The sequence below is a fragment of the Carassius auratus genome, unplaced genomic scaffold (assembly GCF_003368295.1).
Source record: "Carassius auratus strain Wakin unplaced genomic scaffold, ASM336829v1 scaf_tig00214820, whole genome shotgun sequence".
Lineage (NCBI taxonomy): Eukaryota > Metazoa > Chordata > Actinopteri > Cypriniformes > Cyprinidae > Carassius > Carassius auratus.
This window is the reverse complement of record NW_020527814.1, coordinates 1-248,330: the sequence shown is the minus strand read 5'-3', so window position 1 is coordinate 248,330 and position 248,330 is coordinate 1. Positions and strand designations below refer to the sequence as shown.

The 248,330-nt window shown below is 36.9% G+C and overlaps 3 protein-coding genes across 3 annotated transcripts; all 3 read left to right on the top strand.

The window, feature by feature from the left end:
- The first annotated feature begins 9,535 nt into the window (after positions 1–9,535).
- Positions 9,536–15,990, top strand: LOC113092983 (acetyl-coenzyme A synthetase 2-like, mitochondrial). Its single transcript, XM_026258785.1, has 8 exons — positions 9,536–9,726; positions 10,647–10,739; positions 10,883–10,995; positions 12,197–12,323; positions 12,637–12,764; positions 14,606–14,669; positions 14,930–15,051; positions 15,257–15,990. The coding sequence occupies exons 1-8, from the start codon at positions 9,663–9,665 to the stop codon at positions 15,431–15,433; spliced, it is 888 nt and encodes a 295-aa protein (XP_026114570.1). The 5' UTR covers positions 9,536–9,662; the 3' UTR covers positions 15,434–15,990.
- A 1,102-nt stretch (positions 15,991–17,092) lies between these two features.
- Positions 17,093–35,508, top strand: LOC113092982 (wings apart-like protein homolog). Its single transcript, XM_026258783.1, has 20 exons — positions 17,093–17,310; positions 18,787–19,241; positions 21,445–22,066; positions 22,388–22,689; positions 22,964–23,079; positions 23,183–23,278; positions 23,364–23,528; positions 24,141–24,277; positions 27,453–27,564; positions 28,156–28,383; positions 29,250–29,361; positions 29,444–29,541; positions 29,868–29,944; positions 30,047–30,207; positions 30,342–30,457; positions 31,535–31,774; positions 31,868–32,066; positions 32,320–32,408; positions 34,175–34,270; positions 34,650–35,508. Exons 2-20 carry the CDS (start codon positions 18,809–18,811, stop codon positions 34,713–34,715), a joined length of 3,465 nt encoding a protein of 1,154 aa, XP_026114568.1. The 5' UTR covers positions 17,093–17,310; positions 18,787–18,808; the 3' UTR covers positions 34,716–35,508.
- Positions 35,509–80,233: 44,725 nt separating this feature from the next.
- On the top strand, positions 80,234–240,470 carry LOC113092984 (glutamate receptor ionotropic, delta-1-like). Its single transcript, XM_026258786.1, has 5 exons — positions 80,234–80,676; positions 83,563–83,718; positions 215,863–216,147; positions 236,221–236,426; positions 240,426–240,470. The coding sequence occupies exons 1-5, from the start codon at positions 80,598–80,600 to the stop codon at positions 240,468–240,470; spliced, it is 771 nt and encodes a 256-aa protein (XP_026114571.1). The 5' UTR covers positions 80,234–80,597.
- The last annotated feature ends 7,860 nt before the right edge of the window (positions 240,471–248,330 follow it).

Below are 248,330 nucleotides of genomic sequence, written 5' to 3'. Positions count from 1 at the left end.
CAACTTTGCTTGGCCAAAAACAAAATTTACTAATACATGGACCTCCCTTTTGGAATGTTTGTATTTTAGGACCATAGATAAAGAAGTACTTTAGTAAAAACCTCCCCTAGCTTACGACAGCATTCCTCCAAAAAACAAAACAGAGGAACAAGCCTTTCACAATCAGAGAATAAATGAAAAACTGTTTCTGATTGTCCACAGAAAGGGCAACCCTCCCCTACCTGTGGATCAATGTGTGCTCTGTGTCTGTTCGTAGCTATTATACCATGCACAATCCGCCACTGTAGGTCTCCAGACCGTTTCTCAATGAGGGGTTTGTACAAGGTCCTCCAACTACCTTTGGGTGAAGAGCCTGACCCAAAAAAGTCCAACCACTTTGACTCCTTCACATTCTCCAGAGTATGACAGTGAAGAGCCTTTACACACATCTCATACAGTTGCTTCTTCCCAACAGCCCTAAAAAGTTCTGACTGCGGTGATGCAAAGGACAGGATGTTGCCTTCTATTTCTTGCCACTCACGATTTTTCGCTGAAACCTCCAGGTCTGGGAAGGTTAATACTTCCTCCTCAACAGGCACAACCAGGGACACACTGTAAATTTGCGGCAGTCGTTCCTGCACTTCGATCAGAAGCCTCTGAATAACTCGAACAGATCTTACGCCAAGCTTAAGAGCCAAAGTCTCTGCAGACAACCAGCCATCCTCGGAGGCTAGATGTCTTACTTTAGTGATGTTTGTGGAATGAGCAGCATTTCTCAGAAAAGGGGTGTAACGATATAGATCTCCATACTCATCGGGAAGAAGGAGGCGGGAACCGGCGCACAATCAAAACATTTTAATAATTGAAAAATAAACACAAAACGGCGCACCAGCCCCTCACGGACGACTGGTGCGCATAAATAAAAAGCAAACATAAAATAATGTCCCAGGCCTGGTCCTCTCTCCTCCTTCAGGGTCGTCGCTCCAGTTTTATATCCTTCCATCTCCTACGTGGGACTCGATACCAGCGGTGGGGCGCAGGTGCAGCTCATCTTCAATCACTACACCTGGCCTCACTCCTCGTTCCCACGCCTCTCGGCCTCGCCCCACTCGCCACAAGGGATTTAAAAAAAGTCAATTCAAATGCAGGGTTGAAAAACAAAGGTTCTTCCTTTAGCCACTGAAAATGAGAATCACCTAAATCTCGAGAAATCTTGAAAAGTGTCCATGATTTTAACACTGACTTGTGAAAGGGTGTCAGACCGCTTAAGTCCAGTTTATCACAGTCCAATAAAAACAAGTGACGATCAAATCCCATCCTTCCTCCTCTTCCCAGAAGGGCACAAGCAACCCCAAACCAAACGACGTCCTCTCCATAAAGAAGCCTTTGAGCGGTCTGGAGTCTGAAGGCCTTTATCCGTGATCTAATATCGATGAGCCCCTGACCCCCCTCTTGTCTCGGCAGAAAGAGGACTGAGGCTTTCAGCAATTGTTGTCCTGACCAGAAAAAGTCTATCAGTTGTTGCTGAATGTCTCTTACCAAGTCTTCAGGGGGCTCTAGCACCATCATTCTGTGCCACAAAGATGAGGCAACCAGATTATTACAAACCAGTACTCTTCCCCTGTAGGACAGCTGGGGTAGCAGCCAATGCCAGTGAGACAACCGAGCACACACTTTCTCCACTAGACCTTCCCAGTTTTGCTTCATGTATTCATCAGTCCCAAGAACACACCTAGATATTTTAAACCTGCCCTTCCCCATTTCATCCCCCTGGAATTAAGGGACCATCACTATCTTTTCCACACCAAAAAGCCTCACACTTGGCCCAGTTAACCTTCGCAGAGGAGGCTTTACCATAACATTTTAAACTTTCTTCTAGATGTTGAATATCTCTAGGGTCTTTAATTAAAACCGTGACATCATCTGCATAAGCAGAAAGTTTAACAGGCAACTGAGGAATCAGTGTATTAATTTGTAGACCCCTTAAGTCTCTTCTTAGTGTACATAATAAAGGTTCAATGATGATACTATACAGCTGCCCTGAAAGAGGACAGCCTTGTCTGATACCCCTTTGAAACCATTATAGGAACACTAAGGCCACCAGCCATTTTAATTAAACATGTAGCTTCAGAGTAGAGTAGTCTTATCAGTGAAATCAAATTATCCCCAAAACCTTTAAGGCTTTAAGCATTTCAAAAAGGTAGACATGATCTACCCTATCGAAAGCCTTTTCCTAATCCAATGACAAAAACCACACCTCAACATTGTTAAAAGAAGCAAAATCAAAAAAGATCTCTCAGCAAATGCAAATTGTCTGTAATAGATCTACCCTTGATACAATAAGACTGGTCCTTATGTATGATTTGTTGCAGTACAATATTTAATCTTTTGGCTAGGCATTTGGAGAGAATCTTATACTCTGAACATATAGTGCCACCGGCCTCCAATCTTTAATAAAGTTAAGTCTCCTTTTTTGGAAGCAAAGTTAAAACCGCACGCTGGCAACTCTTAGGGAGACTTCCTTCAATAGTTGATTCCTGAAGAACTTTAAAAAAGTCATTCCCGATGACAGTCCACAAGCTCCTATAGAACTCAGTAGGAAGACCATCTATTCCGGGTGTACGGCCTAAAGAGAGTTCCATCACCGAGGCAGTAACCTCATCAAAAGTGAGTCTCTTTTCCACAAATTCCTTCTGCTCTGAATTAAGGACAGGGAGATCCTGTAGAAGTTCTTTCTAGCATGTCCATCTGAGTTTTCAGCAGCAAAAAGAGTAGAGTAAAAGTCTACAGCCAGTCTGCGCATCTCCACCGGATCAGAAGTGATACGCCCAGCACTGTCCTTCAGGCTGTACATCTGCTTATCCTGAGCAGCTTTGCGTTCCAAATTAAAGAAAAAAGAAGTGGGAGCATCCATATCTCTCACTGTTAAAAACCTGCTCCTTATGAGCGCACCCTTTACTTTTTTATTTAAAATCGAACTTAAGGAAAGTTTCTTTTCAGTCCACTTTTCTTGTAAACCAACAACATTGTTACCAGTCATATTTCTCTCAATAGCAATAATTTCTTGTTCCAGTTGTTCCAATGTCTTCTTTAAACACAAAGTGGAATAAGAAGCATATTGCTGACAAAACAATTTTATGTGTGCTTTCCCCACTTCCCACCACTGAATTATGCTATCAAAACGGGCCTTTTCCACTTTCCAACTTTCCCCAAAAAACTTACATTTCTCAATAAAAAGTTTATCTTCTAAAAGTTTTATGTTGAAATGCCAATAATAACTTTTGTGAGGTCTTATGTCCAAGACACAATCAACTCACACAAGACACAATAAGTTTATGATCAGAGAAGGATATGGGACAATAGTTGTATTTCTAACTCTATTTCTCATATTTCCAGATACATAAAAACGGTCCAAACGTGCAGCAGAAATCAGACCAGTGCCGACTTTCACCCAAGTGTACTGTCGTGTTGAAAGATTGTGCTCTCTCCAAACGTCTAAGAAATTCAGGTTCCCAATCACACTGGCTAAAACAGCGTGCTGACTGTGAATGCGGCTCCTCCCCATTTCTATCAAGTGTAAAGTCCACTGTGCAATTCCAATCCCCACCCAAAACAATAAAATCATCATTCTGGTTTTGCCTTAAATAGTGTTTCAGCTTAATAAAGAGTTTAATTCTATCAGGGCCAGTATTAGGGGCATAAATGTTCACGAACAAAAAGAAAAAAACACTTATTTCTGCCCTTACAATTAGCAACCTTCCGGGTTATAACTCATGTTTCATTAAAATTTTGGCTTTAAGAGCAGGGGAAAAAAGCACAGCCACCCCTGCACTTAAATTGGTCCCATGACTGAGAACATGTTCACTCTCCCACCACAGCCTCCACTCTAACCCATTGCTTTGATTACTATGAGTCTCCTGAAGGAAAATAACATTCAGCTCTTTCAAATTAATTATTTCTGTTAACAAATGATCTTTTCTTACATCCCTCATCCCATTCACATTAAGGGATCCCAATCTTAAGATCTCCATAAAGACAAAAATGGAAAAGAAAAGACAGAATAGAAAAGAAAAACTGATACAAGTCAGTATATTCATTTTGCTTTCCCTCTTTTTAGCCTCTCTTTTTGTGTTAAAATGCCTGCTTGTCTAATGGCAGTAATATGTTTCTTCAGCCGAAACCACTTTTGTTGTGAAATTTCATTGTAACTACAGACTTTTCGTGCCCTCATCACAGAAGATACAAACTAATCGAGGTCGGGGAAAAAATTGCGGACTTCTACACCTGCTTTACCTTTTGTTTTGTCTAGAAAGGCATTAATTTCCTCAACAGAGTACAAATCCTTATCATATTCTCCTGCCATATCCGTGGAATTTGACCATTGTTCATCATCTTTAATGCGATCATCAGTTTTCTGAGATAAAATGTCTAGCTCATCAGCCAGGCCCTCCTCAGACCCTCCTGCTGTAGCTGCAGCAGAGGATACACACATCTCTTCATCACCGCTAGTAACATCAACAACCAGTGTTGAGTACTCGAGACTCGGACTCGGTCTTGGACTCGGTCTCGAGACCGTATTTTAATGGTCTCGGTCTTGTCATGGACTCGTGTGCATTTTGACTCGGTATTGACTCGGACTCGAACATATTAGGAATCGGACTTATGCCCGAGTCCACTCGAGTCCCAATCAAAATATTTCATGATTATTACTGTATGTTAATGTTTCTTTAAATTGATGTATGATTGATACATCCAATGACTGGTGATTTTCTTGTGACGTGAGACGTTAGGCCAGCGACACACTGGATGCATGGCGCAAGCGTCTCAGCTGCGTGGCGTGTCTGTTTTTAATTCGGCTCCCATGTTAACAGGTTAGAGCTTGCAGACTGCCTGCGTGAGACGCGCATCCCAGGCGCAGCTCGAGCCGCGCGGAAAATGCGTGCATGCTAGAAATAGAACCGACGCCTATTTTCACGCGAACACGCGCGTGTTGGAAGCGTTTCCAGGCAAAATAAACTAGGAAAATATGTTTATATGTCACTTGTGTCATTATGTACACAAATACATATTAATTCATGACATTTTGATATTTGAAAGTCTATAGGTTGGCATAAATTCAGATATAAATGTAATTTAAAAAATAAATAATTATCGATTTTCAAATATTGCCCCTGTCAAACATACTCTGTTTTGCAAGAGCCTGGTTTTTCGGCGGCCTCTCTCTATGTCACCTATAGCAGAAGCAGCGCGCTAGCGCTGCGTCAGACACGCTTCTGGTGTGTAAAGACACAGAAAACGCGAAGCAGCCACCACGCTTCTAGCACGCAGCAGAGACGCCACGCAGCCAGTGTGTCACCGGCCTAAGTTACCCTCCTGCCATCCGCCTGTAGTGATCCCGCTTTCCAGAAATCCACATTGCTACATTATTTCTCTCAACTGTGTTATTTTTTACAAAGTAGGACAAAATGGTCACAGAAAAAAACTAATATTGTTTAATTAAATTATATAATGAATACAGACACAGACTGACTGTCTCAACACTAAACATCTCCCCCCGAAAAATGTCTGACAGAAGGCATTGAACTTATATGGCATTTCAACCAGCTTTCTTCCCCTTGCACATACACACTTTTGCATGAAATTTTCCTGGACAGTCAGTCGGCTCTTGTGTGTATGCCCTCCGTAACTAAAAAAAACTTCGACTAGTGTGTATTTTACCCTGCATTAAACCCACCATCCAGTGAAATTAGCATTAGATTATCCGTTGCTGTTACAGAAAGTGATGAAATGGTAACTTTTGTCAGTCCCCGCTTCCTCTGCACCAATAGAGAGAGTTTTTAGTCTGGGTGGATTGATCATGAGACCACATCATGCTTGGTTGGGTAGCAGGATGGTCTCCTCACTTATTATTTTGAAAAGTAATTATGCCCATCTTTAATCTTCACAACATCTAAAGTGCACATAATCCAAGACATTTTCAGGATATTAGCAGTCATTAGTTAAGCTTCAGGGTTAAAAGTTATGTAAAAGCTGTTACAGTTGAACATTTACAGGTATAGTGGTACAGTAATGTTACTTGTACTAGAAGTGTTATGTGGAATTACAATATAGAGTCGTACAGTAATGTTATGTGTACTAGAAAGGTTATATGGATGTGTATAGTGGTACAACGATGTTATGTGAAAATGAGCACTTAATATTGACAAGTAACAATTCATAATTCTAATAAAATTACCTTTACACCACATACTATGTGGACCTTTTACCCTTTATTGTTTCCATCATACATTTTACATACTCTTGAAGATTTCTTTAGGTCTTGTCTCAGACCCAATCTCTCTGGTCTCGGTCTTGACTCGGACTCGACCCTTTCTGAACTCGGTCTTGACTCGGACTCGACCATCTCTGGACTCGATCTGGACTCGGACTCGAATGAGCCGGTCTCGACTACAACACTGTCAACAACAGCCATAGACTCATTCTCTATTCCTCCAGTAACAGAACCAAGCTGTTCAGTGCTCAAAGGGTTTCTAAAATCACTCTCAGTATTTCCAGAACTACATCCAGGCTTTTCATTACCCATCGTACTCACCTCATTCTGTCCCTTTACTTCAGCAGCTCCCTCCACCTGTTCAGGGCCTTTTCTTCCCTTCTCCTTCGTTTGAAGAGCAGAGTTATTTATATCCATATGAGATGTGGACGGGCGCGGGTCATTTAACACTTCTTTGTGCGGACACGAAAAGCGTTTGTGCCCCAGGTCACCGCATACAAAACATTTAAGACTCTCAGTGCTAGCATACACCATGTATGAATTATCTCCATGGGAAACGCGGAAAGAAACTTCTAGTGTGCGCTCTGGTGATGTTAAGAATATATAAACGACACGTCTAAAAGAGAGCACATGTTTAAGCGAGGCATTTTTGCACCCTAATGGGATCATTTTAACTGGACTCGTGATCTTTCCGAATCTCGTTAATTCTTTAATGATGACATCATTAGAAATAAACAGAGGGACATTCGAAATGGTAATTTTAGTGGCTGGAGCGGACAACGGGGTGACCGGTACAAAAGCTTCATTCACCCATATTCCGCTCACAGTCAGCTGATTCACTAAAGCTTCACTCGTCAGAAAGACAACAATCGCTTTGTTCATTCGCGAGGCCGATAGTATATTATCGAACCCGACTTTCTCTCCTACTATTAACAGCAACTCTTTGACTGTAACACCTGGGTCTGACGCACACCTGCACCCATTATGCAGTGAGAGAACAGGTGGCGTTCCCTGCTCGGGAGCTGCCGCCATCCCGGCGTTTACAGTACCGCAACACTCGCGGTACACCAAAGGACGACCAATTCAAAAAAAAGAAAACAACAGACTATAAAGAGGGAAAAAACTTACAAGAATACTTGCTGCAATCACTCGCTGCATTCACGCACGTGCCTCTCACACCCCACGCCACACTCTCGCTACCCAGCATGCAACACACCATAGAGAATGAAAGATGGAGAGATCACAGAATGAGCTCAGGTAAGAAAATCATACACAGTAACTTTTGGAAGCCAACAACGGATCAAATCATAGCAACACTTTAAAGCAGCATTTAAATCTCCATAGAAAAGTGATACTTGCATGGCCCAGCGTGCGTGTGCTGGTCCTGGCCCAAGGCCGCGCCGAGGGACTCGCGGGAGCAACGAGGGTCGCACAGGAGAGCAGCGTGTCCGAGAACGAAGAACGAGAAGAAGAGAAGAGAGGGCGGACCTTGTTCGGTCGATTCTTATGGCTTGGGATGGTTCACGCCTCTTTTCGCGTGAACAACCAATGAACGTCCACGATCTGAAGTGGAGGGAAAGTTCCTTTGTCTCTGTGGAAACACCCACCCTACTAACTTTGGGGGTTGTTAGATTTCAGCAGTGATATTCTAGCAAGTTCTTAATTCAAGATTAATAAATTTTTCCTTACTTTGCTTTAGATAAATGGGTCTGTCAAAGCATGACGATTACACAGATACCAAAAATAATATATATATAAATGATCAAAACATGAAAATACATTCAAATGCAGAATTACCCACATTTAAAGTTTTCATTAACACATGATAAAACTGCAGATAGTCCCAATTTATATGGGAAACCTCTAATGTACCGAAAAAACAATACTATATACATTTAGACTACATTTGAGTACATTTTACCATTCTTTTGTAAGGGTTAGATTTCCTGTCCTGTTGCCCAGGGGGGTCATAAAGTTTATGAGCTGCAAAGGAGTGGGGGTTACCTAAACATGAATATTTGAGAAAGAGTTAGACTGAGGAGAAACATTTCCACTTATAAGTCATTACTTTATCCATTTACCCAGGATTAACCATTTTTATGGAATACACAAACATTCAAAATACATATTAATAAGGACTTACAAAAGTAAGGAACTTTAAGAAAGGTTTCTTTTTGTGTGTGTGTGTGTGTTAAGGAATTTGGGGGGTTTTCAGGTCTCCTTTGAGGCTCGCATAGATATCGTAAAATAATTTAAGTCCAGCCAGGCTGGCGCCAGGCCAGGCATTTAGTGCAAAAAGGGTTTCATTTGTATGCCTGAATTTAACCCATGAATCGATGACCTGCATATGCGTTACATTTGTTATACATTATACAGGTTCACACGTACTCCGATTGCAGTGTGTAAGCGGTGCAAAAGCAGCAGCGAGAGCGTGTTATTGTAAGCCGAAAGCACATTAAAATAATGCACGAGCGCGAATCTCTGTTCTCACACAGACTTCCTTTGCTCTGTCACAAAACCAGACGTGCTTGCCCGGAGAGAGTGCGCGCACTTAAAGCGTGTCTCCTCTCACTTAAACTGCGTCCTGTGCACTCACAATTCTCTCTATGCTCATGTGTTAGATATTAATTATTTTCGCACATTTTTATTTCTAGCCTTTCACCGCGTGCAGTGTGAACACTCTGATCCGTTAACATGGGCTCGGAAAAAAGGCGCATCACAAACAGTGTGTGAACCTGGAGTAATGCCCAGTCTGTTCTGTTCTGTCAGGGCCGCGAAAAATCGTGCTATAAAGCGATTTAGTAATCGCGATGCTCAAATTGTGATTTTTATGACGATTTCGATTAATCACACAGTCCTAGAATGGACTGGCAATGAACAGAAAATAACTCGGGCTGGCACCGCTCAGCTAAATGGGAAAACCAGATCCAGCTCAACAGACAGTCAGCGGAGCAAGCAGTCAGAGGGAACACATTGACAGCCATTTATGTCGAGCTTGTTGGCAGCCATTTATGCACGTTTTAATTTGTTGTTCTGTAGCATATGCAGCAAAAATATTGATAAATAAATAATAATAAGATAAATTGGTGGTTTAATCTTAAACCAATCGGCCAGCTCAAATAATGGAAGCATAGTAACAGGTTAACAGTTATTTATTTAATTATATATATATATAAAAATGATGTTATTATGTTATAACTTAGACATTTTTATTTTGTTCATGTTTAAAATTGCTTTTTTTTTTGGTTCCATTACCGGTGTTCTGTTGAAGAGCTGTCTCTGGTTCTCTTCATTATCCTTGTCTTGACTGTTAGAATGTGTTTTGTGACTGTTTTTAGGTCGTTACTGGGAGACAGTTCAGAGGTTAAAGATAAATCAGTTTTATGGAGCTCCTACTGCCATCAGATTACTTATGAAGCATGAGGAAAACTGGGTGAAGAAATATGACAGGTCATCACTGAAGACACTTGCATCTGGTAAGCTTACAGAGGTTTAGTAAATAAATAAATACAAATAAATTAATAATACAGATATTGTAATGTTTTTGGAGGTATAATATAATATATTTTGTGATAGTATACTACCATTGAAAGGTTTGGGGTCGGTAATATTTGAAAAAGAAAACCATGTACTTGCAAGGATGCATTAAATTGATCAAAAGTGATAAAGACATTTATAATTCTACACAAATATTCTATGTTTGTCCTATTAACTTTGTATTGATCAAATAACCCTGTAAAATGTATTATGGTTTCAACAAAAATACAGCATCACAACTGTTTTTAACATTGATAATAATAAGAAATATTTTTTTATCATCAAATCAGGATCATGTGGACACTGAAAACTAACAGTTCCAACAGTTTGTTTATCAACTTTCTCTGAAAGTCTGTGTGTATTTTTAGCAATGTATTACGACTTACCCCCAGGTTACTTTCTATCATAGGAGGGATAAGTGCATTGCAAGGGCACAGTGGGGAAGGGGAATTAATCATCTTTTCAGGGTTTGAACTGAAGACCTTTGTGTTAACGGCCCAAAAATTGTACTTCCAACACCATGGTATAGTCAGCTCTTTATGGGAGAGAGTTCGGCCACTGTTCAAATTCAGCCTGCTTACGCTGGATGATTTTTAATGAGTCTAGTCACACAGCCTTTGAGATCAACAATGGAAAATCTGACTTTGTGCCAAACATTAAGGACACTAGACTATTGCGCAGCCGGTCTGGATTTTGTTTGTCCCTTTAGGGCCTGTCAGTTGAAAAGATAGAACTAAGATTTCCTTGAATTGGCAAGTCACTCAATCAAATCAACTTAGAGGCAAGTTTTTAAGTGCAGTGTTTTGGTTGATGAATTTGTCAATATAAATGACCATGTGAATGTGTGATCTGTTGACAGTTGGAGAGCCCATTAACCACGAGGCATGGGAGTGGTTTCATAATGTGGTCGGGGATGGACAGTGCCCTCTGGTGGACACATGGTGGCAGACTGGTAAAACGAACACCCCACGAGACTCTTCTTGTCCGAGTATCGTACCCTTAGTCCTTAGTCTAGCAGCACTGATGGGATGATTTACACCATGTGTGATGTTATTTAGAAATAAATGGATGATTCACTGGGCTCTCTCTCTTCAGAAACCGGCGGGGTGTGTATTGCCCCACTCCCAGCTGAACCAGGTGCAGAGATCCGGCCTGCAATGGCTATGAGACCCTTTTTTGGCATACAGCCGGCACTACTCGGGGAGAAGGTGAATTAAATTCTTCAACAACACATCATTACAGAAGCACATCCACCTCAAAGTAAAAAAAAATTCAAATGTCAAAAACAGAAAGACAACTGGCAGATATGAATTGACATTGTGAGATACAGTGATAATTGCGAGAAATAAAGTAGTGATTGTGAGATGTGCTGTAAATCCCCAATTGTAAGATGCAGTAAGATTCTAAAATATAAAGTTAAAATTCTGAGAGATAAAAGTCATAATTGTGAGGAATTATGTTTCAGTAGAGATATCATAATCTAAAATAAAGTTATATTGTAAAATAATAATTCATAATTGTGAGAAATTTGCAATTGTAAAGATATAGTCATATTCTGAAAGTTACAATTTCAAATTAAAAGTCAGAATTGTTAGAAATAAGATTGCAAACATGAGATATAGTTGTCTAAAAAAAAGAAAATTATAGTTATGAAATAAAAAGTCATAAATGTGAGATATAAAGCTGCACTTATAGAAAATAAAGCACAGTATAGTCATAAACTGAAAAAATGGTTACAACTGAAATAAAAAGACATTTGTGAGATATAAAGCCCCGTTTGCAAGAAATGGTCACAATTGTAAAATATAGTAATAATCTGTCAAATTAAAAAGTCACAATCACAAAAAAGTGACTGTTGAGAGATACAGAGGCATAATAAAACTCACACTGTCAGACTTGTCAGTTATAACAAATAAAGTCACAGTTGTTGTATATAATGTCCCAGTGTGATATATAAAGTTACAGTTGTGAAACGGTCACATTGTGAAATATAAAGTCAATTACAACAAATTAGTTCTAATTAGCTCTTTACTTCCTGGTTTTTCTAATGTAGTTAACACCTGTTCTAGAAAGTTGCTAGCAGACTATCCGACCTAAAGAGGGTTATATTTGTCTTTTGCTCTGCCTGGTTCTGCCTGAATCCATGCGTCCAGCTTGATTAAAGAAAGCTTTGTGTTACAGACAGTGATGAACTTTGAACCCTCAAATTCTCTACTGCAGCTGGAAAAAAAAGTGAAATAATGCATGCTGAAGTGCATGCAGTCTCCTCTGAGGCGCTCTTTTGTTACGCTCCCGGGCTATTCAGAGAGATTTTTACCCCCTCCCATTAAGATCATCCAAGGAGGGACATAACCTCTCAGTGCACGTGTTTTTGGTAATGTAGAATAATCAATTTTGCTTTATCAACAGGGACAGATATTAATTGGAAATGATGTCAGTGGAGCTCTGTGCATCAGCCAGCCTTGGCCTGGAATGGCCAGAACCATATTTGGAGACCACCAGAGATTCGTGGATGCATATTTTAAACCGTACCAAGGTGAGCGAGACCCCAGAGGCTCTCGAAGCTCCTTCTTGCTAGGAAACTTATGAAACAGAAAAGTTGGAATACTTGCTGAATTATTTAACTGTTCTTTTTGACTTTGACTTCAAAGTGAGGGCATGAGAGGAATGTTAGCAAACCCTATCTGGGAAAATGTCAAAATAATCTGTTTGGATTTTTCAAATGTGCCTTCTGTTGTTGTAGATTGTACTAACTCCATTTTAATTTTCACTCCATAAAAAGTTTCAAATAAAGTTAACATGAAAGTGATCAGAGGTATAAGACAGTAAAATGGTGTAATCTGTCATAGGCCAGTATTTTTCGGGTGATGGGGCGTACCGCACTGAAGACGGTTACTACCAGATCACAGGGCGGATGGATGACGTCATTAATATCAGTGGGCATCGGCTGGGCACTGCTGAGATAGAAGATGCACTGGTGAGACCCCAGGAACCTTTATCATAAGCGTAATCTAGCATTCTTGACCCCAATGCATTCTTTCAAATCATTTGAATATCCCCGCACTGCAATAATTGGGCAAATTAGACCTGATACAAAAGTGTTCTATAGAGAGTCTGTATTTACAGAGCTATGGAAATGCACTGCGGTTACTCTAAAAGTTTGGAGTCCGTAAAGGTTCAATAATAGATTTATTCCAAGCGCACCCTCGTCTTCCTCTTTAAATTCTCAAGCTCATGATAGCAGGATTGATTCTGATTGGCTGTCAACGTTTTTATCGTTCATCAGATGGAAAAAAATAATTCTGAATGTGTTTCCAACTATATTGTTTCTCTATGCCAGTGGTTCCCAACCTTTTTCAACTCGCGGCCCACACAACCAAACACATATGTTTGCGCGGCCCACTTCAAAAAAATTAACTGACCCCACTATTGTTGGGTTAATAACTTAGTACTCAGAAGCTAGATTTTAAACTATATTTATTGAATAAACTAGGGCTGTGCGATATGAAAAAAAAAAAAAAAAAAAAAACTATCGCGATTTTTTTGATCAATTTTGCAATTGTGCTTTTACAGTCATAAATGCATTCAGGATTAATTTGAAACATATTTCCAAAAGAAAACCAATCAGAGCTTTATCAAAAAGTTGTAAAGTCTCTACAACAGACATAAGTCAAAATTATCACTATAGTGAAGATGTAAAAAAATTTATAGACTTGTGGCAAAAAAATAAAATAAAAAAAAAATCCTGTATACAGGGACTTTTTTTTTGTTTTTTGCCATGCATTGTTCATAGAGCTCATTAATTGTAGCGGTGCCTCAGGTGTTTGCAGTGTGTATACAGTATGTGTATGCGGTCAGCAGTGAGAGCGCATAAATATAACGCGAAAGCACATTAAAATAATGCACGAGTGCGAATCTATCTGTTCGCAGCAGATTTCCTTTGCTCTGTCACAAAACCGGTCGTGCTTGCTCAGATACACACTGCTTTGCGAGGAGAGAGTGTGCACACTTAAAACGTGTCTCCTCTCACTTAAACTGCATCCTGTTCACTAACAAATTCACTCTATGCTCATGTGTTAGACATGAATTATTTTCGCACGTTTTTATTTCTAGCCTTTTACCGCAGTGAGAATGCTCTGATCCGTCAACATTGGCTCAGAAAAAAAGGCGCATCACAGACAGTGTGTGAACCTGGAGTTAGGCATATGCGCACGCTCAAATCGTGATTTTAGGACGTTTTCTTTTAATCGCACAGCCCTAGAATGGACTGGAAATGAACAGAAAATAATTGGCGGCCCACCTGCAATACCACGCGGACCACAGGTTGAAAACCACTGCTCTATGCCTTTATCTTTATAATTGTGGTGTGGACTCTGCTATTCTTTAATATTGAGAACGATTTTTATAACTATATTAATTCAAAAATGACTAAATATATTATAATGTTGAAAAAGATTTCCATTCTAAATAAATGCTGTTCTTTTGAACTTTCTATTTATGAAAGAAACCTGAAAAATGTGAACAGAAATATTAAGTAGCACTTATTTTTAACATTTGATAATAGCAGGAAATGTTATAATGAAGACTGGAGTAACAGCTGCTGAAAATCCAGCTTCGTATCACAGGAATAACTGTTAAAACTATAGAATAATAGTAATATTTTGAAAAATTATTATAGTTCAAAATAGCAACCTTGGTGAACATAAGATACTTTTTTTTCAAAAACATTAAATAAAAAAATATTACTGACCACAAACTTTGGAATGGTAGTGTAGAAGCAAACTTTTTGGTTGACAATGTGTGTTTCTCTGTTACTAGGATGGACATCCAGATGTTCCTGAGAACGCAGTTATCGGAATTCCCCATGAGATCAAAGGAGAAGGTGAGGGCCCCTTCGAACCCTCAATTTGTTCTTCCTCTCACCTTTTTCATTCATGAGCCATCTGGAACACCCCCAGCAACCAAAGACCTTTTGACCACTTCCATTGTGTGCTTTACAACACCCTTGGTCATTGTGAAAACAACATAAAATAATAGATATAATTGACCATCACATAATCAGTGATCAAAGCGAATCAGATCTTACTTTGCTAAATGTTGACATGTCTCTCACTTTCTTTTCCTATCTTTCTCTTTCACCAGTTCCATTTGCATTTGTAGTTTTAAAAGAATCTGCTTCTGAGAACCAGCTTGCTGTTGTGGAAGAACTGAGACACCTAGTGGCTACCAAAATAGCTAAATATGCTGTGCCTGATCATTTCCTGGTAAAATCAGTGCCTTTTTTTATTAAACCTTGTTGTACAGTGTTAACCCTTGATTTATATTATTCTTCTGTAATTTACAAAGAATGATTATGACTGATCACAGAACAGTTTTTTTGTTTTAAAATCACTGTCAGTGCAGATCTGTTGCACAGATGGTTTGGAGATTTATTTTGTCGGCTGTGAAAGCATCTCTTCTCTCTTTAAGGTTGTGAAGCGTCTTCCTAAAACACGCTCTGGGAAAATCATGAGGAGGATCTTGCGTAAGGTCGCCATGCAGGACACGAGCAACCTGGGGGACGTCTCCACGCTGGATGACCCCTCCGTCGTTTCAGAGATCATCGAGGCCCATGAACAAAACAGAAGTCATGCAGCTAGGAAGTAGAAAAAGACTGTTGGAATGTTGCAACGTTTATTTTGAGGAAATGTGATGACAGGGAAACCGTACAAGTAATTCACATGTAAATGTGAGAGTATATATGTTAGCACACAAAATGCATAAATTGCAGGTTTAATGCTCTCATATGTAGTAAAACTTGCTCATTGCCACCTAAACTGGATGTTAGCCTCTCTTTAAGACAACTTGGACAAACCTCTTTTTAAACCATAATTATGAAGTTCTGCACAGTGTTCTTCCTTTAGCCAGAGACTATGTGGATTTGCTGTGTCACACCAGTATTGTTTGCTTGAGAGATGATTTTATTTTTAAGGTGCTCAATCAGTTTGTATTCCATGTTCTCCTTTTTTCCCAGTTGTATGCCTTCATTTGCTAATGTTTGTGACCAGATGAACATGAAATGACTGGTTAACTTACAAGCAATATATATTACTATATAATTATGACACGATGCCCTTATATTATTTAAGTGGAAGTTTAAATGTTTCCATCTAATTAGTATTTTCATCTTATTGGAATAAACGAGAAAAATTAATAATTCATAAAATGAATTTTTAACATTAAAAAAAAAGATTTAAGATTATTATTTTTTCTGGCTGTGTGTTATTGCTCTCTCTCTATATAGTCTACTGTTGACTTATCGACTGGGAAATGTTTTCACACATTTGACTTCACTTTTGAAGGTTATCTTGTATCGTTTTGTTATTTTACATTATTAATCCATTTGTATTTTTGGCAAGAACTACAGTTAATATGACACATACGACTCTGCTACTTTTTTGAATGCTAAACTAGGTGCTAAGTACAACACGTGCTACTAGTAGTAATAGCGTGTCTTAAAGGACTCTTTTTTTTTTTTTTTTCAGCGTCTAAGACTTATTAAAAACTGATCCCATCCTGATTGCACTTTTCACCCAAACGGCGAAAGGTCAAGAACGGTGGCTTCACAATAGCGCCATCTCCTGGTTAGATAGGAAACGTTAAATGAAATGCGCTAATAAAAATCGAATATTACCATAATTATTACTTTGAAGAAAAAAGAGCTCTGAAGACACCTCGTATTATAAAAAGGTTTAAGTTAATTTAAATGTATTTTTTCTTCTCTCCTCTGTGTTGTTCGTTCTATATTATTATTTTTCTTTTGTATTCTGCAATAAAAAAGGTTCATGATACAGAGGTAATACAATTTTAAAAACACTTAAGTGTAACGCGTTGCGTGAATTATGAGTCCAAATAACGTCACGATTATGGAGAAGCATCAGGTGAAAAAAGTAGTAGAATGTAAAACATTTGTGAGCATCAAGGGTCTAAAAAGAGTTCTTGATGTATTTTACTAAGAATTGAAATTATCCGTTGCCCCTGTGAAAGATGCTGTCACGCTCCATATAAAAGTATGTATAGCTATAGCAATTATTATTACAGTCTGCAGCTGTAATCTTAAATTAATTTCTAACATTCAAGACCTGTCCGACCTCACCGCGAAGCCCCGCCCACTGGTTGCTGTTTCTCTCCAATTAGAACGCGCTTTCTTTGTCATTTGATCCAATCGGAACTACGTTTGCTGCACAGATGATCAGTGGGCGCATCTCTGATTGGTCGAGCGGGGTTCTGGTGTGACGCAATACTTTACGCCGACGTTAGGGGCGGAGAAAAAGGGGCGACTCTAATGGCGTATCGCAGTCTGACCGATCCAGCTCTCCACAAATAAACAACAGCAGTACTTCACGATTTGGCCTAATTTGTGCTTTTGTTAGTTGTACCGCGCTGCAGTCGCGCTTTGCGCTTTTGCTCATTGAGCAGATCGCCTGGGCTTCTATTTAGCGGCTTCTCGGAGCACAGAGGCCCAGAGGAAAGACGGCGGATCGGTGAGTGTGCAAACATGTAACCATCTGTTAAATGAACAATGTTTCTGCTCGTAATGTTAGTCATTACAAGGTAAGTTCACCCTAAATCACACCTTCTGACATAATTTACTCACCACTGTGTTGCTATAAACATGTATGGCTTTATTTATTTCTTGGAACACTAAAGAAGATGTTAAGCAGAACGTTGGGGTCTGACAGCCTCAGTCACCATTGACTTTCAGTGCAGCTTTTTCCATACAGTAAAAGTTGACTGAGGTGTTATTATAGTGTCAGTCTGCCTAAAATCTTCTTTTGTGCTCTTCTGAAAAAAAAAAAAAAAAACTCTCGCAAGTTTCAAACAACTTAAGGGTGAGTGAATAATAAAAATATGTAATTATTTCGCGTACTGTCCGCATAATGCTTTAAAAAACGCGTTGAATAAAGAAGTTGTGTGCCAGTCAAGTGCTCCACATTTTGTTTGTTACTTTTTATGATTTAAACCATCTTTTTACTATGGCATCCCTGTAAAGCCTGATGAAATAGTCACAAATGGAACAGTTTTTTTGAACCTTTATAAAACAAAATATTCAAATTGTAAAAAGTTTCCATATGTGTTTTATGTTTTGTATCATATTTGGTCTATCAGGCTTTTATGGCCCATGTAGTATCATTAGTGAGAATATGGAGCGCATACTCAAGAGGAAAATCATAAAAAAAAATTCCAGAGACCCAATCTCAGCAGAAATATGCAGTTTGATGCATTTATTATTTATATAATGAAAAAGTAAGATAAAATTCTGATAGCGTATAATGTAATGCAACTAGATTATTATGAGTATAATAGAGTACTTGCATAAAATCTATATAAATATTGTGACAATTCTTTTAAATTATGAGTTTTATGATCAAAGCTCTTAATTTAATTGTAGGGGGCAAAACGTATATTAAAACACTATGATGATGATAGATGTACAAATAAACTTTCCTCAAAAGCCTTTTGTGTCATTGTGTTGATTCTTCAATTCAAAAATGATTTTAAAAAAGCCTGCATGATCAAGTATGCCTAAGTTGCAAGTCTTTAAAAATTGCAAACAATTTAAAAGTTATTAATAATAATAAAAGAAAAAGTATAAGTATTTTTACAGCACATAGAAAGACACAAGGTGAAGAGATTTTGAAAAATTATCTTATGTTATTTTACTTGTTAAAGAATTATTGAACTCCATCACAGGGCTGAAGGCATGTGGTAGATTGTGTGCAGGTTTTTCAGAAAAGTTTTGATCATGTTGATAATTTATTGGACTTAGAAATTTTGGTATCAAATATGATACAGTAGGCTTTATTGGGTTAAATTGAATGTATTATTGCATATTTATCTGTTTCAGTCCCATTGTAGCATTTAAAACAAGGTGTGCTATGCTTCTGTTTGAAATCTTTCCTAAATGCTGAGATATTGACATGATCTTTAATTTCTCCATGTCTTCTGTTTCCCTCTAGAGAATATGTAACAAACATCAACATGACGTCCAGATTTAGTAAAACCTATACACGGAAGGGAGGAGAGGCCAGCTCGAAGTTTGATGAGGTGTTTTCTAATAAGAAAGCTACGCTTAGCACCAAATGGGGAGAGACCACCTATAAGGCACAGTTGGGGGTCAAACGGCCCTCGTTCAAGCCAGAGGTTCCTGAGCTGACTAAACGACCCCGCTTTGATGATGACGACAGCTCAGAGGACCCCTTTGGCTTTGATAGTGATGAAGAATCCAAAACGGTCACATTCAGAGGTACTCCACAATCTGAGACGGGCTCAGATGCAGCAGGATCCGGGAACGAGCAGCTGAAGGCCCAGGCAGAAAAGCCCAGTCACGGCACAGCGGTGACTGCTGTGGGTACTTCCACCTTGGGCAGCAGCCCAAACATCAGCACCGGGGTGGTTGGTATTAATAGCCCAGGTAGGACATTAAGTAATCAACAGGGTTTGCTTTTGAAGAGCACGCAATTCATGCAGAAACATGTTATTTACCTGAGAAAGGTCTTAAAGGGATAGTTAATGAGAGCAAAGTGAGAAGAATCCATACCCTTAGAAATTCTTCATTCTGTAGGGCGCTTTAATGTGGCCAGTTTTGAGCACTTCGGTTTGGAATGACCCTTTAAAGTTGTGGCCATGATTGCTCTCCCACGATTGGAACGCAGTGAGTGAGAACTCAAGAACCTGATCGTAAACGATACCAAACTATACACAAAATGATAGCGGTTTTTTAAATTGGATCAACCAATTGATTGGAAAGATCACACTCTCGTTCACAGATCAGACATGGTTACTTTTCTCAAATCAGTTATTTAAATTATTTACAGTGAACAATGATTTCAATTTTGGCTTTTAGACTTTCGAAGTACAAAATATTATTTTTTTTAATATTATGTCATCATTTTTGTCCATGCATCAAAAGTCCAAAAATCCAAAATGTATAAGTTGCATAAAGTTGATTCAAATATTTTAAAACTGATCCATATGAATCAAGCGGTTTAATCCAAGTCTGCTGGAGAGACACGATTGCTGGGCGAAAATGAGAGGATGTTTAAAATGTGAATTTGTGCTCCAAAGATCTGAACAAATCTTTTCAGGGTTTTAAAATTACACGAGGGTCAGTAAATGAATTAATTTGTGGGTGCACTGGGTGTAAATGGGTGCCACTGAGTGTGTCTGTAATGCAATCCACATTATGGCTTTGCAGTTTCTTTTAACTTCCAGACAGTCATTAACACGCAATAAACGATGTCATGACACAGTTATTATTGTGCTTGTGCCATTGCTCTAATGAACCCAAGCTCCTGGCTTTGCTGTAATTTAGGCTGCTATATTACAGGTTACCGAACATGACCTAGATCACTTAAGTCAGATCCATATTATGATGTTTGAGTCATTATGATGACCTCATACCATTGTGCTATGTGGGGTGAAGTCACTCATGTCTTTCTGCAGCAGTTATTCTGGTTTTATTCAGTGCTGAGAATAGCAGTAGCTCTGCTGAAGTCTTGGTTCTGTAGTCGAGGGGCTCAGGTAATCACACTAGCATGGACTCTGGGGCTCAGCGGGATATTTTCAGCCCTATACAGTTCCACACTTTCCCTCGGCTCTTTAGCAAGTCTAATTACAACATTAGAGGAGCCGTGAAACAAGGACCCTCTAAGGACCATAAAAATTCTAATAGTAATAATTCTATTTATGGCCAGCTGCACTCAGCCTTTCGTCGATCCAAACCTCTATGACTTTATTTGTTCTGTGGAACACAAAGAAGATATTGTTAAGATTGTGCTGGTCTTTCATTTCCATGCAGTTGAAGTGAATGGAGAATGTATGTTTGAGAATGTTCTAGAAAGATGCAAAGGCACCATTAAACCCCAATTCATGGTCCATATGACCAGTGTGGGATATCCCAGGTCTTCTGAAGTCATTGTTCAGTGAAAATCTTTTTTTCCCCTCGTAGGACTCATGAGAGAGAAATAGTGGTGTCTGATTTGTGAACTAGATGTTCTTCTAGGTTCTATCTTTTAAATCAATTGATTGATCCAGTTCACGAATCCGCTGAATGACTTGTTCATTGTGTTCAACAGAAGAAAGTCAGTCATACAGGTTTGGGTGAATGAATCATAAAAGAAGATTTTTTTTGTGTAAACTATCCCTTTAAGAATTCAGGGTTGTCATATTTGTTGTTTTGGTTTGGTGTACTGTTTTATATATTTATATATATTTATATTTTTTTTATATCGCTGTAGTTTTAGACAGTATAATTTAAGATAACATTATATATTTTAGTGATGTTATATAGGCTATATTTCTGCAATATAATTATGCATAAGTTTTTTTTATATTGCTATTACTTATAATTCAATTTTATTTGCTAGTGTTTATATGTAAAAAAAAATATTTTCTAATATTATGTATTTTTGTTTTGCTATGGCTTTTTTCGATAAAATATATATATTTTTTTTTGCCATTGTTTATATTTATAGAATACGATTTTATGTAACAAAGTTATGCTTTCATGTTCCACTATTTCAGGTTTGCATTTTTCACAACCAACCAACACTTTATTAATCACAAATTACGATATCTTATTTTTTAAATATATATATATATATAATTTTTTGTAGCTACAAGATTTCCAACCTCATCGCATGGCAGTGCAGGAGCCTGGAGCAGATCCAGTGTGACCGTAAGCAAACCAGTCTCCCAGATCTCCAACTTAAAAACCCACAGTAGAACCATCTCTGACTGGGACTCTTTTGGGGAGGACTCTCCTCCAGGGGCCGGCGAGGGGAGTTCTACCCAGGTTGGAAACTCTTCAGATGGGCTCAAGAGCTCAGAACAGTGCCCTGATGAACCTGAACCTCCAGTGGAACCTGTTGACTTTGAGCAGCTTCCGCTTCTTAAACCATCCAGCGACAGAGTGTACCGACGGCCACGGAATAAAGAGACGGATAGTTCTGGAGCCGGTGATGCACCAGTTTCTGCTGTGACTTCAACACCAGCCTCTGCGCTGGTGAAGAGTGCCCCTGCAGGGGTTGCTGGGAGTTCAGAGGTCAAGCCCGCAGGTCGGGGCCGGGTGAGGGACTACACGGTTCTTCACCCGTCCTGTGTGTCCGTGTGTAACGTGACTATCCAGGATTCAGTAGAAAGGAGCGTGGATGATTTTGCCAGCCCAGTGCAAGCTGACATAGGAGAGGCAGGAACCTTCCGAAGGAAATCCGACACACAACCTTCCAAACCTACGAGGTACAATATAAACATACTCTCTTGATTCACCAAAGCATGTCTTTTTATTTGTATTTGCTTGATTAGGTTTATATTGGAAGCAAGTGATATCAGTGGTTATTTATTTTAACAGTGGAATGTAGCAGTAATGTACAATGTTTTAGTATATATTTATTCCCAAACAATTTTTATAATTTAAGATTTAATAAGATTAATATGGTTTACAGCATACACACACCACTTACAGTGAGAAATTAATTTTTTTTGTAGTAATGCAGAAAACTTCAGAACTAACTTATTGTCATCTGGATTTCTCTCTTCATATTCTATATTCTTTTTTAGGTTCAGACCTGCTCAAAGTAAAAGTAAAAAGGAGACAAAACTGGAGTTTTTTGGCTTTGAGGAGAATGAGGCTCAGGACGCAGATGGAGACGCCACTGCATCCGGCAGCACCAGCTACAAGATCAAATACTTTGGTTTTGACGACCTGAGTGAGAGTGATAGTGAGGATGAAGATGACTTAGCTGCTAAAGAGAAAAAGAGGAATAAGAAAGCAGAGACTGAAGCTTTGACAAGCAGCGTGGGCAGTCCCCAGATCAACGACTCGCAAGAGAGTCAACAGAGTCAAAGCAGCCTAAGTACAGGTATTCTTTTATTCAGTTAACTCTTTCGAAGGGATTTTTAACAGAGTTAAGCCAAATACAATTTAAGAGTTCTTGGCAAAAGATAAATGGTAAAAATCTGATAGAATTAAGCCATAGATTTTCTTTCCATGAAAATAGCCACAGAAGCTGGCATGACATTAAAACAAACAAATGTTGTTTCATTAGAGCATTAATGGGAATTTAAACTATAATTATGGATAACGATTATTTGTAGAGTTATCTCTGGGTTCATGATGTCTCTTTTTTTTGTTAGATTCTCAGGAGTCGCTGGATGAGACAGGAGATACAGGCTCACAGAAGGAACGACATGGAAAGCAAACCGACAGATCAAAAGAGATCGGACGCAAGATCTTCAGCAGGCCAAAAAAAGTAAAGCTAACAAAAAGCTTCATTAAAATAAGCAGAAACATCATAAAAAATTTTAATTTTGAACCTAAAAAATTTGTTTATTTTGTGTGTGTGTTTAATGCAGTCTCCTGCTAAAGCCGTTTATAACGCTCGTCACTGGAATCAACCCGAGCTGGAGGAAGTGCCGCCTTCTGCTTCCTCTCATACTGTGGCTGTACCTGTACGTGAAGTACTTCTGTTCAGGACCTCACATGTCCTCTGTCTTTGCACACTGTAATGATGATGGTGGTGGTGTTGTTTTGCAGAAGGCCAGTGTGTCCAGCAGCAGCAAAGACACAAACTCTCATAAAGATGATGGAGTGTTTAAAGCTCCACCCCCTCCACCCAAAGTCATTAAGTCTGTCACTATCCCCACTGAGCCATACCAGGACATCGTCACTGCACTAAAATGCAGGACGGAGCACAAGGAGGTGAGCACTACAATCCGGGAAATAATGGAAATCATTCTTTCTAAAATGTTTCCACTTTTAATAACTTTAGTACTTCATCTTAAACTTATTTTGTTTAATTTGGATATTTAAATTTTTCTTCCAGTATTCTTAATGGTTTTAATCTAGTCTTTATTTCAAATAAGTTTTTGTTAAAATTTTTTTTAAATAAGATTTAGTTAAGTTACAACACTGACTTGAACAAAGGACATGCTCATATTTTAATATACCTCGCACCTGAGTATAAGTGGCATCTGTCCAAAAATAAATCATGATGAGGAAAAAAACATATATAAGTAGCACTGGACTATAAATCGCATTTATTTAGAACCAAGAACCAATAGAAAACATTACCGTCTCCAGCCACGAGAGGGCGCTCTATGTCTTCAGTGTAGACTACAGGAGCACTGAGAAGCATAGAGCGCCCTCTGGCGGCTGGAGACGGTTATGTTTTCTCTTGGTTCATGTCAAATTAATTTTGATAAATAAGTCGCACCTGACTATAAGTCACAGCACCAGCCAAACTATGAAAAAAAGTGCGACTTATAGTCCGGAAAATATGGTAACTGTTTCTTTCTTGCCCTGTGTGTGTAGTTGTACACGGTGGTCCAACATGTGAAGCACTTTAATGACGTAGTGGAGTTTGGGGAGAATCAGGAGTTCACTGATGACTTTGATTATCTGGAGACGGGCTTGAAGAGCACACAACCCCTCAACACACGCTGCCTTAGGTGAGACAAATGCTGAAAGGAGTATTCTGGGTGATTATTTGCAACCTCACGCCTATGTATCACAGCTGTAATTTGCTGTAAATTATTATAGATAATGACTTCAACTATGAAAATGACTCAGTACAGCTTTAAATCTTTCTTGGCAAATAAATATGTAAGTAACAACAACGTTGCAATTATAGTATTTATTAGGTGTGTAACAGTTCACAAAAATGATGGTTCGGTAAGGCGGGGTGGAATTAAATCTCATAATTGCTTCGTTCCTTTTCATTGAGCAATGGTTTACTGAACAGATTTTGGCTTTGTCTTTAAGTAAAATTAATTATATGAAATTATATTAAAACAATCTATTTAATCTAATGCTACAAACTGTATAAGGAGTCCTGTTGTGCATCACATTAAAGGTTACATTAAACAACAAAGCCCAAACTATTGTATTCAGCTGCTATTTATTTTAAGATATAATCATCAACACTAGAAAATTAATTAATAAATAAAAGCATCTACATGTACATTAACTTCCGAATCTAATTATAAAATTACTATTGACTCCAATTCGTTGTTGAAATGTAATCATTTTCACAGTGTCTGTCATAACTAGTTTTAATGACAGATTTATGTCAACATACATAAAAAAAATGTTTCTATTTAGCAAAATGACACTCAATGACAGTTTCCAGTTTTCAATAAGAATATGTGTAACATTACACTTTTAGTATTTATTTATATTTTAAACTTTTTTTATTTCATAGTTTTTTTTTGTTTTAGTAATATTTTCTGTTTAACATTCATTTATTTTAAGTTCATTTTTAGTGCTGTCAAATTATTTGTTTGCCAAAATGTGTCTATATAATATGTGTGTGTACTGTGTATATTTGTCTATATACATACACACACATATATGTATACATTTAAGAAAAAAACATGTTGGTTATAGATCAAATATATCTAACTGTAATATAAATATATACAGTATTGTTCAAAATAATAGCAGTACAATGTGACTAACCAGAATAATCAAGGTTTTTCGTATATTTTTTTATTGCTACGTGGCAAACAAGTTACCAGTAGGTTCAGTAGATTCTCAGAAAACAAATGAGACCCAGCATTCATGATATGCACGCTCTTAAGGCTGTGCAATTGGGCAATTAGTTGAAAGGGGTGTGTTCAAAAAAATAGCAGTGTGGCATTCAATCACTGAGGTCATCAATTTTGTGAAGAAACAGGTGTGAATCAGGTGGCCCCTATTTAAGGATGAAGCCAACACTTGTTGAACATGCATTTGAAAGCTGAGGAAAATGGGTCGTTCAAGACATTGTTCAGAAGAACAGCGTACTTTGATTAAAAAGTTGATTAGAGAGGGGAAAACCTATAAAGAGGTGCAAAAAATGATAGGCTGTCCAGCTAAAATGATCTCCAATGCCTTAAAATGGAGAGCAAAACCAGAGAGACGTGGAAGAAAACGGAAGACAACCATCAAAATGGATAGAAGAATAACCAGAATGGCAAAGGCTCAGCCAATGATCACCTCCAGGATGATCAAAGACAATCTGGAGTTTCCTGTAAGTACTGTGACAGTTAGAAGACGTCTGTGTGAAGCTAATCTATTTTCAAGAATCCCCCGCAAAGTCCCTCTGTTAAAAAAAAAAGGCATGTGCAGAAGAGGTTACAATTTGCCAAAGAACACATCAACTGGCCTAAAGAGCAATGGAGGACCATTTTGTGGACTGATGAGAGTAAAATTGTTCTTTTTGGGTCCAAGGGCCACAGGCAGTTTGTGAGACGACCCCCAAACTCTGAATTCAAGCCACAGTACACAGTGAAGACAGTGAAGCATGGAGGTGCAAGCATCATGATACGGGCATGTTTCTCCTACTATGGTGTTGGGCCTATTTATCGCATACCAGGGATCATGGATCAGTTTGCATATGTTAAAATACTTGAAGAGGTCATGTTGCCCTATGCTGAAGAGGACATGCCCTTGAAATGGTTGTTTCAACAAGACAATGACCCAAAACACACTAGTAAACGGGCAAAGTCTTGGTTCCAAACCAACAAAATTAATGTTATGGAGTGGCCAGCCCAATCTCCAGACCTTAATCCAATTGAGAACTTGTGGGGTGATATCAAAAATGCTGTTTCTGAAGCAAAACCAAGAAATGTGAATGAATTGTGGAATGTTGTTAAAGAATCATGGAGTGGAATAACAGCTGAGAGGTGCCACAAGTTGGTTGACTCCATGCCACACAGATGTCAAGCAGTTTTAAAAAACTGTGGTCCTACAACTACATATTAGTTTAGTGATTCACAGGATTGCTAAATCCCAGAAAAAAAAATGTTTGTACAAAATAGTTTTGAGTTTGTACAGTCAAAGGTAGACACTGCTATTTTTTTGAACACACCCCTTTCAACTAATTGCCCAATTGCACAGCCTTAAGAGCGTGCATATCATGAATGCTGGGTCTTGTTTGTTTTCTGACAATCTACTGAACCTACTGGTAACTTGTTTGCCACGTAGCAATAAAAAATATACTAAAAACCTTGATTATTCTGGTTAGTCACATTGTACTGCTATTATTTTGAACAATACTGTATATGTAAATATTTTCTAAATATATACAGCATGTGGTTCTATTTATATATACATAATAAATATACACAGTACACACACATTTTGTAAACAAAATCTTTTATTTTGGATCTGATTAATTCCAATTAATCGTTTGACAGCACTAGTCATTTTAGTACTTTAGCTTATTTTATTTCAGCTGTATTTTAATTGACACTCTTTAATAGTTTTAGTTAAGAATAATAATGTTGATGCACACAGGAACCCCCATATATGCACTTCAAGTCAAGTCACTTTTATTTATATAGCGCTTTTAACAATACAGATTGTGTCAAAGCAACTTTAAAATATTAAACGGGGAATATAGTGCGTCAATAATGCAAAATGACAATAGCAAACTAAATTTTCAGTAAAAGGCAGTTCCCCATTGAATTCAGTGATGTCATCATCCAGCTCAGATTAATTTAAATAATATCAGCCTACAGCAAAGTCACATTGTGTAGAGGACTCATCTGGTTCCTGTAGTAAAAAAACATTCTCACACACAAAGACACGTTTATTACAAAAGCCGCTCATCCTTTTTTCCTCCTTCATTTCTGGCTGCAGTATAATCAGTCTGGCCACACGCTGTGCCATGCCGAGCTTCCGCATGCACCTGAGGGCCAGAGGGAAGGTGGCCCAGGTCTTTAAGATGCTCAGTGATGCCCAACAACACCCGGTGAGTGTCTCAATCAGCCCCTAACCAACATGCCAGTCACGTAACCAACCAACTGCCGTTAATGTTAAAACCAACTAATCTGTATAACCAAGCATCCTTCCGAACTGTCACAGCTCTATCATTATGAACACAGCTACAGTGCTGTGTGGAGAAACCGTTTGTTTACTTCATTAGTATACATTAATTGGAGATGTAATCATCTCAGCGGGAAGACAAGGGAGAAATGCAAACAGAAGCTGAGCCGTTACTCTGTAAATCTCGTTAGTTCAATTTACACAGATGGAGCGTGAATGTTTGCCTTGGCTCTTTCGGCTTGACTTGGTTTTGTGTATTGAAGGATGTTCGGTAAAAATAAATTAAATCCACTTAATAAATCAAGACAGATGTTTAGAATAAAGCAAGAGACTAGAAGTCTTGCGTTGCAGTAAAGCACTGTTTTTATAATGCTAAGTGACTTGTTTTTGAAAGTTTTGTGGCATTAAGTTCATTTCTGTTGAGGCCATTGATGTGCAGGTGTTCCCTTAAAAGTAAAGATAATACATTCAGAACATTTTCCTTCTCTTTCTCTCACCGTTCTTTTGGATCTGGTAGAACCTGGCTCTTTGCACAGCATCTCTAATGTACATACTGAGCCGAGACCGGCTAAATATGGACCTGGACCGGTCCTGTCTGGAGCTGATGATCAGGCTGCTGGAACTAGAGCAGGATGACTCCGTAGCAGACCAGTTAACAGCTAAAGAGATGAGCCGGGTTAAACAGAAGATCCGCAAACTCTGCGAAACAGTCCACAACAAACATCTGGACCTAGAAAACATCACAGTGAGTGACTGCTGTTTCTCGCACCTTTGATGTCAGAACTGACAGAGAAAACCAATGAATGTTTTAGAGGAAATGTTCTTCCATTCACCTTGGCTTTGTTCAGACAGGCAGCAAAAAATCTGTTTTTATGTTTAGCTGTTTGTAGACTGAATAGCGAAGAAAGCATAAGAAATCAAACGCTGTCTTTGACGCAAGGTTTTTTTTTTTTTCTCGAAAAGGTTTACATTCACTACTTTTTAAAAGTTTGGGATTTGTAAGATTTAAAAAAACGTGGGAGTGTGAAATATTATTACAATTGTAACTGATTGTTTAAAACACGTTTTCTATTCAAATATATTTTGAAATGTAGTTTATTCCTGTGATAGCAAAGCTGAATTTTCTTCAGTGTCACATGATCCTTCAGAAATCATTCAAATATGCTAATTTGCTGCTCAGGAAACTTCCCTTCTTATCTGTTAAAAACAGTTGAGCAGCTTAAATTTTTGTGGAAACCTGCACACTTTTTTTTTTTCAATATTCTTTGATGAATGGAAAGTTCAAAAGAACCGCATTAATTGGAATGGAACAATTATACAATTTTGTACAAGTATATGTCTTTACTGTCACTTTTGATAAATGTAATGCAGCCATTACAAAAAAAAAAGAAAACCCTACTGATCCCAAACTTTTTAATGGTAGTGTATGCAAGTATAAAAAGGCCAACAGGCTTTTCAGAAGAAGCCTCTCTTTTCGTTAACCACCTTTCAAAAGTAAAATGCTGCTTCGGTTTTTAAAATTGAAATAACCTTTTAAAAATACTCCTTTTTAACTTTGTATGTGCATCTGCTTCAATGCTATTTTCCAATTTGTTACTTTTTGCATCTCAGACTGGACACTTAGCGATGGAGACATTACTGTCACTGACATCGAAGCGAGCCGGAGACTGGTTTAAGGAGGAACTGCGCTTACTTGGGGGTCTGGACCACATTGTAGATAAAGGTACCCTAACTGAGTATACCTGGACTTAATTCTGATGTTTGTTGAAAGAGAGGGTTGAGATATCTATATTTTTTGCCCTCAGTGAAAGAGTGTGTTGAGAACTTGAGTAGAGAAGAAGATAAAGAGAGTCTGGTGGCGTCACTTTGGGGAGCAGAGCGCTGTTTACGAGTTCTGGAGAGTGTGAGTATGATAATAATGAAATGATTAATAAAATTAGGACTAAAGAAGGACCTGCAATAATTAACCTGCAATAAGTAAATAATAACATGGACTTTATTGACCTACATTTATTTGTAATGATGCCTCTTCTTAAAGATGCTTACTTTGTAGATCTGATCAGTTTTTGGAAATTGCACCAAATAGAATGAAACCGACATGATGTATAATTGAATATATGTAGTAATATTTACTGCAGGTTGACACAATACCTTTGACAGCCCTTGAGGAGAATGCATGTAATTACTATGTATAATTAATAAAAAAATATATTCCTCTTACACATCCAGGTGACAGTCCATAATCCTGAGAACCAGACTTATCTGATCGCCTACAAGGAGTCCCAGCTCATCGTATCCTCAGCAAGGTGTGTGTGATGATATAGAAAGTCTAGTCGCAGCGTTGCTTTGTGTGACCAGGCATTTTGTCATTCTGAAGTTGTGCTTCGTGTGTGTGTGTGTGTGTGTAGGGCCCTGCGGCATTGTGAGCAGATGATACAGCGCTACAGCCGAGAGGTCTCTTCCCCGAGCTCCGCCCTCCTGCAGAGTAGTCATAGCAACGTGGGCAAGGCCGTGGAGGATTGTATGAGAGCTGTTATCGGAGTTCTGCTCAACCTCACACATGATAACGGTGAGACACTTTAAGATGTGTGACTGAGAGGATTTAAACAGTGCTCACCAAGTAATGAAGTAATATAAAATAACTCTGTGTAAATGTTAAGATAAGAATGTAAGATTAACCCTCACGTCGTCTCTCTCTCTCAGAGTGGGGCAGCACTAAAACAGGTGAGCAGGATGGCCTCATACAGACAGCTCTGGACTCTGTTCTGAAGGTCCCACGCTATTTGCCTCAGGAGCAGAGATTCGACATCCGTGTCCTGGTGAGAAACTCCACATTAATTACACGGACCTGCAGCTTCAAAAATACCATTTATAAAAATGAAATCAGTTCAAAAATAACAGCAAAAGTTTTTTCACAATATAAGATTATTCTAAGTAAATATGCATATCAGTGCTGTCAATCGATACATTTTTGTTATTGTGATCAATCCCACCTTACATTAATGTTTTTAAATATACATTATATTGTTATAATTTCACATTCGTTCTTCAAATTAATGTAGAAAAAGCATAAAGACAGTATATTTGTTAAGTGACGTGTGTATGTATGTATGTATGTATGTATGTATATGTGTGTGTGTGTGTGTGTATATATATATATATATATATATATATATATATATATATATATATATATAATTTTTTTTTTTTTTTTTTTCTGAAGGTGAGTATTACTCCTAGCAATAATACTGATGTGTCTAGGAAATAGTGCCCCCCCCCCCCCCCTAATATTTAACCATTGATTATAGCCATTCAACATTACAGGAGCTATCAGGTATAACATTCATTAGACTAAATAAATGTATTAGTTAAAAAACAACTACTTTCGGTATTCAAAACAATATTCAATATTCACATAAACCCATTATAATAAATGTCACAGAGTTACTTATCAACAGCTGTGTAAAAGGTACCATCAAAATAATCGAACTAATATTACAATAAAAATAGTTCAAAGCAAATGTGTCATATTACACATTCGTCTGATCTGTTATATGATCTTATGGCTGTTTGAGAGAAGAATACTTTTTTTGTTATTATTACTTATAAGTGGTTTTTGACTGCTTTAAGTAAAGTAGCATCAGAACAATGGTAAGATAAGAGACCGTAACAAATACTGCCATGCATGCACAGTCTTGGCAGTCGCTGAGGTGAAGTCTGAAAAGTCTCCCGTTATATGTGTTCGTAGAGACGTTCTGCCTCTAAATAAGCGCAGTTCTTGTCAAGAAGTTGAACTGAGTTTGTACTCTGTAATACTGACCGATTCTATTATTCTGTTCAGTATTGAAGTGCCGGTGTTTTTGCCGTGAGTGTGACAGTGTTTTATCTGTGCACAGGGTCTGGGTCTGCTGATTAATCTGGTGGAGTACAGTGCCAGAAACAGACACTGTCTGGTGGAGATGGACCTGGACTTTAGCTACATGATCAAGATGGAGGTACACGTGAAGTCGGGGAATGACGTGAAAACAGAAGGAGAGGAGGAGAGTAAGGCGGACGGACAAAAAACGAATCAAACAGAGTGCGAGAAGGGACCCGCGACAGTAAAGTCATCAAACGCGCTGGCTGCTCTAGTTCAGGTGAATATAGTCTCCATGTTTGGTCTGCGAGATGCTTTATCCTTAAATCTGATATTGGCCAACTAAACCAAGTGTTTCTGTTTGTCTGTGTAGCTCTTTCTTGAACGGGAACAAGCAGCAGTGCTAGCTGAGGCACAGACCGATGACCTCATAAGTGAGGCGCCCAAATCTCAGGCAGACCAGAGTGGGGAGTGGAAAGAAACATCTGGAGAGATCCAGTGGGTGGCCTCGGAAACCAACGACACAAATGACAAGAAAGAAGAGGAGGAAGAGGAGCTTGACCTCAATAAAGGTACGAATTATTCCCAATTACTACACTTTTGACATTGGACAATGGAATTGCATTTCACATAATTTTTGTTGTTGGGGAAATTACACTAATATGAACTGAAATTAAATTGCTATCATATTAATAGTGTACATTAACCATTGTTGCTTTTTTTTTTTTAAATAGTCTTTTGATATCCTGCTGCGTGTTATAATGTATTTTATGTACTTGTTAAAGGGGAAGATTTTGTGTAAGCATCCTGCCTTTCTTCTATTAGCTCTGCAGCATGCTGGGAAACACATGGAGGACAGCATTGTGGCATCATACTCCGCTCTTCTTCTTGGGTGTTTATGTCAGGAGAGTCCGGTGAGCATCACTTCTGTTATTCTTTAGTTTCTCCCGAGAGCAGCTAGTTGGGTAATTGATTGGTTAGTTTTGAACCAAAGCAACTATGTAGTTTTGTGTATTTTTGTGACTTCCTCCAGTGAAGTGAGTGGAATTTACTGTCATAACTATGCCAGTCCTCTCTTTTCTTGCAAGTCCACTCACAATTTCTCAGTTGAAGTCTAGATTCTGTCTGCTTGGCTTTATGTTTGGGTTTATTATCTTGCTGGGGAACAAATCTTCTTCTACGTTGCTGGTGCAAGTTTTCACTCGATTTTGTTGCATTCATTGAACCCTGATACGCCTTCTAGGGCCTGATGCAGAGAAGCATGATACTGTCATCCCCATGATCTGCAGTGAGGAAGGGGTGTTTCAGATGATGCTCAGTGTGTAGCTTACACACAACATTATATTTCCTCTGATGGCCAAAAACTTGATCTTTGATCTCATCAGACTACACAACCTTCTCCTGCTGCATTAAGAGTCTCCCACATCCTTTCTGGAAAACTCCAGCTGAGATGTCATATGACATTTTTAACAGTGTCTGTCTCTGTACCTCTTTCCCATGAAGCTGTGAGTGGTGAAGCACCTGGTCTCTTGCATCTCTTCCACTGAAGCTTGTAGCTCCCTCAGGGTGGTCATGTGTAGATTTACAGCTGTGCCAATACTCTATTTCTTACCTAATATAACCGTACTCCCAGGGTTCAATTTTGAAATCATCTTGTATCCATCCCCTGCCATATGCTTTTCAATTACCTTTTCGTGGAATTGCTTGGAGTGTTCTTTTTATTTTCATGGTCTGTGTTCTGCCACAATAATGGCTCACAGAAGTTGAACCTTGCAGATTTATGAGTGTATTTGTACTATAATCCGCTGAAACCCTGTGACTCTACACACGATCATACCCCTGATAATGTAAAGAAAAAGAAACTTGCATCACTGTTTCCACAACAATTTTGAGCAAAGCAACTGTTTTCCACTTTGATAGTAGGAAGGATTGTTTCTTGAGCACCAACGCAATATATCAGTAATTATTTCTGAAAGGTCATGTGACACTTAATACTGGATTAATGGCTGCTAAATATTCAGCTTTGCCATCACAGGAATAAATTACATTTTAAAATCAATTAAAAAAAGGCAGTTATTTTAAATTGTGATAATATTTTTCATATTATCAAATATATCGATAAATATTTTCGGGTCAAAACTGAAAATTCTGGATGCCCTGAAAATGGTTTTTAATAATTATTTATCATTTTATTAAATAATATAAAATAATTTTGTGAGACTAAGCTAACTGTATAATTTTAACGATACTGAATTTAAATATACAAGCCAATAAAATAACCACACTTTCATTGACAGTAAAACAATAAAATTGGACCGAAAATATATGAATATTAAATATCAATATAATCTTTTTATTATGTTCTTTGCAACCGATTTTTTGTTTAATTATCCAAATAATGTATAGTCCTGCAAAGCTATTATTATCCGAGCACATGAGCAGAGGGTAGTGACACAAGAGGATAGCGTCATTTATCAGCGTTGCCCTGTACTACACCATGTCATAGCACATAAGCGCTATTGCAAACAGGAGCTAGTATACTTCATAGAAATGTCCTGTCGGTGCATTATTTGATTAGACTTTGCTTTTTGTGAGCATGAGTGAGTACATGAGTGGAGCATTCGAAAGTTCTAAATGTAGTGCATCCCTAAATATAATATCCTTTCTCTCTCTTTCTCAGATGAATGTGAAAATCGTACGGGAAAACCTTCCCAAGGGAGATTTCTCTATCATGACTGAAATGCTGAAGAAATTCCTTAATTTCATGAACCTGACGGTAAGTACAACCAATGATATCAGAGATTTTGCTCCTTGCATTGCACAGTTAAAAATGGCAAGTGTTACGTTATTTTAATAACTGATGGAAATATCAGCATGACAAAACATTGTGAAATTCTGTAGTACATATTACTTGCTTGTATGCAGATGCTGAAAAGTCATCCAAATGTAATTCTAGTGGTCGGACCAGAGTGTGTCTTGGCTGTAGTTGCACCTGGCTTTAAATGTGTTATCGAATTGTGAACTGGTCACCATGCATGCAATCTAGTGCCAGGTGTAGAGGGCCATGATGTTATAAAACATGTAGCTGTTCTCTCATGTCTGGCCAGTGACATTTAAATCCGTTTTAACTTCTCTCTGTTCTTTCCTCTCGTCAGTGTTCTGTCGGAACCACGGGACAGAAATCTATTTCACGGGTGATTGATTATTTGGAGCACTGTTAGCAGAGGTGTCGTATTTCCACCTCTTCTGTGGGTTAAATCTGGACCTGGCCACGTGCCTTAGGCCCTTCAGGACTAGAAACAACAGATCCGGTGGTAAAGGTGGTTAAGTGTCGCTACAGTCACCTGAGTGGCTCACTGCAGAGACTTTCATGTTCTGTTTTTTTTCCTCTTTCTTTTCGCTTGTTTTTACATTGTGTGTTTTTCAAATGCTGTCTCTTTCTCTCATACTCACACACGTACACACACTCGGCTGTGTTTGCTTAATATTTGGGTTTTGAAGCCCTGATTCTCATGTAAAAAACAAACATGATTTTAAGATGGTTGTCCTTGTTTGTAGTGTAAAGATTTACACTAAACCTAGTAACTTATTGATATTTCAAACACTGAGGGCTGAGGCTTTGTTCACACTGCATGCAAATCCGCTTTGCTTTTCAAATCTGAGTTTTAGGCCAGGCTGTTTACACATGTAAGAGAATTTATTACACCGTAACAAGAGTTGTAGAAACTGGTAACTTTGCCTCTGCTCATGACATGACACAAGCATCGAGAGGCATTTTGTGTGTTCAGGAATATATCCTAAAATATTATTTTTCATGTTTTTAAAAGAAGTCCCTTATGCTCACCAAGGCTGCATTTATTTGGTCAGAAAAACGGTAATATTATTAGAATTAAAAATAAGTGTGTTCTATATGAATACATTTAAAGATATAGTTTATTCTTGTGATGGCAAAGGTGAATTGTCAACAGTAACTGTCTTTTTAATTGAATGCATCCTTGCTGAATAAAATAATTATATTTTATATATATATATATATATATATATATATATATATATATATATATATATATATATATATATATATATATATATATATATATATATATAAAGGAATTATACTGGAGTCTGGTCCCAAATTTTGAACCGAATTGTACATGTTGTTTGCTGTTGAAAGTAGACTCTAAAAATAATAATAATAATAAAGCTAATTGAGTCCGATGTGCAAAAAAATAAAAATAGAATAATGATTTTGCTGCCAGTCTGAAGAAAGCCTAAGATGCCTAACGAACCAAAGACAAAGACCTTGTGAACATGACACCGTGGATTCCTGTAGGGATTCTTGTAGTCCTGCTCACAAAGTGTTTAATGATTATGAGATGTTTAATGTTCATATATCAAACGTTTCTTTCACATTTATACTGAAACCAAGCTATTATGTTTGATTTCTGTAAAAACTACACACTAAACAAAATGTTTTGGTGATTTTTATCTGGATATCAAGGGAAGAATTGTAGGGGGCTCTGGCATATTTTCATTGCTTCTTTGATCTTCCAGTGGCGTCTGCAGTTTAAATACTTCTCTGTGTGAAGAATCACCATCTTACATTACCCTTGGAAAAAAGTTTTTTTTTTTTAATTCATAATGTTTCTTTGATTAGTTTTGGAGACTGTGCTGTGTGAGCTCCATTTCAATGTAAAAAAAAAAACAAACAAAAAAAAAAAGGGTACTTAAAAATGCTTTTCAAGTGTTTTAGTGCGTTCATGACTCAAATCAAAATGCTCATCCTTTGTTAATTTAATTATGATCTAAATAGCATGGAATTGAGATTTATTGTTTTATAATTTTATGAATTATTTTCTTTATCTTTTGATGTGATTTCAGAATTTTTTTTCTTAATTATGTTTCAGACATTTTTAATTCCATCCTGTGTATGTCTGCAGAATGGCTGGAAGCTGCTGAAAGGTCTTCAAGAAAAAAAGAAAAAAAGAAAAAAAAAAACTAAACAAAAGACAGTGCATACTTTTTCAGACCGAACTAAGCAAAAGTGTCTTCTATTCCTGTCAGATCTTTGCTGAAGCAGAGCCATATGTAGTAAAGCTTGTTCTATTTTGTAAAACTGAAGCAAGTTTTACGATAAGTTAATTTACAGATCTGAATTAATTTTTCTTTCAATTGTACATATTTCTGTACATATTTGATGTTAGACTGCTAGACTACTTTCACCAACTTTTCTTCGTTTTATACGTTCCCCCCTTATTGCATTATTTTAGATAAATTTTAAATTACAATTACAAGAAATATATAAATATTATATATATATTAATGGAAACGATTTGTACCATTTTCCAGGATGTTGTCTTTGGTTACAATGTAAATAATTTGACCTTGAATAAATACTTGCTACTTTCAGTATTTGACTGTTTTATAACGTCCTCTGTGATTCCAACCTACTTCCTTGAAAGTTGTTCGTGTGAAACTACAACTGTCTGAAGACCCCTTGAAATCAAAATGTAACTAAGTAAACATTTGTTGTCTTTGAAGCATCAGTATAGAGTTGTCCAATCAAACGCTATCTAGAATGTGAACACCACCTGCAACCTTCAAGCCTTTTGTTACTATTTATTATAGTTATAGAAACACATTATCTATCCATCTATCCATCTATCCATCTATCCATCTATCTATCTATCTATCTATCTCGTTTTGATGTTTCCTTTTCAAGGAGTTTTTTTTTCTTCTTTTAAAAAGTTATTTTGAACGTGTCATGCAGGGACTGTACTCAAGGCAACACCGATAAATGACCAAAAGAAATCTCATTCACAATTGAAAAGCAAAATCTCCAGTGACTGAAGGTCATATCTTGTGTTCTCTGCATGAATTTTGTCTTTAATATGCTCAAGGTCTGTGTATAATATGTGCTGTGAGCCTCCCTATTTATTGTGACAGCTCGACTTGAAGGTCAGAATTGTATTGACGCTTTAAAAATGTTTGGATATTTTTGTCCTAAAGCACATCTGTGTGAAAACAGATTTTTGCTGCGTCCGTCACGATGCATGTTTGCCAAACAACAGTCTGCTTCACCTTGTTACATTCTCAGTTTTGTCATGTTATGTTTCGACAGTTTCCACAGCTGGTTTCCAGAAGAGGGCACTACGGCTCAAGTTCATGTCCTTCCAGACAGTGTTTTTTTTTTTTCTTTTCTTTTCTAAGGGCTCTTTGCTAACCTGCTGATGTCTATACTCGCCGTAAAGGACTTTTTAAATCATGCTCTGCTGCTGCTGTCCTGCTGACAGTGGTGATTTATGCTTTTCCACCTTTTCAGATGGGTGTTACGATGAACAAACCCCATAAAAGTAGTTTGCTTAAGGAGCTGGACCCCCTTCCTCCAATTTGAGACATTTGTTGCCATTAAAAAGCAAGAGCTGTCTCCACCTGGCAGTGCGGTGGAGTTCAGCGCTCCTCGATCTGACCTTCATCTTCTGAAAGCATGGAGTTCTGATAGAACTCTCTCCTGCACTCAAGAAAACTTTCTTCTCCTTCCACATGACTGCAGCAGACAGGTTGAGGTTACAGCGTGACACTCAGCAGCAGGAGCGTTTGGATCAGATGTTGTGCTGCAAGGCCAGAGGCTTGTTCTGCCCTGGTTCTCACTGGAGGGTCACTTACTCCAGGGTTCAACAGTATAAATTCTCCCAGGCGCTGTGTGTTCTCTCTGTGAAATTAAATGGCTCTGCAGGGTATCGCTCCTGCGTTTCCGTGTCATAGCGATGACTTGTATGGATTTTCAAAGCTCTATCACATTCTGGTGAAATATAATATGTGAAATCATATGATGTAGAGTGATATCTAGGGGCAGGTAAGGCTGGAGTGTCAGTTCTTTTAAGATTCAGTGTCTAATCACTGCGGATTGTTTTAGTAGGCCTACTTGATATTCAACAGAAAGTTGCTTATTAATGATATTTGCTTATCAAGTTAGGGATTGTACAGTCAGTTGATCGTTATCGTAAAAAAATAAACCAAACCGGGTGATAAGCCCATCAATGTGGTAGCATCTTAAATTTTAAGGCTTAAGAAAACCAGTACTAGACGAGAGACATCAAAACAATACTTGACCCAAGAAATGAACATTGGCTGAAAATTTAAGAGGGTCATAATGTAGATGAGTTTGCTTTTCATCTGAACACATCTGGAGAAGTTTTGCATGTGCTCACCAATGGATCATGTGCAGTGAATGGGTGCCGTCAGAATTAAAGTCTAAAGAGAAGAGAAAACATTACAATGATCTGCAACAAGTAATCCACGCAACTCCAGCACAACAGCCAACGTCTCGTGAAGCAAAAAGATGGATGTTTGTAATAAATCTAATAACGCTTCTTCCAGTGGAAAACGTCCATCTCTTGTCCTCTCACATTAAAATCATATTTGTTTAGACCTGTTTAGGACTGCTTTAATATGATAATGACCATTGTATATAGAATCATTATAACAAACATTATAACAATAACATATTAATAAAATCATATTAATTCCAAAATCCTTAAGAGATAAAAAAAATGTCACAGTTGCTGAGATGATTGTCTGGATGGCACGATGAGGGGAATTTGGACTCCCTCACTAAATACAGACCCATGCAGGGAAAATTTCTAGCCAGATGTAAAGAAGGGAATCAGTGACACAAATGTTTTTAGATGCTAAGCCGTATGTGGCCCTAATTAGAAATGGAGATAAATCAGAGGTAAGAGTGTAATTTGGCTGTGAGTGGAGACTCCTGACTGATCAATGAGACACAAGCTGTTAAACAGCTGTCAATCACAGTATGTTCTGTCAAACATGTTGTTTCTCATATAATGAGTTTGTTGTATCTTGCGGCTCATTTTTGGATAACTAGGGGATCTGTTTCATTAATTACTGAGCTTGAGATTCTATCTAAACTTGATTTTTGATTCTAAACTTGAAAATAAACAGATTTTTTAACAACTGGACCTGAGAAATATTTAAAATCCTGCACTATTTATGGGTCACTAATGAAATAAATACATTTATGACAGATAATGAGACTCTTTGCAATGGATATCATTGCATCCACTGGAGCTCAAGATGCTTTATGGATCATCTTAAATCATGTTTGAGAACACGATCATCAGGACTGACACAAACATGTGGTGCTCATCCAGCTCAAATGCTGCTGCCATTAAAATAAAACACATTCTGAAATTATTTTAAATTACTATTATTTACTTCAATTGTTATACTAATAGAACTTGTAATGAAATGATAAAAAGGTATTGGATTTGAAAAATTTTGGACCCTACTGCATTATTTAAGTTCAGTTGTGTTCCATTAGCGCCTGTCTGATGCCTGTTGAATGAGTGGAAATGAAATGAAACCGATCCGCAAATTGAAATCTTTAAGAGCTGATTGAACACTGATCTGTGGAAGATCTCATATTTTTAAGTAATAATTGTTTGGAAGGTAGATGTGGAAGGCAGGTTTTGCATCAGGAATACAGAATCATCATATTAATTGTCCGGCCTTTCTAGCCTACAGAGCCTCCCCAAGGATGGCAGAGGGAATGAAACGTGAGAGCAGCTGCTTGTGAAGCCTGTGTGTTTGTGTGTGTGAGAGAGATGGAGCTGTCTGCTGTTTGTCCTGCAGGAGGAAATAAATCAGAGCAGCCTGGCCATGAAAGTTTAATGAAGAAACAGAAACAGACTCACTCAGTCCAGCCCAGTCTTATCATAGCCATCTTTCTTTCAGCCAGATTTAATAGTTCCTTCTGACCATCCTTATTTTAAATTTTTTTGGACATGAGTAAAAGATGTTCAAAAATTTGACTTCTACAGTATTACAAAATTTGATGTTTTTTTCCAGTATATTACGTAATATTCTGAAGCAAAATATCAAATTTTTATAATTTATTTATTCATTTTGTTGTTGAATGCTGTATGATAGCATACCCTATGAAAATTCAGCTCAAAGCGTCAGTTGGAACATGTTTTGAAACATAGTAGGTGGTTTCTAGCGGCCATTAACACAGAACAGTTATGATGATATATGTTTTTTTTATGTTGCTAAGAATATTATTTTGTCAGAATATGGTTACTGTTAAATGAAATGGATGGTATAAAAAAATCTGTCGGAACAATCGCATAGCGGCATCTCTTGTTGGTTGGTGGCGGTTTAACAAGCCAATTACTGCAGGTGTATCGTTCAAATTGTGCCTCGTGCTCCAGTGTTATTTTACTCAGAAATCATTGTCTGGAGAGGAATACATTCGAGTAACATTTTCCCTGACAATATTTGTGATATCAAGTCATGTGTCTGTATTTTCTGTCGACTTCAGACCTAGATGGCCGATTTGCAGTCAGTTCGTGATTTAGATTCAATGGCTGCATCTGAAAACTTAGGCAGCTAACTTGCTGCCTCACTGCCATATGAGACGATGACTTTGCAGGCAGCGTTTTTGCACAAACGCACCTCATGAAACTGACTTCGGACAGACTTCTGAGGCAGCGCAATGGTTTAATCATCTACAACAAAATAGCCAATTTTTGTGATAACTAAACGAATATTGAATTACTATAATACCGATTTCTCGCTAGAACTTACATCAAAATTGCAAAAAGTTAGTCAAAATATACATTTACACACAAACTGACCACCAAGCGCAACTTTCAGACACCATCTTTTTTTTTTTTTTTTTTTTTTTAGCTCAACCATGACATAATGGAACGCACAGGATTGTGGGATACCAAAGGCAGTGAAGGATATATACTTCTGGAGACAGGAAGTTAAGCAGAATTTGGATTCGAATGTGCCTTGATGCCTTCATGCCTCGGAATGTTGCCTCTGAAGGCAGCATTTTAGAGTTTTTGGATGCAGACAATGATTCACTCACAAACTGAATCACTGGTAGCATATTCATACAAATGGCACGCCAGGAGTAAAACATAGTTTTGAAAACAGAACAAGATGAAAGATGGATTATGTGGATACTTATTTACAACTACCTGAAATCAGTTTAAATACATTGGGTTTGCCATCGATGAAGAATGTCGATCTAATGCACCTGCATGTGAATCTTGTGAACTGCAGTTAAACAGCATCATTTTTCGACAAATAGCATCGAAATATTAAGAGTAAACAAAATCATGTAAAGGAACCAAAATAACACACTTCTTGTTTGACTTGGTCACTTTGCTAGAGAATGTGAAGATACGTCATGCCGCGTTGTATGCTGAGGTGCTGCTGCCATTCTGGGAGGATCGCCCTCAGCCACAAATGCTGAAATTAATAAGGATACATGTTTATCTTTTGTTTTGCCTTTGCTTTGAAGTTAAATATTTGCATTCTTCGTTTTAGTGTTTGCAGGGAAGAGAAGCCATTTGATCGCTTTGCATGATAATTAGATTTCTTTTTTTTTTTCATTTAGGTTTGGTAGAATTTCATTTACAATGTGGATTTGATTACATTACAGTGTTGCACGCTGGATGCTCGCTGCAGCTTCAGCCGTCATATGGTGCAATATCCAAATAAAAGTATGCATTCAACAAGCTGACAGAAGTCCATCCAGTTCTTTTTGGAAACATTTCAGTTGTTTCAAGTATAATTGTTGTCCTTGTAAATACAATTTGTTCCATGACCGGAGGAGAATCGGAGTCATATTCTGCGGAACAGACACGAACAATGTATTTCAACAAATGACAACCGGAATCAAAACTCTTGGAGCTTGTTAACAATTTTTGTAGCATTTTAAAATGACAACGCGTTGCGACATCAACTTCACATTATTTTATTGGTAGTCGAGGGTCTGTATTTTATTGGCTGTGCAAGTTCTGTGTTTTTATAGAAGTTTAACTTGATACAGAACAGAGCTTATTCCAGAAGCGACAGGACTTGCTGGCTAACGAGATGTCTGACAGCTCAGCACTAGAATACTACATTCCAGCTACCAAATTTTTTATTACAGACATCTAAAGATTTAATACATAACCATACTTGTCAAATATTAATGCAGACGCCTGAGCAGAACGAAGCAGAAGTTGTCAGAAATGAGCAAGTCGGTCCAAGCAGATATGCCGTGGCTCGTATTGTCTCTCCAGAAATCATAGCTTTGGTTTCCTGCTTCATTTGAAGCTCTGAAGCAGACAAATATCTTCATATCAATGTATCATAGGCTTAATCATAAAGGAGAGAGTTCTTCCATGACATGCTCTGCTTGTAATTTCCCGCTCTCTATGAGAGATGTCCATCACACTTTCTCTCACTCTATGTGTGTGTGTGAGGCGGAAAGCCATTGTGTGTGTGTTTGACTAGGTTGTATTGATATGAGCATGTGTTACAGTGCATGCAGGTATTTAATAGTATTATGTGCGACTGATAATTCAACCTTGTTAAGACCCTCTGTTCAGCTTTTGTTGCTTGGCAGCAAAAGATCCTCTGGGATCTTTTGAAATAAACCAAAACAGAGCAGGGATGCAAATGGTGGGGACTTTCCATTTACTTCACTTGCTTTAATGTCAAGCTAATTATATTTTCTATTTTCTAACCCTCACGCAAACCTTTCTGCATTTTTCGATTTTCATTAAGGTGGTATTTACTGCATTTATTAAGCTGTTTTCCTTGTGGGAAATGTCGGCTGCTCTCCACAATATATGATTACAGGTTTTACTCTCCTTGTGGGAATATGGTCTCCAGAAATGGCAGAAATTAAATTATTTTAGGCATATTCTCAAATAAAGGGGCGGCAGAACATAGAAGGACAGAGAGACAGACTGAGACTCATTTGGTAGTCTGTTTTAATAGTCAGTTTCTGTATGGACTATACATTATTAAATTTCATTCACTGTTTCCCAAAAAAACATGTAGTTTGTTGAAAACTCGTGCATTACCTTACAAAAATCAGTAATAAAGTCAGTAATATTTCACCGATTGTTGAAAGAAATGAATACTTTTAAGTTATAGAGACATTTATGCTGTTACAAGATTTCTGTTTCAAATAAACGTTACTTCTGTTTGTGCTGGTTGTTTTTTTTAGACCTGTGAAATATGAATAAAAATGGGAAATATAAGTTGACAAATTTGTTCTATTTTTCATTATATAGTTGTTCTTTGCCTCAGTCTAATGAATGAATAATATCCCTGGTCTCTCTTGTTTGGTATCTAGCAGTGTGTTTGTATATTTGCAATCATTCCATCGCACACCTCGAGCTCACCACATAGTAGATTTGTTTTTTTTCCCTATGTCTCACTCCTTTCTTTTATTAATTTGATCAGCTGTTCTTGCCAGCTCCCTCGTTACTTCCTGTACCCATGAGCCCCCCCTTCATCATGTGTACCCATTCCCAATGGAGACTACTGGCAACCCTGGAGCATAGAGAAAAAGAGAGAGCGAGAAGGACAGGAAGTAAATGGCAAACTATATGACAGAGGGAACAACAGGGTTTTTGTGTGCACAGCTTAAAGAGGGCTATCACTGGAGGAGAGCAACACACAGCGGACAAGTGCAGGAAAAATGAACATTGTAGAACAAGGGCCTTGGAGTTAGAGAGAGACAGTAATGAAGAGAGCAACGGGGGGATAGGAAGAGACGAATCTCCTCCTCAGTTCCTAAAGAGTGTGTGATCTCTGAAAGAGCGGTCAGAAGTGTGTGCGTGTATTTGTCTGTGAGTGAGAGGTGGCAGTATTAGAGGATCTCTGAAGAACTAGAGGGACGTTTGAAGCCTCTGCTAGCCCTCCACAATGATTCCAGAACACCTGTTAATTCATTTCATTCCGTAATGTTTATTAATGTTAAAGAAATAGTTCTGCCAAAGTTGAGCCAGACCTGTATGAATTCATTTCTTCTGCTGAACACAAAAGAAGCTATTTTGAAGAGTATGCGTAACCAAAATGTTTCTGGACCCTATTGACTTCAACAGTATTTTTCTTTCATACTATGAAAGTCAAAATATATCCAAAATGTATTCTTTTATAAAGAAACATACATGTGAGTAAATTATGACAGATGTTTTCATTTTTGGGTGAACTTATATGATGCTGTTTTAGTGCCACACTAAAGTCATAATATTTTAAGAATACTCTGATAGACCCCATAATGGAAAAACGTCACCAGGTTTCAAGAAATAAGGTCATGAATAGTAAATGATAGTATTTTAAAGAGTATAAGAATAATATTTAATGTTTTTAATTATTATTTTATTTAACCGTGGCATAAACCAATCATAATTTTACTTTAGTCTATGTAATTTTAAATATGCAACTTCAAAGCCATCAAATATTTATATCGGAGGGAAGAAATCTGAATACCCTAAAAAAAAACTTTTTTTATGTTTGAATGTTTGAAAAGGTATGAGGGAGGAAATTTTGAATAAATGAAAAGTTGTTGCTACAGTGGCTCCTTTCTCCCCTACTGCAGGATGAAAGAGGAGAGTAGAGTGGGGAGGGAGAGAGCAAGCGTGTGAGCATGATTATGATAAATATGAGGAAAATAAGACATGATTGATGTTAATAGAGGGGTTTCTACAGAGCGGTGCATGGGGACTGAAGGTTCTCATATTTATATTAAGGTGTATGATTCAAGAAGAATTAATATAAATCTGGACTCATAGAAAGGTGCTCCATCTTACTGCAGCCTCTGTCTCTCTCTCAGCAGAACTGCCCGATAAATAATATTTGCCACATGCCCTTAAAGAAACAACACACACACACACACACAAATGCAAATAAAATTGTGAAGGTTTCATAAACTGCACAGGTTCATTGTTTGCCTCCATTTTGAATATTTTGCTGTCAAAACTCAGGCTATGACAGATGGCTGCACTTTCATTACAGTTTTGGAAACCGTTTCTTGTGAGATGAATCAGCTAATTTATGAAAAGCTGGGAAGTTCATGCAGAGTTCCTGTCCTAGTTTCACGTCACCTGCAGGCTTTATGACAATAAGGTGTTAGTAAGTTCAGTTCACTAATGCTGAGTGTTTTGGCTCATATGTGTGAATTTTCCAAATCGGTTCCAATGCAAATGTAAAGGTGTTTGTGATGCTTTAGACTTATATGATGACCATTTATAATCAACTAAACATGACATTAGACATGGTGGGAGCCTGTTATTCATGAATCTGGGCTGGTTTCTGGGTCAGTCCCATCTAGGCAAGGAAAGAGTTCTACCATGTCCAAACAATTTCAACCTATGCTCACTGGAAAAGCATGCTTTACCTACATTGTTGCAAAACTCCAAAAACGTACCATTACAGTTTTCAGCTGAAAGAGCATTAGAAGCAGTAAAACACCAACAACTTTATTTATTCATTTTCACACAAATACAGAGTTCTGGCATGAAACTCTAGATGGCGTAGTCCGATAGGTTTAACTCAGTCTGACCTAATGACATCATTATCACATGGCACAGCTGATTGGTTCTGTCCTTTATCGGTAGCCAATGAGCTCACTCCTCCTCAGCATTCAAATATATGACTAGGGCTTACAATAGCAGTTGCAGCTTGCGTCAGAAACCCTCCACCTTCCCCAGCTCCACCTGTATAGATCTGCTATGAGTTGATTCATGTATGCTATATGGGGGTTATTTCATGTATGTTATATTTGCAACAGCAATATTTCTTACATGCTTACAGCAGCATGATGTGGATGTATTGGCAATAGCAAGTCTTGGTACTTGTTCTGCCGTGGCAGCGTAGCAGATCTATTCTGCCAAGACCAAATATATTAACATTGTCATTTGCATTACCATAGCAATCCCTCTGAGAGTTGTCATGACAGAAATTATGGCTATGGGTCAGATTATTGATTAATAAAGACTTAGTATTGTGCAAGGAACCACATTTAAATATTATGACTACAAAATTATGTGTGATTAGTAAACTAATAAATTACAAGCTTGTAACCAGCTTCATGGCTTTTCTGGTAGTAAACTTGTTTGTTAGCTCACCTGGTACAGCACTGCACTTGCGATGTGGCGCACTAGGGTATGAGTCCTGTGAAAGTGAGCCAGGATAAGAGCTCAAACACTTGTAGAAGCAAGCTAAAATGGAATTGTTGCTTCAGGAAATATGTGTTTACCTCAAATGTGTTTGCTTTTGTTAATATTATGGTCAGGGTTTAGTTCAGACGATATTCTGTTTTCAAACATGAACCTTTTAGTGCCACCCACTGGACATTTAATTTCTGAAATGCTGTGAGTCCTACAACCACCAAATGTTGGCAGTTTTACGTTTATCTGTTTTGGACAAAACTGATCTTGTTTTTAACGCCACTCACCAGGCATTTCAGTTTGAAAGTTTAGCAAAACGTTTAATCGACAAATTAATATTGAATATTTCAATAGACTGATTCAAACCCATAATGTCTGCAGCATACAACACTACTTTTGGTGCACTGTGGCAGAAACATGTAAATACAAGTTGTGCCTATTAACAAACTTATGAACTTTTACAGTCAGAATGAATTGAATTGTGTCCTAAAGGCATATGACTTCAAAAAAAGAATGATGTGCACAGATAAATCACTTATAATGTAAAAAAATATGAATTGTAAATATTGATTTTCTGGTGATTTTAATTCCGCTCCCATGTAACCAAACGGTTTGACAACTGCTGCTTTGAAGGAACATTTCCAACATAACAGCTCATCCTGTTGAAAAACACTTTCAACTACTTTGTACTACCGTCCCTATTCAGCTTCTTGCGAAGCACGCTGTGAACTAGATGTCTACTGTTCAGTTTCATTGAAGGCCAGCAACAATTATTCATGTAGTGCTAACACAAATTTATAAATTTAAATATTTGTTTAATATTTGTGTTCAATTGCATCATTTTAATAAAAAAACTGAACAAGCATTAAAGGTGCTGTAGGGAACTTTTGTAAAAAAATATTTTTTACATATTTATTAAACCTGTCATTATGTCCTGACAGTAGAATATGAGACAGATAATCTGTGAAAAAAATCAAGCTCCTCTGTCTCCTCCCAGTGGTCCTATTGCCATTTGCAGTTACGGAGCGCTCCCGGTAAAAAATAACCAATCAGAGCTGCGGCCCGTAACTTTGTTTGTGTTCAAAATGTAGAAAAATGTATATAATAAGCGAGTACACCATGACTCCATTTTCCAAACCGTGTTTTTGGCTTGTCCTGAATCACTAGGGTGCACCTATAATAAGTGTTTATATTCAGACTATTTTAGATTGCTTCGGGGATACCGCGGCGGAGTATCCCAGTACCTTTGAGATTCTTCATAGACATAAACAGAGAGAAGTAGTTCCGGCTACGATGTTCTTCCGCAAGACGCAAGCAGTTCTGTTAATTAACCGCTAGAGCTTCAAAAGTTACCTACCGCAGCTTTAAGGATAATTTTTTGAATTTTTGATAAATAAAGTATAATTCTTATAGTGTAAGACAGGATTCCCGCCGGTTCTTACAATCATTTCCTCTTCAAATGTATGCCACTCAACAATGATTCATGATTGAGGACATTATGTTGCGCATGTTGAAGATCTCTCTCTGTGTGCTTTTGGATGGAAACCTCTTTTCTGCATGAGTGCAGTTACTTGAAGTCTCACTCAGTCTGATGTCTTTAAAATGCTCAGGGGCTCAGAGATCCTTCTAACCCTTTCATCTTCACGTCTCTGTGGCCCGCCTGTGTTTAACAGGGTTCACAGAGGAAAGCCACCTTTTTGTGTACCTAGTGTGTAGACTGATGAAAATGTTATGTTGAATAAATCGAACATGCACATGCAGTTAATTGGTTTATGAAGGCTAACGTGTTTCTGTGTTTGTTTACTTGGTTGGTTGTGTCCTAAATGACCAGTACATTTAAATGTGATTCATTATACCACAACCACACAAAAAGCCATGCAAGACAGGAGTTCAGTGTATGATGACATTAAAATATTATTTGTTTAAGAAAAAACTTTTTTTTTTCATCTGTAAATGCATGTAAAATATCTGTATGCATTTATATAATTTGTGATTTATACCCAATTTAAATGGATTTGAATAAATAATCATCAGACTCTAAACTACTTTTTATTTTATTTTAGCCAAACTTCAAAGTGTGAAGTCCAAGTATGGTGCTGTCTGATGATTAGAATGTAGCCTTGCCTCATCCTTGTTACTAGGAAGTCCGATTTCCACTAACCTAATCAATTCACCATGCTAAAAACTCATTAAGTTTCTGTGCATGGCCTGAAGCTGACTGTTGGAGGAAGATGAAGCAGTCAAAGGTAAGACAGAGGTTTACGTGCTGGTGAAAGACTTGTACATCTAGCAGTGTTTGTGTGCATTTTACCTCCAGTAAAGTATTTCCTGACGTTCATTCTGCTTGTATTTGAAACCAAATTCATTGAGCCTCATTAGGGATGCAATATATTACTACTGGTCACATGTAGATATTAAAGTTTTTCTCTCCTTTTATTTTATAATTACTTATACAAGATTAAAGTTAATCTTCGACACTTAATCATTTAGATGTTTTGAATTATTAATAACACTGTTCAATATAATCATTATCATAATCTTTTATTACAATACTGTGATGTCTAAATTCATAAGTAGCGTCTAGGAATGTTTCATTTTACATTTTTATTCAAACAAAAAGCTATTCATTGTAATATCCACCATTTATCAGGCTTAAAGCAATCATCAGCTAGTCAACTTTGTAGAAAATATAGAAAGTCTAAGTAAATATTTATTAATATATTTTATTAAAGTAATTATAATTAATGTCATATAAATGCAGTAAGTACTGCAGCAAGTCTTCAATTCTATAGTAAACACTTAGTGTGTGTGTGTTAAACGGTTTGCTAGAGGTGTGTGGATGTGTGTTTATGAGTTAAATGTTCTGCTGCAGGTATGCGTGCATGCATGTGTGTGTGTTAAACAGTCTGCTGCGTGTGTGTGTGTGTTAAATGGTCTGCTGCAGGTGTGTTTGTGTGTGTGTGTTAATCCCAGCAGTATCTCTGTCCCTCCCGGGCTGATGAGCAGAAGCTGACGGTGGAGTGTCAGGCTCATTGACTCTCTCGCTGCAGGACTCAGTGCTTTAATAGCCTCTGATGGCATGACACCAGATTCCAGCCTCTGACCTCCCACAGGCAGCAACACTCTAGACTGCAGTCATGCCCAGCGGGAGCCATGCGTCTCACACGCACACAGAGCTCAGCAGAGTCAGAACGCACCCAGACGCCACAAACTGCAAGGATCATGCACGGCTGTTTGGGGAGAGAAAGGTAAAGGGTAGGGACCAGTGCTGTAGTGATCCAGAAACGCTCGCTTGTGTGGAAAGGTGTTTCTAAGAGGTACTGTAGTGCTGTGCTATAGCCTTGCTATAAAATCACCATTCATATATAGATTCACTTATTCAAGTCATAAAAGTATTCAAATATGAGTAATAAGGAATCTAATGTCACATTTAAATAGTTAAAATCGAGGTTAAAGATTAACAGACAAAAGCTCATCAATTAGCCTAATTTACAGTAAGAACGGGGGGGGGGGGGGGTTCTACCTTAATATGGAAATGTAAAAAAGGATCACGTCTTTTGTGGTCTTAGGTTTTAATTAGTGCAATAATCAGTCAGGCTGACCATACATAAAACCTCAAAATTTGAACTTAATAAACTATGATGATGTAATATTGAAAAATGAATTAGACCTCCCCCTTAACCTCTAACAAACTCAAATGTTAGCAGACCTTGAACAGGTCCACAAAATGGCAAGTTACCAAACCATTAAATAAATTAAAGGAAGGCTTGTGATGCAGAAATGGAACGGAGAGCACAAAGGCACTGAAAGAACCAGGCGAATATCTCTGCATAAATAAATCAAATCAAATATTCAGTTCTTAATAACAGTTCTTAATAGCATTGGTTGTCTTGTTTTCCAGTAAAAAATCAGCTTGGACCGTTTTATTGGAAAATATGGCAAATATACTGATTGTACTAAAATAAAGATACTGATGTAAATAATTTTTAATGAACTAATCATTTTTGAAACTTCTAAATATAAAGGATTTTTTTTTTCTTGGGAAGAATATACATCTGAGAGACAGGATAATGTTTATTCTTTCCTTAATGCTCCATTTTAATGAATTGTCTAATTTCTTGTTTTCAGCAGTTAGTCCTGATACTCCTGCCAATACTGTTTCTCTGAATTTGAAGGTGATTAAAAGAGAGGAAGAGAAATGGAGAAGGTAGGGGGAGAAAAGGATAAAAAGGAAAAGCTAGGTAGCAAGAAGAAGATAATAAATTCATTATTGAAGCATTCAAACCTCCAGAGGTTTTCTAATGAACAATGCGCCATTTTGCTCTATGACGTCAGCACTAAACAAATTTCAGCTCACTGTGAAATTGAGGGAAACATAATCATCAGTGGCTTTCTCACACTTTCATCGGACCACAGAGAACGAGAGAAAGCGACATACACGATGTTCTGTGCATTTGACCAAAACAAAACAAAAAGCTTGTCAGGACAAACATGTAGGGAGTAATTGGTAGATCTGATTGTTTGCCAGCAGCATCCAGGACGTGAACCTGCAGCAAACCTTTGGCAAGAATGGGCAGTTTGCTACTTCTGCCAAACAGTTTCCATAAGCTCATTTGCATGTGTGGCAGTGTTCATCAAATGTTTACCACAGGGGTTATCATAAATGTATAATAAATAAACATAATAAATGACACAGTAGTGTTTCTGTGACTTTCCAAAAGAGGAAAACTGTTTTAAAGAGACTGATTATGTTGGACAAAAGAGAGAAAGATGACAAATTTGCTCAGTCTTTGTAGTTACACCCACATAACAGCAGTGAGTTTAATGTATTTAATGCCAAGGAAAGAACAACACAAAATATAGTTTTATAAATAAAATATTTACATTAAAAATAAATATAAAAACATATGGTCTTTCTTTGTATGAACAGAAAAAGGTGCTTCAGATTAGATTTTGGTGTGTGTGTGTTGTTTAGGTTTGGTAAAACTGTTGACAGAGACGTTGTCTTTGGTCCCCTCTTTTGAACTGAAGTGGTGTCCAGACTCAGCTGTCCCTCCCCCTCCGTCCAGCTCTGTAAATCACACAGATGTGACAGCTGCAGGTGTCCTGATTAAAACATCACTTTCATCTGTCCAGTCTGTTTATTCCAAGCATGTACAGATGCTTCTGGTTCTGGAGGAAGAGGAGCCAGAGCTCCCTGTGATAATGACAACTTTCACATGCAGTCAGATTTTATAGGGAGATAAAACCATTTTGCATCTTAAAAATGCTTTCAAATCCACATTTACTGTATAAAAAGCATGTTTCAAAGGAAAACCTGACATTTTGGTATAGATGATGTAAGTAAAGATTTAACACATCACATATCACCTTTTTCACCTTTCTCTTTCTGATTTCACTTTAGTATTTTCTTCTGTTTTTGCCATTTTTTTCTGTACCTAACATTCAGTCACCTGTTTACTATAGCACACAGGATAATTTTCTATTTTCCCAATACAATGAAATTGCATTAAAAGGTTTGCTATTAAAACTACCTTGCTGCTTTTACATATTTCTAACTGATCCAAGCTGGTAATTTATGCTCTGTAAATTGGATCAAGATGAATTATAAACTGGTGGCCAATATTGACTTTTTTGAATATTTGATTAGCAACAAACCAGCTTCTCTAGCTTAAAGGTCCCCTGATGTGCTTTGAAACAGCAACATTATTCTATGTGTCATGCATTTTCAACTGAAACAGGAAAAGAGGGCAGGACATATAGAGGCAGCCCCGTCCCTGGTTTTGAGAAACCAGACCTCATTTGGACCAATCGAAAGCATATTTACACTGTTTAAATCATTCCCTATCGCCTACATTGTGCTAGGGAATTCACTGTACAGGAAATTCTGTGAACAAGTGACTGATCTCAGACACAGCTTCAGCAGCTATTTGTAGTGCTGGGGGCAATGCGCTTCAGATTCTAGAAAGCATTTGATTGGTCAGAAGATTTGGCGAGAAGATGAAGTATGATGTGATGTCAAAAAATTGTTGAGCCATTTTGTTTCCTTTCCGGAACTGACGAACTCCAAGCTTTGAATGCATATAAATGCGAATTTTGTCAATGTTTTGGAGCACAATGCCTTATATACAGTATAACCTTATGGCTAACATCTTGATTCTAATACAAAAAAAAAAAAAAAAAAAAAAACATTCATTTTTGATTTCATGCATAGGAACTTTTAAGGAAGTGTGGCCTTGTTTTTCCAGCAGCTACACTGAGGTTTGTGTGAATGAGAAGAATTGATGAGGGCAGACTGCCTGAAGAGAGGGAGGGCTGTGTAAATGTGTGAACTTGACAGACACCGAACAGGTGCACAACCAGAAGGAGATGTCAGATTTGATTGACACTCAGCTTGCACATGTGTGGCAGTTTCTTCAAAAAGAAGGCACTTTTAGAAAAGTACCACACATTTTACACTTTTTAAATTTATTTTATTTTTATAAACCAGCATATGTATTTTTTCATCACATCACAATATGTGTTCTGTTTAATATCAGTCTGTACTGGAAATTACTTATTTAAGAAGGAATGTACACTGTTGGTCTAAAGATTCGGGTCAGTAAGATTTTTTATTTTGCCTCTTATTCTCAGCAAGACTGCATTTATTTGATTAAAAATTTTTTTACAACGTTTTTTTTTAAATGTATTACAATATTAAACAACTGTTGTCTATTGTAATCAAAATGGTATTTATTTTTATGATGACAATGCAGAATTTACTGTACCCCCAACCCGATCTCACTGCAATTCGTATATATTTTACAAGGTGGCTTATTCGTACGACCACACTCGTACAATTTTATAAGATTTTTGCCAAATCGTACGTATTTTACAAGTTGCACAATTCGTATGAATTTGTACAAATGATCTACACCTAACCCCTCCCCTAAACCTTACCGTTAGAAAAATCATATAAAATCGTACGAGTGAGGTCGTACAAATTCGTACAAATAAGCCACCTCATAAAATACGTACGATTTGTTCGTGAGATAGCGTTGGTACCCTTTGTTCCAGACTTCAGTGTCACATGATGCAGAAATCATTCTAACATGCTAATAATAATTGATGCTCAAAAACAAATTCTGCCTAATATTTTTGTGTAAACAATACTTTTTTTTCAAGATTCTTTGATGAATAAAAAGTTCAAAAGAATAATATTTATGTGAAATAGGAATATTTTGTAACTTTGTACATTTGTAATAAATGTATAAAGTTTGTTTAAAGACTGTTTGTAATGTTTACATTTATTTATATAATAACATTTAAATATTTTTAAATTGGACCTTCATATACCAAAAAGAACTTGAAGTCTGCTATTTTTATATATATATATATATATATATATATATATATATATATATATATATATATATATATATATATAGTCCTTGGAAAATGAATGTGCCTGTAGTTGAAGAAACACTCATACACTGCTGAAATTGCTAGTACACAACAAATATATTAACTTATTTGCAAACATAAGCAAAGTCACTTCTGCTTTAATAATAATGTCAAGATTGATAATTATGTCAGTCAGGTCTGCATGTAAAAAACAAGCATATGCTTATGGCTCTGACTCTGATACATATATTAAACAAGCAAATGGAAGGCGGTAAACTGCAGGTGTGTGTGTGTGTGTGTGTGTATTCATCACAGGAGCTAGTCTGTCACGGATTGCATTTTAACCATAAGCTCTAATATTCTGCAACTTGCTCTTAGACTGTCTTTTTAATGCTCTCCCTCCTTTTCCTTTCAAAATTTTCTTCTCCACTCTCTTCTCTTCATCCATTTATTTATCTCCCCTCACTCCTCATACATTTTCTTTCTTTTATGAAAAGATAACATTACCTTACACTACATTTTACCAGTAAAAGCGCACATAAAAGCACACACATACACCCGTTTACTCACACACATTACAACTTAAATCAATCTTACTTTATCATTTATGCTCTTATGAAACAATGTCTTTTGAACATTAAACCAAATGAGATCATTAATTCTCAGAAACATCTGTATGTAATTTTAGATCTCTACCCTTAATGGAACATAAGAAACATTACCCCCACCATAAAAATATGTCACCCAACCACAGTGTTTCAAATATCTTTTAATCGGGTAGCAGGAACAACTTTAAAGGTTGTGCATTAAAAATAAATGAACAGAAAATTGCATTTGTCACCTAATGTTATTTTATGTACCGGATCCAAATATTTCAAGCAGGGCGATAAATGTTGAACTTTCTTGACAATAAATGGCAGTAAAACCTGTTCAGCAGTCCTGTAGTCTAACATTGATGTAATATTACGGAGTGTATTCATGAAACCCTTAGGGCAGTGGAAGACTTCACTAGTTTTCACATCGTATTGCCGTACAACCGTTAAAAACTGCAGTGTTGATGTCCAAGAACCTTTTTTTTTGTTTGTTTTTTGTTTTTGTTTTTACAGTTTCTTATGCTGCCCTCTAATATGGTGTTGAGTGTTTCTTTTCATTTTAATTATTATTATTATTATTATTATTATTATTATTATTATGTTTTTTAACCCTTTAACTGTCACCCTGTCCCGTATACGGGACGCCTACATTTACTTCACTAAATTACAATTAAATCTAATCTAATCTTGACAAACTATATATCGTTGGAAAGGTCTAAGACTCATAAATATATATTTTACCAATGTTTTTTGTAAAAAAAAAAAAATATGTAGGAAAGGTAATAGATTAATTTATGACAAGAGTGCACCCTAAAAAATTATTCATTATTCACCCTTCATTATAACAGGAATTCTGGTGGATTTCTTTTGGCTTTTTCTCTATCACATTTTAGAAATCATCAGAAATTATAACTGAAAACTTAAAATCTCAAAATTCATCCTTTAATACCCATTTTAAAATCAGACATTGCATTACCATGTAAATGTTACATCAATATCATGTTACAAAGTTAATTAAGATTAAATATTTTGGTGTCTTCTTATATGGTGAGTGATTATTTTTTCTTTCAAATTGTGCATTCATTATAAAAAAAGTTGAGAATCATTGATGCTAGGAAATCCTTGTTTCAATATCAGTTTCTCGTTTCTAGTTTCAATGTCAGTTTCTGTGGTCTTTTCCTCTTTCCATAGCCTGGTAGAAGTTTTGGGATCAACTCAGTCCATGCAGTCAAATGCAGTTTAGAGCTGCTTTACTTAAACCAGTGTGCTTTGATAGGGACTTCACAAGGGGGAATCGAAATTCTCTCTTTCATCCTCTCTACTGGCTTCCTCTCTCTTCCCTCTCTCTCAAGACAGTTTATAGTGTGTGTGTGCCAGTAAGTATTGTGTGTGTGCGCTTGTTTATTGTGTGAAGTTGCATTTACCTCGGACATATAAGAAAGCACATTAGTTAATTCCCTTATTGTTTACAAGAAAACCAACCCTGAATACATATATGGATAAACAAACAATTCATATGAATAAATATAACTGCCTGAAGAGAGCATTAAATACCAAAGGAATGAGAAACAGATGCATCTACGATCTTTAACTTTCCTCAGAAGCAACGAAAACACAATTTGTCACACTTTGGCATTGTATTTAGTTGCATTTGACTAATATATAACACATCAAATCCCTCATTCTGCAAACAAATCACCCTGGATTCAAAGGATTATGAGGCCTGGGGCTAAATGAGGTCGCATGAGGACAGAGAAGTGATTCGGCAGTTGTCCTCTGAGGAGAATAAAGGAATATTTTTTCATTTTTCAAGGCACAGGAAGCTCAGTTGTGTTATGAGGTTTTGCATTTGTTTGCTTGTTTTTTAATGCGTGGCGTGAGAGTAATTAAATAAGAACAGATGGAGGTTTGGTGATGTATTCGGTAATTTAATTTCTGAGTTGGTTTTTATTTTGTTATTCTCACAAATGGCTGAGAACAGGTTGATCCAATGCTATCTCACAAGCAATTCGTACGTATTTTACGGGCTGGCTAATTTGTACGAATTCGTACGACCTCACTTGTATGATTTTGCATGATTTGTCTAGACCCCAGTGAAGGGTAGGTTTAGGGACGGGGTTAGGTGTAGGTCATTCATACAAATTCATACGAATTGTGCAACTCATGAAATACGTACAATTTAGCACAAATCTTTTAATTGTTATGAATGAGGTTGTACAAATTCATATAAGTTTGCCACCTCATTAAAATATGTACGAATTGCCATGAGATCAGGCTGGTTGATCCATGCCGGTATTTCTTATTTTGGGCAAGACACTGTTAACATCTGATTAGATTCTCATCGTTCTCCATCATCCCTTTCGCTCTCCTTCAAACACTTTCCTCTCTCGTAATGGGCCAGATGTAGCTTCTTTATTTCTCCATTGCTATCATGCATTATGTATTTCATTATCGTGACAAACAACTCTCAAACGCTGGAGTGCAGCCAAACATAATCGACACGCAGACATTAAATGGCTCTCATGAGCCTTCCTGTATCGATCTGCATACTGACCAAGAGCAGGACTGGAGACACTGCAAACATAAAACCCTGACTCCTCTAGATGTACTTCTGTGACAGAGTTCACCTCGAAAGAATACCATCCTGACAACAGAGCGATGACCAGTCTATTTAGTGTATGATTTATTAATTGAGGCAAATGTCAAGTGTGCAATTACAGGAATATATAAAAAATATGTGACAATTAGATGGAAATGTGGAGGTTGTGAGGATGAGCGAGAGCGGGGGCTTTTGTTTAGGAGATATTTGTGTGCTGTGGAAAAAAAGCCATGGCATTTCTAAGATCGGGTCACATTTATCAGGCCACGCGCTCTCAAACGCTGCTGTCAGATTTCTGGCATTCAGACTCCAGGATAATCTATTTTTTAAGTTGGCAGCTACACTTTCACAAAGATTTTTTTTTTACTTTTTGTTTGGTGAATAGACTCCACTTCAAAACTGACAGTTCAAGGTAATCTTTTGTTTCTAAATTAAGAGTCGTTTGACATTTCAAAAAGTTGACGTTGGAATTTTGTTCAGAGCTCACCAGAACACAATGAATCTTCTGAAAGCAATCGATTTTGCTTTCCACACTTTTTCTCAGTTTGTCCATTGCTGGTATATTGTGTTTTCAACATCTCATTGACAAGCTTATGCATCGTAACATCGGTCTGCAGATATATATAATATGTGTGTATTAATGTGAGTGTGTGATTTCCTGGGCTTCTTTGGCAAGTAGAAAGGACATTTATATTCCCTGCAAATGGTTTATTTGTTCACTGAAATTTAAGCATATCACCAAACTATTAAGCCTTACATTTTTTTGCGAAATCATTAAGATTATTCCTTTTGTACTTATGCAAACTGCCATTTTGCCACTATGCACAAACCAAATTGCTATTATGTAAATAACTGTGCGGAGATGTTGATTGGAATATTTCTGCTCGTTTAGCTGATGCAGGAGCTCCATCAGAGGAAATTAATGACAGAGATCCTGAGTGTATTCCGCCAGAGAGATCGAGAGAACGTGAGGGGAGGAGGAGCAGAGGAGAGGTTTGATCAGCATTTACAAACTTTTACTACAACTTAAAGCCAATCATGTCAGCTAGGCAACTTCACCAAGGTCAAACGAATACAAGAGAAAGAAATGAAGACACAATAAAGAGGTAGCAGTGAAAATCACCTGACTCCACACAGTTCTATAATAAGATGAAACCCTCAGGTAAAACATTACCGATGCAGGAATCTGTAAAATGCCTTCAGATGCATATTACAATAAAGCTTTAAAGGTACAATTGTTATTCTGTGGTTACGAGGTCTTATGAAAGTGCAGTTTGGAGTTCATCGGCATGTTAAAGTGGTATAGTTCACCCATAAAATAAAAATGGTCATTTAATCACACTAAATTTATTTCCAAACCTGTATGAGATTATTTTTTCTGGGAAACACAAAAGAAGATATTTTGAAGAATGTGGGTTAACATATGGTTGCTGGTCCCCGTTGATTTCCACAGTATGGAGAAAAAAGTCAGTGGGATCCAGAAACCATTTGGTTGCCAACATTCTTCAAAATATCTTGTTTTGTGTTCAGCAGAAGAAAGAAATTCACAGGTTGAAACAACTTAAGGTGAGTAAATGATGACTGACTTTTTTACATTTTTAAACTATCCCTTGACTTATAAATCACAGATCTGTTCAAAGTGATGATTTATAATTTAACTTTATAATCCAGGAATTTTGAGAGTAGATTTTTAATTACATTGCATTTATTATAATTTTGGCTCTGAATTCATTCACACGCTAGGCACAAGTGTACCATATCTGACATGAAAAGATACAATCAAACCTAAAAACAACATTAGTGCTCCTATGATGACTAATTTTAACTGCTGGAAAAGTTATGATTGATGGGTTGATATTTTTTCACTCTGTAGAAATTATTATTTTTGTCATCTTTTTCCATCTTTGCACTGTGAGATGCACTTAATAATGTATGAATGTCACTGCATAAAAAAAGTGACATTTATTTAAAAGAAAGACACTTTTCAAATAAAACATTTCCCAAAAACATTTCCATGTGTTGTTTGTTTTGTTTTGTGTATTTTAAATTATAAAACATCAGATATACCATACAAAGTTGAGATTAATTTAAGCATTTAAATTGTTGTCAGGGTAAAATATTATTTTCTGTTGCAGTGTATGCTGCATTTCATGAAGAAATTGACCATTGATAAAGAAGATGAATGCGTTTTTCTTTTCACCTAAATAGTATATTCAGACACTCATTAGTCATACTTCTTTTGGCATACTATAGCTGGGAAGTAGACATATTTAGATGTGATATGATAAAAGTTATTGTGGAGAGAAGGTCTGGCAATATTTATTTGCAGACACCATATTGATATTGACACAATGGGTGGATAAAAATGAATGGATAAAACTAATATTAATCAATATTTTACTACAAATAAAATTTTTTACAAGAAAAAATTAACTATATACACAGTACCTTACAAAAGAATAAAGTCTGTTAGATTTTTAATTAATTCATCAAGATTGTGTTAATTTGTTCAAAACTGAGGTCAAACCAGTAATATTGTGGAAATATTAATATAATTTTTTTAACTAACTGTTTCCTACTTTAGTATATATTTTAAAAGATGTATGTATTCATGTGATGGCAAAGTTGAAATTTGAGCAGTCTTCATATGATGTCATAAGATGCTTGAGAAATATTACAAATATTTTTATTTGTAACAAACTATTTTTGCTAATGTTAATTTTTTTTCTTTCCATCTTCCTTCCCTTATTCCTTCCTTTCTTACTTTCTTTGATGCATAGAGAGAACTCATGAAACCAAAAAATTAAAAATAAATAAATAAATAAATAAAAATAAAAAGCCAGCATGACTCGGGCACCTACAGTGTTGATTTGTCAATGGGGAATTGTTTCCCTCCTGCTCACATATGCTGTCTTGCGCTGCATGACGGTGGACAGTTTTAACAAACCTCCATTCTGGAGAATATTTTCAGCATCTTACACACAAGCTTTTAATTAGTTTATGAAAGTGTTAGAATTTCACTTTAGTAATAAACAGAGAATCTGATTTCGTAGAAAATGTAAACACAGCAATGAATCCAAATATTCATCCAATAAAGAATGAAGACCTTGCAATAAACCTTAAGTTAAAAAAAATGTCACACTTCACAGGAGACAAACTGACCTTTCCTCTCTCATGCTCTGTTCTTTATCGAACAGATTTGATAGAGGTGAAAGCAGTAATGATAATTACTGTACTTAAGCATTCTATATAATGTAGTCTGTTAGAGAAGAGTCAAGACAGATAATATATAGTAAACAATACAACAACATAGTAAACAGTCTTGTCAGAGATATCTGAAGAATTCTATATTTCTGTTCTTTTATGCAATTACCCGATTTTCTACCTCTACAATGTCATAATGTTGTTTTTTTAAGTTTAAGAGGCAATATGTCATCTTTACCAAATGGTAGAAGCAGGTGATTGCGTGCATGTGTGTTTGTGTACTGGCATGTGCTGCAGCCAAACACTATTAAAATAATCTATAGAAAATATACAGAGTAGGATGTATTCATTCTGTGCCAGCGGAATAATGAGAGGAAAGGTCTAATTTGCTTGTGTCTTGTTCACTGTTTATCTATATATAAATACTCATATGAGTCATTGTTGTGTGTGTGTTTGTGGCCTTTTGTTATGCATAAGTTTTGTCCCACACACATCCTGTGGCTCAAGTGGTAAAGCATTGCGTTAGCAGTGCAAGGTTGTGGGTTCGATTCCCAGGGAACACGTTACGTAAAGAATGTTAGCCTGAATGTACTGTAAGTAGCTTTGGATAGAAGCATCTGCTAAAATGCATACATCAATCACACAGAGGGTAATTTTCATTTCACACTCATTCGAGTGGAGAAAATGAAATGCCCAAACAGCAGCCTCACATTTAAAGAGAGAAGGTCCAATACAACGAGTGAGCAAAGGAAAGCATGAATAAACCACTGGAAAAATCTTGAGAAATTTGCTGTAAAAATAAATGGGTAACTTGTTGACAGAAATTCACATAACAGATATGCTGACAATGTTTCAGGCATTATAGGATGTGTACTTTATGTTTTACAATTGACTATTGTTAATATACTAACGTATTTAAATTCAGTGTCGAAAACAGTTTTTGCTGCTTTATTTTTATTTATTTATTTGTTCATATATAAACTATGATGAACAGAAATTTCAGAGAACAGCATTTATTTGTATTTGACTTTTTCTAACATTATAAATGTGTTTACTGTCACTTTTGATCAATTGAATGCATCCTGAAAAGAACTTTCTTGTTGTTATTATTTATTTATTATATATATTTTTTAATCTAATCTATTTTAATTTTGAAGGCTTAATTAAGACCTTTGCATGGTACTATATCATAGTTTCCACAAAAATATTAAGCAGGAAAACTGTTTTCAACATTAATAATAATAAGACAGTCAGTCTGACAGTCTGAAACTGACAGTCACCACCATAAGCTACTACTAAATATTGTAGAAACATAATTTTCTGTAAAGTTGCTTTGTAACGATTTGTATTGTAAAAAGCGCTATACAAATAAACTTGAATTGAATTGAATAAGAAATATTTCCTGTGCACCAGATCAGATTTTTTTTTTTTTTTTTTCAGAATTTCAAGATAACTCTCAGTTAACAGATTAACAGGTTTTCAGCCTAGCACTTTTTGGCAAAAGCAGCCCCGGGACCAATTGAAAAGTGAGACGTGGCCTCAGAGAGATGCAGAAAAAATGAGCAGGTTGTGAAGGTAGCTCAGCAAGACTCTCTGTAGACTTCAGCTCTCATGAAACGAGAAGAAAGCTCCATTTCTCCATTTCACAAACATCAGAATCCAAAGTGCTTTCTGCTTGGAAGCTATGATAACATTTTATCCCCTGAAATTTAAAAGTGCGTTTGGGATCACCGAGACTGGTGTTTTCATGTGCTTCCTTTGGAACTAGCAAAAGCATCATCAATAATGTAGAAGAGTCTTGCCTCAGTGTTCAGTTCAGAACAGGTTTAACAGAGATAAAACAGCAGTTTGCCATTGTAAACAAAGACTTAGCTTCTGTTTTTTCTTCATTTTCTTCTCTTTTTGCCCGAGTTTCCATGGTGAATTAATGAAGTGAAGAGGCTTCATTCTGGCTTAGTGCTCAAACCGAATGCCGCATGCTTTAGGCTGCAGTTTACTTACAACATGCATGAAATAACATGTCATAAAGTCTAAATTAGCTCATAAACAATCATAACCTGGAGCATGTCATAAACTCTGTTTGCCATGTGTATTTGGCAGTTGGCACACACTTAGGGCCCTATTTTAACGATCTGAAACGCAAGTGTCAAAGCGCGAAGCGCAAGTAAGTTTGTGGGCGGGTCTCGGCGCTGTTGCTATTTTCCCGGCGGGATAAATGGCTCTTGCGCCCGGCGCAAATCTAAAATGGGTTGGTATGATGTAGCTTCATTATTCATAGGTGTGGTTTGGGCGTAACGTGAAATAAACCAATCAGAGCGTCATCCAACATTCCCTTTAAAAGCAGGTGCGCAAGTTCCATTATGGATTGCTATTATTATGGCGTATTTACCAGGCGCACGCCAGGAGCGGTTCACAGCCGAGGAGACTGATGTTCTTGTAAGAGCAGTGAAAGACAGAGAAGTTGTGTTGTATGGGGATGGGAGAAACCCACCCAAAATTGCGTCGGTTAAACAGGCGTGGGAGGAAATAGCCACAATTGTTTCATTGATTTTTTTTTCCTGGATGTTTATAAGATGTCCTTATATAAATATATATGTCTTGCCACTATTGGGCAAACAGGTCTGATCCTTAATTACTACAATTAGCCTGAATAATTTGTAAGCTAGATTTATGCCTATTTTTTCACATCTTCGTGGCACACCACAATGATTTCCGTCATCTCATGTGTTAATATTTTTTCAGTGTAACAGTTTATGATTTGCAAAAATAACTGTTGCATCTGTGTAGATTACATGAGCAAAGTGTATGCGCGTTGTGCACGCTATACATTATGGTCAAGCATGCGCCCTTAAAATAGCATAATGAACAACGCGCAACGCGCCACTGACTTTAGACTAGTTTTTTTCTGGTCAGTGGCGCAATTGTTTAATGGAACAGCAAAATAGCACCAGGGATTGTTTGCGCCGGAACACGCCTCCTTTTTTGCGCTGAAACGCCCAGGGAGCGCAAGTTCATTCACTAGTTTAGCGACGTGCTTCTGTGGAGGGAAAAGCGCGCTTTGCGCGGGTGCAAAATAGGAATGACACATGCGTCGGTGTACAAAGTCAATTGCGCTGGGTGCAAGATAGGGCCCTTAGAGTGCAGGGATGTAGAAATGTATTGGAATGTATCCGGCTCTTCCTGAATATAGAACTGTAGCGGCAGCAGTGACAAGTAGCTATTAGTGTCAGATGCACCTCATCTCATGCTGCCTGCAAAACTGTAGCCACAGTCCTCCTCTTCTGTGTGTCTTCAACTTTTATTTTATTTAGATGCATGCTGGGAGCCTAAGCAACACTACAGATGAAATACTGTTCTTTTGCTTGTTGGGGTTCTGTCTGTGTAAAAAGCGAAAGAGGGAAGGGGAGGAAAGAAAGCATGTTAAAAGACAAATATGAAATGAAATTAGTGTGCACAGTAAGAACAGAATCAGCAGGTTGACGAGTTTTCGTGGCATCAAAAGGGGAAAATGAAGGAGAAAGGGCGATAAAGATAATTACAAACATGAAGTCGCTGACATCAAGGTTACGTTTCCCAGCGAGATCTTCCACCAGATGTGCCTCGCATCTCGGATTGTAAATCATTCCCCGAGTGCAAGCCAGAAAGGTTTATCTATCTCCTTGCAACATCTCACGCATGTGTTAATGTGGAAGAAGAATGGGGAAAAGATTGGCAGGTGCGGCTTGTTCACAAAGGGAGAACATGATTCATCACTCGATGGGCCTAATACGGACATCGACTCTTAAGAATACTGCAGGGAGCTGGGATGGAAGAAAGATGATGGAAGTATTGTGAGGTTAGCTGAATCTGTTTAGTAAATATATCATATGTGTTGGAATTATTGCATATAAAAAATTTATTTTTAAATATATAAGTATATTTTGAGTACTAGTCTTAAGTACTGTAGCTTTGTTCTTAAGTTAGCCCACTCAAAAATGCAGTGTGAACTTTTTTCATGTTATTTGTATTTTGATTTAGATTTCATGTAATTTGTCTCAAGTTTGCTATCCAAAACAAATGTAAATAAAAAATAAGAAAAACGACCAAATAAGCTAAATTAAAGACCGAAAAATGTATTAATACTGCTTAAAACACTTACTGTCAAAGCACTGGTCCATTTTTGACCTATTGATGTGCTTGTGTTTAGCTGCAGGCCTGGCTTCGTCCCAGACTGAGATGACTAATTAGTGTCTTACATTAGACATTAGAAATTAGTCAAAGAAACTCTCAAAGCCTCACTGAGCTATTAGAAGATCTCATTTTAATTCATTAGATGCCGTTTTGGTAGAAAATAAACAATAATTACATGTGTCTGTGGAGACAATATATGTGCCTTTAAGGAAGAAAAAGGACTGGCTTTGAGTAAGTATTCAGTTTCATAAGGACAGATGGGCGTGAATCTGATTATGTACCTGTTAGGTACAGTACCTCTGTGTGCTATAGACACACTTCATTTCTGACAGGGAGGATTTTAATGTTGGCTGCTGCTACTTCCAAATGATGTGTTTGATGCCTCACATGAACTCATATATCCAAACTATCCCGCAGGCAGGGGTGGATTAGGGTGGTCAGGGGCCCCTAGGCTGCTCTTTATGTAATCCCCCCAATGATTATGCTTTACTGGAAAAATTTATTTAGTGCCATATAATGTATGGTCCACACGCAGTAAGGTGAACTAGTGAGTGTCCCCAAATAATTCTGTGAAACTGTGATGGGTGCACAGTGGTTCCTCTAGATTTGGGGGTTCTGTGGGTATAAGAAAATGTTGTTCATTTTAAATGTAAGTGCATAAATCTGGTGTATTTTGAGAGCAGAATCAAGTGACTAGATCAATTAAGAAATATGTGCTCTTTCTTAGTAGTATTAATTTATTTATTTGTTGCATAGATGCGAATGAAATGGCAGGGAACAATTTACACTATATAAATTCTTAAAAGCTACAAATGCCATTCTGTCAAGAACAGGGAGTGATTTTTCTCCTTGTCTTTTGTTGATTGATTATCATTAATGCTGACACGAGCTCAAGATTATCATTAATGCTCAAGACACAACCCATTCTCACTCCAAAGGCGTCAAAAACCGAAGCATGGTCAAGCGCCCCTAGCGTCACTTTTATGACGCCAAATGTGCCTCTCGGCGTCGAATATCGAAGCACTACGACCTTCATTGCTTTCAATGGGAAACTTTTGGCGTCAGAATTCGACACGAGGACATGAGATGTTTATCGCTATGAAATCACGTTCAAGAAGTCTCATTCAGCACACATCGCGATACTTGCTATCAGTTCCACAGTTTGGGTGAGTAGTCGTATATACGCTCTTTTAATGGCTTTTATAAAATGTATTCTGTCTTATTTATTAATCAGATTAGTGCCATATGTTTAATCGCTGTATTATATCGGTCATCCGCGGCTGTCTTTGAGTTTCATTGCGTTTAAATAAATGAACACAGCTGCTAATTAGTCTGATTAAACTCTTATCTGTCACCTGATGTGCCATAGACCTTCGAACAGTTTTATATCATTATTAATTTCAGGATTAATGATGTAAGTTGTATTTGTAGTAAAATCATGGTAATCACGACACTTACAATAGTAATAAATGAAATGTGAAGTTAAAACAGTAAACAGGACAAGAGTAACTGTAACTGTAGTTTTACTATGGTATATTAATAATCAATACAACAATACAATAATCACCAAACCAGCTATGTTTGTATCACTGTAATGTTAGTGTTTTTATGTGCTTTTATATGACAGATATCACAGTAATCATATGTTCTGTAGCATGCTTTTAATACCTTTTAATGTAAATCCAAAAAAAAAAAAACAAATTTAAAAATAAATAATAAAACATGTATTTTTCCATTTTGCAGTTCATTCATATCAGTTTATATTTATATATATATTTATATATATTTATTATATCTAAATATTTTGCTCACAGATCATTATTAACATTCTTTATATAATTCAATTTTATTTACTCTCCCCTTTTTATTATTTTTATTTTTATTTTTAGCTGAAAAGACGTTAAGGCAGTCAGCCCAGTGGTGTTTCTGGAGAGGGATTCCTTCAGAAATGGAGAAGACAGAAAGCTGCGGAGGCAGATATATGCAGCAGTAAGTCTGTGATAGTTTGTCCCTTTTATCAAACATTCCTGCTGTTATAATTTGTACAGCATTTGTTGTTTCTTAAACTGTTGCACTGTCCAAATACCCACACTTGCCATCTTTGCACTTGACCACTTGATTACTTATTTGAAGTCTTTCCTGTATTTTGCCTAGTGTTCGAGTGAGCATGATGACCACAAGTGTGTGTCGAACTTTTCATGACCTGATGACTGTGTTTCCCAATCCTGATCCTGGAGAACCCCAGCACTGCACGGTTTTGGTGTCTTTCTTATCTGCCTTGGAGTCTTCACTGATGAGCTGATGAGTTGAATCAGGTGTGTTTGATCAGGGAGACATCTCAAATGTGCAGTGTTGGGCTTCTCCAGGACCAGGATTGGGAGCCACTGCCTTATGGGACACTTATGTGTTTACAGAGATTTTTAATATCTAATTATCAATATTTCACATACTGTACATTGGACAGCTTCCCATGACCTCTTGTGAGATCTCGGCAAAAAGTCTGACGATTTATTCCAAAACATGATGCATGATGGGATACACTAAGCTTTGTATAGTGCTCCGGAGCAGTATTGGAGAGGTTTAGTGTGTGTTAAGGACGCTGTGCTTTGGCATTATTAAGACCGGGGACAGTCTCGTTCACACACTGTCACGTACACACACACTCAAAAGTGGCCAAGACTGCAAGTGTGGGTATCTGGACAGGGTCAAAGTCTTAAAAATGATCCCTAAACACATCACAGTCTTAATAATCCAGTTTAACACTTGTATGATATTGTACAAGCCCCAGGACGGTCTCATCTGACACTATCAAAAGAATTCATATGACTATAGCTTGCTATTAATTACTTGCTTTCAATAATGGATGCATTTAACATTTAATTATACAGCATCTTTACAGAGGCTGCTTTTATGGTCTAAACAAAACACAATGTAATGTATAAGTTGAATGTAATTTAATATTTCCTTCCTTTCTGTCTTACAGGATTGTTTGAGGATAAGGCTGTAGCTCCATCATGCACAAGGACTCACCTCGTTAACTCTTTATCCCCCGCACACACAGAAATGGTCCCTGGATCAGTGATTAGACTTTGCAGTGGTTTGATTTTTGCAGAAGATGTAACTTTGTTTTAATTATAAGCTCATAATGAATACATTACAGAACCAGTGATGAAAACAATAGTTAAAAATAGCGCTCCATATTAAAAATATATTGCACACTTGACATGCATGTCTTCATGGTGTTTTTTTGTGAGTTTGAAACATTTACATTGTGTTGTATAACATTTTGGTCACAACACTTTTTCCAGTGTTCTCTGAAAGACATACTGTATTTACTGTTTTGTTTTTTAATAAAAGCATTTTCATTTGCATACTGAAAATAGTTAATGTTTACAACATAACTGCCTTTTTATTCTTTATGGTGGCAAAAACGAGCTTGGTGACAGAGGATGCAGTGTAGTAATTTGGGCATGTTGTCTTTAAATGAGTTTGACATATAAATAAATAATGAAAGATCCTTACAAAAATATGCATGTTTATTATGCTTTATGTATTTATTTGTTCATTCATTCATTCATTCATTTATAATTTCAGTTTTTATTCCTAGAGTTCAAATGGTAGAGAATGGTAAATCACAGAAACACAAATGTGATAAAATTTTAACTTTAAAACACAATGTAAATTTTAGAAGCACGTCATTTGATTAGTAAATATATTTGTCTTTGGTCAAAAAAAAAAAAAATACAAATCTTAAAAATGTGTCTTATATTTATTATAGAGGAATCTGTCTGTTGGATACAACTGCGACTGCTGGGCATGTGCACATCAATATTGCCCAATGTTTGTCAAGCTGAACAACGGAGGAAGGTGAAGACGTTAATAAAACAGAATCTAATAAGTAGCAAGCTTAATCTATTGTTAACCGAATCTATCCCTTCAGCCGAAAAACGAAAGACGTCGGTCATACATGGATAAGGAAGTGTGACGCTGCTGCTCAGCTTTGTTGTCATTGGCTATGAATTTTCAGGACAGTCTGTGGTTGGACTATCTTTTAACCCATATTAAACAGCGCATCATGTTAAAAAGTATGTTTTGCTGCTATCATCACATTAGTAATATATTAAGTCAACAATGAAGTGTTGCTATCTTGACAAAAATGACATCTTTAGCGAGATCCTAATCCTAACCCTAAGCATAACTTCAATGAACTACAAAAAACAGCCCCCTAGTGTTGCCTTTGCATAGATAGAACGACGGAGGCTTGTGGGTAATGTAGTTTAAAACATTTTATTAACGAAACGAAATAAATTATTTATTTTAAGGAAAACTGGATATCTAAATATGTGTATTGTGCAAACCTCTATGATATATTTGAGAGGCAGGCTGAAATGTGGTATTTTACAGTGAGCAATATTTAAAATGCCTTTATGTCAGCTTTCCATTTATTTCTGAAAACTGAGCTCAACATTATTTTATCAGCATAGCATAAGTAATAATCCTGCCCATTTTCTCTTTGATATGTTAATTGGACTCTGATTTACAGCCATTTGAAAAGTACAGTTTTGGGCTCTTCCGGGGGGTGTTACTGGGCCCCTGGGGGTAGAAGGGCAGTAAAACCTACATATATGTATTCTCCTCATGATGGACAACAAACTGAGCTGAGTCACATTTATATCTGACAGTTTTCACAGTCCTCTGTTTTCTATTCTATTCATCATGACTATTATACCTTTTGACAGGACATTGTGAGGCCATCTGATGAAACATTGAAAAATTAGAAAGAAATGATTTAATAATTAAAATAATAGATTATTTATTTGATTTTTGAAGTAAATGGCAAGAAATATAATGGATGAACCTGCAACAACTTGCCTTTATCTATTCCCCACCTATAAAGCAGTAATCAAGGACAATGTATACACATTGTGATACTTCACTATTACACAAGGACAAATTCATGCAGTGCTAAGAATATTAATTTATATATATATATATATATATATATATATATATATATACAGTCTTGTTCAAAATAATAGCAGTACAATGTGACTAACCAGAATAATCAAGGTTTTTAGTATATTTTTTATTGCTACGTGGCAAACAAGTTACCAGTAGGTTCAGTAGATTGTCAGAAAACAAACAAGACCCAGCATTCATGATATGCACGCTCTTAAGGTTGTGCAATTGGGCAATTAGTTGAAAGGGGTGTGTTCAAAAAAATAGCAGTGTCTACCTTTGACTGTACAAACTCAAAACTATTTTGTACAAACATTTTTTTTTCTGGGATTTAGCAATCCTGTGAATTACTAAACTAATATTTAGTTGTATGACCACAGTTTTTTTAAAACTGCTTGACATCTGTGTGGCATGGAGTCAACCAACTTGTGGCACCTCTCAGCTGTTATTCCACTCCATGATTCTTTAACAACATTCCACAATTCATTCACATTTCTTGGTTTTGCTTCAGAAACAGCATTTTTGATATCACCCCACAAGTTCTCAATTGGATTAAGGTCTGGAGATTGGGCTGGCCACTCCATAACATTAATTTTGTTGGTTTGTAACCAAGACTTTGCCCGTTTACTAGTGTGTTTTGGGTCATTGTCTTGTTGAAACAACCATTTCAAGGGCATGTCCTCTTCAGCATAGGGCAACATGACCTCTTCAAGTATTTTAACATATGCAAACTGATCCATGATCCCTGGTATGCGATAAATAGGCCCAACACCATAGTAGGAGAAACATGCCCATATCATGATGCTTGCACCTCCATGCTTCACTGTCTTCACTGTGTACTGTGGCTTGAATTCAGAGTTTGGGGGTCGTCTCACAAACTGCCTGTGGCCCTTGGACCCAAAAAGAACAATTTTACTCTCATCAGTCCACAAAATGTTCCTCCATTTCTCTTTAGGCCAGTTGATGTGTTCTTTGGCAAATTGTAACCTCTTCTGCACATGCCTTTTTTTTAACAGAGGGACTTTGCGGGGGATTCTTGAAAATAGATTAGCTTCACACAGACGTCTTCTAACTGTCACAGTACTTACAGGTAACTCCAGACTGTCTTTGATCATCCTGGAGGTGATCATTGGCTGAGCCTTTGCCATTCTGGTTATTCTTCTATACATTTTGATGGTTGTCTTCCGTTTTCTTCCACGTCTCTCTGGTTTTGCTCTCCATTTTAAGGCATTGGAGATCATTTTAGCTGAACAGCCTATCATTTTTTGCACCTCTTTATAGGTTTTCCCCTCTCTAATCAACTTTTTAATCAAAGTACGCTGTTCTTCTGAACAATGTCTTGAACGACCCATTTTCCTCAGCTTTCAAATGCATGTTCAACAAGTGTTGGCTTCATCCTTAAATAGGGGCCACCTGATTCACACCTGTTTCTTCACAAAATTGATGACCTCAGTGATTGAATGCCACACTGCTATTTTTTTGAACACACCCCTTTCAACTAATTCAACTAATTGCCCAATTGCACAGCCTTAAGAGCGTGCATATCATGAATGCTGGGTCTCATTTGTTTTCTGAGAATCTACTGAACCTACTGGTAACTTGTTTGCCACGTAGCAATAAAAAAATATACGAAAAACCTTGATTATTCTGGTTAGTCACATTGTACTGCTATTATTTTGAACAAGACTGTATATATATATATATATATAACTATTTAGCAAAAATCAGTGTAAAAATGTCCTCCTCACCCCCGTATCTTGCTCCTCAGGTGCTGGGCATCAGTAATGTGCCTGCTCTTGGTTTTAATGCAGTACAAGATCCACGTTGATCATTCCTGCTACATTCTCAGTTATCCGTCAAGTGCTTGTAACAATAAAGCCCATGGCACCATCTTGTAATGCAGAATAATTAATCTCGTAACTCCCTTTATTTCACTAAAAAATGTGCATATTTGTTACTAAAATATAAAAAAATTACTTTCTGGTGTACTGATGTCCCAGATGTTATTAATCCGATCAAAAATGTTTATGTCTTAAATAAAAAAACAATCCCAATAATTAATATGTTGTTTTTCCAAGTCTAAAATAAACACATATGAGCCTACCTAGTAAAATTATGTATTTACCAAGAATCTTCAGAACACAATATTCACCATTTTCATTTTATTGAAGCATAGACTATAAAGTTGATAAAGTAGCATCAAGACAAATAAGATTCAATGAAAATAATTATCATCAAAAATACATTAACCTCATATATAAATCAGTTCACACAGATGAGTGATGAAATGTCCTTAAAAGTCACACAGTCCCATCCAGTCAACTGTGATACAGATCATGTGATACATATAAGACATGAGATACTGTTCCAGAAAATAATGATTCCCATCATCACATCTAAACTGGTTTCATCTCCCCATCGTGTTCTTCTTCTCTCGTGTCTGGAAACAGTTTGTGGTTGATATCCAGCACTGATGTGGTGTAGCTTGTTCTCAGTCAGAGGATCTCTCAGTCCTAAGATCCCAGACCTGGTCAAAGTGAAACAAGCAATCCAGATGAAGTTGTTTAATGGACAGAGAGCTCAGCTTATGTTCTGTGTGATTTTAGCAGTGTGAGCAACTATGACCCTTGTAGTACTGTACACTTACCATTCTTCAAGCTGGTTTGAGACCTTTTGAGAAGCTTTTTCTCTGAAGAGAATTTAGCACATCCTCTTCTTTCACTCCTTTCAAGAGCATCACTTGGTCAAAACCCCTCATTTGGCTGATGAGATCATCTGTACAAATTAAAATACTGCAATAAAAATTAAAGAATTAAGAAAAAGTTACAGAGGCAAAGGTCTTGCTCATGAGACTGCATTAGCATGTGTAGTTCTCAGAGACTCTAGAATTCATCTTTTGTTGCAGTAAATGAGTTTTTTCCCTCTAGAATCTTTCTCCAAAGTTCCTGACTTCTCTCACAAATGTGTTTTAGTCTGTGCAGTGTAAGGCCTGGCTTCAAACCAATCCACTATCAATTCACAATTTATAACATAACATTTAGAAAACAATGAAATAATGTACATTGGTGTTTATATCAACTAAACCAATTTCATGAAACTTGTCTACTCTTAAAACAGGTGGTGTGTTTTTAAAAACATATTAAAAATGTCCAGTCACACTTTGCTAACATGCTGTAATTGTAATAGTAAAAAAAAGAAATCAAGGCTGACATGACCAGTCCTGTGAGAGATCATCATAAAATGTTGTATAACATTGCTTCAACACACACATACCAGAGGACTTCTGTTTGTTTGAGCACAAGATGGCCATCTTCATTCCTCATCCTGAGCAAATCATTTCCTTGGTCTTCCTTCTCTTCTGTGAAACAAGATAATCTCTACTTACTCTGTGTGCAATTAATATTGCTCATTAAACATAATTAAGTTAATTTAAAGTAAGATTCAGACCAGAGCATTTGAGGAGTAAATGTTGATTAAAAAAAATATTCTAAACAAATGTACCTGGGAAGAGCTGATCATGGCAAGATTCGCTGAGACTCAGTAATAGCTCTTTTAGTTTTTAGGAAGGTTTGTGAGGGTTGGCTCTTGAGTGAGCTGTTGAGCTTGATATTTTAGACCTGAAAAAGAAAAACAGCATTAGGATTATCTGCAAAAAATCCTGTAAGACAGAAAGAAGGAAATATTATTAATTACGTGCAACTTGTACATTACACCTCTGTAAAGATGCTGTATAATTAAATGTTAAATGCATCCATTATTGAAAGCAAGTAATTAATAGCAAGCTATAGTCATATGAATTCTTTTGATAGTGTCAGATGAGACCGTCCTGGGGCTTGTACAATATCATACAAGTGTTAAACTGGATTATTAAGACTGTGATGTGTTTAGGGATCATTTTTAAGACTTTGACCCTGTCCAGATACCCACACTTGCAGTCTTGGCCACTTTTGAGTGTGTGTGTACGTGACAGTGTGTGAACGAGACTGTCCCCGGTCTTAATAATGCCAAAGCACAGCGTCCTTAACACACACTAAACCTCTCCAATACTGCTCCGGAGCACTATACAAAGCTTAGTGTATCCCATCATGCATCATGTTTTGGAATAAATCGTCAGACTTTTTGCCGAGATCTCACAAGAGGTCATGGGAAGCTGTCCAATGTACAGTATGTGAAATATTGATAATTAGATATTAAAAATCTCTGTAAACACATAAGTGTCCCATAAGGCAGTGGCTCCCAATCCTGGTCCTGGAGAAGCCCAACACTGCACATTTGAGATGTCTCCCTGATCAAACACACCTGATTCAACTCATCAGCTCATCAGTGAAGACTCCAAGGCAGATAAGAGAGACACCAAAACCGTGCAGTGCTGGGGTTCTCCAGGATCAGGATTGGGAAACACAGTCATCAGGTCATGAAAAGTTCGACACACACTTGTGGTCATCATGCTCACTCGAACACTAGGCAAAATACAGGAAAGACTTCAAATAAGTAATCAAGTGGTCAAGTGCAAAGATGGCAAGTGTGGGTATTTGGACAGTGCAACAGTTTAAGAAACAACAAATGCTGTACAAATTATAACAGCAGGAATGTTTGATAAAAGGGACAAACTATCACAGACTTACTGCTGCATATATCTGCCTCCGCAGCTTTCTGTCTTCTCCATTTCTGAAGGAATCCCTCTCCAGAAACACCACTGGGCTGACTGCCTTTACGTCTTTTCAGCTAAAAATAAAAATAATAAAAAGGGGAGAGTAAATAAAATTGAATTATATACAGAATGTTAATAATGATCTGTGAGCAAAATATTTAGATATAATAAATAAAATATATAAACTGATATGAATGAACTGCAAGATGGAAAAATGCATGTTTTAGCATTTATTTTTAATTTGATTTTTTTTTTTTTTTTGGATTTACATTAAAAGGTATTAAAAGCATGCTACAGAACATATGATTACTGCGATATCTGTCATATAAAAGCACATAAAAACACTAACATTACAGTGATACAAACATAGCTGGTTTGGTGATTATTGTATTGTTGTATTGATTATTAATATACCATAGTAAAACTACAGTTACTAATGTCCAGTTTACTGTTTTAACTTCACATTTCATTTATTACTATTGTAAGTGTCGTGATTACCATGATTTTACTACAAATCCAACTTACATCATTAATCCTGAAATTAATAATGATATAAAACTGTTCGAAGGTCTATGGCACATCAGGTGACAGATAAGAGTTTAATCAGACTAATTAGCAGCTGTGTTCATTTATTTAAACGCAATGAAACTCAAAGACAGCCGCGGATGACCGATATAATACAGCGATTAAACATATGGCACTAATCTGATTAATAAATAAGACAGAATACATTTTATAAAAGCCATTAAAAGAGCGTATATACGACTACTCACCCAAACTGTGGAACTGATAGCAAGTATCGCGATGTGTGCTGAATGAGACTTCTTGCACGTGATTTCATAGCGATAAACATCTCATGTCCTCGTGTCGAATTCTGACGCCAAAAGTTTCCCATTGAAAGCAATGAAGGTCGTAGTGCTTCGATATTCGACGCCGAGAGGCACATTTGGCGTCATAAAAGTGACGCTAGGGGCGCTTGACCATGCTTCGGTTTTTGACGCCTTTGGAGTGAGAATGGGTTGCAAGACAAGAGACGAGACACAAGATTTTTTACACTTTTTATTCTCAGTGACCAAATACATAACTGGAAAAATTTTATTTAACTATTCATCTTGTAATAAATGTAATTTCAGTTCTATTTTCTGAGAATTTTGTTTTCATATGCAGTAAAAAAAAAAAATATATATATACATATATATAATAAATAAATTGCATCACATGTTCTGTTTGTTTATGACTTTTGATCCTTTTTTTTGGCAAACCAAAATCACTGCACAAATACAAAATAATGAAGTTGCCTTTGATTTGTATGTCTTTGTGTGTTTCGCAAATTTAATTTAAGACTCTATTGTTTTTTAAAGAAGCTCTCAAAAAAAAAAAAAAAAAAAAAAAAAACCCTGAAGGACAGAAATACTGTGTGCATTTAAGAGTTATGATATGAAGTGCTTTCTGTTCTGGAATGCTTTCCGTTCAGTTTAATGAACGGTTGGGTATCAATTTATCTTTTAAAACCAGAGCATCTCAATTTAAACAATTTTGTGTAATCAAATTTTTTATCTCATCCATCTATCTATCCAAATATGACAGAACATATAATGCAAGTTTTATAAAAAGAAATGCATATAAAATGCACAGTATTCTATTCATGTGAGCTGTCCATAGATGATTTTGGCCCATTTTTCTCTGTGAATGATGCCATTATCTTTCTATTTTTATTTGTTTTTGTTCCTCTTTGTTATAGTAGTAATTGAGAACGTTGAGTTGAAACTTGAGTTTTAGTAATTTAGTTACTAGTTGTAGCACTCGAATCATGCTTTAGAGACTAAGAACAAGGCACCTTCTAATGAGATAGAGAGAAAGGCATTCAGAATAGCTTTAGACAGAGACATTCAAAGAATGAAGAAAGATTTTTACTTTGTTTCTGAAAAGTTCACCTTCATGATAATTAATGGTTGTTTGTGGCTTTTGTGCGTCAAGACTTTTGGATGCACACAGCAGCACTCATTTGCTGGAATAAATAAATTCTTGACATATCATTTGGAAAAATGACCCTGGTACCTGGCGGCGGGTGTTCATGCATGTTTGATCTATTCAAATGCCAGGTCTTATTTACTCTCTCCAGGAAACCTTGAGAGCTTGAAATGACAGTCTCTCTTCATCTAAATAACAACTTCAGGCCTTCGTTTGAAGAAGAGACAAAGAGGAACTATGCGTTCTCTTTCGAACAGCTGCTCGAGTACTGAATGGCCATTGACTGGAGCACATGTGACAACAGTCTCCGCTCTGCTCACGCCTCATTCATGGATGAACCACTGTGCTGCCGGTGCGGTTAGTAGCCTAGGAGTTGGCAGGCTTCCTGTTAAACAGACTCCACAGAACTCAAGTGCATTTGGAATTATTTAATCTGGGTTGTCGGTTGCCTTACCCCCATTACTAATTACTAATTTGTCATTTAGCAGTTGCTTTTATCCAGTGTGACATGTAGTAGGTGTAGGCATTCTATTCATTTCCATTCCCAGTCTTACTGAAATCATATAATGGCCATCAATGACACTTATCTGTGAGTTATAATCTTATCACAATGTGTGATGGGTATTCATTTAAACGGTCTTTCTTGACTTAAAGATGTTCTTTTGCTCATGTGAAACTAGGAAATGTGGTGTTATTTTACAGATTGCTAGATGAGATGGTAAAAATAATGAGCTTAATTAAACACAATTTGTCAGTCATATAATTAACATAATCAGCGGTTCGGACATTGAATTAATTGTGGTGAATTCATTGTTTGGCACATTGTTGCAGAAGGTTATATTAAGCAATGCTGGTGTTTTTGTTGTTGTGTTCTTTGTAATTTGCCCCAAATAGGACTCCAACTATTAAAATTTAGCCACTGTCTGACTGAGATTCAATTTTAATCAGCATTTTGTGACTGTTTATTGTATTGTCTAAGAGCCTTGTGTATCTGTGTAATGGTGATATGCACTGTAATGTTTGCATCCTCTCATAATGGTAGTCCACTAATGAGGCTACAGCTGGAGGGGAGCTTGGGGGCACCAAAACATGTCTGCTTCCCTTTGATCGGCTTTAATTATGTACATGTCACGGCTCGTGAGATCTCTGACAAGTGGTAGGACAGCAGCTTAACACCCCTCATCTCCTCTATATTCTCAGCTTCTTTTCATCCTCGCAGCTTGTTTTCTTACGTTCCTTGTATTGGGTATGAATCTGAGGCATTGATCTAAGCTTCTAAGACCAGTCTAGTTGCTCTTGTTGTCCTTTTGATGCTCCCTGATTGCCATGGTTTGATCATCTTAATGATTTTTACATCCTTCAGGTTAATTTTGAACTGCTTGAAGGAAAGCCTGGTTTCACATACACCAGACAGGGTGAAGAAACAGATGAGTGATCTGCAATTGTGGTTTGCGCTTTATAAATCTAGAATTTCCAGTCTAAAGGGCCATTCACACCAAGGACGAGAACCACAATGATAACAGTGAATGTATAGTTTTGAAAAATGATTCTAAACTTAGTTCACACCTCAGTTATAATGATTATGGCACAGGGGAGTGACATTGAGATGGTTGGAATCACTTTGCAAGTTATATTTGTTCAATAAAACACTGACAATAAATCAGAATCCACTCAAAAAAGGTCTGTTGTCTCTATTGTCAACTGTGTAGTGATGTATGAAGCACTGCTCACACAGAAGTTACTTTCACATGCTACAGCTTTCTGTGGGTCAATGTGGTGTGACCAACTTGAATTGGTCGTGAAATATATGTGGGGAAATCTTTCACCCTCAAGAGAAATTCTGATTGCGTGATTTTGCCGAACAACTGTGAACATGACAGCATCTTAAACTGTTCATTCTCTCAGTATTTGAAAATCTTATTCCTCTGGATCATTGACATGACATTATAGACATCTACATTTGGTATATTTTTAACTGGTCTCTGCTCTTTGCCCTTTTCTTCATCCCCTCTTTCGAGGCCCTGCTGCGGCATGAGTTTATTCACCAAATAAGTTGTGACACGAGCTGTTCTATCTTGTTACGTTAACATCCAGTGTCTAACTGGATTATGTAGCCTGCAGTGTCCAAACAGAGATTAGCACACTAATCCAACCTACAGGCTTGAGGATGGAGGGTCACTTTAACTATGAGCAGTGCTGATTCAGATTCAGTACTAAGATCATGCTATAGTGAAGTCAGACAAGCAATTCATTATCATTAGTTCAGATTACAACCACAAATCCACCTGCACAAGTATTAGGTGCCAATTAGATTAAATTGAGAGAGAGAGAGAGAGCGATTTTCTACATTGGGTAGAATTAGGAATGTTAGGTATTAGGAAATAATGAAAGGTATTAGGAATGTTCCGGATTCAATACAAGTTAAGCTCAATCGACTGCTTTTGTTGCTTTTTGAATACCACAGAAACTTTTGAGGTGCCACAGCAAAACTCAGGATTGTTGTAAAGCACTTAGAAATAAACAGTGCCATCTATTTTTAATGTATTTTAAAATGTGATTTATTGCTGTGATGCTAAATTAGAATTTTCCGCTGCCGTTACCCCAGTCTTCATGTCACCTGATCCTTCAGAAATCATTCTGATATGCTGATTTGGAGTTCAAGAAACATTTCTTATAGATGTCCTTCTGCTGATTCAAGATCTGCTTATCTCCATTTAAATAAGGAATTTACCTTTCTTGTCAGCATGCTTTTGAAAACATCATGCAAAGGTTACTGCCTTTGCAATGTCATCACAATGAAGCTGGCTGGATATATGGCTAGTCAGTAATTCTATCACATTAATTTCATGTTAACACATCTGACATATATTTGCCATGGTTACTTAAATTATTAAAAGAGGGATAGATTACAATTATATTATTATATATTATGCCAAAAAAGGCTCCTTTAGTTCCCATTCCTTTCTATGTATCATATTGCAGCACACTGAAGATTAAATCTGTAAGTGAAAATGTTAAGATTTGTTTTGTTAATTATAATTATCTTTCTCTTAGCTAATATGGTATTTCATGTGATGCAAAATTAGCTAATATAAAGATTTTAATTAATTACAAATATATTTTTTTAAATGATTAACGTTGACCCGTGGGAACGAAACAGAGAAACAAAAAGTTGATAAACATTTGCCAAGAAACAAGTCAATGAACTTATAATACATTCACTGCATTCAAAAGTTTACATTCTCTCACTTTATCAAGCAGAACTAATCTCTGATCTGTAGAGTTCTCAGAACTCCTCGCGACAGGCAGTTCTTCCGATTGACCAGAGGGGCGCTGTGGCGCTGTCCACGTCCGACTGATCCGAGCTGACGACCTGACAGCCTTCACCAAACAATTAAGAGATATTTCTGTTAGTGTCGTCTCAAGAAATATCCTTTAATTGTAAGGTAAAGGTTACCATTTCCCATCCATTTCCATAGAGAAAAATGTCAGAAAAGTACTCAGGAACATTTATACAAAAAACGTGACTCGAGTCCATTTAGGCTACGTGGTAAACAATTAATTCAATGAAACGTCAGACTCGTTTAATCGACTCACCTTATCTGTGTAATGTTTTATTGTAAACATGCGTGTACCACATAGTAGCCTATAGATTCGACGTCAGTCATTCACTGTTCATACACAATCATTCAGTCGCAAACACCCACTTGTTTTCCTTCTTCCGCGGTTGCTACAGACTCCGTTTCTTTTCTTTTTCAGGGTGATAGCGGGGTCTATAGACTCTACCGGGCAAAATATCCACCGAGAAACGGAGCGCCCGCGGTCGCTCTTCTCACTTCTGGAGTCGCTGTCGGCGCGGCGAACTTCTGTGGAGAATTTGAACCGTTCGTATCAACAACTTTGCTTTTCCTCCAGCAGCCCTGAGTTCAAAACCAGTCACTCAATTGAAAAACATAGCTCAGCATTGAACGTTTGAAGAGTTTTCTCCTTTCCGGTGGTCTGCCCGAACTTCACGCTCTCAGGGCTGCGCTAGACCTCTCTCCAATAACCACTCCGCCGCTCACGCGACTCTCTCCGGTGCGTGCAGATTTCATTTCACCTGGGTTTTTTACCGTACCGTTTCGATCTTTCGATTCATCGGTCACGTGGTGGAGAGAAACACGAAAGACTAGCTATGAGAGAGAGAGAGAGAGAGAGAGAGAGAGAGAGAGAGAGAGAGAGAGAGAGAGAGAGAGAGAGAGAGAGAGAGAGAGAGTCTCTGTCTCTCTCTGCTGCAGTTAGCACTATCCAAACCACACTGAGAGCTGGAGCGCGCGGACCCGTTGCTTTGCTTCTGACCGTGGTACCCCCGTCGTTTCCCTTGCTCTCCTACCCCTCCTTTTCTGCTTTCCTTCCCTTGAGAGCTTCTTTTCCCCGCGAACATCCTCTCTCACTTTCAATTTTAATAGATCTCGGAGAAAGATAGAAGTGACGCATCCCTGATCTCCTTCACAGTGGTCGTTCTCGCGGACGCTCTTTTTCTCACTGGAACTGGATTTTTGAAGCGACGTGGACGCGTGGATGATACACCGGGGCGAGAACTGGAGATGGAGTTGCTCGTGATCAGCCTCTCCTTATGGATCCTGCAGTGCCGCTCAGCTCGCGCGGACTCCATTATTCACATCGGTAAGCACGGTCTCGGGCAGACGCCGCTGAATCACAGATGGCTTTCTTCAGTGCATCGTATTTTAAAGTCGGACGCGTGCAGATTAGAGTTGATAGAAGGCGTATTCGCTCCCCTGAACTGCTTGACATTTGATAAACAGCTTTAACTTGCCAGGAAACATTAGCAAACGGGTCCACGAAGTGCATTTCGGGTGCTGAACGCGTAGGGTCCACACGTATAAGCCAAACGAGACGTCTCTTCTCCGTGTGTTTTAGGGTTAACTCCAGTCCACCCCTCCCCAGCCTTAAGCCTGAACTTTCTGTTGAACGTGACGGAAATTTTAATTTCGTTCATTGAGGTACTGAGCGCGCCACAAGTCTCTTCTCGTGCCCGCTTGGCGTTTCCTGAGTGAACTTCAGTTTGCGCAGCTGGCGAATAAGATTTTAGCTTTTGTTTGATCAGTCGTTTTGTATTAGCGTGCTTGGCAGCCTTCTGTCAGTATGCTGCATTCCGTCCTCTCCGGCAACTTAATCTGGGAACGAAATTGGTTTGCTGGCTGACTTCAGAATGTTGACTCATGCACCCCTAAATATGTTACTTTGAGAAATGTGATTAGGCTAAACAAAACTGTTTCTTGTCGTATTCTGATGTGTTATACATCTGTGTTATAAATCTGGTGCTCCTCTGTTGGTAGGGAACCTCTCTTTTGTATGCAGTGGATGTTCTCCATCATCCTGTCGCTTGACTGTTCTCCTTCATCACCAGGAACACTCACAATTGGATTTGAAGCTTAGTTGCAAAGAAGGATGATGTTGAGTCCCAAAAATTGAAGCGTAGACTTTTTTATAAGACAAATTCACACTTTAACTGAATTAACATTTATTGCTGTTATCTAATTAATCTAATTAGGTCTAAATGATCTGATTTAAATGTTTATCCTTGGTATAGATTATATCTTTTCCTTGGGTACTGGTTGTTTTAGTCAGGTCAAGTCACCTTTATTTGTATAGCGCTTTATACAATACTGATTGTGTCAAAGCAGCTTTACAGTGTCAAACAGGAAAATAGTTTGTCAATAATGCCAAAATCAGTTCATTGATAATTAATTGATAAATTATCATCCAGTTCAGCTCTCTTCCAATAGTGTCTTTTCAATTAGTCAAGTGTCCACAACTAAGTGAGGTAGTGGATAATAATCTTATAGTGGTGTTTTTTTTTTTTTTTTTGGAAAAAAGACATTGAAATAATTTGGCCTAATCTAATCCTGAATATATTTTGTTTTTAAATATTATTCATATTTGAATAACTTTTGTCTGCCAAACACAGTCTGTATAGCGTAATAGTCATGCAGGAAGCCATTTTGTTCTCTTCACAAGACAACCATAAAAGGTAGAGGTCTCTTTTAGACCCTTTTTGGGTACACCACATGAATCATTAGAGTAATGAAATCAAACTACTTTTGTAGCAAATTATATAAACGTTCTTACAGAAAATGTATGAAACCAGCATGGATACAAAGACTGATTGCACTATAAGAACGCTGCGAACATGTTTCAAACAAGATTTTGAGAAGATTTGTCCTCTTTATAACCTTAAATATCCTTGTTTGTTTTTGACCAACGCATGTTGGCGAAGTGATTAAAACAAGCTCACTTTTGTTGCCTCAGTGCACTGCATGATGCCTCAGAGGCTGTTTGATGATGGCTAACTGTGCATGTAAATAAATAAAGCCCTATTTGCTTCTCCTACACCTTTGGCACTTCAAGCTGGCTGCTCTGTGCATTTTATCACTGTCGCCTTGATCTCAATATGTCATATCATCAGTGGGTCACTGTTTATAGTCCTGCGCAAATCAGCCTTATTGATTGCGTCCAAACACATTCTGATTTAATACCGGACTGTATTTCCAAGCATCAAGGACTTGTTGGTGAAACAGCACTTTATGGGTTACTCAGTCATGTGAAGTCAACATTTAAATAGCTCTGTGCAATATTATGATTAGGATTAACCCATAAACAGCTGAATTTAAAAATCCCCTTTCTTGAATACCTGAATCTAATAGGTCAAACGTGGCATAGAAGAGTAAAATATGTTTGTATAAGGACCTCTAATCTGAATATTTCACCAATGGCCATGGCAACAGACAGCCCCGTTTTGTCATTTCCTGCCTCTCTTTTTATATCAGTGCAACTTTGGAAGCATCTTGCAATTTGAAATATTTTGAATTCAAAAACAGTTTTTAAATTAATATTGTAATACTGAATCAGTTGTTGCTAAGCTGATTGTTTTCATTAGTCAATACTTCTCAAGTCAATACTACATATCAGTTGTTTATTAATTTTTTAGGCAGCTGTGCAATATGAGCATAATCCCTTACTTCAGATTTTTTCCCCATTTTATTCATCTGTCTAGGATGTTGTGTTCGACCTGTCCACTTTTTATGACTTTTCAAGGATACACCAAACTCCAGCACATATAAAAACAGCTCATATTTACCATGGATACACCTTGTCACGTATAAGATACCCTTGACATAAAAGATCTTCCTGTAGGCTTACAACCCACTGTGTTTCCACACACTACAAAATGCCCTTGACAAATTAGGGATGCGTGTAGAATATTTACAGCACTTCCAGCACTTGCGCTCTCCATGGTGCTGAACTCACGCCTGAAATGCTGTTGGCTATTGACAGGCAAGGAAGTTGCTGTAAATTATATCTGATGGCTATATGCTGTGTTCTCGATAACCTGAATGGGTATAATATAGTTTTAACAGTTTGCCCCACATGTAGAATCCCCTTATTTTTACCCCTGAAATGGGTATGAAAGTTTGGAATAACTGTGAAATGGCTTGAGAGGCAAAGAGAATGAAGTATTAATAACGAACATTCTGTTTCATCCAACAGGAGCTATTTTTGAACAGAACGCCATACGGGACGACGAGGTTTTTCAGCTTGCCATTTCAGACCTGAGTTTGAATGATGACGTCCTCCAGAGTGAGAGGATTACACATTCTATCAAACTTATCGAGCCCAACAACCCCTTCCAGGCGGTACAGGAAGGTGAGTGAGTGACTGGTATCTCTAAGCAATCGATTAACCACACTGTTCTGCTTAATCTGTATGTCCTATCCGTTTGCTCGAGCAGTTAAAGGATATCGCTGGACCTTCTTATGAGGATCTAATGGCAACAAGTAGAATAGCTGCAGGTGTGGGATTTCCACAAGTGTTGATTTCCTCCGCTCAGTCTTTATTTCTATTTAAATTTTCTTTTCCCTTTATACAATCTAAAGTGTTGTCAGTGTGTTCTGATGATGAATCTAAATAGCTAAAATGGGCACCTCTTGGAATCAGAATCCAGTGGAAGAATAGCCATGTGGAAATGTGCTGAGAACATATGTGGTAACATGCTGAGTGTGTTTGTGGCGCACAGGCAAGCTGGATCAGCAGTGCCACTCACAGACATTGATGTATGAATGTAGCAGGACTTGATTTATGTTATCAAGCATGAAGGCCAGCTGTCATCATCTGTCCAGTTCAGACAATTTCATTGCTTTCCTCATATGAACAAGCTTTCAGTTTTTTTTTCGTGGCTACCTGAGATGAATTTTAGAAGCAGTTATCATTAAGACTAACTTCTCTCATATTGTGGAAAGGGTCCAGGGGCCACCTTGAAGAAAACTGTCAAGACATTCCGTAATAATTAAGTTTGTGCCAAAAAAAAACAAACAAAAAAAAGTTCTCAAATATTGTCTTAAGAAGTTCTTGTCAGTTCTGGGAGATTTGCAGATTTAAAAAAATGAACATTAAGAATGAGGTCTCTAGTGAAATTCTGTTTGTAGAGTTGTTACAGAATTTTTAAATGCCATGTTATGCATAATTATGCTGATCACTGTTAACATTGTCACTTCAGAGTAGATGACCCTTCAACAGAAGTTTAATTGACAGGCAGTCTGACCAGTCATAACGCCGAATCTGTCGTTTCGTCCGACAAACAAACTAGACAGGAATGTAGATTAATGTCAGTGGATTTAAACTTGAAAAATTGTGTGTATTGACATCTTTCCATGGTTGAAACAAGATACCTTCAGGTGTTCATACATGCTTATTTAAAACTATAACTAGTAAAGAGAAAGATATGAACATGCCATGCCGCTTGAACAGAGGCACTACATTGATCTGTCACAACATTTCAAAGAGGCACAAATTAGTATTTATTGTTTACATTTCTTAAAAAATAACCAAATTTGAAAGCGGAGACTTTTCTGTCAGCTTGTTGTCAGTGCCTTTTTTGCTCCGTTGTATATTTTTCAGTGTGAGAACATGGTGTGTTGCATGAGAGGCCATGGCTTGTCGAACATAGCAACAGTAATTAAGGGAGGCGGGTACTTCCGAAGGGCAGTTGTGTACATACATTTCGTGTTCAAGGGTTATATTGTAATGCTTAGTATTTGAAATAACCCATTAATTCATAAAACTTTATGGATTGAAGACCAATTAGAATTTTATCAAGCTGAAGTTAAATAACTTCAAATAAGTTTTTCAAACTGTTAAGTTATTTACAATGATAAAAACATTAATTTCAGGAAGTTTTCTCTTTAGAACTATGCTAAGTTCCACTGCAGTTGCTAATTGTATCACATAAAACATATCTTTGATAATCCAAATTACATAATTTTTTCCATTTTTCATTGTGCCTTAAAACAGCTTGAATATAACTCTACAGCCTCATGTCATTTAGTAAACATGGATATATTATTTACATTATTATTAGCAAATTAGTTCTCACCTCCACTCAATCACAGTCATATTCTCTATATGTTTGAACCAGAAACTGATTCCAAAGTAGAACACAAAGAGCGAATAATACAGGAATCGTCTCTTCAACATTGGACACGTACAATAATTGATATCATTAGCCTTTGGCTTGATACGTTATTAAGCTGCTGATAATGTGTTGCTAATGTCACACGAACCATGTTTCCCTTCACCATCTCAGACAGCAATCTTCAAAAATCATCATCCTTAGGTGATAACGTTTTGCTAATGATATGAAAAGCCCCACTCTGTTGTGTGTTTGTGATGGTATACTGGAAACAGAGGCTGTATCAAGCTGCATTTATAGACCTATAAAAATACAAGCAAATGCTTATGGAGCAAATGCTCAGCAATGGTGTTGACTGATGAATTTCCACTTGTTCTTTTAAGCATATTAAAGGCACCAGATAGACATGCAAACAACATTAAGACCTTGATTTTCACTCAAGGAGGTTTGTAAGAAATATTTTGTTGGAATACATTTTTTAAGCTAAAGAATAAGTAAATAGCAGTTATCAAGAACTGTATTCGTAAAAATGTTTGATGAATCCAGCCCCAGAGTGTTTAGAAATGATAGTTGGAATGATTGCCCATCCTGAGGAAATGGAGTATTATGCTTTTGTCTGGTTTCCAGGGGCTCTGGGATCGATTAGCCTCCCCGGGTTTGAGTGACAGTTGAGTGTTGATGACCTTTCACTTTGCTCTTTAGCTCACATTCACCCTACTGAGAAGAAACTCACCTGTCAAAAATACACACAAGCACACAGAAAAATCCACTTAATCTCCTCTGTCAGCAACACACATACACTTTTGTCATAGCATAGTTCCAGCCTTTTACCAACCAGTCAATAAAATGACTTAAGATCCTGTATGTGGACAGAGGACACACAGCGGGGGTTTGCGGCTCAGGTAAGAGTGTGTATTGTAAGGACCCAGCTGTGTGTTTATCTCACCTGCATTTGTGCTGCTATGGGCATCATGATTAACTACTCATTACTGCTTTGTGATCCTCACACACACCAAATCATTCACCAACACAGACAATTTCCAAACTATAGGAAAGTGTGTGTGGGAGCAGAGATGCGTTTGTGTGTGTGTGTGTGTGTTTATGAACCATTGCTACAGCATGACAATGACAATGAGACAATAGTGCAAGATGGCAGATTCCTGTTGTGACGAGTCAAGCTATTATTCAAGAGGCAAATGTGGCCTTGTTGTGTCCTGCTGTGCTTTTTGGTGAAAAAGTGCTGACATGGAGAAATAAAGTCACCTGAAGGGGAAATTGCTTGAGAAGTGTCACATCTTGTGTGAAAACCTCTGAAAGGCTCTGTTTATTTCTTCTCATCTCTTTATCCCATATCTTTGACTTTCTCATCCCTCATCCCTTTCTGCTTTTTTTCCTCTTCTGTTAAGCCTTTCTAAGCCCCTGATTTCATCTTTTTGGCTTCTAGGCTGCAGGAAATATGGATGGTCATCCTGGATGCTGTCAGATCTTTCTTTTCTTGAAAGGGTTGACACTCCCTTTCTGTAAAGATCACAGATTTCTCCTTAATTCTTTACTCTGTCTCCTCCTCTTTCATGTTGTTAATGGTGCTTTCCTTTTTTATAGGCCAATAAGTACACTTTTCATCCTCTAAAAGGGTTAAGGCTTCTTATCAAGATACCTGTTATTTCAAAACATCAGTTATTTGTGGAGATTTTTTCTAAATTGAACAGGTCATAAAAATACACACCCCTGAAATAGCCTTCATGAGGCTGATGATAGTTTAAGTCAAATTGGGATTGTAAGGGAATATATTGATGCAAGCTGGCTATATATCAGAGGTCAAATTTTGTCACATTGCTTTATTCTCGTAAAATACAGCATTCATCAAAGTGGGCCTTTAATACAGTCTCTGGCAAAATTGCACTTACTTCTCATGACAGTTGCTTAGAGCAGCTTTGTACAAGTCTGTAATTCTAAGCTTTTATACATTTTTTCCCCTGCTTCAAACACACTTTTAAGGTTTCTTCAGAAAAAGACCAGAAAAATTTTTTTGTCCATAAATGACTGGCTGCTTGAAAGTGTTCATCTGAGAGAGAGTCTGTGGAAAAATGTGTGTGAATATAACTTGCGTTTAAGAAAACATATATTCAGGATATTTTAGTCATTTTTATCAATGGTAATTTGAATTTCTGAATGCACTGTAAGTCGCTTTGGATAAAAGTGTCTGCTAAATGCATAAATTTAATTTAATTGTAATTTTTTAATTTTAATTTAATCTCATTTAGCTATTTTTTTAAATAGCAGACTTAAAAAAAAGAAAGAAAACCCGTGGTTTATAGAAATAAAGTTTAGAAAAAGAAAAAGAAACACAAGTCACATTGTGTGTATTTACTGGAACAGTTATGATAAGAAACCTGTCATTTTTATTTTATTATTTCACACATTATTTCTTTCCTATTCACACACACACATTCAGATGACACCTACATGATTCCTTGGTCCCTGAACTATTAGAGATAAGTTTCCCAGGCAGCTGTACAGTGCATGGGTCCCTGTTCTCTCTCTCTCTCATGCTCCTGCGCTTTCACCGTCTCTTATCTAAAGCTGAGTCAGGAGGCGGTCTTAGTTGGCAATTCACATTCTGACGTGCCCTTTCAAAATGGCAGCGTGTCTTCTCCGGGTCCCCAGTGCAGCTACGGCCAGTGTCTCATATTAATGAGATCCAAAATGGCTACTGGACTTCAGTTTCATTTTTAATGTAGTGCGAGGCTCAAATCACTAGACATCTCATCCATATCAGATCTCAAGTGTCTGTAGCCTCAGGGGAAACAATATGTCCCTAATGACAACAATGATAAGGTTTATTATGGATTTTAATAATCAGACCTACTGTTTGTTGTGACCTGTACTCTTCCTAAGTGATAGCAGTGCTTTACAATAGCATTAAGCATATCCTGTTCTCAGTGTAGTGACCTTATGGTTCTACAAGTGCCACTGAAGTCTTTGTTTAACATTGATATTAACAACCCCCTTTACATTTTCTACTTTGCTTTAGACACCATATTTTTATCCAAAGCAACTTGCAGCATATATTTATGCTGCTGGGACATTCCCCTGGAGTAATTTCAGGTTAAGTGCCTTGCTCTATGGTTTTCAAACTGTGGCCCAAAACCCCCAGTGGGCCTAAAGTGGTCTCCAGGGAAAATTTGAGGAAATATAAACATTACAAACACATATCAAATGTATTTTAACAGCAATAATAAAAGCAAATCTTCAAACAGCGTTATTATTATCTTTATGAAGTAAATATTTTCCAGGTAATATTTTTTTCTGATTAAATTTGTATAAAATATTTTCCAGACTATTTTAAAATACTTTTGCCTCCTGTTACACTATATATATATATATATATATATATATATATATATATATATATATATATATATATATATATATATATATATTTATACTAAAGTTAACTTAAAGATATTGATTAAATAATTCAACAAATTTAAATTTAATTTCAATTTTTAAGCATCCCTTAGTGGGCCTCTAAAAACATGTGAAACATGTTCAAACAACAGCATGACGGGACAAAAGCTTGCGTATGTAATGTTATATTAAATTAAAATAATTTAATTGATTCACAGTAGTATTACAGATTGTTTCAGTTTACATTACCGCGAATACTTTCTCCTGAATGCTCTGTGATACGTGTTTATGGATGCCCTGGGAATCATTTAAAGAGGTCATCATGAGTATACACTAAGGTGTGAATATTAAACACCTACTTTACACAGAGCCCACGTGCACATGAGGACAAAGCTCGGGCCTCTTGTGGTATCCAGCACTATAAGCTTGTGTAAACAGCATGCTTGATGAAAGGACGAATATAGATAGAACCTTGTTTAATTAGAGTGAGCTCGCTTGGTGAGTTCCATTCAGGGCCCAAGAGCCTCTCCCATCATTGTCGAGTGACCAGGTTACTGGCCATGAACCACTCTCACTTACAATGAATAGAAAACAACCATCAGATAATTAGCTGCCTGGAGAAAAGAGCTGCCTCCATCCCCCTCCCCTTCTGTCTCTTGCTCACTCTGTCTTTAGCAACACAGTATCCTGATATGCTTTCATTAAGCAGATTTACATTGCATGGTTATTAAGCTAAAAGGATTATAATTGTCTCTCTAGTGGTGTGGTCTGGGTAAGGGGAGGTAAAGCCTGCGGTTTGAGTAACATGTAATTTATATGACGATTGGAACAGATGAGAGAGTTAATGGTCAGAGAGTGGGATCTGCTATTGTAGACCTGATGAAGAATACTCTTTGTCCTTGGAATGGCCTTGCAGTGATGCAAGTGTTGGAGGAGAACACAAATGGGCAGTGTGAGAAATCCGATGTGGATGTGAGATTAGGGCTGTTAACTGGCCAACAAAGGTACTCAGGAAATTATATCATGTCAATAGATGTGCTTCCATCTGAGTTTAAATAACAAAAAAATTACATAAAGGTACGGTCACATGTATTGTTGTCCGGTGCATTTTCACAGTGAAATCCAATAATTTTGAGCAGGGGTGAATGTTTTCCCCTTGCAGATTCGACATGTCGAACAACAGAAAGCTGCCTGGTTTTTAAAAAAAGTCTTCTGTGTGGGGATCTATTTGGTACATTCTGCTTCTCTTGTAGTTTATCAGTCTTCTTGCTGAATATATCTCCACCTCAACTGAGAAATTTGCACAAATACAAATGTAAAATGTGGATTGATACCCACCTATTGTAATAGTGTTGTTGTATATTGTTCTTGTTGCTAACACAGGTAATGGCATAATGGTGTTAAGTTCAGGAACTCCTATTATGCAGTGCTTTTTACAGCTCGGAAGAGAGAAAAACTACAGGACTTCTGGATCTAATACTGATTGAGCTTTGTTTTTTTTTATCTTTTATAGCAGTGCAGTAGTTGAGAGATGGTCCGGTGGTTTTTTGTCAGCAGGCATTGAGTAATGGGCTTTCTGGGTGATTTTTAAATTGAATACATCGTATTTCATCTTTTTGCCCCACACTGAGGTAATGCGATAATACATTTTTGGTTTTCTTTTGAGTGCGTTTTGCTGTATTTGAAACTGTTTATGGACAGGAAAGAGCCTCAATTTGCAAATCTGAACAGATTGTTCTGACAGCAAACGGATTTGATAAAACAGAGGGACATTCTTGCATGCAAAGTTTGAACAATTTTGAGCACTTCTAGCTGACTCAACTCATTACAGGTAGAAGTTCAGTGGAAAATCTGATGCCCACATTCTCTAATGGAGGTTATCAGTGCCCACAACCAAAACAGAGTGATACATCTCTATTATTAAGCACTTAGCAAATGTTTTTGACATTTCAAAAAATTAAAATGAACTGGCATGTTCAAAATTTGGAGTCAATATTCCTTTAAAGAAATGTATTTTTATTGAACAAGAATGCATTAAATTGCAAAATAGGAACAGTAAAGACTTGTATAATATTAGAAAAGATTTATATTTCAAATGCTGTTCTTTTGAATTTTAAAAAATGAAAAAATCCTAAAAAAACATCATCGTGATTTCCACAAAATGATTAAGCAGTACAACTATTTTCTAAATAAAATGATAATAATTATATATTACATTAGAATACTAGAATTAAGAAGAGTCTGGGGAATTATCTAACAAAGCACATCTTTATAAAACATTACGTATTATTAAAATAAGAAAAGAAAAGAAAGGAAAATAGAAAAAAGTTCTAGAAAATAGTTATTTAAAATTGTAATAATATTTAACAATATTACTAGGTGAACATTAGAGACTTCTGTCCTACGTCCTACCAGCTCAACTTTTGAACAATAGTGTAATATCTGATTGTACTTAGTTTACAGTTGAGTCTGTGGAAAGCACAGTATGCAACTCAAAACCTAGTGTAGATCCTCAGAATATACAGTACAGTAAGTTTGAGTTAAGTTCAAACTTGAATGCCGTGCTGTTTGCTGCTGTTCTAAAGATGTTGAGCAGAATCACTGGAGATATTTCAGCTCTGAACAACATGAGAGTTCCTTTCCAAATGTCACACCAGCTTTGGATTTCAACCAGCCCTCCTAATTGGTAGATCCTGCACTAGCCCTGAGCTCCCTGAACTTCTGGACTCAGCTTGGCAAAAGAAGGAGAGATACTCAAAATTGCCACTGCTGTGCCACTTTGGGTCCTCTGTCTTGCACGATGAACAGTGTTATTGGCTATGACTGATTCATTTATGAACACACAGACATTCTTGTCATAATGAGTGTGCGTGTTTCTTGTTGCTTTCTCTGTCTTCTCTTAATTCAATTTGATTTTCACTTTCTATTTAGTGTGCTTAATTGGCATGACAAATAACATTACATTTGCATTACCAAAGCATATTCTCTCTCTCTTGCTTCCTCCCTTCCTCCCTGTCAGTATTCTCTTTTACCTGACACACATTTATATGTCCTACAGATGCAATACCAGTCTTTGATACCATCAGCCCAGATTTTCACATTTTCACGGATTCTATCATTTTCAAGTCAGAAGGAATGCACTTATTATTATTTTATTTTTTCTTCCCCCTTGAGGTGAAAATTAAGTTTTAATATTTAGATAAGTTTTAAAAATTATTTTATCTACATTATTGTCTGTTTAGTTTTCACCTTTTCATTGACTCAAGAATTAATTATTTTTGCTGCTACACCTTTAACACACATGGAAGGATAACTGGCTCTAGTTTTCTCTGGATCTCTTCATGCATGCACTTGTGCTGTGTAAATGTGGGCTGTCATATGCTGATGTCAGAAATCTAAGGATTTCAGAACAAATCTTAATGCTTGGTTTCAATTAAAACTTTTTTTTTAGACTGGGGATGAAGGCTTGAGTTCTAAAATTTACCATATACTTTCATAGTATATCAAGCTTGTGTATCTCAAAATATCTAGTAAAGTTTGATTCGTTATGATATGATGTAATTGTGCTCGTTTGGTTTCTTGACCTCTTGAACTCTTGTGCCATTAGTGTGTGGACATTGAGTAATATATTGCTGAGTAGATGTAATCTTGACTTCCAGGTCAAACTCATCTTTGGTTCTGCATCTAACCTATTGATCCTTTTGCCACCATTATTGGCTGGTTTATTTGACCTCAGAGAGAGTGAGACAGACAGACAGACTGTTTTAGCTACTCAGGAAGAGAGAGGAGTGACATTATTGGAATTCAGAGAGAAAGACAAAATATTCTCAGATAATCCCAAATCTCTTCTGCCAATCAAGCCTTGCAGCTTTCTGAAACCTTACAGCGGGTTACGTCATTCTCATTCACCGCTGTTGTGAGAGGCTCTATACACAGACTCTCCTGCGAGAATGAGTAAAACAACCTCTATGTACAGTCACACTCCTGAACTAAATCTGCACCCAGTTCAGTTCTGAATCATTTGTGCAGCACTTTATGTAATGACATTTGCCACAAAGCAGCTTTACTGATACTGAAGGTGACGGTGGCATCGGAAAGTGTCCAAGGAGATGAAGAAAGAAACCAAGGAGGTGACAGTGGTTCAAGTAATATCATTTTCTGATCATGTTATCTCCTGAAAGTCAGTCAGGGGATCAAATTTCAGTGTCTGAATCAGGATGTTGAAGAATTATATGTATATTTAAAGTCGAGATGGTTTTGCTTCCTGTTGAGTCTCTAATGTTTTTAAAAAATATATTTTTTATCTGCATTGCATCTGGGTTTGTAAACAGATCTTGGCTGGGTTTTTTTAGAAGGTATTTGTAGCTCCCTCTCAGCAGGTTCCTCTAGCTCTCAATTGTGCTTTTCATCTCAGGAGGTCTCGACAAGATTTCCAGCATGTTTAGGTAAAACATTTGTTATTCATTTTCTCACAGTCAGTACATTGGGTTAAATGAATAGTTTACCCAGCAATGAAAATTCCCTGAAAATTTACTCACCCTCAGACCGTCCAAGATGTATATAATTTTGTTTATTAGTCAGAACAAATTCTAAAAAATTTAGCATTACAGTACATTACTTCCTCTGCAGTGAATGCATGTCTGTACTAAGCGAATCAATCAAGACGTTTTTAAATTTCAAACCATGGCTTCCAGCCAAAACACATTATATTGCATTCTCTGGTGAGTAAGTATGAATCAGGAGAGAAATATGCATAGATCAAGCACTGTTTTAAAAAAAAGTAGTTAAATTATAAACAGTTCTAAACATGTCAGTGGATTTTGATGCAAGAGGACAACGGGGGATGGATGTTTCCCTGAAGGAAGTGTTATCATGTAATATGGACTCTATTGAATGACTGTTTGGAGAAGAGAGAAGCCTGTCGTTTCAATGGAAGATTGAGTTAGGATATTTAGGTTAAAAATTACAATGTCAAAAAAAAATTTTCGCACAGGAATTAAAAGGTCAGCATTAGACCGCAAAGCTCCCATAAGCTCTTGGTTCATCTTACTTACTATTTTGCAATATTTGAAGAAATCCAATACTTTTGCCACCCATAAAGTAAGTGCAAAACATCATACAGCTTCAAAAGAGAACAAGAGGCCAATTAGATGTACAGCTTATGTTGGTCACGTCTGCAAGCAGTCAGTTAACATACTGATCTGACTGATGAAAACTAGACAAAGTCAATATGAGAGAAGTTTGGGAAGCTTGATGGAGCAGAAACCTGCCAATCAGTCAACATGACTCTACAGATCTCTGGCAGTGTCACGTCTGTGCATGACACCTCTCACAGATGCCATCTGCTCTCTCACATGGCCGCCTGATCTGCCGTGTCATGATGAATATCATCAGAGACTCGAGCCCTGTGTTCTAAATCACATCTTCTGTCTGTCATTTCAGCATTAAAACACCAACTCTCCCCCAAATCTCAGTTATTATTATTTTTTCTTCATCTTTTGGCAAGGTAATTTGAAAGTTGAAAGATTTGAAAATTTGAGCACAGACTCTAGTCCATATGATGATGATGATACACACACCTGTCACAGCACCTGTCTGCTCAATAGTCTTGTGCAGCGAAGCCATTATCTGTATATGATTCTGTATCTGATGTAATGAATAAATTATCTTTGTCTGTATTCAGATAGAACAGGATGTGGACCAGGCCTAAACCAGAAGTGTGTCTGATTCTACAAACCCGATTCCAAAAAGTTGGGACACTGTACAAATTGTGAGTAAAAAAGGATTGGAATAATTTACAAATCTCATAAACTTATAGTTTATTCACAATATAATAAAGATAACATATCAAATGTTGAATGTGAGACATTTTGAAATGTCATGCCAAATATTGGTTCATCTTGGATTTCATGAGAGCTACACATTCCAAAAAACGTTGGGACAGGTAGCAATAAGAGGCCGGAAAAGTTAAATGCACATATAAGGAACAGCTGGAGGACCAATTTGCAACCTATTAGGTCAATTGGCAACATTGGGTATAAAAAGAGCCTCTCAGAGTGGCAATAACTGCGGCCATCAGAAAGGAGTTTCTCAGAAAAAAAAAAAATCGCTAAACATTTTAAGTTATCATCATCCACAGTTCATAATATCATCCAAAGATCCAGAGAATCTGGAACAGAATCTGGAACAATCTCTGTGCTTAAGGGTCTAGGGCCAGAAAATCATACTGGATGCCAGTGATCTTCGGGCCCTTAGACGACATCACATACAGGAATGTTTCTGTAATTGAAATCACAACACGGGCTCAGGAATACTTCCAGAAAACATTGTCGGTGAACACAATCTTTTTTGGAAAACTGGGACGCCATGTCATCCGGACTAAAGAGGACAAGGACAACCCAAGTTGTTATCAGCTCTCAGTTCAGAAGACTGTATCTCTGATGGTATGGGGTTGCATGAGTGCGTGTGGCATGGGCAGCTTACACATCTGGAAAGGCACCATCAATGCTGAAAGGTATATCTAAGTTCTAGAACAACATATGCTCCCATCCAGACGTCGTCTCTTTCAGGGAAGACCTTGCATTTTCCAACATGACAATTCCAGACCACATACTGCATCAATAACAACATCATGGCTGCGTAGAAGAAGGATCCAGGTACTGAAATGGCCAGCCTGCAGTCCAGATCTTTCACCCATAGAAAACATTTGGCGCATCATAAAGAGGAAGATGTGACAAAAACCTAAGACAGTTGAGCAACTAGAAGCCTGTATTAGACAAGAATGGGACAACATTCCTTTTCCTAAACTTGAGCAACTTGTCTCCTCAGTCCCCAGACGTTTGCAGACTGTTATAAAAAGAAGAGGGGATACCACACAGTGGTAAACATGGCCTTGTCCCAACTTTTTTGAGATGTGTTGATGCCATGAAGTTTAAAATCAACTTATTTTTCCCTTAAAATGATACATTTTCTGTTTAAACATTTGATATGTCATCTGTTAAATTTTGAATAAAATATTGAAATTTGAAACTTCCACATCATTGCATTCTGTTTTTATTCACAATTTGTACAGTGTCCTAACTTTTTTGGAATCAGGTTTGTAAACTAAAATGAAGCCCCCCCCACCCTTTTTTAAAATTTAGCTCTATTACATTTATAATTTTTAAATATCAAATATAAAAATACATGCTTTTAAAGATTTTTTAAATTAAAACAATTATATAAAAAAGGGTATTCACTCACCATTGATTTTATAAGTCAAATTAAAACGACCCTTTGTTTTCTAAATGCTGTGTTTTCTAAGATAAGACATCTTAATGTAAATGATTTATCCATGCATACTGTATTTTTATTACATTTTTACCTTTTAAAATTATCATCTGGTGAAACCGACTTCTCATGTAATATAGCAGATTGTACTACTGGATTTATCAGTTATTCCACTTATACCCCACAGCTTTCTTACAATGAACTGTAAACTCTGGTTCAGATCTTCCTTCATCCACTCAACAACCACTGAACTGGAGTCTTCACCTTCCATTTTTTTTCTTTCAATAATCTGTTTGCCTCGGGTGAACGACACAATATGGAAGAAAAAATATTTTGTTACTTCTGTTACATTGCGACTTCATGTTGCATAATCAGACTAACAAATATTATTTTTCTGTTATTGGATAGAATTTATTATTTGTATTCAGGACTTTTCTATATTTTGTTGTAGCATGTGGTCAAAATCTGGGCTTCATAAGGGTGATCTATTACATAAACTACATGAAGTTAGATAGAAGTCACAGCACTATTGTGTCATCGAGCAAGAAACACAACATCAAGTTTGCTCCATCGGGATCGTCCCTGCAATAAGTGTCCCTGAATAAAAGTGTCCTCTTACTTAGAACTAGTAATTAGCCAGGTGAAAATATACTCTTTGATTTTGCAAAAATATGTCCCAGGGTGACAGTGCCCGACCAAAACCCTTGACCCTGTCAGATGCATCTCACCCCTAAATGTGCATGTTTGCATGCATGCTAAAAGCCATGCCTCCTTTACCGGGAGCCAGAAGCTCTCATTAAAACAATGTGCCATGTGCTGTGTACACCTCTTGGCTGTCACAAGCAGTTTGTGTATGCACTGTTTGAGAGCACGTTGGGATAAAAGATTGATGCCTAGTAGTTTTGTTAAACGTTTTTTCTCCTAACATCCCCACACACTTTAGAATCCCACATGGTATGCGTACAGGAGGTGACAAAGATTTTCTGTAGCAATGGGAATGATTTATAGAAGTGTTCATGTTTGAGAAACGTCAAAGTGCGCCATAGTACATGTGTGTGGGAGAAGAGACTTTCCTGCATCTCTTTAAGAACTCAGGGTCTATGTAAATGATTCATAAATATTCTCTCCAAGATCATAATTGTGTTTTTTACTCTGTTACCTCACATTGTTATGCTAACGGGAGAACGTGGAGTTATTTGTCGAATAAACAAATGCACAGAATTTACTTGTGAGAGATACTCAAATTCAAAAGTCTGCTTAAATGACATTTTGAATTCCTCGACCCCCTGACCCTACCTCTTTAATCACTGATGCCGAAGTACCCTTTTAGTCCAATCTAGGTGCCCCTGGACCATGATTGTGCCCTTGTAGTGGCACTATTTCCCTGCACCTCCAAAGGTCTGTGCACACCACTGTGGATAAGCACAAGTAGGAGCATGGGGATTATACTGTGTACCATTACAATGCAATAGGATGCCGCATGATGTCAGATTTTCAACTTGATGGGGTGTATCTGACTGTGTCAAATTCACCAGTCTGTACAGAATGAATGAGCAGAATTGATGAAAAGGCCCTGCTGGAGCAACAAGGTCAGCGGGGGTGGCATGCAACCCGAGACAACCTGCAACTCCGGAGCAGTGAGTGTGAACACCCATTGGGCACAGTTACCATGCAACAGAAGCCCTCTATCTTAGACATTACCTGCCCGTGCACAGAAAGCTTGTGGGGGGACTGTACTGGTGACGCTATGTTTTATTCCACTGAAAGGAACTGCAAAAGGAAAAATCGATTCATACGAATAACTTGTTACAGGAATCGGACTACTCTGATCGTGCTGTATGTTTTATTCACTGAAAAGAGCCTGTTAATAAGAATCAGTTGTTTCAGCAATTCTGGCTGATCTGTATGTTTCCAAATGACTAAAAAGAAACTTTTGTAAGAGTCATTTGTTTGTGAATTAGCTTCACTGGTCGTGCTGTATGTTTTGATTCAATGAAAAGAGATGTTTATGATTAAAAAAAAATGTTTGTGTCTCAGACAGCAATAGTTGCATTGTATGTTTTATTTTTTCATGCATCATTTTATTGAATCCCATTTTAAATAGACTATGGACTCACGTTCACAACTCAAATATGATTTATTATGCCACGGCTATGAAGATTCAGCGGCGAGGGTATAGATTCATCAACAGGGGAGCTCCACTGCTGGAAACATTGACATAGGAAACCTTTTAACTTTATTAATTTGCCATTTCCAAATTTGAATGGAACACAGTTATATCTGTTGGCTGTACACAGTGTTGGCATGTTCTGGAATGTCTTGGCAGAAGATATGTATTGGTCTCTTCACTATTAACAAATTAAATCTTACTGGCTTTGTAGTCTTTAAACAATGGTGTAACTGAACTCCTTCAAGCCTGAATACAACACACACACACACACACACACACACACACACACACAAGCATAGAGTGCAATACCTTCAGTGCATGAATGAAACAGCTGTGGTAGAGGAAGGAATGGACAGATGACAAACAGCTACCTCACTGTGAGTGTTTCACGTGAATAAGGTATACGCCGCCTCTGAGAGATTCTGTTCAAAAGTGTGTCCGGAAGATTAAAGTAGATCTTCTTTTCAAAATGTGTGTGTGTTGTAATCATGAGTCTTTAATAATACTCACGTGAGTGTGTGTATGCACATGCTTATTCAGGTAGAGTTATGATAGTCATCGCGGAAATTGAATTTGAAATTGACACTTTAAATTCAGTGCACACACCAAAGTTCCCTTGTAGAAACCTTTTTAGTTTTTTCATTTTGTGTGGTATGTTAAGTCATTCATTATTTCAAGTCAAGTTTATTGTCATTCTGCTGTTTACATAGGATGGAACTAAATGTCATGCATTGGCGGATCACAGTGTTACATATCTAAACATTAATGTCATATAGAATTAAATTATGCAATGTTATTAAATTTTACGTTATTAATTAAGTTATTCCATATTCAGTCAGTCTCTTGAGCAGTTTTACTGGTCCCACATTGTAGGTGATTTAAGGTTTTACTCTGTGTTACACAATAACAAGTGTCTACACATTGTTTGCTGTCGGCACAGACTAAATTGAACCTTTTTTTCTCTAAACTGAAGTGAACTGGGAAAATGGCTTAAAGGGTTAGTTCACCCAAAAATGAAAATTAGCGCATAAATTACTCACCCTCAAGTCATCCTAGGTGTATATGACTTTCTTCTTTCAGACGAATCCAGTTATATTAAAAATTGTCTTTTAGGACAATGAAGGAAAAGTAGGCATCCAAGATAAATAACAATTTATTTTATAATGAAAATATGACTCTAGTAGACAGTTTAAATGTCTTGAATTGAACTAATCATGTCATTTTATTTGTCATGCATTTTACTGTCCTGAGTCTTGAGAATCAATACAACCTTGGAGGATAAGACCTGTTTTTTTTTTTTTTTTTTTAAGATGGCTAATGTACACACATCTTATATATAAAAAGGACAAACTCAAACATTTAGTAACCATCTCCATGAGTAAGAAGACAAGACAATCTACTGGGTAAGAAAGTGACAAAGACAGAATTCATAAAAGAGGATTAGACTTGACTGTGCTATTTCTTAGAGATTGGAACATATCATTTTTTTCATGCTCTTTATAAAAAGAGTCGGTTTCTTTGTGTTATATGTGAAAGAAAGAATTAAATTGTTTCATTGAGTACTGGAACATAGAATGGGATCTCGTCTCGTCTCGCCTAATCTTGTCTCCTTCCTTCTCCTCCGAGTGTCAGAGCTTGTTCCTTGGTTTTGCATAATACTTCAACAACTGTGCTCTGCTGCCACTAACCTATGGGTGGTTGTTATGGTTACTATTGCTCAATCGATACATTTGAAAGAACCTTCACCTAATATCAGAGAAACAGGTAACACATTTACAATCAACTACAGCACTAAAACATTCATAGAAAGTAGGGTTTTTTTTCATTACATATTTTTCATAAAAAATGTACTCTAGCTGCTTATATATATATATATATAAATGATTAAAACGAGGTAGAAATATATTTAATGTTTATGGCAGTCTTCATGTTCACGTTCACATGCATGTGGCCCTTGTCTTTTCTGAATTTGTAAATCAATAACGAGGAGCAGCGTCCTGACAGAATCACAAATGCTTTCTTCTGCGTCTGACAGATGAATCAATTGGCTCTTTTTCTGGGATGGAAGAGGTGGCTTTGCTCTGAAAGATTTGAGGCAGATACAAAAGAAAATTACAGAAGGTCTCCAGTGACCACAAAAGACGAGGAGATTTAGTACTTGATCATTTCCATTTCCACTTCTGTTAAATCTTGCCATGAATCAATTTTCCTTTGCGATTAGATAAGTATAAGAGGAAAGAATATGTGTCTGTCAGAATGAGTCTCTTAAAATCGAAAAGAACTGCAACGAGTAGAGAATAGTTTTTGTGTATATATATATATATATATATATATATATATATATATATATATATATATATATATATATATAACGTTTGATTTTCTGATGTATTTAGCATTGTTTTTGCAAATTGTGCTGATTTGCCACTAAATTCATGTTATCTAGCTGATTAATGTGGATGAGTTTTTGTCATATTATCAAAAATTACTTGTGATAGTCTTTAAACTACGCACTAGAATAAGCTGCAAATCAGTCACTTATGTTTTGCACTGTATGCCATCATCAAAAACAAAGTATGATTATAGATACATGTATTTAGATTACAGTTGTTAATCTTCTCGATTGTGAAGTTTTCTTTTCTTTTTTGACTAGTGAAAAATAAAAAGTGAAAATGTTTATGAATATTTCTAGCCAATACAAAAATAAAATGAATGAAAATAAAAATCTATTGATGTGAAGCCACAGTAAAAAAAAAAAAAATAAAATAAAAAAACTCATATTTGCTAAGGGAAGCATCACTATTAATGTTCATAAAATACAAATTTTCAGCAGCCGTTATTCCAGTTGTCAGTGTCATTCTGATATGCTGATTTGAAATATCAAAATATTTTTTATAACAGTTTAAATCTGTCATGCTGCTTTATATATTTAATTATACAGTATGCTGTGTAACTATGTAACTATTATACATTTTTTCAGGATTTCTTTTATACAAATTTTTAGTAACATTATACATGTATTTATTGTGACTTTTGATCAATGTAATGCATCTTTGGTCAATAAAGCATTTATTTAAACACCTCAAACTCTGTTTTAACTTTCAAGACAGACTTTTCTGCCACAAAAGCCCACATATCTCTGCACCTCTGCAGAAGCTGTGATAGCGGATCCCAAGAGGGTCAACCGCAAAAGAAAGTGTCCCTTCCCTTAGGAAAACATCTCTGCTTCTTTGCTTCTCTGTTCCTTCTGAATCCTTCTTCGGTGTAAAACATTTGTAATTGTTTCACTGAACTCATCGTGGTTGTTTTGACATTTAGTGTAATGGATTTTTACGCTTGGTTTGCCCAAACCAAATCGGAGGGAGCTGAGGAGTGATTTAATGTTTTCATTCACACCGTCAGTTGCACATCAATCCAGGCTCACCTGTGTGTGATATTCAATGCCCTCCAAGCCTCATTTATGTTCAATATCATCAACATAATTGCATATGCGATTGGATGCTGTGATAACGATGGGATTGGATCGGAGTAATTTTGAGTTTCAGGACTCCCAATCACTACAGCAAGTGCATTTGTGTGTTTATGCATGCTTGTGTCACTTTTATAGATCCATAGATCAGGTCTCTGCGTCTTTATAGACCTGCAGGCTCTCGTTGCTTCCCCTGGGAGCCTCCGTCAGTTCATCAAGTCCACAGAGTCTTCCTCTTCCTCCATCTGCAGAGTTCATCTGTTCATATCGGCAGGTTATGTCACTCTTTCCTCTGAACCCTCCCTTGAAGATATATTCATCCTTGTTCTTTCTGCAAAGCTGTGGCCTCGGAAGCTGGATGTGTTTAATACCATGTAAGTGTTGCAATCTTTGACCTGTAGCCGTAACTGTCTATCCACAAAGCCTTGGTATAGCACTTTGTTACTGCCCTCTCCTGAACTCCTCTCTTGTCTTTTGCAATAAAGAGTTTCTAAAACAGGCTTTGTAATCTCATTAGTGCAGTGGTGCATCTAGCTGATGTTAAGGAAGTCCTCCTCTAAATTGCAAAGGAGGGCATCTTGGGGTCAGAATGGTCTTTGGGATTAATTTTACGGATTGTGTGATTAGACACGCTGATTAGTTTAAAATCAGGAAACTCTCTAAATAACAGGATCAAAAAGCCACTGGCTTTTGTGTGACAAACAAAACACTGGATTTGTTGTAAAGAAGATAACAGGCGAATGTGTTCTCTGTTGCTGATTTGTGAACAGACAGCTGACTGGCCATGTGAGGCTGAAGTGTGTAGTGGAGGAAAAAGCTGGAATGGTCATCTGACATCGGATTAATCAAAATCTCAATTGTGTTTTGCCGGTTGAGTTATCTCTGACACAGAGAACATGATTCAAATCAGTTAAGTGACTATTAGGTGAACATAATTTCATGTCAGTTCATTAGTGTGTGTGTAAGTGTAATGAGCTGGTTGACTCTCTCAGGTTTAGAAGTCCTTATATATATAAAGAACATTCTATAAATATTATTTTACAGGGGTTCCAGTTCTTAAATTTGCTTAGCACTGTGACATTTCACTGTTTGTATCATTTTGCTTTCTATTTCTTTTAAACAAACTGTGTATTTAGTCTTGAATATATATATATATTTTTTTACTTTTTTTTACTTTTTCTGCAAGTTACATTGTTATGCCAGTAGGTGGCAACAAAATAGTCCCTGAATACTTTTTCAATCAATTTTTTTAACACATTTATTCAGGAATAAAACTCATATTTGTGTAGAAGTCTGCTGTGGAGCTCGCCCCAGTGCGGGCTCGGCAGAAGTGTGGATTGAGGGCGCATAACGGCCGAAAAGGGGGTGCTAGAAGAGCACCCTTCTGAATGCTAAAATAACATATGGGACACCCTAAGGTCTTCTGGACTTATCGGACATGCACACGCGGCGTCTATTGTAAGTCTGTAAGACCACAAATGCACATGTCCCATTTGGGACTGGGCCTCAGTGCGGGCTGCACAGAAGTGCGCATTGACAGTGCATAGTGGCCACAAAGGGGGTAAAAAAATTTATAAATAATAAAAAAATAATTTGTTAATCATTAAATGTTTAACATCTTTATGTTCTTAGACAGTGTAGCCAAATATATAAATGCACCCATTCAGCTATTTTGTTTGCAAGGCCTCTATCTACATGACATTCTTCTTGGCAGATCCAGCTGATTTTGGCTGCAGAGTGGTCTTGTATTGCATTATACAGTATGTGATTAGTCTTCTCCATATGTCCAGGACTTACATGATACACATATGGCCACACGTCATCCAATCAAGAGGTAGTAAAGTTTTCATGAGCATACGACATGGCTCATTAATAATGGCCGTTTAGAGTACTTGTGTTTTGCTAATGTCAGTGCTTGTTGGCAGTGTTTAATTGGCCAAAGAAAATCAGTGAATGATCTGTTCTTTCTTTCTCTGTGACAGTATTTTCTGGCTTCAGTCTCTATGACATTGGCATGTAAAGAAGTGTGAAAATGTTCCCTTTCTCCTCCTGTCTCCTACGGATACAAGACATTTGCCACTAACACAATTACATTCTTTTGTAGCCTTTTCTTTAATTAACTTAATGTAATAACATAAATTAGGTCATTTTTTATGTCTCCTCTAGGCCAGAGCCTATGAAGGCATACAATCCATGATAAAGGCAGCCTCATTTCATGAACAGGGAAAAACTTCCCACTAATGGAGCCAGAAGCTTTTGTAAGACATTTTTTCGGCAACAGCTGAGCTGCATGAGAGGATCCACAGGTGCAGTGTGAGGCTTCACACACAATGGATGTACATTTGTTGGATTACAGTGTTGGCTGTTTATTTTCTGCATAGAGAGTGTAAGAAACTCAGCAGGCATTCAGCTTTAATGAACAGTGTGATGACTACACTACTGTTCAAAAGTGTGGGTTCAATAAGGTTTTTATTTTACTTTTTTTTTTTTTTTTTTTAAAGAAATTAGTACTTTTATTTAGCTAGGATGCTTTAAATTTGATGTCAAAAAGTGACATTAGTAAATTCTGTTCTTTTAACTTACTATTCATTTAATAATCCTGAAAACAAATTTCACCATTGATAATAATCAGAAATGTTTCTTAAGCATAAATTCAACATATTAGAATGATTTCTGAAGGATTTTGTGAGACTAAAGACTGGGGTAATGGCTGCTGAATTCAGCTTTTATTGAAATATAATTTATTGAAATAGAAGATATATAGATATAATAATATAATATAATATAATATAGATATAATAATATTTCACAATATTGCAATTTTTGCTATGTTTTTGATCCAATAAATGCAGCCTCTGTGAGCATAAGAGACTTCTTTTTAAAGTCACTGAAAAATAAAAATATTATAGTCCCCAAAATTTTGAACAGTAGTGTACATTACGTAAACAAGTTGTCATAAAACAAATGTTAGGTTTTCTTCTAAATATGTACTGTAGAGTCCACTCGTGAAGATTGTTTTTTTTGCAATAAATAATAAATATTTCTTTATTTTACATAATAATTTTGCTGTGTTTTATATATATATATATATATATATATATATATATATATATATATATATATAAATCCTTAACTTTATTTTTCCATTTGAATTAGCAGATTTTCAGTGTGAACTTCTGAACCTCTCAGGAAGTAACCCAGATACAACTTTGCAATTATATGTGACCAAAAACTGTGCATTCATAAAAGGCTTTGCATTACAGGTATTTCTCTTTTTCTTTTTCCCTCTCTCTTCATTTTCATTAATGCCATCATTTCTACATGGCGCTGAGCAGTATTGATCAGAACTTTGTTGATGCTGCCTGATGTCACTGATCTCATTTCCTATACACAGACAAAGATGCTCAAGAATGTGTCAATCAAGCACTCATCATTCAGCCTAGATCTTCCTCTGTCCTTTGAGAAAACACCATTATTCTTCTCTTTCCGCTCACTCTTTTCTGCAGCGCTTTCTCTATTTTTCTCCATCTGGTTGGTTTCATTGATTGAAGGAACTGATTAGACAGGATGCCTGCAGGAGGTGATTGAATGAGTTGTTTAGGTTGATGAGCGTGGATAAGATGTTTGGGATGATATATATTTTTTTTATATCTTGTCATTATGTTAAAGGTGTACATTTAATGTGTAATCATACATTAAAAAAAGCTGTGAAAAATGAGATATCCCTGGAGTAGATGAGATATTTGGGGTAATGTGAATATTTGTAAATATTTAAATATTTAACTTTTTTTTGCATCATTGCTATTGAACAGGCAACGATTGCAAAGCGAACAACTAAACCCACATGCAGCAAATTTTTTATGCTGTCCTGCATTCTTTCATTTCATCAACCAACTCCACAAACATCCTGTTTCAGGTCCTACTTTTGAGGAAATCAAGCATAGCATCCCAGAAAGAGAGTTCAACAATAGCAAGAGGAATTCTCTGTAAAAACACACAAGTACACTTGTCTGTTTCAAAACTCTGTGTTTATGTGAGCTGTACCAGACAAAAGCACTTTTAGAAATCAAGCTTTGAAGTGACCTGCACAGCTTTGGAGTGAGTCGATGCTAACAGCATTAAATGTGCTCTGAAATGGCTGCTTGAGGGATGGTGAGATATCCCATTGTCCTGTGGTTTAAAGTGATCAGCTGTATTTGAGCGCTGCCCCTGATTAGACTCAAAATGCTCGAGCTGGTATAATTTAAAATGAGTTACTGTACATCACAGACCACAAGCCACTGTTGGTTTTGTAACGCCTTTTCAAAATCTGTTTGTGAAGATATGGTACATTTTGGTTTGTTTTGTTGTCAAAGACACTGGTGGTCCAACTCAGAATAGAGCTGTCTGTTTCCTTCCTGCCAGAATGCTCACAACTCCAGGCAATGAACAGCCTCGACTTTCATAAATTTAAAAAAAATTCAATACTTCATGCTGCATTAGCTTTAACTTTATTTCTTAACCAAGATCTTGTTCATATTGAGATTTGAAATATGCTTGAAGACTTTTGTTTTGTGGAAGTTGTGCCTTAGTTGATTTCCTAAGTGAGGTATGGTATGACCAGAAGTAGATTTTAAATGAATGAGTGAAGTTATTTATTTATTTAGCAACTCAGTAGTTTTGTATTGAAGTGTAAGCCACAGTCGTGTAATGCAGATGTTTTCCAGCTGACCTCTCAGGGCCACTGGGGAGTTCTGGGGGTCTGCAGAAAATTTGAAAGAAAACTGTTTTTGTGGCACAAAGTCAGTGTGTTAATAAAAAACTTATGAAATAAGTTTAAATCAGTACCCTTAAAACTGCTTTAGAACCATTTTTTATGAAGTGTTTTAAAAACTCATCAGAATTGAACTGAAAACCCTTGGTCTACAATGATCTGGAATGATTTCATTTAGAGTCCAAAGGGACCCATCTTTTACTCAATTTTGTTTTTCTATAATATATATATATATATATATATATATATATATATATATATATATATATATAAAGCAAAACTGCAACTGAACTTTCTGTTGGTTTTAAAAAGTTCTTAATTAGAAAATTCACACTTCTACAAATGAAACCGTCAAGTATGTTCTTAAATCTGAGCAAAAAGGCTCAAAGTAATAAAGTTGTGGCATTGAATCTTTCATGCATTGCTAAAAAATAATATTTCCTCCTTTCGGTTTTTTATTTATTTATTGTTTTGTCTTGTTTTCTAAGAAAGTAAACAAAATGAAGCGAGTCTATGCTTAAAACAAGGACAAACATCTGTTTTTTTTTTCCCATTACATTTTCATTTCATTTCATTTTTGTTTTGATCATAAACTCACTATTGATCTGTTTTTAGAGAAAAGAAGACATCTTATTTCATTTTGCTTCTCATATAAATATGTCTTTTTGAAAGTTGTATTGAAAAGGCACTTGGCTCTGAAATCTCAGGGGACACTTCACTTTTGTTGACTTCAGAACTGAACACAAACGGGACTGTTTCTTGTGATATTTTCAGACTTTCACCCTTAATGAGAGAGTGTGTTTGTTCTTGTCGCTCTCTCATTCTCTCTCTTGCACTCTGTCTCTTCCGTTTGCTTCTCTCCTCTGCTGGCTCTCTCCCCAGTCTCCCACGCTGTGGTGCTGTTGTGGTTTTGCTGTATTGGTCTGTGTGTGTGTTGTGTGCGTGTGTGTTTTGTTCTTTCACAGGCTGAAGTATTTTCAGGTTTGAGGTGACCATGATCTCAGTGAGTAGATACCTCTTACTACTTTCTCTCTGGCCACTAATGCAATTCGCACTTGCTTATCAGAGATATTTATAAATCTAAACAGAATGAATGGTTTCATAAATATTTTCCATAATACAGTATATATTGATGAAACCATTAATTTTGGTTTGATTTGGTTTCATTTCATTTGCCCCTTTGTCACTTTTAAAGCAATAGTATGAAGATGACAAGAAATTAGATAAAAGAAGAAGTAATTGATGGAAATTTTCAAATACAAATCTCAAATCCTGAATTTTGTGCATAATATATTTGAACAGTATTAGTTCCCTGCTGCTGTAGGCCAATCTCAAGTCAAATCACATTTATTTATATAGTGCTTTACACAATACATATGGTTTCAAAGCAGCCTCACATTAATAAACGGAAAAATAACAGTTCATGTTGTAAAATGTCTAAATTATGAAACAAATCCAAGTTGCGCTTTAAAGCAGCTGTTCAGAAGATAATAGTGTCATTATCTTTTGTCAGTGTGACAAAAGACAAATGAAGTGAAGCGACCGAAAACAACAACAAGCATTCAAAAAATCTTTGACGTTTTTCTTCAGGTTAACAGCAGATACAAGTTTGTTTATTAGTAATTGTGCTGAATTAATTGATTTCATTCTGAAAATATAATTTCTTTGTCCTCCCCTCTAAAATGTCACACAAACGTTTTATTTCATTTTTGGTTTTTATTATTCTTTGTTATTTACACTGTCTATTTGATAGCACATTTGGAGGTTTATTTGTGTATTAGTTTCATTATTATCGAAACTTTCAGAGTTCCTTTAGTTTCCTTCATCTTGAAGTTTTTTTTTTTTTTTTTTTTTTCATTACATTCTGTCAGGGAACTGCATAAACTAAGTGTTTCTGAATCCTGAGGGGTGTTTTGTCTTTGTTCAATTTTCTTTTGTCATTAAAATGACAAACAGTTCAGAAGGACACATTTGACTAAGAAAGATTAGCATACTAAGTTTTTATGCTAGTGATGGACCGCTAGGGAAAACACAAACACACACATACACATTATGGGAAGTCTGAGGGATTCTTTCTTAATTAATCTCTTTGTTATCCACATAATGAGTTGATTACTCTTCAAACCAGAAATCAGGCCAGTGTGTGTGTGTGTGTGATGGCGTAAATGTATTCACATATTTCGCAACAATTAATTTCAAAGCCCCAGGTCAATTCACTCTAGTCCTTCAAATTTTCTGTAATTTAGAAACTAGTTGTTATAGAAATGGGTGTTTGCACACATTATGAGTGTGGATTCAGATTTATGATTCCTAATCAGGTCTGACGTCTATTTCAGCTCCCCCACTCTCTGTGTTCGACAGGGCTGGTCAGATCCTAAAAACTGACATGCAGCAAAGCAGCACAAGCACATCTCCATAAACTATGCAGAGTTATTGACACACAGGAGCCACATGTGTTTCTAGGCAGGTTTATTGACAGCCCACTGTGTGGTTTGCACACAGCCTGAGGGGATCTAGTGTTTGTGCATGTGCATTTCTTACACTTATTAATAAGAATAATTCAGAATCATGCAAAATTGATTTTGCAGTGTTCATGTGTGTAGGTGTTTGTGTTTATATTCACAGTATGAGCGTATTCACATCTGTCCACTGCTCCATTAGCACCCTGTGACGCCCATTAGCTCGTTGTTTGACCTTTTCCTTGTAATTACCCAGCAGGCCTTGCCCAGTCAGGGAGCAGCTATTCCTGACCCTGTGGGTGTTTGTACAGTATGTGTGTAAAAAACATACCTACCCTTCCTCACAGGGATAGATACCACTCTTCCCCATGTGTGTTAAGAGGGCTAATGCTTAAAATCTGCATGATCGTGTCATGCAGATGTCGCCTGTCTATCGATTTACTTCTCCGGGGCTGTTATGTTCTAGGGTTTGATCGAGTACCCCTCCAGGAATACGGTAGAAACTTGGAGATTAATCTTTGAGGATTCAGCCAACAGCTAAGGTACAAGTGAATAATTGCGCTTCGAAGTGCCTAAAGCATAATTATGGTGCTTTAGGCACTTCAAAGTACAATTATTCACTCACACCTGAGCTGTTGGCTGAATCCTCAGAGATTAATCTTCAAGCATACCTCTGATCCTACAGCTGGAACCTACAACCAGCTATGGATATGCTGCATAAAGACAACGTGCACCTTCTTCTTATGTACATTTCATTTATCTGACACTTTTATCCAAAGCAACTTACAATTGCTATATATGTCAGAGGTCACATGTCTTTGGAGCAACTAGGGGTTAAGTGTCTTGCTCAGGGACACATTGGTGTCTCACAGTGGATTTGTACCCAGGTCTCTCACACCAAATGCATGGGTCTTATCCACTGCCCCAACACCACCCCTTAATTTAGAATTTACTATTTACTATTTCGTTCACTCGATTTATAAATCGTGCGCACAATGTAGCAAATCGCGTGAACGCAATAGTTAATCTAGGGAACGCAATAGTAAGCATGTTGCACGTTTTAGTACATTGAGGGAACGAATTAGAAAATTGTGCGCACAATTTATTTATTTATTCTTGCATTTATTCTTGCATGTCATGTGCTCCGTATCCCATTGAATCAGATATAGGAATATTATGGGCATATATAATCTACCATTTCAAAGTTCAAAAAAGACTTTCACTTTTTTTTTTCACTCACCATGGGTGAATTTATTTGATTCAAAAGTAAAAACCGTAAAAACAGTGGTATTGTGAATAATTTTTTTATTATATTTTAATAAATATTAAAACATTTTATTTCTGTGATGGCAAAACAGTGCTCCAGTGTTCAGTGTCACATGAACCTTTAGAAATCATTCTAATATTTTGGTGCAGGAAACAATTTCCTATTATTGTCAATGCTGAAAACATTAATTTTTTTAACAAGCATTTTTTTTTTAATTGGAAATAATCTTTAACATTATAAATGTCATTCCTGTCACTATTGGTCAATTTAATGCACCATTTTTGAATAAAAGTAAAATACCTTACTGAAGCTAAACTTTTGAATTGTAGTATTTACTCTCACCTTTGATACATTTAATGTAGTCTTGCTGAATATAAGTAAGATTAAAAAAATAAAAAAAAAATATATATTGACCCAAAACATTTGAACAGTAGTTTACATTTGAGTTGCATATTGTAGCTGAGTTTTAAGGGATGCCGTGCACCCACAACCAAACCATTTTTTCTCCATTTAATCTCATTCCTGTCTAAAAAATCTTTGAGAAAAACCTTCCAGTGGGTAGAATCACCTTAGATCTGAGTTCTCCATGATATGTGAAACTTCCTTTCTTTTGACTTTCTCTGTCAAAGCTGTTAAACCAGATCACATCTCACATTAAATTGGCATATTTCTCAGTATTCCACTGATCTGAATGTTGCCGGAGAAGCAAAGTAGTTGTTTTTTTGAGTCTGTGCCTGACTGCTTTGAGAAGTTCACTGTACTCTCTGTCAGCTGGGAGCATACAATCATGCACCTGATTTGGTGCAGTGGGTTGGCACTTGTAAGACAAGCAGTGTTTAATGTGCTGAAAATAATGTGTGATGTGTAGACTGACTGTCACATTTCTCTGCCAGTTGGTGTAATGTGGTGGCAGCTTATTTTGCATTAGTATTGAAATTAATTGAACATATCATTTTTATTTTCCAGTTTCAGTTTCTAATTTTGTATTTGTATTTGTGTCTTTAACTGTATTGAAATGTATTGTACTGTATTTTGTTGTTGCTGTTGTTATTGTTTATTTATTTACTTATTTTTTGCCCCTTTTTTGTATTGGATATTTAATTGTTCATGGTTATTTGCCTTTTCAGTTAACTAATGCTCGCTGTAAGTTAATAATTAAAAACACTAATAATTTAATAACAATTAAATGTAATATTTAGCTAATTTAAATATCCAAACGAGTTTCCATTTTTCAAACTGTACATTATAATGTTTTGATTCACTTTAAGCATTTAATATAATTAATTTTTTTAGCAATTTATCTTTAATTTATTTAGACAAAAAACTAAAAAAAGGTTTTTCTTACCTTTCTGGACATGGACAGTATACCGTACATACATTTTCAATGGAGGGACAGGAAGCTCTTGGACTAAATCTAAAATATCTTAAACTCTGTTCTGAAGAAGACCGGATGTCTAAGGGTTTGGAACGACACAAGGGTGAGTTATTAATTACATAATTTTTGGGTGAACTAACCCTTTAATGTTATTGACCATACCGACCAACACAAAAATAATTATTGGTTTGTCAGTGTTGGCAAGACTTTTAATATCAGTGAATCTCTGGTATAAACTCGTGAAAGTGATTTTACTGATGAATGTTTTAGCTTTAATGGAGAACTTGTGCAATGTTCTAGCTAATGCAAATAATACTTCACTTAAGCACAATATTGATCGTTTGGGAGATATTTAATTTACCAGCCCTTGTAATGTTTACCAAGCATTGCCAAGGAGAGTCTTTGGAAACAAATCTTCTCCTGTTAATGCAGAAATAATTGATTGACTGCATGTTTTCAGATTTTGCACCTTTCACCCTATTCAGAAGGTCTGTATTAATTGGATTCAGGGTGAATCTATACTAGTAGCACAGTGGGCGATATTAACACCACAGTTATGGATGCAGTAGTGGCTCGGCTGATCATTATGAAAGCATATTGACGGCATGCTTTAAGTCTTGGGGATGGTGTGACACTGATTAGACGTAGTTGGAGTCTTTCCCAGTCTCTGTGGGACGCTGATGCATCTTAACTTAATAAGGTGTGGAATGATATACTGCATCACAAAACAATGAGCTCCTCAACCCAACCCAAACCTCACCACACCACTGGTTATACACATGTTCTGATAAATGCTTACAGATAACTATAGAGCTCTAAAGATTTCACAAATGTTTTTTCCCTTCACATTATCATTTGATTTTTGATAGTTGTTAGCTTTTGTTGTACATTACTCTTCATAAGTTTGAATTGTTGAGATATTTTTAATGGTTTTGAGAGAAAAGAAGTCTATTATTCTCACCATGGCTGCATTTATTTGAGCAAAAATACAGGAATATTATTGCTATTTAAAATAACTGTTTTGTATTTTGATATCGTTTAAAAAATAATTTCTTAGTTTTCATTTTTTGCTTGTAATGACCCCGGGATTTTTATTTAATGTGGGCGATTTCCCAGCCTACACACACATTAGTAATCATGTTAAGATAACCATTCAGGCTGAAACACCTTGACCTAGTCTGCAGAAAGACTGTTGTAATCACTGCCGTCAGAGCAGCCCTAATTATCAGAGAATCTAAGAAAAAGTGAAACTTCATTAATGATTTTTCAAGGATCATAGAACAAGAGATCCCCAGAGAGACAGAGAAAGAGAATGAGAGAAAATAGCTTGACTGGCCAGTAATTGAAATAGTTTGAAATGAATATGGTCATTACTGTGACAGCAATGTTAATACATAACTGGAAACATCACACACACAAGTAGTCCGATAAACTAGGCTATAATAGAGGCAGTAAACTCAAATTGGATACATAGGAATGAATGGCATAAAACATCTCAGAGATGATACCAGGAACATTAAGAGTTTCAAACAGCTGAGGTTATTAAACGAATAGTTCATCCTCACTGAAAATTGTCATGCTCACTGTTTTCCATACAACAACAGTTCACAGTAAACAAATTATTCTCATGAGCAAATTCTTTTACTGGATAGTTCAAAACGATGAGTTACTGATTAGGATCAGTCTGCCTGGATATTTTACAGAATTAACAGAGAAAGGATTTATTTTGTAAGCAAAATGGACATTGAAATCAACTGAATCAAATTAAAAACTGAACTGCATTAATTCAAGGGCTTGTGTATCAGAAATTAATAGCATTTAGAAATGTGGACCACACAAAAAACAAACAAACAAAACTAACAAAAAAAACCTTTACACAGGTTTGGATTGACATACGGGTATATAAATGATGACATATTTTTCCTGTTTAGGTGAACTGTCCCTTTAAAAATCTCTGAAACAGGAAGGACTTTAAATGCTCTGATTCCTCTACATCAGATTTTTAGGAAGGGCAAAGATCATAATTCTCTTTGACAGTTGGTCCATATGCCTGTTTTATCTTTTGTACCTTTGAGTCAATAAACACATTTGTCTGCTGCCCATTCATGCACGTCTTTTGTCGAACTCTAATATGCTGCTTTTATCTCTGTCTAGGTACTTTAAGACCTCACACGGTGACAGAAAGTGATTAAGACCTCTTCTTGTTCTAGTTGAGCACCTCTTACCTCTCTCCCTCCCACTCTTTTCTCACGTCTTCACTTTCTTCTTCCTCTTTCTGAAGTTCAAAGGCTATATGGAAAATGAATATGGGTGGATCTATTTTTGTTCTGCGATGCTGGAGTGTTGGACTACTACCAGAATCAAATGTTTACACTAATAGCACAATCAAAAATGACTTTGGACTATTTACTGTATCTCTTAATGCAAGCCGAGGAAGCAAATTGCTGTCATGCTTTGATTGTCAGCAGGTTTGCTGTGCTTTTTGAAGTATTGATCTTGACCTTTCATTGTTGTGGTGTGCATGTAATTTTGTATTCAAACACTCAACATTTTTCTTTGTATTACTTTATGACTATTCTGCTGCACAACAGCAAACCAGTGATGCTGGGTTTTCAGTTTGTTTGGTTTACAGTGGTTCTATATAAATTTAACTTTTTGATATTTTGTGTAATTGAATTACAATTTTGGTCAGGCATGTGGTTTACACAGCTTCTGAGTCCACATTTAAAATTGTATTATTAGTATAATTAAATAATATGTGCAAATTATCTGTAACAATAACATTTATTTGTTGTTGTTTTGTATAATTTCTTTAGTATTTATTTTTTAAATAATAATACATGTAAAATAATATATGTAGTAATAAAATAATAAATAAAAAACAATAATGTATGCAGTCAGTTGCCTTTAAAATAATTAAATTACATTTTTAAAAATGTTATTAAACTCAAAAGGTTTAATAATAATAATAATAATAATAATAATAATACTTCAATGATGATGTTGGTGTTGATTTTTATTTTTATTATAATTTTTATTCTACAAAATGGATCTTGGCTGGATTTATTTGTGTCAGATTTTCTTGTCCTGTCTATGTGGGTGGCTCTTGTCCAGAATAAGATGCATTGTGGACTAGAATTTATGTCACAGTTAAATGTCTGTCTTAACATTTTAGGCATGCACGTTATATGCGACAAGCCCAGCTCTCAGCCCAGCTGTCAGAGACCTCTTGCTATGTTCATTTCCGATTCGTCCTTACCTGAATCAATAAATCAAGAGATTTTTGTTTTTGTTCTGTTCCAGCTCTAGCTGCTGCAGGATATTACATAATTGTGTATGCTACGGCGTGTGTCTCCTAAAAAACAGAAAATTCACTAAAGCCCTGGATTAATTTACCACCTGCAATGCACCTAAAATGCTACAGTAATCCCATATCATACAAATCCGCTTTTAGCCGCAATGAGCTTTGAACGTGATGCATTAGCTCAGATAATTTTTATGGAATGCAATATGGATTATTTGCATTGCATTCAGTTTTGCATTTAAAGTCCCATTTTAAGCAGAAACACAGATCTAGAACTGGGTATCATTCTGTTTTAGCCTACATTTGTCCTGTTTCCAATGTGATAAACAGCAGATCATTTCCAGAATCACTCTCCCGCCCCACTGCTCATCCCCTGATGCAAGGGGTCACCAGAGAAGGCCAGTGTAATGATGTTTTTGAGTGTGTGGGGGCTGAAGACCATCGAACATGCATGGCTTACCCACGCAATCTACGCTTCCTGTGAAACAGCTCTGTTTCACGCCATCGAACCAGCCCTTGCCGTGCTGAACTTCTTGTAGTCAGAGGAAATATTTATTCAAATATAAAAGTAATTTTACACCCAAAATATGTCATTATAAAATCCAATTAAAATGGAGAGGTGCTTTGCCAAAACCACACTGGACCTCATCTACAGACTTCACAATTCATTCAGTGGAGAATCAAAATTGGAAAACACCATAGTGAGTCCACGAAGGGCCAAAAAATTCAATCTGTTGGTTCGCAGTCATTTTATTCAGTCTGCCCCAGTAAGTCTGTGTTGAACCTTAACGGCATCCCCACAGTAATCATCTCCAGCATTAGTTTGGAAATAGAGTTGGTCCTCCCACAGATGTTGGTATTTTCCAATATGGATACCATAATATGCAGCAGCCTCTGTTGCTTTGTTTTTGTGCTGGTAATCGATGCCATTCAAAAATGAGAATCTCACTATGGCTGTATATTTCTTTTTCTTCTTAGTCTGGTGGAGGTTGTTTTCTCTTTTGGTTTCCTGCAAGTACTTTTTGTTTTCATTTTGGTTTTCTGCATTACGTGAGTCCTCCAGCAGAAAAAGAGAAAGTTGCTGAGCTCTCTATACTGTATGTAACTTTTATAGGTGCACTCAGTCAGTTGTCTTGGGTTTATACATATGTAAATTGAATGTGTTAGTTTTTCCATGATAGAAATTCTGTATTTGCAGTCACCCATTATTCATTGATTTCATCAGTGAATGTACAGCGATTAAAGTGAGCAGTCTGATCATATGATCTCAGTATGACGCTCCCATGAGGAAGTTCCATGTAGTTTTTGTTTCCAGCTTTTATTAAACAGTCCATTTACAGGCACTGTTTGTTTATATATTTTTTTAAATTGAATATCATAGAAAATATCTCCATGAAATTTCAGTATCTTAAAAAATGTGAATATTACATTTTGTGCTTGATTAGTTTTGAGTAAATACTGGGTACCTCCTGGGCTAGTTTAGAACATGCAACCACAATTATGGGAAATAATACTGACTTGACAGTTGTCCAGAAGACAATCATCAACACCCTCCACAAGGAGGGTAAACCACAGAAGGTCATTGCTGAGAGGGCTGGCTGTTCACAGAGTGCTGTATCAAAATATATTCATAGAAAGTTGACTGGAGGGAAAAAAGTGTGGTAGGAAAAGGTGTAGAAGCAACAGGGATGACCACAGTCTTGGGAACATTGTCAGGAAAACGCTGATTCAAGAACTTGGGAGAGATTCACATGGGGTGGACTGAAGCCAGAGTCAGTGAATCAAGAGTCACCACATTCAGACGTCTTCAGGAAGAGAGCTACAGCTGTCACATTCCTAGAACCAAGCCACTCCTGAACCAGAAAAAAACGTCAAAAGCATCTCACCTGGGATAAGGAGAAAAAGAACTGGACTGTTGCTCAGTGGTCTACAGTCCTCTTTTCAGATGAAAGTAAATATTGCATTTCATTTGGAAATCAAGGTCTGGAATTTGGAGGAAGACTGGAGAGGCACAGAATCCAAAGTGCAGTGTGAAGTTTCTGATGTCAGTGATGATTTGGGTGCCATTTTATCTGCTAGTGTTGGTTCATTGTGTTTTAACAAATCTAAAGTCAGTGCAGCCGTCTACCGGGAGATTTTGGAGCACTTTATGCTTGAGCTCCATACATGAACTGTCTTCCGATTGACGTAGGCTGCATCCGAAAACTAAAAAATGCTGCCTTCGGAGGTCGCATTCCAAGGTAGGAAGGCATCAGGGCACGTCCGAAATCAATGTCAGCTTAATTTCCTGTCTCCTGAAATGCCTCCGTCTAGCCGGTTTTTGAAGGCAGCATAGATATATCCTTCGCTGCCTTTGATATCCCACAATCCTGTGCGTTCCATTATGTGACAGTTGAGCCAAAAAATAAAGATGGCATCTGAAAGTTGCGATCAGTGATCAGTTTGTGTGTAAATGTATGTTTCTGAACAACATTTTCCACTTTTTATTTAATTTCTAATTAATATTGCAGTAATGAAATATCCACTTAGTTATCACCAAAGCTCTCTATATTTTGCTATCGATCATTAAACCATTACACTGCCTCAGAAGCCTGTCCGAAATTCGTTTTCATGAGGTGCCTTTGGTTAAAAAAACGCAGCCTGCAAAGTCATTGCCTGATTAGACAGCAAGTCACCTGCCTAAGTTTTCGGATGCAGCCATGGTCTCTACACCGTGTTAACTGCTCCCTACTCCCTGAGCAGGGGAAATCTGTTGAAGTTTACTTCACTTTGGAACAGTCATTCACGGATTTGCATTGCATAACGTCCGTCTGCACGCACGGACAAGTGTGACATCATATACCTCTGTAAATTAATACAATTTAAATTCACGTCTCACACACTTCAATGCACTATGAATGGAACATATAGTTCGCTTTGTACTGGAATCATGGCAAAATATCCTGTGATGTCCACTTCACAGGGCACTTATGTTCGAATAGAACAAACATCTGAAACAATAAGAGAACCATACAAAATATGCAGAGCAATGGGGTGCGAGGACTGGAATTGAGATTTGCTGCTCTAACCATAGTTTAACCATGGTATTTGTACAACTGTGGTTATCCAAACTACCAATACCATCTCGGGCTGAAAATACCATGACTTAGGTGCCCTTGAGCAAGTGTTCACTGCTGTGTGTGTGTACTTTGGATGGGTTAAATGCAGAGCACGAATTGTAAATATGGGCCACCATATTTGGCTTAATGTCACTTTCTCTAGAAATGAACAATATGAAACTGCAGTGCAAATAGATCAGTTCTAATATTTTTTAGTAAGAGACAAAATAACAAAGTTATATTAAGAGTACCATTCTTGTGCTGACAGAGATTTCTTTTGACGCCATCTCATTCTATTTTTGCTACCACCCCTTTTGAAAAGGTCTAGATGAAAGAGCTCCATTAGTCTCACTCATTACCAGCTGTGACTCAGAGTCCAGTGGATCTCATCTGAGCTGGATTTGTGGCAGTAGTAGCGGGCCTGAGCCTTAATTACTCTCTGCTGGGTTCCATCACCTGGAGGAGCTCAAAAGTCTGTAACGCTATGATCAGGATTGGCATGAAAGGCATAAATCACGGGCCAAATCCTAAGGATTTTAGTGCTTAGTGTCGGCACTTGACTGGGAATCCCTCATCCCCACTGGCAGAATGCAGCATTAACTCGGAAACACACAGCACATGAGAGAGATGGACTTCATGGAAAATGTTTCTTGTCTCTAGATAGGTAAAATATTACTCCTGAAAAGTGCTGTGCCCCTCTCACAGGTGAGACTTGACACGTCTGTGTATAAGTACAATGTGTGCTGACATTTTTAACACCAGGAGGTGGACTGAGATGGAGAAACTAGAGAAACTAGACATGGAAGTACAGATAGGCCTAATCCACACAAGTAGCTTTCTTAGCTTAAACAGTTACTTCAGTGGGGTGTCATTCATATATAACTGACAACCAGGTTCAGGAAATGACTCAAACTACTGCAGACACACACACACATTTGTTCTTATCATCATTGCAATTTTGATCTATCCAGATTATTTTAAATTTGAATGTGTATTATACTTAGTATTAACTGCAGACAGTTTTCAAGTAAAGCCTAAGTATTTCTCATTCTCAGTTTAAAAAAAATCTATTTTATGTACACCTTGATTAAATTTCGATTAGAATTTTTATGCAGAACCTGTCAAAGATTGGGATAAAAGGCTTATTTCTCTTATTTAATAAAAATGAGAATTCTTGTTAACACGTTCTACATTTCTAGGACCACCACAAGATTTATATATACATGTAGTTTATATTTGAAAATGTAAGTGAGAACTGAATCGTTATTTCCTTGTTTTTATGCACAAATTTGCTGAAGGATTTTGTTGAAATGATGTTTTTATTAACAAGATTCGGGAGGAGCACGTCAGATACTAAGCCTAATCGACACAGGTGGACCATAATCAAGTAATCAATCCCATAGTATAAATATCTCTGACTTACCTCTATCCGTTGACGATTTATCAGCATCCCTCCTCCACCCCATCTCCCCACTTTGAGTTCACTTTATAAATAGACGGGGAAGGGGGGGGGGTACTCTAGGTTCGGGCCATTCCCGAGCTCGGAGCCCTTCCCCGGACAGCACGCCAAATATGCATACCATACCTCAGCTAATTATATGTAAGCGTGAACTAGTGAAACAGTTCAGGGCTGATCTCTCTTTGTGAAGCCCCACTGTGTGATGTGACCGGGTTATTAGACGACCTCAGTCTTCCACTGGGCTCATGTGTAAATGCCTCTCTAATAGGAAATTAAACCTCCATCTCAACCCCATCAGCTGCTGTCATATGCCCGTGATGTCAACTGTTCATCTGAGGCTTAGTTTTGAAATGGCAAACATTAAAATGCTGCTCGATAACTGAATGTGAATGTGCAGTCGCAGCGCTTGTTGAAAAGACACACTTGATGTCAGATCGCTTTTACTGTAGCTGAGCATCTGCTGTCTCAAGTTCCCTTTCTTTCCCTCTGAGGAGTGTGAAAAATCTCACATCTTGTTTATATAGATGTCAAAAAACAGAGCTGTCAGCACAGAATATATACATATATCATCAGATTCTGATGACAGGATGTGGATTGTCTTAACTGAATACATCAGACAGAATGACCATTCTCTCTCAAAACGGAAAGTGGTAATTTGTCACAAATAGAGGCATGTTTGTGTAATCTGTTGACCCATCCTTGACAGCGAATCCACACTGAATAAATAAAATGTAAAAAAATATGCAGATTCGCCCCAATGTAACAGCATAAACGCATTACTTGTGACAGACTAGTTAACATTGTGCTAATTCATGCCATATAGAAACTTTATCAGCAGATGGACTTTCACCAACAAAAGCAATTTGTTAACATAGGAAACTGCGACAAAAAGAGCCCACAACACCAGAGCTCAGTATGAACAGAAGTGCCCAGATGTCCCCATGTTGAGGGATTAGAGAATGAGTCTTTAATGAAATACACAAAAACAGAGCACGGACTCAGATGTTCTTCACTTCGTCCAGAAGCACAAAGCTCTTCCATCATCAATAAAACCGAACGAGGGCTCCTGAGACCCGATGGCCCCTATACTTGACATACAAAGAGAGAGAAGATGAGAGGGGAAGAGGGTAACAAGATTTATCATGAACACTCTCAGTGAAGTGTGAAGTGAGTCTCACACTCCTTGCAGAAACACTCTGACTACTTGAGAAGTGGTTTGATAAGATACAGACCTCGATATCTGGACTTGGAACATGATCTGAATAGATTAGAAGAAGAAATTTGGCTGAAGTCCGTTCAAGTCTTTCATACTGGGAAAATCTTAGTTGCTAGTCAAGATGTTCTTGCTAGCTTTTCTCATCCATGCTTGGTTCTCATCACTGCATTGGAAAACCTCTTGAAAAACGGAATCTGCTGCGAGGAATGCTGTTGATTGAATAGAACTGATGTGTTGTCATGTGTGTGTTTTCTGCTTCAGATCTGGATTATTTAACTGTATTTGAGTCTAGTTTTTAACTCTTAACTGTTAATATGTTTTAAACCAAGATTTAATTATTTTAATCAATCAGTCTTATTTCATTTAAGCTGATTTATTATTTTCTTCTATTTTTGCTTCTTTTTAAAAAAAGATTTCAAGAAATTTTTTATGATTACATTCTCTCTTTTTATTTAATGTTGTTTACTGTTCATTATCTTTCTGTTAAGCAGTTTGAATTAGCACAGTGTATGAAATGTGGTATATGAATAAATCTGCCTTGCCTTACAGTTTTTAGTAATTTGTTTTGAAAAATCTTATCTTTTGGTTTCCATCTATGGAGTTTTGAAAACTAAGACATGCAGTAATATGATACCTTTCAGCATTTAATTCACTAAACAGAAAACGGACCTTACTATCTGGTTATATTTGTTGAAGGGGTGATCAAAAGTTTTTACTGATGTGAGCTGGTGACCTAATGGTTAGAGAATCTGACTTGCAACCTGAAGGTTGTGGGTTCGAGTCCCAGGTCTGGAACAAATTGTAGGTAGATGGGGAAATTAATAACCAGTGCTGTCTTCCACCCTTAATACCCAATTGAGGTGAGACCCTTGAGCAAGGCACCCAAACCCCAGCTGCTCACTGGGTGCCACAGCAATACGGCTGACCACTGCAAGTGCAGAGCACAATTTCTGAGTATTGGTCATCTTACTTTGTCACTTCACTTAAGAGAAAGTGTGGTACTATTAAGGCAAGATCATGACATGATTTCTGTTCAAAAGTAAGGGGTCAGCGAGATTTTGTAATGGTTTTTGAAAAGACCCACCAAGGCTGCATTTAATTAATCAAAAATACAATAAAAACTGTAATATTGTGCAACGTTATAAAAATGTAACATATAATATATATTAAAATTTATTATATATATAAACATTTTCTGTTGTCATATATTTTGAAATAATAAGGATTTTTTTTTCAGGATTCTTCGATGAATAGAAAATTGAAAAGAACAGCATTTTTTTTTTTTTTTTTGAGGTAGTAATCTTTTGTAAAATTTTAAATGTTCTACTTTCAATCAATTGATTGATCCTTGCTGAATAAAAAAAAAAAATCTGATCCACAACTTCTGAATGGTAATGTACTGTATTTCTATTTTTTTTTTTTTTTACTGTTAAAGATATGACACGCGGTAGAAATGTGTATTTTGTAAAAATGTGTGAAATGTCTAAGAATTATTTATCATTAATGTTCTACATTTTTGTTTTGAGCTGCGTGCATTGAAGATGACCAGTAGAAAGAAGCATATGATAGCAGGTTTTTAATCAGTGGGATTTAACTCATGTATTGCATCGTTATTTATACAACATTATGTTAATATTATGACTTATAAGCTATCTGCACAAAATGCCCCGAATGCATGAACGTGCAGAAACATGGCAGCTAAACTCAAAAAATTCACAGCGTTTTATTATAATAGTGTTCACCTTACAATGTTATGTATATGACAGTCCCATAGTCATTAATATAAAGCATTGTTGTTTTTCCTGCTCGCGCTGTGCGCTGAATAATTACTGTAGTACTACAATAAAGCACTTTACTGCAGCTTAACTCAACCAAATGCATCTTATACGATATCATAATATATACACGATATATAAATATAAACTGGCTGAAATGTTTTGGAATCACTTGTACCCTACATGATCGAACAAGTCTAGTCTTTCAGCCTGTGCCAGTTTGAGTTTTAAAGATGTAAATCCTTGCTGCCAAGATGCTCAAATCTTGGTCACAGATTATGGAAAGTGAAATCTAAATCTATAGAGTTGGTTGGATTTATTCACGTACGTTACAATATTTATTTAAAGCTTCTTTCTTTTCAGATTCTTATATGCAGCATTATCATAATAGGCTGTGTATTAACTTATTGGTATTAAAACTGGTATTTCTATGTGTAATCAGACACTTGAGCACCCCATACAGCCAAAAAGGCATGATCATAACACCCTACAAAAATTTGCCTGTGAGACTGGTAGTCGAATAAGGGTCCTCGTATAAAAACATTTAATTTTACACTATTCGGGGTCACCCCTACCTAAAACCAACATGTCCCCTTACTACACATTTCAGTTGCAGTCTTATATCTTGCATTCCAGAACCTGATAATATTAACAAAATAATAATAAATAAAAGATTGAAATCATCTGAAATCTTCAAGAGCTTAATTTCATTATTTATTCATTCATTGTTATTATTATTATCATCTATCAAAAAAAAAAAAAAAAACGGAGCGCATTTTCTAGTCTTTGAATGTGTTGAAATCATATATATATATTTTTTTATGTCTGCAGACTTAAGGGAGAAAGTGTTCATAGTTCTGAATGAGCAATTAGCATTTAGATTTTCAAAAACAAACAGGTGTGCACTTCTCAAAGCTGCTCTAGAAAACAAAGGCCCTGTTGCCTGATGGGTATCGTTAATGCACACAGGCAGTTCTGTCTTTTGCAGCTTGCGAGTGTGATTCTGTGGGGAGTGTGGACACCTACATATGTTCGGAGTTCAGCTCTTGCCTCAGAAATGTCTTGAGGAGAGTTTGTGAGAGAATATGGAACCATGCTGATGATCTTCAGGGGATGTGTAGTGCTTCATGCATCTTTAATTTCAGCCTCTCCTGCTTTGAGAGCGAGCACCCAGCCTTCACGCTGAGAAGACATCCCCCTGCATTTAGATGAGGAAAATCATACTCCATAAGGTTGGGATATCATGGCCGCAGTCAGACAAAGAGGAATAAATCATACACAAAGCCACATAAAAATCATCAATTGGTAAAGTGGCAACATGTTAGTTTCAGGTTGGATGTCTCCGTCGAGCATGACAAGTGTAAGAACTCTCTAGTCAGATCTCATTCTTGACCTTTTGCACCAAATCCAGAGCAATTACATGCAAAGGGCAGAAAATGAGGTCTCTTTGATGCTCGCTTTCATTTAATTATCATGTGCGCGTGCTGCTGGTTTCTTTTATGTCAAATATACCTTGTTACTTTTATCTGTGGTGAAAAAGTATTTTGCATATAATTGGAAAACGTTATTTCAACTAAGGCACAGCGTTTTTGATGGTAGGAGTGTGTAGTATGTGTTTATCCATATTGTGTGGGTCTGAAGTGTTTATTCAACAAAACATTCATTATGAACTGCTTTAATTGTGAAGATAGAGCAGTTCGGGAGGCGGGGGTGAAACAATGACTGAACTGCAGTGACCCTCCGCATGCATTCGTCTGCTCCGGAAAAGTGCCACAACTGCCAGTGATGACGGGCTTGGTGCCTGCGGCGAGCCACAGATAACAGAAAGGCTCCATGAATATTTCAGACCAAAAACAGAGCTGCTCATTTGAGCTGGTGAATGAACTGATTACTTTTGAAAATGAATCTTAAGTGGTTTAAATGCTCACACACCCACAGGAGCCTTCACGCCTCCACATGCACAGATATGAAGATATGCAGATGTACTGTATGTGGTATTCAGTAGCATCTATAAATGCAGAAAATGTGAGTTCTTTGCTTTACATTGCCGTTTGTTGGAGGACGTTGCTGTGTGGTTGTTAACGTGTTTTATGTTGTTGCTAGGTTGAGATAAATTGTTGCCCAAGGCTCTATGGATTTCTAGTCCCTAGATATAACATGTGATACTTCTTTGTATGTTGTAATGTATGTTGAGCCACATTCTATAGTATGCAATGTTAATGTTAAGTTGTGGAGATTGTTTCTGTTTTAATCATACGTTTCTACCTTCAGCATGGTCTGTAGATAACCAGTCGATGTGAAATACCAACCCGATCTCATGGCAATTCGTACATATTCTACGAGGTGGATAATTTGTACAACCAAACTCATAAGATTTTTGCCTAACCGTACGTATTTTAGAAGTTGTACAATTCGTATGAATTTACGTACGAATGACCTACACCTAACCCCGCGCCTAAACCTAACCAACACTGGGGTTTAGACAAATCGTATAAAATCATACGAGTGAGGTCATACAAATTTGGAAAAATTAGCCACCTCGTAAAATACGTATGAATTGGTTGCGAGATAGTGTTGGAAATACTTGAATTATTATTACTATTTTTTTTTTTTTATGTTGTTGATTTATTTGATATTTTTTGGTTGCCTGAAGCAGTTGTACAGAATATGCCCTAGTCTATGACTCTTTCTTATTTAGAAGGATATAGGTATTAAAATAAACAATTTATTTATCTATTCATTTATTGCAGTATATTGCAATTTAGCATTTCTTAACATTTTTATTATTATTATTTAATTTAGCTCGTTTCTGTAGCAACACTGTTGTTTGTACAAAGCACCATTAACTAGAAGCACAAAAAGAAATAGCTTTTTTCTCTTTCTCCCTCTCTTTTGCTTTTTTTCTTCACTATTTCTCAGTAATTATACAATAATGTGGTGTCTTTTTATAATGTGCTGTCTGGGGAGCACAACTGGAAGGCTGTGCCCAGAAAGAATAAAGAATCACTGCGAAGGAATTGATATTCGACCTTCTGCGACAGGTTTTTTTTTTTTTTTTGTCAGCTCTGCCTCAGGGACATGACACTGTTAACCACAGTTACTACCCCCTCGTGGGTAATTCATTAGAGAGGGGACCCACGTTACGGTCATTACCTTTACAGCTCTTAGTGTCGCAGAGATTTATACAGTTGGCATATGGTGCTTTAGACCAGGAATTGCCACCACTATATCTCAGAGAGGGAGGAGAATAAAAACCTATTTCACATCCAGTTTAATGTTCATGTTAATTGAGATTAGTAGAGCTGGACTGGAAGTTACCTCTGCATATCTGGAGGACAGCTTCGGCCCTCACTTACATGTAACTGCCAGAAAGGTGTATATTTACCATGGCAGTACCATGGTGTTCTTTGAATTACCCTAGAGTACAAAAAAGCCATGGCAATTGAATTTTACATTTCAAAGTGCCATAGGTGCACCATGATATCACCAAAGGATGATTTGTATGAGCTGTTCTGAATTCAAGTGTTTCGGTGTGTTTAGGTGCACAAAGACAAAGTAAACACTAAAGGGATCTCATAGAAATAATAAACTTTACAAGGAAACAGATGAGGGCTGTTTGAAGAGCAAAAGAACAAAATCAGGGATTGATTCTTTGACGAAATTCTGTTTTAAGCCTAGTTCTACCCTCAAAGGGATTTTCTACAGTAGATTCATTTGGAAAAGACTGTTTCATGTAGAATTTATTTTAATCCACGTCTGGAACCCAGAAAATGCATTGAAGTGAAAATGAAGAGCGCTGGAAGTACCACGAGCAAAATCACACACACACGGCGGATGGAGAACAGCTTGAAGCCTTTTTGATATTGCTGTTTTCTTAATTATGTCTGCATATTAACCAGTATTTCCATTACAACTATTGATCCATGTGGAGAGCTCTCGCTTAAGACAGCTGAAGATCTTGAGTTCATCTGGATAGTGTCATTTTGGAGAAAACATACAAACTTGAATTTCATTAGCAACCCTTCTGAACATACATAATCAGCTCAGGTAGCTTTTACCTATTCACAGTGCTTTTCTCCTCTCAGTATCCCAAGCGTGCCCCCTTTGGTGTCAAACAAATGCAGCACTGCCCACAGCCATCAGGCACCTTGCTGTGTGCATGTGTGTATTTGGAGATCTGGCATAATGGACAACTCACAGGGAACTGTAATATGGCAGTGGCAAGCAACTCCAAGATATCTGTGGTTGTAATGTCTGTGGAGAAGAGGGCTAAAAACATCTATAGACGTGGACACCTGGTCACACAAACACACGTCCCCCTCAAACACCCACACACATGTAATTATGTCTAATTAAGCCTTTTCTTTTTTTTCATGGAGATCATTGTCATGAATACACATGTGAATTTGTAATGCATGAGTGGTGGTTAACAAGAATAAAAAAATTGTAAGTGCCCTGCAAAGTGGACATCACAGGATATTCAGCCATGATTCCAGATCGAAGCGAACGTATACATTCCATTCATAGTGGATTGAAGTGTGTGAGAGGTGAATTTAAATTGTGTCTATTTACAGATGTATATTATGTCACTCTTGTGTCCGTGTAGACGTTGCACAGCGCAATTCCAAGAATGAATGTTCCGAAGTGACATAAACTTCAACAGATTTCCACTTCTCAGGGAGAAGGTAGGGACCATGTTGGGAACACAGTTCATGGACGGAGCTCACTTCTAACGAGCTGATTATCTGAATCAGGTGTGTTAACATAGAGAGCCGTGCAAAAAAAAAAGAGACGGGGGTGTGCGGACTGTAATTGAGAACCGCTGGTAGAGTAGTGCTTGTTGTTTGTTATTTCTCTGATCACAAATGCATACGTTTTTATGTTTACGTGGTGTGATGCAATGCATAAAAAGACAGTAAACGTCATTGTAATACTTAATTATGTCCCCACTGGATGCAACAAATGGCTCGTTGTAATAGGTTTTATTGTTTTTGTCATGTCACGCCGGTGTTCTGACATCACAGTATAGTAACGGGCGTAACATTTCCATCACACGATTGACGCATTCGGCCAATCACAAAGCACTAGATAGCTGGGCAATCAGAGCACACATCGCTTTTCAGACCGAAGAGCTTGGTAAAAATCGGTGCGTTTCAGAAATGCGGGACATCAATGAAAAACAATAATGTACATTATGTGGAAAATAATGTGTTTTTTCTTTCTTTTTTTTTTCTTTTTTTTTTTTTTTTTTTTTTTTTTACCTTAAACACATTTCATCATACCAAATACACAAAATAATGTTCTTTTTAGCAAAATCATTATTGGACTCCACTGTAAATGTGACCATGATTCTCTCTCATATACTCTTGTAAATGTCTTTGTAAAAGGTGGGTGAGTCGGAGATGAGTGAGAGGCTTCATTTTCTATTTGCAGATTTAAAGGGGTAGATTACCCAAAACAAACAAACAAAAAAAATATATTTTACACCCCTTTATGTTATCCCAACATTTTTTCCAGAAAAGAAAAATGGATGGTGAATTATGTTGCCAGTGTCAGAGTCCACCATGAAAGCGATCAATGCAAAATATTTAAATTCTTCAGTTGTCATAAGATAGCTAATGTCAGGAACAGACTGACTTTGCAGCTTGAACATTCTGCTAAACATCTCCATTAGTGTTTCACAGAGGAAGACAATTATATGTGTTTGGGTGTGACTAAATGTTTAGGTAGTTTTTTATTTTATTTTATTTTAATTTATCTTGTGTGTGCAAGCAAGAGAAAAGTGAAGCAGAAGCACACCAGCTCATTCAGTGTGTGCCTCTGGAACTAAACAGTGTGTGTTTTTTTGTTATGGTGCAGCTGCTCTTTGATTAATAGCCAGTCTAACATTTGTCTCTAATCAAGGGGAAATACTGCTGACCTTTAAATGGGAATGACAGCTCTGAACCCCAGTAGAACATCCACAGCGACACACATACCCACACCTGTGCTACCAGACTCTTTGATGCCATGCATATACGTAGCCTTTATACTGAATAAAGTACTTATACAGGGACTTAAAGCCAATATGGTCTGAAAAAAAACTAATTCTTCTCAAAAGCTATTCTCATTTTTCCTCTTTCATTCACTCTTGTCCAAGTCTCCCTCTCCATTGTTTCATTTTCATTTAGAGGGACATTAAAAAGAGTTCAGTCCTTTGCTTAAAACATCTTCAAACATATACGCTCTTAACAAAGCTAATTTATGTGGCACCGGGCCTTTGAAGGATGTCTCCCATCTCACCTGGGTGTTTGTGAACGAGAATGTGAGTTGATCCCGTCTGTGGTCCCACTGCTACGGGTGATGCATTTTAAACAGGTTTTCTATGAATCTCCACACAGGGGTTCATCCTGTCCATGTACTCTGCATAATAATAATGTGTTGGTGACATTCTTTTGATATGCTGAACACAAGTAATAAAGGAAAGTCTGGAGTATCTGACCTCTGCTCATTGATGGAACTTTTCATTCATTTTTTTTTTATTTATATCTTTGAATTCTGTCACCTTTTTGCCCTCTGATTAATGTTCACAAAACAGCATGATCGCATGACTGAAAGAGAAAGAGGGCGGAGAAGAAAGCGAGTAGGTTGTTTGGGAATGTCTTTGATATTTGTCTCTCATCCTTTCCATTTCTCCCAAACCTGTCTAATGCGCTCACTCCGTTATATAATACAGAAATGACTAGCTGCTCTTTCTCTGTTATCTTTTTTGTCTCTGAATTTCAATTGTTGAACGTTTGTCAACAGTTGTAACTTCTGAAATTTCTACTACAGTTTATGGAGTAGCTGTGTTCCAAAACCTAGTGAACTGCTTACCTTATATACTGCATGTATTACCTTATAATGCATCTTCCTAACTGATTAGTCTTTCATAAGTGGATGATTTGGAACACTCATCATAGGCAGGAACTCTGTGTGACACAACATAACACTTCTCATGTGAATCTAATTGTCAGGGTTTTGGTAAGGGAGGAACTCAAGTGCAGACAGGATTCTCAACACAAAGGGTTTATTGATGACAAAAGGGGAAAACAAAACCCACGAGGGGGAAAACAATAGCTAGGGTAAGGACTAAATAATCAAACAAGACTGGGCTGACCAGATAAAGACACTAAACACTAACTATAAACAAACACTCACGGTATTACAAAGACTTCTTCAGGGATGACAAGGATTAACTCACTCACGAGGCTGACAGGTAGCAACATATATGTGGAACAGTTAGAGGAAACAGTCACAATGAACCGACGCAAGACAGAGCACACTAGGAGATCTAAATAGGGGAACAATTAAGACACGACAGGTGACACAGATAGGACAATCACGACAAGACTAGGATAACAAGGGGGGCGGGGCAAGGGAACGAGACAACACAAGCACATGGCCCAGATAATGCCATGTGCTTGTACACAAAACACGGGTCTGCCATGATCCTGCCTCAAGACTAGGAAAAATCAAGGACACGAGGGCAGGATCATGACACTAATGAATAACTGATTCTGTTTTTTTTTTAAGAGTAAGAGTCAAACAGCTTGTAACAACTGAGCTAGTGAGGACTTCGCTGTTTGTAAACATTTGTTTGGTCCTTCCCTTCATTGAAGGATATAGGAAAAACTTTACTCATTTTGAACGTGTAGTTGTAACTTTGTTGGGCTAAGTGTGTATGGACCTTACTGCTTCAATGCATTTTAACTGGTGGCTCAAGTTTTTCTTTCCCTTCTGACCAGATTTTAGATTGAAGCTGTTAAAACTGCAATTCTAAGATACCATGAAATCCTACAGATCTTGCTCATCCTGGAGAGAAGGTAATTCTTGAGGAATTCAAGAATTGCTTTCCTGAGACTATGGCAATGTTCTTGAGTGAACAGCAGGTTTAGGAAGCACCATTCTAAACCTTATTTCTAGTGAATAGCTTCTTACCTAGACCTCCATCTTTTTGAGTCTGAAATTAAAAAGGGCTTTGACACTCAAAGTCCCTGTTAAGATTTTCTAATGAGATTGAGTCCTTTTTGGTGTCTGGAGTTGCTGGGTCAGGCCTGAACAACTTGTTGAGAGCGTGTCTTATTTTTAGCGGGAGACATTTCCTGCCTGCACCATTATCTGAGCTCTGTCCAAGCAACTGCCAAGTGAGTATGACTTCGAAGATTTTAATAAAGTTGAGTTGACCAACACTTTAGTCAAATAAAATTTAAGTTGTGTATTGGGACATTTGAGTTTTCCATTTACAGTTGGAGTATTCAATTCATTAAAAATAATTTGTTTAAATTATATTTAATGTTTTAAGGGTGGGGGTGTTACGAGCCCCTGCTCTTTCTCTCTTTCCTTTCCTGAGTGCAGCTGCTAATTGGATGTGGGCGGAGACCATTACAAACACCTGAAGCCTCTACCTATTTAAGAGCTGCTGGCACTTCAATGGAGACTTGCTCTGGGAACTCTGTTTTGTGTTTAGTCTTGTTTCGCATTCTTTTTTGTTTAAGGCTGGTGAGAGACTGACTGTTTAGTTACCACAGTGTATATAGAAAGCATGGGTAAGTGAGCTGACCCGGAAGACTTTTGCTGTTTGATTTCTTCCTCGGGAGATAGGAAGTTTCCTTGACTCTTGAGTTAGTGGTAGTTTAGATTAGTTAGCTCACCAGTCCTTATTTAGGATTCGTTTGTTATACACTTTTGCTGTTTTCCTATTTTTGGATATTAATTTTACCTGTGGATTAAAACTTAAACTTTTGCCCTGGCCACTGTGGTGTTTGTTGCCTTTAGAATGGCTTTCTTATGTTGGTCCCTAAATAGGGTCGTAACATAAATTAAAAAAATTAAAAAAAAAATAAATAAAAAAAAATTAATAAATTCAGTTTTGGTGAAATGTATGCATGTTTTCTTAAGGTGTACATTTCTGTAATTTTGGTGAAAGGTGCCATCACTTTAGAGAAAGTTATGAAATACTGCCTAAGAATTTGGCAGCGACATTGTGTCCTAAGGTGCTTTCAAATTAGCAAAATTTCAGTATAATTTTGGTGAAAGGTATCATAATATTTTGCAGCAAATCTGAACTTATTTCAAAACCTGCATGGAGAAATATTTCACTCTCACACGAAAATTACCATCATGTTGATTCCTATTGAAATTACTGTATTTCACCCACAAAAATTTGGCAAACAACAGTAAATGGGTCCCACATTTAGTAGGCAGCATCAGTGTCACTTGTTACCAATTTTCACCTTAAAGTCACATCCAAAGCCAGCAAAATCCCCTGAAAATCCACCTTGTAACAACACTTGTTATCTAAGTAGGTATTGAAACTGATCTAAATAGTGTGTGTTAGTGTAAGAAATTTGTGGAACTAGCAGTTCTGCCATTGTGAGAGCTCAGAGCTCACTTCTCTTCCAGACTCTGAATCACAGATATTTACCGTCACCTCTAAATCATCTGTATTTATCGCACCACAGGTTTCCTCTGTACTGAATGCCTGCAGCGCTGGCCACAACCCTTTCCACTCAAGATCTTTTTCAATGATTTTGGCTTCTTTTTCACTCCCTTAAGTTTTGATTTCCCAAGACCGTGATGTCTAGTTGCGCTAAGGTTGTGTTTCTGTCAGGCTTCAGGCTGTTTTCGCATTGCTCTGTTCGAACCAGAGTTCGATTCCACCCGCGCCTCTGCTAGACTGTTTTTCACAATGTATTTATGGTTCCAGAACACTGTGCATATGTGTCATCATTATTAGTTTCACTGGGTGAGAAGATGCCAGCTTAACTGTTTTATTAATAATTTAGTAGCTTTAGATTTGTAAACCTTAAACACAGAGAATAGCACTTGAGTTTATTCACAACGATTTAAAATAAGAGATGCAAAGCATGCAATTACACTGTATGATATCAACAAATTAAAATTTTTGACATGCCGGAAAGGTAATCAACTCAAAACACCTGCAAAGGTTTCCTGACACTTCAAAATGGTCTCTCAGTTTGGTTCACTAGGCTACACAAACATGAGCTAGACTGCTGATCTGAAAGGTGTCCAGAAGAAAATCATTGACACCCTTCACAAGAAGGGTAAGCCACAAACATTCATTGCCAAAGAAGTGCTGTATCCAAGTATGTCAACAGAATGTTGAGTGGAAGGAAAAAATTTTGGAAAAACAAGATGCAAAACCAACCGAGAGAACCACAGTCTTATGAGGATTGTCAAGCAAAATCGATTCAAGGATTTGCTTGAACTTCACAAGGAATGGACTGAGGCTGGGGACAAGGCATACAGAGCCACCAAACACAGACGTATCAAGGAATTTGCTGAACCACAGACAATGTCAGAAGCGTCTTACCTGGGTTAAAGAGAAGAAAAACTGGACTGTTGCCCAGTGGTCCAAAGTCATCTCTTCAGATGAGAGCAAGTTTTGTATTTGGAAACCAAGGTCATAGAATCTGGAGGAAGGGTGAAGAAACGCATAGTCCAAGATGCTTGAAGTCCAAAGTTTCCACAGTCTGTGATGATTTGGGGTGCAATGTCATCCGCTGGTATTGGTCTATTGTGTTTTTTTTTTGTTTTTTTTGAAAACCAGTCGCTGCACCCAATTACCAAGAAATTTTGGAGCACTTCATGCTTCCTTCTGCTGGCCAGCTTTTTTAAAATGTTGATTTCATTTTCCAGCATGATTTGGCACCTGTCCACACTGCCAAAAGCATCAAAAGTTGGTTAAATTACCATAGTTTGGGTGTGCTTGACTGAACAGCAAACTCGCCAGACCTGAACCCCACCGAGAATCTATCAGCTATTGTCTAGAGGAAAATGAGAAACAAGAGACCAAAAAATGCAGATGAGCTGAATGCCATTGTCAAAGAAACCTGGGCTTCCACACCACCTCATGAAGGGGGCGTTTATGAAGTATTCTAATTGGTTGAGATAGTGAATTGGTGGGTTTTTGTTAAATGTGAGCCAAAATCATCACAATTAAAAGAACCAAAGATTTAAAATACTTCAGTCTGTGTGCATTGAATTTATTTAATACACAAATTTCATAATTTGAGTTGAATTACTGAAATAAATGAACTTTTCCATGACATTCTAATTTATTGAGATGCACCTGTATATATACAGTTTGTTACATTGACAAATAAATTCACAATTTAAAATGGTTAATTTCATTCTAAATTATTTGGTGGAGTTATTTAAATAATGTAACATTATTTAAATGTATTTTTTTATAAATACATTTAAACTTACATGTAAACTGTTCTTATTGTTAGATAAATATAACAATAAAATAATAAACTTAAATTAAGAAATAAATAAATATTTTAAACTGTTTATTGATTCATTTTTAAAAGAGTAGTTTAATGTAATAACAAAACAAATTATTAAATTTAAACAAAATATTTCCTTATTCTTACAATGTAACAATAAAATAATAAATCTTACATTTGAAATAACTTTTCAACATAAATTGATTAAATGATTATTTCAAGTTATTTTAAGTGGCACTCATGGTTCTCCAAAGCAATAGTAAATTATACATTATTATAGCAGCTCACTTCCAAGATTTAGGATAAAATTAATTGTGGATTTAAATTAAAATCCTTGCAAACCATGATTCACATGCTCTGCATACCAGTTCACCATACAAACCAAACAATGTCGAACTTGTGTCTCCACCAAAATCTGTATTGTAAAAGTGCCCTCAGTAATGCGTCTGCCTGATATGAGCTAAATGTCTCGCTAAGACAGCTCACTGTTTTGACCATGTCATTCTCCCACTCTTCAGGCAGCATAAAAGAAACTGTGTGTGTGATTGACAGATTAAATATGATTTACAATGATCAGAGTGCATTCTGACAGACTTCAAGCTTTGTGGTTTCATGCCGAACATGAAGTGCAAGCGATTTATCTGATTTTCCAGTTAACTATTGATCAAGGCCGATAACCAGTGCACTTTCGACTGCCTTCCATTATTGCAAGTTAACTAGCTCTCTCATCTCAGATCAACAGATCCTTTGTGTTCAGTCGCACCTATTACAATCTGAAAGTTCATTACATGCTTGAGGTAGATTAGAGGGAATAAATAATTTCTATAGCAGCAATTGTACACATGTGTCAGGTAGATTAGAGCCAGTAATTATAAACCAGCCAAAACAAACAAACAACAGTTTGATTGTTCTCCGTCCAGACATTCATTCCTCCCTTTAGAGAGCCGCGGTTAATGTGCCAGACAGGGTCTGTGTGTAGAACAGAGACATAGCATGTAGTAAACTTTCAACAAAAGCACAGCAACCATTTGACAGACATGGATTTTAAAGGCCCCACTCTCTCATTATTTCTCGACTTGTGGTTTGATTGCCATGAAACCCTTCTCCTTGGAACCGTAACCTTGCTTCAAAACACTCAACATGCACACAAACAGGCTCCTCCAGTGGCCCGTATAGTTTCCAGATCTCTTTTGTGGTGTATTGGAGCATCTCTTCATCATGCTCTTGCAGGCTTGTCTGTGTGCTCGTAATGAATAATGAGAGCTGAGAGGGAAGTGCTGTGGCTTCCTCTGTGAAATAATAGGCCACAATTGATCAGAGCTGCTCCTCTTGGCCTGGGGAAGAACACGAGGTTGGGAGGGTCCAGAAAGAATTGAGAAGGGAAATGAACAGAACTAGACGAGTGGGAAGGGAAGATGGAGTATTTTCCTCCAGAAAAAATGGCAAGGAGAACCAGCAAGTGATGGGAGCTTTTTTTTTGGAGGCCAGTTGAAAAACACCTCTCATGCGGTCTGAGACGAAAGAGCAGCTCAAGGCAGAAATAATTATGTGGGACTATCTCCAGCCAGAACAGTGGGGTGGGCCATGCTTTATGTTTCTAAATGACTGTCTTTATTCTAGCCAAAAGAGCTGCACAATTACATGAAGGCGTAGCTTCGAATCAAGAGTGGAGAAAGGGGCTTTGGAGCACTGATAGCTCTCTTTCTCTCTGAGAAGAGTTTTCCGCCCACTTAAATTTCCCATGGTGCATGTGCAATTTGCTACAGGATGGTGGTGGATCATCAAAGTGTGAGGACGGTTCTGCATTCAGTTTGTGTTTAACACTCGTTCTTGACTTGCTGCCAAAGAAAATAATCTGCAGTTCATTTTGGCGGGGACCTTAAAGCTTTCTTCAGCTTATCAAATGGAACGTAGGTTATGAAATCCTCGTAACTATCCTTATTCCTATGAACTGCCAGATTCCCTCTGTAGTGTTTTATTAAAAACAAGAATTGGGAAATGGATACTGCCAAGAAGATAACGCTTGCATGAATGAATCTTCCCATTCATTAATTCCATTAAGTCAAGTCCTCAAGATTCTTTCTTTTCTGTGACCAAAGCAGGGGAATCTTATGGTACACGCCCAAAACTGCTCTGTCTTCAGCTCAGCGTTGTGCGGCTTGAGACCAGAGTCATGGCAGGACACGGCGTTGGCCTCCTAAAGCTGGGAGGTCTGTCACTGGACATATGGCTTGAGCTGAAGACCCGGGCCATTTCCTCTAGCCAAGTCCGGAGTGGGGTGTTGCTGGGCAGGTCTCAGGCCACAGAAGGGCATTGTTTCTATTTGGGTCATCACTTCAGTTAAAGCTCTCTGAAGGTTTCCTTGGAGTTGGACAGATCTTACAGGAAGGTGTGAGAAAACACACCAAGTGAGGGTTAAAGAGTAGCCAAAGTTTACATATACTGTATTATATGATTCAGCTTTAGTGTGCTACAATCTCTGACAAAGTATGCATGGCACAATGCAAATTCAGCCTAAAAGACACTGATGATGTGATTGCCATAAATTAAGTTGGACAAAGTGTTTACAATACATTTTAGGATGAATTAGTTTTAATCTGACTAAAATTGAACTTTTCAAATTTGTATAAATGTACTTAGTGTCTCTCCTCCAGAGAAGCTCAACATTTCCACTGTCCTAGTTTCGCTTTTCCTTTGAATTACGTATGTTGACCACTGCCATCTGCTGGTATTGATAGTTTCCTCTTACGCAGGTGCAGAATGTACTTGCTAGTTGACCATTTACATCAGTCGTCTGCTGTGTGCTCAAATGCAAATGGTTAGTCCAACACAGGTGACGTGAGGTGAAACACAGTTGGCTTTCATCACCGCTATACTGTTTTCTTTGATGTTGGTTTGGGTGTGGTCACAGGCCTACAGATTAGATAAAATTGCTAAACCCTTAAATGGTTGTACATGAGGGCTTTTTCTGTGCTATAATAACATGCTGTAACATTTAGTAGTCAAAACTTCATCCCCAGTCCCAAAAAGAGTATTTGAAACTGCTTTTGAATGTTATCAAACTCATGACTTTCCCGCATTTACATGTCAACAACCACTTAGTGTTTAGTGTTAAGAGTAAGTAAAGACAAACCTTCTGCTGTTGGCTGAGTGTGAAGCATCGTTCTCTCCTGTAATATGCATTCAAAGCATCCTGGATGTGGAGAAAAGAGTGGCCTGAGGTCCTGTTTTTACCAGTCTTCCAAATCATATTCAGCCCGACCTTAATAGTTTGTGTGGCACATTTCAGCGTGGGTTGTTTAGTGAACCTGTCAATGTAAAGTGCAGGCTGTGGAAAGAGGCTGTTACTGAAGAATGGGGCAGTGCAAACTGTATTTGACTACGTTTGGAAAGCAGCAAAGCTCTAGTGCTAATTTTACGTGCAAAGAAAGTGTTTACACCAGTGAGGTCTATAATATTTGGAGAAAGCCATTACAGAAAAAGAAGAACAAGAGAGCAGGCATTAAAACAATTGCCTGTGACCTCAGGTCAAAAAAGTCCCTGAAAGATATATATGATACAGGGTGTCTGGTCGGAACAAATCTTTATTGTCACATTGGCTTGTTTCAGTGCTCTTTGCAATGGAATGAACTTGCATGTGTTTTGTCAGCATTGATAAAGCTTCACATCGGATTCAACTGACTTTATTAATTCTTTAAATAATAAGCATCTATCTTATTTGACAGAGAGGGAAAAAACATGAACGCATTGCCTTAACGTACAGTTGATTTTGTGTATAGAAGCGATTTAGATTATCACCATGCCACATTTTTAAGGGTTTGCTGCCTCTTGACTGGATAAGAGTGACAAATGGTATGCACTATGCCTAAAGACATTAACAGTAATGGCCTTATTCATTGGAAACCATTGCAATTACGGAGCGCTTTAGGCAGGCCCTTTCTCTCTCTCTCTCTCTCTCTCTCTCTCTCTCTCTAACTCATTCTTTGTATTTTTTACTTTTCTTTTTGGCCATTCTCTCTTGGCTCTTTTTATTTTCTCTCTTTATACTGCCATACTAACCAGTCATTTATCCTGAAACCCAAATTGCATCAGTTACTGACATCACATCACATAGCAGACCAAACTGTTACTCATAAACAGACCTTAGTTTTCACTTTTTTTTCTCTCACACCAGATTAGGATGCGGAGTTGCATGATTTTGCCCATAGCAAGTTTTTGAATTGTTCTTTTTTTGCGTCTGAACATCCAGACATGAGAGGAAACTATAACATTTTCACTAGTATAACATGTTAACATTCCAGTTGCTTGTCAGCAAAATTTCAGCATTTTAAATGATTAGGAGTCAGAATAAAAATAATATTATTGCAAAGACAACTGTCAAAAAAATCCCTATCACTGTGCGTTTCTATTGCATAGCCAATGTGTATGTTTACAGCCGATCTTATATTACCCACAAGCCTCCACTGACCCTGAATGAACCATGATTTCTGAGAGAAATTAACATCACAAACAGTTTCAGCCTTCATGTAAACACATCTGCAGCCACTTGAGCCTGGTTGGCCTCTAATGAAGCTGGCACTGGACATTGTCCCTCCATGTTTCTCTCTTCTTCTCTCTTGCTCTTGCCGTCTCTCTCTCTTTCACCTTGTGATGTGTTGCCTAGCAGAGGAGGGTTAACTAAGCAATGCCATCTGCCTGCAAAACAGGCACCCGTTGTTCATGTTCACCTACCCTGCAAACACCTGACAAGCCTGTGAAGTCTGCGTAACCTTAATGATACAGGGCCCAAATGGCAGTTTGTCTGCCGTGCACGACCCCGTTCTGACAGTCTGCATGGGTAATGATGCGAGCTGTACATCCCTGATAATGTTGTGGGTGATTCTGTTGTCAACACTACCTCAAATATGCAGTTTTTTTGCAGATACGGATACCCTCTAGGACTTTGTGTGTTTGTGTGATTTCAGCATTGGTTTTATCAGTATAAAGCTGCACCCTGTAGGTTCAATTGTTTTAGAAATGGTCTGTGCATGTCTCAGGTGACCTCTTGTGGACCTTTTACAGGGCAAATTCTTCCATTTTCTCTGCGAATGTAATGGTAGTTTGTTTTGCGTTTGGCCTCAGTCTGCCAGGTGAGAATTCCACAGAGCGTCGCAAGGCTGACAAATGAATCTGTGCAGCCTACACATTGGAAGTCTGAGCCCCCCTAAAGACATGATAGAGAAGAATTTGTTTTAGATTGTATGAAATTCATTCTAAATGAATTTTATGAATGCATTTCTTTTTATAAACCCCCAGGTAACAGAGAACAAAAGAAGTAAGAGTACTGAATCTATCCAGACAAACAGATAGACAGATACAAGAATAGACAGACAGACAGACAGACAGACAGACAGACCGACAGACCAACAGACAAACTGACAGACAGACAGACAGACTGATAGACAGACACATAGACAGACAGACAGACACACACATATGGAATTACATTTGTTTCAATAATAATGAACGAAACTTTATAAAACTGAACTTTTTAGAAACTATCAAAAATATGGCATTACAAAAGAAAAAAAACAATGAAAATGAAAAAAAAAATAACTCTTGTTAAAATTTAACAGGCTCTTCAAATATGCTTCATTCTTTGTTAATGTTTTTCAAAGATTCGTTTTTGCTAATCGTGGATTCTAAATTCATTGCCACAGATTTTGTTTACGTTTCGCATATTTTCGTTTGGTGTTTTGACACAAACCTCTCGTGGGGGCGGGCTTAACAGTGATCTACTCTGATTGGATAGTGAGCTTTGATGAACAGGTGATCTCTGACCAGGAAATACAGACGCCACTTAGTGGCGCACATATTGGAAAGCTCTCGTGATTGTGATATGTATTATTAAATATGTAAGTAATATTTGACCTTCGATCGTCTCAGTCTGTAAAGATGAGCTCTTGTCCTTCAAGGCAGCCCGAAGTAAGTTTGTGTTACTGAATGACAATAATAACCCGCAACAAACTGTAGCACACTGTAACATGAAAAACTTGTACTGATGTTATTGGTTACTTCAGTAACACAAGCTTACTTCAAGCTGCCTTGAAGGACAAGCGGAGGAGGAAGATGATGCCGCTCACTGTCTCTGTCTCCTGAAAGCTCATCTTTACTGAGATGATCGAAGGTCTAAAATTATTCATATATTTAGTAACACAGGCACGACGTATTGCATACAAATCACTGTGAGAGCTTTTTTTTATTTTTCTATTTTTATTAATGCAGAGAACAAAAACATACAAAGGTATAGACATGTTTCACATAATATCCACAAAAAAAAAAAGCATAAAGAATAAAAAGAGGGCCAAAATCTAAACAAAATTAAACAAGGAGATCAAAAGCAGAGCTAATCTAACAGTCCTTATAGCTTTCTTATTAGACACTGAGATTACATTCAAATACTTTTCCATTTCTTTTAGGAAAACAGAGAAGACTGGTTTACAGTTGGAGAATTTGCATTTGTGAATGTGAAATTTGTTTGGGATTTTTTAATAATAAAAACTGTTATTTCGTTTGTAGAGTCAGAGTCATAATACCCAAATATAATGTTTTTCATATGTACTGAGAAGCCTGGCAAAATCTTACAATTGACAAACACACCATTATCATCCCAAAGTTTCTGAGTGTAGTGTCATGACCAAAATAAGTGTACAGTTTCTTCAGAACTCGAACAAAAAGAGCATGTAAGATCAATGTCAGATTAAATCTTTGTATAAACTTCTTTACAGGGTAGAACCTGTGTATGAGCTTAATAAATGTCTTTCACTTTGTCTGTGAAAAATATATTTTTTTGCGGTAGAGACCATATTTAATCACCGCGAGAGCTTTCTAATATGTGCGCCACTGGGTGGCGTCTGTACTTCCTGGTCAGAGAGCACCTGTCCATCAAAAGCTCACTATCCAATCAGAGTAGATCACTGTTAAGCCTGCCCCATGAGAGGTTTGTGTCAAAACACCAAACGTTAATTTTTAATTACCGTTCCCAGTTAATTTTTTTTTTTTTTCATTTTCATAGTGTTTTCTTCTTTTGTAATGGCATATTTTTGATGGTTTCTGAAAAAGTTACGTTCAGTTTCATAAAGTTTCGTTCATTATTATTGAAGCAAATGTAATTCCATTCACACAGAGAATCAGTAGATAGACAGAAAGACAGACAGACAGACAGACCGACTGACAGACAGACCGACAGACAGACAGACAGACCGACAGACAGACAGACCGACAGACAGACAGACAGACTGACAGACAGACAGACAGACAGACAGACCGACCGACCGACCGACCGACAGACAGACCGACACACCGACACACCGACAGACCGACAGACAGACAGACAGACAGACAGACCGACCGACAGACCAACCGACAGACAGACAGACAGACAGACAGACAGACAGACAGACAGACAGACAGACAGACAGACAGACCGACAGACAGACCGACAGACCGACAGACCGACAGACCGACAGGCCGACAGACAGACCGACAGACAGACAGACAGACCGACAGACAGACAGACAGACAGACAGACAGACCAACCGACAGACAGACAGACAGACCAACCGACAGACAGACAGACAGACCGACAGACAGACAGACAGACCGACCGACAGACAGACAGACAGACAGACCGACCGACCGACAGGCAGACAGGCAGACAGATAGATAGATAGACAGACAGACAGACGGATAGATAGATAGATAGATAGATAGATAGATAGATAGATAGATAGATAGATAGATAGATAGACAGACAGACAGACAGACAGACAGACAGACAGGGTGATCCTTGAAGGTAAATTTAGTCGATATGAAAATAAGCAGGCAAAGATGAAAGGAGGTTGAGTGTAAAGAATGAAAGGTTAGAAATGAGAAAAGATGCATGTCATTTATTCATTGCATTTCTGAACAGTGATTACGCTGAATAAAAAAGAAACTGCTTCCCTGCACAGGAAGAGCCTGGAACGCCAGGAGGGAAGCGTTTAAGTATGAGTAAGTGTGTACTGTGTGCATGTGTGTCTACAGGCTATCGCTTTGGATTCAGCCCATTCAGCATTCCTTTGTCTAACTTTATAATCAGCCACAGAAGGGGCTTTGGATATTCTGGTGAGATTCTTTAATGTAAGCAGAAGTAGTGTAATGCATTCACAAAACTGATGTTTAAGACCATACAGGTCAGTTAGATCAATTTAATGTTTCATGTTTCATGTTTTGCAGTAAGACTGTAGTTTAGTTTAAAAAGTTATACGTTTCTTCCATTTTAAGGTCTATCATTACTGAATAAGCTAGTTCTTTATTAATCAGTATGTCATCTTATATTTCTGCAATGATAAGATTTGAAAACTCAAAAACAAAGGTCAAAATTAAAGTCAAAAGAGTTTATTCTGTTGACCTCCGATAATTCAGATTTACTTGTATGCTTTGAACCATGAGAAATCAATAGGCTGGCATTTATTATTACCACTTCTTCCGGATAATATCTAGGTTAGATGTTTTGAAATGTCTGACCTCTCTTAGTGCTTAAAGTTAGAAATAAACATGAACAGACAGATTTCCCCCTCAACGTTGGCAGTGACTTACAAAGCACCAGATCAAGCCCTTAGTATCTCAGAGGCCATGGCTCTGTGACATCTTCATCAAAAGACACAAGAGCTCACCGAACTGACAAAAAGAAAAGGTCAAAAGTTGGCTACAGGAGTATAGAGAGAGATTTCAGTTGGAAAAAGCTTTGGGAAACATGCATGTAGAGAAGGGCATACTGCTCATTTGTATACACTTGAAAGAATCTGTGTATAAGGGATAATGTAAAACCACCAATGTTTCAATTCCAATAACTGATAAATGGCTGCTATTACAAATCTATACAATTTTGTTTAAATAAATTGAAAATAAAGCACTAAAAACTGAAATCATTCACTTTCTAAATGCTATGAGCAAATTTATGCGTCACAGCATGATAATGTGCAGTATGAAATTTGAATCTTTCATTTTAAAATGGTTTTTTGTCAGACTTAAAGATATTAAATCTTTCTTTCTATCTTTTTATATAGACCTATACATTCGTACAAATATTGTTTCATCTTTAGTAAAATGTTTTAATTCCTCTCAGTCCGACATAAAGAATTCCTACATACCGTTACTATCAGCTGCAGATGTAAAAGGATGCATTAATCTGCAATTCATGTTGCTAATTTTTTCTACACCTCATTATCAGCTCCAACAATTTGTCAAATAGATCCTCATGGAATGTTTAATGTTCACAGAGGTTTAGATGGTGTTACTGCATTCAGCTGCAGTCCTTCTGACCACCAAACATCTGCACCACCATCTGTACTATTAGAAATATGTGATTGATAGTAACTAGTGAATAGTAGTGATACAACTACATACATCCTATGATCCAAACAGATCTCTTCCAGAGCAAATCTCATGACCTTGCACATGGCATTGTGCTGCTAAATTTGTCTATATGTTGCATGCTCTGGCTGTAGCCCGAAGTCTCGTGGTTTCATACATTGTGGATATTGTATTATATGCTCGGAGGATTCCCAGCTCTCATTAGGAAAAAAGACATGTAGTGAAAATTTCATGCATGCATAAACGCAACTCCCGAAAACAAATGAGCTTTTGCGCTATATTACACTGGTGACTTTATAAAATATTTACAGACCCGAAATGTTGTTTGTTTCACTCGCTGTCTGTCAACGTATGGGGCCTGGAGGAGACGTGCATTTTATTAAACATAGAAGTGCAGGGCTCACTGCGATGTGATGCAGAAATATTAAAGAATATGTAATTAAATGTTATTTACCAAGCTTGTCGTGTCTTAGTATGGAGAAGAGCATTACAGATCCTTCTCCTGTGAGTGTATTATGAAAAATGCAGTTATGCTCATGACTCCCCTGAGCTTGAAATGAAAAAGGAGAAAGTATGAAGCATTAAAACCTGATGATAAAAGTTCATTTCACCTAATCACTTAATCGGCTGCATCTACTTTATTAATTTAGCACTGAGCCTCTAGACTCGCTTGTTAACATGAATCTTGTATGATACATTATTCGCAGCTTCTCGGTCCTGTCTGGGGGAACATAAAAAGAGCAGCAGAAAGCTAAGCACTGAATTGGTGGTTTTCTTGGGCTGTGTGGTATAGTAATTGGCTTGCATGTCCCAATGCTGCAGTGAGACAAATGGGCTTTAAAACTAGATGCCCTTCGAAACTAAGTGGAAACTGAGCTCTTGAGAGCAGTGGTCAAAACAAAGCCTTACATAATTATCCATTTGCAAACATTACTCAGAGATGGGAATTGTGCTGGCTGCGGACTGTTATGTAAAGTAACAAGAAACAAGAAGACTCACTGTTAGCTCAACATAAAGCTCTGCCACAGGTGCTGGAGAAAGTTTTCTCTTGTAATATACAGTATGTACTCGATCTGCTTTTATTCATGTACAGTTCTTAAGATTAAAAAACAAAACAAATGGAAACGAGCCATGAACTGGGTTGAAAAGGACATGAACATGAAAAGGATGCATGCACTGGGTTGCTATGACTTTCTTTTAGTTTTTGTGTAGTGCTTATGTTTACACCAAAGACATGATCAGTTGTCTCTGGAAAGAGCAGAGCCATTCTCATCAGAGCACTTCTAAACCAAATTCTAATGGCTTTGTACAAAACCAGTTAAGCCTGGGTCAATGTAATTTCAGATTCAGTTTGCACCAGAGTGATTTAAAACTTGGCTAATTAATTGAAGATCGATCGATCGGTCGGTCGGTCAGTCGGTCTGTCTAAATGTAATCAGTCTGTCTGTCCTTTATTATCTACAAAAGTTCCCTTTTTTTCTTTTCTTGAAGACTTAATTCTCAAAATAATTCTTGTCATTGATCATCTAGGAAATCAAATGTGTTGGCTGCACGGATTCCGTTTATGAAGTCCTACACCCACTTTTTATATTTAGATTTATATTTGTATTTTCAAAAAGTTGTTCGTAATGGAATCAGAACTGTGTGTGGTGTCATTCACAAGCGAGAGGAAGTGAAGCCTGGGGAAGGTAGTCAATGTCAGCAGCTATGAAGCGGCTGATGAGATGAGACATGTTTTTATTGTCATTGCCCTTTATGGCCCAATGGATCCGTCTGAGCCTAATGGTAAAGGATGTAAGTCTTCTAAACTATGGTGGCAGGTTCAGTCCCAGGTAGGGGGGAGGGCCCAGGGACTGCAGAGATGCTGAGATCCTCTTCAGTAATCCTGTTCTTGTGTCATGCAGTGGATCTTCGAGAGGTTTTACAGGGTGTTCAGCTCTTTGAGGCCCTGTATGTCTGGCAGGACATTTTATCTTGTCCTTTCATCTTTGAAGTAAATTTGAACCTGCATGGCAGCACATCCTCTCTATAATCCTTCTGCTAGTTTTAATTTCCCTTTCCCACATTTTCTGATTTTGACCACTTTTCATGTGACAGACAAATAAAACGTCCCTTAATTATATGGTCTGTTTTAGACTCATAATCTACCCTCTTGATCTACCTCCTAAATGCTTAAAATTTAGCCTTGTTTATTTAAAACTTGAAAAAGAAATACACTTCCTTTTTTTTTTTTTTTTTTTACAAATATTAAGGATTATTTGAGAAATGCACCGAAGCGACTGAGTAAAACTGTGATATGTAAATGTATGTACTGAATATATGCTGCTATGCTCTCCTGACACGTCATCATAAATAATTCTGTGCAAGCCATCACTCTTGCACAATTTCATCACCCATTCAGTTTTGCATGGTTACTTCTGCATGCACTTATTGTGTTTTCTAATTTATATGTGCACAGAGTCGCACTTAGATGCGGAAAGCCTTGTTGCCGCAGAACTATGACATGCTGTGTCTTTTCCAGTGCTTTTCTTCCAAGAGATTGCTTTTGTTTTGGAAATGATCAGGAACATTTTCTCTGTTTTCTGATAATGAGAGTTTTTTTTCCCGTCATCCTAATATGTTAAGTCCAATAATATTTTCGGTCTTCTCACTTGTTTTTAAATGCCTTATTTCATTAAATTGGTTTTTATTACATGCATTTTTTTTTCAATTTTGAACTGGCTTAATTTGAAACAAAACTCTTGACTTCAAAACATGAATCTTTGAGCGTGAGTGTCTCTCACAGTTAAAGTGCTGCACGCTGAACAGCACTAATTATCTCTACTGGTGTAACTGCTTGTGCTCCGTAATTACTCATAAACTGCAGCACTCAAGTCAGAACAACTGATTTTTACTCACATTTGGATAAAAGTACTATAATGACTTGCTGAACTCTCATAATGAATGTGAGGAAGTGGAGATGGGGGTGGCAATTTTTTGCCCGTTGTGCCAACTTTTCTTGTGTTTGTGCACAGTAACACTGCAGTGCAACCATTCGTAAGGCTGCCAGTGTGATGCAAAGACCTTAGTGGTACAGCTGGAAACACACATGAACTCATTTGGATTAGAACTTGCACGTTTGCTCTGCTAAGAGTCCAAAATAGACTTTTTCTCTCTGTCATCTCCATTCATGCTTTTTATTCTCTCTCATCATCATCAGCTAGTTTGTGCTGATGTAACATTGCGCAAATCTCAGAAAAAGGGTCTTAACTCATTTTAACCCCACTGAACGGTGCAGTTTTGCCAATGGGCTCTTGCTTACATTTGATTATGTATTTGGATTGGTTTAAATGAAGCTCCTCATGATGGGATTTGTGTTCACTGATGCAAATTTGGAGCTTCAACCTCGTGCTAGACTCAGATGGCATGTTCACAGTCCATTTGCTGACCATCTGATGGGTATTGTGCGCTAAACTGACAGTCTCTTCCTAAATATAAGGGCTAATGTGGATTAGTCCTTTTGCTATTTACAAAGCATAGTTATAAAAGTGGCAGTTTGGTTGTATGTCTATGCTTATGTGTGTGTGTGTATAAATGTACCTTTGCACAAGATAAAAACTTTATATCCATTAGTGGACATTTCACTTTGATTTTTTTTACTTTTTATCATCTCTACTTTTTTATTTTAGGGAAACGCTAATATCTAGGGCAGGATTGGCGCGGAGCTGCCATTAATGTACGCAGGGAAAGCGTTTGGACTGACAGAATAAAGCAGAGAGTGGGTATAATTATTCAGATGAGTATTCACAACTCCTTTTGAAATCAGTGGAGAACTCCTAAACTCCTCTTCAGGCTTCACGACATCTTCACTTCAAAAAACACTTGACTTTTTTTCCCTCAGCAGATTTTACGCTCACCGAGGAGAAGGGTGGGAGGAATGCAAACACATGCAAATAAACTTCAAACTAACTGTCCTGTCACTGAAATCAAACACACTTACACAAAGCAGGGAGGAATTCATGTGCAGACTGTAAAAAAATGCAAGTGCAGTTTAGTTTGTACTAAAAAGAGCAGATGACTTTACAATTGTCATTTTGGGAATACCTGTGTATTTTCATTTAGATATCAAGGGACAGAAGCAAAATGGGATCCTGGGCAGATTCCAAATGCCATTTTTACACCTTTGAAGTGAGCTGCAGGAATGTGATGGTACTCTTCAGCTCACTCCAAACATAAATGAGTAGTCTCTTTATTAGAAAATGTAGGTAAATTAAAATCTTACTGGGGTTTAAATTAATTTAACAGACAGTGGGAAATATTTCCAGATCCCATCCCTTTGTTTTTAAGAACTTAAAGTAGGGCATAGTGAGGATTGCTTTGGATTGGAATTTTCCTGACAAGTGAATAGCTCATAATTTGACAGAAGTAAATGTTATTGGGATCTGTTTGTGCAGTCTTTCTGTTGCAACAGATGAGTTGAAAGTGATGCAAACACATTGTCAGTCATAAACAGAGAAAAGACTGAGAGGGAGGAAGGAAAGACCATGTCTGTGGTTTGATGGTGAATATATAATGTGCTGTTCTAAGCCGGAGAAAAGAGCAGCTTTTTTTTGTTGGGCATATAGGTGTCTTTATGGGAATTTGACCTAAATCAGTATTAATCAAATTAATAAAAGACAGTAAGATTTTATATATTATCTTTTTCTTTTTCTGGTAGTTATGCTCACTTCATTTTGACTGATTATAATCAGTGTTATTTTTATACTATTTATATACAATTAGAGTATTTATTAATGTTTTGAATATGATTTTATTTGTATATTTTCAGTTTTCATTTGAATTTTAGTTTGATCATTTTGTTTTGCTTTTGTCATTTTATCTTTTTTTTTTAGGTATTTTTGTTCAGCTTTATGTTTGTTGTTGTTTAATAATTTTAGTAGTTCAACTTCAACTTATTTTATCTCAACTTTTCTAATTTGAAGTCTTATTTTTTTATCTAGTACGTATATATCTAGTACTATTTAATTTTAGCTTAATTTCGGTTAACAAAAAAGTACTGATAAGTGGAAGAGCTCCCACATTCATAGCATTAGTTTAGAGACCTACTCCCCTCTGATTGCCTTAATTTTTGGTTCCAGCATCCTTGTTTCCAGGAGATTTTCCTGTATATGCGGCACACAGTAATGACGTGAGTGCCATCACTAAAATGGACTTGAAGTGGTTGTTTTGCTTTTTGCACCATGTTTGGTAGCACATCAAGCAATTACATGGCAATTTACCTGCAGAGCAAGAAATATGTTGCTTGCATCAGGATCAGGAAGTTCTTTTCACCGCAGAGCCAGCTGTTCTTTGCACAGATGGTCTATGAAAACACTTTCTTATTGACTTGCAATATTGAATTTCCTTTGAAATCACTTAAATATGCTGTTGGAGAGGTCAGTTAATTTATCTGATTATTCAATTGAGTCATGCAAAATACGTGCCTTGGGGTTTGTCATGCTATTCAAATACGTGAAATTATTTTTTATAACGTGTTAAAGGGGCTGTTCACTAAAAAAAAGAAAACTGTCACAATTTATTGTTTCAAACTGGTATGACTTTATTAAAGTGTTTCCTGTGGAAAACAAGTCCATACAATAAAAGTTAATGGGGCACAATGTTGTTTTGGACACCATTGACTTTCTTTGAGTGGGTAAAAAATAGAAGCGTGAGTAAATGATGGCAGAATTTTAATTTCTATGATGGATGATGGAAAACAGCTTTAGGAGATTTTAATGGGTCAAAACATTTGTGACATATTGCCTTCGGGAACGATGTCCGCTGTCAATGCTTCAAAGTGCTGAAAAAGGTCACGGTCTCCGCTGCACAATGCTAGTGCTAACTGTCATGTCCACTCCGTGCAGTGACTGTGTCTTAATTGAATTAAGCTGTTGTAATTTCCTGGCACACACTGATAGAGCTATTTTATAGCCGCAGGACTATGAGCCAGTGTGTACCTGATAGTGGATTAGCATTTAGACGACTGCTGCCAGGGCATGTTGAATATTACTCCTCACTGGACTCTCTGGTCATTCCTTTTTCCTCTCTTTTTTTCCTCTTAAATCTCATTTTATCCTCCCTCAGGGTATGGCAGTGTGCTGAACTGCCTGTCCGAGGTGGTCGGCGGCACCCCAGCAAACCAGAGAGCAGGGGTGAAGAGAGGAAAGAGTTTTATGCTCGTCAGAAAGGGAAGAGATGAGTGCCTTATCGCACCTGGTTTCATTTATATGCCACGTGCAGGTTCTTCATGAATCATCTAGTGGCTGGAGCAAAATTTTGTCTCTCCCTCTTTAAAAAAAGAGAAAAAAAAGTTTCTCTCTATCTCCAATTCTTTTGTGACTGAGCAGAACATGGAGCCTCAAGTCCCCTACTCGTCCTTTGAGTGGCCGAAACCAGGGACGCTGCTGTGAACATTCTCTCGCAGCAGGAACCAAATTTAAAACTCAGCAGTGTTACAGTCGTGCTGCATCTCTGAATGACAGCGGAGATGAGGACACGAATAGATTGACATTAGTGTTTAAAACTTCATGAGTCTTAACTTCCAGGAAATTATCAAGGGCAGCTTGATATATCTATAAACATAAAATGAATCAGTCAATCAATCAGTCTGTTTTTCATTTTCTTCAATCAAGTTTCAAATTCACTGTCATTCCTTTCTGCAGTTTTTTTCTATTACCTGTCTATGTGTGTGTCTGTCTTTCTGGCTAATGTTTGATCTTTCATTTTGTAATTTTACCTCTGTTATTATGTCCATATATTGTTCTATGAAGTGTCCTGCAGTTTTTTCTGTCATTCTGTGGATCTATCTATCTATCTGTCTATCTATCTATCTATCTATCTATCTATCTATCTATCTATCTATCTATCTATCTATCTATCTATCTATCTATCTATCTATCTATCTATCTATCTATCTATCTATCTATCTATCTATCTATCTATCTATCTATCTGTCTGTCTTTTGTTCTATCTACAGTACATATCTGTTCAGTCTGTCTTTCATTCTATCTTTCTCTCTGTCTCTATTGTTCCAGCTATCATTTCATAATTTGTTCTAAGTAACTGTCTGTTATTATATGAAAATTATAGTCTTTCTTCTCTAAAGACATGCTATAGACCTCCTCTCGGTCTCATTCTCTCTCTCTCTCTTACACACACACACACACACACACACACACACACACACACACACGCACACACACACACACGCACACACACACACACATCCATACAATAATCCCACTCCAGCTACTCTGAACACGTTCACTCCTTTAAACTACAGTGATCTCAGCATTCAGGGGTCCATATCGGGAGTCAATATTGCAGTGCACCACAGCAGAATTCACACACATGGTGTTCCTCAGTCTGTTGCATTTCCATTTCCTTGTCCTTCAGTTCACATTATCCAGGGTTGGACTACAAACATTGTGTTGAATCTGTGGGCTTTCTTCCCTGGCACCTCCAGGCTCTTGGCACCATCATGTTTAGATGGTTCACTGTGTCTGTGGGACTCTGAGACTATCCGCGCGGCCCTATTTGGCATCTCCAATCCGAAACCTGTCCATTCACCAATACCAGCTGGCCCTCCCCCTACATAATCCCTCGTGCTAGTGATGCCCTTTGGTTACCACCCAGCCCCCCGGCCACCTGCTGCAGACCATGCTGGTATTTGATCAAGTGACACCAATTGCAGACTGCCTAACATGACCACTTCACCCTCATGCCGGTAGAATGCGGTTCATGACCTAGTCACATGCTCTGTATTATTTTAGATCTGGCATCCTGCTCTGGGAATTTGTAGATGTAAAGTCCACACTCTGCAGGGCTCTTGTGATGTGAGTACTATTTTAGTTGTTCTCACCACAGGAGTCATTTATTTGGAGTGGCTTGCTTTTCACAGAAAAAAAAAGAGCAGGTGTCATTTGATGTCTCTGTACTTCCGTTTCTATGAGCGTGTATGTATGTGGGAGGAGAAAAGACAGAGAGAGGTGTATTTCAACAGTATCTTGACAGTCTAGATCATATCATAGAGACTCAAAACCTGCAGCCATAGTCTGATGGAGTGTGTGAGTGGATGTGTGTGTTCCCCCCTGTTGTCAGACGGAGCTGCTGAGATTAGATTGACAGAGAGGGACGGAGAGACTGTGGAGACATCTCTAAAGACTCCTGATTGAATAGACTGATAATGCCAAAGAGAGGAGAAAAGATAAATTGAATAGCTTGGCCTTCCTTATCAGAGTCCCAAAACAGGAGGAAGGGACTGAAAACCTTATGAAAAAAAAGAGGAGAATGGAATGGAAGTTGAAGTCTTGGGATAGTGGTTAACGCATGTACTCCAAATGTGTTGGCACTTTGTTCGCTCAACAGTTCCATGTGATATTTCAATGCAAAAATCTGCATCTTATTCACCAACCACCCACAGTCCAGATAAACAGTGCTAAGCTCAAAAGTCAGTGCTTATTGCCTGCAGAAATGAACATCATGCTATTATTACCTATATGGAAAGCTAGTGGTAAACTGAATTTGTTTCAGAGAGATGTTTGTGTATATTTTCTATTAAATATGGCAGGAATTATTCATTAAATGATGATCATACATTGGGTTAAATCCTTATATCTTTATCCAGACTTTTAACATTTGAACAATTTGGGGTGTTTGGAAGGTCGTTGGAGTGCCGCTGTCCTGCAGAGTTTAGCCCTAACCCTAATTAAACACACCTGAACAGGCTAATCAAGGTATTCAGGATTACTAAGGATACAGAGAAGTGAGGTTTTTTTTCCAGGGTTGAAGCTGAAACTCTGCAGGACATCGGCACTGAAATGAATTAATCACTTTCATCAGGTAAATGGGTTTGCAAAAAGGTCTGAAATTGTTTGCTGTTTAGTTTGATTAATTAGGACTGATGATTCATTCTATCATGAGAACTCTTGAACGATTTTTAGTATGGTAATGGGTATGAAAATGTTAATATATTTGGACTTGTCGGAATAGATCAGCTGCAGTATGCTGCTGCTGTTGGTTATTGCTGTTGTTGTAAATTATTGCTGCTGCTTCAAAGCAACTACTTGATACTGGCCATACTTGTCCCGATGTGGTGCTGTGAGTATTTCAGTCATACTGCTGCTGCTGCACAAATAGCGTTTAAAATAACCCATAGCAGATCTATACAGGCGGAGCTAGGGGGGGAGGTTTCAGAGGAACTTTCAAAAACATGCAATTCTCGTGCAGTGAATTCTCACAGTGAAGTAGTGGTGGGACGTTTTTTAAGATCTAAAACAAAACGAGCACTGGATTAGGTGGATATTTACATACAGTCCAATGTGGGACACAACTAGCAGAAGTCTTCTCTCGTTTGTCAGTGTCAAAGCAGCTTTTTATTGTATAAGCAGCTTGTTAATGACTCCGTACTGCAGGTAAAGACGAGTCATATCAATTTTATATCAAATACAGTATTAAAGCATCATATGAAAATATGGACTTTTTGATGGGTGGCCTGAGTGCTGATGAAAGACACATAATGGCAAATTATTTCATGACAAAATCAGACTAGGTGTAAACAAACCCATTCAATGTTATTTTAAAATAAACTGACAAAATTCTTCCAGAAACATGCCTTAATTAACTTCCTTTATCCACTGAAGCCATTCATCCATTATTGAGTTTGAACAGTTAAAGTGACATCATTAAAACAATTTTCCACATTTAGAAAACTATAAGATTGTATATTTTTCCCCCTCTTTTTTGTCTTTAATTTGGCATGATTGTGATCAGGAACAGTACATCCTAGATGGAATATGAATGATGAGATCATTCAATGAATCACCCTGATAAAATTGTACAACCCCTGTGAGTCTGAAGGAGAGTTAACAGGGAGTGATTCTCAGGAATTTTCTCATCAGGAATATATCACCTTTTTAAGTGTTAGATTTGAATGGTTTATGCACAGTAGGCCTGCAGTCCTCTGAATATTCATGAAGGGCACTTGAATTTTTTCCTGGATAAATTGTGACTGAATTTAAATGTGAAATCCTGACCTGCCTTTTTTACATGAATTTTTCTCTATACAGCTCGTGTAAAAGCAATGGTTATATGCTGCACACTATAAATATCTGTGAAAAATGCTTTTTGATTCCCACTGACAGGTGCTTATCTTTTCTTTCTGTTTTACATGCTTTCTCCACTTGATGACACCTGCTATTCAGGTAAGACAGCATTACATAATATTCCTGTTATTAATTTGCTGTGGCACAGGTGGCTCATTTATATGCTAAGGAAAACTGTGAAGCACTTTTCACGCATATGTGCATGCAAAGAGTGAACCTTTCTATTATGATTGAGCACACACTTTGTTTACATCAATCAAGTCTGACACAGTACACTTCAGTAGCTTGTCGATACTTGTCGTAATTCCGATACCCATTTGCAGGTGGTCCAGTGATCGCTTAGTATGCATCCCAACAACTGCTCAGTGGAAGTATTCAAGAGCTGATATAGATATGAATTAAATATGAGAACAAGGAGGCTTATACGTTATTATTGAAAAGATCAGTGTCAGCTCTGGCCAGGTATGCAAAGAATAGGCACTTCCATTGCTGATATACAAGAACAGAACAATGTCTGCTGGTTCAGACCAGAGGGGAAGCTAACTGATTTCTTTAAATTCCCAAAAAAGGATTGATAATGTTTTTATAAAAAGTGTTTTCAAGCCAATCATATCTGTAGAGTATCAAGACAGACATATTTTTTAAACATATAACAGTCGTTGAATAGATCAAAAAGGGATTTGCCAGGGTCTATATTATTAATATTTCATTTTGACCTTTAACTTCTTGCAGTTTTTATTCTTAAACCTTGGCCTATAGACCACTCGAGATGATAAATGTTCCTGAACTGGTTCTGGTTTCCCAGGTCCTAGTCTGGGTCAGGAGTTTTTTTTACATGGCTTTTAACCTTGGCAAGAGTTTATAGCATGACCAGAAAACTTCATGTGCTATTTTAGTGAATTCTATTCTTTGCAAAGCCTCAAAATAGAAATCAGCCAAAAATATTTATTTAATACTGAGATCAAAACTGTCCATCAGTGTCTTCTGTGCGAGCTAAATTTGGCTTGGGGGTATTTGTGGCTTTATTTGAAAAGAGGAGAGATGAAGAGACATCATTTTCAATTCCGCAGGCTTTAATGTATCCCAGCTGAGGCGCTTTGCAGAAATTCAGACCTGATTCGATCATTTCAGTTAAGATGTCCGTTCCACAACATGTTGCATTCTCATTGCGTCACAGAATTCTCCAAGCATTGTATGGTTAGGACCGACAAATACTCTGCACTAATGCTTCTGGCTAAGTGCTATTGTGCTCTGAAACAGTGTAGCGGCAAGGGCCTCTTCTGTGGTCATTTTTCTTTTTCTGGGCACCTAGTTGCTTTTTTTTTTTTTTTTTTTTTTTGAGAATCCTGTTCAGTGAGGTTAAAGTCAATGTTCACTGCTAGCTGAATACCTGAAGTGAGTGGTTATTGCTAGGTACTGAATAGCTAATTGCCTTAGTTAAATTGAAAATATACAATATTTCTAGCTACCGGAATGATTAAAGTGTGCATTTATTGCTAGCTACCTGAATAAGTTGAATAAAACATTTTAATGAATGATTAAATGGATGAATGAGGGGTTTATTTAGCACTTTATTGTGTATTGCCATACACCTAAAGCAATTTACAATCATATGAGGCATCTCTCCTCAACCAACATGAGTGTGCAGCATTCACCTGGTATAGTGGCGCCAGTGTGCTCACCACACTCCAGCTACAGGTGGAGAGAAGAGAGAGTGATACAGCCAATTCAATAGATGGGGATTATTGGGAGGCCATGACTGACAGTGAAGGGAAATTGGCAAGGACACTGGGGATAAAACCCTACTCTTTCCAAGAGAGTCGGGACTTTGGTTTAATATCTCATCTGAGATGGTGCTTTTTACAGTATAGTGTCCACTTCACTACATTGGGGCACTGGGACCCACACAGACCACAGGTGAGCACCCACTGCTGTCCTCACTAGCACCTCTTCCAACAGTAACCTAGTTCTCCCAGGAGGTCTCCCATCTGACCAGACTCAGCCCTTCGTAGCTTTAGTGAGCAACCAGTCTTGGGCTACAGGATGATACGGCTCATTCAGGTACATAATTACCTGAATAAGTGACCATTTAATTAGTACTTGAAAAATTACTTAATTACATTGAATGTTTACTGCATACTGTAGCTAGCTACCTGAATGATGATTATTTAAAGTCAACATATATAGTTAATTATCTGATAAATTAGCTAAAATGAACATTTATAGTTTATTACCTAAATGATTAGTTAAAGTGAATGTTTATCACTGGCTACCAGAATAATTTCAAATAAACATTTGTAGCTACAGGTTACTACCTGAATAAATATAGCTAATATAGTTAAATTGAATGTTTACAGTAATAGTTAGCTCAATGAATGACTAGTTAAATTTATCATTTATTGTTAGCTACTTAGCTTTTAGATGGATAAGTGATGGATGGAACTTTTTTGCACTTTCATTCTGCACAATGCAATCCGAAAGTGTGTGCAGTTGTATAAAGCATATTATCATAAATATTTCATTATGTCAAAAACAACAGCAAGTGACCTCCTTGATAGCACAAGATATCGACAAGAACAAACTGTCAAATGGATGTTGAGTATATTAGAGCACCAAACCTATCCAAGTTAATTATTTGATAAGATCAAGCCTAATTTTCTTCATGCATTTCTATTCATCCATCCAAAGGAAAGTTGAAATCTTTCTTTCTCTACAAAGAAAACTGTGTAAAATAGTGTTAACCTTGAGCTAGAGTGGCCATTACACATGAAGGTTATGAAGTGAGAATTACATGACGCAGAATGTAATGCTTGCATGAACATTGCACTGGGTCACCAAGCATGGGTTACATATGCTTTTCTACTATAAATATGGCACTGAAGGCCTGTAAGCTGAGACGTTAGCATGTCACATGCATGAAAGCTCTGTCATGTTAATGACACGTTCTACATAAATATACAGCTTCATGCCTGAGAGGATGCCTTGGGCAGAATAAGTTCTGAGTGTGACAGAAGAGAATAATGCATGTTGTGTAAGTTTATCTGTCGTTATGAATTGCAGTATATGTGTGAGAGATGATTATCAATTTAAACTTACTCATGTATAAAGGCCCTTATGGATGATATACTGATCCCTCACGCCTCTAGCAATAATCCACAGCTAAAAACTGACAAGAAGGAAATTGACAAGAATGAAAAACTACTGTAGCTCATCTGACAATATCACCATGGATGTTTATCAAAATTATGACAATTTGCAAAGGAAAAAGATGATTGTTGATCTGTTGTTACTGGATTTATTAATTTTTTTTATACAAATATACAATTTCATGGCCTGTGAGAAGCATTTATAGGAGGTACTGTAGATTTCTCAATTCCCTCTGCATTGGGGGGTGTGGGATAACAAAAAAAAATAAATAAATAAATAAAACAAGCAATGGAATTGTGACATGTAGGCGACCAAAGTGTCAGGACTGTATAGTGTTAAAGCTGACATTACACCGGCTGCTAGGGCTGTTTCATGTGAAAATACTGTCAAGGAGAAAATAGCTTTGCACTTTTTTCCTGTCACTCGCTCGCACAAATGCACTCTGTCCACTGAAGTCCATTGAGTTTACTAGCTCTCTACAAAAGTAAATGATCCTTTTTATCAGATGTAGAATTCATTCACTTGAACCTGTTTGGGTGTTTCATTTAAATGAACAGATTCAAAACACTGACATTTGTACCATTTTTACAAATGATACAATTTGAAAATATTGCTGTAATGATCTAAATGTTTTAGGGATTGAACATGATTGAATTGAAGTGCAGAATGATCGAAAATGATCCTATCAGTCCTCATTTTCATTGTTAATATTTTTGTATTTTGTGACAATACATTTGGTAAAATTCTGTTAAAAACAGTATTATTTTATGATAGTATTATATTTTAGATGAGGCTAATAATAAGTTTGAGGATAACTACTAGGATAGACTGTAATAGTTAAAACTTACTTTTCTCCAAACAACCCATAAATATTTAACAGTAATGCACATTGGCAGATATTTAGATGAAGAACATTTCATTTTCAAAATATTTTGATTCACACACTAAATCTTTCTAACAACATGACTAATTACACTCGTAGTTTAATTGGTAGTAGCTGAGCATTTATTTGACTGCAAGTTCCATGTTTGGTAAGCACTGCTGTAAAAAATGTTTTTTATTTGCACAGTATTTTACTTATTTATACTGTTTATAATTTATAGTATGGATTTGTTTACCTGTGTAGGCTCCTTAAACTTAATGGCAGCTCAGCCCTGAAAACCAAGGATCAAGGATTTCATGTTCTCTGAAACTGCATCACTAATGCAACTAACCTGAAGGACATAAACATATACAGGCATTGCCTTTTGACCCAAAACCCTTCACTTCCCCCATTGCTTCAATCCCAGAACTCCTCTATGTTTATGTGAACTTGTGAGGTTCTTCTCTTCATATCCGGGCATGGAAAGTCATTTGTTAAAGATCTTCAGCCTACCCGAGCACTGTCTGCTGTAACACTGCTCAGATGGAGCCATTTTGTTTTAGTACGCTGAGCGTGTAATTGACTACAGGCACCCACTTGACAACTCATCTTGCTTCTTTCGCTCTCCTACTTCAGATTTATCTCCTACCAAATATCTGTTCCTTTAATGTCCGTTCATTTCACCCTCTTTCCTTCTATTTGAGGCTTATGTGAATCTGCGTTATGTTCTTTGGCAACAAGCAGCTGAATAGATGCTCTTTCTGCCATTTATTTAATTTTCTGCTTTGAAAAGCCTTAAATCCCTCACAGATGATGTATTTGTTCTTTGTTACACATGCGGTCCAGTTTTCACATTTCTACTAGCATGACTTTCACGCAGTGACAAAACGGCTGACAGGACCTTTTATATTAAAAATGCATTAAAAATGACGATGAATATTATACATTTCCAGACTGACAAATTTCCAAAATTCATTTTGCACAGTGTACACAATCATGATACATTAAAAGTCATTATGTGTTCATTGATAGCATTATAACCATAAAATAATATTCACATATCCTATTTGATTACATTTACAGGCTAACACAATCATGTTTGATGTCGTCATCATCATGCATAGAATTAGCCAATCCCTGACTTACAGTATAACTACAAAAGCTAAATGTACATTCAATACTATGTGCCTGTAATGCTGATGCCAGGAAGTGATTCTGGTTTAGAGCAAATTAGGTCGTGTTTATTTTGCTTCATTGGTAATAGACCATTGTATACTGTCGTTTTCTGATAAATTATGTACGTAATAATTTGTACCTTTTGTAATTTGGTCGTGACTAAGCTATTACTACAGCCGGCAATATTACAGGTAAACATTGCAGTGAGAAAAATAGTCATTAGCCTTTATGTATTTTCCTTAGAGTGCATGTCATTATTTAGGCAATGATGACACATTGCCATTGGCAATAAAATGTAGGTGGTGTTTTATGAAGCTACTCAAGGATTAAGCTAAATAAGGTACTTAATACTTGAGAGAGAGAAAGAGAGAGAGAGAAAAACAGAACTGTATTACTATAGATAAATGATTGTTTTCATATTGTTTTCATATATTGTTTTCCTCTCTGTCTATTGTTTCTTTTAGTCATTGCAGCGTGTTCAGGGATTGTGAGATAAGATAATTAAGAATTTGTGATTTGGATATTAAATCAAATCCTCGTCACTGAGGCGGTTTCAGCAGCTGCTGCTTCTTCCGCTGTGTGTGTGTATGTGTGTGTGCTCTCTCTTTGTTTCATCTGGTTAGATGCCAAATCTGTGGCATGCACGCAGTACTGCATTTCAACAGCAGCACTGAACTGTGTCTTTTATCTGAAAAGAAATATAAATAAACAAACAAATACATATCAGGGTTGAAGAAACATACATAGATGAAAAGCACAAGGTGTGGTGGTCAAGGAAGACTAGTGGGGCCACTCATGCTGAAACTTTAATTAAAAGCTTTGTTTACTCTTACTGAGCACCCTACAGCCTGCTCTGCCTAAAAATGGTGTGTGTGTGTGTACGTATGCAGTGGTATGTATTGATGTTGTGTGTGTGTTGTTCTTGTTTGTGCGGTGCTCTTTAAAGAAGACTGCTGTTCTCTACTGCACACCTCATTTGCAGGAAGTCGTGATCTCATTTGCCTGGTGTGCTTTCCATTAGCAAAGAGTGACACTACAGCACTGCAGAGGCAGCGGAGTGTGTGTTTTACTCTTCCCGACAATTTCCAGACATTTACCAACTGCGGACATTTCACATAATGTAACATTTTGAAAGAAGAGTCTGTCTCAATAGCATACTTTAAAATATTTATTTCAGAATCCAGGGGTGTGGGTATTTTTATGTATGTATTTTTTTATTTTTTTATTTTTCAAAACTCCCAAAGATCTTGTTTGGATTTGTGAAGTGCAACGAATCTGTCAGTCCCTTCAGGATATGGTGATCTCTCATAAAAATGAATTCATATTTAACCTATTCATGCATTATGTGCTGTATGTCGCTGCCAAAACACTGTGCTTATCAAGATTCATTTGGAATTGTTCAGCTAAAAAATAAATGTCTGTCATCATTTACTGACCCTCCTGTTGTTCCATAAAATGATTTATGAAATTGTTATATTAATTATACATAATGAAAAAAAGTCATGAAATGGTCATGGGAACTTCTGTAGTGATGATGATTATTATGATAATTTTTCTTATTATGCTTACCCCTAAAATATATCATTTCTAAAATTGCTCTTTTGACCCAAAAGATGAAGAAGATAATGATACACAGTCTTTAATAATCCACATGGGGTGATCCATAGAAAGAAGGGAGAAAACACACATACACCTCGACAAGACCGGACAAACAACCACTGAACAGAATGCAACTTATATGGGGAACGAAAATGAGGATAACGACTAGACACTGGGAGGAGTACGAACAACAGAGTCCGGGAGGTGACGACAGAGGGAGGAGCTAGGGCGGAGACAGTAGGGACTTGGAGCAGGAGGGGCCAGGTGGGACCTAGGCCACAGCTATGATGGCAGCCCATGGTGGAACCGACAGAGGGAGGAGCCATGTTGGAGGAAGGACTGACGTCTCCAGGGGCCCGACCGGCGGTGGCGGAGCAGGTGGTGGAGGAGCCCGAGGCAGAGAGCCAATGAGCCAGAGTGACACCGAGGATCCAGAGGGCCAAGGTTTAGCAGATGTCGCCAGCGTCCAGGGTGGGGATCTGGAAGGCCAGAGTTGGAGGAGGGAAGGAGGAAGGGGGAAGGAGGAGCCTGACAGTACCAGAGGGACAGAGGGACAAGGTGGAGCCAGAGGAGTGTAGTCCCGAGGCAGCAGATGGTTGACGACAGACCAAGGCTCACCAGTGGCAGCAGGCTCTGGCTCCCCCACAACCGGGAGATGGTGGCTGGTCTCTGGGTCCGGAGTGGCGCTGGTGTCGTCTGCAATGTCCACAGTCAGCGGTGATCCACAGGACACCAGCACCCACTCCACAAAGGCGGCGAAATTCCCCTGAAGACCATCTTCGGTCAACCGCACTTTGCACATGTCGTTCAGGCTGGTTTTGTAGTACATGCAGAGGCGGTAGTCAGGGTAGTGGGTAAGGTTGGCGATTTCCACAAATAGTCTTGTATGATCCTCAAGGTAAAGGCTCCTCTGCACCAGCAGGAGGAGGAAGACTGCAGGACCAATCATAAGAAACAACAACAACAAAAAAAAACTGACCAAAATAAAAAAACAAAACACGGGGGAACACACCACTATAATTTTTACTCTTCTGTCATGGTGTGGTGCATGAGGGAATGCATGAAGACAAAGATGATAACTAATCCAGGTTTCAATATTCTTCAGAAAATATTATTACCAATACTCTCATTGCATCCTAATTGCCATTAGTTAATTTTCTAATTACTAAAGTTTTTTTTCTCTGTTAAATACAGAATATCTAAAATAACAGAGACTATTACACTGTTGTTTTAATATTTGCATACAGAATAATTAGTCCACTTAAACATTAACTCCTATTAAAAGCCTTCATTAAAAGCCTTCAACACTAATTGTATAAGGATAATTGGTGAGCTTTCAAAGTAAAGCACAAAAGGCCATAAACATTGCTGCAACAAGTTTGCTGCTGCAGTATAAAACACATACTGTAAAAACTTTTATTTTGTCAGAAAACTTAGTTAATTTTGAATGGCCATCAACAAAAAAAAATGATGATTTTTGGATGCAAATACTGTAGTGTAGTTATAACGTATAGCAGCAGGGGTGAACTGAGTTGTGCTAACAGCCACAATAATGCATTTTGACTCACAGTAAATGGCCTCATTCATTTAACGGGACAGTGTTTGCTCTTCAAACCACTGTCAGGCCTGTGTTCAGTCACACTGCTGCTGCGCATCTGAAACAACTTCAGCTGCTGGTAAAAAGGTTCAGTTACTAGACACTGATGTAGAGAATTAAATCTGCTCCGGTCCAGATAAAAGTGAAAAGTATCCCCTACAAGGCATGAGTTCATCTGGCTGATTTCGGTTAATTGGCGACCACGGTTGTAAAGAGATAATTTGCACGGTGGATTATTGCATTATGCTGTGACAATCCCTACTGCAAGGCAGCTATTATAAAAGGTTTTAGTCTTGCCATCTTCTGTTAACAAAATTGGCCTGACTAGAAAAAAAAAAAAAGCAGAGAATTGAGTCTTGGCTAGAAGCAATTAAGAGACACATGATTATCTCGCCTTATCTTGCCTTAATGATACCATACCTGAATGAACTTGAAAACATCGTAGTCATCCTATCTGTTAATTGTTCAGTTTGAACAGAAAGAAGCTTTCAGATTGAGAAGGTTTTACAGCCTGGGGCTAAGCTGAATATTTCAATATATTTCCACAATATAAGTTTGTTAAATCGATATTGAGTGTAGGTTTAGTATATGGAAAGTACAGATATGACCCTGCCAAAGTAAGAGACCACTGCATAATCTTTAAAAATAAATAAACGCAACCGTTAAGAAGTCTGAAGTCTGTAAGTATATATATATATATATATATATATATATATATATATATATATATATATATATATATATATATATATATATATATATATATATACATATATATCTGTATATATAAGTTTGTGTGTGTGTGTGTGTGTGTGTAAGTAATGGCTAAGTAATGGTAAGTAATGGCTTACACTGACCATTTATTTGATCAAAAATACAGTAAAAATAAGAATATATATCTGTTTTAATATATTTTTAAATGTTATTTATTCATGTAATGACAAAACAGAATTTTTAGCAGCCACTGCTCCAGCCTTCATGATTCTTCATAGCCTTGTGGGCAGCGCACCGACATATAGCACTTTTGCGCTTCGGGCATCTTGAGTTCAGGTCCCGGCTCACAGACCTTTTCCGATCCCATCCCTTTTCTCTCTCTCCCACTTTGCTTCCTGTCATCATACTATCATATCATAATAAAAAAGGCTCTAGTCAGTGCTGGACCTGGTTATAGGTGATGTAGGGTGGCAGTGTCACCCCCGCACATACTTGTCCATCTTTCATCCAAACACTGTCTGTTTCAATGAAACTGCTTGACACATTTACTCTAATAGATAGACACACCTTGGCTTTGCTGAGGGGTAAGTATACTCAAGTGTTTTCTATGCATTCTTTAAGATACTAGCAAAACATTAAAAATGCATTCATTTTTCACTCTTTTGAAGCAAACAGTAAAATGATATTAAATATTTCAATATTATTAATAATAACAGTAACACTTATAATAATGGACAGTCCTTCCATACTTCTAAACAAGAAAAACTGATCAGCTGTAATAGGCAATTTCACTGTGTGCACTAAAACATCTGCATAGTTTGATTGATTTAAACCAAACCTCCGGCCTTGGCTGCTCTGAGCTGCTGTGAATATATGACCATAATGGAATGAAAACATGAAAAAAAAAATTTGCACCCCTGTGGAAAACATTGGAATACAATTTAACAATGGTGCAATTAACCTGCCGAATGAAACAGCAATGCGGTGATTAACATTTTATCGACAGTTATCCACCCTTTTAAAGTTCCGTGTGCTGTTTTAGTGCAACTGTTCTGACCTCTAAGAATTCCCAGCGCTCAGAGGCAGAACAAATGCTGATCTTTCATTTGCCTTGACTTGGAGAAGCTCCATACAGACCATTACTGTGAGCAGCGGAAGTTTAAAATTGGTTTAAACATGGAGGCTTCATCCTTCACAGGCCCATCAGATCCATCGCTGCCACCCACGCTGCTTCCTCCTTCCTTTGCAAACAACGATGCCATTTTTCACAGTTTATTTCCATTCATTGCTAATTAATCTGTGAGACACGCTAATCAAATGCTTATCAATGAGCTTTATCAACACTGGACAGTGAGAGAGCACCTTCAAATGTGTGTGTGTGTTTTTGTGTGTGTCTATTTTGGATTGCAGTTATTTGAGGCTTACCGTTCTGTTGTGGTCTGTGCTTTAGGAAAGGGCACAAGTAAACACATTATTTGTAGGTAGAAAATATCAAGGAGAATGGTCAAAGAAGAATATTTTTAGCATCTTTAAGCAGCGGTGTCACGCACCAATGTTTTTGATGGGGGCACCAGCAGCAGTGCTAGCTTTTTTTTATTGTTATTGTTTTATTAGTGGTATTTTTCAAGTTTGAGAACCTACCCATTTTATTATTTTTATTTATTTATTGATGGATTGATTTTTATAATCTCTCTCTTTCGCTCGCTCTGTCTGTCTGTGTATATATATTAAAATATGGCTTTGTTCATTATTTTATTATGGGAAGAAATATGTATAACAAGTTAATGATTAATTTAATGTGTTGTGCTATTATTGCTATTATTGTTTTAGTACAATACAAAAACATATACAATAAAATTAATTTAAATATTTACTCTCCTTACAGAATCTGAAGCTAAGCATGCTGGGAACTATACATTCTGCTGTAACTCATTAGGTTTGAGATCTGATCAATATAATCGGTTACTGACTTCACATAACTTTTTCTTTTAAATGCAAAATAACTTTCAATAATATTTGGGTAAAATGAACCCTTTAATTTGATAAATCTGAAGAAAAATAAAAATGGGCTTTTACAGTATATTTTATTACTTTATAATATCATAGTTTATAATAAAACGTGTTTTATTTTTTCTTGAATTTGAATTAAAATAGCTATATGAGGACTTTAAGCATCTCTGTTTCTGGATAAAATTCAGCTTGCAATATGTAGCAGGGGACCAGAAGGTGATACTGGTCTAAATTTGCAAACTCAGAACTGTGAACTGTGAATAAATGTCTAAATTTTACAGAATAAACACAGCACCCCCTATAGCACAAAAATTGTTTAAAGTAACTCGCTGTAGGGCACAATAGCACAAGTCAGAGAGAGGGAGTCTTGTCCGAGATTTGAACCAGAAATCATCCTTTCTGGTTTAAAGCCACAAGCCATTGAGCCATTAGCACATACATCAATGGAAACGGTGGCATACAGCAGTGCACAAGCTCCTCAAAGGCCATTTGTCTGTGATGGAAACAAATTGATTGTTTTCACCTGTGCTTTGACCTTAAGGAGCCCAATTCTCAGTGGACGTGTCATTCTTTTCATTTTGCTTCACATACTGCAGAGTGTACCTACCTCTTCACAGCCTCTTCGCCCATCATCTCCTTCTCACTTGGATTCTGTCATGCTTGAATTTGTGTACAGTAGATTGATTTAGCTGTCTTTGAGTGGTGCATCTAAATTCCTTTTTGAACTCTCACAGTAAGTTGTTACTTATATCGGGGTTGATGAATGCTTTCATGAGGAAAGATGAGGCTTTACTTATACATATATCCAGTGAGCCTGTGGGGATTACTGTATATGGAGAAAATAATCACATTAGTGCTAGAATAGGTTTTTTGCTTTGAACAATTTACTTTCTTTATTACTGCATGACAGCACATTGCCGCTGAAGCTATTTTTAAATTCAAGCCTAGGTAATGTCTTCTTTACAAGTATAATGTTTATATATATATATATATATATATATATATATATACATTTTCACTAGACAAAGAGCTGTGTGCATTCAAAAATTTTGTCTCAGTTTTTTAGCCAAGTGCTATATATAAGTATTTGTACATATTTATTCAATATAATTTTGAAAGTTTATTAAAAAGAAACATAATATGTACAGTAAATTAGGCTGGGCTTAGAATGATAAGCAAAAATGATAATAAGAGTTATGTCATGATTGCATTAGGCATTAGGCCTGAGCCATCTGAATAGATGGAATTTATTATAAATAATAACATTTATAGGTAATACATTAAACTATTATAACATATATACATTTTTACAGTTTTTATTCTATCTCAACTGTTTTGGGGTTGGGCGGAGGGGGGTTGGGTATGTAATATAGCTCTAGAATCACATACAAATTTTTGTGCTCACCCACTTCTCAGTTTAGCAGCTAAAAATTATCCATCACAGTGTTTTTATATTCAAAACCAAACAATCATTTTTTTGTAATTCAAATTACATCTTATTCTTCCTTGCATTTTAATTTTCTGATTTTCGGTGTGTGTTTGTATGTGGTTTCTAACAGTGCAGTTTACCAAATCACAAAACGCAAAAGCGTACTGTCTGTATAACGGACCAGGAGATGGCCGCGTCATTGTTCCCCCTGTCAGACTGTGAATTGAATTTATTGGTGATACAGAAATTCCCCTTGTGTGACAGAGAGATAAGAGCGAATGGCTCTCATGCAGACAAGAGGACACTCGTAAGTCTTCATACTTCTAAAACTCTGGACAATAAGAATGAATATGGAGGACGGTGAACTCTACAAAGATATACTGTATTGCCACAGTGTGTGGGTGTGTGTGTTCCATCCATCCATCCAAATTGTAAAAATTGATAGTTAATGTATTAAACTATTACAGAATATATAACATTTTACAGTTTCTATTCTATCACAACTTTTTTGGGTGGGGGATTGGGTATGTACTGTAATATAGCTCTGGAATCACCTACAAATTTTTGTGCTTACCCACTTCTCAGTTTAGCAGCTAAAAATTGTCCCTCACAGTGTTTTTGTATTCAGAACCAAACAAGCTTTTTTTTTTTTTTTTACTTCGAAGGACACCTTATTCTTCCTTGTGTTATTTTCCTATTTTCTATTTGTGTTTGTATGTATTTTGACTAACAGCGCCATATCATAAATAACAAACCGCAAAAAAGTACTGTCTGTATAACGGACCAGGAGATGACCGTGTCATTGTTCCCCTGTCAGACTGTGAATTGAATTTATTGGTGATACAGAAATCCCCCCGTGTGACAGAGAGATAAGAGAGAATGGCTCTCATGCAGACAAGAGGACACTCGTAAGTCTTCATACTTTTAAAACTCTTGACAATGAGTTTTTATGTTTTTTTTTTTTCATTTAATAATTTATTTAGAATGATATATCATTTATTAAGATATATGTAATTTTATTTTAAACTAAATACACTGACTTGGCTTCAGGATTTGGTGTAAATAATTACTCTGAATGTTCCTTGTATTTAGTGCCAATTTATGTTATCCCATGAACATGTTTGTGTGAAACCATTGGTTAAATGTCAAAACCGCTTGAAGAAGTGAAGTGAATAACAATAAAATCAGGCCAAAAAGACACATGAGGATTAGTTTCACATGAATGGTGAATCAAGTGTTTTTCACTTGATTTTCTAGTGCAGCTGCTTTTCAAAGAGATCAAGCTGGACATTCTGTGTGACCCATGTCTCTGAATGAAAGAAACAAATAAATTAAGCTAAATGCAAGAAACAGAACTTTTGGGAGTGCTAGCTTCATTAAACTTTTCTGTTGCTGTTTTTTTTTTTTTTTTTTTTGATAATGTTTCACCTGTGATTAGCACAACATGAATCCAAGACTAAGTGCAATAGTCAGAGAGTGACTAGGGACTTAGAGAGATTGAATTCATTTGAAATATATTAGAATTTTTCATGAAGCTCATTTTTAAAGACTCTTTCACATCACCATCATCAGTGTATACATCTTTAAAAATGATCAAATTTGAGTCCTATAACACAAGGCATATCTGCAAAATTGCAATATCTATTTGTGTCTGATCTCAGTGGTGCATGCATGAGCTTGAAATAGTCAGATATATGGTAATATTAAAGCTTAAATACAAAAAGTGTGTGTTTTTGCCTGTGTGTATTTGTGTTCGTGTTGTCGTTTTTTCAATGTCAGTGTCACCTTAGTCCAGCTGTGAGTGATGGGGTCGTGGGACAGACCTGTTAGCACATTAGCACAGTGGTAGCACAGTGGTAGCAAGACAACAGGAATGTTTCCAAAACATTTACTCATTCTGCTGCTGTTCCCTCTCATCAGCATCCAATGTCAGTGTGCCAAATTATCAGGGCTTTATCAGCTAAAATCATGGGCATTTTTATTTAAAAATTGTAATAATTTTTAATTATATTCACATTTAAAATATAATATATACATGATATGTTTAATTATAATAGATTTTTATTGTAATTTTAATAAAAAATGAATGTAAATTTAAAATAAAAATTATAATGAAACATTCAAGAGCAAAATGACTAGGTGATTTGCAAATAAGCATTAATTTAATAATTTGAAAGCTGTATTTTCTATACAGCCACTGCATTTTTTCCAAATAATTTCTCTGCTCATGATCGGTTTTCTCCTCCTCCTCCTCCTCCTCCTTCTGTCACTGTTAAAGGTAATGTGAGGTTATCTTTGACATATTCTGTAATTATCATTTAATGACCAATCTGGCAGACACCAGAAAGGTCATCAGTGGATATTGAATGAATAGCTTTATTGTCTGGCTGGAAAAACACACTCCCATACATTCCTGAATTTGTGCTGTTTTGTCCACCTGTGGTTAATCCGGACTGTGATGTCTAATTTTTCATCTATATAGATTTTGGGAAGCGTGCGGGCTGTGTCTCAACACCTCTACAGTGTTTTCACATTAAAATGGTCACCTATCATGTTACCTAGCAACACTGCAGAACATCTTTGTATTAGAAAAGAAAGGGTCAAAATAAACACTTTTTATGGGTACTTTTTGCGATTTCACGTTCCCTCTGTGGACTACGTTGCTGACCCCTGCAGAAGGTCATTCTGAAGTGTTTTAGCTTCAGTGGATAAAGCAAACCCCACAGACATGCAAAGAAATACAGTCTAAAGAGCCATGGTAGAAATGCATTGGCTTTAAGTTTTACAGTTTGATGAACTAAAATGTAAGCTGTTACGACATCACACACCCACACACCTTCAGATTAAACACTAAAAGTATTCTCCTTTGAAATATACTATGTATTTATTTACGACATCTTTTACTCATTTTCATATAATTTCAAAGCCTGAGTGGTTATTATAATGGACAAAGTATCTTCTATATATTCAACAGAAGAAATATATGGGTCATATGGGTGGTATGAGGGTGAGTAAACCACCCACCTTTTCAAAGCCTTGCATGACAGCCACTGTGCCTGTCTTTGCACACTCTTTGAGAAGGATTGAATGTTGGGGAGAGCAGCATCAGCTCACAGGATAAGAGGACACAGGTTTGTGAGATAGAAGCAGGCCCTGAGACAAAGACATGTGAGAGACTTAAGTATGGCACATTTCAAAGACTGACATTTAGTACATGCAGGGTCTGTGCTGTGCTCTCACTGCCAGGTCTGTCCAGAAGCTTCAGTGCTTCTCTATGAAGATGACATACTGTAGTAGCCAAGAATAAAACATAGCAGACTTCATTCAGACTTTTATAGCAGCTTCTCTCAATTTTACTGTAGTAATTTGACACAAGAATTGACACAAAATGTTAGCTAATGTACTTTTTCTACTGCTATTACTACAAATATAATAATAATTATAATTATTATTAATATTATAAGACATAAAGAAAAATCTTAGCTTGTAGAGTTAGTGTTATATATTATGCATTTTTTATTCAATCAGTCTTTACCCCAAAGTCAATAGTAACATCTTAAAAACCTCCTTAAGAAAATATATTAGAGTGATGTGGGAAGTAGCTTTGGGATGTTTGGTTGCTAAGATTAAACAGCTTTTTAAACCAAAGAAAAGAAAGATTAATATCAATAGGCAACAACTCAGATCAAAAATGCAATGTTTCATTTTGAAACATTAGCGAAACATTGCTAATCCAACTGATCGCGTACTTCCAAAAGCTGTGATCATCAGTTGCTTTGTCTGTCAGTCAGTGGCTCAAGACATTTGGGATAAGTCTTGCAAACCTGCAGCTCTGCATCCATGTTTATGTTTTTAATAAGCTTTAGACAGTTTTAAGTTATTAACTTATTCATAAATATTTCTCTCTTGGGAGAACAGGCTCTCATTCCACTGTAAACAAATCCTGATCTCTCTATTGGAGAAACTGGTTGAGCTGGTTTAGCTTGAGGCTTCCTCCTGCAAGGATTTTTCTCTGACTCTGGCAGCCATGTCATTCAATTTAAATGGAAAAAAGAGTGTGCGATATTAAGAATGGATGAATGACCCCAGTTTGTGTTCATTTGAAGTGAGAACACTTTATTGAGGTCGATAGAGAGCTACTTTTAGGTCAAATGTAAATCGTATGTAGAGAAAAAGGGAGCAGCAGATCAACAAGTGGGCATTTTTTGCAGTAGTACAGTAAAAGTTGATTTTTACATGCTTTATTGATGTCCTCTTTCAGCAAGTTTCCATTTCTATCTTGTTCTGCTCTAGTACACACACATTCACAAACTGTGACATTTTCACAGATAGCGGCTTGTGCACTTCAAGATTAGGATTCCTACACTTAGTTTAGCTCTCGACTGCTGGCAGGCTAATTATTTCTCTCTCCTCCCACCGTCACAACCGCAGCACAGCAGCTCGGCTCCATGTGGTAGATTTCAGTGGCATTAGGCGGGCTGAATTTAAAAATGAATGTTGCAGTGTGGATATCAAGCAGTCACAGTAAGATGTGTCATGACCTGTTTCTTTAAGGAGAAGTTTAATATGCAGAGACAGATATTAGTTGGTCAATAAGCCAAGCGTTTGTGGGTTGACTTCCTTGGAGAGCTTGAACACTGAACACTACACTCTGTAGTGAAGAAATTGCTGTTTTGTTGAGCAATGTGAGCTTCTGGCTGAAGCTGCAGTGAGAGTGTATTTGTGTTTGGAAATTAAAAGCCTGTTTTTCTATTTAAATTTACTGTCACTGCATTAGATAAAATGATATCAAACTGAGATGCATGTGAAAATCAATGATGTATTTGATGATCAGTTTCATCATGAACAGTCTGCTTTGTCTTCTCTCATGACTCCTGTCATCTGGTATATTCAGTCTAATAAAGTTTCTGTTAAACCCCACAACTGAATCCAGCCTATTTCCTGACAACTTTTTTAGAACTATCCAGTCTTTTTTTCCCCCTCGTCTCAAGAAGTATCTTTATCTACATGAAACCACAAAACTGACACAAAACGATGTAGTATACATGCCAGACCAGTATGTGGCACTGTAATTCTGCCACAGACAAACTCTAAAAATGGAGAAGAAGACTTGGACTATGGAACAATACTTTTATTAATCTGTATTAATTTTAGTTAATAAAAAGACAATCGTTCAGTGTTTGTTCATGTTTTTGTTTCCTTTACATGATGTAGCGTTGTCTGGGGCGAGATTTGGGCTGATGATGTCATCGTTTCAGAAAATATACAGATTCGTCCAGACAAAAACGCAATGGCGGCATTTTCAGATTCATCCACTCTGGGACCTGGTTTAAAAAGCAATAAAAATTGGTTTCAGTCTCCCAAAGTGCCGGAACTGTGTTGCCAAATGCCAATAAAATGCAAAATTTAGGCGTATGTACAGGGAAACGTGTCTCCGTGTGGACAGGGCCTTAGTTCTAAGAGCTCAACAGGTCCAAATACAATTGTTTACATTTGAGCAGTATATATTTTATTATGTCATTTCAAATGCAACTTCTGCAGTCTTTTTAAAAATAAATGTTTTGGAATGACAATCATATGTTTTTGGCTTTAATGTAAGTGGGTCATGAAAACATTTGCTGTTTTTTTTTTTTTTTTTTTTTTTTTTTTGATGCAGTCATAGATAGCAATCTTTTATTGTTGATGTCATAGGTCATGCATCCACTTTTTGTGGATATTCCTTTTGGTAGAATCTATTGCCAGTTGCCATTGTAGACATCAACAGTAACAACAACAACAAAAGCAACAAATAATAATAATAATAATAATAATAATAATAACACAACAACAACAATTATAACTATTATTACCAATAATATTATATAATTTTTAACAGTGTTTGGAATAACGGCGTTTAAAAGTACAGCGTTAGGTAACAACGTTATTTTTTCAGTAACGCGGTAACGTTAACTAATTACTTTTCCCGTCGTTACAATGCCGTTAACGTTACTGAACGTTAAATGCGGTGCGTTACTATGCATTGATTTAATAAACTATGGAATCTGAACGGACCCCTGGCTCACACAGCGAGTGAGTATGTGGGTTAATGACGAGATAAGCGGTTGTAATTGGCTAAGTCAGAGTCATGTGTTTCATGGTAGCCAATCAATGCCAGCGTTTTTACACACATGCCGGCACATGCGGCAGCGACAGCGGTGCCAAACACACACACACACACACACGCAACAACTACACAGAGATTCGCAGCAGAGATGGAGAGTCAGGAGCAATCCGATGAAAAGTTGGCATTTTCAAGGTGAAGATATAAGCACTACTTTCAATTCATTATGGTCAAAGGCAAGAACGTGCATGTAATGTGTACATGTAATGTGTGACACGCGTCTACAAAGCTAGTGGACAAAAACACTTTTCTTACAAAGAGAATACTTGAAATGCAGGATAAAACTCTTGCTGTCTGTTGACGTGCAATATATATTGAAAGTTATGTACCTGTCTGTTCTACTCATTTCAACTGACTTGTGAAAATTCTCTGACATGTTTTTACAGTAACGCAAATAGTTACTTTCCCTGGTAACTAGTTAATTTTATTATAGAGTAATTCAGTTACTAACTCAGTTACTTTTCGGAACAAGTAGTGAGTAACTATAACTAATTACTTTTTTAAAGTAACGTTCCCAACACTGATTTTTAACAACAACAACAATAATAATGATGATAATAATAGCTTGATTTAGGTTTACTTTGGGTTCATTGTATTTATGTTTGATTGTTTGTGTGATGTAAATGTTATTTGAGATATTGGAAGTGTCTTATCTGATGTTTTGGCCAAACATTTTCTTCCAAGTCTCAGCTTCCATTCTTTCAGCAGACTTTCCTCACATCCATCCACCATAATTGGAGACCTGGATAATGACACACCATCACATACTTTCCAGAAAGAGCATGATGAGAGGGGAACAGAAGATAACAATAGGAACTGAGGAATGATGGCATTGAAATGTTAGAAGCAATAAATAAACAATGAAGTGGCAATTTGAAGACTAAAGGGAGGAGAAAGATTAATTGTCTGTTGTTTGCGGATTGGCTGTCAGCAATCAACTTCCTGCTGGGCATTTTTATGAGGTGTGCACTGTGAATTGAGCCTTTGTATGTGCTGAATCTCCATGCTGATGAAATTAGGGCTCGGTGAAGGAATGACAAGATGCAGAGATGAAGGGAAAACTGACAGAGGGAAATAAAAGTTGCATCTAACTGCTAATTTCTCCCTTCAAGATAATAAGAAATTCTCTTTTTGCACTTTGTTGTGCTGTACACTGTGGATTTGGACGCAGCTCTCCTTTGAGCGGCTGTTTAATTATGCAGGCTGAATCTGAAGCCAAAGCCCCTTCAGTAACACTTTCCGAAACCCCTCCACCCCGTCAGGATTATCCACTGACCAAGAGGAAGACAAAAGCCTCGCTTGGGTTACATTTGAATTCTTTGTTTTATCAAATGAAAATTATGACTTCGATAAAGATACAAAAGCCCAACTAGATCTGATCCTTCACTATATTTCTCAACCACATGTGGTGGCATTTCCTGAAAAACACAATTCTGTTTTTTTCTGTTCTAGTTTTTTTCCTCGTTTGCATTTGACTGTCATTTGTACTGTTCTAACTCACTCTTTATACTTGCAGTTGCGGCATTGCAAGTATTGGTGGCTCTTTTATGATAAATTGCTTGTGAAGTTCCTCATTTGTAAGTCATTTGTGATAAAAGCGTCTGCTAAATTACTGAATGTATAGGAGCAGAACTGACTTTCTATCCAATGGCCTTCTGGTTCATTAGTTCACTACAGACAATTTGAAAATCCCTTCAAAAATTCCACGATGAAGTTCCTCTAGAGGCTGTGAGCTTGCCTGGAGCTATAGAATTAAAATGTCCTTTGTGGTTTGGCTGCACTGTTGATTTTGTATTCATTGTTCAACAGTGTTATACTAACATTTAATAGTTATCAGGCCTTGTGCAAATTGGGGAAAACTGTCTTTGCAGAAGCTCAAAATTCAGTATCAATCTCTGACACTCAGAGACGTATCATACACCCGGCGTAATGCGGCGCAAGTGTGTTTGCTAGTTTCAGTCTGACGCCGCATTTTCCTGTCCAGCGCCACGTCGTTTAATTAGCAAATGCATTTGCACCCATTTGTACCATGGAGTGCTGGTCTATACAGAGGTGTGTTCAGGGGCATTTCTGGCGCATTGCTAGCGCATTGCTATTTTAATGAGCTAAAAATAGACTGCGCCATAGACCAACTCAATTAATTGAATAGTCGTGCAAAAATACACATATAAATATTAACTGACTCATTGCGTGGAGCTTTGGTGGATTCCTGCTTGTCCCATAGATGATCTGCTTTCTTCGCTTGAGAAGCGTTCAGCTTTTCCGCCAACAAATTCCACCATGTAAATAGCCATTCCGTCGTTAAAATAGCAAAAGTGGATTTGGAGACGCCCTGATTGCACCTGCGCCGTGCGCTTTACACTTTGCGTTTAGATCGTTAAAATAGGGCCCTCAGACTTACAGAAAAATTGCCTTTAATCCAGATTTTATTAAGCATTGTTAGAAATATTACTAATTAATATCATACAAAATGTATATGAATATTTTTATTTAATTTGTTATTTAGTTAAACTATTTAATGTATTGATAAAATATTAACCATCTACACTCTATGACACTATTTTTCATAAATAATCAACACAATCATATTTTTATACAGTGCAGACCAAAAGTTTGGACACACCTTCTCATTTAAAGAGTTTTCTTTATTTTCATGACTATGAAAACTGTAGATTCACAATGAAGGCATCAAAACTATGAATTAACACATGTGGAATTAAATATGGAATTATATACATAACAAAAAAGTATGAAACAACTGAAAATATGTCATATTGTAGGTTCTTCAAAGTAGCCACCTTTTGCTTTGATTACTGCTTTGCACACTCTTGGCGTTCTCTTGATGAGCGTCAAGAGGTAGTCACCTGAAATGGTCTTCCAACAGTCTTGAAGGAGTTCCCCGTGAGATGCTTAGCACTTGTTGGCCCTTTTGCCTTCTGTCTGCGGTCCAGCTCACCCCTAAACCATCTGGATTGGGTTCAGGTCCGGTGACTGTGGAGGCCAGGTCATCTGGCGCAGCACCCCATCACTCTCCTTCTTGGTCAAATAGCCCTTGATGCCTTCAGTGTGACTCTACAATTTTCATAGTCATGAAAATAAAGAAAACTCTTTGAATGAGAAGGTGTGTCCAAACGTTTGGTCTGTACTGTATGTATAAATGGGTATTTATTTAAACCTTTAAGTCTTAGTTTAATGCTGATAATAATCATGGTAACAAATTTGGTGACTTGTATCTCTGTGGACAAACACAGGAGGGTTTGAGGCAGATTAGTGCTACTAAACTACATTAATCCACCTTTAATCCTGAGCTGCCCACAGCAGGAAACCACTGCAAGCTTCACATACACGTACACACATACAGTAAAACCTATTTCTCTAAACCCTCATCACAGACACACATCTGCAATATTTGGCATACTAACAGTCGTGCCCAAAGCATTCTTCATCATACTATTACCCACACTACCAGGCGCGCACACACGGACACATTTAAAGTTTAAAATTAAAACACTTTATTATTTACGTATTTGTATTAGAAAGAACAGAGTACTAGTTTCCTGTTTTATCACTCTGTTGGAGTGGTGATGGTGAATCACTTACTGTCAGTCTGTATTTCACATGATGACACAAAGTTGTCATGCATTTTTGGAAGAGCAGACATGTCGGGTCACAAGTTCACTTCTAGCTGGTGATAGTGACTTATTAAAAAGATCCACAAAATTTGACATGGCAAGTCCGAGTGAACTAACCACTTTCAGTAAAAACTTCACCTTGTTCCACCCTGACGCTTAATAAAAAGCCGAACCAATCATGAATCATTCAGTTTTTACTTGAACCAGTCTTGGTGGTACAGACACTTTAAAATACAATCTTTTTACTTAAATGTATTGGGAGGTTTTATTGTAGTACTTTACCTTTATCATAGGTGTGCACATGGGCTTCAAGCAGCTGCCACTTTGCACTCATGAACTGAGGGTTCTGGATTCCATGAAAACAGTGTCATTTTTGTACTAAGGGACATTTAAAGGGTCATATAACAAAAGGGTGTGTTTTCACAAATGTTTTACTGCACAGAGGTGATACAATGCACCGACTAAACAAGTAATCACAGTCGGAAAAGTGTGAAAAAGGCAACCCAGGCTCATTAGAAATATGTCACTGTCTACATTTCTAAAAAACTGCAAAAACCTACCTATACATACATTTCACTGCTATTTGGCAATAAAGCACCAACTGTTTTTGTTCCTTTAAAACAAGTTTTACATGTGCATATAATTAAAGAAAGAAAAAATATTTTCACATGGTTCCTTGCACAATATAATCTCAAAATACTTTTACCATAGTACATGATTTGTAATATATATATTAGTGTATTTTAACATTTACATGATATAATCACCTACATATTTTTGTTTTTCTCTTTGGCATCTGGTACAGGCAATGTGTAATGTTTGGTTACAAGTCCCGGTTAACAAAGCCATGACAATTCACAAAAGACTTCAAAGCTAAAACACCATGGTTGCTCCAGCGAATGTGTTTTTATGTAACGTTTGCTTTTGCTCACACTATCTGTATGGTGTAGGGGGCACTTTGATTTCAAATGTGATAGAGCATTTACCTTTTAGTGCCACTCATTTAATACTGCCATAATAACTTCTCCAGGTGTGTGTTCTTGGTGTGTGTGTGTGTTCACTGCTCTGTATGTGCACTTTGGATGGGTAAAATGCAGAGCACGAATCCTGAGTATGAGTAACCATACCTGGCTGTATGTCATGTCACTTTCACTTTTTAATACATGCAGTAACCAACATAAAATGTTTCCACAGTCATGTATAGCTGTTTCTGAGAAATTTATCACCAATCACTGAACGTTTAATTTTGAACGTTTTTATTTCCCCAAAATGTACCCACATGCATGTTTTTGTGTCTTTTTTTTTTATAGAACTGGGCTTTTTAATAAACCTGCAAATGAGAAAAAAATAATAATATTGCGTATAGCACCTTTTGTAGATGAGTGACCAGAAAAGTGCAGCGGAATGTACCTTGTGCAGCATTTTTCAGGTTTTGCAGATGTGTAACCAGAGTCATGTATTTTCAGTGATATGGAAAAAAGTTAAATTGGTGGTGCAATACCCAAGTGCTAATGAAAATTCAAAATATAATGATAATAATGCTTAAAAACACTGTTTTAAGAGAGTAATCAAATATTAGTCTGTCTTGGCTAGTTAGTCGCTTGCCTATTGCAAACATTTATTTGTCTGTGTGTGTGTGTGTGTGTGTGTGTGCGTCGTTCTTTTGGTTTTGGCCATTGCCCTTTCGAATGTCTGTACGTTTTTGTAATTGAAATATATAAAATGTATCTACTTTCTTGTAGGTCTCTTTGATAAGAAAGTATCTGCAAAGAATGTAAATGTAATTGACATAGCATTTAGAAATAAGTATGCCAATCCTGCAGGTTATGTATTCAAATTCATACTGAATATGTCCCTGAATTTTTAAGAGTTCGAGTCCATCAAAAGGAAAGTCAGTGTTCGGTGAGTAGCTTTGAAAATGTTTATAAATTCTAAGCTTTCTCAGCCTTCAGCTCCTTGAACATATCTAAAATTGAAATTTCTATTTCATATGAAGGAGTTTGCTGTAGACAAACTGCAATCCCCTTGATATGATGCGAGATGAAACGACTTGCTCAAGGGTACCGCGGTGACAAAACAGGACAGAGACCTCAGTGACCTTCCTTCTGTTACTCATGAGTCCCACCGATCAGCTGACCCTGGAAATAAACCTGCCAGAGCTGCTGTCACCTCATCTGTCTGGTGAAAAGTTCAAGAACTTCTATATAATCATACTTAGTCAAATATTATAATAGCATCAATGGATTCAAGCGACTGGTTATACAAAAAGTAATATTCTTAGCAATGTAAGAATGTAATTTTGTGGAGCAAATGATATGCTCAGAAGCAGCATGATATCAGCTTGGATTTCAGAGACACCGACCCTTCACTGTGTGTATGTGAGCTGATGCCGCACCACAGCTAGTTTATGCTAATCCAGGCAAGTCAGTCTCTCTTCGGGGGGCCCTTTACTCAAAGCGCCCCAACAGAGAACAAAATAGAATAAGGGGTGAATATTAAGGATTGTTCTGTTTTGACATCTTTGGAATTCATAAAGATTTGAAATGTGGCTCTTAGGAAATAAAAGAAATCATATTAGCTTACTGTACCAGCACATGATCTTTGCTCCATTAAAATGATCGGTACATGTATCCGCTGTACACTTGCAATTAATTATGGCTTGTAGATTCTTGTACATTAAAGCAGATCATGTGAATTGCATGAACCGCATACATTTGTGCCCTATTTTTTCAACATTATGCCAACCCCATCAGCAACACACTGAGAATATTAAACAAGGCAATTTACTACAAGATAATGCTAATTAGAATTGCAGACTGCAGGTCATGAAGAGGATTATGTGGACTATCTCATTGTGTACCTGGTTTAAGATATAAAATGTACCATTGTATATTGTGATTGATCAGGTACAATAGGCTATATCTAGATATCTATATCAATATCTACATCTATATATATCACATATTTATCCAAATTATCCAAATTTGTCTGATCTCTTTAAGAAAATGTAGCTGGTGTGAACAGCATTATAAAGTCTGCTTTCCTTTCTTGTGGACACAGTCTGAGAAGTCAATTGTAATTTTCCCTTTAATTATTGCTTAAAAGATTTTTTAATCAGATTATTGCTCTGTGGCCTTCATAAACTCGCGAAATTAACATCCAGTAGCCATGGGTCATGTTAATTTCAAACTGAATGAATTGTTAGCATTTTTCCTTGCAAGACTTCTTCACTGATTGTTAAATTAAATAATTACTGAATTTTCATAATGGCATGCTGGAGGAATGATGACTCGAGGTCGGAGCTACAGCCCCGCATCTGGTAGAGAGATTTTATGATTACATAATTTAAAGACTTTTAATTGTAATGTTGGCTTTAATATAGCTGCACTTAAGATTTGATTAGGTATTATTTAGTTCAAACTTAGATTCACTAAATAGGTTTCATTGTCTTTGAAAAGTCTGAGTGCGATAGCCCAGTGCTAGTGAAACTGCTAGACCTCAATTTTTTGTAAAAAAAAAAAAAAAAAGTTGTATTTCAAGGAGACTTGTCTGCCTTTTTTTTTTTTTTTTTTTACATTACATTCTTAAAAACAGCAGATTTCTTTAAAGAGGCTGTTTGAAGGAAACAAAGAGATGAACTTCAATGTCACTGCTGAACAGACTCAAAGACATTGAATTTATATTTCAAATACTTTCTCTGTCTGTGGCCTTCTCTCTGGACTTCACCCTTCTCTGAGTGTGTGCTTGTTTGTGAAAGAGAGGGGGAAAAAATGACTGACGAGTCTAAAGTGATGGCATGAGATTGTATGTGTGTGGCATTACTGCTAGATGCTTGTAATAAACTGATGTTAAATTGAAAGACCTGAGCTTGTTCATCCTTCACACATAAATGCAGGTCCTCGTTTTCATGCTTTGCAATTAGGAATACATCTGTTCTGTGTTTGGTATTAGTAATAAACATCACACACATACCCACTAACACATGCACAGGGACAGAGAGTCACACCATGCGTCCCCTGCACAGCTGTGGTTCTTCTAACAGTGCTGGTGTGCTGCTCCAAATGCATACTATGGATTTCTAAGGGTGAATGTCAACAAATCCCATTAAGAATTTTTCTGGGTCACATTTCACCTTAAAATGAAAAGAAATAAAGTATTTTTTGTTTTAATTTAAATTGTAAAATAATTATAAATTATTATTTTTTATTTATACTGTAGAAGGGAATAGTTCATCAAAAAATGAAAATTTGCTGAAAATCTACTCAATTTCAGGCCATCCAATATGTATATTATTGTGATTTTTGTAATCAACTATTTGAACAGTAGACGGTAATGTTTTCTCTTGGTTCTTGGTTCTAAATAGATGCGACTTATAGTCCAGTGCGACTTATACAGGTGTATATGTTTTTTTCCTCATCATGACGTATTTGAAACACTTTATGACGGCACCCATTCACTGCAGTGGATCTGTTGTTGAGCAAGCGATGTAATGCCACATTTTTCAAAATGAATTCAGATGATGAAATAAACTCTAAATTTTGGAAGGCTTGATGGTGAGTACATTTTCATTTTCAGCACTATTCCCTTAATTACAGAATCAGTCAAATATATAGCCCTTAAATATTTGTAACTGGCCAACTGGTCAATTTTGCATCAGTTCTGTTCCTTAAAAATAGGTAGCAAATCACATACAAGTAAATAAATAAAATATTTAGTGATTATAAAATTATAAAATTATTGTATTACAGGAGTGATAATCTCATTTGCTTAATTGTGGTAAAAATGTGTCATTTTTCATTTTCCTTATGAAAGAGTTTGTATCTAAGTTCTTTTTTTTTTTTTTTTTTTTTTGACTTTGTGGTGATTTTAGACGTGGGCATGTTTTATGAGATACACTCTGGTTGCTTCAGTTTGTTCAGGTTTGGATTTTTCTTTTCTTTCCCAATGGCTTGAAATATCGATTTTTTCTCAACAGTCTAGCACATCCATACATCTGTTCATACTCTTAGCACTCTAAAGTCAGTATGGATATTTTACATTATGGCTTGTACAAATGGGTCAAATTTAAAGTAGATTCTATTCAATACCATTCGTTTCAGAGTCTGATTCTACTATGCTTGGAGTGCTATCTGGTTTGGGTTCCAGCATCCCCTCATTTATGTTCATCTAGTTCCATCTGCCTGGACTGCACACACTGATGGATATGACAGCACATAATGTTCATTTTCTGACAGAGACGCTCTTAGAAACAACACTTTTCTTCACTCGCCCTTTCGTTAATTCTCTCTCTCTCTCTCTCTCTCTCTCTCTCTTATTCCCCCATCCCTCTTTTGCTGAAGACTGAGTGCTAGAAGTCAGGACTCTAACCTTGAGATGAATAAGGACCTATGGGTTTGCAGACATATAATCTGTTTGGGTCCAAGGAAACATATTTCCTAGCATTTGTTGTGACATAAGCTCTCACTGCCACTCTGTATCTGAAAGGAAGAGTAATGTGGGCCCATAGAGTGAAGAAGGAGGTCTGAGGCAGCTGACATCCATCACTGAAGTCCTAGGGTCAAATACAGCGGATCAAGCAGGGTTTGGCCACACTACAAAAATCTGGACAAAAGTCATAATCATTTGTAAGGTTTTATACTTCCTTTATGTGCAGTTTGGATCATCCATTCAGGAAATCACTGATAACATTTTGTTAAAAATGTTATTTATCTGTCAGCCATCCATCCGATTAACGAGTCACTGCTAGCATTGATTTCCTCAGAAGGTTTGTTTCCTGCTTTTAAATTTGAATTCAAATTGCCCTTGGACACATGGATTTGTCTCAAGAGAAACATCTTTGATGTCTGCATAGATAGTGGCTCAAAGTTTCTTAAGGAAGAAAGGCAATATGTGAAGAAAAAAAAAACAGAATAAAAGGACCAAATTCAGCTTTTATTTATGAGTTTTCTTTTTCCTCATGAGTGTTAGATCTTCTGAAAAAAATTATGGTTGTTGAAATAAGCACAACTTTCTCCAGGGCAGAGAGATCCAATGGCCATAATATTTACAGTTTTTTGCTGAAAGCATGTATTTGTGATTTGCTTTTATCAATGGCCTTTCAGCTGGACCATTCATTCATTGCCTGACCTGACCTTTAAGTTTGGCAGAAAATGACCATGTTGTTGCAAAAAGTGAATGGAATGAAAAATTCTCAAACTACAGTCAGACTTTTACTGAAAAAAAAGAAAAAACATTCCCTCTGCACTCTGTTTCGGAACTTATTAAACCTTGGTTCTGTGGATCATGAGGTTTTGTGGGTTTTAAGTTTTTATAAGTCATAGATGATACCTGGTGATCTCAGAGACACTAAAGTGGATGTCAGGCATGTTGCATTTAATCAGTATAGATTGGTTATAACCAAGCAGGTCAGTAATACCTGGAGAAAAGCTGTCCGTTAGCATCCCAGATGGTGTAGTTAGAACATCTACCAGAGGCTAACTCGAACATGCTAACCAGTCGCGTCTTGACCTCTTGGTAAACTGGGTTTTAATTGGCCAGTCTTTGTGATTGTTAAAGTACTGAGAATAATCCCATCCCGCCTCATATCTCATCACTGCATCAGACAGAAAGAAATGGAGTCTCTAAAGATGAGGACTGATTCTTTGAGACCCAATCACAGCAGACACATCAGAAGGGAATCTACTGTCCTCTGCAGAACAAAGAATCTTAAAGCTTTTAGTGCATGCTGAACGGATCTGTTGAACATTGACAAATGAAATGACCAGAGATTGGTTGAAGTGCTTGTCGCGCTCTCAATAATAAATCATTGTGCTAGTGCTGCATGTGGTAAATGGTAGTTGCTCTAGGCAGTAATACATTTTACCCGAAATGTTCAAGAGTGACATGACTGTGATTTACAGCAGCATTCTGAGACAATTTGACTGGTGTTTTCCTCTGTAATAGCATTCAAAATGAGCTTTCTATTCCTTGTTAATGCAACCCGAGCTTTCCTTTGCCATTTATTTAAACCACTACTCTTGACTTTTTGACTTGTTGTTCTTTCTAAATATAAACCAGCACCTGGAAGATACACATCAACAATCTTTTCAGCACAATAGACGCCTCATAGTAAGCTACCTTGCATTTCCAGTGAGCTAGAGAGTGAATTATGAAGAGAGAAGGAGACAAAATAGAGAGAATTTGACTTTCAGCCAGAGGAGTGAAAAATGTCGGAAGAACGGAGGGGAAAAAAGAAAACAAGAAGTTCCTGCACAATTGGGCCGGTGCTCACTGCAGGGCTTTGCTGTTTAGAAAATCCAATAAAAGCTGGCACTTTTCCATTGTGCTGTTGTCTTGGCCCATGGTTATTACAAAGATGAAGTGTCAGTCACTCAAAACCGGATGGTGATTCGTTAGTTTGGCCTTTAGAGGTTTAGAGGTCTTATTAATTTCAAGACAGGTTCAAAGACCATATATTTTAATCTCTGCCTTACAAACACCTGTTTTCCCCTCGCTATGACTATTCATGAGTTTTTGTAGTATTTGCATGTAGCACTGTCTTGCTGACTGGCGACTTTGTTAATTTGTTTTATTCTGCACTTTGTCAGCATGCTGCTGATACAATGATTAGATGAGTGTTATATGGAAAGTATGATTGCCACATATAAAAGTATGTATATATATATATATATATATATATATATATATATATATATATATATATATATATATATATATATATATATATATGTATAGATAGATAGATAGATAGATTTAATGTAAATATGCTAAAATGTTTCTGTGAAGAAGAGAAGGTTTAGTTTAAGCTCACCATATATGTCAATAGAAATATTAAATATTTACATGTACCCTTTTTAATGATTCTCATATGAATAACAGATTGAATCAAATCAATTATATTTGTAGAAATACTTTAATAGGTACATGAACACTTAATGCAACTTCTAATCTATATAACTGAAATGAAAACAGCGAACAACAGCAGAATTTCACAGGATATTTCACTATTAGCAGGTGTATATGTACAGGTAGCACAGGCAGTTATGTACAGGCACTGATCATTTATTATAAAAACTATTAGACGAAAAGTCTAACTAATTAGTTCAATATTAAACGGACTTTGAAGCTTTACATAAGAATTAGTAGGATTGTTTTTTTTTTTAAACAAATTAACTGTTTCATTGGACAGCTGGCTGTACTGGTTTCTAAATGTCTTTTGTAACTGGAAAGGCTGACTTGTTTTGAAAACAGCTTAATATTAGCTCTGAATATAATAAAAAATAGCAGAGCTAGCAGTATTGCCACATTTTCACCTAATTGAAAGGAGCAAGTTTGAAAGTATTTGGCAGTACCCAATAGGAACAAGGTGGATACGTGTTCAGTGCAGTAAATCTGTATTTCACATCTTCTGCATCATGTCAGTGTGTCTATACAACTACTGACTTTATCAGCAATTTCAGGAGGGAAAATCAGGAGCGGAACAAAAATATAGAAGCAGGAGAGAGAAAATTCTTGGAGGATTTAGCCAAGTCAGTGAAATGATTTTTATAGGGTTGGATGGGTCATTCTCTTTTTAGCTGACTCAAGTTGAACAGCACTCTTTGGTTTCTATTGGATTAAACTCCAAAACACCTACTCCAACTACCCCATCAATCCATCCATGAGAAATTGAGCACTCTTGTTGATTTACTGTGTACATAACTAAAATCCATGGCTGAATGTTTGGTGTTTACATTGAATTCCTGTCAGTCTCTCTCACACATACACTCATCCCTGTCAAAGCTACTACTGCTACAACAAGCAACAATAGCAACTAAAACTGATCACAGATCCCATTTAAACAAAAAAAAAATAAAATGTATAAACACACTTTAAAAACACTGAGCCATTCTCAAGTGGTTTATTATTAAAATGTTTGTCTTATTATAAGAAACTCCAGAAATAGTTAAAGCACTATATTCTCCACAAATGACAAGAAGATCTATTAGATTTCCTATGATCAGCAATATTCTAAATAAATGGATTATAGGTTTCAAAAGACATCCACGTTGTGTGTGATCATCATTTATTTTTCCGCACCCTTCTACCACACTATTTTCTCTCTTTATTGAAAAGATGTGCTTACATTATGTCATGGCCTCTTTAGGTCAGTTGTTGCTGGTCAGCAGTTTCTCACGCCTTGTTTGTTCAGTTCATTCATGAACAAGATGTTCCAGTTTGTTCACAAATGAGATGTGTCGTGCAGACTCAACACACTGATTTATAAGGCTGTTTAGTAGGTTAATATCACTCACTGCCTGCATTATGTTCTCATGTTATAGCCAGTTTGGTTGAAAAGCAACCAAAGCAGTTTGTACAAGAGAGACTTCAGAGAGCACAAACTATGAATTAGCACATCACTTAAAATCAAATGATTTACAAATATTATGTTGCCTTAATTCATCAAGATTTTTAATAGTTTTGTATATTTTGTCAGTGTAAGTCAATATGTTCAATGGGACTGGATTATTAATTAGCTTGGTAGGGTTTAAGATTCTCCTTGGGGAAGTTTTTTTTTTTTTTTACTAAACAGATGCCCACATAGCAAATGCTTTCTGGCTCAGATCCGGGCCACACAATCAATTTTCCCTCGGCCCAAGTGCTGCAAAGAACGACGGCCCAGAACTGGATTAAAGACAAGGGCCACACATGGGCCAAATCCGGCCCGAATCTCAGACAGTTAATCACCCTTAGCTGGCCCCGAACTGGACCAAAACATTTTATTATCGGTATCAATTCTCAGCCTTAAGTAAACCAGAATCCCCAAATCTGAGCCACACCTGAGCCTTACATAGCCCAGACCCAACCCTGACAGCAACAAGTGTCGGCCCAGTTCTGGCCCACATGGATTTCACGCGGGCCAGATGTGGCTTGATCTTGGCCAACACTATGTTGCTGTCTGGGAATACGGAATCTTAATATTTCATATTATTGCATTGTATATTACTATAATCACCATGATTCTTTTCGTGATATGCTTTGGTAATGTACACACAAACAATGCTAATAAACTACATTGAACTGAATAGAAAATTTGACTTAAAACCCACAAATCATGTAACTGTGCAATAAAAAACGAATTGCATTGATTTTGATTTTTATAAAGAAGAAATCAACCAATAAAGAGTGAGTGTATACAGAGAAATGTAACAGATAGACACATGTAACTTAATCATAAGAATTTATTGTAGATGTGTCAAAGAGCAGTACCAGAGTAGTCCAAATGTCAGTTGCAGTCTGGCAGAATATAATAGTAGTGTGAGGATCAAGGCATAATTAAGTTGTTAAACGCTGAAAATACTCTCCCGATCCTCTCCGTCAAGGTGCGCGTTTCTTATTCAAAACCGTAAACACGGCATGTCGTAATCTATGACGAAACCGGCGAGAGCCAATGAGCATTTGATATCGCTACCATAAAACTTGTTGTAAAACATCTTAACGATTTCAAATTTTTTAATTGTTACTATAGCTATAGAGGAAGGAGATACAAATCGCCGATGAGTGCGGTTTGATTTTGGATCTGTTCCTCACACCAAGCATCACATGGATACAGGATTTAAATAAAAATTAAATCTTTTCATGATCATGACAGCATACTAATAAAAAAATATGTGCCCTATGGTAAATCAAATACATATTACATGAAATGATTAAATTCTCTCTCTCTCTTTACATGTAAGGGTTCTAAGATTATTTGTACCAAGAATAATAATATACAATTTAATAAAATTATAATTAAGTGCAGTTTAATGCAGTTGACCGAATTACTGATTTGCTTAATTTTGAGATTACATTTTCATTCTGTTTTGACTTGACATTTCAAAGACTATAATGAATTCTAAACTTCATAAAAAATGTATGTGATCATTTAACCATTATCATGCAATTTTCTATTTATCTTGTTTATCATGGGTCACATTATACTGCCAGATCATAGCCTAGCTAGTGATTTTGTATCTGAGGCCTACAGGAAGATCTCTGGAGATGCTACTGAAGAGAGAGAGCGAGATGGTAGACCCATCATGGCTATTTAAAGTGAAGAGACAGCTGATTTGATCTGAAGAACTGCCATGTGTGTTAGGGCCATGTAAGGTCAGAACCCTTTCAAGTACATAAATATCTTCATACTTCCACTCATCCATATGCTCTCATAGTCACATTCATGCTTGGCTCAATCCTCAGCAAATCATAGATACGGTCCTCTGCTAATCTGAGGTCCAGATCTTCTGCACGAATAAACCTGATGACATGACTGTTTGAGTGAGTTTGAGGTAGTGAACTGTGAATCTCTGATTTTTGTTCCTGTGGTGCATTAAATATGCTATTTATGGATTATGGCTGTCAAAGGACAGTAATGATCCAAAAGTCGTGTGTTGGATTCTCAGGTGAAACGGCACCGTTCTGTTTTACCTGCTGCCATTGTGTCTAAGACAGGTGTTCTAACACTGTAGGGTATGTGAATCGATGCTTTCCTGGTTACTGGAGTTGGCACTATATAATATTGGGGAGTAACAGAATAGAAGTAATGATGCCACTTTTAAAATAGTAAAGGTTTTTAAGTAACAAGCTTCTTTTTCCAGTGGTGTAGCATGACAGTGTGTTGCACTGTTGTGTACACAGCATATAGCTAAGCAAGCTGAGATAATATCAAATGCATCTTGCAATACTGTGCTTGCTTTCATATGTTTTATTTTCACAAGTTCAGAGTTACATATTATAAACTGAGTAAAGTTTATGAAAATTTGGCATGCTGTCCGGGGAGAGGGCTTGTTCCCCCCGAGTGCTCCTCCCTGTGCTGGGGTAGGAATGGGCTTAGAGTGAGGATTCAGGGTGGTGGAGAGATGCTGAAAGACTAGAGATAGTAAAGGTAAGAATGCTTTGATTATTTATGGAGGTTCTCTCTTGTGCTGGTTGGATAGATGGTGTAATTACTGATGATGGATTGGCCGTGTTAATTATCTACATGTGCTCCTCCCGAAATTTGTTAATAAAACATTACTTAAAGTTTGAATGAGTGAATCTATCCGATCAGATGGCTCATGTAGATGAACTGAACTTTTTTTTAGGAACATATTTAGTTTAATCAAGTTTATTTTAATGTTCTTGATCCTTTTAAATCTTTAAGGATTTTATACAACTAAATATTTTATTTATTTCTATCACTATATGTATTTTCTTGTTCATACTTTCAATCAAATCATGATTAAGTCAATTAAACATCAGTGTTTTTAAAGATTTTTGATATGTACACTATTGTTTAAAAGTTTGGATTCTGTACATTTGTTTATTTGATAAGTTATTAATACTTTTTTAAGCAAAAATGCTTTACATTTATGAAAAGTGACAGTAAAGACATTTATAATATTTCAAAAGATTTATATTTCAAATAACAACTGTTGTAAAGAACTTTCTATTCATTGAAGAATCCTGAAAGAAAAAAATGATGGCACTTTCTACAGAATTATTAAGCAGCACAGGTGTTTTCAACAATGATGAGATGTTTCTTGAGCAGCAAATCTGCATTAGAATGATTTCGCAAGGATCAGTGACTCTTGTGAGCATGATTTCTCAAGGATCAGTGACTCTTGTGAGTATATATATATTTGTTTGAAAAAAAAGTGGTATATTTCAATGTAATTGAAATATTAAAAACTTTTTTTTTTTTCATTTATTATTAGCTTCTGTAGTTGCAAAAACGAATTGTTCTTAAGAATCTCCAGTGTATCTGCATGTCTGAAGCCTCCAAAAACAAAATTTTTAAAAAAACATATTTTTTTTCAATTTTATAAAAAAAAAAAGAAAAAAAAAAAAAAATATATATATATATATATATATATATATATATATAAATGTCCATTAGATACACTTTGTAAGACTGGACATGAATGTGAGGACATCTTCATTTTATCTTCATACCAGAACTGAACCGGCTGGTCCATAAACTGGAATTATGGGGCATGAAGTCGAGACATGCAGTTAAGACTGAGTAGACGAAGCACACAGATAATGGTTATAACCATGACCTTTCCATCCTCTACTCATGCTGTGGCTTCTGCACTGATCTTCCATGCTGAGAGTATAAAGGCTCTTTATTACTGATCCTAAATGAGCACACATTCAGGTAATAATTTTATGCACCCATGTATGTTTCTGATGCAAATTGTCTTTCATTATGAAATATTTGTAAAATCAGTAGACATTGAATTAATAGCGTGATGCTAAAAACCTTCCTTAAGTGAGAACCGCAAGTACATAACAAAGTGAGCTCATGGAAAGTATTTTTTTCATCATCATTTTGAAATTACATAATCAATTAAAAACATTCTGTAGATAATCACTCAGTTTATAGCAGTTACAACAGAGATGCTTTTCCAGGAATTCAGTGCTTCTAATTGCCACATCAAGGGTGTTTCTTTAACTCTGGGAACTTTTGAACTTAAAACAAAAACTAATCAAAATCAAATAAATACATTTACAAATAAAATAAGGAAGTCTTTCATAGCTTTATGTGAGTATTAACAGTCCAAAAAGTTGTAAAGCTAAAAATGCATCTTAAATAAAGTTATTGTCTCTCTCTCTCTCTCAAAAAAAAAAACGTCATTTCGGTGAAGTCTACACATCACAAGTTACCAAATTTTCACAAATGTCTGCCTTTGTTCTGCATGGACATCCAGTGAAATCTTGAGCCCCTTCAAATGCTGTAGCTCATTAGTGTTGAGAACATTATGTGAAAAGACACATGTGCTTTGCTCTTCATTGTGGAAGTGAGTTTATTTTCACTTCCAAAGGATGAGGCTGTGAAGAATCAGTGGTTGAATTCATCTTTACCACTATACCACAGGAGTATATCCCAAGTTTGTGTTGTGTTCTTGTCATTTTACTGATGACTGCTTTCCCAATCTCTGCGAGTTCAACGTGGGATTTGTAAAAAGTTTGTCCTTGAAAGATGAGTCAGTGCCCAGTTTGTTTCGACCAGCTTGTTCATCTAAATCACAACCTGTAAGTATGATTAATAATTGTTGCTGTAATGATATGTCGAGCAAGCAAAATTCGCAGTTTTGTACTGTGTAAACACAGTGTAGCTGAAGGTCTCCGGATAACTCACTCAGGCCCGTAGCCAGCTATGAGGTCAACGAGGTCTGGACCTCAGTAACTTTTCCTTGTTCGAAAATAAAATTTGTTCTCTGATTGACTTATTTGCTGCTAAACTCCTCATATGAATATCTGCATGTATAATTCAGAATGTTTAGCATCCATGGTATGAAAATGAGAGCACGAGATGCAGCCTCTGTGTTGCCAGATGCAGCTATTATAAGCATTTTTGGAATCGTTTTCCCACTTCATTTGTCACTTTAGAAAGTTAATAAAGTAGGAAGTTGCGTTTTAGGGCCAGGGATAACTTTATATTATCTAATTTCCAAAATATTTGAAATTATTTCGGTTTATTTTATTTATTTATAGGTTTTTGTTTATTTTAATAGCAATATCTAGCAACATTGCATCGCCGGCATTAGTCTGGCAGCAATCAAAAAAGTGCAAATAGCAGCATTTTTTTGTGATATGCGATTTACACTAAGTGCAAATACCTATAGATGTTAAAATAGCAGGATTTTCGGCTTTTTATAATACCTATTGCAAATAGTGGCAATTTTCTGCACCTCAGTATTGTAGTAGGCTACATTATAAAACAGTATGCCATAATTACAGAGTGTAAATTTTAATTTTAATTCAAGTTATTAAATGGATGCCACCTTATTGGGACAATAAAACCCTCCTTACACCTACCCTTACCCTACCCAATAATCAACTTTTTGATTATTTACTTAATTTTCATTGCAAATAAATGCTTTTCTGATGTGAAAGTTCACCAAAATACATATTTAAACCCGGGTTTATTGTCTGCACCACTGGAGCTGATGGTCAGAGATTATATAAGTGAAACAGAATAAAATTAAATCCACAAACACTAGCCATTAAGAAGTCTATGCTAAGTCATTCAGTACAGTAGTTAAACTTTCACAAATCATGCTATGAACATTCATAAAGAGCACTAGACAAAGTTATCAGTTATATAATGGTTATGAATAAAAACAATAGCAGCAATATGTATGGTTGCATGAATAATAAACAACTGATAAAATTATCCCCCTCATAAATATAGTAAAGTATTAACAAACTTTGATGCAATAAATAGGGTATGATTTAAAATTGAGCATCCCTGTGTCTTTTCAAGTGTTAGTTTGTATAATTAGTTTTATTTATAGGGGTTATTATAGCACAATTCTATAATAAGGGGGTTATTATAGAAGCCTCCTGGACCTCACTAATTTTCAAAACCTGGCTATGGCCATGCACACATTATATTTCTGCTAATCAGCTGTGGTCTCGCTAATTTCTAGAAATGTCAATTAATATAGAATGTCTGTCATTCGTATTACTTGGAGTCATGATAAAGGATGGAGCAATATGTTGGTTTAGAAATTGCAGTGATTTATTAGTATTCCATGTCTGTGTTTGGCAGATGCAAATACCGTTATTGTTTGGCTCTTTACTAACGTTCAATTTCCAACATATGCTGTACGCAGTAGATCAATCACAACAGACTGGTTCATTGGACCAATCAGAGCAGAGTAGCCTCACTCAAAGAAGGGGTTTGTAATGGTATGTAGTATGAAATGTAGTGGAGACAAAATCCTTTTTCTGTGTTTCAAAGATTTTTCTTCAATAATAATAATAATAATAATAATAATAATAATATTTCAAACTTCTTTGTTTAGACCTTTTGTCCTTGAAATTCTGTGTAAGGCCTGGCACACACTAGACAATTTTCAAATCTTAACCAATTTTAAAACTATGGGAGACCACAGACATGAAGACTAGATCATTTGAACAGTTTTACAGGTACACAAGATCTCACAGAGACTCGCAAAACAAATGTGATTAGAGAAGAAAAACAAACGTGCATTTCATTTGCACTTGCAGGCTTGCAAACTTACAATGGCTGCCATCCACACATGTCCATTAAGTCCACGACACTGTAGGGTGTCCCATTCATTATTTTAGCTTTCAGAATGGTGCTCATGAGTGCCCCCTTTGTGGCTGCTATATGCCCTCGATGCACACTTCTGCTGACACTTCTCCCCCACAGTAAAAGCGGCATTACGTCACAAAAGTGTGGACTCAGAGGAAGACTGCGAGGATTTAGTGTGCGATTTGGTACAGGGCTATAGAGGACAATTGTAGTTGACAGCTGGCTCTCTCTGTGTGCATTCTGTTGTACAGTGAAGACTATGTATAATGTGATCGTTGTATAATGTTCGTTCTCATTGCTCTCTCTACTTTCATGGTTTGTGGCTGTCAAGTTCCACCTATAGAAGCAAGCGATCCGGTAGGTGACGCTTGATCACTCTCATTGGATATTGTGGGTATCACATCAGAGGCAGCCCGATCAAGAGTTGTAAATTTATGATTTATGTTTGAGGATGCTCCGTCTCATTCGGAAGCATTTAAATCATCATAAAGTATTTTTTGGACAAAACAATCGTGGGGCCAGCCTAAGTGTAATGAATGACGCTGGAATGACGGTGAACTTCACTTGAGCTGAGTGGTTGCTAATTACTCATTTTGAGATCATTTCGATTTTAATATGTTTGCAAGTGTGGTTGAGTTGTTTTTTTCCTGAATTTTTGCCCATTCAGGCTGATTTGCAGAACATGATAGACAGAAACTCCTGAGGCCCTGGAATCTGTCTAACTTGAGCTTTTGGAACAGTTTTTGGAGGACTGATGCGGTCGTCTGCTTTCTCTGGCACGCTCAAGGACACGTCTCCCACGAGCTCGTTAATCATTCCCCAATTAAGACTGGGTTTCGGGGAGGTTTGTTGTGACAAAACTCTCAGGTGACTGGATCGTCAGAGCATGCATCCGATCGGACTGCACCTCATTCTCCCTGACACCTGTCTGGGTTTTGCAAGTGATTGATTTGGACAGTGTTAATCTCTGAGAGTAATTGCAGCTCGGCTTCTGGTTTCAACGACTCGTGCTTTGCCATTGGGGATGGCAGAGTATCTTATGCATTTCCCTACGTAACATGTTATTTGGTGTAATTTAATTTCGTCCTTCCCTTCCTTCCTTTCTGCATGTGATCTCCCCCACTGGCCTTTTATGCAAAGGCTGACTGCATCCATTCAGTGGCGTGAATCGCCAACTGTTCTCTGAAGTGCCAAGAACAAGTAGAAGATCCAGCTTGGTTCGGTTTCTTGGCTGTTTATAATTTATCACACTGTAATGCATTAAACTTGACCAAAAAAAGAAAGAAAATAAAAGATGGGAAGAGCAGACAACTTATGGTGCCTGCAAACATTTGTCTTCATCCACTGTGTTTAGGAGCGCTGGTATCTTGCTGAGTTGAGCTGTTTTGTACAGAGAGCTTACTGTGACCACAGGATGAGTTTAAACAGAAGCATGATTTGGAGAGAATCATTCGGACTGCCTGTGGCTCTTTAGTTTCACTCTTTCGTTCGGATGGATTATTTCAGATGTGCTGACAGTGGCAGATTGTTGTTTTCACATAGAAAGAGAAAGCTTTTGGCTAATATTCAAATTATATTCAAAGGTTTTGCATGTTTTTAAAGCAGTGTACTGACTGTAAGCATCAACATTATACAGAGCATATCTTTCCTTTAATCTTGTCTTTGGTCTTAAAGGAGATGCTAGTTTCAGCTAAAGGCCCTCCAGTGATAAGGCAGACATGCTTCGCCTTAAGTGGGTCATTGTCTGATGCCTGCTTTGTTACTAGTCATTTAGCAGGCACTTTTATCCCATGTGACGTGTTACACACAGATTTAATTACAGGAACAGTTCTGCAGGAACCAAGGATATGTGTCTTGCTGAAGGGTGTCTGAGGTGACAGAGCAGAAAGGATGAATCATCTTAACAAGATTCAAACAAGCGGCTCAAATATTTAATCATTAGGCCGCTATTATTTTACGACAGCTATAGGAGCACCAAGAAAAAGTGTTCAAAACGGTGCATGTTTAAGCTTTTTACAGATGCTGGCTCACCAGTAGTGTCTCCACTGATCATTACAATCTTTTATCTCTCTGCTTGCTCTGAAATGCCTCTCTGGAGCAGTGGGTGAGGATGAAGAGTGGCATTGACTCAGGGTGTTTTTTCCTGACAGATCCTGTGTGAGTTTGTGACCTGTAAGGCATACCCATGTGTTTAATGAAACAGCCTGGTCTCTAAGCTTGGCCTGAATCAGCATCAGCTCTGCTTCTAATTTTAGATGTTGCACACCGCTTTAGGAACACTGGTATGTGCAACAGCACAGTAAAAAGACACCTGTGAGGAGGCGTGTGGAATGAAGTAGTTTCTCTCTCTTTCTCTTGTTTCTCTCATATATTCACAAAGGCACAGAAGGAAATGAGAAACAAAATCGCATATACATTAAGCATCATATTGCAACCTTCTTAATTAAATTTAGAGGAAGCTTACTGAAAATAAATAAATAAATTGAGATTCACTAATTAGGGAAATTTTGATTACTCGCCATAAATTTTCTTTTCATGCTCATTACTGAAAAGTTTGAATAGAACTACAACTAGGATGTTGAAATAAATACAAGGATAAAATGAAATTAGGGAAAACACTACAACTAGGTTGCCCCTAATTTCATTTTATCCTTGTATTTATTTTTGAATGAATAAAATATAGTGTTAATTTAACATTTGGTCCCAGAATGCTCCTGTTATAGGGTGATTGGCACTTTATAATGTACTTTTAAACGTAGCCTGCTTTTGGTTTTGACAATATCAGCATAATCAGTGACGAGGATGCATCCAGGAGAGATTTTAGTAATGCATTAATGTCCCCAGTGCATCTGTGAAGGGAAAGAGATGAGTTAATTATACTCATCAGGTCTCTGCTCTTTAATAAGCCGTCCCTAAGTGCTGCTTACCGCCACGTTAATGGTCAAATTTGATTTTTTTGCAGCAATAAAAGTACCTGACGCAGATCTGTGGGAGGTTTTCTAAAATTAAACTCCCCTGAGTGCTAAATGACACATGGACCTTTTAAAATATTCTCATTAGTGGCAATAAGAATCATCAACATACACACATGCTTATATATTCATAGAGAGGAACTGAACACAAGTTATACGGATCATATTAAGTTTAAAGTAATATTAAGTATTAAGAATTTGATTGTTTTTTATCAGTGTCATTATAATACATTAATAATAGCAAGAGGTTCTTCCAGAACTTCAGAAGATTGTTCATTAATCACAGATTTTTTTTTCATACTATTATAAAATTCTTTATTAATTAATGAATTGTTATTATTATTTAAAAATGTGTGTGTGTTTGTGTGTGTAATTAAATTTTTATTTTGAATAATAATACTGATAATGTTTACTCATACTTATGCATGAGCAATATTTCTATATGAAAGATAGATAGATAGATAGATAGATAGATAGATAGATAGATAGATAGATAGATACATTTATACTGTACAGTATATTCAGATTTTATATAATTTTCTGTTATTATAATTTTTTTAAAGTATACCTTAATAAATACTTTAATGATTTTTTTTTTTTTTTTTTTTTTGGCTTCTGTATTTTATTGAATATCTCAGGTTCTTTCCTTACACTATATATATATTTTTTAAGATGACTGTATGACAACAGCATTTTGTACAACTGTGTTATCAAAGGAATTATTTGATAAATGCTGTGTAATTTTAGTTTTTGTATGTCTACAAGGGTCAGTATGGCTGAAAATGTGCACAGTCTTTTTGGATTCTTACAGAAGTTTTCGATATCATAGCTGCATCCTGAAAAACAGATTCATTAGCATGTTTTGGTAATGGAAAAAAATTGTCATAATCATTTCACAAATGAATGCACAAACAGCCTTATACTAAAATGCTTGCCCAGATGCTATGTTCTGTAGCTTTAGGCCTCATTGCCCTCTAAGGAGAACAGACATGCTAAAACACAGAGATGGAGATTCATTAGCTTCAAATGTGGGTACCTGCCGTTAGCCAAGCAAAGTCAAGCCAATGCTCTCATCCTGCCAGACTTTAAATGCAGTCCATATGCTTCTGTGAGCAAACATTAAGCCCTGGTACTAATGGGCATCAGCCCAACCATCACTATTACAAAGTCCATTAAGGCCTTGGAGGGTGGAAATAAATAAACGCATCAAAACTTATAAATGTTTTATAAGTTACACTGAGGGTACAGTGAGTTCTATCTACAGGAAATGAAAATGAAAAAAAAAAAAAACTTCATATCAGCTGTATGATTTACTGCTATTGCCTAGCATATGTCAGTACAAGAAAATAAATGGTCCATGGTCTGCCAGGATTTTAGGAGAATGTGATTCAGTATGCTCTGAAGATACAAATAATCCTTTTCTGTCAAGAACAATGGAGATTAGTCACAGTATTAATTTAACGTTTAACATAGATTTTTATAAGTAAAACAAAGAATCTTTTGTGGCGAGTAAAGTACAGGTAAAGTGAGAATTTAGTAGTAGTGTCCCATGAGGCAATGTGGCATGTAAAAAAACACCACTTTTATTAGGCTACTGATATGTCATCAGCTCATGTGTGTACATGATTTCATTGTTTTATATTTTGTGTCTTTTTATTTTTAATATTTACAGTTTTTTTTATTTTTAGAAGTTCTATTGGATGAAAATGCAGGCATCAAGATGTCTTACATTTAATGAGGAAAAACGTCGAAGGTTACGTATGTTACCCTGGTTCCTCGAAGGAACGAGACGCTGCGTCGATGACGCTTTGGGGAAACGCCTCCAGCAAGATTTCTCTGAATTACGTGTGTAATCAGTCCAATGGATGGGCAAGACATCATAGGCGGGTGACGTCAGAGACCAGGAAGCATAAAAGCATGATCGACGAAGACGGTAACCAGCCTCAAACCAGGGTTAAATACATATCCTTAGATGTTCCTCTTCAGGAACTAGAGCTGTGTCGATGACGCTTTGGGGAATGAGAATGCCCACGCCATCAGACTTTCAAATCTCTGCCTAGTGATCGAAGTGCATAGCTAAAGCAAGAGAATGAGTAGTAATCAGAGTGTTGACCCCCAAGAGAGAGGAGATCAGAGGGCTCGAGGCATAGGATGGCATCCTGATCACCGCTTAGCATATGGTTCTTCTGGCTGGAGGCCTCAGCCTCAGCGTACCATGGAGGAAACATGTAACTAGAGGGTTTCTGCCCACTGACTGGCCACCGAGAGGGCCGCGGAAGGCCGCCATGGCTGCCATGTAGACCTTCAGGGTGGAGTAGGTCAACACTGCGGAGAGCCTGCAGGAACTCCAGCACTGTACCAACCAGGCAGTCAACTGGAACGAGCTGCGGACTCCGCAACGAGAAGTGAAAAGCGTCCACTTCAAGGCATACAGTTTCTTCATTGAGGGAGCCCTAGATTGGAGAATGGTCTTAACAACCTCGGTTGAGAGACCGGAAGCTAAGAATTGTGCATTCCTAAGAGACCACACCTGCATCCACTAATCTCCATGCTGGGGCGCACCCTCCGCCTGCGAGAGGAGATCTCTCCTGACGGGAAACTCCCATGGAGTGCCCACAAAAAGAGAAAACAGGCCCATGAACCATACCGGCCCGGCCAAAACGGGGCTACTAAAAGCAGCCGGACTCCATTCCGGCACACTCTCTCCAGAACTCCCGGGAGCAGAGCAATCGGGGGAAAAATGTACAGATGAATTCTCGGCCATGTCTGTCAGTGGGGATGGATGAGTCAGAGGAAGACAGACGGGACAGTGCGATGTCTCTCGAGTCGCAAACAGATCTGCCAACCTCTGGCCAACCTCTCCAACTCTGCTTCATCACCTCGGTGTGAAGCCGCCATTCCCGGGCCTCGGACCTTGCCTCAACAGGATGTCTGGTCCCATATTAAGATGCCCAGGAATGTGGACTGAATGTGCCCTGAAGCAGCGCACAGGCAGGAGACGGCCGAACTAGCTGCTCTGGAAACTTCCCAGGAGGTCGGGAGCCTGGGAGCGCCACTCTGACTCTAGCGTCTGCGGAGTACAAAGTGACACCCCCGGCACGAGGGTCTGGAACACGGTTGGGACTGCTGCCCAAAACTTCTCTTGATTGAAACTTTGACAGATGGAGTTTATGAACAAACGACACTAAATAAGACTCACAAACAGATAGCGACTGACACACACATAGAACACTTGCTGAAAGCAGAAGGCTGGTTACTGGATTTGCCGCTCATGCTTTTATCCTTCCTGGTCTCTGACCTCACCTGCCTATGACTTCTCGCCCATCCATTGGAATGATTACACACATAATTCAGAGACGTCACACTGGAGGCGTTTCCCCAAAGCATCATTGACGCAGCTCGAGTTCCTGAAGAGGAACTGTTAGTATGTGTGTGGGAGCTGTTTCTTGAACTAATAATAAGGCAATCAAACAGACATGATCATGATTTTACCAAAAACTGCTGGATATGGCTTGTCAGCCAAGAGAACTTTTGGACAAGAACTGAAAGCAAAATTTAGACTCCTTTCAGATGGCAGCACAATACACAGTGATAATATATTGATCAAAGACAATAAAGTGATGAAACATGATTAAGTATAATTCTTTTTATTCAGAAATGTTGCCTAGCAAGATCAAAAAGAGAAACGAAAGAAAAGAAAAGGGTCTTGCTCACGCAGAGAACAGAAGTAGTACATTATGTTTCTTAGTTTTGGGGTCTGAAAGAAAACTCAAAATGAATAATTTCAAGCACAGTCTACTATTTGCTCCAGGCCTAAATGTCAGATGGTATGTTTGTTCAGCAGAGTGAGGTTGCTTTTTGGGGATTTGAAGCCCAGAACGTCAACTGAAATCAGTCTTATGCAATACTTATATTTGAGATCCAGAAAGGTGGGGAACTTGTGTGTCCTGTACTTGTTCCCTAACCCTAAACAACCCAAACTCAAACTCAAAACGAGTGTTTCTGTTTGTTTTCCAGTTGAAATATCATTAAAAACCAGATTTGATTGAGAAACAAAATTGCATAAGATATTAAGACTTGTAATAAGAAATGTTTTCATCTTGATTTTAAATTTTATTTTTTCAACTTGGCAGATAAGTCTAAATCAGTTTAGTGAGGGCTATGCCACTGGGGTAAGATAAATAAAATTAAAGTAATTCGGGGAAGGAAGACTTGGTATTTTACAGATATTTGCTTCTCAATTAAATTTGTCTTAGATGTTTAGATGTTTTACTGAAAAACAAGACGAAAATGATGGTTAAGAAAAGCCTTGAGATTTAAACTTGAGAAATAAATACTGTATTTTTCAATCTCTGTAATATTTCTATATACAGACATTATACAGTTTGTTTGGTTTTGTTTTGTTTATTTAATTATACATGTAAAACCAAACATACTGTACATACTGTATGTAATACTTTTTGTTTTCCAAAATGTTGGTTATGAGGCAATTGAACCAGATGTTTTTTGTCAGGTCAGTGGTTCAGCTTGCTAGCAGCAATCCTCTGGGAAAATATTGTTCTTCAAATTATATTGTTTTTCAGCTGGATAAAAGAGCTGTCATATACAAACACCATGTTATTCGACTGTAGGGTTGAGATTATACAACCGTTCCATGCAAACTCCTTCCACACACCATGGATTCAAAACTCAGGTTGACAGTTTAACAGCCGAGCTAAAAATTTTGAAATCCCTGGTAACCCTTCGGGCAGGCATTCTTCAGATTTTGGTATCCCAAAATGAATTTAATTAGCCCGAATAAAAAGCCATCAGCTGAAGTTTACTGTGAAGAAATCAGCATGATCAAAAACTTTCTCTGAATAGCAAGTCAAGGTCATGGTTTTGGAGCAAATTACATTTCGGATGAGCACAGAAATTTAATAATTAAAATAACTGTAATAATTGTAAAATAACATTTCATAGTGTACACTGTATAAAGTAAATAGATTAATAGAAATAGAAAAAAAAAATTGTTTGTTTAAACATTAAGGATACCAACAACAGCAAGTGTTTAAGGGCTGCTGTCCTTTTAAGAGATATAAAAGGACAGCAGTATATCAATATTTTTTTTCTTTTTTGGGGGGGATGTACAATGGATAATTTATATATCAAACTAGGCTGTATGTTATTACAGTTCACATATATACCTCTATGTAAGTTTATTTTATTTACAAGTTTTGTGTTTTAATATTGTTTTTTGCATCTGAAAATTTATTTTGAATTATTCTGAAAATATATATATTTTTTCTTTTCTTTTTTTTTTCTTTTTTTTACTCTGTTACTGCCCAATCTGACCTAAAACAAAAGATATCTGCAACATGAGGCAATTGCACAATGATTGCCCTTAATGAAAATGCTAATCAACATGTGCCGCTTATAAAACAGCAGCAATATTACATTTCCTTGATTACTGCTGTTCACAAGCAGTGTTGCACTTATTTAAAAATCCTTTCATAGGAAAGTTATGGAGTTAAGAGGTAAAGAAAATGGCATCAAAACTTTTCTGAAGACAGATCTCCGAAATGCACGTTTTGAGAACTTGGAGAAGCATCGTTCGTGTCTTTTTCTTTTTGTGTAAAAGTGTGTGTGTGTGTGTGTGTGTGTGTGTCTATATATATATATATGTATGTATGTATGTATGTATGTATATGAAATATATAAATTATAGTGAAATAAGATTATTATTATTGTTAACATTTAATAATTCCATCAGTTTGGAAAATTACCAGCTTCTCATTGGGTAGGCCACAGCATTGCCACTGCATTACACTGAAACATCATTTCATCATGACTCGCTTGATATCCCACAGTCAAATCAGCATTAGGCTGTCTGTTTGCGCTCTGGAGTTGTGATATGAGGTGAAAGTAGATAGATTACAATATGACATTGTTTATTTATCTTTTGAAAACACTGGCATGCCTCCTGATTTATCTTGGGAGCTGGCTGCAGAGCTTGGCAGACGTTCATTATGGTTGGTTCAATTACACATATCCAAGTGAATGATCTATCAGGAATGAATCAGTGATCATGGAGGATTATTTGCTGCTAACTGGAGATGCTATTTTTGCAGTAAAAAAAACCTCAAAGAAATCTCCGAAACATTTAACATTTGATGTCATCAGCAGCAACTTTTTAAACCAGCAATTTTTCTTGCAAAAACGTCTCGCTGGTGACCCCTTGAGAAACATGCCATCTCCTGTAGCTTTTGATGCATCACATCAGACTGGACATTACTGACATTGTCAAATTCATTACTGGTTTTTCTGTGTCATGTTACTTTATGTGTCATTTTTCAGTGAGAATTTAAATTAGTTAAAAAATAAATAGTTATCATATGATTTGAGAAAACTTATAGTGCACAAATCTTTACTTTCACGGTGCTGAGCTGAAATGGTCATTATAAACTGTTGGTGATAAGTAAAGGAGAAAGAAAAGGAGTTTTCATAACAGCGTATTGGTTTGGAATGCTATGAGGGTGAGTAAACAATGGCAGAATTGTAATGGACAGGTTTCTGTGTCCTGTCCTTTTAAAACAGGTGCAACAATGATTTAAAGGGAGGTGAACTGTCCATCAAACACTCTCAGTGACATTTGATACTGCTCATTCTACTCTAGACTGGATCCTTTGAAAGCTAATGTCAGGCCAAAGATGAGAGAGAGAGAAGATACACCTGATGAGAGGAGTGAGAGAAAGAAAGAGTGACACCTTTACTCTGTTTTCAATATTCCATGCATTTAAAAGAATGTAAGAATCCTCTGAAGATTTGGGAGTGAACGTCATCAATTCAGCCTTTAGACTTAAATGTCACATGAATTCCTACCGGAGTAACATTTTGGGCACTTTGTTGCACATTTGGCTCTAAAACACTACATAGAGCAGCTTGCAATTTCAGTAACCATCTGCTATGTTGTTTTTAACCCTTTCTATTTCTGTCTTCCATCAGGTCGTGTCACAAAAGCTTATATCTGATGCATCTTTAATTCAGCATTTCTGCTGTTCATTACAATGATTTTGAAAGCTTCAAAAACACAATTCCATGACACAGTTTTGTAACAGCACCTTTTCTGTAATCCATAGGCCCATCTGTGTGTAAGTGAGCAGAGTGTTTGTGTGTGTCCAAACTAAAGTCCCCTGAGATGGTTTTATTGATGCTTCTTGTAATATCACAGTCTTCAGACATTGATTAGAGAGATGACAGTGCTTATCTGTTCTCCAGTGCTACTGTTTACTGAAGCCTTTAGTGACTTTAAATCAAACGCAACTGGATTTCTTTTCATTCTTTTCTTCAATCCCTCCTACAGTCCAACTGAGACATTTGTATTGATCATTCAGAACTTTATTCTTTACCTTTCATCCACAGGCACCTTTTCTGTTTGATTCTGCATCATTTCTGTCTTTATTGTTTTTTCTTTGAGGTCTGTTTTTTCTCATATTCTTAATCTCACTCTCTCTTTTCTCTTATTTATTTATTGTTAAACAAGTCTCATAGAATCAGCAGTGTGCTGATGAAACTTCAGTGTTTTAAGAAGAAATGCAACTCCAAATTATTATTTTCTTATTTGTACCATCTACAACATGGTGTGATCAAATATTAATTGGCAGTGCATTTAACCAGTCAGGTTTTGTCCCCAAATGTCTTTTCAAGAACGTTCCTCTCTAGGGGTGTGTGTAGGACGCCAATTGACCAGTCACCCACACTCCAAAGCAGAAAGTGTGCACTATCTCTTTCACCACCGTTACCGCTGAGAGAACAGAAGCCAACCGTAGGAAGTCTCTGATCAGCTGAGAAGATCTTCAGCTCCAAGACGATCCTAAAATTAACCAACATTATAGTCATGTTTTCAGCAAATTACAAGGTGCTCCAATAACATCTACTTTTTCAAGTGTAATGGCTTTAGAGAACAAACGAAGTTGTAGAGTGTGTTTAAATTATACTTGTTTAGCAAAACTTTAACCTTTCAGTGACACTTCATTCACAAAAGGATAAAGAAATCATTTAACAAATCAACAGAGAGAGAGAGAGAGAGAAAGAGAGAGGGCCCTATTTACATGATCTAAATGCAAAGCGCAAGGCGCAGGTGCACTCAGGGCGTTCAAATCCACTTTTGCTATTTTACCAACGAATAAACTGTCCGGAATGGTTTGTCCCTATTCTCTTAATAATGGGCGTAACGTTCAATAAACCAATCAGAGTGTCATCTCATGCGTTCGCACCATGGCGGATGGCTATTTACATGGCGGAATTTGTTGGCGGAAAAGCTGAATGCTTCTCAAGCGAAGAAAACCGGTCTGCTCATGTGCAAATTTAAAGCGTATGAGTCAAGTCAATTCAACTCACCTTTATTCATATAGCGCTTTAAACAAAATACATTGCGTCAAAGCAACTGAACAACATTCATTAGGAAAACAGTGTGTCAATAATGCAAAATGACAGTTAAAGACAGTTCAGTTTAAATAGTGTCTGTGCATTTATTTGCAATCAAGTCAACGATATCGCTGTAGATGAAGTGACCCCAACTAAGCAAGCCAGAGGCGACGGCGGCAAGGAACCGAAACTCCATCGGTGACAGAATGGAGAAAAAAACCTTGGGAGAAACCAGGCTCAGTTGGGGGGCCAGTTCTCCTCTGACCAGACGAAACCAGCAGTTCAATTCCAGGCTGCAGCAAAGTCAGATTGTGCAGAAGAATCATCTGTTTTCTGTGGTCTCGTCTTGGTGGTCCTCTGAGACAAGGTCTTTACATGGGATCTGTATCTGGGGCTCTAGTTGTCCTGGTCTCCGCTGTCTTTCAGGGCGGTACAGGTCCTTTCTAGGTGCTGATCCACCATCTGATCTGGATACGTACTGGATCCAGGTGACTGCAGTGATCCTTTGATCTGAATACAGACTGGATATGGTGGCTACGGTGACCTCAGAATAAGAGAGAAACAGACAAATATTAGCGTAGATGCCATTCTTCTGACGATGTAGCAAGCACATCGGGTGGTATGGGAAGTGTTCCTGGTTCCGGTTTGCCTAATCAATGCAGCCTAAAAATCCTTTAACGGATTTAGATATTAAAAGCAGATTCGTATGTTATGTGTAAGCCAGGTTAAATAGATGGGTCTTTAATCTAGATTTAAACTGCAAGAGTGTGTCTGCCTCCCGAACAATGTTAGGTAGGTTATTCCAGAGTTTAGGCGCCAAATAGGAAAAGGATCTGCCACCCGCAGTTGATTTTGATATTCTAGGCATTGCCTGAGTTTTGAGAACGTAGTGGACATAGAGGATTATAATGTAAAAGGATCTCATTCAAATACTGAGGTGCTAAACCATTCAGGGCTTTATAAGTAATAAGCAATACTTTAAAATCTTTACGATGTTTGATAGGGAGCCAGTGCAGCGATACCAGGACCGGGCTAATATGGTCATACTTACTTCCTGACTCAAGTAAGAACTCTTGCTGCTGCATTTTGGACTAGCTGTACACAACCAGAACAACCACCCAATAAAGCATTCCAATAATCTAACCTTGAGGTCATAAATGCATGGATTAACATTCCTGCATTTGACATTGAGAGCATAGGCCGTAATTTAAATATATTTTTGAGATGGAAAAATGCAGTTTTACAAATGCTAGAAACATGGCAGATCATCTACAGGACAAGCAGGAATCCACCAAAGCTTCCCGAGGTGAAGAAGGCATGTGATTAAGTAGAATTTCATTCATCATTACAAGTAGTAATAGGCTGAATTGCAAATAGGTAGCCTAATTCTAATATACGCAACGACTATCCATCATTAATTTTTATATTTATGTAGCCTACACAATAATAATCTTTTACACGGTAATCCTTCTTTTTTAATATTTGGCATGCCTGTGTGATGCGCATCCCTGTGTGTAATTAGCAAAGTCAACATGCACTGTGGACCCGCCCAAAGGAGCATTTTCTACCAACGTGCTCTTTAAAGAACAAAATATATATATATATATATATATTCGGCCATTGAAGTGTATGATAGGGCCCTGAGAGAGAGAGGGCTGCAGATTTCAAAACTATTTTAGGCTATGCAATCATTTAATTTGCCAATAGTGAATATACTTTTAAAAAAAAAGGGAGGCAGAAAGAAAGGAACAAAGAAAGAAGGAAAAAAAACTGTGATTTATGATTTATGCGAGGCTTCATACCCTCGGTTTGATTTAAAAAATAGATTAAAAGCCAACAGAGAGGGTTTATCACACAAGCCCACTGAATGGAGACTGTAACTTCAGAAAGAATTTTTAAACAATCACGAGTCACATGATTTTCTGAAGAAGTAATTAAAGGATGTTGGAATCTGGCAATTTTTTGGAATCTAGGTGTGGATTTAATATGGAACAGTGATGTATTGAGTCTTGAACACAAATTTGACAAAGAATGGAGTCTTCTCCAAACCCATTCCATTTATAAGACTGGTCTGTCATGGCTGCTGCAACCAGAGGAGCAATTAACAATCCAGCTGTTCTAGACTAACTATGCTAATTAGCACAATAATCAGCCATAGTGTGGTGATTTATACATAAAAATAGACACACAAACACAAAACAAACCGTAGACAGACATCCTTAGTAGATCAGGCCTCAGCATTTACTGTTGCTGTGAAAGTCAATGTGAAGTCAAAATTCACTGTTTTCCAGTAAGTACATACTGTATATATTTTATTAATGTCTATTTATTTGAACATCTTGTTTCACCGAGGAATACATCACATGGAAATGGAACATTTCACATAATGCCCTTTTGAAGCAAGCAGAATGGCTTGCCACCAGCATGTGTTGTGTTTTGCATGCATGCACGGCTAACAAGCAAGACTTCTTGGTCAAACTGCCTCACCAGAAGAACCCATCCTGCATTTCTGTGCCTGGTCCTCAAGCATTAATCTTCCTAGAAATATCTGATGTAACGCATTCTGATTTTCCATAAAACCATGATGGCTCTGGAATGACATTTTTGTAATGTGCAGTCAGGACTTTCTGCAGTTTTCACAAGGACAGACAATGTTGTTTAGCTGCCTATGACACACCATTGAACTTTGTTATTCTGGGACACACTAGCTTTTCTACCATCATAGATTTCTAGAGAGCAGAACTCAAGTGGAAGAGATTAGGCTGCTGTCCTGTTATTTCCGCTTTAAAGTGTACTGGTCCATTTCAGAGGGGTTCATATGAATTAAGAATCTTGCTTAAGTGTCTCCTCCAGTATTTCAGGTTCTACCTGGAACAGTATTTTGAGATCTGAAGTGCTGACGCATTTTTTTCTGAAGATTTTATCTTTAGAAAGTGTATCTCTTACAACAAAAGTTAAGTTTAAAGGGATCATATGCTGCTGCTAAAAAGAACAGTATTTTGTGTATTTGGTGTAATGAAATGTGTTCATGCAGTTTAAGGTTAAAAAAAAATATTTTTTTTTACATACTGTTGTAGCAGAAATGAGTCAAATCAGACAAATCAAAGAGTCTATCAGAGCTGTGTGCATTGAAACATGAGCTGAATTCCTCAGGAAGTCATAAATCAGTTCTAGTGCCACAAGAACCAAGCAAGATAACCAACCAGCCAACTTGTTCACACAACAGCTTTCAACATTAACACCAATATAACAATTATTGACAATTTTAATTCGAAGAAGAGATTGTCAAATTTATTGTTCGTGATTGGAATGCAACGCTGGACATCACATGTAAACCCAGGAGATCAAGTTAAATACTTGCATTGACTCCCCCCCCCCCCCAGCCAGTGAAACCAGACCGAAATTCCTAAGGGGGAAGGGCTTTAAACCTTTGTCTTCACAGAAAAGTCCCTTTGCCAGAGAATGGCAAAGAAACTGCTTTTTATACATTATATATGGACCAGAATGAACTCAAAAAAGACTTATGAATGAATCATTCCATTGCTTAACTCCATATTCATTTACGTGTAACCCACACATTTGACTATCATGTATAATCACTTATTGTGTATGTCTTTTGATAACTATAGGATACCTAGTCATGTCTAGTATTCAAATAATCGCATTTTCTTGCTTGATATTGTCCTGACAATCATTTATTTGTAAAATATATCATAATCATGTTATAGGAATCATGTCCAAAATTAGACCCTGTGAGGCAAGAACCACATGCTTGGTAAGATAAACAGTGATTTATGATACCCCAGACCCCAGGACCATATCTGATTGGTCAAGGCAACATTTGAGGGGTGGCCATCAAGGAAGTTTAAAAACTTTGGACACGATTAAATCTTGCTTTTAGTTCTAGTCTAGCTGCTGCTATTAGCCATGTCGGCTTTTAGTTCCAGCCTTGCTCGTGCTATCAGTCATGCCTGCTCTTAGCTTTTAGCTTGTAGCATCTAGCCATGTGGTTAGTCATCATGGTTCTTTGAGCGCGGTTCCAGCGTGCCTGCCTGCTGCTACTTATGCCACAATGAGAAGGAACACAACCTAGTCTCGTCAAACTTTATTTCTTTTCTTTTCCGTTTGAGAGTTTCGTGTTCTGAGTTAAGTTTTGTAACGTCGACCTCGTCTGCGCGTTTGAACTCCAACCAGCCACACAACTCCAGCTTCAGCCAACGCCCAAGCACGGGCTCCCCAAGACGTCACTTCAGCCAACTGAACTTCCAGCCAATCAGCGACACCGGGAAACCCCTTTCAACTGGAGTCCCTTTCACAGCAAACGAAGGCAACGTATTCCCAGATATTTGTTGTGCTGGTGTATCTAATATAATTTTAACCCCATTGAGGAACTCAATGCGAGCGCTAATTACGTGATTGATGGTTGTTCATGTCTATGCAATTTAACGTATTGCTGTAAACTTGGGATTCCATATTTCCATTCTCTTAAACTCATCTTTCCCTAACTTTCGATCTTCCTGCAACTTGTGTGAATGTGTGTGTGCGTGTGTTTATGTGTTAGATTAGTTTTTATGTCTTAGATTTATCTAATAAAGCCTTATTCATATTGAAAAGAGAAGTATCTTGTGTTTTGTGCTTACAAGTTAATGTCTTAAACTGCCGATCTTGTTACTGTGCTAATTGATAGTGTTTTCACTATAGTTTGGATATTAGTATCCAGCGCAGATTTTATGTTAAACGGCTCGTTCACTGAACTGCAGGCGCGTCTCCGTGAACAGCCGTGAAACAGTGATTCTGTTCAAATTCCCTTTAAAATCTTAAATGATTCCCTTTGAGCTAAATTGACCTGTTTCCCTTACACTGTACATCAGTTTCTTCTCTATGCCCCGCTTTTGAAACACGTTGATTTTCCATAAGTCTCAGCTCTCTGAAAAGCGAGGTGTGCTGTGATTGGCCAGCTATCCAGCGCATTGTGGTTGGCTGAATGCCTCAAGCGTAAGACGGAAATGTTATGCCTCTTAACATATTGTGAAGCCTTGTCTGGCCGGAGCGACGAGACAAAAACATAAAACCCATTATAAACGTGATTTCTAGCCGTGTTTTCTTTTGGAAGGCAAAAACTAAGTAGTTTTGCTTTCTCAATGGAACTAACTAAATCTATAGTGAGCAACGGCTGACTTGAATGAGTGGATATTGTCCTCTTTTGCTAGGCCAAACAAAGTAGTTTCGCTTTCACAGCGTCATTATGACATGGAGGCGGCAACAACAACAATACCGCAACGAGAATAAAAGGTATGCCTTCTTTCTTTGCATGAGCATCTGTGCGGCGTTATGCAAATCTTCTCCCATACTGATGTAGATATGTGGGGGCATGTTAGAACAAGCCGTATCAGGGGCAGGGGCGTAGATTACGCGGGGGACGTGTCCCCCCCACTTTTAATATCATAGAAATTCATCCCCCTCACTTTTTCGGTCAAGTTTTTCTCATAGAGGTTTTCAAGAGCTGGTGTGAATAAATATAGATTTAAACTAAAAGAGACGGGACAGTCTACATATGATTTGATATTTAATTCGGACCCAGAATACAGCGAGATAGACATCACAGAGCGCCAAAAACTCCTGTAGTGTGTGTTTCATTCAACTCGAAGCCGGAGTTTCAGGAAGACCTAATATGGGCAAAAGCGTCCAGCAGTTATTGATTTCAAGGCATTTAAAAGCTAGAAATTTGAGAAAAAATGTAAGTTGCCTATAGTATCCACTACCAGTCAAAAGTTTTTGAACAGTAAGCTTGTTAATATTTTTTTAAATAAGTCTCTTCTGTTCACCAAGCCTGCATTTATTTGATCCAATGTAAAGCAAAACAGAAAATTGTGAAATATTTTTACTAACCTATTTAAATTAACTGTTATTTGCATATATTTCAAAATGTAATTTATTGAGATTTCAAAGCTAAATTTTTAGTATCATTACTCCAGTCACACGATCCTTCAGAAATAATTCTGACATTCTGATTTGCTTCTCAAAAAAATACAAATAAAAATAAACACATTAATAATGCTAAAACCAGGTTTCTTTGATCAATAGAAAGTTCAGAAGAACAGCATTTAATTTGAAATAGAAATCTTTTTAAAAAGTATTACTTTATCATCACTTTTGATCAATTCAAAGTGAAGTGAAATTCAGCCAAGGATGGTGACCCATATTCAGAATTCGTGCTCTGCATTTAACCCATCAAAAGTGCACACACACACTGTGAACACACACCCGGAGCAGTGGTCATCATTTATGCTGCGGTGCCCGGGGAGCAGTGGTGTTGCTGGCCTGAGACTCGAACACACAAAAGACTCCTTGCTAAATATAAGTGTTAATTTCTTTTTCCAAAAAACAAAAATTATATATTGTCTCTAAGCATTTGAATAATATAGTGTATTATGTTGAAAAAGCTTTTTATTTCACATAAATGCTGATCTTTGGATCCTTATATTTATCAAAGAATACTGTTTTTTTTTTATGATGTTTTAAATATTGATAATCAGCATATTATGATTTCTGAAGGATGTGACACTGAAGACTGGAGTAAAAAGGCTGAAAATACAACTTTGATCACATGAATAAATTACATTTTAAAACATATTCAAATAGGGAAAAAAGTTATTTTAAATATAAAAATATTTCACAATATTACTGTTTTTGCTGTACTTTGGATCAAATAAATGCAGGCTTGGTGAGCAGAAGAGACTTCTTTAAAAACAAAATATCTTACAGTTCAAAAACTGTTGATTGGTAGGCTATACAGATTTCAGAAATGTTATTTATACATATATATATATAATTTCTGTCCCCCTCACTTCTGAAAAGATGGCTACGCCCAGGCTATACTGCATTTCTGTTTACTGGAAAAGAAAAGAGACTGGCAAGATAGAATGTCAATAACTAATTTTTTATGTAAAATTTCTCAGACAGGAGCCTTGTGTTTTCAAAGCGGCTTCCTAGCCTGTTGTAATTCAGTGCATTAAACCTGAAATAGCTTTCCTGCATGTAATTGCAGGTGCTGCACATAACATATTAATGAAGGACACAGGACAGGGTGGGACTATATGAATAACTCACTCTGACAAAGTCAGGAAGGACTTAGTGCCGGGCTGTCTGCTTGGCGGAGGCTCTCTTTTCATCCTGTATTGCCTGGTTGGCAGTGGGTTTTAGTATGAAGAGAGGGTGGAGGAGATGTGGAGTGGTGGGGAAAAAATGTGTGGGGTGTGGACAATGGAGAATAATGCAATGAATTAGCTCTTCCTTTCTCTCTCCTCCCCACATGCACCTTCTTTTCATCCTTGTTAAAAAAAAAAGAGTTTTGCTTTCATTCATCCATGGAAATAAATGGGACTTCAAGTCAAAATCTGTAAAAAAAAAAATGTGTATATATAATAATGGAGAAAAAATTTTTTTCAACTGCAATGTGAATTACTGTTTTTTATATATATATATATATATATATATATATATATATATATATATATATATATATATATATATATATATATATACATATATTTATGGAGCTAAATATTTAACATTCTTTAAGATTACAATAAAAAAAAGCAGTTTCTTTCAGCATTTCCTATTCCTGACCTATTCCTGCTATGTCTTTACAAAAGACACCATCACACGGTAATGCTCTTTATCAGTAATATAGCATATCTTCTGTACAGTATGCCTTGAAAACAACCTGACGTGTATAAGACAGACGATTTGTTTGTTTTGTTGTGATAATAGATATAGATGATTTGTTATACATACAGCTGGTGTTTTTGAATGCCAACATGCATTCTGTATAAATTAGTCTGTCCACATGAACGCGTTTTCCATTACACTGTGCTGTTTTTCAAATATTTTTCTATGTAAACATATGCTAGACTAGACAGACGTGTGACCACAGCTTATGTCCCATGTCTTTTACAGCATCTTGCGCTGCATTCAGGATTCCACTGCGATGCTCAAGTTAATTATTATTATTTTTTTTTTAAATAAGGCTGTCATGTGATGAAAGAATTATTCAGATCCAAATCTTGATTAATAATTAAAAAAAATTCCAGGAAGAACTGCATAGCCTTATGCTTGCAGTATGGGTGATGTGTACAGTCACGTGTTGAATGAACGACTCGAACCCGAAGACCCGGGAAGCGAATTAATCATTTCTGTTTCCTCTAAAGACTGCATAGCTTTCTAAGCAATGAATGAAACATTTCTGTTTCTTATAATTTGGTCTTGGTTACATTATATTTATAAAATCTGATCAGTATTTGCGTAAATAGATGTGTTGGGTAATTTGAATATTAAGGAGCAGGTCATATGGGTTTTTGAAAAATATATTTTTTGTTTGTAACATAGCTATCCTTCTATTCATAATGATTTGAGAAGGCTAAATTGATCAAACATAGGCTCACTCGTTGCTGGCCACTTGGTCATTGCATTAAAAAACAAAAACGTTTATTCATCGAACAAAAATGCTCCAAACGATTTTATAAATTAACTTTATATAAACAAAACAAAATATAATCACTTTGCCATTACATACAAAACTGAACCATTTTAATAGCTGAAACAGTAGTATAAGCTATTTTGGTAGAAGGGGGAAAATACGCATCATGTGAAAATCGCCTGAAAATTTTCATTATTCAGTTAAGCTGCTAAACCAGGAAAATAATGAAAAGAGAGTCCTCTCATGTAGTCAACGACAAGTTAAGAATAATGATGACGAGTCGTGGCTCGCGAGGATGTGGCTTAAATGTATGGAGGCATCGATCCTATACTCAGGATTTTCAGGTCATTTTCTTTAGATTGGGTATCGGTCTTTATAAATTAAAATTACTTCCTATTTATTGCTAAGGTTTGCATATGATGGTGTTCTTAATGACAGCTTTCCTTACAATATATACTATTTCTAAAATAAGAAATATCTCAATATGTCGCCTTGCTTATCGTATTGCAGTGTATCGTAATATATCGTATTGCAATCCCTGTATCGTGATACATATCATATCACCAGATTCTTGGCAATGCACAGCCTTATTTATGACATAATGTGTGTATTTTAGGACAAAAAAATGCTAATTATAGGCTTGCTAATCATGCACAGATGGACTATCATTTTCCTTCTGATAGTACAAGGCACGGAATGTCTTTGATGATGCCAGTTCCAACAGGATTATGGGATTTTGTAGAGGTTGATGTTTGTGGTCTGGTAATCTTTTAAGCTTCTTTAGTGGACATGCCACCTTACACACATACTGTTCATACACACACACTCTTACAAACACCCACATATACTGAATACACACACACACTACTATGTTATCTTTCTTTATTCCGAATTCAGTCTTGAAGTCATGGCTGCAATCTTAGACTGGTGGGCTGGGCGTAAAGGCCAGTTTCCTTGTCAAACCGCGAACTGCATCCTGCTGGGTGGAAGCCCATTCACAACACCTGTGAGTGTCTCTTTCTTTGCCCACAGAGACCATTGAAAACATCTTTCTGTTAGTGTGAAATCATCCTGGCTGCACAATATATGTAATTTCTGGTAAGAGAATAAACCATCATCTGTCTCTATTGGCGTATCTTTAATGTTACGACACAGGGCCTTTTCAAATCAATGACACGGTGACTGAAGGTGTGCTGTGAGTTGTGGATTAGTTAGTTAAATTTGGCGGTGTGTTAATGCCTGACTGTGAATGATCTCTTTGTTGTGATTTGGGCTCTCATATATCCCTTGAGGTACATTTTTTTTTATCCTGTTAGGTGATAAAGGTCTCTAATCTGCATGACAAATACATTTGTTAAATTCATTATATAAAGGTTGCAGAGATGCACAAAATTCTAATCCCCAAATCAGGGATTACAATAAATAGTGCCATAGCACCCTGTACGTAAACCGTGCCTCTATAATTGAGTATTAGTCCATAATATGCCATAATCTGCATAAGAAGCTGTGTGGATTTTAAAGGGGGGGGGGGGTTGCAGTGTTATTATTACACTAAATTCTAATCTAATTCAACTCGCACTGTGATTTGTGTATTGTTTCATCTTGTTTCTTTGATTTGCTTGTTTCTTTATTTGCTGAGAAGCATCTGTTGAATGTTCATAGAAAACCTGCATCATTAAAGAGATGTATCTTCTACTATCATTTACTCAGCCTCATGTTGTTTCAAACCTGTGTGTGTGTGTGTGTGTGTGTATATATATATATACACACATCTGCTGATTCACATCACAGACCTAAATTACCTATTAATATATACATACATGCATATATATATATATATATATATATATATATATATATATATATATGTGTGTGTGTGTGTGTGTGTGTGTGTGTGTGTGTGTGTGTGTGTGTGTGTGTGTGTGTGTGTGTGTGTGTGTGTGTGTGTGTGTATGTATGTATGTATATATTAATAGGTAATTTGGGTCTGTGATGTGAATCAGCAGATGTGTTTATATCTCAGGCTTTTCACACCTATATTCTCCAATAGCTCTAATACTTGCATCAGACATTTTAAAGATAAGAAACTGCACTATTTGCATAGTTATGGATTGATAAGAATCTCAACATAAAGCTTGCCATGTCATGAACAGACACATTTATCTTTAAGTTCTGAGTCATTTCTTTAAAGATCATACTTTTCTAAACATGAATCTGTTTTTTTTTTTAATATGTCAAATTAAATGAATGTAGAGTTAAAGTTCAGTCTGTAATCATCAATTTTAATTCTGTAATAATTTACTCACCCTTGCGTCATTCCAAACTGTAGGGCTGCTTTGGGAATGGGATCCCACTGGTCCCATGGGACCCAGTGCAAATCTCGCAGGAGCGGCCGGTAACATTTTTTTTAGCATGTGTCACGCCATCCTGCTTTTGGCGCATAACAAGAATGATTGAGTTACATAAACAATAGGCTCGATTACATTACTTGCCCACTGCGGCACTGCCCCTACTGTCATTTTGCTGTTTTATATAAATAAAAATTATATTGTTCAGTTGGAAAACAATAACTACCATCAAACTTTTTGTTACCTAAAATCTTAAAAATATATTATCTTGCGCTCAACAGAAGAAAGAAACTCATACAGGTTTGGGAAAATTAGTTGGTAAGTAATGATGACAGCTTTTCATCATTCAAAACTATTCCTTTAAACTAAATAAATGCCCTTTAAAATTAAATTACCATTGGAAATGGAGTCAACTCTGTACAGTCTAAGATATTTGTGGATGGTTTAAAGTTTCCCTCTGGTTTGTAATGGACTATAAATGTACTTGATTTTCATAAATTGCATCTTGTTTGTACTATCATAAATCACATCATAAAGAGCTTTTTGTTTGTTGGAGGTTTTGTTCAAGTTCTATGTCTCTAAATGCTCTGTTTTATTTTATTTTTTATACCTAAACAATGTTTGGGTGAACCTTAATGTTGAAAAGCAGGGTTTTGGGTTGTTTTCAGTAGCCAAAGCTTACTAGGTGACTTTTAGCATTTTAGGGTATTTTGTATTCAATTAAGGTGGATCAATTCAGTGGAATAACAATTTAAAGTGTGTTTGTTCAGATGTTTGCTGAGTATTCTCTCTGTTGGCTTTTTGAAAAATTATTTGCTCAGCGTCTTGGAAAAAAAGTAATTAGTTTCTTTGCTTAAAAAAAAAAAAATCATTGTGTTTCCTCTAATTTTCATTGGGATTTGTAATACATTGATCTACCTACATCTTTAAAGAACTGTTCTTCAAAAACTTTGTGCTGAGCCAATCTGAATCCAGGCTTTCCTGAAATGAATCTAGCACACAGCACACATGTGGACATATAGTTATTGTGTGAAAATTACAGAAATGATTGAGTAACATTTTGTTTTTCACTTGGAGAAAAAACTAAATTCCACCTCCATCAGACGCGTTTCGTACAGTGGGCTTGGTGCATATTTAATGCCTTTTTTTGTTTTATTAATATTTGATTTTCCAGCTCCTGCAGTTGTAAAACTTTTTGTGCTGTCTCAGACTGAATTAATTTACAGTCCACCTTTTTCTAAATCTATGATAAAATATTTATTACTATGTAAATGAATGCATAGGAGAAAATAATGGGAAATAAATGTGTTTAAATGAAGTCAAATATTTTTTTGACGTATGTTATACCTCTTATCCAAGACACATTTGTGCATAAATGTAATATTTTGTGCTACAGTATAGTCATATACTATGGGAAAACAATGCTCCAGCGTACAAAGCTGAGAATATTGCTACCATTTTTCTATGCCACAATGCCCTTTTTAAATAGGCACATTGTCAGATAAATGCTCTGGAACAGCCTTGGGTTTGAAATCTACTTTATATCTTTGTAAAAAACAAGGGTAACTATATGTATAAGTGTTTGTTTCCTAACCAGCGGCTCTCATTTGCCAACATTTATAAAATGTCATATCTAATAAATTATTTAAGTCCACTTTAACTAGATTTCCTTGAGAAATTGTTACACTGGTGTTTAACAGAGGCAATAAATTAGCAGCATATGGCAATACACTGAAGAGAATTACATTTGCCCTGTATATTTACCATCTGGACATATTATCTAACCTGTTCTCTGCGGGATCACCCTGACATTTGCTGCATTAATTGTCACTGGTTGATGAAAATGAACCATAAGTTATATGATGGTCAATGAACTTAACTTTTGTAAAGTTGTGAATTTGACTCCTTGACGATCTACTTCTCAAGCCTAATTGTGCTGCTGTGTTTTCTTCTCTTTCTTTTTCTAGCCTGTGAACTCATGAATCAGGGGATACTGGCTTTGGTGTCATCAACGGGATGTGCTGCAGCTAATGCACTACAATCTCTTACGGATGCCATGCACATTCCTCACCTTTTCATTCAGAGGAATGGAGACGGCACACCCCGTGCTGAGTGCCAGCTCAATCCCAGCCCCGATGGAGAGCGCTACACGTTGGCTGCACGCCCTCCTGTTCGTCTGAATGATGTCATGATCACGCTCGTCTCTGAACTCCATTGGCACAAGTTCATCGTTTTCTATGACAGCGAGTATGGTGAGTGACAGTGGGTACAGGTGAACCTATGCCATCTCCAGTCAGGAGGCTGGTTGGAAGTTAATGATAGGAGGGCAAGGGGTGACACTGATGTGAAGGGAGAAATTTACTTTGTGACATGAGCTGGAATTTACGATTCATCATGATATTTTGGTGCATAACAAATGTCAACTTTTTCGAAGCAAAATAAAATAATAATAACAATTAATGCAGTCCATGAGCAATGCTTAAAAAAATATATACAAATAAATAGAAATCCTTCATAGTACAAAGACATTAGCTATGAAGTAAAAATTTTATGTGAGCTGCTGGACTCTAGCAGACTAAAAGGCAGACTGTCAGTTGTTAACAAGCTCTAGTATTGTAGTGTTCTGAAAACCATAACAGTTTTCAGGTTATAAAGTTGGACTTGAATTGCTTTAGATTCCTTCATTGAGCCAGAGATGCTCAGCTTTATGGGCATTTTTTTGGCTATTTGGCTATAATTCCAGAAATGTGTCCATAAGGGTCTATATTACAAAATTGAGATTTATTAAGCTTTCCATTGATATATGGTTTGTTAGGATAGGACAATATTTGGCCGAGATACAACTATTTGAAAATCTGGAATCTGAGGGGAAAAAATCTAAATATTGAGAAGACAAGGGCCACTTGTGCTTTTAGGGGGCACAATTTTAAAATTCATTGAAGTTTATACTTTAAGTATTATTATTCATTCAGTCATTTCTCACCATGCCATGCATCTGGTTTGCTGTAGTGTGTTTTTGGGACATATTCCATTAGGATTTATTGGTGTTAACAAGCCTACTATAGAAGTAAACAAATTTTCAGTGGAGATTAACAGGGCTTTTTCATCACATTATTGAATGTTTTTTTTTCTTTTTAATATATTCCCCAAAAATATCATGAAATTTCAAATATGTGTAAGTAAATGCATTTTGCTCCTTTATAGATCATGTTAGGTGATATATAATGTGCAATGGGAAAAGTAGCCCTAATATTAAAATTATCCTAATATTTTAATCTATTAAAATCTGTCTTTTTACTTAAGTACCAGATATGGGTGTCATGTCATAAAATATTTGTAGTATGACTGACTTTGTATTTAATGTGAATTTAATAAAAACATTGCAAGTTACTAATTAGCCTGTAACACTTTCATTGTATAAAAAGAGAGCAAAAGAAACTTTACATTATCAAAGAACATCTTCATACCAGCAAGTTCAAGCACTCTCAAAAACTCCTATAATAATCTCTAAAACTGTTTAAACTATGAAATTAATATCTTACTTACATTTGTACATCTTCGCTTTGTTGTTTCTGATGAGAGAATTAGCTTGAGTATACATTCAGCAGGTTTGTCTGAATCCTAACCTGCCTGTAAGATAATGTCTCAAAGCACATTCGCTGATAATTCTTATTCTCTGTTTTCTAGTCCTAACTGACAGTAAAATTAATTTATGAGTTGAAAGGTGTGTTCAAAGAATCTGCGCGTTTTTTGGCATTTTCCCGATAACGCATTCAAGTACTTAACTTACTTAATTTGATAAAACAGATAAGAGCAATACATAATTTGAATCAATAAAGAGACTTTTATTTGTATACACTCATAACAACAAAAAGCTGTGCTCTTGTAAAATAAAGAAAACAAACAGAGTGAGTTTTCTGCTGTCTCAGTTTCCATAAACTTTCCACTTAACGTCACAAAAATTAACCAAAACTCAACTAATACTTGACACACAGACATGGGAAATATGTCTCTAGAAAGCTTTAAATGAAGTAAGTCATGTCAAAAACAGATATTGTCTGATAAATTAATCCATATGACACCAACTCAAGGTCCAGTCTTTCCCGTCTGAGCTCATTATCTATAACGTGATCACAACCATGTGCAGGCGTGCACTATTCATACTGTAATCATCTATGTGAGCTGTACTAACCTGTAAACGCCCACATCACCTCTGTAAACAAAAGCTGAAGATTCATCAAGTTCTTCTCGGATACTTTTTTTTCCTGGAAGAGGCGCTGAGAGGAATAAACCTGAATTTACCTCAGAAGAAGAATGCGATGTGACGTGCGGCTTGAGCACCGAAGGAGATCATTTCTGACGAGTGAGTCATTCATTAGTCGTTACTGTGTTATTGTGGTAAAGCTTGTACACATTTTAGTAGTTATACTTTTCCCAAACTATAATTCCTGACTAAATGTATGAAATACAATATAATATCAGAGAGGGGAAGTAACAAAGTATAAATATTTCATTACTGTAATTAAGTAGATTTTTCTGGTACTCACTATTTATTTTTCGGACGTTTTACTTTCTCCCATTAAATTTTTATGCAAATAGTATAATCTATATATTTTACTACTTACATTTTCAAAACAGGCTTGTTACCATTCTCTAATAAATGTATGAATCGGTTATTGACTGGCAGCACTTTGATTCTCTTGCATGCTCTACGCCTCCACTAAAGGTTTTGATCAGAGTAATCAGTGCGAACGACTTGAGAATAGAGGTGCAGAGAGGCAAATCTACTGATCTCTTTCTCTCTCTCAAAATGCACAAATGGCCTTACACCCATAGTAAAACTACGATTATTATTTTTTTACTATAATATAACCATTTTCATGAGGGAAAATATGACTCATAAACAGCCTGGATGAGTGACATTTTTTCCCATTCAGGCCCTGTTCTACATGGCGGTTGTTCAGTGTGGATACATTCATTAGCTAACAAAATTTGAAATGTAAGTTATTTTGTATTAAGGCATTTATGTGACATGAAGTCCCATTACCCACGTGACACTAAAACAGGTAGTAGTAATGGCTCCTTTTTAGCCCATACTTTACTTTAAATTGAGGAAAAAATGTGATCAGTACTTCAACTTTCACCATAGTATATTTAAAAATGAGTATCTATACTTATACTTGAGTGAAGGATGTGTGTACTTTTGCCATCTCTGTATAAAAGTAATATGAATGTTTAAACCATAACAGTATGAATGTTAGAGTGTAAGAATGTTTAAACCAATCTTCACTGTGAAATACTCTGTTCACAGATATATGTAGATGTTTATAACCTGCTTAACAATAATTATTTATTTTCTCAGATATAAAATGTTTTTGTATTGTATAATGCAAACAAAGCATGCTTGTATTTATGCCTACAAAATCAATTAGTGATTGCTAATGTAATAACATATTTGCTCCTGATATCACCATGCTAACAGATGCGTTTTATTTATTTATTTATTTTTTGTGACCAGAAAAATTGAAGTAGCACAGAATCCACTGTATAGCTTAATGGAAGAAAAAAAAAATCTGTGATTGGTGAATTAATTGGTCATTTGTGTCTTTTTAATGAAATGCTTGATTAATTCTAAATGATTTCGTCGAGGTATAACAGTTTGCTAAAAGGGAAGATTATCAGTGAAAAAGAACATACATTTTGATTTCTTCACACAAAACTATCACGTGGCCTCAAATAACTTGGAATATAGTGATTTTTTATTTTTTAATTGGAAAAATAAACGATGACAGAATTTGTTATTTTTGAGTGAACACTTACAAGCATGCAGGCCCAGTTTCCTTTTGTTCCTATCTTATCTTCTTAAAATCCTCATTATTCCAAGCAAGTCTCTTTAGCCCATAGCTCTCTCCTTGGGTTGTTTGCTATGCTAACAGGCTGCCATCACAGATTCAAAGGTCTGGATAAAAAGCAACTCATTTTAATCCTCCAGTCAAAGCAGAGGTCCTTTGTGGTACACATGGCTAAGATCTATTTCAGAAAATATGCAGCTACACTGTGCTTTAAATAGCTCAGCATTTAAGTATATGTGTGCTACTGATTTTGGCTTCAGGCAGGTTCTGACAATGGGCTGAGATGAGTCAAACCAACAAACACCCTGGAGCAGGTAAAATCCTTCAAACTGTATCACAGAGGTCAGAGGAAAAGCCCCAGTCAAGACATAAAACATGATTGATGGTGGTGCAGAGCTCTCTGCATTGAGCATGGCATGGCACCTTCCTACAGGAGGACATTCATTCTGGAAGTGTCTCATGGACTGACTGACTATCTATCTATCTCATTCTATATCGTTCTGTCTATATTTGTCAATTATATCTATATTTCTACAGTGAATAATAATGACAAAAATGCAATACAATAAATAATGAAATGTAAAGGTTCTCTGTATTGTTTCATTTACATAACAAGTAGTTTTAGACAAGTGGTCCAACCAGCTGTTGTGGTCAACTGGGTTGAAAACCTCTTCTTGAGACTGTAATTGTCATGCTTCCTACTGTGAGGAGCCAGAAACAAGGAGACAGTGAGGATTTCATGATGATACATACTTTATAACTACAAATGGAACAGGGAACACACATGTAGGAAACAAGTAATGACATTCAGACTCGACAAAGAAACATCGGGCAGACTACACATCAGTGTTGGGGAAAGTAACCTTTAAAAGTAATGCATTACAATATTGCGTTACTCCCTAAAAATGTAACTAATTAATTACTTAGTTACGTTTTATAAAAAGTAATGCATTACATAACTTTTGAGTTACTTTCACGTTACTTTTTAAATATGAGCAGGGCTTGATTGTTTTTTAATATAAGAAGTTTGATTTAAAGCAAATATAAAAGCCCTAAAACACAAAAAAGTGTAATGAACAAACCTCAGGCTGAAGGAATAGTAAATTCACATTTGTACAGTTAAACACAGAAGAAGATGCAACACTCTTTAGCAATAAAAAACAATGAAGCACAATTGTTAGTTTATCTAAAGTTATTTTAGTGTAGCTGAACTGGATCATCAAAGGTCAGCAGCAAAGACGTTAGTTAATAAAATGGGATTAGATACATCTTTGTTATTTAACATTTAATGATTGCAGGTTTCCGTCATATTCGGAGTTTATTCTGTTATTCTGATGAATGCTAAATCTGAATTGTTTTTTTTTTTTTTTTTTTTTTTTTTTTTTTTGCAAGTGGGATGAATGAATGCACATTCACATTTAGTCTAGAAATAAATCATTTTCACACAGCGCACACAATGCTTCTGTACATCCGATTTCTCACAATATGGGGACAGGAGTTTTGTTAGTCAATAAATGGTAAAACAAAATGAACTGGCATCACTTTTTAAAAAAAAAGTAACTCAAATTTTCTTGTAAATTAAAAAGTAACCAATTACATTACTATTTACTTGACAAAAAGTAATCTGATTACGTAACTCATGTAAATTGTAATTCGTTACCCCGATACTACACATTAAAATCAAGATATAACGAGGGAGTAAATTAAACACACCTGAATCAAATAAACAAACATAGATGGAGACTAATTTAACTCATAATGAAATAATAAGGACAGGAACATAAACAAATATGGGCTCAATGAAACACAAGGGAGAACTAGAACATGGGGAACAAAACCAGAATACCAGAAAAGTGGCTCAGCTGTTTAAAGAATGTTTCCCCAAATGTGTTCTATGTAAGAAACATTGTTTCTGCATGAACCTTGGCTTTAAATAAATGTAATGTTTGTCGCTGTATGCTATTAATAATCACAGATTCCCGCTTTTGTCTTAAAAAGAATTGCTTCTATGTGAAACAAGTGAGAAGACTTTATAATATATATATATATATATATATATATATATATATATATATATATATATATATATATATACTGCCAGTAAAAGTTATCTTTGTTTGGCTTATTGTTCTGTAATCAACATCCAGACATTTTGAAATGGACTTGAAAAAATTGACCTCTAATTTTGTCTGTTTGATTATTATTCCTGCCAACTACATTTCAGGCTATTATTTTTAGAAGGACAAGTAAACAGCCTTGAAGGATTGCTTTGAAATAAAAATTTCATAGCGTTTGAAGCTAACATTATTTATCTCTTTACTGGAGTGAAGAGAAAAATGAAGGACTGTTTTGTAGTGTCTTTCAGACAAATTGATTTTGATAATTAATCTGGTTTTCAATTAAATAATTTCCATGATCTAATGAACAGTGGAGTAAAGTATTTCAGTAAATGTAATTAGTTACTGTACTTAAGTATATTTTTGACTCTTTTGTAGTTTTGCTGAGCATCATAGATATTCATATATGAAATGTGGACATGGCTGCAGTTGATGATGAGGTCGAAACCTGCATGCCCTGTGCAAGTAGGCTTTGACTATTTAAATTTAATTAGCAATATTTTATTTATTGATATATTGAAGAGACTGTTTTGAAGGATATTGTTCTACTTGTGCTCTTTCTGAGTGCATCAGCTTAACTGAAATTTGAGTGTTTGTAGACATTTAAGAGTCTCTTGTGGCAACCTTGATTTATGACAATTTTGAGGTGTGCAGTTTTGTATTGATTTTAGTAAATAAACATGATTGCTTTGTGCACATATTATTTTCCACTGGTATGTCTCCTAGGTGTTGAGGACTAGTGCATCTTGAGCCTACACTCAGTATGAGTAAAATACTTAAGAACTGTTAAAATCAGACACTATAATACTTTTACTTACAGTAAGTCATATTGGAATTGCTGACTTTTAACTTGTAATGGAGTCATTTTTTGCTGTAAGGTATCTGTACTTTTAATCAAGTATGTTTTGCGGGTACTCTTTACACCTTTTCTAATGAAAGACGAATGGGTGTTTGTTCTTTTTTATTTATTCTGTCATAATTATGTTATTGGCAGTAATCAGCTTCTGTGTGATCTTAGATATTACTAACTTTAGTGTGATAGTGGCAGTTTCCTGGCAACTGGTTCTCCCCTGAGCTACCTGAACCCCTCTTTTACAGTATTTTTGTGTATGTTCAACCTCCATAAAGTGAATCTATAATACAACATTTCATTGGGAAAATGATTCTTCCTTATTTGAAAATGTAAGATCGTGGTTTAGGTTAGGGAAATTGAAAACGACAGCAGACATGGAGAAACGGGATGCTATTCGCAGAGTGTTTGTTTCACATTTTGAATGGACGTGATGTTGTGGCCCTACTTGCGACAGGTTTGGGGAAAAGTTTAATTTAAGTTAAGTTTTAATTTAGCGAGAAACTGGGGAGGCCAAAGTCCGGCAAGGCAATAGCTGTGATTGTGTCTACCTTGGTTGCTCTCATGCAGGATCAGGTTAAGGAGGAGGCAAAACTTGCTCAATGGTTTTGTTTTCACAGCATTCCTATGTTTACAGTGGAAGTTTGAGGTAGCTGAGCCGGCGAATAACACATGCTATAACCAAACATTATGTGATTGGCTTACGGGTATTCAATGATTTTAAACTTCAGAAAAGCGCCCCCCACAAGAAAGTAAACGCTTGTCAGTTATGCTCTTCCAGACTCTGTCTGGACGTGGAAGTAGCAGAGTTTGGTATTACCAGGCTAATGACAGACAGCCTCACTCCAAAGACATTTGAACTTTTTTTTTTTTTTTTTTAATAATCCTAATCCTGAGAAGATTCCTGAAACAAGATTCAAGCCAGAACAACAACCACAAGGTCAAGATCACCAGCTCCCTAAGCTATGCCTTCACAACTTAGCTGAAACTGAGCAACAAGCACATCACCCACCTTCAAGAGGAGCTGACACATGCTCAACGCCACATAGACAAGCTGGAAGTGAAAGTTCAAGATCAACTCAAAGCACCCAACAAGAGGGAGCAGGAAAAGGAAAGTTAAGAAGCTCCAAACAGCCTTGGCAGCAGCTCAGCTCGACAAGCAACATGCAAAGGCTGGCCAAAAGGACCTGGTTAACAGACTCCAGTATGCTGAACAGCTACTAAAGAAAGCCAAGAATGACATCAGATACAAGAATGCTGAAATCAGTGCTTTGGAAGACGACCTTGAAAGGTACAGAACTGAAATTGACATTCTGACCCAACAACTAGACGATACCAATGTTGAGCTCTACATGGTCAGAAAAGAACTCAAATATGCTCACGAGCAGAGACAAGAGCCAAGAAAGGAGAAACATCTCTTAGCCTCATCACTGCTGAGCAGAGCAGAGTCCCATGTCCAAGAACTGGAATATGACAAAAGGCGCGAAGGGTAAAAACACAAAACGTCACCTGCAAATGAAAGAAAACCTCCTATCCAAGCAGACCTTGGAGCTGCACATGGGATTCCCTGCTACAACCGATTCTGACAAACCTACTGTGGTGCACACAACAAACCTGACCTTGAAGAGGATGTGAACTTCAAAAGCCTCTTCCTAAAGAGTCTGCACCCTGGAGTCAGCCATCATCTAGGTGTCATGGCCTGTCCATGCTCCATGACCATCCAACAGTTGCGTGACCTAACACAGAAAATGGCCTCAAATGCAGTGAATGCAGTCACCACAGACTCAAGCCTTGCACTGGACAACACCCAGTGGCATCACAACAGCTATCAGCCCTACTGCTGGAAAAATCCATGGGACCAGCCACGCTTCTCAAGGAACAAAAAGATAAGGTCTACTGGAAACCTAACCAGACATCCAAAAGTAATTGCCTGACTCATCTAAGACCAACTATAAGATCAACTTACTTTGGGTAAGCAACAACAAAACCCACCTCAGCACCACTCACAGACATGCACATTGCTGAGTTTGCTGAAGAACAAGACAGCTTACTGTCAGAAGACATGGAACAAGTCATGAGACAAATGAAAGAATTCCTTCAAGACAAGCTGAACACTGATGTCCACAAAGTTGAATCATGCTCGATGTGAACAGTGACAGAATGGATGGTCATGATCACCTGGTACACCACATCAATGATGACAAGCACTTGTTCAACAACCACCCAGAACAAGCAAGTCTCTCACGGCCAACTGTTGATGAAAACACTGAGGTACCAAAGAACATCACCTCAGTCATCCATTCTTGTTAATGGAATCATGTCAGAAAAAAATTATACTCTGCAAACGCTGGAAAATTCGGACCATGTGATTGATAAGATAACATTTGATCTATGAATGGGAAGGAGAAATATACAACACCCCGAGCAAAGACAATATCTAATTGGTTAATACACCATTTGGGAGGTTTAAATACTCAGGACACCATCAAATTTAGCTTTTAGCCCCTTTTAGTTTTTTAGGTTTTGCTTTTAGTCATGCACTTTTAGCTCTTTTTGGTCATGGCTTGTAGCCGTGCTTTTACCTTTTAGTCATAACTTTCAGCCATGAGAAGAAATGCCACCTAGTCTTGCCAAACTTTACTATTCTTTTACTCGGGTTTCTTTTCTTTTCCATTGAGAGTTTTGTGTTCTGAGTTAAGTTTTGTAATGCCGTGTCTCACAGTCTAACCTTGAGTGCCCGTCTAAAACTTCAACCAGCCCACAACTCCACATCTTCAGTCAAGGCCCAAAGACTGGTTTCCCAAGTTGTCACTTCAATGACTACCGAACTTCCAGCAAATCGGCAACCTCGGGAAACCCCCTTTTCAGCAAAGATGACAACAAAGGGAAACCCTAAACAAGCAATGCAAGTATCTCCAGATTCTGAGCTGGTGCATTTAATCTGAATTTTTACCTCTTTGTGGAACTCAATTCGAGGGTTAATTAAGTGATTGACGATTGTTCAGGTCTAGGCAATTGTACAGTACATGTTGCTATAAACTTGGGATTTCACATTTTGCGTTCTTTTAAACTCATTTTTCCTTACTTTCTCCCTGCAACTTGTAAAAATTTGTTAGATTAGCTTATATGTCTTATATGTTTATATGATTTAGCCTTATTTATATTTGAAAAGAAAAGTATATTGTGTTTTGTGCTTACAAGTTAATGTCTTAAACTGCCGATTACTGTGCTAATTAATAGTATTTTCACTGAATTTTGGATTTTAATATCAATTGCAGAGTTGATGTTATAAGGCTTATTCAGTAAATCGCTGGCCGTCTCAGTGATCAGCCGTAAAACAGTGATTCTTTCCAAATTCCCTATAAAATCTTAACGATTCCCTTTGAGCTAAATTAACCTGTTTCCCTTAAACATTTTATAAACAACAGTAAGCTGGCCCACAGGCCTGTGAAAGTTGGTTTTGTAAGCAATTTCTCAATTTAATTGATGTTTTGGTTTTAGCAGAGCAGCCCCAGTGTTTACGAGTGTCCTTTTCTTTTTTTATCATGCCGCCTAGTAATGTGTCCTTTTGCTTTATTCACTAGTGTAGGAACTGATAGTGTCTTTCACCTCCTGCTCCACCTGTTCTAAGAAATGATATCATTTGCACTCTTACATGCACACAGACAATATGTTGTTTGTCTAATGATGACTTCTGCCTTTAAGTTTTAACAGTTTTTAAAGGTGCCATATAATGCAAAAAATCACTTTTATAAGATGTTTGAACACAATTGTGTGGCTGCGGTGTGAAAACAACCAGCCTATAATGGTAAATATAAATATATATAGACTTTTAAATTAAATGTTACCTCCTGGTGGAATGACCTGCCCAACTCAATCCAAGCAGCTGAGTCCTTAGCCATCTTCAAGAATTGGCTTAAAACACATCTCCTACATCTTTATTTGACCTTCTAGCTTTAGCACTCACTATTCTAATTATGTTCTTAAAACAAAATCTAACTAGCTTTCTAATCTTTTTGTATACTAACTGTTTTCTTTTTATTTATTATATTATTTAAAAGTCCTTGATACGTTTACTGGGTTTAAGCTGACTGAGACTTATTATAAACTTGTGTATCATTGCTCTTTTGTTGTTTTTGATTGCTTTCCTTCTCCTCCTGATTTTTTTTTTTTTTTTTTTCTGGTTGTCATTCACCACAGTAAGATTTATGAAAGGTATATGTTTTGTATTTGTCTATACTTGTAATGTTCTGGATGTGCTCTTGTGGTCTTCTTTTCAACATTGTTAAACTGCAGTGATTTATGGTGAAATATCTCTCTGTTATGTCAGAACAGGATAATAATAGAGTTTGTGTCATAATTTGCTGCTTTTGAGCAAGATATGATTAACCTTTCTTAACTGGCTCCCTCTTCAAGACAAGCAGAATCCATTTGTAAGTGAGACAGAGAGAAAGAGAGAGACACAGAAGCTTTGTTTTACATTCAGGGTTTGTCTTTGGGCAGTTTATATCCCAGACATTTAATCGAGCAACATTTTCCTGGACTATGAAGATTTTGCAATGCTGGCATGTGGATCCACTCAACAGCATGTCAACCAAACCCACATCTCGTTTAATAGGACATAAGTATTCTAAGTCTTTCTGTACAACAGGCTGGTGGATTGAGACAAACAGAATCATAAAAAAAAAAAAAAAAAAATGTAATTGATTTTACCATCTCCTTGCAGCTGTCTATATATCTTTGTAATGGATCAGATTATTATGTTCATACCTGCTCACCATATGCAGAACTAAATAAAAACATATTTTCAAACGTGGTGTGTAATGACCTTTAATGCAAAGACCAAGCATCCAAAAGTTCCATTAATCACAATCTGGGTCAACTTGTGAAGATGTGATTCTAAATTCTAACTGAATTAGTGTTTAATGAGAAATAATTTAGGTCTTCTAAAGTCTTTGTTGTTGTGATTTTAAGTCCTCTGATGTTTAACATTTTGATCTTATTCCTCAGTAATATTCTTCTGAATATATCGTGATAGACCTCCACATTAATTTTGTTCAGCAACATTCTGCTTATATCAAACTCCAGTTCTTGTTAAGAAAGATTTCTTGTATTCAAGACCTCGCTGATTACATCATGATATGGCTGTTGATTTGTTGCATAACCTCATGCAGATGAAGCACCAAATCCAACAGTGAGCCTTTTATTTTAGTTTTCAACCAAATAGTTTCACTACAGAAGAATGTCAAACTGCTCCACTGATTCCCTCCACACCTCCATCACTCGTGTGTTTTTACCCAGTGAGACGGGAGCTTGTATATGCCTTTAAATATATAATTACATAAATAATTACACTCTTTAAGCAAATCCAATTTGTTTCTCAAAAGACTTCTCTCAGATCTTTCTTTCCACAGATTTCCATGTTATTTTTTTTATATATTCCTGAGACTGTCTCCTCAAGAGAGATTTTTTTTTCTTTTCTTTTTTTCCCCCCCAGTTTGTAGCTACAGCTGTGATATTTGAATTACGATGCTATGGCGAAACTCATCTCTGCAGGAGTTTGAGGAAACTGAACTATTGTGTGTGTTTGTGTGTTGGGAATATTGATGGGTCACTCTTAAGTCAGACCAAAGTCATTAGCTTTAAGAAAGGAACGTAATATGACATTCACTGATTGAATTTAGTGATTAAGCGATGCATGATCTTTACTTCGTCGGTAATCACTGGTGTTCATTTTTAAAGTGTGGTTCATTAAATAGGATGTGCATATATTTTCACATTCGTATTGAGACTGATACCATTTTTTATATATATATATAAATTAATAAAAAATCTGGAAAGGGTTCATAAAATGTATTTATTGCAAATATATATTGAATTAGTTTTTTATAGGGCCGGGACTTTAACGCGTTAATTGAGATTAATTAATTACACAAAAAATGACGCGTTAACTAAGATTAATTCATTACAGAAAAAAAATTCCCGCATTTTTAATAACGTATTTTTGCACCGCGGAACGTTTCTCACTGGATGAGTTTCGGCGGGACCGATTATACTGGAGCACCAACTAGCGTTCGCACATCACCGCAGCACACATCGAGCCTCAAGTATCACCTCAACGCAAAACATATAGCAGCTAGCGTGGACTTTACACTTTATGTTGAACTATGTATTATTTTGTTGGTGCAACAGTTTATGTTGAACTCTTTATTGTTTTGGCCAAGGTTATTGAGAGTTGGACTTAGTATGTTATGGCCTCTGAAGCAACAGAGAGATGTTTTCTAATAGTCAGTGTTTCCAATGTTCTGAATGTAATTGACAGTATTGTGTTTTACTTAAAAAAAAAACACTTTACAGAAGGTTCCAGCACCTATAAGCTTCCTGAATTTCTGAAATGTACTATTTCTAAATTGTTTCTAAATATTTTGTTGTTTAAGCTTATGTATTCAGTCATTATTCAATGGTATACTATAAATCCATGTGAAAAAAAAATTACTTCTCACTGTTCTCAGGTCAAATATTTATCTGCGATTAAAATGCGATTAATTTCGATTAATTTCGATTAATTAATTACAAAGCCTCTAATTAATTAGATTAATTTTTTTAATCGAGTCCCGGCCCTAGTTTTTTAATCAATGAGATTAGTTAAATATGTTAATTATTCAGATGTACAAAAAGTTCCAATTCAGTTTTTCCTGATGTATTTGCTGAAGTTCATTCATCAGTTTATAGCAGTGTGAACCAGTATTTACCATCAATTGGATTTCTTAGCTAATAGCTAGAGCTGTAGTCAAGTCCAGCTTTGTCGAGTCCAAGTCAAGTCCAAGTCCAGGACTAGTCGAGACCGAGTCAAGACCGAGTCCAAAGAGGTTCGAGTCCAAGTCAAGTCCAAGTCCAAAAGTTTCGAGTCCAAGTCCAAGACCGAGTCCAAATGAAAGAAAAAAGGGACCACATACTTAACTACTGATAATGTTTGTGATGCGAGAGAAAGCATATCTCCTATTCTAAGAAAATCATTTTACATTATTATTTGTAATGATCAAAAAGCATGTGCAAAGTAACAACTCTGTAGGACAGGGGTCTCCAAACTAGATCCTGGATGGCCAATGTCCTGAAAATTTTAGCTCCAACTAGCCTTAAAACACCTGGAAGATTAGTGTGTCTAGTAAGAGCTTGATTAGGTTCAAGTGTATATAATTAGGGTTAAAGCTAACAGGGGCGTTACACAAGATCCCGGGCCCTATGCATAGGCGATCCTGATGGGCCCCCATGCCCCCCACCCATGAAAATATCCAGGTAAAATAAAATATATTTCAGATTCATACTTTTCAAGGGCCCTCTCTTCCTTTGGGGCCTTGCTAATGAGTACTGGTTTTACCCCCAGTCCGACCCTGGGAGCTAAACTTGGATAAACAAACAAAGTTTGGAACTGTAAGGTCAAATAATTTTTATGTACTTTATTTTTTGTTGACATTATATCTGTGGTCAAAAATGTATATGACAGATGCCTTGGCACAGTGCACAGACACACGCAAAGCTCGGGATGACAAATGCTAGAATGGATACGTTTGGCCTCTACTGGACATGCGCTCATAAATACAGCTGTCATACTGTACTAGGGCTTGCATGGACTAGTCGAGCACTGTCGGAAACAATCGACTACTCCAGCATGCATTAACCATAATGAATACAAAGTGTTTGCAAGTACGACGTGAATTTTAGAATTACAATATTGCGTGGAGCTGTTACTATATGACCTTATCTATGTTGCATGTAAAAATAAAATATGTAATGTAATAATTAGGGTTGTGCCTGAAGCCGAATATGGCACGGATAATGGCTTAAAAAACGAATAACGCACAAGGAATAATTCTGCCTGAATACTCGGCTGAAGCTGACACAGTCAGGTGTTTGCTAGATAACAGGTGAGCCAGGGGATCAGCGCCAGAAGTGAATGAATGTAAACTTTATGAGTAAAAAGAGCGCAAATCAAACACCGCATTGTTGTCGCCTCTCAGTGCATCTCTCAGAAATCAGAGCGTTGCAAGAGTAATTTTACCTATAATAATACATCATAGCTACACGTTATATTATTTATATATATTTAAAAGGCAAATATTTAAAGCGTAGGCTACGATATGATACGAATGAATGGAATAAGCACAGCGCGCTCACCAATCAAACAGCCGCGCTGCGCGTCTCAGTCTGTCAAAAACCAAATCAGTTCTCTCTCAAGAGTAGGCTAATAATCAGCTTAGATACGGATACATTGTCTACTTGTCCTACATGTTTGCATCTTTACCTTTTGCTGGTTTGCGCGGCACACGCACATTTGTTTAGTGAAGTTCATTAACATTAAGACTCGCTCAAAGTGTTCTGCTTAATGCAAATGTGTGCATTGAATGGATTCAGTCGTGTTCAAATAATCACTAAACGTTTGTCATGACTCTCTACTTGCATGATAAATATTATTTTAGAAATTAATAATTATTTCAGTTTAACACGACATAGGCCTACTTGTTCAGTGATAACTACGAAAAAAAATATAAAAAGTCATAACAGTCTTACCAAGTAGGCTAACTGTACGATGTTGTATCCGAATGCAGATAGGAAAAATTTTGTGATTGTTACAGATACAAATACTGGCTGTTACATGAAAATGTAAATATGTAATGTCATAATTATAAAGTTTTTAAAATTTACATTTGTAATTGTTGCATAAGGCTATACATTAATATGCGTTTATTGATTAAAAAATATATATATATTTAATGTGTATTCATTTACAATAGCATGAACCACGAGTATAGCCGAGTAACTCAAGCATTTTTTATTAAAAAAATCCACTAGTAGAAATCAGTAGTCTTGCAACCCCTATACTGTACAACAATAATTTAGTTTTTCGTTATTGTAAAGGATACGTTTAAGGCTATCTAGGTGTAGACGTAAATAAAACACAATCTAACAGGTAGAAAATTAAATTAGAAACATCTAAACTTTTCAGATCGCAGTAAGTGCACCGCTGCTCATGCACATCCTTTCCCGGAACAATACTGAAAGCTAAGATGGAGAAACAGATGATCATAGTTGTACAAGGATAGCCATTTTTTAAATGAATCTATTAGCAGAGCTACTGCAAGGGATGTTTAGTGCTGGAAATCCATTTATTCTTTGCTGAAACTTCTGCGTCATCATGAAGAGCGGGTCATGGTTGCCCAGCAACAGCAGACGCCACTGAAGCGCAAACGCAGATTACAGAGTGCTTTGGAAAAAAGGAGAGCGGCGCGCCTAGCGTTTTCCACACGTTTTCAGTCGCGACATCATGCAAATGTGTTTTTGTTTTGAAGGAGAAATTTTTTATTTTATTTTTTTGCTGGACTCGGTCGAGACCAACTAGAAGACTTGGCGAGTCCAATGGCCAAGTCCGAGACAATTCCGAGTGCAAATGCAACGAGTCTGAGACAAGTCCAAGACGACAGAAAAATGTCTCGAGTCCGGACTCGAGTCCAAGACCGGTGTTCTGTCGATTTGTCCTACGCTGTCAGATTTTCCTACCTCCCACCAAAACAGTGGGTAGTACAATTCCACCGGACTCGAGTACTACAGCCAGGGGCGTCGCTAGGCCCTTTTTAGGGGGGCTTCAGCCTAAAAATTATTTGATTAATTAATTAGTGATCGCTTCAATCCCCTTTAAAATCTCATTTGAGACGGTGGCAAGCTGCATCAAGTTCCGGCTCCTCCCCTTATCTGAGTCTGCATGGATTCAGCGCGTTTTTCAATCCACAGGGGCACCGAGCAGAGCGAACATCAGATAGTACAAGGTGTGTGTGTGTGTGTGCGTGTGCGTGTGTGTGTGTGCGTGTGGTGTGTGTGTTCTCGCATCCAATACCAGTACGTCTTCGCTGCGTTCACTTTCAGCCTTTATCACAGTGTGACAGATTTTTTTTTTCTTCCAACAAAAATGAAGCGATTAACACCCATGAAAACATACTTTAGAAAACGATCATGATTTATTTTAATTTACTTTTTGAAATTGAAAACATATTATTGTGTATTTCGGCATTACATTATGCAGAAATGCAAAATAAATTATTAATGACACACATCATTGTCTGAAAGTACTAAATGGCACAGAGAGAGAAACAGCATGTGGAGTTATTTTGTTTTCTATTATTAAACATAATTTTGTATTAAGTTATAATTAATCATTAGTGTATCATGATACATATATTAGAGTAAGAGTAGGCTAAAGGGATCTGTGATTTTTTTTTATTTTTTTAAGTAATTGATTTATAGAAGTGGCAAATTGATAATGATGTTATTTTTAATAAATATAAATATATATAGAACAGATTAAACATATTGCCAATAGACAATTACATTAATACATGTTTTGTCTATATTCTTAATGAATATTAGCTGGTTAGTTAAATGATTTGAAATGAAATAAATGTTCAGGGGCTGACTTGATGTATAAACAACGGTATTGTTGATTATAAAGGCTAAAAAGCTAAAAATTAATAATAATAATAATAAAAATAAAATATAATAATTTATATTTCATTGTAGATGGATATACAAGATTTTTTTTGTCGTGCGGGAGTAGGTCTGCAAATGAGCAACAGTCAGGTGAGAATAGAACAGACAGCCTCACACACACACACACAATACCACTGTGTTCCCAAGATTCATTACAGTCATTGAACCCTTATGTTGTTTTAATTTTCTGCCAATTTCCACGTACATTTCATAAGAAAAAGCAGTGGTATCATCAAAGGATAAACATGAATGTCCTAATACTGAATCAGGAAGTCTTTATTGTAAAAAAAAAAAAAAAGAAAAAAAAAATCTACATTCCCAATTCAGAATTTTCCAGTGACTGGTCACATGTAAAAAACTGTATTAGTTTTTTTTTACAGTGTTGTATATGGCTCAGTCAGTACTCCTACTCCCATATATGAAATACAGGGAATACAATGGAATAGTGGATTGCAATAAGGTTAGTAGTATACAACCCTACCCTAATAGTAAAATAATATTTTTTAATCATACCCTTATTGGGGGCTGAGCCACCCTAAAATCAAAATCTTAGAATCGCCCCTGACTACAGCCCTACTAATAGCACCAAGGCTATATCTGGCTTTACGTTCTCCATTGTGCTCTGTTAATGAAGCAAGCATGCTTTAGTCCTTCTCTTAAATGGTCAAATTAAAATGAATGTGTGCTACTACTCACTACTAGTGAATATCTGCTGTTTAAGAAGTCTTCACAATTTCTATAGATTGTATTATCACACTATGATCACATCTCTTTAGGCAGAGAAGATATTAAATCTGTTCACTAATTAATTTTAATGTATTACATGTTCTTGCATCGAGAAAGCAAATTTCTTGTTCTTTTATTATAATTTGTATGTAATATTTTTATTATATATTATTACTTTAAAATGTTATACCTAATATAACATATTTTGTATATTGTATATTTATATATTTTTCATACATTATTTGTCATGTTTTCCTTGTACTTTTGGCATGTGTTAAAATTCTAATATGCTCAAAGATGATCTGCAGGCATTTGGATTCAGAAAAATAACGGTTTTATAACAACGATATAAAAATAAATAAATAAATAAATAATGCTAGCTTACTAAGATTACAGCCAATTATACTGAAAGGGTTTTCATTAGCGTGTTGAAAACCCACTTGCATTTCATTTCTTTGCAAGTGCTCAAATGAGACTTTTTCAAATGTAGTTGTTTTGAGAGCACACTGGGGCAAGTGTGGGGCAAGTAATCTATTTTGATGGTCAGTTGTCATGGAAACAGTTTGTAGCTTGTAGCAAACCACACTGCACAGAGGGTGAGTTATGATAAAGTATATCAAGCACACACTCACGTGTGCGCACAAAAAATATGGTGTTTGATCATTCTTGATGCCTGTTTAGCTTTCCTGTGCTGCAATATAACCCTGTAAACTAGATTGTGTGGTCCTGAAGCAAAATATATAATAATAATAATAATAATTATAATAATAAATTAGGGGAAATTAACAAGCTAACTCAAGATAAAAGAAAATACAACCCATAATACAAATATGGATTAATTGGTCAGTCGTACACCTGTTGTTGTTCATACATTTAGGATATCTTCCACTTCTGTTGTCAGCTATTGTCATGCAGTTAATGGCAATATCAATACATTTCTGTTACTTTTATAAGGACATCTGTAATTATTTTTGTATGTTAATTTTGGTCCTGTGTTGGAATGTGACTTGATGTACTCTGTAAAATCTAAAGCTGAAACTGTACACTCTATTGAGTATATTTGGTATAAAATACACTTCTCAACTGTTAAAGTAGTGTGTCCTATATAGCATTAATGGAGGTAGTATGAATGTAATTTCAGATGTACCACATCTGCCATCTTATACATAACTTCTAGTGTCAGTTGTGTTGCTTCACTGCCATTCACAAATCCTGTCCCGTGGCCTTATGGGATAGTAAGTGTCCATTGACTATGAATGTGGAATACTTTTCAGCTACTATATAGTATGAAAGTAGGTATATTTGGAGACAGTATGAATCTTGAAGCAAAGCTAGTTGAGAACGACCAGTTGATAATGAAAAACCGTTTCAGATTTGTTTGCAAAGTAGATAAAGCTGCTGTTAACACCCTGATATCTACAGATTGGCTAAACATTTTCTGCTCCTCATAATGCTTTTTATCAGACTATTTTACTTTCTTATTTTGAAAGGTTCTTGAAATAATTCTGTTTCCTCTGCTTTGTAGTTTTTTTTCTTAGCTCTTCACAACATTTTTTGACTGCTTCAATGTAATGCTACAAAAATGTATATACACCTCAAAGTGAAGTCCATAAATGCACACAGTTAAGTTGATGTTTATGATTGGTCTTATATAGCAAATTAGAGCTTGAAGCCTCATTCTCACCTCTTGACACTTTCAATCGATGGTTCTTGTGTCATTTCAGCAAGTAGATGGTTAGAAAGCTTCATGCCAGACGATTATGCCATCAAAAAGCCACTTCAGTAGACTCAACATGACGTGACTTGACAGTCATGATATGCAAAGGAGCAGGAAAACAGGATTCTTTGTTCTAAACTCCTCAAATCTCCAGAGCAAGGAACAGAGAATTTTGAAAGTTAAATGGATAGTTGATTTAATAAAAACTATATAAAAAAATCTCTCATCATTTGCTCACTCTTATGTTGTTCCAAACCTGTATGACCTTCTTTCTTCCTGTGGAACAAAATGAGATATTTTCATAGATCCTACTATCCCTTTCAACATAATTTCCCTCGATGAAATGTACAATTAGATCGGACATTATTTTCTCTGGAAACCTTTGATCTCAGTTCAAATATTTAGTCTATATTTGATCTATTTTCATCTTTCTTCTCATCTTAAATACAGTTTTAGCTCTCTTCACATGAGTCTTGGTTTTTAACCATCACCTTTTGCTTTCTCTCATGCTCTGTCTCTTTCAGATGTGCGGGGACTGCGTGGGTTTCTGGACCAGGCTTCTCGAATAGGTTTGGATGTGTCTCTACAGCAGGTTGACCGGAATGTGACCAAGGTGTTTTCCACTCTGTTCAGCACAATGAGAATGGAGGAGCTGAACCGTTACCGGGACACTCTCAGAAGGGCCATCCTGCTGCTCAGTCCTCGCACTGCCCAGGTCTTCATACACCAGGTAGGTGTTATTGCAACAGCAATTCGGAAGCGATATGTGCATAGGTGGGGAGACGCAGTGATGCTGTTATGTACCAATGTCTATATGTTAAATATTATAACATATATAGGAAATATAGTGTTTGTGTGTTTTAGAGTATTTCTGCCATACTTTGGGGACTTGGTCAGAAGCAAAAACAGTTCATGAAGGTTGTATTTAGGAATTAATAATGTCTATTGTTTTCTAGAAATAAAATCAATGTGTTTTTAATATAAATCAATTAAATACATTTTATATTCATTTTATATTAATTATAGTCTTAATTCTAATCTACAATACTATTTTTTGCAATAATATATGAATTTTATTAATTCTATATTACAACCTTGATATAATATATCATAAAATATATCATATAAATATATATATATATATATATATATATATATATATATATATAGATCTTATAGTTAGTCTCTTAGGGATAGGGTTTGCTTTAGTTAATCAATAAAACAGTAGAAGTCTACAGAAATTCCTATATTTTGTGTTGTATGGAATAGTGTTGTTCAGTAATAAAAAGTAATTTTTGAATGAAGCTTTCACTAGAGAGGCACATGACTGTTGTGCCAAATGGGCTGGAAAATAACTAAAGTGGCTCATCCTGTGCATTGCATTCTGGTTAGCTGTAATCTCAGCAAAATTATCTGAACAGTTTGCGATTGAAGGAGTAGAGAATCGAGTTTAAATTGGTGTGTTTAAATCATTTGTTAAAGCAGCGACTGTGGTCACATTTGGAAGGTTGTTGGTTTGAATCCTGATAGGGATGTGAGGGATAACAATTAAGTATCAGGAGGTCATGTATATCTAAATCCCTCACACTGCTTTGGTCACTGATGTGTGACCCTCAAGCAAGAGATTTAACAGTGTCTCTTCCAGCTATTACAGTCCCAAACTTCTGGAGCCTTTACAGGATGCTTTTGCCAACCAACATACTCATTTTATTCAAAATTCTTAATATAAAAGTGTTAAGAGAGGGTTGAAAACTGCTCATGCTTGTGAACGTGAGAATCATGCATTACTCATACACTGCAGTGCTCCTTTCTGTTTTACAATTCTCCAGTTCATCTGTGTCTGGCCTCTTGGACATTCCCCTGTCGATTTGGGAACATTTTAAAATCTTACAATTGCTTTTTGTTATTATGTTTTAGACTAACTATTTAACTAATATTATTTATTTATTTATTGGTGGATTTATTGCACAATCAGCTTAAAGCAGCATCAAAAACGGAGAATGCATTGGAAATAAATTATTTATTTTAATAATGATTTATAAATTATAAATATATTTAGAAAATATAATAATAAATTATTTAAAAAATATTATTTATCATTAATTTTTTCCATATTCCACTATGTTCTTCCCTAAACTTAGATGAGGGATTGCACTCAATCAATATAGCGCGTGGCACCACTATTTAGCTTAGTACCGATCATTCCTTAGGATCCAAATAGGGATAAATTTAGAAGCTACCAAACACTTCCATGTTTTCCCTATTTAAAAAAGTGAAAGTGACATGACATTCAGCCAAGTATGGTGACCCATACTCAGAATTTGTGCTCTGCATTTAAAGGTGCTGTAGGGAACTTTTGTAAAAAAATATTTTGTACATATTTATTAAACCTGTCATTATGTCCTGACAGTAGAATATGAGACAGATAATCAGTGAAAAAAAATCAAGCTCATCTGGCTCCTCCCAGTGATCCTATTGCCATTTGCAGAAACTCCATCGCTCCCGGTAAAAATAACCAATCAGAGCTGCGGTCCGTAACTTTGTTTGTGTTCAAAATGTAGAAAAATGTATATAATAAGCGAGTACACCATGAATCCATTTTCCAAACCGTGTTTTTGGCTTGTCCTGAATCACTAGGGTATACCTATAATAAGTCTTTATATTCTGACTATTTTAGATTGCTTCGGGGGTACCGCAGCGGAGTAACCCAGTACCTTTGTGATTCTTCATAGACATAAACAGAGAGAAGGAGTTCCGGCTACGATGTTCTCCCGAAAGACGCAAGCAGTTCTGTTTATTAACCGCTAGAGCGTCAAAAGTTCCCTACCGCAGCTTTAAAGCTGCAGTCAAGCTGTTAATAAACAGAACTTGTCCCCATGTACATACTATGTACATATTATAGTAAATACAATAACTATGTAATAACTAGGTACTAACCCTGAACCTACCCCTAAACCTAACCCTACCCATGTAGTTACCTTACTCTCTAACCATTAGGCCACGACTTCCCTTCAAATGATTAAAGACGGTTACATGAGTAGTGACACAAGTAACTATGGTGACACAAAACAAAACTGTGGCGATTTCCTAATCAGATAAAAATGATAACTATAATGTATGGCAGAAGAGCACTTTGCAGGACTTCGACCTCGGTGCAGTAATATCATCACTCCTGAAAACTCCCCCTCTCCCTCTCCTTCTCTCTCTAACGTCTGTCAATACAACCAACATGAGGAGTTTTCAGGAATGATATTACTGTGCCGAGGTTGAATACTCTTTTTAGCAATAATATATGGATTTTATTAATTATATATTACAACATTGATCTAATATATCAAATAATTAATTATTTATTTTTCTAAATCCTATATCTACTATCATAGGCTTAGGGTTTTCTTTAGTTAATTAATAAAACAGTCTACAGAAATTCCTATCTTAGGGCTCTAATCCACTTCATCCAACACTGTTTTGTCCTCTGTTTTCATCTGTGAGCATGCTCTTGATATATGTATTTTACTATTTTGTTAAAAGTTAAAAAAGTGACACTTTTATTCTACTCTTGCTGATTATTTGGTCACCCATAAAAATACAATATAATAAATATGAAACATATGAACATATGTTCTATGAAAAATAAAACATATATAAAAAGAAAAGTGTTCATGACTGGTTTTCCAGTGCCTTCACCCCTAAGCATAAAAGTGAACTCTGCCTATTCTCAAAAACCAAACCAATTCTCTCTCAAGATTAGGCTAATTGTCAAATTAGATACAAAAACATTTTCTACTTGGCCTACATGTTTGCATCTTTATCTTTTGCTGGTTTGCGTGGCACACACACATTTGTTTAGTGAAGTTTAAAAAAAAGACTCACTTAAAGAGTTCTACGAAATGAAAATGTCCGTATTGAATAAATTCAGTAGTGTTCAAATGATCACTTAACATTTGTCATGACATCTCTCTACTTGCATGATTAATATATTTTTAGAAATTAATAATTATTTTAGTTTAACATGACATACTTGTTCAGTGATAAATATATATAAAAAAAGATAGTCATAATGGTCTTATCAAGTAACTGTACAACATTCCAGATGGTGTGTACATATAGTGTGTCTGTCATGCTATTTTTTTTTTTTTACAGAAAAATACTTTCTTGGTGACTATAAGAGACTTCATTCAAAAATATGTAATAAAATAAATAAAATCATTCCAGCCCTAAACTTTTGAATGGTAGTATAAAAATAACTATGTGAAAACAATAGCAGACTTTGTTTTTATATATCACCCCTATATAAAAACCATTGGTTCTGTGAGATGTCCTCATTAATATAGTGAAACCGACATGTATGTGCTTGGACTGAGATTCTGAAGCCAGTTTGGATAGCGTTTTCCTTGCTGTTCTGCTGTTTAGCAGTGTGACAGCTGAGAGATAGAGTTCTCTAGGGCTGCAAAGCGTCCTGGGAGTTCTCTGCTATAGCCTAAAAAGTTTAAATTGAACTCTGAGCAGTCGAGGGAATGAGTTTACCATGTCATCTTTCTCTTGCTCTAAGCCCTGTGGGCAGTAATTCACTCTTATCTGAATAACCTTGTCTGTTAAGGGAAGTCTTGTATATGTGTGTATTTCCTCAGTGATTTGCTGCTCTGAGACACAGTCAGATAAACAGCTGGGTTCAGAGAGACGCTGTCTGTGTTTTTAGGGAGATTCTCCATGCTCTGATTCTTCCAAGGCTCTCTATGTCATTGCCCAAGCCATTGCCACTGCTGTCCATTAGGCTGAGTGTGTTGGCCTGTTAGGATATGCAGGTGGAAAATAGCAAGGACACAAGGCACATCCATCCAGTACCTATAGTTTGTTAGGCATCCACTTGTGGAAACATGGTACTGAGCCCAAGCACAAACTGTCTGGGAATTAATGAATGAATGAATGAATGGATCAAAAAAAATCACAAGAGATGCATCTGATGTCCAAAAATCAAGCCCGTTAGCCGAATGACTCTGGCTCTCCATATTACAGTACACCGTTTCTGACTGAACAGTGAATATCTTTTTTTTTTTTTTTCGCCTTATTTTTAGGGGGTATCAGTAAGGCTTGATGGAAGTTATCACTGAAATGAGCTGGCAACAAGATAGAGATGAAAAATGCTGAAAAATATGTTGTTGTTTGACATTGTCATCCAAAACAAAGTCAGCCGCTGGCCTGAGGGCAATTCTTCTCACATGCTGCTGAACAGGGTCTACTGCTCCACTACATTAGATACCTGCATCATATGACAGTTTTTGCAAAGGTGAGCTTTCAGAGTGCAGTGATTTTTAGCAGTGCTTGCTAATTCAAGCTTAACTTAGCTAATTTTGACAGACCTCTTACTCAAAGTGTTTAATTCTGATGTGTAACTCATGCTGGGACATTTTTACTATGAACATGAATGATACTTCAAATTAGAGCTGCTTGTTTATGATAAAAATATCATAATCATGATTACTTTGGCTAATATTGTAATATGATTTAACACGATTAGGAACATATAAAAAATGTATCACCATTTATTTTTTTCGTTTTTTTGATAGTGATATATATTTATATAAAGTAAAGAACACCAACCACACACCAGCTTATTGGTATAGGGGAGGAAACCAAACAATATATACGAGGATGATAAGGAGGCCATGATGATGGACAGAGGCCATGGGGAAATTTGGCCAGGTTGCACCCCTACTCTTGCTAAAGGACATCCTGAAATTATTTATGAACACATAAGGACCTGACAGAACAGGTGTCAGGTCCTTGTTTTAATATCTCGTCTGAAGGATGTTGCTTTTTGACAGTATAATGTCCCCATCACTATAATGGGCCACTGGGATCCAAAAAGGCCCACAGAAGCTTCTGCTGGCCTTACGAGCATCACTTTCAGCAGTGACCTATGTAACACCAATGAGCGGATGGTATTCAACCATCTGTTCCAGATAAATGAATCCTGACCCCTTTGACACATTCTACACTCAAAGACCAGAACGTGAGTTAAAGAAAAAACAAGGACCTTCTTTTACAACCCTCTTACAACATAACTCACCACCCTGGGCGCCAGCACGACGGCAACGTCCTGGCGTGGATGAGAGTTATAACACCTCGGAGACTATCCAGAGATGCGATATCGAACTTCAAAAGGGAAGACAAACACCCCCGCCTTTCGATCGCACATTCCAGCGCAAAAAGACGCACACACCTTCACAAACAGGCACAAGCAATTTTGCTAGCCCATGGACCTTTTTACTAAAACTACCTCTAAATGTATTTTAATATCTCCCTTTTCGTGCTCAAATGTATGTATGCGGCATAATGGAATATATGAATGTTACTGTGTGTTTAATGCAAACTTTATATGCATTTAGTTAAGAATAACTAAATATCAATGTATACTTGATGGATAAAACTATAGTTCTTGGTGTCTGTATAATCGTAAAAACACGACTGTAACGAATCTTGATAGCAAACTACAAAAAGATGCATTGTTTCAGAGGAACGATCTTGCTTAAGAAAAATGTTTAATTTTGTCATCGCCATAAATTAGACCAGTGGGCGGAGATCAGCAAACAAAGAAGATTTTTCCCGCCTCAGTTTGTTTACACTTCATTGGATCATACTCAAAATTAGGCGTGAACCTAGGTTCACGTAAAAGCTCGGGGAAACCGATGTTCTGGGCATTCCGCCAGAGAGAAAAGAGGATTCCCAGCTTTGCAACCGGACTTCAAGAAGTTCTCCGTTTATTCTTCTTTACCTTTCGTTTCATTCTAGTTTTTCTTTATTGTCTGCTGATATTTGACTTCGTTCAATTGCCTTCACTAGCCAAACAAACTTAAGTCTAGTCATCTTTTGGCAAAGTTTACCTTCGCGTTAACCATCGAGCTCGCGCATCATCTGCTCTGGAAAGAACCACGCTGAGGCCGCACAGACCGGACAATTTGAGCGCAGCTACGCACAAGAGCCAGATCAAAGCAAGTACTTTCTTATATCGCAACTAAAATTGCTGTTTAAGGTTGTCTAGGCTATTCCATGTTTGTGAAATCATCCAATGACTTGGGGTCTCTTGCAAAGTTAACTGTTTGAAATTGCCACGCTGAGATTGATTTTCACTTTCACTTTCTCTCCCTCTCTCTCTCTCTCTCTTTATCTCTATCTCTCATTTATCTCATTATTATTCTTGTTCATTTACCTTGTTTAAATTGTATTTTCGTTTTGCTATATACTCATATTTACTCCGTGTGAATTGTAGTTATGTACTCTTTAGTCTGTTTTTATTAAATCCTATAATTTGCTTGAATTGAATTGTTTTATTGCTCATTGAGATCGAAGTCCCTGAATCGTGTGATCTACGCTACGAGCTTTGTTTTATATGAATTAATTTTCAGTAATCTTAGTAGTACAGACACAGAAAATATTGTTTTTTCCTGATCAGAAGATTAATATTTCTTGGAGTTTGTAAGAAGGGTATTTTTATTGAATTTTGATAAGGAAGTCTAGCTTCCAGTTCGCTGGACGAACAGATTGTCTAGAGTAACTTAAATTAATTCTAGTAAAGGTTACCTTTAAATGATTAAATATTCCCTCTTTGGGTAATTTAATATTTGTAAGCAATAAGCACGTTATATTCATAGACTCATGAATATTCACTTAATTTGAGTTAATTATTCCCCAGAAAGTGATTGTTGCTACATTAAATGGTGGAGTTAAATTTGGCAGCGTTCAAACTTTGTTTTTGTGAGCAATATTCATTTTCATTTTCATGAGCATTTTTGGATGTTAATATTATGTATGCGCATTTTTGAATTGTGAGTTAAGTCGCGCTTTGAGCGAACTCATTTGGCACAAAGGCAACTGTTCAGCACAGCAGCCTAACAGTTTCTAAAAATACCTATAGTCACTGTTATTTTAATAAAAATAAACTGCAGTAAATGTTAAAAGTCTCCTGTCAAGAGAAGACCAACATTTTCATATGAATAATTAAAAGATGAAGAAATCTTTTATTAATTGTAATATGTAAATCTGAACCTGAGCGATGTTCCTCTGATTCAGTTAAAAAGGCCTTGCATATTAAGTATCGTTATTGAATTTCGTGGTGAGCCACAGTGATATTCAAAATTTAAACGATAAAAACTCCTGGTCTAAATTGGCTTAGCTACCCGATTTTAAACCTAAAACATTTAAATCATAAGTGCTGTTTTGTTAAATGTTTATGGGAGGTAAAACAGATGGACAAAATCTGTTATTAACAGTCTTGTGTTGGTTAGAGAAAAGCTCCGGCCTCACGCGCTGTTTAATTTAGCACCTCAAGGGTCATAAAACCTTTGTCTGTTTGTGAGTTGCGATTTTGATGCAGAGAATCAGCGCTGATGAGCGCACAGAGATTAGATCATAGTGTAACTGACTGTCATTCCGCTATTTAAACACCAGAGGGAATTTTAGACGTTTCAAGTTGCCCTGTCTTCTGATTCCAGCTTGCATGAGTGCCATCTCTGGCCGTTTCAGATAAGGCTCTCGAATTACTAACCTCTATTTCTCTCTGTGATTTATTGAATTAGCTGTCTAAATTATCAATAATTATTTGCATTAACAGCTTTGCTCGTGCGAATATTATTTCAGCATTAGACAATTTTTGCCTGTTTTTGTTCACATTTACTTTGAATTTGGTTCAAACATGATTTGAATTAGAATTTAATTGTTTAATAGTGCAAATTAAGTGTCTCAGCCCAACCACTGATTAACCCATTTAGAAGGGAGCAAGCCATCTAGTGGCAGTAACCTGTTAAGTCAGTTCACAGCTTGCATCTCTCTGATCTCTTTCTTTTCGGTTCTGTTTTGAATTGCTTCATCTACTTTTACCCTTTCTGATTAATTTCATAATTATTAATGATACATTACTGTTATCGTTGGGTATTATAGGGCATTTATTCCGATTTTTCCAATTAATTCTTCTCACCTGCTTATTTTTAAATTTAGATTTAAACCAGTTTTGAATTTTTTAATTTGAATTAAGTTTTCTGCCCACCAGGTTAAGCCACAGAGAGTGAATACGCCCCTTTGTGGTGAAAACCAGCTTCTTCTTCTCCCGTGCTCATTCCTGTCTTTTGTTATTTATTTTATATTATTATTATTTTTATTTTTTTTATTATTATTATTATTATTTTTTTTTTTTTTATTTTTTTTTTTCCTCTTTAATTTTTTTTATTATTAATTTTTATTATTATTATTTTTTTTTTTTTTATAGTTTTATTCAACTTTTTATTTTATTTTATTCTATATAGCCCTTTTTGTTGTTTATCTTCCTCTCTCTTTTTGCTTAGATTATTTTGATAATTACCATCATTATCATAAGCTTTTGTTTTTGTTTTATCATCATTAGGTAAAGCTGTTTACCTCTCATTTCTACATATATATTTACTCAGTTGATGATTAAACAAACCAAACCTTAATTCACTTTAAGCTTCCTTTGTTCATCCTTGTGTATTTGATTGTAGAACTCCTTTGGTGATAGGACAGTCATCTCAGGTTTCCAGTGAGCAAGGGGGCCAACCGGCGTTGCCAACACTGGCCGTGAGTGAAACTCGGTCCCTCTTATCTCTGTTCGTTTTGCGCCACGCAGTGGAAGACATCAGCAATTTGGCACTCCAACGGTGATCAATCAGTCCAGCTGACACACGACGCAATCTCTGGGACCAGTACCTAAAACCGGGGGCTAAATCGGGGCCCACTTTCTTTTCTAAAGAGAGGGTTCTGGGGAACAGCCCAATTTTGTAGTGCTGTCTGGCGGTTGACATCTTGGTGTTGCCGGTTGTGTTAAAAGTCACAAGCTGTTTGAGAGGGCGCAACGTCAGAGTAACGGAGGGCCAGGGACACTGCGGTTGAGTGTTTGGGAGCGCCAGGGAGGCTGACCGTGCCGCTGGATTCCACCAGGTGAACCAAAAGTGATAAAACCTATCCACTTATTATAAGGCGCAGAATATTAGATATTCCCCCCTGATATTTATGTTAAGTGTTTGGTCCATTTTCCTCTGTAAGCCACACCCTTTTCCTAGGTCTCTTACTCCCCTAGCCGCACGTGCTGTAGGCCCCTAGCAGAAACTCTTGTGAAAAACAGCAGGCTTAATTTTTTTTTATTCTCTACCTAACACTTCTAGCGTTCTTATTCATTCCATTTCATTGCAGACCAATTTATTTGGTGTTTTGTTTTCACGGTGCTCTTTCCTATCTTCACCTTTTTGCATGCTGTTGTGATTCTGTTTCTTGCAGTTCACCGAGAGACCCCAAGGAGAGCTAAGTAGTAGAGCGACAACCGAGCAGCCCGGTGTCAACCAGGTGACCCACGAGGCTATCCCCTGTCAAGTCTCTATTTTGGCCGACCCTAATTGGACCCGCCTCCCTGTCTAACTGTCTGCATCAGTTAGCCAAAATTCTTAGAGACGGCATAGCCGTACGATAGCTCGTTAACCAGAGAACGAACTTGCATTGGCCTCTTTGTGTGTGTGTTTGTGCTTCTCTTGTCCGCAGTGAGCCAAGATGTCGGCGTGCATCCAGTCCCGCAGTCCCTTGGGATCAGCTAGCGACATGGCTGGAGACGATGACGACCTCCTTCCTGCCAAAGGACACCAGTGACCTGCAGCACTTGAGCCAGGGACAACTGGATACTGAGATGGACCAGCTGATGGCGAACGATCCGACGCAGAGTTACACCCACAAAGAACTTGCGCCAGGATCACAGGGACCCTAGCTCACCTCCTCATCGCCCAGGCAAGGATCAGCGAAAGGAGCAACCACGACTTGGAGCAGGAAGCCGCGGCTCTGAGACTTCGAGTGGAGGAAGCCCTACAGCATCAGCCCACACCCAGAGTCGTCTAGATAAGCTACTTCTCGAGACCCAAGACCAGCACGAGAAAGAGAACGCTACAGATCCAGAACTACAGAAAGAAGTGGAAAGACTTCAAAATGCCCTGGAGAATCTTCGTCTGGACACAGACCAAAGAGAACATTTGGAGAGAGAAAACCCGAGAGAGACTCGAGGCAAAGCTCCGACAAGGTGACACTCTCCTTGAAAGGGCTGAAATCGAACTGAAAGAAAGAGATGCTAAAGTGAAGGCCTATGAAAATCACCTGGAAATGGCCCGAGCTGAAATCCACGACCTTACACAGCGTAAAGACTCTCTAATAGATGAACTTGACATGGTTCACAGAGAACTGAAACATTCTTATAGCCTGCAACGTGAACAGAAAGAGGAAACACACTCCACAGAGTTTCCCCTGGCCAGTGAACCCCAGCGTGTCAGCCAAGAACTTCGAGCTGGAAAAGGGGGTGAAAGCCTGCTTTTTCAAAATGTCACCAGCCAGCCTCCACGAACCCCTGTCAGCAGTGGGGGAAGGAAAACCCTTCCAGAAAGTCCGGGTCACCAGCCACGGACACATAACTCCAAAAGAACTGGACAAGCTGGCTAGAAACATCCCTACGTTCAACCCAGATCCTGCAGGAGGCCACGACATTCACGCTTATTTACAAGATATTAGACTTTCACTTGCAAACTGTCACCAACGTAACCACTTGGGACAAATTGTACCTGCTCAGAATTACGTCCAGTCGTGAGGTACGCAGTTTCTTAGACCGTCAACCAGAGACTGTCAAAATGGACTACCACAACTGCGAAAAGCTTTGGTGCGTGAATTCTCTGATCCAGAATCAGACCAAGGGCTAGTAACCGCAATGGACCTCAAGCAAGGTCGACTTGAAACCCACCTAATTTCTACAACCGACTGCGACGTGCCTACTTCGGAGCAAGGAATGAACCAGCATGGAGGAAGACGTCAACTTCCGAACTTTGTTTCTGCAACCTCCATCCTACTGTCAGCCACCAATTTGGGAGTGTTAGCGTGCCCGCGTAGCATGTCAACGCAACAGTTACGTGATTTAGCACATAAGGCTACACCAAACAAAAGACTGTGTCAGAAAAGACTGTAAAACACCCCAACTATTTGCTCTGTCTCTGAGTCCCATTCAGAGTTGACCCTAGAGGGGCGCCCAACAGCACCCCCATGTTATAACACCCATCAACCGAGAGTCAAGACCGTTCCAAGCCAGCAGAGGGCAGCGGGGTCGCGGTGGTGGTGCCCCGTCCGAAGCACCAGAACGACCGCTCTGGAATATCCTGGGACCGGCCTCGCCCCTCCCATAACCAAAAGGGGGGGGCCACCTGGGAAGCCGGCCGGCGACCCAGAACTAGCCAACCTCCAGCCTCCAGAACACCAAGCCCAGGGAGGCGGGAAGGGGGAAACCTCTCGACGTGATGCTTGGAAACTCAAGGCTGAGCCCACATCTAAAAAGGAAAGTGCAGCCACATCCGAAGCTGCAGAACTTCTGAGAATACTGAGAGAGTTCCTTCAACAGAACTCACAAGGAGGACAAGAAGGATAAACCAGAACACCGCATGACTAAACCTTATGCCTGAAACCAGCACCACTCCCAACGTCTCCACAACTGAACCAAGCACACAGAACACTGTTTGTCAACCACGAACTATTGAACTAGCTGTTGCCTCATCAAACAATAGCAACACCACTCAGTCCAGCTGACGTCTGCACCTCCTGACCAAAAAGC

What these genes read in the sequence shown, in the direction of transcription:
- LOC113092983 (XM_026258785.1), top strand. Translation starts at nt 9,663, where the DNA reads ATGAAGCATGAGGAAAACTGGGTGAAGAAATATGACAGGTCATCACTG. An exon ending in ACTGAAGACACTTGCATCTG is followed by an intron (nt 9,727 to 10,646) that starts GTAAGCTTACAG and finishes ATCTGTTGACAG; the next exon opens with TTGGAGAGCCCATTAACCAC. An exon ending in ATATTTTAAACCGTACCAAG is followed by an intron (nt 12,324 to 12,636) that starts GTGAGCGAGACC and finishes AATCTGTCATAG; the next exon opens with GCCAGTATTTTTCGGGTGAT.
- LOC113092984 (XM_026258786.1), top strand. Translation starts at nt 80,598, where the DNA reads ATGGAGTTGCTCGTGATCAGCCTCTCCTTATGGATCCTGCAGTGCCGC. An exon ending in GGACTCCATTATTCACATCG is followed by an intron (nt 80,677 to 83,562) that starts GTAAGCACGGTC and finishes TTCATCCAACAG; the next exon opens with GAGCTATTTTTGAACAGAAC. An exon ending in TTTCTATGACAGCGAGTATG is followed by an intron (nt 216,148 to 236,220) that starts GTGAGTGACAGT and finishes TGTCTCTTTCAG; the next exon opens with ATGTGCGGGGACTGCGTGGG.
- LOC113092982 (XM_026258783.1), top strand. Translation starts at nt 18,809, where the DNA reads ATGACGTCCAGATTTAGTAAAACCTATACACGGAAGGGAGGAGAGGCC. An exon ending in TCTTCAGCAGGCCAAAAAAA is followed by an intron (nt 23,080 to 23,182) that starts GTAAAGCTAACA and finishes TGTTTAATGCAG; the next exon opens with TCTCCTGCTAAAGCCGTTTA. An exon ending in CTCATCGTATCCTCAGCAAG is followed by an intron (nt 29,945 to 30,046) that starts GTGTGTGTGATG and finishes GTGTGTGTGTAG; the next exon opens with GGCCCTGCGGCATTGTGAGC.